Genomic DNA, 288,358 nt, shown 5'->3' with positions numbered 1-288,358 from the left:
CAGACGATGACGCAGGCTCAACACCTCCTGCATTCGGTCCTATTTTGCTCTTGCCACTACCATCAGATCCACCACCAACACCATCATTACCAGCTGCCAACCCCCGCCCAATTCCACGGCCTCTTCCACCAGCCTTCCTCATTTTTGGTAGAAATGTAGACAAAATCCAACAAACTATATAGTAATGTAAAACAAGCTACAAGGTGTCTATAGGACAGGGGAGATTTTGAATTTCTGCAGACACTTGTGGACACTGGACACTTTTGGATTGTGTGAGGCCCAATGAATATCTGAGCGCTATGTGACAGGCTCGATGGCACAGCTGTGACCAAAGTGACGAGAGGATAAGGGAGATTTTGAATCTCTGCACACAGTTTTGGACACTGGACACTTGTGGATTGTGTGAGGCCCAATGAATATCTGAGCGCTATGTGACAGGCTCGATGGCACAGCTGTGACCAAAGTGACGAGAGGATAAGGGAGATTTTGAATCTCTGCACACACTTTTGGACACTGGACACTTGTGGATTGTGTGAGGCCCAATGAATATCTGAGCGCTATGTGACAGGCTCGATGGCACAGCTGTGACCAAAGTGACGAGAGGATAAGGGAGATTTTGAATCTCTGCTCACACTTTTGGACACTGGACACTTGTGGATTGTGTGAGGCCCAATGAATATCTGAGCGCTATGTGACAGGCTCGATGGCACAGCTGTGACCAAAGTGACGAGAGGATAAGGGAGATTTTGAATCTCTGCGCACACTTTTGGACACTGGACACTTGTGGATTGTGTGAGGCCCAATGAATATCTGAGCGCTATGTGACAGGCTCGATGGCACAGCTGTGACCAAAGTGACGAGAGGATAAGGGAGATTTTGAATCTCTGCACACACTTTTGGACACTGGACACTTGTGGATTGTGTGAGGCCCAATGAATATCTGAGCGCTATGTGACAGGCTCGATGGCACAGCTGTGACCAAAGTGACGAGAGGATAAGGGAGATTTTGAATCTCTGCGCACACTTTTGGACACTGGACACTTGTGGATTGTGTGAGGCCCAATGAATATCGGAGCGCTATGTGACAGGCTCGATGGCACAGCTGTGACCAAAGTGACGAGAGGATAAGGGAGATTTTGAATCTCTGCACACACTTTTGGACACTGGACACTTGTGGATTGTGTGAGGCCCAATGAATATCTGAGCACTATGTGACAGGCTCGATGGCACAGCTGTGACCAAAGTGACGAGAGGATAAGGGAGATTTTGAATCTCTGCGCACACTTTTGGACACTGGACACTTGTGGATTGTGTGAGGCCCAATGAATATCTGAGCGCTATGTGACAGGCTTGATGGCACAGCTGTGACCAAAGTGACGAGAGGATAAGGGAGATTTTGAATCTCTGCGCACACTTTTGGACACTGGACACTTGTGGATTGTGTGAGGCCCAATGAATATCTGAGCGCTATGTGACAGGCTCGATGGCACAGCTGTGACCAAAGTGACGAGAGGATAAGGGAGATTTTGAATCTCTGCACACACTTTTGGACACTGGACACTTGTGGATTGTGTGAGGCCCAATGAATATCTGAGCGCTATGTGACAGGCTCGATGGCACAGCTGTGACCAAAGTGACGAGAGGATAAGGGAGATTTTGAATCTCTGCACACACTTTTGGACACTGGACACTTGTGGATTGTGTGAGGCCCAATGAATATCTGAGCGCTATGTGACAGGCTCGATGGCACAGCTGTGACCAAAGTGACGAGAGGATAAGGGAGATTTTGAATCTCTGCACACACTTTTGGACACTGGACACTTGTGGATTGTGTGAGGCCCAATGAATATCTGAGCGCTATGTGACAGGCTCGATGGCACAGCTGTGACCAAAGTGATGAGAGGATAAGGGAGATTTTTAATCTCTGCGCACACTTTTGGACACTGGACACTTGTGGATTGTGTGAGGCCCAATGAATATCTGAGCGCTATGTGACAGGCTCGATGGCACAGCTGTGACCAAAGTGACGAGAGGATAAGGGAGATTTTGAATCTCTGCGCACACTTTTGGACACTGGACACTTGTGGATTGTGTTAGGCCCAATGAATATCTGAGCGCTATGTGACAGGCTCGATGGCACAGCTGTGACCAAAGTGACTACAGGATAAGGGAGATTGGATTGCTTTTAAAAAAGCAGTTTGCGGAGCAGTGGGTAAACAGCAATGCCAGCCTGTCAGGAAGCCTTAAAAGGCAGCCCAACAACCAACACCACTGATACACCACAATATAGCCTCCCCTTGCACTGCACACACAGTGACTTGTGTGTTGTGCAGGCCAAATCGCTAGCAGCAGAAGCAGTTTTTTTGTCTTCTTCCCTGCCTAACGCTCTCCCTACAGAATCAGCAGCAACCTCTCCCTATACTGAGATCGGCAGAAGTAAGATGGCGGTCGGCGTGCACGCCCTTTTATACCCCCTGTGACGCCCACCAAAGCAAGCCAATCACTTGCATGCCCTTCTGAAAGATGGTGGTGACCCCTGCCTATGTCATCACGTTGCCCACAGTGTCCGTGGATCCTGATTGGCTGAAAAAGAGCGCAAAACAAACTTTTGAAACGCGACTTTGGCGCGTAAGTCGCCGACCTCGTGGCCGACCTCATCCTAGGGTCGGGTTTCGTTTCATGAAACCCGACTTTGATAAAAGTCGGCGACTTTTGAAATTTTTCGACCCGTTTCGCTCAACTCTATTGAAAGCGAATTCCGCTATAGGTATCACAGAGCACCAATCATCCTGTCTGTATGTGACAAGACACCGTAGAATCTGCTTCAAAGACTGATTGGTCCTTTCAGTCTAACCATTGGTCTCGGGATGATAGGCCGATGAAAAAGTTAGACTGATGCCCAGCCTTTTACAAAAAGCCCCCCAGAATTTTGCCACGAATTGCACCCCTCCATCAGACACCACACTAACAGGCACACCATGCAACCGGATCACATGCTCAATGAATAGTTTAGATAGAGTCTCAGCATTAGGAAGGCCCATTAATGGTACAAAATGTGTTTGTTTACTGAACCTATCCACAACTACCCAGATCATGATTTTGCCATTAGAGGGGGGAAGATTGGTGACAAAATCCATGGACAGATGAGTCCATGGTCTATCCGGAATTGGCAGTGGCACCAATTCCCCGGCCAGCCAGTTGTGGGAGGCAATAGCGTGGGCACAAATTTCACAGGAGGACACAAAGCCAGTGATGTCAGAAGTCAACGAGGGCCACCAGAACAGCCTAGTGATGGCTTTACGAGTGGCAAAGATTCCAGGATGCCGACTCAGAGCTGAGTCGTGGAACTCCCGAAGCACCCTTAAACGATACTGGACAGGCACAAAGAGCTTATTTTCTGGTATGGATGATGGAGCAAGAGATTGGGTCTCACAAATCTCCTGCTCCAATCTCGGGGACACCACAGCCACAACCACCCCGTGCTGAAGAATGGAGAAAGGAGGTTCAGGAGGCATTACTGGATCTAGGCTGCGAGACAAAGCATCCGCCTTCACATTCTTGGAACCTGGTCTGAAAGTGATGGAAAACTGAAATCGGGGAAAAAAAAAGTGACCACCTAGCCTGTCTCGGAGTCAGATGTTTGGCGGACTTGATATAAGACAGGTTCTTGTGATCTGTAATAACAGTGATACGATGGACAGCCTCCTCCAAAATATGCCTCCATTCTTCAAAAGCTAATTTAATGGCCAACATCTCTCCGTTACCCACATCATAATTCCTCTCAGCAGAGGAAATTTTTTTAGAAAAGAAGGCACAGGGTCTTAAGTTAGTTAATGTGGTGGGCCCCTGGGACAACACAGCCCCCACTCTCACCTCAGAGGCATCCACTTCTATGATGAATGCTTTAGACAAATCAGGTTGAACCAGTACCGGAGCAGTCATGAAACAAAGAAAACGCCGCCACAGCTGGAGCTGACCAGTTTTTCAGATCAACCCCCTTTCGGGTGAGATCAGTGAGGGGTTTGACCACTTGAGAGAACCCCTTGATGAATTTTCTATAGTAATTGGCAAAACTCAGAAATCGCTGAAGACCCTTGAGATCTCTGGGTTGCACCCAATCCACAATGGCCTGTACCTTCCTAGGCACCATATGAAACACCTCAACGGACAGAATGACCCGTAGAAAGGACAATTCTTGAGTAAAAAATGAACATTTCTCCAGTTTGGCAAAAGAGTTCTCCCTGAGCCTCTGGAGAACCGCACGAAGATGACCCTTGTGACTTTGTCTATCAGAAGAATATATGAGTATATCGTCAAGATAAACTACTGCAAAGCATCCAATAAAGTCAGAAAAAACATGGTTAATGAAATTCTGGAATACCGCTGGTGCGTTAGTCAAACCGAATGGGATAACCAAATTTTCAAACAGACCCTCAGAGGTGAGAAATGCAGTTTTCCACTCGTCCCCCTCCCGCATACAGATGAGATTGTATTCTCCCCTGAGATTCAACTTAGAAAACCACCTGGCCCCCGACAATTGATTGTACAAATTAGGTATCAGTGGGAGAGGATAAGTGTTTCTTATGGTGATCTTATTCAGTTCTCGAAAATCAAGCCATGGGCGTAAACCACCATTTTTTTTTTTTTTTTTTTTTACAAAAAAGAACACCACCGCCATGGGAGAGACAGATGGCCGTATATGCCCTTTACGGGGGCTTTCAGGGATATACTCCTTCATAGCAGCCCGCTCAGGGCTGAAGAGATTGTACAGACGGGCTTTGGGCAATTTGGCACCGGGAACAAGCTCAACAGCACAATCGAATAGGCGGTGTGGTGGTAAAACCTCAGCCTCCTTTTCGGAGAACACATCCTCAAAATCCTTCAGGTACTTCGGAATACCCTCCAGACTAACGGATGACAGACACCCCAGCAAGACAATTTTCAGAACAACCAGGTCCCCATTTAACAATATCCCAAGACCCTCAGTCAATAACCGGGTTATGCCGTTGCAACCAGGGAAACCCTAACACCAGGCCAGCAGGGAGGTTATCCAAAAACAAAGCATGACATGCGCTCCTGGTGTAGGACCCCCACCCTGAGGGTGAATTCTTTAGAACTGAAATTGAGACCATCCTTAGTGAGAGGTGTAGCGTCAATAGCCACAATTATTAAGGGAGACTCCAAACCTAACTGTCCCTAATCTACAGCGGGCCACCAGCTTAGAGTCAATCAGGTTTAGTGATGACCCACAGTCTACAAAAGCCGAAGTATGGAAAAAGCCGTTCTCAACACCAAGTTCCATCTTTAATAGTATCTTTGAAATTGAAGAAAAAGGTACCTGAGAGTCTGTGTGACCTCCACGATGATCACCCAGACTCAGCCGCTTGTTAGCCTGTGGACAGGAGGGGCAGTCCTTTTGCGAATGTCCGGGATCGCCGCAGTAAAAACACAACTTTCCATCATGTCACCGTTTCCTCTCTTTCTCCTGGGGATGGTGGCTCCCACCGCCATAGGTTCAGATGGAAGCAAAACATCAGGGTTAGCAGGGAAAAACGGAAACCCTCGCTGAGTAACACCTCACTCCCGCAGTCTCCGATCCATATGGATAGCCTGAGTCATAGCCTCCTCCAATGAGCTGGGAGGTGGATGGAGAGCCATAAAGTCCTGCAAGCAACCCAACAATCCCTTCCTGAACAGACATCTCAGTGCGGAGTCATCCCAGGACACCTCAGTGGACCATCGATGGAATTCGGAGCTGTACCATTCGAATGTGTGCTTCCTATGTCCCAGACCCATAATAGTGTCCTCTGCCAACCTAACATGGTCCAGTTCATCATAGATAAGTCCTTTGGCCTCAAAGAACTTATCTACCGACATCCGTTCAGGGGCAGTAGGGTCAACGAGAAAGTCCAGTATTGGGGACGCTCCGTAAGTAAGGAGATAATAATCCCTACCCGCTGAGTCTCATCCCCAGGCGATCAGGGTCTAAGAGAAAACCAGGGCATTTTCCTGCCCTGTGTCTGACCTCTGTTGTGCCCCTCCCCCTCACTCTCAACTTCTAACTGGACACTGCAGGGAGAGAGAGGGGGGATTGGAGGGAGTTTGGGAGACATGCTCAAGGACTGCACTTCATAAAGGGGCTGCAAATGCAGGGGGCCCCCTTTGTGGGTGGGGGCCCTAGGCAGCTGCCTTGTCTGCCTGCCGCAAACTCCTGCAAAGTCAGGATAAGCTTTGTGAGTTTCAGAGTCCCGCTTTCATAAATTAACCATATCACACAAACACATGCCCAGATAAGGTAGTAAAATGCTAAAATTACATTTACCGGTGACTACTGGTGAGTGCAGTTTTATTTCCCCTTCTACTATGTCATCTATTGTAGTAATAGGCTATGAGGAAATACAGTGAGTGATGGTGGAGGAGGCAGGCTTTTTTTCTCTTTTTAATGTTGCCTTATATACAAGTCATTATACATGAAAGTTTCCCATATTTTTTTCCTGTACAATCCATGTTATCTTCATTTTTTATGCTTTATTCTCAGTCCATAATAGTGTAGTAATACTCTAACAACATTGTTCCCAGCAGCAACCTGGAAGTCAGAAATGCATCCAGGCATCTTCCCTATGCTGTTCCCATTCCATTAGAGCACTGTCTCCATCCATTTCAGCAATTTTCCTGCCTCCCCAGCCCTTCTATTAGGGTCTTTCGGAAAAATACTCAAGTTTCCCATTGACTTCCAATATACTACTTACTTAAGTAGAGCCTATCCGATCGTTCGATCTGCTTGATTCGAGTACTGAGCACTAGAGTTGAGCGAAACGGGTCGGTCAAATTCATAAGTCGCCAACTTTCGCTAAAGCCGGGTTTCATGAAACGAAACCCGACCATAGCGTGAGGTCGGCTATGAGGTTGGCGACCAGAGCGCCAAAGTCGCGTTTTAAATGATGCTTCCAGCATGGAGTGTGGTCAGGTGTCCCCACCTTACCTGGATGGTGGGGTACCACACCTCAGGAGGAGGTGCAGTACCTCTGTGGCGACTGAACCCTCAGGGGCGCCACATACCCCCCGTTAAAGATAGCACATCCGCGGGCTGCAAGTGAAACAAAGTTAGACAAAACAAAGGAACATACAAAAAATTTTGGGATGCTGATAAACAATTCTTATCTAAACTTCCCAATGTGGGAGGCACTGATTCTTGAACGTTGCAAACAACTTAACTATGATTTATTGCATTACTTTATTTTAAAGTTACATTACCTAATTTAAAGTGCTATTCAATACCCTTTTATCACATTCCACATCTTCACTTCTTCTTGACCATAAGTGACAACCGCTGGTACCTGGTTCATCACCTGAATATTCTTTATTTAAATTTCCTTCTCTTTACTCCTAATCAGCTACCTAGTCATTACTATCTGTTTAAATTTTATATAAAAGCTATTCTATAACTATTAATACTCTCATAAGACACATTATATAACTCTCCACATTAAAACATCACAATTCTTGTAAGTGCTGGACACCGCTCCCAGCTGGGATTTCTTGCAGTATCCTTAGGTTGGAGCAATGCTCCAGGTTGAGGTAGTCCTTATTCCTAGAAGGCCTATGTAAAACCAAGAAAGGGCACCTAAAGAGGTGCAACTATTTACAAGAAAGTTTGTGATACACTCCAAGTTCATGATCACGGCAGTTCAAATTTTTCAAAATAAATGCTGCCAACGCAACTAGGCAACTTGAAGGAAACTGAAAGAAAAACATAATTAACAAAACAAAAAGGCACAACGGTGCTAATACCCTCCTGGGTAACAGTTATTTGTTTGGGAAATGTTCTTTAATGTTGGTCTCCTCCTGGGGTGATGGAAGCTGGTTTCTTTGGCTGCTTCCAGGGGAGAACTTGAGGTTTTCCTCTTCCTGTTTGTGGGTTAACATATGAGGAAATGGCAGCTGGCGCGACTGCTGCCTGGGGTATTGCAGGAGTAACAACCTGTACCATGGGATGTGGTACTGGAGTGGAGGTGGCTTGCTGTGCTTTGGCAGGTACGATTACCACTGTGGGAGGTATTCCTGCCGGGGGAACATAGGCTTTTTCTTTTTTATAAGCTGATATAAATTCCTTCGGAATACGGTGCACATTCATAGCATACCAGCCACGTAGCCCCTCATTCCGGGTGAAAGTGATGTATTCTCACAATTGTAGATCATGATCAGGGTGTCCCCTCCGGAGATGGGATTCCACGTCCCTCCTGCTGAAGAAGAGGTCAGAGATCCTCTGGGGGTCTGAGATAAAACCAAACCCCCGCTCATGGTTGACATTCAGGACCTGACCCCATCCTGCTGAGTCCCAGAGACCATAGTGACCGGCACGGACCCTTTCTTTCCGGGCCAGGTCAGGGCCCAGCATTGCAAGTCTCCGCTGCTCCCGTTCCCTCTGCTCGGCTGCCAGCTGGCGGAGGGTCTGCTGGCAGTAAGGCTCTTCTTCCTCCTCCACCTCTTGGGGCCGGCCTCTGCCCACCGTGGACAGGGGTACTACTGCTAGGGGTTCAGGTGTTTCCCCCCAGGGACTAGAATCCCGGTCCCAGACCAAGTCCAGCACGACCTGCCCGGACACTGCAGCAGCTGTGCACCCCAAGGCTTTCCCAGGCACAGAGGCGGCGGTCATACCTGGAGCCTCCTGGCGGTGTGTCGGCTCCGGTGCAGGCATCGGGCGGCAGCCGTTGCTAGCAGTGGTGATTGGAGCTGCCCGGTCATAGGCGGGAGACGGTGGTGGAGCGGATGGCGTCTCCGGGTCCGCAGGGGCCTCCGGTGGGACCTGCGCAGCCGCGCTAGGTCCAGGCAGGAGCGTAGATTCTTCTTCAGCTTCAGCTCCCAGGCCCTCCGATAACTCCTCCAGACAGGCAGCGCCCAGCGGCGGTTGCAGCATGGACGTGGTGACAGATGCGGCCTGTGGCGTCTCAACAGCCGCGGGCTCTACAGGTGCAGCCTAGGGAAGACCTGTAGCAGCAACGGCTGGTACCGGTGGTGGGGGTACCGGAGATATAGGCCCCTCCTGGGCGCGCCGCAGGTTCAGGGTCCAGAGAGCCTCTTGTCTCAGCCGCAGGCAGTGTGTCAGCTGGGCAATCTCATCCTCCAGCTGCTGGCGGTCCATTTTGGATGCAGGGTCGGAGCCTTCAGCTTCTGCGCTGGGGAAGTTCTACTCAACCTCCTCGCACTCTTCAGGCACTCTTCCTCCATCATGGCGTCCTGGCGTCATTTCTCCTTGCCGGGCTCCTTTCCCGCCACTGATCTTCGCTCCTTCTTCTGGGGGCGGCGTCTTCTTCCTACTCCTCCATACCAAGCCAGTATATGAACCCCTCTGGGGGTGGGCCAGGTTGCTGTAGCATAGAAGTTAAGGCAGGGGAGGCCCAGGACAGTCCGCGCTCTTTTCTTGGGACCACCCATATTGTCACGCCCTTCTTCACCGCGCCGGTGGCCATTTTGAGAGTCCATTTTACAGTCTATCAACTTGGTTATTTTGCACATTCTCAGCAACTAAGTCCAATAAATCTTCGGCACACAGAACCTGGTGGCACCGGGCTTCGTCATCCTGTTCGTGACGCCAAGTTGGGTCACCCTCCCAGGGCTGTGGGGCACTCGGTACTGAGCCCGTTGGTTTCAATGGGAGTTGTCACAGTGGCAGTGACCCGGTCCGTGGCCCTGGGCGCCCATGTTAAAGGGGTTAATTGATGGAATAAAGTTTATGAGTGAATGATTCGTGACGCCACCTGTGGTGTTCGGCAATGAAGATGTTAAGCCGACGCTGCAGACAGATCCTCTGGGACAGATGGTGTGGTGCAGCAATGATGTTGTGGCCCTCCACAGGTAGGGCAGTAGCCCCAGGGCAGTGTAGGAGGAAAGAAAGAAAGGAGACGTAGATGGTGCAGTGCCAGGCGCAGCGATGTAGCAGTGCTGAGTGTGTTGGCGCAGGAATAAGCGGAGGACACCAGGGTATGTAGTTCCAAAGCTTTACTCACAGTCTGATGTGCATACAGGTGCCTGCCTCGGTGCCGTGTCCTCCGGGTCAGGGGCTCAGCCATCTCCAGGCGAGATGAAGTACTCCGTTCCAACACTCCGCCAACATATGTGCCTTTTCTGAATGTCTCCTTTTTTGCACCTATAGTGAAGTACTCTCAGTACTGAGTTACACTGGAGTTCCTCCTGTCAGAGGTTCCTATGAACTCTACTTGTACGGCAGACAGCTGTAGCCTGCTTCGGGGACTCCTTGCTACTAAGTCCTGGCTCACTCACGTTGCTGTTGTGCCCCCAAGTCTTGTGTGGGAATAAAGTGGTGACAACTTCTATTCCTCCGGTGTCTGCTGCAGGACCATTAGTATCCATACAACCTCGGGGACCGGACCCCGGCCTTGCGCTGAGAACTTGAGAAGGGTTCTGCTCTAACCCTAATCCTCAGTCCTCCTCTTCTCCTTACGTTCTGTTCAAATCTATCTTTCTTATAAAGAGTCAGGCTTTCCATCAGTGTCTCTTTCCTGTGCCAGCAGACCCAGGTCACTGAAGTCTGCTGCAGCACTTCCCTCGTCCATCCCACTCCGGGGATCTTCTCTCTCCTGCTCACCCTGTCAGACTGACTAAATCCTAAACTTCCCAATCTTTTGGTGCAGACTAAGCTCCACCCACCTCCCAGCACTCTTCGTGTTCCAAGCAGGGAGCCACCAAAGGGTGCTTTGCTACACTATTATGTTGTGTGGGATGCAGGTGTTGGAGTGTGGTCAGGTGTCCCCACCTTACCTGGATGGTGGGGTACCACACCTCAGGAGGAGGTACAGTACCTCTGTGGCGACTGAACCCTCAGGGGCACCACACTATATTTTTGTGCATCAGCTCTGTTGGTTATTAGGCTGCCTTATAAGGCTCCCTGATAGCTGCATTGCTGTTTGCACACTGCTGAGCAAACTGCTTTTTTAAAAGCAAAAATACTTTTCTTCCTCTTTTCTGCACAGTTACCAAGCGCTCATTTTTCCACACTTTTGTGTGCAGCAGTCCTGCTTATTAGGCTGCCTGCTGTCATACTTGGACTGAGAGCATCATTGTCAGCCTCCTAAAATCTCTAGGGAGATTCAAATTCTCCCCAATACTATATACACCTTGTACTTTGTCATACACCAGCCAATTTCAGCCTGTTAAATTGAGGTGTAATCTATAGTAGGCCTGAGATAATAGTTCAGCCTCCTAAAATCACTAGGGAGATTCAAATTCTCCCCAATGCTTTATACACCTTGTACTTTGTCATACACCAGCCAATTTCAGCCTGTTAAATTGAGGTGTAATCTATAGTGGGCCTGAGATAATAGTTCAGCCTCCTAAAATCTCTAGGGAGATTCAAATTCCCCACAATACTATATACACCTTGTACTTTGTCATACACCAGCCAATTTCAGCCTGTTAAATTGAGGTGTAATCTATAGTGGGCCTGAGATAATAGTTCAGCCTCCTAAAATCTCTAGGGAGATTCAAATTCTCCCCAATACTATTTACACCTTGTACTTTGTCATACACCAGTCAATTTCAGCCTGTGAAATTGAGGTGTAATCTATAGTGGGCCTGACATAATAGTTCAGCCTCCTAAAATCTCTAGGAAGATTCAAATTCTCCACAATACTATATAAACCTTGTACTTTGTCATACACCAGCCAATTTCAGCCTGTTAAATTGAGGTGTAATCTATAGTGGGCCTGAGATAATAGTTCAGCCTCCTAAAATCTCTAGGGAGATTCAAATTATCCCCAATACTATATACACCTTGTACTTTTTCATGCACCAGCCAATTTCAGTCTGTTAAATTGAGGTGTAATCTATAGTGGGCCTGAGATAATAGTTCAGCCTCCTACAATCTCTAGGGAGATTCAAATTCTCCCCAATACTATATACACCTTGTACTTTTTCATACACCAGCCAATTTCAGCCTCTTAAATTGAGGTGTAATCTATAGTGGGCCTGAGATAATAGTTCAGCCTTCTAAAATCTCTAGGGAGATTCAAATTCTCCCCAATGCTATATACACCTTGTATTTTGTCATACACCAGCCAATTTCAGCCTGTTAAATTGAGGTGTAATCTATAGAGGGCCTGAGATAATAGTTCAGCCTCCTAAAATCTCTAGGGAGATTCAAATTCTCCCCAATACTATATACACCTTGTACTTTGTCGTACACCAGCCGATTTCAGCCTTTTAAATTGAGGTGTAATCTATAGTAGGCCTGAGATAATTGTTCAGCCTCCTAAAATCACTAGGGAGATTCAAATTCTCCCCAATACTATATACACCTTGGACTTTGTCATACACCAGCCAATTTCAGCCTCTTAAATTGAGATATAATCTATAGTGGGCCTGAGATAATAGTTCAGCCTCCTAAAATCTCTAGGGAGATTCAAATTCTCCCTAATACTATATACACCTTGTACTTTGTCATACACCAGCCACTTTCAGCCTGTTAAATTGAGGTGTAATCTATAGTGGGCCTGAGATAATAGTTCAGCCTCCTAAAATCTCTAGGGAGTTTCAAATTCTCCCCAATACTATATACACCTTGTACATTGTCATACACCAGCCAATTTCAGCCTGTTAAATTGAGATGTAATCTATAGTGGGCCTGAGATAATAGTTCAGCCTCCTAAAATCTCTAGGGAGATTCAAAATCTCCACAATACTATGTACACCTTGTACTTTGTCAAACACCAGCCAATTTCAGCCTCTTAAATTGAGGTGTAATCTATAGTGGGCCTGAGATAATTGTTCAGCCTCCTAAAATCTCTAGGGAGATTCAAATTCTCCCCAATACTATATACACCTTGTACCTTGTTTTACAGTACCATATAGCTGGTGGTATTTTGGGTACATTTTCCCAAAAATGAGGAAGTATGGTGGAAGAGGCCGTGAACGTGGGCGGGGGTTGCCAGCTGGTACTGATGGTGGTGGTGGTGCATCTGCTGGTAGTGGCAAAAGCACAATAGCTCCAAAGGCAGTTGGTGTTGAGCCTGCGTCATCGTCTGGCTCCACAAAGCCTCGAAGGCTCCCTTTTCTGGGAGTAGGTAAACCGCTTTTAAAGGTTGAGCTTCAGGAACAAGTTTTGGCTTACATTGCTGACACAGCCTCCAGCTCTATCTCCTCCTCTTCTGAAGTTCCAAAAAATAAAAGCACTGAGTCGTCAGTGGAGGCTCCTCGTCAGGAACAACACCTTTCCTTGTGTCCTTCACCCCTACACTACAGATTACTCCATGGAGCTCTTTTCACATACCATGCCTGGGTTATCAATTCAAATCGTGAATTCCCCAGTCCAAGATTAATCTGACATGGAGTGCACTGATGCACAGCCACTGCTAGATTTTTCTGCTGGTACATTCACTCAGAGCACTACATTGTCCTCGCAGTGTGCTGAGCCAGAATCTGACCCTGATGAAACACAGTGCCCCTTCCCGCATACTATACCACCTTACACGGTGACACAGAGGAAGGTGCACATGAAATTGAAGAGGAGGTGATGGATGACCCAGTTGTTGATACAGATTGGCATCCATTGGGGGAAGAGGGTGCCGCTGCCAATAGCTCAGAAGAGGAGGAGGAGCATCCACAGCAGGCAACAACATCGCAACAGCTGTTATCTGGCAGACCCGTAGCAGTCCAAAAATGGGTTACAAAAACCAAAAGAGTTGCAGGACAACTTGGCCAAACGGTCAAATTAGCATAGCGGCAAGGCCTCAAAATGTCTTCCATAGTAGGAAGAGTGCAGTGTGGCACTTTTTTGAACAAAATCCTAATGATCAGGCAAAGGTTATCTGTAAGAAGTGCGCAAAGACCTTTAGCCGAGGGAAAAATCTGAGAAATTTGAATACCAGTTGCATTTAAACACCATGCACTTGCAAGCGTGGACGGACTACCAAACCTCACGTACCACATGTGCACCTGCTCCGAATTAAGGTAGTCAGCAACGCTACATCGCTTCCCCCACTGTTAAGCCCACCGGTTAGCACACTACCAGCAGCAAATGTTGAGGTGTCGTCGCAAGGCCAAAGCAGTCAGGGAGTCACAATGTTATTGCTACAAAAGATGGAATCTAGGCCATCAGCAAGACCACCAACACCATCATCATCACCAACCCTCTCTCAGTCCACCATGTCCACCGCTAGTTCCACCATATGCAGCTCTCAAGTCCAGCTCACCCTACCAGAGACTCTGAGTAGGACAAGAAAGTACTTATCCTCTCATCCGCAAACACTGTGTTTGAACGCCCACATTGCCAAACTAATCTCGTTAGAGATGATGCCCTACCAGTTGGTTGAAAGCGAAGCTTTCCGCGAGCTCATGGCCTACGCAGTACCACGCTATGACCTACCCAGTTGGCACTTCTTTTCTCGAAAAGCCATCCCAGCCCTCCACCTGCATGTGAAAGACCGCATTGTCCATGCTCTCAAGCAATCAGTGAGTGGAAAGGTGCACCTCACAACAGATGCATGGTCCAGTAGGCATGGCCAGGGCCGTTACTTGTCCATCACTGCTCACTGGGTTAATTTGGTGGATGCAGGGTCCACAAGAGACAGCGGCGGTGGGACAGTGCTGCCTAGCCCACGGTATAGGAAACAGTTGGCTGTAGGCGTTCGACCCTCCTCCTCCTCCTCCAGAAGCAAAAGCTCGTCCACAGAGCGCAGTCGCACGAGCACTCCATCCGCAGCTGCCAGTGTTGCACATGAGGTGTCCCACTATCAAACAGCTAGTGGTAAGCGTCAGCAGGCTGTGTTGAAGATGATATGTTTGGGCGACAACAGACACACCGCGGAGGTACTGGTCGACTACTTGCAGTGACAAACTGAGTCATGGCTGGGCAGTCTACATCTTGAGGCAGGCAAGGTAGATAGTGATAATGGCCGGAATTTTGTGGCAACAGTAACCCTTTCAAAACTCAGACACATACCTTGCCTGGCTCACACCTTGAACCTGGTGGTGCAGTGCTTCCTCAATAATTATCCAGAGTTAACAGCCCTGCTCCATAAGGTGCGAAGACTGTTCTCGCACATCCGCCGGTCGCCCATACACTCCAGTCGTATGCAGAAGCTGCAGCGATTTCTCCACCTTCCCAAGCACCGCCTAATTATCGATGTTGCAACAAGGTGGAACTCCACCCTGCACATGGTTGAGAGACTGTGCTAACAGAGGCAGGCTGTAATGCATTTGTGGGAGGATACACGGGCAGGCAGTTTGAGGACAGACACGGAGTTGTCTGGTGTGCAGTGGTCGAAGCTGAAAGACCTCTGTAAAGTCCTTCAGTGTTTTGAGGAATGCACACGGCTGGTAAGCGCAGATGACGCCATCATAAGCATGAGCATCCCACTTATGCGTCTGCTCATGCAAACTTTAGATTTTTATGGAATAAATTTATGGACTTCAGTGCGCTGCTTGACAAATTCATGAATCCAGGTTATGAGAAAGATGTCATCCCCTGAGGAAGAAGTGGTATACACTTCGAAATGCATTGGGAAATAAACAGTTAATCTTTCTCATAACCTGGATTCGTGAATTTGTCAAGCAGCGCACTGAAGTCCATAAATTTATTCCATAAAAATCTGAAGTTCTGGCGGTCATAGAGTTGACCTTTGGACATGCAGCAAGCTGACTATGGATCTTACATGCCTGAACCTCTCCTGGAAAGGGTGAGTGAATTTTTATTTATTCTTCTAACAATAACCCGGATAAGACCCTATTGCGCTTTTTGTTCCTTTAGTTTATTTGCATGCAAACTTTGACGCACATTAAGGAGCAGGCATCTGCAGCCGAGGAGGATGAGGAAGAGGAGGAGGGAAGCCTTGATGACAGTCAGCCATTGTCTGCTCAGGGAACTCTCCTGGATGAGGTGGAGGAAGAGGAGGAGGAGGAGGATGATGGGGATGATTATTTAGGGGAGGAGGATGCTTCTCAGGGGGCAAGAGAAGATGTTGGCGTGGCAAGGTCAGGTACAGGGTTTGTGCGTGACTGGAGGGATGTGGATTTGCCAGAAAGTGCTCCTCCACCCTGCACTCGAAGTGCATCATTGACACCTGTAACATTGTAACATTGGCCCACATGTGTGATTATGCCTTCCACGCTATAAAGGCAAATTCCAAAACATCATGCCACAAGAGAACCTAGAGCTAATATTGGCTAACAAACAAGCAACTCTGGTAAACCGTTTACTTGAGGCATTCCCAGCACACAACAGCGGCAGAGGCGTAGCTAGGGTTTCGGTTCAGGGGGGGGCAAAACTTCTGAGTGGGCCCCTAACTAGGTAACTGTGATTACAACTCGGTGACGCACCCTAATAGTGGATGTAGGAGATGACTGCGCTGTTACTGAAAATAATCGTTAACATGGATATTACCGCAATATGATCAGTGGTAAATACCAGTCTTACAAAACATATGTGATTACTGCACAGGTATAGTTGGTGTCTTACCGCTGACGTTCTTTCTGATGGAATCAGTCACTTTTCACGTCTTTTCCATCTGGCCCAGACCGACATGACAACACCTCCAGCCATGGCTCTGCTACAGAGAATACAACAGCGATACGTTTCACTTCTCATATTCCAGCCCCATCACCATGTATCCCCAACCTGCACAAACCACTCATCCTGCTGATACCCCAATGCTGAACCGCTGCTGCTGTATGTGTCCCTATTACTGCACCTGATATCCCAATGCTGAACCGCTGCTGCCGTATGTGTCCCTATTACTGCACCTGATACCAAAATACTGAGCCGCTGCTGCCGTAAGTGTCCCTATTACTACACCTGATACCCCAATACTGAGCCTCTGCTGCTGCCGTACGTGTCCCTATTACTGCACCGAATACTGAGCCTCTGCTGCCATATGTGTCCCTATTACTGGACCTGATACCCCAATGTTGAGCCGCTGCTGCCGTATGTGTCCCTATTACTGCACCTGATACCCCAATACCGAGCCGCTGCTGCCGTATGTGTCCCTATTACTGCACTTGATACCCCAATGCTGAGCCGCTGCTGCCGTATGTGTCCCTATTACTGCACCTGATACCCCTATACACACACGGCTCTGCTCCACACCCCCTATACACACAGCTCTGCTCCGTACACCTTGTACACACGCGGCTCTGTTCCATATACCTTGTACACAGGCAGCTCTGTTCCGTACACCTTGTACACACGCACCTCTGCTACGTACACGCTGTACACACACACCTCTGCTACATACGCGCTGTACACACGCACCTCTGCTACGTACACGCTGTACAAATGCGGCTCCGCTCCGTACACCTTGTACACACCTGGCTCCGCTCCGTGCACTTGTACACATGCGGCTCTGCTCTGTACACCTTGTACACATGCAGCTCTGCTCCCTACACCCCGTACACACTCGGCTCTGCTCCGTACACGCTGTACACATGCGGCTCTGCTCCGCACACGCTGTACACATGCGGCTCCGCTCCGTACACCTTGTACACACACGGCTCTGCTCCGCACACCCCGTACACATGCGGCTCCGCACCATACACCTCGTACACATATGGCTCCAATCCGTACACATTGCACACACGGCTCCACTCTGTACACCCCGCACACACGGCTCTGCTCCGTACACCCGGTACACACACGGCTCTGCTCTGTACACCCCGACCCGTACACACTTGGCTCCGCTCCGTACACAAATGGCTCCGCTCACCCCATACAGACGCGGCTCCGCTCCTCTGTACACCTCATACATGCATATCTCTGCTCCGTACACCTTCTGCACACACGGCTCCGCTCTGTACACCTCATACACACACAACTCTGCTACATCCACCCTGTAAACCCCTCCTGAGCCCACACAGAAACTTACTTCATCTCATCCAGCACCATGACAACCAGCACAGCAGAGCCCTGCAGCCGCTGAAGCCCCTGATCATGTGACCCCTTGACTCCGCCCCTCCCATGACCTCATCACAGGTCCTGTGTGCATAGAATAGCCCAGGATGACATTGCTGGCTGTGAGTAGGGGGCGCACTGCTGGCACTGGGGCCCCCCACCGCCTTCTCAGGGGCCCATAGCGGCTGGGCTGCAGAGTAGGGAGATCGATTCTCCCTGCTCTGCCGCAGAATGTAACTGTATGGGCGCGCTGTGCACGCCAATACAGTTACAGTAGCGTAGCTCTGGTGGGCCCCCTCAGAGCTTGGGGCCCGGAGCAACCGCCCCCTCTGCCCCCCCGGTAGCTACGCTACTGAGCAGCGGTGATAGTTCTCACACGAGCCGTAGGGGCAACATGGAAGAGGTGTTCGTGGTGCACACATCCGAAGCGGTGTTGGAGACAGGGGTTTCATGACAATGTTGTGGTCTGATTTTTCAAGTACCGCTCACACGACTGGTAATACCGCATCGATTGAAAGTGACAGGAGACAGCAGTTGTCAACTATGGTTACAAACTACTTCTCCCATACCGATGTTCTCCCTCACAGGTCATTCCCCTTTGACTATTGGGCCTGTAAACTGGACACCAGGCCTGAATTGGCACAATATTACAATATTACAGGAGCTCGCTTGCCCTGCTGCTAGTGTGCTATCCGAAAGAGTCTGGATCAATCCTGACAGAAAAAAGGACCCGTCTGTCAACCCAAAATGTTGATGATCTAACCTTGATTAAAATGAACCATGCATGGGTTTCAAAGGATTTTGTCCCACCTTCCCCTGCTGACACATAGGTTGCCAGAAAAATGACTCGCTTTTGTCCTCCTCTTCCTCGGACTTCTCCAATTCCTCCATTTGCAGCTGCTGAATGTCCAACATCAACATATGCCATTTTTTCAACCTCCCTAACTGGGCTGCCTCCCCCCCAGGGCCGGGATCACCACCTGGCACAAGCACCCGTGCGAGTGCTGTTGCACTGGACAGGTGGGTGGGCCCACTCTTGGGCGAAGGCACTGGCATAGGGTCCCTCATAGTACAATCAAGTGTCTCTGACGGTGGGGGTGCACACCTGGGTCGCCCACCCAGGGCTGTGGAGTACTCGGTACCGGGCCTGATGAGCTTCAATGGGAGATGTCACGGCAGCTGGGACCCTGGGCGCCCATTGTAAAAAGGGGAAAATGTTCAGTGTGCTTACGATGATTAGAATGAATGAGTCGTGACGCCACCTGTGGTGTTCGGCAAAGGAGATGTTAAGCCGACGCTGCAGACAGATCCTCTGGGACAGATGGTGTGGTGCGGCAATGATGTTATAGCCCTCCACAGGCAGGGCTGTAGTCCCAGGGCAGAGTAGGTGAAGTGACAATTAGATGGTGTAGTGTCGGGCGCAGGGGATGTACCAGTGCCGGGCAGGTTGACGCAGGAATAAGTGGAGGACACCAGGGCATGTAGTTCTAAAGCTTTACTCACAGTCTGTTGTGGCACAAGAGCCCGCATCCGTGCCGTGTCCTCCGGGTCAGGAGCTCAGTCAACCTCCAGGCAAGATGAAGTATTCCGTTCCAACACTCCGCCAACATATATGCCTTTTCTGAACGTCTCCCTTCTAGTGCCTATTTGAAGTACTCACAGTACTGAGTTACACTGGAGTTCCTCCTTTCAGATGTTCTTAGAACTCTACTTGTACGGCAGACAGCTGTAGCCTGCTTCGGGGACTCCTTGCTATTAAGTCCCGGCTCGCTCTCGTTGCTGTTGTGCCCCCAAGTCTTGTGTGGGAATAAAGTGGTGACAACTTCTATTCCTCTGGTGTCTGCTGCAGGACCATTAGTATCCATACAACCTTGGGGACCGGACCCTGGCCATGCGCTGAGAACTTGAGGAAGGGCTCTGCTCTAATCCTAATCCTTAGTTCTCCTCTTCTCCTTATGTTCCATACAAAACTATCTTTCTTATGGATAATTAGGCTTTCTAGATATCTCTTTCCTGTGCCAGCAGACCCAGGTCACTGAGGTCTGCTGCAGCACTTCCTTCAATCCATCCCACTCAGGGGATCTCCTCTCACAGACTGACCTAGTCAGACTGACCTAGTCCTAATAATCTCCCGCTCTCTTGTGCAGACTAAGCTCCACCCAGATCTCAGCACTCTTCGTGTTCCAAGCAGGGAGCCACCAAAGGTGCTTTGCTGCACTACTATGTTGTGTGGGATGCAGGTGTTGGAGTGTGGTCAGGTGTCTCCACCTTACCTGAATGGTGGGGTACCACACCTCAGGAGGAGGTGCAGTACCTCTGTGGCGACTGAACCCTCAGGGGCGCCACATACCCCCCGTTAAACACAGCACATCCGCGGGCTGCAAAAGAAGCAAAGATGGACAAATACAGGAACATACCAAATTTTTGTAATGCTAAATAAACAGTTCTTATCTAAACTTCCCAATATGGGAGGCACTGACTCTTGAACGTTGCAAACAATTTTAACTAACTATCTATGCCCTAATACAGTACCTATTTCAAAAGTGCTATTGGCAGTAACTCACTACCACTTCTAGTATTATCATTGACACATTTCTTCATCATCTCTTCATTCACATTTTCTACTTTCTATTATTAACCTTAAGTGACAACCGCTGATGCCTGGTTCGTCACCTGTCAATTTTAAATCTTTATTCAAATATTAGCATTAGTCTGAACTCTGTAAAGCATTCACTATTTACTTTTTCTATCAAAAATGCTAACCATTATTAATAAGTGCAATATAGACATTGATCCAGCCAAGATGTCTTGAAATGTCCTTATTCTTAAAAGACTTATGTAAAACCAAGAAAGGGCACCTAAAGAGGTGCAACTATATACATTACAGTTCTGGATCATTCAGTGTCCATGATCTCCACAGTTGAGTAAGAAAAACGCTGCCAATAAAACTGGGCAACAAAACTAGAATCAACAGGGAAACATCATGATAACAAAAATAGAAAAAACAGGCACAATGGTGCAAATATCCTCCTGAGTAACAGAGTTAGTTTTTGGTATGCTCTTTAATATTGGTGGTCCCCTCCTGGGGTACTGGAAGCTGATGACTTGGGCTGCTTCCAGGGAAGAACTTATGAGCATCCTCTTCCTGCTTGTGGGTTCACATAGGACGAGGTGGTGGCAGCTGGGTGGATTGCTGCCTGAGGTACAGCGGGTGCAACTACCTGTACCATAGGGTGGCTGACAGGGGTGGACGCAGCCTGTCTGACCTTGGCAGGCGTGATCACCACGGTGGGAGGTATTCCTGCCGGTGAGACATAGGCCTTCTCTTTCTTGTAGGCCACAATGAAATCTTCGGGGATTCGGCGTATATTCATGGCGTACCAACCACGCAACCCCTCATGCCGGGTAACAGTAACGTATTCCCCCGGTTGTAAGTCTCTGGCAGGGTGTCCCTTCCGGAGGTGTGACTCCACATCCCTCCTACTAAAGAAGAGGTCGCTGATCCGCTTGGGGTCTGCAATGAAACCAAACCCCCGCTCATGATTCACATTGAGGACCTGTCCCCATCCGGCTGAGTCCCAGGAACCAAAGTGACCGGCACGGACCTTTTCCTTCCGGTCCAGATCAGGGCCCTGCACAGCCAGCCTCCGCTGTTCCTGCTCTCTTTGCTCAGCTGCCAACTGGCGGAGGGTCTGCTGACAAAAGGACTCCGTCTCCTCTTCCTCCTCCAGGGATCTGCTTTTACCCACCGTGGACAAGGGTACTACCGCTAGGGGTTCAGGTGTTTCCCCCCAGGGCTCAGAGTCCAGGTTCCAGACAAGGTCCAGCACGACCTGTCCGGACACTGCAGCAGCGGTACACCCCGAGGCCTTCCCAGATGCAGGGGCAGTGGACGTACCTGGTGCCATCTGGCGATGCTCCGGCTCCGGTGCAGGTTTGGAACGGCAATCAACGGCAGGAAAATCCACCGGAATAGTCCATTTAGCTGTCGGAGGTGGCGGTTTAGCAGATGGTGGCTCCGGTTCCGCAGGGGTCTCCGGTGGGACCAGTGCAGCCGCGTCAGGTCCAGGTTGGGGCTCCGCTTCCTCCACTCTGGCTCCCAGGTCTTCAGAGAGCTCCTCCCGACAGGCCGCGCTCTGCGGTGATGGCAGCATGCAGGTGGAGACAGGCGCTGCCAATAGCACAGCAGCGGCCGTAGGTTTCATAGGTGCTGCCTGCGAGAAGTCTTGTGCAGCGGCGGCAGGTACCGCGGTTGAAGGTACTGGTGTGACAGCAGCGATAGCGGGTACCAATGGTGAGGGTACCAGGCATGGAGGTACTGATGGTGTAGGCCCCTCCCGGGCGTGCTGCCAGTTCATTATCCAGAGCGCCTCATGCCTCAGCCGTAGACGGTGTGTTAGCTGGGCAATCTCGGCCTCCAGCTGCTGGTGGTCTATTGTGGAAGTCGGATCGGAGCCTTCAGCCAATGGGCCGGGGAGGTTCAGCTCAACCTCCTTGCGCTCTTTGGGCCTCCCTCCTTCTTCCATCATGGCGTCCTCTCCTTCTTCTTCTTCCTGTCTGGACTCTTTTCCTGCCACCGGGCCTCGCTCCTCCTTCTGAGGGCGGCGTCTTCTTCCTACTCCTCCAAACCAGGCCAGTATACTAACCCCTCGGGGGTGGGCCATGTTGCAGTTGCATAGAAGTTCAGGCAAAGGAGGCCCAGGACAGTTCGCGGTCTTTTCATAGGAGATGTCATGGCAGCTGGGACACGGCCCGTGGCCCTGGGTGCCCATTGTAAAAAGGGGGAAATGTTCAGTGTGCTTATGATGATTAGAATGAATGAGTCGTGACACCACCTGTGGTGTTCGGCAATGTAGATGTTAAGCCGACGCTGGCATAGGGTCCCTCATAGTACAATCAAGTGTCTTTCCTGTGCCAGCAGACCTAGGTCACTGAGGTCTGCTGCAGCACTTCCTTCAATCCATCCCACTCAGGCGATCTCCTCTCACAGACTGACCTAGTCCTAATAATCTCCCGCTCTCTTGTGCAGACTAAGCTCCACCCACCTCCCAGCACTCTTTATGTCCCAAGCAGGGAGCCACCAAAAGTGCTTTGCTACACTACTATGTTGTGTGGGATTCAGGTGTTGGAGTGTGGTCAGGTGTCTCCACCTTACCTGAATGATGGGGTACCACACCTCAGGAGGAGGTGCAGTACCTCTGTGGCGACTGAACCCTCAGGGGCGCCACACACCCACCGACAGACACACCGGCGTACTATGAGGGGCCCTGTGCCAGTACCGCCGCCCATGAGTGGGCCCCCCTGCTTGCTCAGGGCCCCAGCACTTCCAATACTTACCTCTTCCTGCTCCACCGCTGTGTAGTCTGGGCTGTTAAATCCTTCACCGGGACTGCCACTACAAATTTGGTGAACTGATAGATGATGGTTAAGACGTAGATATGCCCTGTCATGCTGGGCTCTATCTTCAGATGATCAATGGCTTCCATTTGTTATGGACGTCGACTCACAATGAGATGCAGTGGTGGTTTATCATCAGCTTTCACAGTTTTCCTACTCACAGACATGTGACATTCCTGCCCACATTTTTAAATGTGTCCTTTCATGCCAATCCAATAGAATCGCCTACGGCCTGTGGCTTCTGTCTTTTGCACTCCAAAGTTACCTGACAGATCATGATAGGCAGTGAGGACAATGTCTACATCTCTCTCTGTGATCACAATTTGATGGAGATGAGTAATGGTGATGGGATCCACAGTACTGCGATACAGCAACCCTTTCTTCACAAAGAACTGTTTTCGCTGTCTCCACAGACAAAGTAATTGAGGGTCAGCATCGGCTCTGAGAATTCTCCCGGGAGTTTTTCCAAAATTTCTGCAATCACTCGACTTTCCGTCTGTACTTGTATCCATCACGTCTCCTCTTGCAGAGAGTCTGGACTGTCTTACTGAGACTGAAATATATGTGAAGATTTAAAAATACCCCAACAGTGTATACTGGCGTACGCTTCGAATACATTACCCTTTTTCTACTTTTTAGATTCTTGTCTAATCCATACTGAGGCTGTAAGTGTCTTTGTCGGACTCCGGAAATATACACAGAGATTTTTAATGTTTAAACTATGCTATATAAACCTGTTATCCGGTGATACTGTACCCTTTCTCAACTTTCTACAATCTTGTCGAATCCATACTGGGCCTGAGACCATCTGAGTTTGCCTCCTGATATATACACATAGATTTTTAATGTGTAAACTATGCTATATATTCCTGGTATCCGGTGATACTGTACCCTTTCTCAACTTTCTACAATCTTGTCGAATCCATACTGGGCCTGAGACTGTCTGAGTCTGCCTCCTGATATATACACATAGATTTTTAATGTGTAAACTATGCTATATATACCTGGTATCCGGTGATACTGTACCCTTTCTCAATTTTGTACAATCTTGTCGAATCCATACTGGGCCTGAGACCATCTGAGTCTGCCTCCTGATTAGAGATGAGCAGTGTTCGAGTTGAACTGTTTGCCAAGTTCAAATTCGAGCTGTTTTGGGCAGTGTTCGAGCCGTTCATCGAACTCTAACACTTTGCTTAAAATTCGGCTGTTCGAGGTTCCGTTCGAGAACGGTTCGTTCACCGAAAGCGTAACTTTATTTTCACATTAATAAAGGTTTTCAATGTTAATAAACAGTTTCATGGCATAGTAGTGGTGTCTGTTAGCCAGCGGTGTATTACACCTGTCAAGGAGCTACACCGTAGGTGCTTCTAATAATTTTTTACCGCATCTTGTCCAGAAAATCCTTTTGGGCCTTGTAGCACTGTCTGCTACTCAGCAGAGAAGCCCACCTGTGAACCTAGCTATGCCACCTGTTTATGAAAGAACCATTTTTTAACTCCATTTAGCCCAGTCAATACTTTGTACCTAGTACCTGTGTCTACTGCTCAGCAGAGGAGCCTACCCGTGAACCTAGCTCGGCCGCCTGTTTATGTAAGCACTGTCTGCTACTCAGCAGAGTTGCCCACCCGTGAACCAAGCTATGCCGCCTGTTTATGTAAGAACTGTGTGCTAGTCAGCAGAGGAGCCCAGCTGTTAAGCAAGCTACAGCACCTGTGGTTTGGACACTTAATTTTTGCACATTCTTTCTGGAATGCCGGTTAGGGCTAATTCCGGAATTCCGGTTGACCTGCACTTACTGGGAAATCCTCGTTTGCGGGGAAGAATTGGAATCCCAGATCCCCATCACTAACGGGGTTCAGCGGGTTATCCGCACCTTTAAGCGACACACGCTGGTCCTTTCAGTGGAGCTCGCGTGCAGCCCCGGACATGTAAGGGCATAACAGACCTGTTATTGCTCGATCTCGTGTGCCAGAGCCTCGCGTGTCCCTCTAGTAAGCTGGACGTGGACCAAGGGGGCATGACGGAGTCTCGTTCATTAATGGAATTAAGCTGACAAATCGCTAGCACAACTAAAAACGGCCATGCACCACCACCCACAGAATCAAGAAAGCTTGCAATCTGTCCATCCTTTCCGTGGCTGGCATGGTTGAGGTTTCCCGTGTGGAGCCCAATTAAGCCGCAGGCTCCACTCCATGTGGTGGTGCCCTTCTTGACATTCCTTTAAGGTTCTGTCTGTGGGTTACTCTGGCAATTTATATGTAGATTTAAAAATTACCCCAACACTGTATACAGCTCTACGCTTGTGATACATTACCCATTTACTGCTTTTTATTTTCTGGTCTAATCCAAACTGACCAAGTGAGAGTCTGTTTCTGACTCTGGAAATAAATACTGAGATTGACAATGACCCCTACACTGTATACAGCTGTACGCTTCAGATCCATTACCGTTTTACGGCTTTTTATATTGTGTTGTAATCCATACTGAGCCTGAGAGCGTCTGTCTGCCTCCGGAAATATATACGGAGATTTACAATTATACTTTGACTGTATACAGTATGCTTCTGATACAGTACCATATATCTGATGTTATTTTGGGTACATTTTCTCCAAAATTTGGAAGTATGGTGGAAGAGGCCGCCGACGTGGGCGTTGGGGGGCCAGCTGGTACTGATGGTGGTGGTGCATCTGCTGGTAGTGGCAAATGCACAATAGCAGCTAAGGCAGGAGGTGTTGAGCCTGCGTCATGGTCTGGCTCAGGAAGGCCTGGAAGGCTACCTTTTCTGGGAGTAGGTTAACTGCTTTTAAAGCCGGAGCATCAGGAACTGGTTTTGGCTTACATTACCGAAACAGACTCCAGCTAATATGCCCTCCTCTTCTGAAGTTTTAAAAAATGCAAGCACTGAGTCGTCAAGTGCTGGCTCCTGGTCAGGAAGAACTCCTTTCCTTGTGTCCTTCACCCCCACCAAAAGTGAATGATGCAGCAGGCCACATTTCACATTAGTTCATGTAGCTCTTTCTCACATACCATGCCTGGGTTATCAAGTCAAATCGTGAATTCCCCAGTCCAAGATGAATCTGACATGGAGTGTGGGTCGCCAGCCAGGGCAGTGGGGTTAATCGCTACCGAGCCGGTGTCTCAGAGGGATGTGTCAGGGTGGTGGTGACCCAGTCCGTGGCCCTGGGCGTCCCTGCAAAGGGATGAATAACGTTTATAGGTGAATGATATGTGACACCACCTGTGGTTTCTGATCAGATTGACCAACGCTGCAGTGTCGCTTCTCTGGGACAGATGTTGTGGTGCAGCTAAGATGTAGAAGCCCTGCACAGGTAGGGCCGTAGTCGCAGGGCAGATGAAAGAGTTGGTAGATGGTGTGCAGTGCAGGATGTAGCAGAGCCGTGCGCCAGGCGCAGGAGAAAGATGACAGACACAGTCGTGCAGTTCCTTTACCTGTACTTAGTAAGTGCGGTCCAGGACCCAGAGTACAGATGGAGAAGGAGTTGGTCACCCTGGAAGCAAATTAGGAATTCTCTCTCTGCAGATAGGTAGTGTGGCCTCCGTTCTAGCGCTTATCTGAGGTACTCGCAGTACTGAGTTCACTGAAGTTCCCCCTGTTGACGCTCTTTTGGACCTTTCTCGTATGGCAGGCAGCCGTAGCCTTTTCCTTCTGGCTCACACACGTCGCTGCTGGGGCCTCTGAGCCTTAGTTGGAAACAGCATTTACAGCTGCTACTTCCTCCGGTTTCTGCTGCAGGACCGTCAGTGTCCCTACAAACTCAGAGACCAGAATCCAGACCATGTGCTCCAGTTATTAGTGAGCCTTAACTCTGCTCATCCTCCAGCTCCCCTTCTCACATCCACACACTTCCCCTTCCCTTCACAGACTGCCCTAACTTCCCTCCTCCTGACCACAGAGAGCAGCTCCTCAGCAGTCAGGTTCAGAGCTCTCCCTGCTGGCCTGGAGTGGGAACTCGTGTTTTGTGTTGGTTTAACTGCTAGAGAGATCCTTCATTGCTCCCAAGCATGACATCACACACCCTAGGAGGAAGGTAATGCCATTGTGGCGACCGTACTCCTGGGGGCACCACAAGTCACTGATGCCCAGCCACTGCTAGATGATTCTGCTGGTACATTGACCCAGACCACTACATTCCCCTCGCACTCTACACAGCCAGAATCAGACCCTGATGAAACTCAGGTTCCCCTTCCCGCATACTATGCCACCTTACACGGTGACAAAGAGGAAGATGCAGATGAAAATGCAGGTTCCTTGAGCAGGTGGGGGGGCATACTCATGGGCGACGGCACTGGCACAGGGCCGCTCATAGTACGCAAAAGTGTCTCTGCCGGTGGGAGGGCCCACCCGCCGTCAGGGCCCACCCGCCGTCAGACACACCGCCGTACTATGAGGGGCCCTGTGCCAGTGCCGTCGCCAACGAGTGGGCCCCCCCTGCTTGCTCAGGATCACAGCACTTGCAAAGTTGAAATACTTACCTCCCCCTGCTCCACCGCTGTGACGTCTTCCGTGTTTCCTGACAGTGACATTCTGGTCAGAGCGCGATGACATCACATCTGTACACCCTCTGCCTAAACAGTCCAAGTGCAGAGAGCTGGAAGATGGGGACAACGCGGAGTCCAGAGTACAGGGATTCCCTAGCGAGGAGACTTATTTAATTGTTTTAAAGGTTGGGAGCAATTTTTGGTGAGCACTATAGAATGATATATGGGGCCCACCATACACTGGAGCATTCCAAAGGTGGACATCAGACACTGGAGCAGCATTTAAAGGGCCCATAAGACACTGGAGTATTAGAAATGGGGCACATCATATACTGGAGCATTGTAAATGGGGCAGATTACATATGGAGCATTATTTGGACCAATCATACACTAGAGCATCATCCGTGAGGCCCATCATATGCTGGAGCTTTCCAAATGGGGGACATCAGACACTGGAGCAGCATCTACAGGGCCCATTATACACTGGAGCATTAGAAATGGGGCCCATTATATATGGAACATTATTTGGGCCCATAAGACAGTGGAGCTTCATCCATGGGGACCAACATATGCTGTAGCATTATGTGGAGCTCATCATACACTGTATCGAACATTATATGGGACCAATGATTCTGTATGGAGAATTATATGGGCCTCATTTCTCTGTATGATGCACTATGCGGTGGCCATAATTCTGTATGGAGTAATATACTGTCCGTTTTTGGAGCTATTGGAGAATTTAAAATGGATATCAGTCATGTGATGTAAGAAGTGAAGTATTTTTCATTGTACTATACAGCTATTTCTCTGCAGTATCAGAGGATCATGAATTGTGACATGTGTTAAAGGAGCCCAGTGACACTCTTTGGCCCTGGGCCCACAAATTTCTGGAGCCAGCCCTACCCCCCCCACAACTTTAGCCAAATAACCCCCAGTTTTCAATGCCTAACTATTATTATAAAGTAAATTAAGGTTGACAAGGTTGTGTTTCCTGTCCTCCACTCACTGCCGACTTTTCTTCCCCATTTACTTGCATTGGGTTTCGTGTTTCAGTCGGCCTTCGACTTTTCACGATAATCGGCCGATTGCGTTCGACCCGGCTTTTGCGAAGGTCGGGTTTCATGAAACCGACTCGACCCGAAAAAGGCAAAGTCGCTCATCTCTACTGAGCACTTGAGCATTTTAGTGCTCACTCAGCACTATTCTTTCATTTTTATTCTAATTTGTGCACAGTTTATGTAATTAATTACAGAAAGTAGCAGGCTATTATTTTCAATTTTCTTTGCTATTCCAGTTATTCCATTCATTTAATTCATGAAGATATCTCAGTGCTTGACAGATGCATTAGTCTCTATGTTTGAGTGAGCAAGCTAATTTCTCTGGAAGACAAAATCTTCATGTGAAAATTATTCCTAAGATATGTGTAAACAAAGACGAACTTTTGTACCAAGATTTTACTTATTTGCAGATGATTAATGACTTTTGTTCATGAACTCTTCTACAATTATAACCTTGTCACTAAAGAAGTTCAGCTTCTATTTAGCAGTCATGCTCAGGAAGAGAACATAAATGCCCATTAAAAGTACCAAGAGGTTTCATCAAGTATTTACTCTACAGAGCAAACACTGGTTTTGCTTACTCACAGCTAGAATACCACTGACTTCTAGGAATTGTCAACAGCATTTATTGTAATGACACCTCTGTTTTCCTAAGCAAAATACAATGACTTTGTCTCCTTCCATCTGGAAAGTTCGAAGTAGTCTTTTCACAAACAAATGAATAGAATGTCATCATTTTTATTTTATTAGTGTACGTCCTCCTATATGTATGGTCCACCTATAACTGCTTACTCAGTACTGAATAAGCTGTTCTCTAGCTATTCCTTTTATGTTACAGAATTTCACTCACTTGATTTAAGCTACAGGTGCTTGAAAATGTATTATGTTGTAGAGTGGGTACGGAAAGTATTCAGACCCCTTTAAATTTTTCACTCTTTGTTTCATTGAAGCCATTTGGTAAATTCAAAAAAGTTCATTTTTTTTCCCATTAATGTACACTCTGCACCCCATCTTGACTAAAAAAGCAGAAATAGAAATTTTTGCAAATGTATTAAAAAAGAAAAACAGAAATATCACATGGTTATAAGTATTCAGACCCTTTGCTCAGTATTGAGTTCTGTCAGATTGGATGGTGAAGGTTGGTGAACAGCCATTTTCAGGTCTCTCCAGAGATGCTCAATTGGGTTTAGGTCAGGGCTCCGGCTGGGCTAGTCAAGAATGGTCACAGGGTTGTTCCAAAGCCACTCCTTTGTTATTTTAGCTGTGTGCTTAGGGTCATTGTCTGGTTGAAAGATGAACCTTAGACCAAGTCTGAGGTCCAGGGCACTCAACTAGAAGAGGTTTTCATCCAGGATATCTCTGTATTTGGCTGCATTCATGTTTTCTTCAATGGCAACCCATCATCCTGTCCCTTCAGCTGAAAAAAAAACCATAGCATGATGTTGCCACCACCATGTTTTACTGTTGGGATTGTATTGGGCAGGTGATGAGCAGTGCCTATTTTTTTCCACCCATACCACTTAGAATTATCACCAAAAACGTCTATCTTCATCTCATCAGACCAGAGAATCTTATTTCTCATAGTCTGGGAGTCCTTCATGTGTTTTTTAGCAAACTCTATGCGGGCTTTCATGTGTCTTGCACTGAGGAGAAGCTTCTGTAGGGCAACTCTGCTATAAAGGCCTGACTAGTGGAGGGCTGCAATGATAGATGACTTTGTGGAACTCTCTCCCATCTCCCTACAGCATCTCTGGAGCTCAGCCACAGTGATCTTGGGGTTCTTTACCTCTCTCACCAAGGCTATTCTCCCACGATTGCTCAGTTTGGCAGGACAGCCAGGTCTAGGAAGACTTCTGATGGACCCAAAGTTTTTCCATTTAAGGATTATGAAGGCCACTGTGCTCTTATTAACCTTGAGTACTGCAGAAATTCTTTTGTAATTTTGACCAAATCTGTGCCTTGCCACAATTATGTCTCTGAGCTACTTGGCCAGTTCCTTTGACCTCATGATTCTCATTTCATCTGACAAACTGTGAGGTCTTATATAGACATGTGTGTGCCTTACCAAATCAATTCCTATCAGCTTAATTAAACACAGCTGGACTCCAATGAAGGAGTAGAACCATCTCAAGGAGGATCACAAGGAAATGGACAGCATGTGACTTAAATATGAGTGTCTGAACAAAGGGTCTGAATACTTATGACCATGTGATATTTTGGTTTTTCTTTTTTAATAAATTTGTAAAAATTTCTACATTTCTGTTTTTTTTACATCAAGATGGAGTGCAGAGTGTACATTAATGAGTAAAAAATGCTCTTTTTTGAACTTACCAAATGGCTGCAATGAAACAGAGTGAAAAATTTAAAGCGGTCTGAATACTTTCCATACCTACTGTATATGTTTTGAACAGCTCAGATAAACCATATCGCTATTATCAATTTTGTCATGAATTTACTTTGTCTACAAAGTGAACTTTTGTTTATAGATTATTTTGTAGTAATTTATTTCATCTTTGATCTATGTTTCTTATGTTGTATTCCACATAGATAACCTTGATAAAGCCAGTTAGGCCGAAATGTTGGCATTACATCTGTTTCACTGGTCACTTTAATAAAACAAAATTATTTTTGGAAACTGTGGATATACGGGTGTTAGTGGGTGCTGTCTGCACCCACAGAGAGGAGGAGGCTGGAAGCTTAGGAAGCTGACAGTTCATTGAGGTACGTGGTCAGGTGGCCTAATTGTCACAACCTGGCTCCTCCAAACATCTCCAAGGGGTCAGATGGCCTAATCATCATAACCTGTCTTCTCCAAACATCTCCATGGGGCCAGGTGACCTGATTGCTCCAAACTGGCTTCTCTAAATGTCTACATGGGTTCAATGATGGTCAGTGGAGCAAATCTGTATATCTCCAGCTGGAGATGTGGTCCCTTAAGTTGGCATACAGTAGAGTCTCAAATCTGTAGTCCTCTGGTTGGAGCCATGGTTCCCTGTCAGCTGTTCTATAGAGTCTCCCTGCAGAAGGATATTGGTCCCTTTTTATACCCACATCTGTCATTCAGGCCATCATCCACAGGTCAGGGGGAATGTGGGATGAGGTCAACTCCCATTGTTCGTGTATTCAATCAATCTGCATATTTTGTCCTTCAATGTTTGCAGGTCAACAAGCTGCATGGACTGATACAAGGGGTAATTAACATAATAGGAAACATCGATAGATAAATGACCCTACATCACTGTCCTCCTAGGATAGCAGCACAATAAGCTGCAACAAACATCAATTCAAGGGTCAACATTCAGACTCATATGCACAATGTCTCTTGACCTAATGGAAAATATGTCTGGCATAATTAAGAATAAATGTTTTGTCGTCACAGAAGCAAATTCTATTTGGCTCATAATCTGTGATGAAGGTTATATTTCCATACTGATATATGAGCTTCCTTCTGAGCACTTCACTATTTTGTTGAGCAGGTCCTTACTTACAGATGATGTCTGTAAAGTGCTGTGGAATTAATGTTACTATATACGTAAATAAATTCACAGGTTCAAAATGCATAGTAATTTCCATGTTTTGTAGATCTTTTGCCTAAGCTTTTCATGGAATATACACAGATGAAGATGTATTTAACAATTTTGCAATAAGCCTCAATTTTATCTGCTCACATGTGCTTATCAGGATCATCACCCAAATAAGTTTCTTATCAGGATATTGAGAATTCCCATATTCATCTATTAATCTTCTTGTAAAATTACATTCTGATTTAGCCTCATCTCTTGCTTTGTTGACATACGGTATGTTTTGTAATTTCTTTCATTTGGATCTTTTAGAAGATGGATTCCAACATTGGACTCTATTGGCACCTGTCAGCATTTCATCATGGATAAGCCTGCAAGAGTGGAGCTGCATGCTACACTATTCTTTAAATCAAATCGGAGAACAATGCCGACAAAGGCCTCCAATGCATTTGTGAACTCAGTCTTAAATTATAGAATACAATTAGTAATATGCCAGCTCACAGATAGTAGTTATTCCCTCTTTAGCGTGAAAGACAGCCAGGAATTTTTGTTCCCTTTCTGAGGGTGGAGGGCTGGTCAATACACATCACTAACACTTAAAGTGAATTTGATTGACACATTGAGATCTCCACATGAGATATGACACAAGCCGATGACAAATGGCATTGTTAAGAGGCACCCATAACATATTTGGGCTACTGCTTAGTAAATATTAGGGGTAGAAAGTGACTCAGTATCCTGGGAACTCTGGGGAATTTCTCTGGGATTTAAATTCATGTTATAAGGCACTGAACCATAAATTGCCCTAAAATTGCCTTTGTTTTAACACGGGATTCAGCCAATAAAATCTACATGGCACAGTCTGACAGTTGGTGCCATGTGAAACAAATTGCTTATTATTCATAAACATATTTCAATTTCTCAGTTAAAATAAACATGTTATCTTGGCTGATATGATGATCCTTATTTATGAGGAGTCTGAAAATGCTGCTTACTACAAATCTGCGCAAATCCAAAGAAATGAGCCTCAACTCATGCTTACACATTGCACTTATACCAACTTATGCTCCAACTCATTTCTTTGGTTTTGCTGTAGTTTCTTGTGCTTTTTACAAACTGGGTTGTGGCTCCCTTTTTGAGCTAAGAATTCCATTTATACAGCTTACCATGGGCAGGTGTCTGCCCCTATCTATATAGAGGTCGTCTGACACAAGGTAAGGTTTTCAATACTAGAGACAGGCTATGACCATCCCGATTGGTTGCACCTTGTCACGGTGGGATGGCTTTTATGCTTTTTTGATCAAAATAGTATTAACATAGTCGCCCTGTGTTATTTACATGTACTATTATATACGTACTTATTTACTTACTATGGTATACAGTATGTTCAATTTGGGTTTTTTTTCTTGGGTTTTACTACAAATTTGATTTGTGTCACCATTTTCTGAGATCTATAACTTTTTTACTTTTTCACTGATTAAGCTGTATAAGACTTTTTGGTATAATTTTTATTGTAACTATTTTAGGGTATGCATTATGTTTATACTGCACTTTTTTGGGGTGGTGCGGCAATTAGATTTTTTAGTTTACAGCATTTACTTTCCAGGGTAAAATTACATTTTGATAGATTGGACATGATGACAACAAATATGCTTTTTTATTTCCTTATTTTTTAATTGAGAAAGAAGGATAGTTCAATCTTTTAAATATATATTTTTTTATTTTTAAAAACATTTTTTAAATTTACAATGTTTTTCTTTCGTACTCCAGAGGAGTTAAACCTCCACTATTGCAGAATACTGTAGATATCACAATCTCCTATGAGCAGGCAGGTCTTAAAGAATCAGTAATGGGGCCCGACATCAGGTCCCTGGCTGCCATGGAAACCCACAGGCACTCAATGACAGTGTCACGGGGAGACCTTTGGGTGCCTGTGTGAACGCCACAGCATGATTCCGCCACTTACTGTAAATGCTGATGTCGGAGATTTACAGCAATACTTGGGTGGTTAGACTGCAGCAATTGGAGCTAACTCCTGTTGCTGCTAATGGACAGCTGGCACCTTAACTGTCTGGAGCAACATCCTGAAAGCACTCCATAGCCCTACACATTCATGGACAATGAAGGCATTAGAGAGGTTGTACACAATTTAAAAACATGTACACATTCCTCCAGAAATGGCACCAGATCTGTTTATGGGTTGTGTCTTGGACTGTAGCTCGGAGGCAGAGATGTAGTTGCTGCTGAAAGGAAGGAGCCAGATTTTTCTGATCCTGAACATCCTCTTTACCTGTCATATTTTGTAATCAATGGCTATACTGGAGGCATATATGAACCCTTTTTTTTTCAGATTTTCAGAACAAAACCTCCAACAGTGTCATGAAAGAACATTGCATTGGGGGCAAAACGTATGACAGCCCATTGTATTATCTATCAGTTGTTTTATTGCTGCCCAACCTATTTTGACTATAAAATAACACACTGTGTATAAGAATAACAAACATTGCTAATAACTTATTACACACGTGGTCAAAATTGTTGGTACCCCTCATTTAATGACACAATGGTGACAGAAATAACTTGAATCTGACAAAAGTAATAATAAATAAAAAATCTATGAAAATGAACAAATGAAAGTCAGACATTGCTTTTCAAAAAGCTTCCACAGAATTTTTAAGAAAAATGAAACTCATGACATAGGCCTGGACAGAAATGATGGTACCCTCAACTTAATATTTTGTTGCACAACCTTTTAAGGCAATCAGTGCAATCAAACGGTTCAAACTGTCAATGAGACTTAAGCACCTCTCGACAGGTATTCTAATCGACTCCTAAAAAGCAAACTGCTCCAGTTGTCTCGTGTTTGAAGGTTGCCTTTTCCAAACGGCATGTTTCAGCTCTTTCCAAAGATGCTCAATAGGATTTAGGTCAGGGCTCATAGAAGGCCACTTCAGAATAGTCCAATGTTTTCCTCTTAGCCATTCTTAGGTGTTTTTAGCTGTGTGTTTTGAGTCATTATCCTGTTGCAAGATCCATGACCTGCGATTGAGTACAAGCTTTCTGATACTGGGCAGCACATTTCTCTCAAGAATCCCTTGATAGTCTTGAAATTTCATTGTACCCTGCACAGATTCTAGACACCCTGTACCAGATGCAGCAAAGCAGGCCCAGAACATAACGGAGGTTCCTCCATGTTTCAGAGTAGGGACAATTTTCTTTTCTTCATATACTTCATTTTTCCATCTGTGAACATAGAGCTGACGTGTCTTGCTAAAAAGTTCAATTTTTGTCTCATCTGTCCATAGGGCATTCTCCCATAAGCTTTGTGGCTTGTCAACATGTAGCTTAGAAAATTCCAGTCTGGCTTTTTATTATTATTTTGTTTCAACAATGGTGTCCTCCTTGGTTGTCTCCCATGAAGTCCACTTTGGCTCATACAACGACAGATGGTGCAATCTGACACTGATGTTCCTTGAGCTTGAAGTTCACCGTTAATCTGTTTAGAAGTTTTTCTGGGCTCTTTTGTTACCATTCTTATTATCCGTCTCTTTGATTTGTCATCAATTTTCCTCCTGCGGCCACGTCCAGGGAGGTTGGATACAGTCCCGTTTAGCTTAAATTTCTGAATAATATGTGCAACTGTAGTCACAGGAACATCAAGCTGCTTGGAGATGGTCTTATAACTTTTACCTTTAACATATTTGTCTATAATTTTCTTTCTAATCTCCTGAGACAACTCTTTCCTTCGCTTCCTCTGGTCCATGTTGAGTGTGATACACACCATGTCAGCAAACAGCACAGTGAGTATCCGGAGCCCTCTATACAGGCCCACTCACAGATTCCAAGACTATAGACTCCTGTGATGCTAATTAGTGGACACACCTTGCTTTAACATGTCTCTTTTGTCACCTTATTTTCAGGGGTACCATCATTTCTCTCCAGGCCTATTTCATGAGTTTTATTTTTTTTTAAATTCTGTGGAAGCATGGTTGAAAAGCAATGTCTGACTTTCATTTTCATAGATTTTTTATTTATTATTACATTTGTCACATTCAAGTTATTTCTGTTACCATTGTGGGTTTTTCTGTCATTACACGAGGGTACCAACAATTTTGATCACGTGTGTAATATTTTATAGGGGAAGAAGGTTTATTAAAAGCACAAACCTCGAAGTACAATATAAAACAAGACTGGATGCAGTAGTAAATAAAGACAAATCAATAATCATAAAAATATATAAATCAAAAACCTTTAGCTAATAAGATAACAGTCTTTTGAAGGATAGTCTAGATGAATATATAACCAGACAATTGTTTTCTCTGGGTCCCCGGTGTGGTTGCGGCACATACACTATGTCTTCCTGCTTGCGTAGCAGAATGTACAACAGATTGTTGCTGTTCACTCACATGTAAAATCCGGGGGATTGACATTCCAAGTTTTAATTCCTAATTAACGTATGTTTTTTCAGGCATTATTTTACTTGTCATTTGCAAAAAATGACATAAATCAACCAAGATGTTACTTAAATTTGTTTTCACTTATGCTTGTGGAGGAACTATACAGTCATGGCCAAAAGTTTTGAGAATGACACAAATATTAATTTTTACAAAGTCTACTGCTTCATTTTTTCTAATGGCAATTTGCATATACTCCAGAATGTTATAAAGAGTGATCAGCTTAACAGCAATTACTTGCAAAGTCAATATTTGCCTAGAAAATGAACTTTATCCCCCAAAACACATTTCAACATCATTGCAGCCCTGCTGTAAAAGGACCAACTAACATCGTTTCAGTGATTGCTCCATTAACCCAGGTGTGGGTGTTGATGAGGACAGGGCTGGAGATCAATCTGTCACGATTAAGTAAGAATGACACCACTGGACACTTTAAAAGGAGGTTGGTGCTTGGCATCATTGTTTCTCTTCTGTTAACCATGGTTATCTCTAAAGAAACACGTGCAGTCATCATTGCACTGCACAAAAATGGCCTAACAGGGAAGAGTATCGCAGCTAGAAAGATTGCACCTCAGTCAACAATCTATCGCATCATCAAGAACTTCAAGGAGAGAGGTTCCCTTGTTGCCAAAAAGGCTCCAGGGCGCCCAAGAAAGACCAGCAAGTGCCAGGACCGTCTCTTAAAAGTGTTTCAGCTGCAGGATAGGGCTACCAGCAGTGCAGAGCTTGCTCAGGAATGGCAGCAGGCAGGTGTGAGTGCATCTGCACGCACTGTGAGGCGGAGACTCTTGGAGCAAGGCCTGGTCTCAAGGAGGGCAGCAAAGAAGCCACTTCTCTCCAGGAAAAACATCATGGACAGACTGATATTCTGCAAGAGGTACAGGGAGTGGACTGCTGAGGACTGGGGTAAAGTCATTTTCTCTGATGAATCCCCTTTTCGATTGTTTGGGACATCTGGAAAACGGCTTATTCGGAGAAGACCAGGTGAGCGCTACCACCAGTCTTGTCTCATGCCAACTGTCAAGCATCCTGAAACCATTCATGTGTGGGGTTGCTTGTCAGCCAAGGGAATGGGCTCTCTCTCAGTCTTGCCTAAAAACACAGCCATGAATAAAGAATGGTACCAGAATGTCCTCCAAGAGCAACTTCTCCCAACCATCCAAGAGCAGTTTGGCGATCAACAATGCCTTTTTCAACATGATGGAGCACCTTGCCATAAAGCAAAGGTGATAACTAAATGGCTCAGGGAACAAAACATAGAGATTTTGGGATCATGGCCTGGAAACTCCCCAGATCTTAATCCCATTGAGAACTTGTGGTCTATCATCAAGAGATGGGTGGACAAACAAAAACCTTCAAATTCAGACAAAATAAAAGCATTGATTTTTCAAGAATGGACTGCTATCAGTCAGGATTTGATCCAGAAGTTGATTGAGAGCATGCCAGGGAGAATTGCTGAGGTCCTGAAGAAGAAGGGTCAACACTGCAAATATTGACTTGCTGCATTAACTCATTCTAACTGTCAATATAACCTTTTGCTACTCATAATATGATTGCAATTATATTTCTGTATGTGATAAAAACATCTGACAAACACACATAAAAACCAGAGGCCAGCAGATCATGTGAAAATATAATATTTGTGTCATTCTCAAAACTTTTGGCCATGACTGTACAACATTTTCTATATGTACAGCTTTGCTACAATATTTCTGGTGAAATGATGATGGTTCATTGCTATTTTGTTACACAAAATCCTAAAGGAACTGCTTAATTGATAAATCAAGTGAATATGTACAGTATTTTTGCTTTAAGCTCTAATGTAGCAATACCCCCAGTGGGCTCAACTTTCCTGTTCTCACATAGTGAGGGGGATTCTTTAAGGGCCCCATCTCACATAGCGAGATCCCTAGCGAGATTCCTGATGCGTCACCGATTTCGTGATGCAACAGCGATCTCGCCAGCGATCTCGCTACATGTGACACATAGCGGTGACCGCCCCCCCCCCCCCGCTGGATATCGCTGATCGTGCTCGAATGTCCTGGGCCATTTATTCATCGTCGGTGTCCCACTGGCCACCATGCGTATCGTTGTCGGGATCGCTAGTGCGTCATTGAAGAGATCTGCCTGTTTGGCAGCTTACTAGCGACCATGTAGCGATGCACCAGCGATCCCTACCAGGTCGTATCGTTGTCGGGATCGCTGGTGCGTCACTATGTGAAACAGGACCCTTAAACATAGGTCAGGCTGGATATACAGCACGGCCTAGAGGCGATAAAGCAGCCGAGCACGACCTGCCAGATGGCATGTGAAACTCCATGGACCAGTTCAACAGCATATGCAGGACAATACGCACTGCACCGGTTCAAACGGACGCCACTGACCACCCTGGGCATGGAGGTAAGCACTTGACTTGAACACGGCACCGCTGCGAGGAACACTGCGGCTCTTGCGGTACAGTGGTGCCTTGTGCTGAATGGCACTATCTGGAGCTAACGCTTATGCCACTACTGGCGCTGACTCTATCTCCCTAAACCCTAACTCATACACAACCGAGGGTAGGGGTTTCATAATGAGTCAGTCACCAGTCTCATACATCCATCATCACACACAACTAGCCATCAGAGCCTATACTAGCGCATGGCCGAGCGGTCTTACGACTCTTTTATAGCGGAGTCCTTCCGGGACCTTCCCGGTGGACCAATCGGAGCAGGAACGGGACCTGCGCATGTGACCTCCGACCTCCAATGAGAGGTCGTCCCATGGGCATGCTCAGTAGGCAGAATACAAGACTTAGTCCCTGGAGCGTCTGCTTGCTGCTGACTCAAACATGGTGTTACAGCAAAGCCTAAAGGAGCAACCAGACGCCTAGCATTAGCCTGGGCAAGATGCCTGGACCGAAAGCAGGAATCTCTGCGGCCGCAGAGAAATGGGAGACCGCAGAGGACATGGCTTGAGATTCCCCTTGTGCAGTGGGGGAAACTCGACTCCTAACGAGATGTATAGGCAAACTAGTAACTTTTACTAGCGTGGTTGCACAATGGAACAACAGAGTTGAGAGTGCCACACAGCACCAGGACAGTAGGGACTAATTCATTATCATGTACTCTGATAGCAGATACAAAGGGGTGAATAATACCAAGATGAATTGATCTGATTAGAGATAGATGACTGCAGCAAGACTAAAAAGTAAAAGTGTAACTGTCACTATATAAAAGTGTTTATATCTCACAGGGACTGCACAGATCCTGGGACCCTCATCAACCAGTCAATTCTGTCTAAGGGTTCAGTAGTAAGTGTAAGGATCCTTAGACAGCTCAGAGAGTGAACCCCTAGACATACTATTGATCCCGTACGCTATGCGTGCAGTTCATGCACAAGCTGCAGACTTCATAGCGGTATTTTAACTGATTGGTGGGGTTTTAGGATCGATCTGTAGCACTGTGCAGTGTCTGTCATATTTGAAAACTTTTGTCTACTGACAGTTACAGTTTAAGTAGGATTCATCAAAAGGTTCCCAGATGCACATGATAAAACAAAGTTGACTGAAATTGACACTGGAGTAGAAGGACTTATCAGATCACACACTTGCTATGCACAGTGGACACCTATGCATTACAGTAGCACAACCAATCAGTAAAGTTTACCTTCTAGTTCTGAAAACTTTAGTCATGTCATAGAGAAATGTTAGAAGTTTATATCGGTGACCAATTTCTGAATCAAAATGGCAGAGGCGATTCTCCTTTAACTAGGAACAGCTCAACTCTGGTGGGAGTCTGATTTGGGTAGTACCATGACATGACTGCTGTCAAGCTGCTTTCTTCCCTCTCTGCAGGCAAACCAATGCAAAGCATCTTTCCACTAAATCATGCGTATCAGTCTGGCTTATAGAAATACACTTTCATAAATGTAATGTATTAATAAATATTTAGGTGAGCACTCATTTAAATATTACATCAACTATATATTCAAACCATTTTGTAAATTACAAGATTATCCTACTGTAAAAGAGGTCTGTCAGTGGTCGCTTGGCAGTTCTAAAAATGGTTATTATGAATAGGCTTAGCGCAAGACATTCCGATTATCAGAATATAGGGTTGGGGCCACATAGTCAGCTAATGGTCAGTGGGGCAGGTTGGTAGATAGAATAGTTTGGTAGCCGGAACCAATGCACAAAATAGTAAGGCAGACGAATAGTCAACAAACAGGCTGAGGTCAGAATGAGTAATATCCACCGGGAATGCAAGCAAAGCACACAGGAGTTTACTAAAGCAAGTAAAATTATGACTGGCTGTGAAGAGCAGGATTTTGGGATCTTAAATTGATCGCTGCCCCATCCAGGCTACACAGTAGGGCAGAAACACTGACAGAAGTTAACACTCAAGTTCCCAGACTGGATGGAACTAAGGGTCCCAAAGGACACAAAACTAGAGCTGTTCACCAAGTCGCCTGCAACAGAGCATGGTGCCGCCTGGCAACAGAATCAGAGACAGGAACGGCAACCCCAGATACAGATGTCTCAATCACATGAATATTGTTCCTTTTTCATTCAACATCATCCCTATTTTATGTGGAATTGCGTGTGACTTAAGTCAACTATTTCCTGTGTTTGAATAGTTTAGATCTGTCAAGATTCAATTTCAAGAAAGCTCCTCCTTATTGCTAAATAAACTAAGTGGGAGTGAAAAAATTCCTAAATGGTGTTTAGCATATTGTCCAAACAGAGATTAGAGGACATAAAGGAGGTGGCATTGCTGGAACAAAAGACAAATATTCATGGAATTAGGTAGCAGCATGGACTTACTAGGATAATCATGGTTTAATCAGTTTTGCCCTGTGTATAAGAATGTAAATACATTTGTACAAAACTCACACAGTTTTTCATATGTGAAAGTAAATATTACATGGCCATAAAAGTTGATGTTCCACTTTTCATAAATCTCCACAAGCATCCAATATGGAAGACACACTTATAAATATTAGTGAGCCATACAGCAGTATCAGGAATTCTGTGTCCTGCTTTAGGCTAGTTTCACACTAGCGTTTTTTGCGCTGTGTTTTTGCGCAATGCAAACGCATACAAAAAACGCATCATGCGTTTTGTATGCATTTGCTGCTTTTTTGCGCATGTGTTTTAACCATTTTTTAGCCATTTTTACGCTTAAAATGCATGCATTTTTAAACGCAGACGTGCACATGTCCATGCGCACATCTGCGTTCCCATAGACTGTGTTGTTTTTTTTTTTTGCGCATTACGTGCGCATTCCGAGCGCATGCGTTTTTTTGAGACAGGTCGGATGGACCAAAATTGCAACAGGTAGCGTCCGGCGCGCCTGGGCGCACACGACAAAAAAACGCATGTGCACGTAAAACGCATACGAACGCGTGCAAACGCTAGACCATGCGCACCCATTTTAAAAATAGGGGAAAAGGACGCATGCGCAAAAACACAGCGCAAAAAAACGCTAGTGTGAAACCAGCCTTAGACATGTCAAAAGTAGCAAGCAAAACGAACTAAAAAAAACTTGATAAAAATGTAACTTTTTTCCATTTGCATTTGTGACATTTCTAGAATAGGTGAGGTATTTAAACAAGTAAGCTGGGCTAGAATATCTGATCTATGAGATTAGTTTTCCTTGTATTTATTTTATGCTTTTTAATTTTTATATGATTTGTATTTGTTTTAGGCTATTTGAGTTTCTTTCTGTCATGGATTCCATTGGACTTATAGTAATCATACGAGTCAATCAATGTTCTCATGCCCTCTATTTGCTTATTGTCAACTGGTTATTTATTATATTTTCATTTGTCAGATGCTTCTCTATGTGGATACTCTGTAACACCATTATAATAATTCTTATTGTCTTTTACGTGTTTATGTATGTGTATAAATATGCATGCATGTGCATATATACTGTATAAGGGCAGTTTCACACGTCAGTGTCTCCGGTACGTGTAGTGACAGTTTTCTCACGTACCAGAGACACTGACACACGTAGACACTTTCGAATGAATGTGTCTATGCAGATGTCAGCGTGTTTTCACGGACCGTGTGTCCGTGTGCAAAACACGCTGACATGTCCGTTTTTGTGCAACAGCACGGATCACACGGACCCATACACGTCAATGGGTCCGTGTGCTGTCCGTGTGCGATCCATGTGCATTTTTAAAAGTCAAAGGGTTAACATTGAAACTAAATTTTCAAATATACGGACACACGGAGAGCACACGGACAGCACACGGATGGTACATACGGACATACGGATAGCACACGGATGTCACACGGATGGCTTACGTATGCACACGGACACACGGACACGGATAGCTCCGGTACCGGAATCATCTGGACGTGTGAAACTGCCCTAAATGCGTATATATTTTGGACATTCCCAACAGCCTATTTTGTTTCTTTACTTGCTTTGGCATTTTATTTATTTATTTTTTTGTCTATATGTTTCAGCACATTTGCATATAGTAAGGCATTCACACTACACATTATATTACACATAAATAACCAAAATTATATATTATTCTTTTGCACACTCGATCACTATTTATTTCCACATTCAAGATTTTTTTTTTTTGCTTTTGTATTTATTACTGTTTTTCCATTCCATACAGGTTATTCCTTTTTTCTTTTTCCTTTCCTTCCCTTATTACACTTTTCTCACTTTTTTCTTCCACCCTCCTCCTTACGGCCGGGGTCACACTGGCGAGGAATACGGGCAAGTGAGAGGCGTTAAAAGCACGCATTAGACACGGACCAATGATTCTCTATGGGGTCCCTTGCACCAGCCGTATATTTCTCATCCGTATTCTACGCTCCGTGCCAATCGCAGCATGCTGCCATTGTCAGCGTACTACGGCCGTAATACGCCAATGCAAGTCTATGGGTGCGCAAAAAATACGGATTACACACGGAACACACATGTGACCTGCGAGAAATATGCACCCGGTGTCTTTTAGCAAAGTCGGCAATTCAGTGCGTTATACAGTAAACTCACCCTGACAGGTTTAATAAAGAAACGAAAGAATAGATGTAGACACATAGAATACATATATATACAGTATATATATATGCATTCTATGTGTCTATATCTATTCTTTCATTTCTTTATTAAAACTGTCATAGGGCTCCATTATATGTCCATTTTGCAAGCCTGCGAGAAAATCTCGCCATACGGATGCCATACGGATTACATACGGATGCGGACATGCGCAAAATACGCGACCACACCTTGATTACGGATGACATACGGAGCACTATTTAGGGGTCTGTCATCCGTATTACGCATGTAAAATACTGACCGTATTTTGCGTCGGTTAGTGTGACCCCGACCTACCTCTTTATTTTGTCTCTACTCCCTTTTCCAATTTTTTACTTTCATTTATTTATTTTTTTATTTCTTATTTAAATTTTATCTTTATTTTTCGGTTTTATCTTGCAGGCGACGGGGTGGCACTCGTCAGCCGTGTCTCCTATCACAGCGCACCTCATATGCATTCATTGATTTCTGTTCATTTATTTTTCTGCTACAGTGCTGTTAATTATTGATCCCCGCTGTGGGGACACTACAACAAGCAACCCTTTACATATGTAAAACCAAAGGAAAAAACAATGTGTGTATATACCCTAATGAAAATAAATAAGTAAAAAAGCAAGTGCATTAAATAACATAGGGTACTTGGTAAACACTATTTTGATCAAAAAAGTATTAAGCTGTCCCACCACAGCAAGGTGTACCCATTTGAGACAGTTGCTACACTAACGGTTAAAACCTACCTAGTGTGAATAGTGGCAGAGTCTCTGGGTCCCAAATGGACACCCAGCTTCAGAGGGACTATAAGTGAACTACACAGCTCAGTAGAAAGGAGGCCAAATAGGGTGTGGCCTCCTTTCTACTGAACTTTATACTTTTTTGATCAAAATAGTGTTTACCAAGTACCCTATGTTATTTAATGCACTTGCTTTTTTACTTATTTATTTTCATTAAGGTATATACACACATATTTTTTTTCCTTTGGTTTTGCTTGCTTTTATGGCCAGTGTGAACATCCTTTACATCATGCATGTTATTCAACTCTACTCCAGTTCATTTTTTTTGTTTTTCCTTTACATATGTAAATGTATTATCTGTACCCAAGTCTTTCCTTGTTTAGTTTATTAGGTAAATGTAACCCTCTAAATACTGCAGTACTTTAGGACTTGTGTTGGAATCACTTGTTTGACATATACCGATTATTGCAGCTTGTATTTGCTATTGTTTTCCCTGCATCAATGTTCAGCAGCCTCTATGTAATCTAATCTACCTTTCCATCAGGTTTAATTATTTAAATAAAAATCTTTTTTTAAAGGGTAGTCACTCAGTGGGTACTTCATTACCCTCTTTCTGTCACTATATATATCCATTGGGCTGTATATTTATGTTGCACTTGCACTTTATTTAAAATAAACTTGATTATTCCCCTGGTCTACTACCATACTCATTCTTTTAGAGACCTTCATTATTGCAGCCATCTATTGTACTTCATACCCAACTTTTCTGTTTCCTTGTTTGGATCTTTTTATTCCATGTCGTTTATTGGATTTTCAATAAAGATCTATTATGTTTTACAGTATTTGTCCATCCTCTGTCTGGCATTTTTTCCTTTCCTCAATTTTTTTATATCAATGCCTTAGGACAGTATATTTTGCTGTTTGTTTCAGTTATTGGTTTTGGGTTAGTATATTGTTTGTGGTCTTCAATAGAGGCTGTATTTTATGAGAGCTCTATAAATGTGGAGAAAGGAAATTTTTTTCCACTCTATTTTTATAATTCTCTTCATACTGTCACATTCTAGGTGTTTTCAATATCTCTTTAGCTATGTGGCGCCCCTGAGGGTCCAGTCCCCACAGAGGTACTGCCTCTCAGCCAGAGATGTGGTACCCCACTCTCGGGAATGGAGGGGGCACTACCCAGGACCCACACACTAGCACCCAACACTAGACCTCTTTAGGCCAGGGAGGAACTAGGTAGAGGGTGTGGGTGGAGGAAGTAGATAAGGGTAGGACAGCTGGAGAGAAAGCCGACAGTTGGTAGTGGAGAGTTGTCATGGTAACATGAGTCATTTGGAGGAGTCAGGAAGAGAGGAAAGTTGGTGGAAGGGACTGAAGGAGTGAGGAGCTCGTCCCAGGACTGGAGAGTAAAGTGGAGTGAAGAAGGGGTCCTAGGGGCCAGTGAAGTGAAGAATCCACCCATGGTGCCCGAATCCACACCGACCATAGATGGGTGGAAGGACCAGGTCGCAGTTGGAGCACTGGCTCCAGACTAGTGGAGAGACTGTAGGACTCATCTAGCAAACAGGAGGCTGAAGTATCTGTATGTGCGACAGCCGAATCCACACACATTCACTGAAAAAGCAGCCATATAGGGTCAAGGGGACCAGGAGATCATAGGATCCAAGGCTGCTGGCTTGAGACACTGTGTGTGAGGCGCAGGGCAGGAGAAGCGGGAGCCAGCACAGAGAGATGACCAGAGAAGGAACATAAGAAGGGGGTTCTGGCAAAGTGTAACCCAAATTACCCAAGAGCTGGCTGGACCACTGTCCCGGAGGACACAGCACCCCGGCTGGAGATTGTAACTTGAAAGACCATGAGTAAAAGTGTGAGGACTGAACCCCGCTGTGTCCTCAGATTTCTTTACTGCATTATCTGCCCTGCACTACAATCATTACATCATCTTCTACCTTATATCTGCCCAGAGGCCTAGCTCTACCCGTGGAGAGCTGTCATATATTTGCTGCGTCACCAACCGCCCCAGTGGATCTGAATCGCAGCGTCAGCCATCTTCTTATTGCCAAACACCACGGGTGGCATCATGACTTAATCCCCTATAAACTTTCCCATCTTTATTCCCCAAAATCATCTTTATTTCATTGCACGCCCAGGGCCACGGACTGGGTCACTGCTGCCGTGACATCCCCTGAAGAACTGACCAGACCGAGTACCCCACAGCTCTAGCGGGTGTTGCATTTTGGCTTCATGAACAGGATGTACCAACCCATTAAACTGGGTCTCGTGCGCCCAGAAACAATACAAAAGAGACTTGTGTAGCTTCCCATCGTGGACTAGTTTGCTATAAGGCGCAAAAAACATGCCCGCCCATTGTGAATACTTCTATGCATTGAGAACATGTCCATCAGCCAGGGGGATCCGCCTCCTGGCTTGGGATGGCAGGAAAAGAAAAAGGAAAAAGTACCGCCCACCAAAGAGTGAGCAGAAGCAGTGTGTGGAGGTGTGGGCAACAAAGAATCAGGATCAGATCACGGCGAGCTGTGGCTGGAAATATCCAGAATATGGGGTGGAAGCGGAGCGCTCCCTCAGCCAACGGGGTGAACATACAGTCTTCCTGCGGTGGACCCGGAGTTCCTTGCAGCTGAGGTGGAGGAGCTGAGCCACCAACTTCTAAGGTCACAGATCACCACGATGTCACGGTGGAAAGATGCCCTGCTGGAGAAGGTGTCCGAGCAGTGGGCGGGCTCGCGACTAGCATACCCGACCCCGGAGGAGAAGGAAGAAGAGCTCGGCACTGAAGATGCAATGGAGGCAGATATTGTGACCGACCCTGCTCCAGCGGCTGATGGGACCCTAATAGACCCAATAAAACCCCCACCAGCCCTCAAACCCGGGCAGGTGCGTAGACATCTAACTTTGCACCAGACGTCGGACACTGGGGATTGACTGGCGGTTCCACTGCGGCCCGAACGCATGCCCCGGGAGGTGCGCGGGGAGAGGGTCATGTTCATCTGGGAACACCCGGCGACAGATTTGATGAGGTTCCCTGGGGAAGGCCAAGCAGAAGGAGCCGGTGTGGAGACCCTCAGCTAGGAGGACTACCGCCAGCAGCAGGCGCTCCGGTTGGAGATGGAGGAGCAGGAGCGCAGAGCTTAATAGGAAGCCATGGAGGACCAAAATATGAAGGCCGAGGCCCAGGCCTACCGAGCTAGACACGCAAACAGGGGTCCGCAGAGGCAGGGTACCACGGTCACCTTCAGGCTAAAGAAAGGCTGGGGGTTCATCAGGGAGCTAGGAATGGTCTCTGAAGTCTTTGTCACCCGGCGGGATGTAGGATCACACCTTCTGGAAGGACACCCATATCGTGATCTATACCCGGGAGATCAAGTTGCCTACACCCGGCATTTGGGTGAAAGGGGGTGGTATGCCCTTAACGTATGGAAATGCCCATGGAGGCGCATGTCACCAGGCCAGTGGCTGCCAGTCCAGAAAGACAACCAGGGGCCTCAACACCAGTTGCTGCACCGGTCCCTGCAGCTCCAGCAAGATCAAAAATGTGCACACAGGCTACTCAGACCCCGGTGTTAGGACATGATTCAATTGTGTTACCTGGAGTGGCCAGGAACAAGAACTATCCCGACAAAGAGGTTGTGGGCCTCAGGAACTGCCCTGGAAGAAAAAGTAAAGAAATGGCACAAAGTGATGTAAATAGTTAAGTTACCTGGTTAGGTTTTGTTAAAGGCAATGTAGTTAGGTCTTGTTAAGTTTTGATAATAAAGAGACAGTTTGGACATGGACAGTAAATGGCCAGAACTTTTATTGTAAATAGTTAGCACTTAATGTGCTGCTTATTAGTTTTACAGCAACCATTTGAGAGTGTGAGTGCAGGACTCTATATGTTACAGCAGACCACAGAACAAAAACTGTCTGGCATGGCCAAAAAGTGGTCCAGTGAGTTAACCGGTTATGCCCTGTAGCCACACCCTGGGCCTACATTGGGGATTTGAGACAGGTTCCCCCATATTGCACTTAGTAAAAGGAGAAACTTTCCCATCTTTATTCCCCAAAATCATCTTTATTTCATTGCACGCCCAGGGACACGGACCGGGTCACTGCTGCCGTGACATTCCCTCAAGAACTTGACCGATCCGGACCGAGTACCCCCCGGCTCTAGTGGATGTTGCATATGTATTCACATTCTCATTTGCGCTGTAGTATTGACTTACGCCCTTGTTTGCACCCCAACATTTCGTGCATTTTTTTATCTCACAGGTTGTATTTACAACTTGGTTTAATCCCCTGTTGTGCTCATGAATTAATTCACTATACACTTTGCCTCTCATAATTTGTTTTCCTTAAACCCATATTGCACAACTATAGGATATGCACATGCACTTTATGTTAGGTTCATTATTGTAAGTTCAGTCATACACCTACTACCTAGATGAACCAGTTTGTTATAGAGTTCATCTTTATTTCCTATTTAACAACCGTTACAATTATTGTATAACTTCCACACTCATATGCCAATAAGTGTTTGTTTATATTTTCACAACATCTGGTTTATATACACCAGGGTAACCTGCATTTTCACATATATATATATATATATATATATATATATAGATATATATATATATCTATATATCTATATATATATATATATAGATATATATATATATATCTATGTTCTAGCATTCTTAATTTTTAAAATAATGTTTCTTAATAAACATAATATATGGATAATGTGCTCTGATCTTATATATGCATCATAATACGTATTATCCTGGATTTAATGCTTATGGTTTACCACTATCCCCTCTTTTGATCTGATGTGCATTCCTGGTGGTTTGCTATCCCATATCAACCTGTACATTAAGCTAATTCTCAATGAAGTGGCTGCTAGTGCGCATGTGCATAGACTTTCCGTTGCTTACCGCTGCAGATGGCATCTTTTCCGAATGTAGGCTTGCTGCGTGACTGCGGGTCCGCTCTCGAGATCACTCGAGGGCATCGCTCTGTCATTTTGGCCATGCCCCCTCCGATGACGTCCTCGGTGACGCTGATCGCGAGCAGACATCAGCTCTGCATGCGCCAATGATCAGCAGTCTCTTTTGGACAAACAGCTACACATTTGATTGGCGTAGCGGCACTCATTAAAGGACATAATTATAAAAAGATACCATTCCCCTGGAACGAGGCAGGCCGACTGAAAGGTGCATTGGGGAAATGGCACTTCTGTTCAGCCTAAGTATATTACTCAGTTACTTGTTATGCATGCAGTAGGTTAATCACTTAATTGATTTGTGCTTTGCTGTTTGGTTCTAAGTTCTAATTTGACTGCTATTGCTGTCTCTTAATCACTGCCATAGATCACTTTATCTTAGCGTAATATGCATGTACTTGACTATATAGATTTATCAACTAATTTTCCTACTATCATGTAATGCCATAAGGATTTGCATTATTGTTACTATTGTGTATGCTATTTGATTCTTTTGTAGACCTGGTGTGAACTTTGGTCAACCCACTGGCTAGATACCATGCATCACCTGCCCAATCTGTTAACTTTTTCAGTGTTGTATATTTGTATCTATTAAAATTATGTCATTTTTAATTACAGTTCTGTGTGCGCAATTTTCTTTTATGCTCCAATGTGGAGAAAGAAGCATACTTGGGAACTTCGGGTTAAATACATTGTCCTCTTAATATAAGCATTTATCCACCCATCTTCTAATGTTCACTAAACTAGTTGTCACCACACAGTAGAAAAAAAAAACAACCACATGTAAACGAGGTTACATATCTGCTGAACATCACAGTGGTGGACACAGACAGGTGAGGGTCCCTGCACAAGTGCACTATATGGGCCCTTTGCCATCCATCATAATGTACAATTCCACCTGCTTTAGAGGTAGAAATGGGTCCCCTTACCTCTTTGGCTGCTGTGTGGCTGCACAAGTTGCATCAACGATATGTCCGGCCTTGGAACATCACGTGTATGTATAATGGACAAGAAGATGTTTTCCCTAGAATACCATTCCTTTCCAAAAATTCAAAAATATTTAAAAATCATGGTTGAAGAGTCCCCTTCACTCCAAATGAACCTCCATTCTATTTTCCATTGTTTCTTTCTCTAGGGTTTCATAATCTTCCCACTAATTATAAATCTAGACCTTTACAATATAACTATTGTGTCTGACAGAATACTGATCTGAAGGCTAAGTTGTACTGTCTATTGCATTTCTGTATCTGTATGATGTTATGTTTTTCTTTTCTTATTTATAAATAACAATAAAAAAATTGTATTTAAAAAAATACATAACATTTTCATTAAAATGAAGCAAAATGATATTATGCATCTGGTTAATGTCATTCCATTGAGGGAAAACAAAATGGCACAGTCTAGTGCAATATTCACAGCAAATGAGACCAGATGAGTGATAAAATTATTGTTTCTGCAAGGAAAGTCCACAAAGGATATTCATGGTGATACATCGGAGATATTGGGGGATCAATGCCCTTCATATTCTCCAGTTAAGAACTGAGTTTCCAAATTTAACCCCTTCACCCCCAAGGGTGGTTTGCACGTTCATGACCGGGCCAATTTTTACAATTCTGACCACTGTCCCTTTGTGAGGTTATAACTCTGGAACGCTTCAACGGATCTAGGCGATTCTGAGATTGTTTTCTCGTGACATATTGTACTTCACTTTAGTGGTAAAAAATTTTCGCTATAACTTGCGTTTATTTATGAAAAAAAACAGAAATATGGCAAAAATTTTGAAAATTTTGCAATTTTCAAACTTTGAATTTGTATGCCCTTAAAACAGAGAAATATGTGACACAAAATAGTTACTAAATAACATTTCCCACATGTCTACTTTACATCAGCACAATTTGGGAAACATTTTTTTTTGTTAGGAAGTTATAAGGGTTAAAATTTGACAAGTGATTTCTAATTTTTACAACAAAACTTACAAAACCATTTTTTTTAGGGACCACCTCACATTTGAAGTCACTTTGAGGGGTCTATATGGCAGAAAATACCCAAAAGTGACACCATTCTAAAAACTGCACCCCTGAAGCTACTCAAAACTACATTCAAGAAGATTATTAACCCTTCAGGTGCTTCACAGGAGCAGAAGCAACGTGGAAGGAAAAAATGAACATTTAACTTTTTAGTCACAAAAATAATATTTTAGCAACAATTTTTTTATTTTCCCAAGGGTAACAGGAGAAATTGGACCCCAAAAGTTGTTGTCAAATTTGTCCTGAGTAAGCTGATACCCAATATATGGGGGGTAACCACTGTTTGGGCACAAGGCAGGGCTCAGAAGGGAAGGAGCCCCGTTTGACTTTTTCAACCTAAAATTGGCTGGAATTAAGATTGGACGCCATGTCACGTTTGACGAGCGTCTGATGTGCCTAAACAGTGGAAACCCCCACCAGTGAACCCATTTTGGAAACTAGACCCCCTAAGGAACTTATCTAGATGTGTGGTGACCACTTTGAACCCCCAAGGACTTCACAGAAGTTTATAACACCTGGGCGTGAAAATAAAAAATCATATTTTTTCCACAAACATGATCATTTAGTCCCCAATATTTTGTTTTCCCAAGGGTAACAGGAGAAATTGGACCACAAAGGTTCTTGTCAAATTTGTCCTGAGTTCGCTGATACCCAACATGTGGGGGGGAACCACTGTTTGGGCACATGGCAGGGCTCAGAAGGGAAGGAGCCCGGTTTGACTTTTTCAACCTAAAATTGGCTGGAATTGAGATCGGACGCCATGTCGCGTTTGACGAGCATCTGATGTGCCTAAACAGTGGAAACCCCCCACAAGTGACCCCATTTTGGAAACTAGACCCCCTAAGGAACTTATCTAGATGTGTGGTGACCACTTTGAACCCCCAAGGGCTTCACAGAAGTTTATAACACCCGGGCGTGAAAATAAAAAATCATATTTTTTCCACAAACATGATCATTTAGTCCCCAATATTTTGTTTTCCCAAGGGTAACAGGAGAAATTGGACCCCAAAGGTTGTTGTCAAATTTGTCCTGAGTACGCTGATACCCAATATGTGGGGGGGAACCACTGTTTAGGCACATGGCAGGGCTCAGAAGGGAAGGAGCCCCGTTTGACTTTTTCAACCTAAAATTGGCTGGAATTGAGATCGGACGCCATGTCACGTTTGACGAGCGTCTGATGTGCGTAAACAGTGGAAACCCCCCAGAAGTGACCCCATTTTGGAAACTAGACCCCCTAAGGAACTTATCTAGATGTGTGGTGACCACTTTGAACCCCCAAGGGCTTCACAGAAGTTTATAACACCCGGGCGTGAAAATAAAAAATCATATTTTTTCCACAAACATGATCATTTAGTCCCCAATATTTTGTTTTCCCAAGGGTAACAGGAGAAATTGGCCCCCAAAGGTTGTTGTCAAATTTGTCCTGAGTACGCTGATTCCCAATATGTGGGGGGGAACCACTGTTTAGGCACATGGCAGGGCTCAGAAGGGAAGGAGCCACGTTTGACTTTTTCAACCTAAAATTGGCTGGAATTGAGATCGGACGCCATGTCACGTTTGACGAGCGTCTGATGTGCCTAAACAGTGGAAACCCCCCACAAGTGACCCCATTTTGGAAACTAGACCCCCTAAGGAACTTATCTAGATGTGTGGTGAGCACTTTGAACCCCCAAGGGCTTCACAGAAGTTTATAACACCCGGGCGTAAAAATATAAAATCCTGTTTTGTTCCCACATAAATGATCATTTAGTCCCCAATTTTTAATTTTCCCAAGAGTAACAGGAGAAATAGGACCCCAAAAGTTGTTGTTCAATTTGTCCTGAGTACCCTGATACCCCACATGTGGGAGAAAACTACTGTTTGGGCACACGTCAGGGCTCGAAAGGGAAGTAATGACGTTTTGGAAAGCAGACTTTGATGGAATGGTCTGCGGGCGTCATGTTCCATTTGCAGAGCCCTTGATGTTCCTAAACGGTAGAAACCCCCAATAAGTGACCCCATTTTGGAAACTAGACCCCCTAAGGAACTTATCTAGATGTGTGGTGAGCACTTTGAACCCCCAAGTGTTTCACTAAAGATTATAATGCCCAGGCGTGAAAATATAAAATCCTGTTTTGTTCCCACATAAATGATCATTTAGTCCCCAATTTTTAATTTTCCCAAGAGTAACATTAGAAATTGGACCCCAAAAGTTGTTGTTCAATTTGTCCTGAGTACCCTGATACCCCACATGTGGGAGAAAACTACTGTTTGGGCACACGTCAGGGCTCGAAAGGGAAGTAATGACGTTTTGGAAAGCAGACTTTGATGGAATGGTCTGCGGGCGTCATGTTCCATTTGCAGAGCCCTTGATGTTCCTAAACAGTAGAAACCCCCAATAAGTGACCCCATTTTGAAAACTAGACCCCCTAAGGAACTTATCTAGATGTGTGGTGAGCACTTTGAACCCCCAACTGTTTCACTAAAGATTATAATGCCCAGGCGTGAAAATATAAAATCCTGTTTTGTTCCCACATAAATGATCATTTAGTCCCCAATTTTTAATTTTCCCAAGAGTAACAGGAGAAATTGGACCCCAAAAGTTGTTGTCCAAATTGTCCTGAGTACCCTGATACCCCACATGTGGGAGAAAACTACTGCTTGGGCACACGTCAGGGCTCGAAAGGGAAGTAATGACGTTTTGGAAAGCAGACTTTGATGGAATGGTCTGCGGGCGTCATGTTCCATTTGCAGAGCCCTTGATGTTCCTAAACAGTAGAAACCCCCCATAAGTGACCCCATTTTGGAAACTAGACCCCCTAAGGAACTTATCTAGATGTGTGGTGAGCACTTTGAACCACCAAGTGTTTCACTAAAGATTATAATGCCCAGGCGTGAAAATATAAAATCCTGTTTTGTTCCCACATAAATGATAATTTAGTCCCCAATTTTTAATTTTCCCAAGAGTAACAGGAGAAATTGGACCCCAAAAGTTGTTGTCCAATTTGTCCTGAGTACCCTGATACCCCACATGTGGGAGAAAACTACTGTTTGGGCACACGTCAGGGCTCGAAAGGGAAGTAATGACGTTTTGGAAAGCAGACTTTGATGGAATGGTCTGCGGGCGTCATGTTCCATTTGCAGAGCCCTTGATGTTCCTAAACAGTAGAAACCCCCCATAAGTGACCCCATTTTGGAAACTAGACCCCCTAAGGAACTTATCTAGATGTGTGGTGAGCACTTTGAACCCCCAAATGTTTCACTAAAGATTATAATGCCCAGGCGTGAAAATATAAAATCCTGTTTTGTTCCCACATAAATGATCATTTAGTCCCCAATTTTTAATTTTCCCAAGAGTAACAGGAGAAATTGGACCCCAAAAGTTGTTGTCCAATTTGTCCTGAGTACCCTGATACCCCACATGTGGGAGAAAACTACTGTTTGGGCACACGTCAGGGCTCGAAAGGGAAGTAATGACGTTTTGGAAAGCAGACTTTGATGGAATGGTCTGCGGGCGTCATGTTCCATTTGCAGAGCCCTTGATGTTCCTAAACAGTAGAAACCCCCCATAAGTGACCCCATTTTGGAAACTAGACCCCCTAAGGAACTTATCTAGATGTGTGGTGAGCACTTTGAACCCCCAAATGTTTCACTAAAGATTATAATGCCCAGGCGTGAAAATATAAAATCCTGTTTTGTTCCCACATAAATGATCATTTAGTCCCCAATTTTTAATTTTCCCAAGAGTAACAGGAGAAATTGGACCCCAAAAGTTGTTGTCCAATTTGTCCTGAGTACCCTGATACCCCACATGTGGGAGAAAACTACTGTTTGGGCACACGTCAGGGCTCGAAAGGGAAGTAATGACGTTTTGGAAAGCAGACTTTGATGGAATGGTCTGCGGGCGTCATGTTCCATTTGCAGAGCCCTTGATGTTCCTAAACAGTAGAAACCCCCAATAAGTGACCCCATTTTGAAAACTAGACCCCCTAAGGAACTTATCTAGATGTGTGGTGAGCACTTTGAACCCCCAACTGTTTCACTAAAGATTATAATGCCCAGGCGTGAAAATATAAAATCCTGTTTTGTTCCCACATAAATGATCATTTAGTCCCCAATTTTTAATTTTCCCAAGAGTAACAGGAGAAATTGGACCCCAAAAGTTGTTGTCCAAATTGTCCTGAGTACCCTGATACCCCACATGTGGGAGAAAACTACTGTTTGGGCACACGTCAGGGCTCGAAAGGGAAGTAATGACTTTTTGGAAAGCAGACTTTGATGGAATGGTCTGCGGGCGTCATGTTCCATTTGCAGAGCCCTTGATGTTCCTAAACAGTAGAAACCCCCCATAAGTGACCCCATTTTGGAAACTAGACCCCCTAAGGAACTTATCTAGATGTGTGGTGAGCACTTTGAACCATCAAGTGTTTCACTAAAGATTATAATGCCCAGGCGTGAAAATATAAAATCCTGTTTTGTTCCCACATAAATGATAATTTAGTCCCCAATTTTTAATTTTCCCAAGAGTAACAGGAGAAATTGGACCCCAAAAGTTGTTGTCCAATTTGTCCTGAGTACCCTGATACCCCACATGTGGGAGAAAACTACTGTTTGGGCACACGTCAGGGCTCGAAAGGGAAGTAATGACGTTTTGGAAAGCAGACTTTGATGGAATGGTCTGCGGGCGTCATGTTCCATTTGCAGAGCCCTTGATGTTCCTAAACAGTAGAAACCCCCCATAAGTGACCCCATTTTGGAAACTAGACCCCCTAAGGAACTTATCTAGATGTGTGGTGAGCACTTTGAACCCCCAAATGTTTCACTAAAGATTATAATGCCCAGGCGTGAAAATATAAAATCCTGTTTTGTTCCCACATAAATGATCATTTAGTCCCCAATTTTTAATTTTCCCAAGAGTAACAGGAGAAATTGGACCCCAAAAGTTGTTGTCCAATTTGTCCTGAGTACCCTGATACCCCACATGTGGGAGAAAACTACTGTTTGGGCACACGTCAGGGCTCGAAAGGGAAGTAATGACGTTTTGGAAAGCAGACTTTGATGGAATGGTCTGCGGGCGTCATGTTCCATTTGCAGAGCCCTTGATGTTCCTAAACAGTAGAAACCCCCCATAAGTGACCCCATTTTGGAAACTAGACCCCCTAAGGAACTTATCTAGATGTGTGGTGAGCACTTTGAACCCCCAAGTGTTTCACTAAAGATTATAATGCCCAGGCGTGAAAATATAAAATCCTGTTTTGTTCCCACATAAATGATCATTTAGTCCCCAATTTTTAATTTTCCCAAGAGTAACAATAGAAATTGGACCCTAAAAGTTGTTGTCCAATTTGTCCTGGGTACTCTGGTACCCCACATGTGGGAAAAAACTGTTTAAGCACACGTTGGTGCTCGAAAGGGAAGTAGTGTTGTTTTGGAACGTGTGTCACTTATCCAACTTTTGCGGCTGCGGGATGTGTGTACGGAAGTGGCGCAAAGGGGGCTAAGGAAAAAAAAGCGAGCTCAAGTGTTGATCAGTGAACTGCGTCACCAATCAACGCTCGGCAGCTGCGCACGGAGGTGGCGCAAAAGTGGGGTGGAGGGGGTAAAAATAGGGGGAAGGGGGATGGGGGGATTGGGGTGGATGAAGATAGATTGGGCAGGGATCAACAGTTAGGGTTGTAGTTAGGTGGCACAAAGGGGGGTGAAAAAAATGAAAAACGGCAGGCACAAGCTTGGATAAGTGACGTGTGTCACTTATCCAACTTTTGCGGCTGCGGAATGTGTGAACGGAAGTGGCGCAAAGGGGGCTAAGGAAAAAAAAGCGAGCGCGAGTGTTGATCGGTGAACTGCGTCACCGATCAACGCTCGCCGGCTGCGCACGGAGGTGGCGCAAAAGTGGGGTGGAGGGGGGTAAAAGGGGGGTGAAGGGGGGTAAGAGGGGGGGTGGAGGGGGGATGGGGGGATGAAGATAGATTGGGGGGTGAAGATAGATTGGGCAGGGGATCAGGGATCAATTAACACTTACAATTGTAGTTTTCTTTCTTCTTCTTCTTCTTCTTTCTTCTGCAGGGATTGTGATGCTACAAGCTGTGGCACCACAATACCCAGCACAGGAGCTCTTGCTGCGTCCGACCTCTCTGCAGGAATCCTCAGCTAGAGTGAGGACCCCTGCAGACAGGTCAGACAGATCAGAGGCAGGTCAGGGGGCAGGTCACAGAGCGGTCACATCGCTGCTGTGACCTGTCATTGGTGGGATCGAATGATTACATCGATCCCACCAATCCCTGATCTGCCTGGTGACCATGGCAACTGCCTAGAATCGGAGCTCACAGCTCCGATTACTAGGCAGGTCATGCCCAGGTCACCAGCAGGGCACAGAGCGGTCACATGGTGACCGCAGCTGTGCCCTGTGGTTGGCGCGATCGCCGATCTAATCGATCGCGCCAGCCAACTCCTGCAGGCCCTTCTGGGCCTGCATCAGGCTCCAGCATGATCGGTGCTAATATAGCACCGATCCTGGCCGGTACTGGCAGGGCACAGCGGCGATATAGCGCCGCTGTGCACTGCGATTGGCGCGATCGATCAGATCGGCGATCGCGCCAATCCGGGTGCTTTTTGCCGGTGCCTGGCGTCGCCAGGCACCGGCTCTAGGATCGAGTACATCGGTACTCGATCCCCGCCTAGGACATCATTGTTTCAGCCAAGCTGATTGGCTGAAACAATGAGAAACGCTGCGATTGGCTGTTCAGAATTGAACAGCCAATCACAGCGCTCTGGATGCCGGGGGGGTGGGATCGCAGCCCGGGATGCCGACGCCATCTTTTCTAAGGTGAGATGGCGTCGGAATTTTAATGCGATCACCGCGACTTTAGTCGCGGTATCGCATTAAAGGGCCCGACGTACTATCCCGTCCACGGTCATACGGGCCAGGGTACCGTGGACGGGATAGTACGTCGGATGTCAGGAAGGGGTTAAAACAGGCCACTTCAGCACCAACAATGAGGAACATCCTAGATGACCGAGAGTGGTTGTTGTTCTGGAGATCGTCGATGCTGTACACAGCCTCATACTGGAGAATCGGCGAATTTCAGCTAAAGCAATAGCAGACATCATGTGGCTGTCCCGTGAACGTGTTTGTGTAATTATCCATGAACATTTGGACATGAAGAAGCTATCTGCAAAGTGGGTCCCCAAATGTTTGACAACAGATCAGAAAAGCATGTGAGTGAAAATTTCCAGGTCCATTTGTCAGCATTTCCAGACTGATAAGAACTTCCTGGATCGACTGGTCACTATGGATGAGACCTGGATTTATTTGTATGACCCTGAAACCAAGGAGCTGTCAAAAGAGTAGAGGCAGAGTGGTTCTTCTCGTCCAAAGGAGTTCAGGGTGCACAAATCTGCCACTAAGGTGATGGCGTCTGTGTTCTGAAATAAGGAGGGCGTGCTGCTAGTGGACTACCTTCAAAAGGGTTCCACCATCAATGCAAGGTATTATATTGAACATTTGGACCAAATGAAGGCAGCTCTGAAGGACAAAAGGCTCCGCTCACACTGCAGAAGCGACCAAGACAAAACTGGCGGAGCTGGGTTTCCAGCTGGTTGACCACCCACCTTATTCAACAGAACTAGCTCCCTCCAACTATCATCTGTTTCCAAACCTGAAGAAACACCTCAAGGGTATCAAATTTCACACCATTTCTGATGCCATGGCTGTTACAGATGCCTGGTTTGAGGCACAACTGAATTCCATCTTTTGCAAGGCTTAAGGGCCTGTCACACTAAGCGATATCGCTAGCAATATCACTATAACTTGTGACATTATAGCGATATTGCTAGTGATATCGCTATGTCTGATACTTACCTCAGACCGGCTCCCCCGCTGGTTATCGCTGATCGCGCGAGAACATCCTGGACCGTTTCTCGTCGTCAGCTTCCTGTGGCGCTTCCTGTGGAGAGACGAGCGAGGAGCCGGGCGGGAGGACGTCAGGATCGCCTAGTGTGACAGATAACTAGTGACCCCCATCCCCAGCGATGTCGCTGGTGAGATCTGCCTGTGTGGCAGCTCACTAGCGACCACTTAGCGATGCACCAGCGATCCTGACCGCGTCATATCGCTGGTCGGGATCGCTGGTGCATCGCTAAGCGTGACAGTACCTTTACAGAACTTGGAGTAGCAATGTAAGAAGTGTGTTGACATCAGTGGAGAGTATGTGGAATGAATGTAAAGTTTAATCTTCCTATCTCGTTTCTTTCTGGGTAAAGCCAAAGACTTATCAGCAGCCCCTCGTATACAACACGTCCATCAGTTATCATTACGTATAGGCGCTAATACCACAAAAGTTCAAGGCAAATGTGCATATTATTTCCAAATATAAATATTGTAAATCATGAGACAAAATTATCCGTTTCTTTGTGCACAAATGGACAAAATCAAGAGTTTAAAGGACAAATCGGAAAATAAACAGAAAAAACTATGAAAGAACCGATAAAAAGTGTCTAATATTTTCAATAAAATAAATATTTTATTCACAAGATTAAATCACATACAAAAAAATGATGGGGACACAAATACCAAAAGAAAAGGGGCAAAACTGGGAATCCTTATTGCACTTAAGTGTTGCACATAGATGGATTATGATTATATACACTCGTGAGTAAATATCAAAAAATATATATATAAGTGTGTATATAGTTAAGTGCTTCCAAAAACAGAATCTTTACATAGAGCAAAATATCATTAAATCAATAAAAGTGCCATAGTGCAAGATAAAACAAATTATAAAAGTTATATATATCAAATCACACCAACCAATATTAGATTAAATAATAAAGTGCAAATGCAGAGTATCCATAGTCTCTAAACAGAGGTCTATATGTTGGTGTGAATCACCATATATAGTGTCAAGCCTGAGATAGGTAGCAACTGAATGTAACGAAGTATAAAGTACCAATGCAAAAGTATTAATTCACTATAGTGCTACCGGCCCAATGGCCGCTTGATATTATTATTATTATTTATTTATATAGCACCATTGATTCCATGGTGCTGTACATGAGAAGGGGTTACATACAAATTACAGATATCACTTACAGTAAACAAACTAACAATGACAGACTGGTACAGAGGGGAGAGAGGACCCTGCACTTTCAGGCTTACATGCTACAGGATGGTGGGAAGGAGACCGTAGGTTGGTGGGTTGCAGCAGTACCGGTGTTGGTTGAGGTAATATCACCGGTAGTGGTGAGAGAGGAGGTAGCGGGGTCATTGCAGGCTGTAGGCTTTCTTGAAGAGGTGGGTTGATATAAGCCTTAATGCATGGTGCTATGGCTAAAAGATATTAGGGTGCAAATTAATGATGCCCATTAAATAACTTATATCCGTAGTGCCGAATTCCCAGGATGCGCCTGACCCCGACGCGCGTTTCGGCATCTGCCTTCGTCAGTAGGTGGCGTCATCCATGGGTGAGTAGGTATTTATATTATAAAGAACCAATGAGAGAGGGAGCATGATGATTTGACGAACCCCCAACATCAGACTGCCCCTCCGCCCCACGGCTGCGAATGGTTATCGCAGACACAGGGGACTGAGATGCGGCAGGCTGAGATCCCCAGGATGCTCATGTGAGCGCGCGTTCCACCCAGCCCTCTGTCATTGGTGGACATGGGTCAGGTGACTGGAAGGTCCTTGCAGATAAACAGTCACAGAAAGGAAGGTCCTATTAAATAATCGTAATGTACTACATTATATATACTTAAAAAAGGGGGTGCCTTCCTCAAATAAACATAGCAATCAGTATACTGAATATAAATAATCAAAGGAGAAAGGGGAGAAAAATAATAAATGAACATAGTATATTAAATTGCATGCGTGATGAAAAAAGTGCCTATCTAAAAAAATAATATAACAATCAGTGTGAAAAAAGAAAAACAAAAAAAGAGAGGAAAGAGACAATAAAGATAGAGGAATATAGTATTGACAAATAATAAAACAAATAAATAAAATAAGGATTGTATCAATAATTAATAATAAATAGTAGTGAATATAAATAATAATAATAATGGAGCAAAATCAATGGATGAAAATGAAAAAATAAAAAATACTAAAAGTTAATAATAAAGGGTAGAGTAGGTGAAGTGAAAAATAATAAAACAAAAATAATAATAATGCTAACAAATAATAATAATAAAAAATAATAAATAAAAAATAAATGAAAAATATATTATCAATAACCATGTACTGAAAATATAAAAAAATAAATAGTGAAAAATATGTAAAAATAGAATACATATATGATAAAGATATATAAATGGAAATAATAAATATATATGGTTTAAAAAATAACCAAATCACCTACATTTACAGTGATGAAATATATACGGTATGAATAATGAAGTGAAATGTGTATAAATATAAAAGGAAATATAATAAAATTCATTAATGTGTGTGTGGTGAAAAAATAATAATAAATTTAGATTTTTTTATATTTTTATTTTTTTTATATTTTTTCTTTGTCTTTATTCTTCTTCCTCTTTCTTTCTCCTTTCATATTAGGATGGAAAACTTCCTCGATCAAACCAAAGACCCAAGACAGAGGATCAGGTGGACACAGCTGTACGTATAATGGTACCCGAAAGATAACTGAATATGGACAAAAAAAAAAAATCAATCTCCAAATATTAAGTTTTTTATTACATATAAACACATACCCACAGGGATACAAAACTACACCACAAGATTCGTATTAAAAATAGGATATATATAAAAAACGATTTAAAATCAAACATAAAAGATAATAAATGTAACACAGGATGACGAAGGTGGTCATAGGAATGGAACAAAGCTAATGTTTTCATTTAAGCCAAGGGGGTGGATGGTGTTTAATGTCCACATCCATCTTGTTTCCATTTGTGCCAATCTCTGACTGATATTGCCTCCCCGTATAGATGGTGGAATTTTATCAATACCCCTATTCCTTAAGTACGATGGATCACAATTATGATACTGTTTAAAATGCTTGGGGATAGTTTTCAAAAAGGATAATTCTTCATTTCTTGCTGCAACAATCCCATTAACATGCTCACGCACCCTAATCTTCAACTGCTGAGTTGTCAACCCTACATATATTTTCGGGCACGGGCATACTGCATAATAAATAACCGCTTTTGTCTCGCAGTCCATGTAATGATTAATGGAAAAAGTCCTTTGACCTGAGGAGTCACTAAATTTGTCAGTTCTATCAATATTTGGGCAGGCCACGCAATGCCCACATTGAAATGATCCCTTCTTCTGTTTTAATTGTGACAAAAAGGTTTTAGGTTCATTTTGATAATGGCTCCTTACTTATTTATCATGAATATTTTGAGACTGGCGATACGTGATGCTAGGTTCCTTGGTGAGATATTTGGATAATGTTTTATCCACTGTGAGTATTGGCCACGCCTTGGCTAAGGCGTCCCTCATCCTTTGATTTTCAGTGTGATAGTTGGAATTGAAGCAAACTTTTGATGTTATGTCTGGTTTAGGGGATGAGTATAGTAGATCATTCCTTTGTGAATGTCTTGCCCTGTTATATGCCTTTTTGAAGCTTCGGCGACTGTATCCTCGATCGATGAATCTCCATTTCAATTCCTCGGCATGTGTTTCAAAATCCTTCTCGGTTGAGCACAGATGTCTTAGTCTTAGAAATTGGCTCACCGGAATAGATCTTATCAAAGATGAAGGATGGGCCGAGGAAGCGTGTAATAACGCATTTGTAGATTTGTTTTTTCTGAAAATATCAGTCTGAAGAATGTTGTTACTATCACGTTTGACCAAGACATCTAAAAATTCAATAGAATTTTTGTCATGATGACATGTCAGACGGATGTTTCGGTTATTCAAGTTAAGTTCAGTAATGAATTGGTCAAGGGACTTTCATGCCCAAGATTCCCGGCCCCGCAGTGTGAATAAACCATAAGCGACTGCGGGGCAGGATTTTTGGCCACTCGATATGAAGGCCGGGATGTGATCTGAGAGCACGGACAGCGATGAATGCGCATGCCCAAGAAGATATAGTACAGCGCAGGCGCCAGCATTTCAAAAGAAAACTGAGGAGGCGGCGCCAAATACGAAATGAGTGATGAATGTGAGGCGTCTGTCAGAGGGGGAAAGACCTGCCCTCCTGTCAAATTTCAGAAATTTTTGAACAATTTTATAAACGATTATTTCTGCGGTGGAACGGAAGCTAAGTAACAGAGCCACCTTGACAGAATGCAGCATTAGTGCTGCACAAGGTGGCTCTTTTACTTAAGAACGCCTGGGGGGGGGGTGACAGGTTCCCTTTAAGGAAAATATTCCAATAAAGCATTGCGGATGTGATTTATAAGCCATTTAACTATGGTTATGTGTCACAGAATACTGTGATTCTGTTTATAGATGCATGTTTTGATGTGACCGCCCATAGGATAACTTGATCCGGAATAATTTACAAGCCGTCAGGGTAAATGCTTGGACTACATTGAGTGCAGGTTATAAATAAACTACAGACATGAAGTCACTGAGAAGGAGACAGTGACAAGAGAAGACTATTCAAGACAAAGATTATAACATGTCATAATTCACATAAAAGGAGCAATTTGCTCCTAATTTAGTAAGCGATTCATATATTTAAATAAATATGTCATACCTTTGGATATCTGAGTACCACAAACTAAAAGTAACAGCAACTATGAGCTGATTAGTAATGGGAAACACGTAGTCCAACTTTTTGTTCAGGAAAAAATACACCATGAATACATATGGCAGCAGATACTTGACTAGATCGGTATCAGCAGCGCAGGATACTCGTGTGCCATTACTAATCTGCTATGACATTGGATCATCCAACCCAAGGTTTTGCAGCAGCTGGGATCCCCAACATCTATGCCAGATCAGTGTGTTGTCTCACACATCCATACCAGGTGAACAAAACTGCTTATATAACCAATATTGTTATCTGGATAATACACTGTTGCACTACCTTGTTCCCTAGCTATATATTTAGCGACTATGAGCTGGCATATATTTCTGTCCTAATTTCTCTCAATTTCTAGTGTAATCTGTTGTAAATCTGTCAAGGTGTTCTAGGCCATAGTGATCCTGCTAAGCCAGTCATCTTTTTAGAAAAGTGGCAAAATAAGAGTGTTACAAAAATTGTAACTTTGTTTTTTTCAAACCAAAAAGCCTAATAAAACTCCCAAAACAAACTACAAATCCTACCAAGGACAACATCTTCAAGGAGTTTGTATTTTCTCCCTGAGTTTGCCGCGGGCTGGAGTGAGGCGGCAACGACTGCGGGCTGAAGTGAAGAGGTGGTCCTCTGTCGGTCAGTTCGGCGCCATCTCCCTGCGGTCCGAGAGTCTCCCTCCTGTCGCTGTCCTCCTCTCTGGTTACTGCTGGAGGCTCTGGCTCCCTGACATCCCCTCGGTCTCCTGCTTCTTCTTTCCTGTTCTGCTGACTCATTCTGACTAGCGTTCTCCGCCCCTTTTATATAGGCTCCTCCCCCAACCTTCCTGGAAGTCTCAGCGGTCCGTCCCCTAACTCTGCTCCCCGGAAGCAGACCCCTTAGGAACCTAGATGACGGTCCCCTTGGTTGCGGCCCGGACACTAGGCGGGGGCCCTTCCTCCTACATTAGTGTCAGTATCTTTTTCTATATCAGCTGTGTCTGAATGAGTACCTATCACTAATCTGTTATTGCTGTGTAACATTAGTAATTAGTGTGTAGGCTTACTACTTCATTGTACGTACCCTGTCTGAATCTGGCACTGTCTGACCTTTGTGTACATGTCCTTGTATTTGACCTGTGTGAAGAAGGCTCTGTCTGACCTGAGTGTACCTGTCCTTGTATTTGTCCTGTGGATATCTTATCCTGTCTGTCCAGTGTGATGGCAAACTAGCAGTTCTAGCAATTGCAAGATGGGTTGCTACCTGCACTGGGCCACTCTGTCACTTGGCGTCTCCTGGTATCTTCCGCTGGGCAGGGATCAATGCCGCACCCCTTCTTCCATGGTGCCAGTGGCACATGCACAGTAGCATTTCTTGACAAGCAATGCTCTCAATCTAAGCATACGCCACACACTGTATTCTGAGGACCAGTGCAGGAGCGTGCGCAAGAAGAGGAAATCGCCGCTGCTGAACATAGCAATGCTCCAGCACTGGTCCCCAGAAAACAGTGTGCAGCCCATACACAGATTGAGAGCATTGCTTTCAGATAGATTCTACTACGCATGCGCCAACGCCTTTTTGTTGGAGCAACATTTTTTTTTGAAGACCACAATAGTAAATGCGCAGGTGCAGTATTTAAAATAGGAGGCAGGTTACTGAAGATTCAGTGTTCTGTCTTTTAAAAAAAAAAACCCTCCCCTGGAGCACAAGCATCTAAATTCAAAACTTCAAACACAGATTTAACAGAAACCACAAGACGCATTTCTTTAACCCAGGTATCATTTTAATCAGTGTTACAGTGCCAACCTAACAATGCATGTAGCTTACATAGAAAAATGTTGATGAAAGATTCACTTTAATACTTTATACTGCTCAAAAAAATATAGGGAACGCTAAAATACCACATCCTATGTTATAGTGTTCCTTTTATTTTTTTGAGCAGCGTATATTGCAATCATCATATTATATAGAATTGTGTACTTACAATTGCTCATTTTGCCTTTCTACCAAGTTAATATTTCTCTTTTCTCTGATCTATGTAGAAAAAGGAAGTCTCTTTTCCCTGCAGTTATCATTCCCCTCTTCAACTCCTGACCCAGCTTCTTATCCTCCCTCTGTCATAGACTTTTGTAGTGACTCAAGACTTGTGCAAAGAGAATTGACCTCATGTTTCTACATAGAGAAGGTTTCAGCTAGTCAGTTTTTAATCACATGATATCATAGATATAATGGAAAAGAGAATTTAAGAGAATAAAAACTTTGGGAGTGCATTTTTAATTCCAGTAGTATCTGGGTTTTTTGATTTGTCTACCTTAGTGATTTTGAGGCTGCGCTGCACTTCATGCTGGGTTTAGCAGGTGACATTTAATAAAAAATTTATGGTATTCCTGATCATGTCACCTTCTTCCACCATTTCTCCCTGATTAATTTGTGGGGTCCAACACAATCATTTTTTAATTTCTTTACTGTTTATGTAATTGAAGAATGATTTTGGATTATTTTTACTTTCCTAGGCAATTACGGTAGTCTCTCTGACTAAGTCTTTGCTGCCTTGATTTTCTTTCTACATAATTTCATTTATTCTTCAATTATTTATTGTCTCATCCCTATCCACTTGCTTTAATTCCCTAAATGTTTTCTTTTTGTCATTTATTGTGCCCCTTATTTAGCCTTAGTGGTTTCCTCCTATTTCTAGCTTGTTCTTTCCCATAGGGTATGTATTGTGCACAGTTCCTATTCAAGATGCTTATAAAAGTGTCCCATTTGCTTTTTGTATTTTTATTTTTAAGCACATTGCTCAGTATCCAGATCATCTATTAGCAGAAGGAAATTTGCTCTCCTGAAGTTTAGTGTCCTGTAGTCCCGCTACCATATTATTAATATGTCCTTCCTTTTTTTAAGTTTGCACCTCCAACATAAGTAGTTGATCAAAGCCCAAAATTAAATAAGATTCATGTCCTAACCACAAAGTATTATACAGCAACAACAATATGCTTAGTTATATTTCCTCTTGATTGGGTCGTTCAGTCATGTTTGCATCTAGGCATCATTTTATACAGCATCCTGAAGATCAGTCTGAGAAAGAAAGCGCCTAGGGTTAGGGGTGTGTTGCGGTTAGGGTTGGAGTAAGAATTGGGGGGTTTCCACTGTTCAGGCACCTCAGGGGCACTCCAAATGTGACATAGCATCTGATCTCAATTCCAGCCAATTCTGCGTTGAAAAAGTCAAACGGTGCTCCTTCCCTTCCAAGCTCTGCCATGCGCCCAAACAGTGGTTAAGACCCACATATGGGGTATCAGCCTACTCAGGACAAATTGCACAACAACTTTTGGGGTCCAATTTCTCCTGTTACTATTGGGATAATAAAAAATTGGAGGCAAAATTATCATTTTTGTGGGAAAAAAATATGATTTTTTTATTTTTATGACTCTACGTTATAAACTTCTGTGAAACACTTAGGGGTTCAAAGTGCTCACCAAACATCTAAATAAGTTCCTTGGGGGGGTCTAATTTCCAAAATGTGGTCACTTGTGGGAGTTTTCCACTGTTTAGGCACATCAGAGACTCTCGAAACGCGACATGACACCCGCAGACCATTCCATCAACGTCTGCATTCCAAAATGTCACTACTTCCCTTCCAAGTCCCGACGTGTGCCCATACAGTAGTTTTCTCCCACATCTGGGGTATCAGCGTACTTTGGACAAATTGGACAACAACTTTTTGGGGTCCAATTTCTCCTGTTACCCCTGGGAAAATAAAAAAAATTGGGAAATAAAAGATGTTTGTGGAAAAAATATGATTTTTTTATTTTCATGCCTGGGCATTATAAACTACTGTGAAGCCCTTGGGGGTTCAAAGTTCTCACCACACATCTAGATTAGTTCCTTGGTGGGTCTAGTTTCCAAAATGGGGTCAATTGTGGGGGGTTTCCACTGTTTAGGCACATCAGCGGCTCTACAAACGCGACATGGCATCAGATTTCAATTCCAGCCAATTTTGCGTTGAAAAAGTCAAACGGCGCTCCTTCCCTTCTGAGCTCTGTCATACGTCCAAACATTGGTTTACCCCCACATATGGGGTATCAGCCTACTCAGGACAAATTGCACAACAACTTTTGGGGTTCAATTTCTCCTGTTACTATTGGGATAAAAAATTGGGGGCAAAAAGATCATTTTTGTGGAAAAACATACGATTTTTTTATTTTTATGACTATGCTATAAACTTCTGTGAAACACTTGGGGGTTCAAAGTGCTCACCAAATATCTAGATATGTTCCTTGGGGGGTCTAGTTTCCAATATGGTGTCATTTGTGGGGGGTTTCCACTTTTTAGGAACATCAGGGGCTCTCCAAACACAACATGGCGTTCAGCCAATTCTTCGTTGAAAAAGTCAAGCGGCGCTCATTACCTTCCGAGCTCTGCAATGCGCCCAAATAGTGGTTTACCCCTACAAATGGGGTATCAGCCTACTCAGGACAAATTGCACAATAACTTTTGGGGTCCTGTTTCCCTTGGGAAAATAAAAATTGGGAGTGAAAAGATCATTTTTGTGGAAAAAATATGATTTTTTAATTTTATGGCTGTACGTTATAAACTTCTATGAAGCCCTTGAGGGTTCAAAGTTCTCACAACACATCTATATAAGTTCTTTGGGGGGATAGTTTCCAAAAATGGGTCACTTGTTGGGGGGTTTCCACTGTTTAGGCACATCAGGGGCTCTCCAAACGCGATATGGCGTCCAATCTCAATTCCAGTCAATTTTGCGTTGAAAAAGTCAAACGGCGCTCCTTCCCTTCCGAGGTCTGCCATGTGCCGAAACAGTGGTTTCCCCCACATATCAGGTATCAGCGTACTCAGGATAAATTGCACAATAACTTTTGTGGTCCAATTTCTCCTGTTACCCTTGGTAAAATAAAAAAAATTTGGACCTGAAATAATTTTTTTGTGAAAAAAAGTTAAATGTTCATTTTTTTAAACATTCAAAACATTCCTGTGAAACACCTGAAGGGTTAATAAATTTCTAGAATGTGGTTTTGAGCACCATGAGGGGTGCAGTTTTTAGAATGGTGTCTCTTTTGGGTATTTTCTATCATATAGACCCCTCAAAGTGACTCCAAATGTGATCTGGTCCCTAAAAACAATGGTGTTGTAAAAATGAGAAACTGGTCAGCTTTTAACTCTTATAACTTCCTAACAAAAAAAAAATGTCATTACAAAATTGTGCTGATGTAAAGTAGACATTTGGGAAATGTTATCTATTAAGTATTTTGTGTGCCATATCTCTGATTTAAGGGCATGAAAATTCAAAGCTGGAAAATTGTGAAATTTTCAAACTTTTCGCCAAATTTCCATTTTTTCACACATAAACGCAAGCTACATGAATTAAATTTTACCACTAACATGAAGTACAATATGTCACGAAAAAACAATGTCAGAAAAACCGAGATCCATGGAAGCATTCCAGGGTTATTACCTCATAATGGGACAGTGGTCATAATTGTAAAAATTGGCCCAGTCATTAACGTGTAAACCACCTTTGAGGGTTAAGGGGTTAATATGGGAGACGGGTGAGATTTTACAATTTAAGTGCCATGTTGTTGTCATGAGCACTTTTCTATATAATGTTTGTCATAAGTGTTACTTGTTTTTAGATTGTGTCTGTGGTTTTGAGTATTTTTAATCTATCTAGTGATAGGTAAGTTTTATTGTTTCTCGTTCAGTGCTTACTGTATATCCCCTACCTCATGGTGTCCTCAGATTACATAGCAAAAACCTTTAATGCTTACATCTCTGTCACTTACAGCAGCCCACACTTATGTGTCTCATGTGGCAGGGTGGGTCACAGAGAAGCAAATATTAAGGAGCTGATAATTACCTTCATTGAGGGGTTATGATCATTCATAAATTGCTTTCATAGGTTTGATCTCAAGGATCAGGAGGGATTTGGGGTGTAAACATAATAAACAATGAGTAAAACAGTCTGTGTCCCAAACTGGTAGGTCAGACTGCATAGTTCCATATTATACGAGATCACAACCAGGTTTCGCCAGAGGAAGGCAGCACTAATAAGTCCTCAGAAGCACATAACCCTGAAATATGAAGTGATTATACACTGTCCAGTATTAAAGTGTCTCATGTGCTACTTACTGCCATGTTTCAGCTAAGATACAAGACATACCTGTAGGGAGAGATGAAATAGGTAATGGAGGATGGCATAGAAATATACTGAGGAACTCTATATAACATAAAATATGAGCAAAACAGAAAGGAAAGAATGACTGGCACATGTATTCGTAGATGTATTGTATTGAGTCTAATGATTTCTAGAATGAGCCCAGCTAATCCAAACAATGAGATACGACTATAATGGCCCAAGGACAGAAAAAGCACGACTCCCTAAAGTAAGGCTATATTTATATTTCCAGTATCATCAGTTAGAATGAATCCATCGGCAATCTTAACAAAACGTTGTGCAGATACATCTGTTTTGTCCGGCTAAAAAAAAAAAAATAGTTTCAACTGGTTCTGTTTTTTTTTTAACAATAAAATCTATGGAAGACTGACTAGTTAAACAGTCCAGGCCCTGTGCACCAAAACCTCATTAGCAGAAAACCTTCACATGGTGATTAAAGAAGAACAGCAAAGCGGATTTCTTCACCAAAGATATCATTGTAATCAATATTACAGCGCCATTACAGCCAGGCCTGTCAGGTGACAGGTTCCCTATAAGGTGCATTTACCTTGGCTGACCACAGCTGTTAAAGGGATTTTTCACCCCAAAGAATTCTTTCAGCAAGCAGTACAGCTTACAAAATAACTGACAGTGTGCAGTATACACAATGTCAGGATTCGGCTTTGCTTGTCGGTTAGAGTGGTTGTCACGTCACTGCAGGAATGTGATTTGTGCTAAATTGTGGTCACATTCTGATCAGATTTTCATTGGCTTTACACAGCAGGACATTGAGAGATGATGAAAATACACTGCTCAAATAAATAAAGGGAACACTTAAACAACAGAATATAACTCCAAGTAAATCAAACTTCTGTGAAATCAAACTGTCCACTTAGGAAGCAACACTGATTGACAATCAATTTCACATGCTGTTGTGCAAATGGAATAGACAACAGATGGAAATTATTGGCAATTATCAAGACACACTCAATAAAGGAGTGGATCTGCAGGTGGGGACCACAGACATCTCAGTACCAATCCTTTCTGGCTGATGTTTTGGTCACTTTTGAATGTTGGTTGTGCTTTCACACTCGTGGTAGCTTGAGACGGACTCTACAACCCACACAAGTGGCTCAGGTATTGCAGCTCATCCAGGATGGCACATCAATGCAAGCTGTGGCAAGAAGGTTTGCTGTGTCTGTCAACGTAGTGTCCAGAGGCTGGAGGTGCTACCAGGTTACAGGCCAGTACACCAGGAGATGTGGAGGGGGCCATAGGAGGGCAACAACCCAGCAGCAGGACCGTTACCTCAGCCTTACTGTGGAGACCTGTGTGTCGTAAGCAGTGCCTTTACCCCCCTTCCCACCAATCCCGTAAAGAATACACAGCCAGACCTAGATGGGTTGAACAGGTCGGTCACAGTTTATTAGTTACCTAAGCAGAGAAGGCAATTACATTTTGTAACGGGAGGCTCATGGCTGAGATCCTGTCCACGATCGGCAGGCGATTTGGCCAACGAGCGGTCACGAACCTTTGCCCTCCTCTACTTCTTCGGCTGTGACTTAATATCGTTAACGAAGATTAGTTATAAATACATTAAAAAAAATTAATGCATAATACACGTATTTACATATCTCCGTCACAGTTCGTATGTCAATTTACACCCCATCAAGATACTGTATGAAAGGGAGGGAGGGTGGGACAAAAGCTTCCAAGTGAGTGACCGCCGGAGGGAAAAGGAAGTTGCTGACCTGGGCACCTAGATTTAACCCCTGTAGGTGTGGCTGTAGATACCTTCCCCTCTAAGGACCATTGGACAGCAGGGCATCCCAATTAATACATCACCAAGGGGAGTGGTGCGAGGGAGGGGGGTGAATTGGGCACAGACCGTATTTTATTAGCTTTTGTCTATGGGGCTCCATAGTCAGAGGCACATTCCTTATGCAGTACTGTGCCTGCCATTGAGCAACAAGGAACAGGAGGAGCACTGCCAGAGCCCTGCAAACTGACCTCTGCACAAACAGTTATAAACCGACTCCATGAGGATGGTCTGAGTGCCCGATGTCCACAGATGGGGGTTGTGCTCACAGCCCAACACCGTGCAGGACGATTGGCATTTGCCTGAGAACACAGTGTTTAGCAGATTTGACATTGAAGCCCTGTGCTCTTAACAGATGAGAGCAGGTTCACACTGAGCACTTGTGACAGACATGACAGAGTCTGGAGATACCACGGAGAATGTTCTACTGCCTGCAACATCCTCCAGCATGACTGGTTTGGCAGTGGGTCAGTAATGGTGTGAGGAGGCATTTCTTTGGAGGGCACCACAGCCCTCCATGTGCAAGCCAGGGGTACCCTGGCTGCATTAGGTACCAGGATGAGATCCTCAGACCCATTTTGAAACCACATGCAGGTGCACTGGGCTCTGGGTTCCTTCTGATGCAGGACAATGCTAAATCTCATGTGGCTGAAGAGTGTCAGCAGTTCCTGCATGAAGGCATTGATGCTATGGACTGGCCTGCCCTTTCCCCAGACCTAAATCCAATCGAGCACATCTGGGACATCATGACTCGTTCCATCCATCAACGCTACTGTGCACAACAGACTGTCCAGGAGTTGTCTGTTGCTTTAATCCAGGTCTTGGAGGATATCCCTCAGGAGAACATCTGCTGCCTTATCAGGACCATGCCCAGGCATTGAAAGGAGGTCGTACAGGCATGTGGAGGCCACACACACTACTGAGCATCATTTCCTTGTCTTGAGGCATTTCCACTGAAGTTGGATCAGCTTGTAATTTGATTTTCCACTTTGATTTTGAGTATTATTCCAAATTCAGACCTCCATGGAATATTAATTTTTATTTACATTGATCATTTTTATGCTTTATCATTCTCAATGCATTCCACTATGTAATGAATAAAGATTTATAACTGAAATATTTAATTCAGTGACATCTAGGATGTGGTATTTTAGTGCTCCCTTTATTTTTTTGAGCAGTGTATATTCAGCACGTAACTGCAACTGTGGAAATCACAAACTTGTTACATGACAAAGCAGTGGAAAGCTATTAAGGGCTGCAGTCTGCCAGTGTACATGCACCTTACTCCTGATGAAGATAATTGTTGCAGTCAGTATCTAGTAACACTAACAGTCCATACTCTGCAATGTGTACTGGTAATGAAATGGTGTGGGTATGTGCATAAGTAGTTGATGCAGACATTTCTGCAATAAAAACCTGTCTATTGGCAGCAAAAACGTTAGGCAGGAAAATCACCTTGATATTGCAGCATTTTTATGAGATTTTTTTCCCGTTCTTTTGAATGGGTGGAAAACACTGCAAAAATGCTGAAAGCAAGGAAAAAATAAGCTGCTTTCCATGAGATTTCTATTACTATCAAATATAGCATTTTTGTGATCATGGAGCTCTATATTACAAATATGTTCCTCCCTCCTGTTGAAAGAAATTAACATTTTCCTCGAGGGAAATCTATATTCTACGTTATGCCAATTCAGTTTTGTAAGTTAATGATAAAGTGCAGTTTATAGCTAGGGTGGGCCTATGTGCTCTCAAATGTCAGGACTGAATTGCAGTTACAGTCCGGCACAGCATTTGTGAACCTGGTCCGGTCTGTCTTGCCTGGCTGTTCATGCGGTTACCTGCCTGTCCATTTCTGTGGTTCCCTGCCTGGCTGCATCTGCAGTTCCCTGCCTGGCCTCTCTTGTGGTTCCCTACCTGGCCGCATGTGCAGTTCCCTACTACCTATAGAAAATGTCTAGTAATCAAAGAGGGACTGGCACTTCACAACAATTACATTAAAAAATCGGACTTATATACCACAGCTAGCCGAATGAAGAGATCCAGAAAGTTACATTAAAAATTGCAATGCTTTATTATAGATAATATTAAAAGCTATAACAAGATAAAACCCTAAAAAGGAAGGACAAATAATAACAAATTGACAGGAAAATTGACAGTTCAGACCAGCGGCAATAATATACAATAAGGCCAATATACATGATAGATGGAATTTAACCCCTTCACCCCCAAGGGTGGTTTGCACGTTCATGACCGGGCCAATTTTTACAATTCTGACCACTGTAACCTTTATGAGGTCATAACTCTGGAACGCTTCTATGGATCCCGGTGATTCTGACATTGTTTTCTCGTGACATATTGTACTTCATGTTAGTGGTAAAATTTAATTCAAGTAACTTGCGTTTATTTGTGAAAAAAAATGGAAATTTGGCAAAAATTTTGAAAATTTCGCAATTTTCCAACTTTGAATTTTTATGCCCTTAAATCACAGAGATACGGCACACAAAAAACTTGATAACTAACATTTCCCACATGTTTACTTTACATCAGCACAATTTTGGAACCAACATTTTTTTTTGTTAGGAAGTTATAAGGGTTAAAAGTTGACCAGCGATTTCTCATTTTTACAACACCATTTTATTTTTAGGACCACATCACATTTGAAGCCACTTTGAGGGGTCTATATGATAGAAAATACCCAAAAGTGACACCATTCTAAAAACTGCACCCCTTAAGGTGCTCAAAACCACATTCAAGAAGTTTATTAACCCTTTAGGTGCGTCACAGGAATTTTTTTGAATATTTAAAAAAAAATGAACATCTAACTTTTTTTCACAAAAAAAATACTTCAGGTTCAATTTTTTTATTTTACCAAGGGTAACAGGAGAAATTGGACTGCAAAAGTTATTGTGCAATTTGTCCTGAGTACGCTGATACCTGATTTGTGGGGGGGAACGACTGTTTCGGCGCATGGCAGAGCTCAGAATGGAAGGAGCGCCGTTTGACTTTTTCAATGCAAAATTGGCTGGAATTCAGATCGGACGCCATGTCACGTTTGGAGAGTCCCTGATGTACCTAAACAGTGGAAACCCCCTACAAGTGATCCCATTTTGGAAACTAGACCCCCCAAGGAACTTATCTAGATATGTGGTGAGAACTTTGAACCCACAAGGGCTTTACAGAAGTTTATAACGTACAGCGGTACAATTAAAAAATCATATTTTTTCCACAAAAATGATCTTTTCACCCCAATTTTTATTTTCCCAAGGGTAACAGGACCCTAAAAGTTATTGTGCAATTTGTCCTGAGTATGCTAATACCCCACATGTGGGGGTAAACCACTATTTGGGCGCATGGCAGAGCTCGGAAGGGAAGCAGCGCCATTTGACGTTTTTGGCTGGAATTGAGATCGGACATCATGTCGCGATTGGAAAACCCCTGATGTACCAAAACAGTGGAAACCCCCCACAAATGACACCATTTTGGAAACTAGACCCCCCAAGGAACTTATCTAGATGTGTGGTGAGCACTTTGAACCCCCCAGTGCTTCACAGAAGTTTATAACGCCCGGGCGTGAAAATAAAAAATTCGTATTTTTTCCACAAACATGATCTTTTAGTCACCATTTTTTTTATTTTCCCAAGGGTAACAGGAGAAATTGGACCCCAAAAGTTGTTGGCCAATTTGTCCTGAGTATGCTGATACCCCATATGTGGGAGAAAACTACTGTATGGGCACACGTCGGGGATCGGAAGGGAAGTAGTGACGTTTTGGAATGCAGACATTGATGGAATGGTCTGCGGGTGTCATGTTGCCTTTGGAGAGCCCCTAATGTACCTAAACAGTGGAAACTCCCCACAAATGACCCCATTTTGAAAACTAGACCCCCTAAGGAACTTATCTAGATGTGAGGTGAGCACTTTGAACCCCCAAGGGCTTCACAGAAGTTGATAATGCCCGGGCATGAAAATAAAAAAAATCGTATTTTTTCCACAAACATGATCAATTAGTCCCCAATTTTTTCATTTTCCCAAGGGTAACAGGAGAAATTGGACCGCAAAAGTTGTTGTCCAATTTGTCCTGAGTACGCTGACACCCCATATGTGGGAGAAAACTACTGTATGGGCACACGTCGGGTCTCGGAAGGGAAGTAGTGACGTTTTGGAATGCAGACTTTGATGGAATGGTCTGCGGGTGTCATGTGCGTTTGGAGAGCCCCTGATGTACCTAAACTATTGAAACTCCCAACAAGTGACCCCATTTTGGACACTAGACCCCCCCACGGAACTTATCTAGATGTGTGGTGAGCACTTTGAACCCCCAAGTGCTTCACAGAAGTTTATAACGCTCGGACGTGAAAATAAAAAAATCATTTTTTTCCACAAAAATGATATTTTTGCCCCCAATTTTTTATTTTCCTAAGGGTAACAGGAGAAATTGGACCCCAAAAATTGTTTTGCAATTTGTCCTGAGTAGGCTGATACCCTACATGTGGGGGTAAAACACTGTTTGGGCGCATGGCAGAGCTTGGAAGGGAAGGAGCACCATAGGACTTTTTCAACTCAGAATTGGCTGGAATTGAGATCAGACGCAATGTTGCATTTGGAGAGCCCCTGATGTGCCCAAACAGTGGAAACCCCCAATTCTAACTCCAACCCGAACCCCAACACACCCCTAACCCAAATCTCAGCCCTAACCCTAGCCCTAACCCTAACCCTAATGGAAAAATGGAAATAAATACATTTTTTTAATTTTATTATTTTTCCCTAACTAAGGGGGTGATAACGGGGGGTTTGATTTACTATTTATGGCGGTTTTTATTTTTGGCAGCTGTCGCACACTAAAAGACGCTTTTTATTGTAAAAATAGTTTTTGCATCACCACATATTGAGAGCTATAATTTTTCCGTATTTTGACCCGCCGAGTCATGTGAGGTCTTATTTTTTGCGGGACGAGTTGACGTTTTTATTGGTACCATTTTCGGGCACGTGACATTTTTTGATCGCTTTTTATTCCGATTTTTGGGACACAGAATGAACAAAAACCAGCGTTTCATGAATTTCTTTTGGGGGAGTGCGTTTACACCGTTCCGCGTGCGGTAAAATTGATAAAGCGGTTTTATTCTTCGGGTCAGTACGGTTACAGCGATACCTCATTTAGGTCGTTTTTTTATGTTTTGGCGCTTTTATGCAATGAAAACTATTTTATATAAAAAATTATTTTTGCATCACTTTATTCTGCGAGCTATAACTTTTTTATTTTTTCGCTGATGATGCTGTGTGGCAGCTCGTTTTTTGCGGGACAAGATGACGTTTTCAGCGGTACCATGGATATTTATATGCATCTTTTTGATCGCGCGTTATTACACTTTTTGTTTGGCGGTATGATAATAAATCATTATTTTTTGCTTCTTTTTTTATTTTTAATTTTTTAGGGGTTCGCTAAAGGGGTTAACTAATGGGACAGTTTTATAGGGCGGGTCGTTACGGACGCGGCGATACCTAATATGTGTACTTTTAATGTTTTTTTTTTTATTTTCAAAAAATGAATTTATTGGGGAATATTTTTTTTTTTTGTTTTACTAATTTATTTGGCGATTTTTTTAAAATTATTTTTACTTTTTTTTTAATTTTTTTTTTACTTTATTACATAGTCCCAGGTGGGACATCACTGTCCTGTGACAGATCAGCAATCTGTCACAGGCAGTGCACAAGGCTTCCTCATGCCTGCGCTTTGCAGGCACTGAGGAAGCCAGCTTCCTCCAGGCCCCCGAAGGCCCCCGTCGCCATCTTGGATCCGGGGGCCTGGAGGAAAGGAGTCCCCCGCAGCAGCGCTGCACATTGCGCTGCCGTGGGGGGCTCAGGGAAGCACGGAGGGAGCCCCCTCCCTGCCGAAAGCTTCCCTTTAACTCCCGGTACACCGCGATCATGTTTGATCGCGGTGTGCAAGGGGTTAACGTGTCGGGGGCGGTCCGTGACCGCTCCTGACACATAGTGCCGGGTGTCAGCTGTGATAATCAGCTGACACCCGGCCGCGATCAGCGGCGCTCACCACGTGGGCGCCGCTCATCGCGCAAGACATACTATCCCGTCCATGGGCATAGGGGCCCGGGTCCCATGGACGGGATAGTACGTCTGATGTCAGGAAGGGGTTAAAACCTATCCCAGAAAATCTAAGCTAAATAAAGAAGTCTTCGTAGGAGGTGCTCTTTAGGAGAGGTTTTACAAAGTACTTGTTCCATACTCACCAATCAGCCATAAAATTAAAACCTACAGCCTAACATTTTATAATTCCTTTCTTTTTCAACCAAATCGCTTTGACCAATCAATTTGTAAATTACACAAAATATTTATAAGTGTCCTGTGAAATCTAGCACCAACAAAATAACAGCTGATCATATAAAGGGACAGTCTAAACAACTTAGTCTATTGAATAGGTGATAGCTATAAGTTTGGCGTAGGTCCCACTACTGGGACCCCCATTGATTGCCAAAACACAAGTCTGTTGGCAGGAGGAATTGAATCAAGTCTATGACACAGTAGATATCCAAACATAGCCAAGGACTGTGGTGATCAGTAGTTCTATCAGTAGTTTGCACCCGTGCTTCCCCTGCCTTTATTATTGGGAGCCTGCTGCATCCCCCTAGTGCATTTGTTATCTGACAGGTTTTGGTAAGGCTGTTTCCTTATAGTATCTTTTTCTAGATTTTTCTATGTTAGCTATACATGAAAGAGGAAGTTACCAGTGTCAGACATGCAAAGTCTTACAGTCTGCTCTTCTGATGTACATGTCTCATACTGGTAACTCTCCCTTTTATTATTAAAATAATCTCTGGAGGCAGATTCTCATGCAGATCAGTGTCCGACCCATATATCATAACAGCTCATTTACATATTAAGAAAAACATGGATATCTCTGGAATTAAACATCAGATCGCAGATATCAAGGTATCATTTTGGCGTCACTAACAGGATGAACCGACCAGTTATCACCAGGTCTTGTGCGCCATAAATCTGACTGAACTGTAAAATCGCCGCCATTGCAGTGACTCGCGGTGAGCTACGAGGCGTGACATCATGGGCAGCATCAAGTCAGAAGCGTGAAAATCATGGCTGCCCACTCTAAGTGTTACTGTACTTGGAGGATGTGTCCATCAGCTAGTGAGATCCGCCTCTGTGGACGGCAGGAAAAGAAGGAAGAAGACCCACCCACGGAAGTGGAAGAGAGGACGCCACGTGGAAACTCAGGGAGACCCAGCAGCTAAAATGGCGAGCGGTGGAGACCAGGAGCGTGGGGCGGAAGTGACAGACTCCCCCAGCTCACCGGATGAACGCCCTGCCTCGCTGCCCGTGGAAGTCCCGGACCTCTTGGGAGCTGTACTAGAGGAGCTCAGCAATCAGCTCCTACAGGTACAGCTCTCCACAGTCACCAGATGGAAGGCAGCTATGAGAATGAAGCTGGTGGAAGCGCATCCCCGCAGGCAGCCTCCGGTCCCGGCAGAGGAGACAACCAGTGGCAGCACAACACCAGAAGCTGGTAACAACACCAACCCTGCCCCGGTAACTGAAGAGATTCTGATAGGCCTACTAGATGCCCCACCAGTACACGAACCCGGCCGGGCTTGCACCACTGTAGAATGGGACTAGGCCTCGGGCACAGAATGTTACCTAAGGCCCCCGCTCTAGCCCGTTCACCTACAAGGAGAGGTGTACGCGCAGAGGGTAGTATACCACTGGACCAACCCGGGAACTGATTTGATTGGGTTCCCTGGAGGCGAGCAGGAAGGGGGAGGAAAAGTGGAAACCCTCAACTGGTGAGAATCTCAGCAGCAGGTCGCCTTTACGTGGGAAGCGGAGGTCAGACAACACGATGACCAGCATTAAGCATTTGATAAGAGGGATCTGCAAGCCAAGGCCCAGACCCGCAAGGCTAGAAGTGCAGACCAGGGCCCACTGAGACAGGGCACTGTGGTCACTTTCAAATTAAAAGGAGGCTGGGGATTCATCAAAGAGCCCAATCTCTTGGCGGAGATATTTGTAAACCGGAGGGATGTGGAATCTCATCTCCTGGAGGGGCACCCAGATAGGGATCTGTATCAAGGGGACAGAGTTACTTATACCCGGCACTTCGGTGAGAAGGGTTGGTATGCCCTAAACATCAGAAAGTGCAAATCCTCTGCTCCTGATTCCAGGGCTGCAGATCCTCAGGAGCAAACAGTGCTGAAAACATCTGAGACCAAATTTGTACCAGCAGCCACTCCAACAACAGCATCAGCCCCAACAGCATACACCAAAGTGACAGCATGCACAGTAACCACCACAGAAACTGCAGTGATAACGACACCAGTTGCAGTTAATTCTCAGGCAACACAGACACCAGTGGCAGGTCACAACCTTACTGTACAAGACTGCAGAGGCCATGAACTTTTTGTATCACCAGGAATGACCTTTGTCTATGAACTTCCTCAGAAAGGAAGCCACCAGCACCAGGCATTGCCCTGGAAACCACAGGAGTAAACCAGAAAAAGGAATGTACCATTGTAAATAGTTAAACAGTTAAAGGATTGCCCACTACTTTAAATTAACCCCCCAATGTATCCCCCGGGGCCCCTAATGAATTTTGTAAATACCTCATGCTGCCTATACTGCCTCTGAGCAGGCAGCCAGCTCTTGTTTCCGCTGATGTCCCGACAAGTGCTGGCAGCAGCCGTGGGGTGCCTCTTCCTTCTTCCACACTGGCAGCCAGGCTGTGGGTGGGGTTATCCCCCCGCATTACACCTGGCATCCACCGCGCTCCCATTCATTGAGAAAGCACGCGGTGGATGCTTAGTGTGACGTGGGGGTAACCCCGCCCACAACCCAGCAGCCACTGTGGGGACCCAGCACTGAGTCACGTCTCACTTGTCATGACGTCATTGCTGGGTCACGTGCTGCCGCTCACAGGCCGTATAGTCAACATAAGGAATATATAAAATTTATTAGGGACCCCAGGGGGATACATTGATGGTTAATTTAAAGTAGTCGACAACCCCTTTAAAGTTAACTACCCCTTTAAAGTTAACCCGTTAGAGTTTTTGCAGAAGTTTTACCAGCTACACAGACTGCAAGATCATGAACAGTGAGTGATTAAAACTTTTAATTGTACATAGTTTGCACCTCTTAAGGTGCTCCCTCTTGGTTTTACATATAACCTTTAAAAGTGAAAGTTCACTTGCCTTAATAGACCACAGAACGAAAACCCATTTGGCATGTGTGGAGGAACACACACGCGGACCCGTTCCTCCCACGTCACCACCGTGAGGTAACTACACAGGCACAGCTCTCCGGCGCCCCCCTTTGTCTCTCAGGTCAGCAAGGGAACTGCACCTAGAGCAAATGGTCGCCGGGGAGGAGGTCCTGTTACCCGCTGGGGATTCTAAGATTCGTGATCAGAGTAAAAGCATCAGCCCAAGATTAAGTTTATAGTTTAATTGCCTTAAGGGCGCACTAGATAATTACAGAAATATACAGTAAATTTGCAGTCAGAGAAAAGATATAACAATAAGGGTACAAGACTTAGAGATATTAAGCTGGAGGTCAATTTACCAGATTGTATTGTAGGGTGCACGCGGTTGCCGGGGAGCTCTGCAGTCCACAGGTACAATAATCTTAGTTGCTGGACAGACCCCCAAAGCATGGGCCGCTGCTCCCCTCGGCAGGTCTGTCCCCAGGTCCTTCTTAGATCATCATCGTCTGGATCTTCTTTGTGAATGACTGAATGCCAGGGGCTGCCAGCCCTTAAACACGCTGGGTTCCTCCCCCTGTGTCAGAGGGTGGGCTAATAATCTCCACCCTTTAGCTCTTTGCAGAACTTATTTCCAATATCTACGAAAGGGGATAACTTTCTACAGCATGATCGAATCAGAACATGAGAGGTACCAGTGAATGCGGTTTGCTTTGCCGGTCATGTGGAGTGCAAACATGGCCCTATTGGGTCACTGTAGAGGGCCAATCTCTATATCTCAGGAATCAGTGCTCTCATCGACTCGGGAGTCACACTGCCAGATGCACGATTCCCTTAGGGTCACTCGGATATTTTCATGTGTCCATAACTCGAAAGAGTTCATAATTCGTGTTCATAGGATGGAGCCACAGTGTCTGGTACACACAAAGGATGCATATTCCTGTGTCTGCTAGCAGGCACATTCTAATTGAAGCCCTCAGGCTTTATCTGGCCCCCTGCTGGCACGGCTCCGTACCTGGGCTTTGAAGCTCTGTTTTGGGCCTATCCTCATTATCACACCAATGCCCTGGCTATTTAGCATTGGAACACTAAATCCTGCTTGTATTCACTAAGTACACAGCGCCTGGGGGTATAGAAGCCTTTAGCTGCCTGTAATTTCTGAACTTAGACCAAAATGGATGCCAAGCTCAGATATGTGACCCCACATCTAAGATGGTGGCCGCTCCTTCATCACACCTCCCTGCTTTAGAGGGCGCTAGTGGGTATCACATTCCTGTGATCCCTCATGCGCCCTTCCGCACCCTCTCCTTGCCGGGACAGCCCATCAGCGTTACCATGGTCCCTGCCTCTTTTGTGGCGAATGGTGAAGTGATACTGTTGGAGAGAGAGGCTCCAGCGTAGCAACCTCCCATTCGTCCCAGAGACCGTGTGTAACCAGCTGAGGGGGTTGTGGTCTGTTTCCACGGTGAATTGGCGTCCGTACAAGTATGGCTGCAGACGCTGCAGGGCCCACACAATTGCCAGACATTCCTTCTCCATCGTGGAATAGGCCACTTCCCTCGGCAGGAGCTTCCGGCTCAGGTACAGAACGGGGTGTTCATGGCCCCCTGGCTGAGCACAGCACCGAGGCCGAAGTCACTGGCGTCGGTCTGCACTACGAACGGCCGCATGAAGTCGGCTGCCTGTAGTACAGGAGAACTAGAAAGGGCGGTCTTGAGCGCCTGAGCTGTCTCGCAGGCAACTGTCCAGTCGACTGCGACGGGCAGCCTCTTCTTGGTGAGGTCCGTCAGGGGCTTGGCCAGGGCACTATAGTGTGGAACAAACCTCCTATAGTACCCGGCAGTCCCCAAGAAGGACATCACCTGCTTCTTGGTCCTGGGGGTGGGCCAGGATGCGATGGCATCCACCTTCCCGGGCTCTGGCTTCAGAGCTCCCCCACCTACCCGGTGCCCCAGGTAGTGGACCTCACTCATACCCAGCTGGCACTTTTCGGGCTTAATGGTCAAGCCTGCTCGCTGGATCCACCCGAGCACCTGCGCCAGGTGCTCTAGGTGATCTTCCCAGGTGGGACTGAAGATAGCGATGTCGTCTAGGTACGCGGTCGCATATCCTTCCAGTCCCTCGAGCAGTGTGTTGACCATCCTCTGAAAAGTGGCAGGGGCATTCTTCATGCCGAATGGCATCACCGTGGACTCGTACAGTCCGAATGGGGTGACAAAGGCAGAGCGTTCCCGTGCTCCTGGGGTCAGGGGAATCTGCCAATACCCCCTGCTCAGATCCATGATGGTCAGGTACTTGGCCCCGGCCAGCCAATCGAGCAAGTCATCGATGCGCGGCAATGGGTACGCATCGGTGACCGTCACAGCGTTGAGCCCCCGGTAGTCCATGCAGAACCGTGTAGTTCGGTCCTTTTTAGGGACGAGGACTACAGGCGAAGCCCACGCAGTTGGACACTTGGATCACCCCCAGCTTCAGCATCTCGTCTATCTCTTGGCGCATGTGCTGCTGCACCTAAAGAGAGACCCGATATGCTGAACGCCGGATCGGTGGGTGGTTGCCAGTGTCCATGTCATGGACGGCTGTCTCAGTCCTTCCGGGCAGGCTACTGAACAGCTCCCGAAAGGGGTGTAGGGTGACCCTCAGCTCGGAAAGTTGGTCCTCCGAGAGCTGGTGGCCAACCCCCACATCCTCGATGGATCCACCCGCCTTGGCTTGGGTGAGCAGATCCAGGAGGGTTTCTACCTCTCCTTCATCGGGAAGGTTGCACACTGGGTGGGCACAAGCCTACCGCTCATGATGGGCCTTCATCATGTTCACGTGGAAGGCCTTCCTCCTTCCACGGGCGTTGTCCAGGGTGACCAGATAGGTGACAGCGTTGAGCCGCTGGTGCACGAGGTATGGACCCTCCCAGGCCGCCTGAAGCTTGTTTTGGGGTACGGGGACCAGTACCCACACCTTTTGACCCACCTCGTAGGTCCGCTCACAAGCATTCTGGTCGTACCACCGCTTCTGGTCAGCCTGGGCTTGGGCCATATTGTCATGCACCAGCCGTGTCAAGGCCATCATTCTGTCCTGGAAGCGCACGACATACTCAATGACCGACACTCCAGGGGTAGCCAAATCCCCTTCCCATGCTTCCTTCACCAGAGCAAGGGGCCCCCGTACACGTCGCCCGTACAGGAGCTCAAAGGGGGAGAACCCTGTTGAGGCCTGTGGGACCTCTCGGTAGGCAAACAGCAGGTGTGGGAGATACCGCTCCCAGTCTCTCCCGTGGGAGTCGACCAACATCTTCAGCATCTGCTGTAAGGTGCCATTGAACCGCTCACACAGGCCATTGGTCTGTGGGTGGTACGGGCTGGCTACCAGATGTTGCACCTGTACCTGCTTACAGAGAGATTCCATCAGCTGCGACATGAATTGGGTCCTTCGGTCGGTGAGCATTTCCTGGGGAAACCCCACTCTGGAGAAAATCTCCAGTAAGGCAGTGGCCACTTTGTCGGCCCGAATGGACGACAAATCTACCGCCTCCGGGTACTGTGTGGCATAGTCCACTACCGTTAGTATGAAGCATTTCCCGGAGCGGCTGGGAGTGGACAGAGGTCCAATGAGATCCACAGCCACCCTCGAGAAAGGCTCTTCGATGATGGGCAGTTACCAAGGCCTACGTTGGGGGTTTGGAGCAGGTCCCCCATATTGCACTAAAGAGACAGAGGATGCTTAATGTAAAGTGTTATGTTTTATATGGAGTAGCTCTATATTTCACTGTTGTGATTGTTATGCAATGTTAAAGGAAAAGTACCTCCCATAAAGGGAAGTTGCGTTAAATTTTGATATTTGTTGGCATGCATGTTCAAAAATTTTGTATGTTTCTGTAACACCTGTGTTTTACTCTGTTCCAGCCCACGGACGTGCTGTCTCTAACGTGGGGGTATGTGGCGCCCCTGAGAGTTGCGCCACAGAGGTACTGCATCCCATCCAGAGGTGTGGTACCCCACTCTCAGGTAAGGAGGGAACTCGACCCAGGACTCAAACACCTGCACCCTACACCCACTATAGCAGCAGGGCACCCTGGATGTACCCTACGGGAGGATGGTCTCATCCCTGGCCGGGTAGTAAAGGGTGTTGGGAGGTTGGTGGAGTTGGTAGGGAGGAGGAACTTAGAGAGTGGGAAGAACAGTTCTGTCAGGAGGAAGGAGAGAGGAGAAACATAGTGAAGCATCTCCCTGTCAGGAGGAGCTGCAGAAGTAGGGAAAGAGACAGAAGGAAGCTCCAGGAGATCAGAAGGGGTCTTAGGGGCACGAGAAGTGCAGATGCCACCCGTGGGGCCCGTTCCAGTATTGGAGAGACGAGGTTGCATGAGGGTACCGGCCCCCGAGCCTAGTGGAGAGATCACCAGACTCAACTAGCAAGCCGGAGGCAGGGGCACCTGTAGGTACCTCAGCCACAAGCCACAGTAATCTTCACCGGAAAGGCAGCTATATAAGAGCAAGGGGACACAGAGAGGATGTCACCTGACAAGGTCCACGGCTGCTGGCCTGGGACACTGACTGTGAGGTGTTGGGAAGGAGAGGAGGAAAGCCAGCACAGTGAGATGACCAGGAGAGGCATATACAGAAAGGAGGCCTGGAAAGGTGTATCCCGATCTACTTGGGAGTTTGCTGGACCCCTCACCTGGAAGACACGACACCAAGTGGGCACCTGTGTACACAAGAACTGTGAGTAAAGCTTTAGAAACTGCACCCCGCTGTGTCCTCTGAATCATTCCTGCGTCACCTGCCCTGCACCACATCAACCAACAACACCTTTAACATCTACATCCAAACTTCCCTGTGATATAGCTCTACCTGTGGAGAGCTTAACCATCTCTGCTGCCCTGTCACTATCCCAGAGGATCTGCATAGCGTCAGTCCCCTGACCGAATACCACAGGTGGCGTCACGAACACTTTATTATAAACTTTATAAACTTTATTTCCCTGTAAATATCCCTTTAATTTGACACCCATGGCCACAGACCGGGTCACTACTGCCATGACTCATCCCTTTTAGAACCGGTCCGATACCGAGTACACCACGACCCTAGCGGGCGATCCAATTTTATTCAGCTTCCTATGACCCACATGTCCATATAGGCGGCTTAGGAGGGTTGATCCTTCTGACAGATTCCCTTTAAGTTAGAAATACATAAGTGTGAGACTTCTTGGAAAGATCAAGCTATGGTTTTAACCAATTAAAAGCAATCAAGTAGTAAGTTATTATCTAGGTACTAACATTTTAGGAACAGTTGACAGGATTGTAAGTTGAAATAAAATGGGGACACAAAGTAAATTAGTGAACTGTTCTTAAGCAAAACCATTACACCATTTTGAATTCTTCACATATGCAGTAAATTGGAATAATAAAAATGTCCTTTTGACTGATTTTTTTAATTTATCTTTGCTCTTTCCTAAAATGGGGCACTTCATATCCTCACCAGCACACAGGCCTTAGTGTCGTCAGTTGCCAGTGCTGCTGCTCCGAAGCTATGCACATTTCTACTGTCTTCACATGGTACAGCTGCTCAAATAATCTTTACTGACAGCTGATGTGGCCGTGCTTGCACTTAATATTAGGCTATATGTTTACTGGCGGCCACAGAGCTCATAAACCATGGCTCCTATTTGAAGTACAAATGGATTCCAGACACTGAAATATGTGAGTGCACTTCGTTATACAATGGCAGAAACAGTAAAGAAAAAAGGCAGACATTTAAATAGTTGCATGCTGCCTCATGAAATTGCCATTTTATTGCCCACCTAGCTCTGTGGAAAGTCAGATGAGATGATAACTGTACTGAGGAGAATGAAGCAGAATTACACTAAGGATGAGTTCTTCTTGCTCAGTTTGGAGGAATGTTTGGCAAGTAACAACATGGCACTCCTCATTCCCTCAGGTGGCCCGCTTTCCTCTCACTGCTCTGGCAATGTTGACAGAGCAAAGCTGTTATCATTCTTTTGTGGTGTGCAGCGTCAGGAAATGTTACGTTTCTTTGAACTTCTTTACTAGAAGAATTACAGATGGCTGCTGGAGCTGTTAGTAGGGAGGTTGTACCGGTTAGACTATACATAATTATATTGACATAAAGAGCTGTCATTTAAGTCTCCCAATAGCGATTCATTACGACAAAATAGAAATATTATCTATGTTCAAGCTTATGCCCTATTAGAATAAAAATTGTATGTTTTTGGTAGAAATCAGGAAAAAAAAGAACAGAAGACACTTATATTAGTACTAGAGATGAGATCGATCCTCGGAGTTTCACACAAACTTTCACATTTTCACATTCAAGTCACAAAAAACAACTTGCCCGGTACCATTTCCCACACTTAATAATGAAATTTGGCATGGCCAAGCAGATCTCCCCATTATGCCCTGCAGGTATGACATTGTACGGATTATCATACCTTGTACAATGGTGATCGGTACCGGGGCCATCACGGATCAGCAGTTTGCTGTGGAGCACAGATTGTATGGTAAAGTCATTTTCCTTTTCCAGAGTCACTGGGTAAGTCTTTGCCACGAGAAGTGTAAGCTGGTATGGTCAGCGGGTCCTGCACCCGATTTTACCCATATGTATTTTCTGAGCTATTGCTAGCTTTCTAGTACTGAAATTTGTGCAAATGTATTGTCATGAATCAAATTGGTGCAGGGACTGGAGCCACGGTGTCTAACAGAGAACCACTGATGAATCAAGGGGCGGTAATTTAGGATTTACTGATATATGGCCACATACATGCATACATTATGTATAGTCACACATTTTCTCTTTTTGCATGTCTCTAGTTCATCACATTCATATTGTTTATGTGACAAAAAAATTGATGAAACTGTTAAAGGATTAATCTTGGGCATGGTGACCCGGCAGTGACATCACATCTGATACCTCCTTGAAAGATAAAATGACCTTCAGGAATCACACACCTTTCCCATTCATTTGATACAAGTGAGCGATACCTTTACATAGCTGTCAATCATACAGGTGTAAGTAAATGTAACATCACCTTCCCCGCTTACCTCTCAATGCAGAAGTGGATCAGAACTAACCCATAATAAGGTTAATAATCTGCTAGATGTCATAGCTGATGTCATAGCTACAGAGCATTATGTGGAAGCTCACGCGGCCATGCAAAAATACCCTAGCCCGCTCTCTGATCCTTCATCAGTGAGCGAAATGGCGCCAACAAATTTTTTTCTATAGGAACTGCAAAACAACAAAGGTGTTTGAATTTATGTAAATCCATGAATTACAGGATATTCGACTTCAACTGGTACTTCCACAGATGAATACGCTCATTGCTAGTGATGGGAATCTGATCGGTGAGGTTCAACTTCTTACCATTGGGGCTAGCACCTAATACTAGAATGGAGTACCTGAATCCCCTGCATGAATAGTATGGTAGAGACCGCATAGTAACCCCCTACTCCATTCAGTGTCTTTGGAACTGGCCAAGATATTCTTTGCGAAGTTTCTCAAGTGAATCTCCTCCATTAAGTTATTGGGTCTATAGTGGAGGATACAAAGCATAACAAACAATTCATTCTTCTTGTTTATTGGTAAAGGAATTTAACCCTAATGAAAGTATAAGGCCCCAATTCATCAAAGTGATTATGTGAGGGGAAGCAGGGCCATAGTCGTGGCTGACGTAGATTGCTCAAACACGCCCTGGTCTCCCGTCACATACATACAATGTCCCCTTTGCAGCGTACCTTCTTTAACACCTTCTGTACCATCAGGGTCCCCTCTGGTCTGCTGTGGGTTCTCTCCTATTGATTTCACAAAGAGAGAGACAAAGTCCAGTTTCAACTTGTAACAGACAATTTTACTTGAATTATTTCGCAGTACGTCCAATTCAGTTACAGCAACTTCATGGGGAACATTACAGTACACATCCTTGTCTATTCTTGTGCTTTTCCCTACTTCTTCTAGAATGCTCCGGGGGTCATACCGTTTTGTCCGGTACTGCAGCGTTCCTTCTGTCCAACTTAGCTACCTTCAGGAGTTCCCCTGTCTGTTTCACCCCAGACATAAGGGCATCTGCCCATGTACTAAGCTGCCACATCTTGGTGCTGCCCTGCATTCCACTGCTGCTGTATCTTTCAGTTCTAAACCTTGGACGACTGGGCTACTAGCTTGAAACGTTGCGGGGTCACTGTGTTGTCCTGGCTCTAAGGCCCTACCAGACTGTCTGGGCTCCCTACTGACTACATTCAGGAAATACTCCTGTCTTACCCACAATGGCCTCTCCTGTGTTAACTATTTGTAATACTAAAGTCATATATATATATATATATATATATATATATATATATATATATATATATATATATATATACCAGCATCAGGTACATTATATATACAATATACGAACAATACAATATCAACATGAGAAAAGGGAGTGGAGCATCACATGATCCTGGTACATCCCTTACACTTACACCAACATTATTTAGAAAGATGTACAGTATATGGTTACATCAACAAGTGCAGTCACATAGTTTAAATACAAAATAGGGCAAGAATCCAACTTATAAGTATCTAAACGTCTCTTAAGAGAAAGAAATAGGTTAATAATTACAATCTGGGTTTTATGTTTTACCATAAATTTCTTTAAGATATACAGTATATTACTTGCTGTGCATCTAGAAATACCTCAGTTCCTTTGCTGGGAGCTATTCACCACCCAGACTGTGATGTGTCACATTTTAGTTTTCAGACATTAACCTACAGGTAAAGGTCGAATTGCTTCATAAATAACAAACTGCTAATAGTGAGCCCAGTGAATGTCAGTAATACTTAATATATTTGCTAGCTCTCAACTTGTCCAAGGAAACATTTAACTACTATGAAATTGAATGAAGTCACAGCAGAGACAGATCGACCATTTCTTACCTGGGGATCAGGGACCTCAGACAAGGGTATGTGCGCACGTTGAGTAATTGCTTGCAGAAATTTCTGCATCTCTTGGCAGCAAAAAACACTGCGGCAAAAATACGCATTTTGCAACGATTTTTGGTGCCGTTTTGCTGCAGGTTTGAATGCGGTTTTTGAATGTGTTTTGTACAGTAATGAAGACTTTTTTGAGCTAAATAAAGATATTAAAAAGAGTTTTGTGATGCAATTTCTTGGTTCAACACCACCTTTTTTTATTCTGATGCAGTAGCATTATAGTAATGGGGTTAGGGCTTGGTGTCAGCAGCTGTCATTGCCACCAAGCCCGAGTCTTCGGGGTCTGTCACACATAGCAAGATCGCTAGCGAGATCGCTGATTTTGTGACGCATCAGCGATCTCGCTAGCGATCTCGCTCTGTGTGGCACGTATCAGCGACTGCCCCCCCCCCGCTGGGTATCGCTGATCGTGCAGGAAGGCCATTTTTTGATCATTGGTCTCCCGCTGGCCAGCACGCATTGCGTGTGGCAGCAGGAGACCAACGATCAGCGAGCTCCCAGCGCTGTAAGCAGATGCTGGGAGCTGGTATCCAAGGTAAATATCGGGTAACTAAGCGCGCATAGCGCTTAGTTACCCGCTGTGTACCTTGGATACCAGCGTGCTGGCGCTGGTATCCAAGGTAAACAGTGAGTAACTAAGTGTCGCACGCGCTTAGTTACCCGATATTTACCTTGGATACCAGCTCTCAGCTCGAGCACGCTGGTATCCAAAGGTACACAGCGGGTAACTAAGCAACGCGCGCACTTAGTTACCCGATATTTACCTTGGATACCGGCGTCCTCACTGGTCCTGATCGCTGGTGTGTCTGCCTGTTTGGCAGCTCACCAGCGATCATGTAACGATGCACCAGCGATCCTGACAAGGTCATATCGTTGTCGGGATCGCTGGTGCATCATTTGGTGTGACGGGACCCTTAGTAATGAAAAGGTGTCAGCCAGACACCCTCATTAGTAAGCCAGTAAGTAAACACAACACACACACAAACATTGTCACCAGCCTATGTAGGAGCATTAACAGAATGAACCTACAAAGGCTGTAACCAAACAGCAATTCTTTATAAAAAAAAATGAAAAAAAATTGTGTTGGTTCCTGCGTAATTTTCATAACCAGCATAGGGAAGACAATGGCTGAAAGTTGATGTTAATTTTTTGGGAAGGAGCCAATAAAGGTTCCCAGGCTATTAATACCAGCTCACAGCTGTCGGCTTAGCCTCTACTGGCCAGTTTACAGGAAACAAAATTGACATAGGGTTCCCCTATATAATCTAACCAGCAAAAGATAGACAGACAGCTGCGAGCTGATATTAATAGCCTAGGAAGGGGCCATGGATATTGACCCCCTCCCAAACTAAAAAAATCAGTTCTCAGCCGCCCCAGAAAAGATGCAACAAATCTGGTGCTTAGCCTCACTCTTCCAACTTGCCCTGTAGCGATGGCAAGTGGGTAATGGTTGGGGGGAGTTGATGTCAACTTTGTATTGTCAGGTGACTCATCAAGCCCACAGGTTAGTAATGGAGAAGCGTCTATAAGACACGCCCATTACTAACACCATAGCGATATTATAAAAACACACACCCAGAATAAGGTCCTTTATTTGAAACATTGACAGACTCCTTTAATGATTCTAGATTAAACCATACTTAACGAATGCCTAATCCATTGAATTCAACGCCTCCGGTAACAAAAATAAAATAATAAACCACAATGTTCCTTACCTGTCCGCCTTGGAAGATAATAATCCAAAATGTCCCGCAATGATCTTGATGACTTTGAGAGCAGTCAGTCAGAGTCAGTCAAAGACAGACGGTGATACACTGACAGGAGGTAATCGCTGCCGCAGTGTATAGCACTGAAGGGCCGTGAGAGAGTTCACCAGAGTTCATCAGCTGATCAACTCCAGTGATCTCCTTTACGGCATCACTGCTGAATGAGAAAGCTGTCACGCAACGGTGGTACCATAATTGAGAGCACCGGAGTTGATCAACTAATGAACTCCGGTGATCTCTCTCATGGCAGCTCAGTCATACACTGCAGGAGAGATTACCTCCTGTCAGTGTTTCTCTGGCGGTTGGTTAGAGCAGTCACATCTCCAGATGTGACTGTTCTACAAGTGAGATCGCTGTGGGACACTCAGGAATACATGGATTACAGTGGACAGATGAGTACATAGTGGTTTATTATTTTTTATATTTTCTAGGATACATGGGCATCGCAGATTGGGTGTTAAGGTGAGTATGATTTGTTCTTTATTTTACATTTTTTCTGGGAGACGAGGGCATCGGGGATTTGGTGTAAGGAGAGAATAATGTGTTTTTTAACTTTATTTGAATATGTATGCAATTATTTAAAAAATTTTTTGAACTGTGCACAGGCACCGGCTTACAAGAAGCTATTGTCCCCATCAGTGGCTCCTGCCATCACTGTTATCAGTGACAGAAGATGTAGGCTGATAGTAGGAGTAGTCTCATCAACCCACGACAGCTCACAGCAGTAAGCTTTTTACTGCGGATCACAGTCACAGCTGCAGGGTCACGCTGACATCTGGCAGATGTGTATTTAATGGGGATAAATTATACAGATCACACTGCAGCTGCCCCAGGAAGAAGCCCATGTGAAACGCGTGTTGGGGAGGTGTATGCGGCACCATAGGCAGTGATGGGTAAGAGCAGTGTTGACACGTGACTTTTTTGGTATCTCTGTCAGCGCTATATATATATATATATATATATATATATATATATATAATGACCTCACTTGAGGATCTACTGTGTCTGTGCTGTGATTTCACTGGTCCTTTTGAATCTATTATTGCACTGACACTTTACTATTGATGTGGATTTGAAGAATACTGAGTTCTAGCCTAGTATGCTGTACTATTGGTGTTGTATTCTTGTTGCAACTGTTTCTCTTTGATTGAAACTCTGTCATTGATATACAGTAGATGTTATTATTGTAGAGGTTCCTTTTTATATTGATTAATAATGAAAATACTTGATTTTTTTATTCTTTGGTGAACTGATGACTCTATTTTTCCTTATGTTAGGAAGAGGCTTGCGGCCTAGTGGGAAAACCTAGAGACCCCCGCTAGGGCCAGAGCTTCAATAGAGAACTTACTTCTGGGCCGGACTGGGACAAAAAAAGCAGCCCTGCCACACAAACCCCACCAACCCACAAACTATAACACTCCTCACCCTGATCAGTGAATTTTTGCTGAACTTTGTCATCTCCTCATCACTCTCTTTAAGGAGTTATTTGAAGAGCCACATGTGAATGGCACCACAGTGCGTATGATCGACAACAGCTCCATTTACATGGTGCTCTTCAAAACTACGTTTCCTAGGATCATGGGGGTCCCAGCGGTCAGATCCACCACAAACAAAGTCATCCCCTACAGTATAATGGACACCATATATTACTTCATACAGTGTAATGGGCCCCATATAATTCTTCTCCCCAAACCCTGCTACTCTGGTCTCCTCAGTGTATTCTGATCCTCTGCACTGCTTGGCACAGGGACATCATTAACTTTACGTATATAATTGTCCACTTGGACTGATAGTAATAGTGATTTGTTTGTACCCTGTTGTCTGGGACTGGCCCTCTCTATGGAGGTGCTCAGGGCATATGATTAAAAACCAGTAAAAAGTATGAGAGGCTCAAAGTGACCAGTGCCTCCCGATGCAGGACAAATCATGATCCGCTCACATGGCCGGCATCCCCGAGTTCAAGGTGATCCTGCTGTCCGCGCTGTTGGAGGAGGACACGGTGACGGATCTGAAGCATTCCCTGAAGTGCCTCCATGGTTCCGTCACAAGCTCCTCCCGAAATTACCTCATTTCCGGTCAGCTTCTAGCACGTCACTTCCGGTGGAACGTCACATGCAAATTTTAAAATGCTCCTCGGGACTCCGCCGTGTACTCCTGTGTCCACGCGAAAAGTAAGCTCCCAGCCGGGGCAGTATCTCTCTCAAAATCGGGACTGTCCCGCTGAGAGGTATGAATGCTCCCCACGATACACCTTGTACACGTATGGCATCACATACATCATACACACACGGTTCTGCTTTTTATGCCTCGTATACTCGGCTCCGTTCTGTAAACCTTGCACACACACGGCCCCACTCAGTACACATGGCTCCGCTCCGTAAACCTCGTACACATGCAGCTCTGCTCCGTACACCTTGTACGCACATGGCCACGCTCTGTAAACCTTGTACACAAATGGCTCCACTCCGTAAACCTTGTACACATGCGGTTCCACTCCATACACCTCGCACACACGCAGCTCCGCACCATACACACACACATGCGACTCCGCTCCGTACACCTCATACACGTGCGGCTCCGCTCCGTACACCTCACACACTCGTGGCTCTGCTCCGTACACCTCGTACACACACACGGCTCCGCTCCATACACCTCGCACACACACGGCTCTGCTCCGTACACCTCGTACGCGTGCGGCTCTGCTCCGTACACCTTGTACACATGTGGCTCTGCTCCGTACACGTGCGGCTCCGCTCCGTACACCTCGCGCACACACACGGCTCCGCTCCGTACACCTCGCACACACACGGCTCTGCTACATCCACCCTGTAAACCCTCCCTGACCCCACACAAACTTCACCTCTTCCAGGATGATGAGAACCAGCACAGACAGCAGAGTCCTGCATAAACCAAGGGCTGATACTGGGTACTGGGGGAACATTATACTGTGTATGGGGGGATGGCGGTACTGGGGGAACATTATACTGTGTGGGGGATGTCAGTACTGTGGGAATATTATACTGTGTGTGGGGGGTGACGGTAGTGGGGAACATTATACTACGTGTGGGGGATGGCGGTACTGTGGGAACATTATACTGTGTTGGGGATGGCAGTACTGTGGGAACATTATACTGTGTGGGGGATGGCCGTACTGTGGGAACATTATACTGTGTGTGGGGGTGACGGTAGTGGGGAACATTATACTGTATGTGGGAGGATGGCGGTACTGTGGGAACATTATACTGTGTGTGGGGACAGGAAAGGGACATTGTAATATGTGTTTCGTTACTTCCTGTTTTCCATACTTGGGTCACATGTATCTACCAGAGGAAAAGGAACAAAATGCTATGATTCTTAGAAAGTGACAACAAAAAAGCACCAAGATAGTCTCAGCTCTGAAAAGGTTACTGCCCCCTGTGCCCAGTAATGGGGAATCTCCAGCACCTACCTCCACCCACAGAGCCACACTCCACATAGAGAATAATGGAGCCTCCAGCACTGACCTCCACCCGCAGAGCCACACTCCACATAGAGAATAATGGAGCCTCCGGCACCGACCTCTACCCGCAGAGCCGCACTCCACATAGAGAATGGGGCCTCCAGCACCTACCTCCACCTGCAGAGCCGCACTCCACATAGAGAATAATGGAGCCTCCGGCACCTACCTTCACCCGTAGAGCAGCACTCCACATAGAGAATAATGGGGCCTCCGGCACTGACCTCCACCCGCAGAGCCGCACTCCACATAGAGAATAATGGGGCCTCCAGCACCGACCTCCACCCGCACTCCACATAGAGAATAATGGGGCCTCCAGCACCTACCTCCACCCGCAGAGCCCCACTCCACATAGAGAATAATGGAGCCTCCAGCACCGACCTCCACCCGCAGAGCCGCACTCCACATAGAGAATAATGGGGCCTCCAGCACCTACCTCCACCCGCACTCCACATAAAGAATAATGGGGCCTCCGGCACCGACCTCCACCCGCAGAGCCCCACTCCACATAGAAAATAATGGGGCCTCCAGCACCGACCTCCACCCGCACTCCACATAGAGAATAATGGGGCCTCCAGCACCGACCTCCACCCGCAGAGCCCCACTCCACATAGAGAATAATGGGGCCTCCAGCACCGACCTCCACCCGCACTCCACATAGAGAATAATGGGGCCTCTGGCACCGACCTCCACCCGCAGAGCCCCACTCCACATAGAGAATAATGGGGCCTCCAGCACCTACCTCCACCCACAGAGCCACAATCCACATAGAGAATAATGGAGCCTCCAGCATCTACCTCCACCCGCAGAGCCGCACTCCACATAGAGAATAATGGGGCCTCCGGCACCGACCTCCACCCGCACTCCACATAGAGAATAATGGGGCCTCCGGCACCGACCTCCACCCGCAGAGCCGCACTCCACATAGAGAATAATGGGGCCTCCACCCGCACTCCACATAGAGAATAATGGGGCCTCCAGCACCGACCTCCACCCGCAGAGCCGCACTCCACATAGAGAATAATGGGGCCTCCAGCACCGACCTCCACCCGCACTCCACATAGAGAATAATGGAGCCTCCAGCACCGACCTCCACCCGCAGAGCCGCACTCCACATAGAGAATAATGGGGCGTCCAGCACCTACCTCCACCTGCAGAGCCCCACTCCACATAGAGAATAATGGGGCCTCCAGCACCGACCTCCACCCGCAGAGCCCCACTCCACATAGAGAATAATGGGGCCTCCAGCACCGACCTCCACCCGCAGAGCCACACTCCACATAGAGAATAATGGAGCCTCCGGCACCGACCTCCACCCGCAGAGCCGCACTTCACATAGAGAATGGAGCCTCCAGCACCGACCTCCACCCGCAGAGCCCCACTCCACATAGAGAATAATGGGGCCTCCAGCACCTACCTCCACCCGCAGAGCCGCACTCCACATAGAGAATAATGGGGCCTCCGGCACCGACCTCCACCCGCAGAGACCCACTCCACATAGAGAATAATGGAGCCTCCAGCACCGACCTCCACCCGCAGAGCCGCACTCCACATAGAGAATAATGGGGCCTCCAGCAATGACCTCCACCCGCAGAGCCCCACTCCACATAGAGAATAATGGCGCCTCCAGCACCGACCTCCACCCGCAGAGCCGCACTCCACATAGAGAATAATGGGGCCTCCAGCACCGACCTCCACCCGCACTCCACATAGAGAATAATGGAGCCTCCAGCACCGACCTCCACCCGCAGAGCCGCACTCCACATAGAGAATAATGGGGCCTCCAGCACTGACCTCCACCCGCAGAGCCCCACTCCACATAGAGAATAATGGCGCCTCCAGCACCGACCTCCACCCGCAGAGCCGCACTCCACATAGAGAATAATGGGGCCTCCAGCACCTACCTCCACCCGCAGAGCCCCACTCCACAGAGAATAATGGAGCCTCCAGCACCGACCTCCACCCGCAGAGCCGCACTCCACATAGAGAATAATGGGGCCTCCAGCACCTACCTCCACCTGCAGAGCCCCACTCCACATAGAGAATAATGGGGCCTCCAGCACCGACCTCCACCCGCAGAGCCGCACTTCACATAGAGAATAATGGGGCCTCCGGCACCGACCTCCACCCGCAGAGCCCCACTCCACATAGAGAATAATGGGGCCTCCGGCACCGACCTCCACCTGCAGAGCCGCACTCCACATAGAGAATAATGGAGCCTCCAGCACCGACCTCCACCCGCAGAGCCGCACTCCACAGAGAATAATGGGGCCTCCGGCACCGACCTCCACCTGCAGAGCCGCACTCCACATAGAGAATAATGGAGCCTCCAGCACCGACCTCCACCCGCAGAGCCGCACTCCACATAGAGAATAATGGAGCCTCCAGCACCGACCTCCACCCGCAGAGCCGCACTCCACAGAGAATAATGGGGCCTCCAGCACCGACCTCCACCCGCAGAGCCGCACTCCACATAGAGAATGGAGCCTCCAGCACCGACCTCCACCCGCACTCCACAGAGAATAATGGGGCCTCCAGCACTGACCTCCACCCGCAGAGCCCCACTCCACATAGAGAATAATGGAGCCTCCGGCACCGACCTCCACCCGCACTCCACATAGAGAATAATGGGGCCTCCAGCACCGACCTCCACCCGCAGAGCCGCACTCCACATAGAGAATAATGGCGCCTCCCGCACCGACCTCCACCCGCAGAGGAACACTCCACATAGAGAATAATGGAGCCTCCAGCACCGACCTCCACCCGCAGAGCCCCACTCCACATAGAGAATAATGGAGCCTCCAGCACCGACCTCCGCCCGCAGAGCCCCACTCCACATAGAGAATAATGGAGCCTCCGGCACCGACCTCCACCCGCAGAGCCCCACTCCACATAGAGAATAATGGGGCCTCCAGCACCGACCTCCACCCGCAGAGCCCCACTCCACATAGAGAATAATGGGGCCTCCAGCACCGACCTCCACCCGCAGAGCCCCACTCCACATAGAGAATAATGGGGCCTCCGGCACCGACCTCCACCCGCAGAGCCCCACTCCACATAGAGAATAATGGAGCCTCCGGCACCGACCTCCACCCGCACTCCACATAGAGAATAATGGGGCCTCCGGCACCGACCTCCACCCGCACTCCACATAGAGAATAATGGCGCCTCCAGCACCGACCTCCACCCACAGAGCCCCACTCCACATAGAGAATAATGGGGCCTCCGGCACCGACCTCAACCTGCAGAGCCCCACTCCACATAGAGAATAATGGAGCCTCCAGCACCGACCTCCACCCGCAGAGCCCCACTCCACATAGAGAATAATGGAGCCTCCGGCACCGACCTCCACCCGCACTCCACATAGAGAATAATGGGGCCTCCAGCACCGACCTCCACCCGCAGAGCCGCACTCCACATAGAGAATAATGGGGCCTCCGGCACCGACCTCCACCCGCAGAGCCCCACTCCACATAGAGAATAATGGGGCCTCCGGCACCGACCTCCACCCGCAGAGCCCCACTCCACATAGAGAATAATGGAGCCTCCGGCACCGACCTCCACCCGCACTCCACATAGAGAATAATGGGGCCTCCAGCACCGACCTCCACCCGCAGAGCCGCACTCCACATAGAGAATAATGGCGCCTCCAGCACCGACCTCCACCCGCAGAGGAACACTCCACATAGAGAATAATGGAGCCTCCAGCACCGACCTCCACCCGCAGAGCCCCACTCCACATAGAGAATAATGGAGCCTCCAGCACCGACCTCCACCCGCAGAGCCCCACTCCACATAGAGAATAATGGGGCCTCCAGCACCGACCTCCACCCGCAGAGCCCCACTCCACATAGAGAATAATGGAGCCTCCGGCACCGACCTCCACCCGCACTCCACATAGAGAATAATGGGGCCTCCAGCACCGACCTCCACCGGCAGAGCCGCACTCCACATAGAGAATAATGGAGCCTCCGGCACCGACCTCCACCCGCAGAGCCGCACTTCACATAGAGAATAATGGGGCCTCCGGCACCGACCTCCACCCGCACTCCACATAGAGAATAATGGCGCCTCCAGCACCGACCTCCACCCACAGAGCCCCACTCCACATAGAGAATAATGGGGCCTCCGGCACCGACCTCCACCCGCACTCCACATAGAGAATAATGGCGCCTCCAGCACCGACCTCCACCCGCAGAGGAACACTCCACATAGAGAATAATGGAGCCTCCAGCACCGACCTCCACCCACAGAGCCCCACTCCACATATAGAAAAATGGAGCCTCCAGCACCGACCTCCACCCGCAGAGGAACACTCCACATAGAGAATAATGGAGCCTCCGGCACCGACCTCAACCTGCAGAGCCCCACTCCACATAGAGAATAATGGAGCCTCCGGCACCGACCTCCACCTGCAGAGCCCCACTCCACATAGAGAATAATGGAGCCTCCGGCACCGACCTCCACCCGCAGAGCTGCACTCCACATAGAGAATAATGGAGCCTCCGGCACCGACCTCCACCCGCAGAGCCCCACTCCACATAGAGAATAATGGAGCCTCCGGCACCGACCTCCACCCGCACTCCACATATAGAATAATGGGGCCTCCAGCACCGACCTCCACCCGCAGAGCCGCACTCCACATAGAGAATAATGGCGCCTCCCGCACCGACCTCCACCCGCAGAGGAACACTCCACATAGAGAATAATGGAGCCTCCAGCACCGACCTCCACCCGCAGAGCCCCACTCCACATAGAGAATAATGGAGCCTCCAGCACCGACCTCCACCCGCAGAGCCCCACTCCACATAGAGAATAATGGAGCCTCCGGCACCGACCTCCACCCGCAGAGCCCCACTCCACATAGAGAATAATGGGGCCTCCAGCACCGACCTCCACCCGCAGAGCCCCACTCCACATAGAGAATAATGGGGCCTCCAGCACCGACCTCCACCCGCAGAGCCCCACTCCACATAGAGAATAATGGAGCCTCCGGCACCGACCTCCACCCGCAGAGCCCCACTCCACATAGAGAATAATGGAGCCTCCGGCACCGACCTCCACCCGCACTCCACATAGAGAATAATGGGGCCTCCAGCACCGACCTCCACCCGCAGAGCCGCACTCCACATAGAGAATAATGGAGCCTCCGGCACCGACCTCCACCCGCAGAGCCGCACTTCACATAGAGAATAATGGGGCCTCCAGCACCTACCTCCACCCGCACTCCACATAGAGAATAATGGCGCCTCCAGCACCGACCTCCACCCGCAGAGCCGCACTCCACAGAGAATAATGGGGCCTCCGGCACCGACCTCCACCTGCAGAGCCGCACTCCACATAGAGAATAATGGAGCCTCCAGCACCGACCTCCACCCGCAGAGCCGCACTCCACATAGAGAATAATGGAGCCTCCAGCACCGACCTCCACCCGCAGAGCCGCACTCCACAGAGAATAATGGGGCCTCCAGCACCGACCTCCACCCGCAGAGCCGCACTCCACATAGAGAATAATGGAGCCTCCAGCACCGACCTCCACCTGCACTCCACATAGAGAATAATGGAGCCTCCAGCACCGACCTCCACCCGCAGAGCCGCACTCCACATAGAGAATAATGGGGCCTCCAGCACCGACCTCCACCCGCAGAGCCCCACTCCACATAGAGAATAATGGGGCCTCCAGCACCGACCTCCACCCGCAGAGCCACACTCCACATAGAGAATAATGAAGCCTCCGGCAACGACCTCCACCCGCAGAGCCGCACTTCACATAGAGAATGGAGCCTCCAGCACCGACCTCCACCCGCAGAGCCCCACTCCACATAGAGAATAATGGGGCCTCCAGCACCTACCTCCACCCGCAGAGCCGCACTCCACATAGAGAATAATGGGGCCTCCGGCACCGACCTCCACCCGCAGAGACCCACTCCACATAGAGAATAATGGAGCCTCCAGCACCGACCTCCACCCGCACTCCACATAGAGAATAATGGAGCCTCCAGCACCGACCTCCACCCGCAGAGCCGCACTCCACATAGAGAATAATGGGGCCTCCAGCACTGACCTCCACCCGCAGAGCCCCACTCCACATAGAGAATAATGGCGCCTCCAGCACCGACCTCCACCCGCAGAGCCGCACTCCACATAGAGAATAATGGGGCCTCCAGTACCGACCTCCACCCGCACTCAACATAGAGAATAATGGAGCCTCCAGCACCGACCTCCACCCGCAGAGCCGCACTCCACATAGAGAATAATGGGGCCTCCAGCACTGACCTCCACCCGCAGAGCCCCACTCCACATAGAGAATAATGGCGCCTCCAGCACCGACCTCCACCCGCAGAGCCGCACTCCACATAGAGAATAATGGGGCCTCCAGCACCTACCTCCACCTGCAGAGCCCCACTCCACATAGAGAATGGGGCCTCCAGCACCGACCTCCACCCGCAGAGCCGCACTTCACATAGAGAATAATGGGGCCTCCGGCACCGACCTCCACCCGCAGAGCCGCACTCCACATAGAGAATAATGGAGCCTCCGGCACCGACCTCCACCCGCAGAGCCGCACTCCACAGAGAATAATGGGGCCTCCGGCACCGACCTCCACCTGCAGAGCCGCACTCCACATAGAGAATAATGGAGCCTCCAGCACCGACCTCCACCCCCAGAGCCTCACTCCACATAGAGAATAATGGAGCCTCCAGCACCGACCTCCACCCGCAGAGCCGCATTCCACAGAGAATAATGGGGCCTCCAGCACCGACCTCCACCCGCAGAGCCGCACTCCACATAGAGAATAATGGAGCCTCCAGCACCGACCTCCACCCGCACTCCACAGAGAATAATGGGGCCTCCAGCACTGACCTCCACCCGCAGAGCCCCACTCCACATAGAGAATAATGGGGCCTCCAGCACCGACCTCCACCCGCAGAGCCCCACTCCACATAGAGAATAATGGAGCCTCCGGCACCGACCTCCACCCGCACTCCACATAGAGAATAATGGGGCCTCCAGCACCGACCTCCACCCGCAGAGCCGCACTCCACATAGAGAATAATGGGGCCTCCGGCACCGACCTCCACCCGCAGAGCCCCACTCCACATAGAGAATAATGGGGCCTCCGGCACCGACCTCCACCCGCAGAGCCCCACTCCACATAGAGAATAATGGAGCCTCCGGCACCGACCTCCACCCGCACTCCACATAGAGAATAATGGGGCCTCCAGCACCGACCTCCACCCGCAGAGCCGCACTCCACATAGAGAATAATGGGGCCTCCAGCACCGACCTCCACCCGCAGAGGAACACTCCACATAGAGAATAATGGAGCCTCCAGCACCGACCTCCACCCGCAGAGCCCCACTCCACATAGAGAATAATGGAGCCTCCAGCACCGACCTCCACCCGCAGAGCCCCACTCCACATAGAGAATAATGGGGCCTCCAGCACCGACCTCCACCCGCAGAGCCCCACTCCACATAGAGAATAATGGAGCCTCCGGCACCGACCTCCACCCGCACTCCACATAGAGAATAATGGCGCCTCCAGCACCGACCTCCACCCACAGAGCCCCACTCCACATAGAGAATAATGGGGCCTCCGGCACCGACCTCCACCCGCACTCCACATAGAGAATAATGGCGCCTCCAGCACCGACCTCCACCCGCAGAGGAACACTCCACATAGAGAATAATGGAGCCTCCAGCACCGACCTCCACCCACAGAGCCCCACTCCACATATAGAAAAATGGAGCCTCCAGCACCGACCTCCACCCGCAGAGCTGCACTCCACATAGAGAATAATGGAGCCTCCGGCACCGACCTCCACCCGCAGAGCCGCACTCCACATAGAGAATAATGGAGCCTCCGGCACCGACCTCCACCCGCAGAGCCGCACTCCACATAGAGAATAATGGAGCCTCCGGCACCGACCTCCACCCGCAGAGCCCCACTCCACATAGAGAATAATGGAGCCTCCAGCACTGACCTCCACCCGCAGAGCCGCACTCCACATAGAGAATAATGGGGCCTCCGGTACCGACCTCCACCCGCAGAGCCGCACTCCACATAGAGAATAATGGAGCCTCCAGCACCGACCTCCACCCGCAGAGCCACACTCCACATAGAGAATAATGGAGCCTCCAGCACCGACCTCCACCCGCAGAGCCGCACTCCACATAGAGAATAATGGGGCCTCCAGCACCGACCTCCACCCGCAGAGCCGCACTCCACATAGAGAATAATGGAGCCTCCAGCACCGACCTCCACCCGCAGAGCCGCACTCCACATAGAGAATAATGGAGCCTCCAGCACCGACCTCCACCCCCAGAGCCGCACTCCACATAGAGAATAATGGAGCCTCCAGCACCTACCTCCACCCGCAGAGCCACACTCCACATAGAGAATAATGGAGCCTCCAGCACCGACCTCCACCCGCAGAGCCGCACTCCACATAGAGAATAATGGAGCCTCCAGCACCGACCTCCACCCGCAGAGCCACACTCCACATAGAGAATAATGGGGCCTCCAGCACCGACCTCCACCCGCAGAGCCCCACTCCACATAGAGAATAATGGGGCCTCCGGCACCGACCTCCACCCGCAGAGCCCCACTCCACATAGAGAATAATGGGGCCTCCGGCACCGACCTCCACCCGCAGAGCCCCACTCCACATAGAGAATAATGGAGCCTCCGGCACCGACCTCCACCCGCACTCCACATAGAGAATAATGGGGCCTCCAGCACCGACCTCCACCCGCAGAGCCGCACTCCACATAGAGAATAATGGCGCCTCCAGCACCGACCTCCACCCGCAGAGGAACACTCCACATAGAGAATAATGGAGCCTCCAGCACCGACCTCCACCCGCAGAGCCCCACTCCACATAGAGAATAATGGAGCCTCCAGCACCGACCTCCACCCGCAGAGCCCCACTCCACATAGAGAATAATGGGGCCTCCAGCACCGACCTCCACCCGCAGAGCCCCACTCCACATAGAGAATAATGGAGCCTCCGGCACCGACCTCCACCCGCACTCCACATAGAGAATAATGGGGCCTCCAGCACCGACCTCCACCCGCAGAGCCGCACTCCACATAGAGAATAATGGAGCCTCCGGCACCGACCTCCACCCGCAGAGCCGCACTTCACATAGAGAATAATGGGGCCTCCGGCACCGACCTCCACCCGCACTCCACATAGAGAATAATGGCGCCTCCAGCACCGACCTCCACCCACAGAGCCCCACTCCACATAGAGAATAATGGGGCCTCCGGCACCGACCTCCACCCGCACTCCACATAGAGAATAATGGCGCCTCCAGCACCGACCTCCACCCGCAGAGGAACACTCCACATAGAGAATAATGGAGCCTCCAGCACCGACCTCCACCCACAGAGCCCCACTCCACATATAGAAAAATGGAGCCTCCAGCACCGACCTCCACCCGCAGAGCTGCACTCCACATAGAGAATAATGGAGCCTCCGGCACCGACCTCCACCCGCAGAGCCGCACTCCACATAGAGAATAATGGAGCCTCCGGCACCGACCTCCACCCGCAGAGCCGCACTCCACATAGAGAATAATGGGGCCTCCGGTACCGACCTCCACCCGCAGAGCCCCACTCCACATAGAGAATAATGGAGCCTCCGGCACCGACCTCCACCCGCAGAGCCCCACTCCACATAGAGAATAATGGAGCCTCCAGCACTGACCTCCACCCGCAGAGCCGCACTCCACATAGAGAATAATGGGGCCTCCGGTACCGACCTCCACCCGCAGAGCCGCACTCCACATAGAGAATAATGGAGCCTCCAGCACCGACCTCCACCCGCAGAGCCACACTCCACATAGAGAATAATGGAGCCTCCAGCACCGACCTCCACCCGCAGAGCCGCACTCCACATAGAGAATAATGGGGCCTCCAGCACCGACCTCCACCCGCAGAGCCGCACTCCACATAGAGAATAATGGAGCCTCCAGCACCGACCTCCACCCGCAGAGCCGCACTCCACATAGAGAATAATGGAGCCTCCAGCACCGACCTCCACCCGCAGAGCCGCACTCCACATAGAGAATAATGGAGCCTCCAGCACCTACCTCCACCCGCAGAGCCACACTCCACATAGAGAATAATGGAGCCTCCAGCACCGACCTCCACCCGCAGAGCCGCACTCCACATAGAGAATAATGGAGCCTCCAGCACCGACCTCCACCCGCAGAGCCACACTCCACATAGAGAATAATGGAGCCTCCAGCACCGACCTCCACCCGCAAAGAGCTGTACTCCACATAGAGAATAATGGAGCCTCCAGCACCGACCTCCACCCGCAGAGCCGCACTCCACATACATGGCTGCTCTCAGTGCTCTGTGCTGTGCGCACAGGACCTGTGATGAGGTCATAGGAGGGGAGGAGACAGGGGTCACATTATCAGGGGCCCTGACTCCTTCCCTCCTGTGATCTCATCACTTACAAGTCTTTGCAGCTACCAGCAGCACCAGCGTTCAGGCTAAATTGTAGGTGCTGCTGGTAGCGTGCAAAGACTTGCAAGTGATGAGAAGCAGCACGAATACTTCCGCAGGGCTTTCGAGGACAAGCTGCTGGTGTGAGGTGAGCCGAGCGCACGATCCTTTCTCCATATCGCAGCTTTGTGTGGCAACTGCTGTTTCCCACCCGACCAGCAGTCTCCGCCCTCAAAGAATGTCCGGCGACGTGCACGTCGGGGCACGTTCTTAACCCCCTAGGGTGCCGCTGCCTGCCGCCGTGCCAGCAAATTTAAAGGGCCAGCAGCAGGAAAAAATAGGCCGACCTGCCGCCGCCGTCGCATTATCTGGCAAGCGGCCAGAGGAGCGGGCGCCCAGACAGCGGCCCATAAGTGCATGAAAATGGCGGCCCAGCGGGAAAATGCCCGGTTGGGTAAGTGGCCAATCCGGCCCTGCCTTACTTGGTGATTCCCATGGCTGGGAGCACCACCTTTGTGAAAAGGACATTAACGTTAAAATATTGAAAGACTTTCTTGGTTATTCTAAACTTAGTGCTATTCGTTCTACGGTTGATTTGCATAGTTACTAACACTAATGGTTAAAAGTTACTGTTTTATATAAATAGCTTTATATCAACCCCTGACTGTCCCCGCCTCGTGATCTCAACGTTGCATCCAGACACCTGCATTACACAGCCATAGGGGAAGAGTGTGGACCTTAACTCTGGACTCAAGACAAGTAGGTGATGGTCCTAATCTCAATCCATTTAAAAACCTTTGGAGAGAACTGAAACCCACTACGAGGTTTGCCGTGACGTGACAGTGGGCTTCATACAGTCTGATCAGAATGTTAAAATAAGAACCTCATGTTCAGTTACATAAACTTTTGCCTGGCGGTATTAGATCAGCGTATGATTTTTGGAGGTGCCGTTCATGTTCTTTTTTTTGGCATATGGCATGTTCTTTCCCCATTCTTGAACCAGCACTCCTCCCGTTTGGCACATGTGATTTTAATTAGCAGGAGACTGCAAAGTAAGGGGTCTAGGCCATTTTTGCTCTCACTGAAGAGCTGGAGGAAGGTGAGTTTCGGTGCTCCTTTCATTTGGTGTGGGTGCTGTGTGGTGGTCATTGTTGCTGTGGTTTTGTGCTGGTGGGGCGGCGCCGTCTGGTGATGCCAGACCATCTGCCCTGCTGGTGAATGCCCACTGTGACAGTGGTCGGCGCACGGCTCCGCTACGAAAGGGCTGTAGGACTCACTACAAGGTTTGCCGTGACGTGGCAGTGGGCTTCATACAGTCAGATCAGAATGTTAAACTAAGAACCTCATGTTCAGTTATATATATTTTTTGCCTAACAGCATTAGATCAATGTATGATTTTTGGAGGTGCGGTTCATGCTCTTTTTTTTTGGCGTGATCCATTTTAAAACCTTTGGAGAGAACTGAAATCCGCTATTGGGAAAAGGAACCCTGCAGATATTCAAGAGTTTCTGAGAATTGAAGTGTAAGAATGAAAAAACTACCAGCAAATCAGACCGTCCGGAGGCTGTCATTGTTGTCAAAACTTCTGCAAGCAAGTATTAGTGACCATTGCCTTTAGTCCTGTCCATATCATATACTACAACTTTGAATTATCAAAGCTTTTAGGCTAGAATTCTGGTGTAAAAAGACTTTAAAAGTTTCAATTATTTTGTGCAGTGTAGAGTAGCAGAAACATTTCACAACTTTTGGTGTTTTCACACCAGTTTTGTTCCACTCCAGAAATTCACAGCTTATTCTTCATAAGGAATACAAGCATTAATAATAATTTCACGGTAAAAATTAGTAATTTGGAAATGTCATAAAAATTAACTTTTATTATAAACAAAGATAAATACATTAATCAAGAACACATATGACTAACACCACCTATTGATAAACAAGGGTAAGTATATTGGGAATAAGATAATTCTCACTATTTAATACCTACACTTGCACTATTGCACTACCTTGCTGAGGAGGTTGGCACCCTAATTGAATGCAATTTGGCGTCCCACCTCATTTACAGCTGGCCCTGATAGACCTTAATAGGCCCTAGTTACCAAAACCAAACTATAAATATACAGTACTACAAATGAATAAGGCTAGCATCACACTAGCGTTCGGCAGGGCTGCGGATGGCAGCCTACTTCCTTCTTTCTGCCTCTGTTAAACCCCGCCCACTGCCACACCTCTTCCTTCAGCTCCGCCTACATCTGCATGCATCTTGCGCACCCTATCTTTAACATTGGGTACGCAGGCCATGCGGATGTATGCTGACACATCCGCATGCGTCGTTTTGACGCGTCCACCAACCGCAACAAAATGCAACTTGTTGGGTTCAGCGCAGTATCAAAACGACGCAGATGCATCAGCATACATCCGCATGGCCTGCATACCCAATATTAAATATAGGGTACGCAGGACGCATGCAGACATAGGTGGACCTGAAGGAAGAGGTGCGGCAGTGGGCGGGGCTTAATGAAAAAAGAAAGAAGGAAGTAGGCTGCCATCCACAGCGCTATACAACGCTAGTGTGAAGCCAGCCTACTACCATTCAATTTATCAAAATTTCCAGAAGTTTATTAACCCTTCAGGTGTTTCACAGCAGCCGAAGCAACATGGAGGTAAAAATGAACATTTAACTATTTAGTCATAAAAATGATTTTTTAGCAACAATTTTTTTATTTTCCCAAGGGTAAAAGGAGAAAGTGGACCCCAAAAGTTGTTGTCCAATTTGTTCTGAGAACGCTGAAACCCCATATGTTGGGGCACCACTGTTTGGGCGCACAGCAGGACTCGGAAGGGAAGGAGCACCATTTGACTTTTTGAATGGAAAATTAGCTCCAATCGTTAGTGGACACCATGTCGTGTTTGGAGAGCCCCTGTGTGCCTACACTTGGGAGCTCCCCCACAAATGACCCCATTTTGGAAACTAGACCCCCTAAGGAACTTATCTAGATGCATATTGAGCGCTTTGAAGCCCCAGGTGCTTCACAAATTTATCCGAAAAAATGAAAAAGTACTTTCTTTCACAAAAAATTTCTTTTAGCTTCAATTTTTTCATTTTCACATGGGCAACAGGATAAAATGGATCCTAAAATTAGTTGAGCAATGTCTCCTGAGTACACTGATACCTTATATGTAGTCATAAACCACTGTTTGGATGCAAGACAGAGCTCGGAAGGGAAGGAGCACCATTTGAGTTTTTGAATGGAAAATTAGCTCCAATAGTTAGCGGACACCATGTCGCATATAGAGAGCCCCTGTGTGCCTAAACATTGGAGCTCCCCCACAAGTGTCCCCATTTTGGAAACTAGACCCCCCCAAGGAACTTATCTAGATGTATGGTGAGCACTCTTAACCCCCAAGTGCTTCACAGAAGTTTATAACGCAGAGGCGTGAAAATAAAAAAATCATTTTTTTCCACAAAAAATTATTTTTTAGCCTGCAATTTTTTATTTTCACAAGGGTAACATGAGAAATTGGACACAAAAAGTTGTTGTCCAGTTTGTACTGAATATGTACTAAGTAGTGACGTTTTGAAACGCCGACTTGATGGACTGGTCTGCGGGCGTCATTTTATGTTTGCAGAGCCCCTGATGTGCTCCACAGTAGAAACTCCCCATAAGTGACACCATTTTGGAAACTAGACCTCCCAATGAACTCATCTAGATGTGTGGTGAGCACTTTGAAACCCCAAGTGCTTCACAGAAGTTTATAACGCAGAGCCGTGAGAATAAAAAATCATTTTTTTCCACAAAAATAATTTTTTTAGCCCCCAATTTTTTATTTTCCCAAGGGTAACAGGAGAAATTAGGCCCCCAAAGTTGTTGTACAATTTTTCCTGAGTACGCTGATGCCCCATATGTAAACTACCGTTTGGGCACAAGTCGGGACTCGGAATGGAGGGAGCACTGTTAGACTTTTTGAACGCGAAATTGGCTGGAATCAATGGTGGTGCCATGTCACATTTGGAGACCCCTTGATGTGCCTAAATAGTGGAAACCCCTCAATTCTAACTCAACTCTAACCCCGACACACCCCTAACCCTAATCCCAACTCTAACCCTAGCCACAAGCCTAACCCTAATCCCAATCCTAACCCTAATCTTAACCCTAATTACAACCCTAACCCTAATTCCAACGCTAACCCTAAATCTAACCCTAATTTCAACCCTAACCCTAATTCCAACCCTAACCTTAATTCCAACCCTAATTCTAACCCTAACCCTAATGGAAAAATAAAAATAAATATATTTTCTTTATTTTATTATTTTTCCCTACCTATGGGGGGTTTATTTACTTTTTTTATCTTGATCACTGTGATAGGGTTTATCACAGTGATCAAAATGTACCTGAAATTAATGAATGAATCTGGTGCTGGCAGATTTGGCAGGCGCACTGTGCATGCGCCCGCCATTTTGGAAGATGGCGGCTCCAATGAAGAATCCGGGATGGACACTGGGAGGGACACAGAGACATAGGAGGAACCGGGGGGGTGAGGGGGGATTGGAAGGCAGGGGAAGTGGAGGGCAGGGGAGGGGGAGCAAATACTGATGGCGGTGGCAGATCGTCGCCGTAAGTCAGTGGCGGGGGCCGATCACCCTCGTTAGTCGTGGGGGTGGTCAGATCGAGGTCTCCAACCATGGTCGATGATATTGCAGCATCGGCCAAGACTAGATTGTAATATTTCACCAAATTTCATTGGTGAAATATTACAATCGCTCTGATTGGCTGTTAAAAGCAAAACAGCCAATCAGAGCTATCGTAGCCACAGGGGGGCTAAGCCACACCCCCTGGGGTGAAATGCAAAGAGTCCTGTACCTGCAGTTCGGGTGACCTTTCAGTGACCCCGGCATCATAGGTTGGATTGGCATCGACTTTCATGATGCCTACGTGGTGTCATAGGTTGGGAAGGGGTTAAAATAAAGGCACATTGTCCTCATATCATCATTTCTTTTGCTCTACTCCACCAAAATGGCTGAAACTGGAGCAAGACGGGATAGTGTCGGGGTATGGTGACTAGTCAAAATCTCGATGAGCGGTCGCATTCGCTACCCCAGAAACCTCACTCAAGCCTCAATTTGGAGTAAATTTTGTTGTGAGGAGCACACGGACACGCACTCCACTTCGCACCTTGCCTGATTCATTAAGTGGCGTGTGATGCGTCTTAATGAATCAGGAGCTTCGCATTTCACCACACCCCCTCATAAAAACCAACGCGAAAAACAATGGTCTTGATTAATTGGGGCCTATGTTTTTTCTTTATTTTTGTATTAAATGACAGATGGTGACAGGTCAGTTTTTTGTAAATTTATTTGAACATGCTACAAGTATAGGTTACTTGATGAATTTATTTAGTTACTTGATGATTTGGTCTATTGTGTCATATGGATTTTATGGATTTTTCTATCACCAGTTTCAGTTGGTAATTTTTTGGAGTATGCATTAATACACCCATGTAAAGATTGCTTGATCTGAGTTAAAAAATGCATCATGAATACATTATTTTTATATGCCCCTATAAATGTACTGGTATGGTCGCCTCCAAAGTCATTGCCATCAATGTGTAATTGTGTGAATAGCATTGCCTTGTGATTGTTACCATTGACACCCATTGATCATAAACACATAACCTCTTCTGTCCTCACATTTACCGTGGCATGACCTTCAAAACTAAATTGTAAGTTCATACTACTATCACCCAGGTCAGTTACCATGACGGAAATATGTGTACAATTGACAGATTGATGTAGTCATATCAATACATCAGCAGTTTTCTTACTTTGATTTCCAGAGTCCTTGACCCATGTACCTGCATGTGGGCATGCCTATAGCTCATGTATAACAGCAGAGCTGTCATTATTATAGATGTGTGCATACTGTATAATGGTTCTTTATCAAGTATACAGTATGCTAGGGTACACCAGATATGTATCTCATACAATTCAGAGGAAAGCAAGAGGTGCAATTTCAATAAAATGCACTTTATTTCGGTCATAGAGTTGCAGACAGACATCAGGGAAATGAACAACAGCTGTTTCGCTTGAGTACATGCTTCTTGAGGGTCACACATCATCATTAGTACTTCCCCGTCTTTTTGTCAGGATATCCCACCCACATTATTTCATTTTATTATTATCAATTACTAATCAAAACATTAGAAGAAATACAGTGGGGAAAAAAAGTATTTAGTCAGTCAGCAATAGTGCAAGTTCCACCACTTAAAAAGATGAGAGGCGTCTGTAATTTACATCATAGGTAGACCTCAACTATGGGAGACAAACTGAGAAAAAAAAATCCAGAAAATCACATTGTCTGTTTTTTTTTTCATTTTATTTGCATATTATGGTGGAAAATAAGTATTTGGTCAGAAACAAAATTTCATCTCAATACTTTGTGATATATCCTTTGTTGGCAATGACAGAGGTCAAACGTTTTCTGTAAGTCTTCACAAGGTTGCCACACACTGTTGTTGGTATGTTGGCCCATTCCTCCATGCAGATTTCCTCTAGAGCAGTGATGTTTTTGGCTTTTCGCTTTGCAACACGGACTTTCAACTCCCTCCAAAGGTTTTCTATAGGGTTGAGATCTGGAGACTGGCTAGGCCACTCCAGGACCTTGAAATGCTTCTTACGAAGCCACTCCTTCGTTGCCCTGGCGGTGTGCTTTGGATCATTGTCATGTTGAAAGACCCAGCCACGTTTCATCTTCAATGCCCTTGCTGATGGAAGGAGGTTTGCACTCAAAATCTCACGATACATGGCCCCATTCATTCTTTCATGTACCCGGATCAGTCGTCCTGGCCCCTTTGCAGAGAAACAGCCCCAAAGCATGATGTTTCCACCACCATGCTTTACAGTAGGTATGGTGTTTGATGGATGCAACTCAGTATTCTTTTTCCTCCAAACACGACAAGTTGTGTTTCTACCAAACAGTTCCAGTTTGGTTTCATCAGACCATAGGACATTCTCCCAAAACTCCTCTGGATCATCCAAATGCTCTCTAGCATACTTCAGACGGGCCCGGACATGTACAGGCTTAAGCAGTGGGACACGTCTGGCACTGCAGGATCTGAGTCCATGGTGGCGTAGTGTGTTACTTATGGTAGGCCTTGTTACATTGGTCCCAGCTCTCTGCAGTTCATTCACTAGGTCCCCCCACGTGGTTCTGGGATTTTTGCTCACCGTTCTTGTGATCATTCTGACCCCACGGGGTGGGATTTTGCGTGGAGCACCAGATCGAGGGAGATTATGAGTGGTCTTGTATGTCTTCCATTTTCTAATTATTGCTCCCACAGTTGATTTCTTCACTCCAAGCTGGTTGGCTATTGCAGATTCAGTCTTCCCAGCCTGGTGCAGGGCTACAATTTTGTTTCTGGTGTCCTTTGACAGCTCTTTGGTCTTCACCATAGTGGAGTTTGGAGGCAGACTGTTTGAGGGTGTGCACAGGTGTCTTTTTATACTGATAACAAGTTTAAACAGGTGCCATTACTACAGGTAATGAGTGGAGGAAAGAGGAGACTCTTAAAGAAGAAGTTACAGGTCTGTGAGAGCCAGAAATCTTGATTGCTTGTTTCTGACCAAATACTTATTTTCCACCATAATATGCAAATAAAATGAAAAAAAAACAGACAATGTGATTTTCTGGATTTTTTTTTCTCAGTTTGTCTCCCATAGTTGAGGTCTACCTATGATGTAAATTACAGACGCCTCTCATCTTTTTAAGTGGTGGAACTTGCACTATTGCTGACTGACTAAATACTTTTTTTCCCCACTGTATATACAAAACATGTAACATCCATTGTCAGCGCCCCCACAAGGTTTCCCTGCTCTCTTCATGCGGGGATGCCGACATACTCACCGAACCTGCTGCGGCAGCGTCCACGCGCTCCCCACCCTTCTTCTCCTGCACTGACTTCCGGCGGCGCACCTAGTGCACGCGCACTCCCCTGCACTTAAAGGGGCAACCCCCACACTTGCAAAGATGCCCCCAGTCAATAGCTGGAAGGCATCTTGCATAAAGAGCACTCTCCTCAATAGGGAGGTGTCTGAGCAACCCCTATAGTTTGTTAGCGGTAGTGTGTGTGCAACTGTATGTTGTCAGGTCCCCCATCCTTAGTCTAATATAGTTATTCCCCTATCCTTTGTAGTTTATACATGACGCTGAAGCCTCTCTGGCAGTACCTGAATCCTGCAGCCACATCAGTAGTACCTGAACCGTTTCCTGAGATCTGTGTGTGTGAACAAGAACCTACTCCCGAAGTCCATGTTGCCCGTACTGTTCATCAGTCTTCAAATCCATCCTGTCTGTGACTCCGCACCCTTGTCCCTGTAATGCGAACCTGTTGCCTGGGATTGGCAGTTGTGGTACCGAGGACAGCATAGGAGTGGCACCTGGTGTTTACCTGCAGTACAAGCCTGACACCACCTCCTGGAGCTCCAGTGAACACCAAATAACCTCTTAACTATGCCCCTCCTATGCAAGCCCAGCCCCCTGGACCAGTGGGTACACACTACTGGTGAGAGTGACAAAACATACACACTAAATATTGATCTAATTTAGATTTCCCATTTGTTCATTAATTTAATTACTATTTTTAAGCAAAATAAGCTGTTAACATTTCTATTTTTTAATGTATTGTGCAGTGTGGCTAATGGTCGCATAGTTGATGGGAGGTATATGTCGCAGAGATGCTTTGTCTCTCTCGTGTAACCCCGGAGTATTTTCTCCAGTGCATGAAAGTACTAAGAGGTTCGTTTGTAACACATGGATCCGGGTTACGGGTAACTGTGAAAGATGGGTTGGTCTAGCTACCCGCATCCTCAATAATCAGAACCTCCCACTCCCGTCTCCAAGACTTCTCACGTTCTGCGCCAATTTTTTTGAATGCACTACCCAGGATAATTCAATTAATCCCCAATACAGTTTTAAGCGTGCCCTAAAAACACATTTCTTCAGACTGGCCTAGCACCTCAACACATTAATCTAACTATCCCTGTGTTGGCCATTCAAAATTTTTACAATAACCAGGCTCCTCATATCATGTTCTCACACGCTTTATGCATTTAATAGCCCTCTGTGTCTGTACATATTCAGGCTGATAACTGTTTCATGCAGCATTACATGAACACTCGATTTCTTACATTATGGCTGGTTCGAACAATGAAAGTAAATGTAACCATCCACCTTTTGTGTCTCCCCTGTTTCCTCATAGATTGTAAGCTTGTGAGCAGGGCCCTCATTCCTTTTTGTTATCTGTTGATTTATGTGATTATTGTTATTCTGTAATGTCTTTTGTCTGTACAAGTCCCCTCTAAAATATGAAGTGCTGCGGAATATGTTGGCGCTATAGAAATAAAATTATTATTATCATTATTACTTTGCAGTTCTTTTAATTGCTATTTCAGCAAGTATTGGCCATTTTTTGCATTACTACATCATATTTTTATTTTTCCCTTAGGCTGCGTTCACATGTCGCGTTTTTTTCATGTTTTCGCGCGATTTTGCCGTGAAAACGCGAAAAAAAAGCATCCCTTGCAATCCTGTGGGATTCCGCAATGCTGTGCTAATGCTGCGTTTTTTTCCGTGGCGGAATCGCTTTGCGGTAAAAAACGCAGCATGCTCATTAATTTAGCGGAATTGCGGCGATTCCGCCCACAAAGGAATGCATTGTTCTGCTTACTTTCTGCATGTGGCTGTGCCCACCACGCGAAAAGTAAGCAGAACATTTGCAGATGGTACCCACGGTCCGGAGGAGAGGAGACTGTTCTCCAGGCTTTGGGTACCATATCCCTGTAAAAAATAGAATTTAAAATAAAAAATATTGTTATTCTCACCTTCCGATGTCCCGCGCAGCCTTCCCGCCTCTCTCCACGCTCCCAGCATCTTCCGGTCCCAGTAATCCTTTGCGAGAATGACCGCGATGACGTCTCGCGGTCATTCACGCAAAGGATTATTCGGACCAGAAGATGCCGGGAGCGTGGAGAGAGGCGGGAAGGCTGCGCGGGATGCCGGAAGGTGAGAATAACAATATTTTTTATTATTTTTTACATCCTATCTTTTACTACTGATGCTGCATAGGCAGCCTCAATAGTAAAAAGTTGGTCACACTTGTCAAACACTGTGTTTGATGAGTGTGACCAATGTGTCAATCAGTTCTCTAAGCGATGCTCCAGATCGCTTGGAAAACGCTAGCATTCTGCAAGCTAATTATGCTTGTAAATCGCTAGTTTTTCCGCGGGAAAATCGCGGGAATTTAAAATGCGATTTTCCCGCGGAATGGAATTCCGGAATTCTCGCGGTAACTTCCACGGGAATTCCGCTACGTGTGAACTTAGCCTTACAGTTCATCACAAACTTATGCTTATTGCTTAATAGGGCATATATATATTTATACAGTGTATATATATATATATATATATATATAGTATTATATGTATATACTGTGAGGAAAAAAGTATTTAGTCAGCAACCAATTGTGCAAGTTCTCCCACTTAAAAAGATGAGAGAGGCCTGTAATTTACACCATAGGTAGACCACAACTATGAGAGTAAGAATTAGAAAACAAATCCAGAAAATCACCTTGTCTGATTTGGCAAGATTAATTTTTCAAACTATGGTGGAAAATAAGTATTTGATCACCTAAAAACATGCAAGATTTCTGGCTCTCACAGACCTATGACTTCTTATTTAAGAGGCTCCTCTGTCCACCACTCATTACATGTAGTAATGGAACCTGTTTGAGCTTGTTATCAGTGTAAAAGACACCTGTCCGCCACCTCAAACAGTCACATTCTAAACTCCACTATGGCGAAGGCCAAAGACCTGTTGAAGGACACCAGAAGCAAAATTCTGCAATAGGCAAGCAGCTTGAAATCAACTGTGGGAGCAATAATAAGAAAATGGAAGACATACAAGACCACTGATAATCTCTCTCAATCTGGGGTTCCACGCAAGATGTCACCCCGTGGGGTCAAAATGATCACAAGAAGGGTGAGCAAAAATCCCAGAACCACATGGGGGACCTAGTGAATGACCTGCATAGAGCTGGAACCACCATAGCAAAGGCTACATCAGTAACACTCTACGCCGCCAGGGACTCAGATCCTGCAGTGCCAGATGTGTTCCCCTGCTTAAGACAGTACATGTCCGGGCCAGTCTGAAGATTGCTAGAGAGCATTTGGATTATGCAGAAGAGTATTGGGAGAATGTCATATGGTCTGATGAAACCAAAGTGGAACTGTTTGGTAGAAACAAAACTTGTCATGTTTGGAAGAGACAGAATGCCGAGTTGCATCCAAAGAACACCATACCTACTATGAAGCATGGGGGTGGCAACATCATGATTTGTTTCTCTGCAAAGGGACCAGGACAACTGATCCGTGTACATGAAATAATGAATGGGGCCATGTATCGTGTGATTTTGAGTCCAAACCTCCTTCCATCAGCAAGGGCATTGAAGATGAAACATGGATGGGTCTTTCATCATGATAATGATCCCAAGCACACAGCCAGGGCAATGAAGGAGTGGCTTCATAAGAAGAAATGAAGGTCCTAGAGTGGCCTAGCCAGTCTTCAGATCTCAACCCCTAGAAAACCTTTGGAGGGTTGCCCAGCAACAGGCCCAAAACCACTGTTCTAGAGGAGATCTGCATGGAGGAATGGTCCAACATACTACCAAAATTGTGTGCCAACCTTGTGAAGACTTGTCATTGCCAACAAAGGATCTATAACAAAATATTGGGATGAACTTTAGTTAATGACCCAATATTTATTTTCCACCAAAATTTAAAAAATAAATCTAGCCAAATCAGACAAGGTAATTTTCTCGATTTTTTTTTTTTTTCTCATTTTGACTCTCATCGCTGACTCTCTGTTGGGATCATGCACCCAATTTGCAGGCGAGTGTAATTGGCTGGGTGGTGGAACCACTGTGCTGTGGCCTAAGGAAAGCCTGGCAAAGCAAAACTATGAGTGTTGTGAGTTCATTTTCCCCTCCGTCACTGAGGCCTGCTGAACTCCCTATTCTAGTGAAGGAAGGTAGTGAGCCTGATTATCAGGCACCTGGGACTAATGAGGACGATTGGCTGAGTGGAGTCTCTGACTGGATTTAAGGCAGCCTACGCCCTTTCTGCCCTGCGGGTGATTTCTCTGTGGACTCTTGGACACCAGTCTGATTCCTGCTCTCCTAAAGCTAAGTTTTCTGTTTTGCCTTTTTGCATTTAAGATTTGTTTTTGTTTTTCTTGCTTTTTGAATTCTGCCACTCCCTGCTGGAGTGTGCAGTGTTCCGTGAGCTCTGTCTTCTGAAAGTACCTGAGTGCTGATTTAGTTTTTGAAGCTTAGTTGCTTCAGGGCCATTTTTATATCAGCTTGTTGGCTTTTGTCTCTGATAGGGTTTTGGCAGATTGCAGACAGCAGCCTTCCTATCCATTCCTATCTAGGTAGTTTTTGGGCCCCGTCTTTGCTCAGCCTGTCTTTCTGTCTGTGTGAGTGTTTTCATCTTGCTTCACTGTCATTATATGTGGGGGGCTGCCTATTGCTTTGGGGTCTGCTCTGGGGCAGTTAGATTTCCCCTTTCCTTCTTTAGGCCTATGTATCTCTCCGGCTGTGATCGAGGGGTCTAGGTCATCGTAGGAACCCCCCACGGCTACTGCTAGTTGTGTTGATAGGTTCAGGGGTCTGCAATCTGATAGTTGCCAACTTCTCTGGTTTTCTGGACTTGGCTAGCATTTCTGTTTTTGCCTCCTACGGTGACTCAATCATAACATATGAGCCTCACCCAGTCCGACCTCCGATACACAGCAGCATACGATAACGTGATCCAAGAAGAGAAAAAGAAGGTGACCAGGTGCTACACCAGGACTGGCCTTGGGCAGATGGCAGCTGATTCCCTAGAGACGGGTAGCTGGGATGACCCAAAGGAAGGTACAGTAGATGCAGACAGGCACTGTATGAACACAGGACCCACGGATGCAGACCGGACCAGCTGATGTACAGGTGAGCACTGGCAGGTGGGGCTAGACCGGCTGATGTAGAGATGAGCTCTGGCAGGTGCAGCAGTACCGGCTGATGTAGAGATGAGTACTGGCAGGTGCAGGCTGAGCCAGCTGACAGGTAGGCGGGCATTAATGATAGACAGGCTTGTGGGCACGGCTGATAGACAGCGAGGCAACACAATTGATAGACAAACTGGCAGGCATGACTGACAAACAGGTAAGCGAACATGGTTGATAGACAGGCTGGTGAGCACGGCTGATAGACAGGCAGGCAGGCATGGTTGATAGACAGACTAGCGAGCATGGCTGATAGACAAACGGGCAGGCATTGCTGATGGACAGGCAGGTAGATAGGAATACGAGTACTGGGACCTGAAAACTAACAAGAGTGTTTAAGAACAATCTTACAATGTTGTGGAACGCCCCGCAGGGCCAGGGGTTACTCGGTACCGGGCCTTTCAGGCTCTTTTAAAGGGGGAAAGTATGTCACGGTGGTGATGGTGACCCGGTCCGTGTCCCTGGGTGTCCAATAAAGCAGATGGAAGTTCAGATGAGGGGGAAGATGGTAATATAAATAGTAGGGAAAGGGGAATCGTGACGCCACCCGTGGTACTCGGCTAGGATAGCTGACGCTGCGATGCAGACCCTCTGGGATGATGATTTAGCAGCTAAGATGGTGAAGCTCTCCACTGGTAGAGCTGTGTCCCAGGGCAGTTGAGCCGGTGATGGTGTTTGCAGTGCGAGGCAGGCAGTTGTAAAATAACTCAAAGGACACAGTTGGGTGCAGTTTCTGGGTTTTTACTCACAAGTCTTGTGCACAAGATGACCCGCTTGGTATTGTGTCCTCCGAAGGAGGAGTCCGGCAAACTCCCAGGTAGATCAGGAACACCTTTCAGGACTCCTCCTTGTGTCTTCTCTCAAGGCCGGGTCTCTGCGCTGAATTCTCCTTACTTTTCCTGCCCTGTGCCTTCACTAGTAGTGCCCCCAGCTGGCAGCCACGGATCTCCTCAGGCGACGTGGGTCAGGCCCCGAGGTCCGTTACTCATACCACTGCCTTTTGGAGGGTGCTTGTGACTGTGGCTGAGGCACTTAAAGTTACCTCAGCCTCTGGATTCCCAGCTGAGTCCTGTAGTCCTCCATTAGCTTCAGGGGCCGGCTCCCTCGCTCTGGCCTGGTCCTTCCCTTCTAGGATGCGGGCCCCACGGGTGGCCAGTCGCACTCCCCGTGCCCCTAGGACCCTTTCTTCCCAATCCAGGAGCGTGGACAAGATGTTTCTCTCTCTTCACCCACAGTGCTCTACAGCAATCCTGCTCTGCTGCTGTCCTGTCACCGACTGACTAGTTTCTGGAAGGGTCTACTTACCTCAGAGCTAGCCCCTCCCACCAACTGTCACCTTACTAACGCTGATTGGATGCCCAACTATCACTCCACTACTTATGCTCCTCCCACTCTACCTACCTTCTACACTAATCCCCCACATCCTTTCCTAGCCTCCCGAAGGGTAAGCCCATACTTTCAATGTGTCTTGCACACATGCACATATGTGCTACTAGGATGCTGACCTTAGAGTGGACATGTACCACCAAATAACTTAACCCATGCTAGACCAATGTCACTTAAACTTACTGTCGTATTAAGCATCCTCAGCAAGTCTGCCCATCTAAGGGACTTCATGTCCTGCTGTACATGGCGTCGCCATATGCATGAATCTTTATTCTTTCCACACATTAAATCTAAAATGAAGCATCTGACCCTCTGTGTATCCTTGACAGAAAGAATAAAGCCATAAGTCCATCTTTTAAGTAGAATTATGTAGTGAGCGCTCATGTAAGAATTTTACAATCTAAAGTCTGACTGTCATCTCATTCATCCTTTCATCCCTTTTTCTAGTAATTGCTCTATATTTCATCACTTCCCCACTTCCTGGTAATTTCTTTCTTTTTCCCACTGTCTCTGCTATTTTTCAGAAGTTCTCCTCTCATTTTTCTTTCACCAAACACATCACATTTGTTAATATGAGCCTCATATGCATGGAGACATCTAGGGAAAATCTAAAAAAGAAACTGATGAGTTTGAATGACAGCTAAATGATAATTTGTGATAAACATTAGTCTAAAAATGATAACAAACCAAATAAAAAGATCCTGGTTACATTATGAAAAGGCTTTATATATAGTTATCTAAAGGTTTGCACTTTTTGTACCATGTCTTCTCCTCACAACATGATAGCAAAGTCGAAAAAATTTGATAGCAGTGCAAAATAAGGACAATATTTTAAGTGTGTCATTATCCTTACAAAACTCCCTAATCCCTGAAATTTGGCACAAAGAATCTGAAAATATTTTGGCTTTACTTAATAAAAGAAAAGTTTTATATGAGTTCACTTGCTTTCCCTCTTCCTTTTCTCCCCTTTTCTCCCCTTTTTAAGAATTGATCATTAGTGGTGAACACTTCATGTGAACTCTGAATATTTACATTGACCATTTCTGGGAAATATAAGTTAATATATTTCTTGCCATTATGTAAAAGGTATATCAGAAAAGCAGCCCCATGCTCTGATATTGCAAAAAACGTTTAGAGCAAATTTATGGGGAAAATAAGCCAATAATAGGTGTTTCCATGTTAGACAAAAGATTATAAAGTTGCTTTAAATTTATGAAACACCATGAACCACTTTACTAAATTTGCCATATGTTAGGGTGTCTAGTCTAATTTTACACTGTCTACATATATTTAGTAAACCGCCCGCCATTTTTTTTTTATCTCTGATGTGTGATCAGGTTAAAGAGATTTAGAGTTTTTTTTGCCTTAGGGTAACATTTATGACTGTCTGGTACAACCTTACTGGGTTGTAAAACAATTTCAGGACAACCTTTTTTTTTCTAAACCAAAATTCCAAAATTTGCTTTCTGTCTAGCAGAACCTCTTGCAGAAGAAAAACAAAATTGCACTGTACAAGGTTTTTTTTTACAGGGGATGGCTCTCAAAGAAGTTAAGTATTTGGGAAGGTCTGTTGTAAGAAGTAATGCATGATCTGTTATGGAAAAATTACTGATGAAGGAAGAGTCTTCTGAAAAAGAAACCCCCACTGGTGTCCACAGGATTCATAGTATAGTCAGATGCGAGTTAGAAAAATGCCATATTTATTTGATTGTATTGTCACCTATTATGGAAACAGCAAAAGAGCAAAATGGTTTACCCGTCCAGGCCTCCAGACAAATGCACTATCAGGATGCAGTGGACCCATATAATTAAGATAGCAACACAGGTGCAAGAATACCGATGAAACAACCGCTCACAGCCTACCAATATATGGAGGGGGCGGTTGCCTGGTATGTTAATGCACAATAAAAAACTTGTATGCAGCGCTGTTCACACTATGGCCATGCACAGCATCCAGGCAAGCCTAGTAGTGACACCCTTCTATTAGCTCAGGCGGGCTGCCCAGCACTATCAAAATGCATGCCATGTGAACAGACACCGCAGTTTACAAGACCAAATGGGCCCAACTGCACCCTGAATAAAAAGTGCAAAAAACACATTAAAAAATGTGGAGTATTAGCTGATATTTTGGCCAAAATACGTGAACCCGTAACCTGCGCCAAAGGTCTCACGTTTACGGGTACCTAACACTAAATCCTAACACTGAAATAGCACAGAAAGAGGACTTAAAAAATCCATATTGTCACCTATTACCAACTGTACAAAAGTATTTAAGTTTTTCATCTAACTGAATGATCTTCAGAAATGATACTACTGCATCAGAGCTCCTGCTCCTGATTCAGACAGCTCTCTGCTCTCCTTGTCTTCTCACGTAGCGGAAGAATTCCAGAATTCCATTCCGTGGGAAAATCGCATTTTAAATTCCCGCGATTTTCCTGCGGAAAAACTATCATTTTGCAAGCGTAATTAGCTTGCAGAATTGCTAGCGTTTCCAAGCGATCTGGAGCATCGCTTGGAGAACTGATTGACAGGTTGGTCACACTCGTCAAACATAGTGTTTGACGAGTGTGACCAACTTTTTACTATTGAGGCCGCCTATGTGGCATCAATAGTAAAAGATAGAATGTAAAAAATAATTAAAAAAAAAATGTTATTCTCACCTTCCGACGTCCCGCGCAGCCTTCCCGCCTCTCTCCACGCTCCCAGTCCCAGTAATCCTTTGCAACAATTACCGTGATGACGTCTGTTCTTGCGGGATCGCGACGTCTCGCGGTCATTCGCGATGACCGCGAGACGTCGCGATCCCGCGAGAACGGACGTCATTGCTCGCAAAGGATTACTGGGACCGGGAGCATGGAGAGAGGCGGGAAGGCTGCGCGGGACATTGGAAGGTGAGAATAACTATTTTTTATTTTAAATTCTATTTTTTACAGGGATATGGTACCCAAAGCCCGGAGGACAGTCTCTTCTCCTCCGGACCGTGGGTACCATCCGTAAATGTTCTGCTTACTTTTCGCATGGTGTGCACAGCCACATGCGGAAAGTAAGCAGAACAATTCATTCCTATGGGTGTGGGATCGCCGCGATTCCACGAAATTAATGAGCATGCTGCGTTTTTTACCGCGAAGCGATTCCGCCGCAGTAAAAACCGCAGCATTAGCACAGCATTGCGGAATCCCATAGGAATGCATGGGATGCTTATTTTTCACGGGAAAAATCGCGCGGTTAAACCTGCCACGGAAACGCAAAAAAAGCCACGTGTGAACTCAGCCTTAATGTTAGAGATGGCAGCATGGCGGGAGTTGTCCACAGAGCTGGACAATGTGAACAGGGGAGAAACATGAATGGCAGAGAATGCAAATGGAGGAAAAGATTATGATGAGGAACTAAGTCCAGGGTAGAAGCTGTTTTGATATATAAAGATAGGAAGACAGTACCCTGAATACACACAGACCTCACATCTTGCCTATATTTCTAGGAAGAATCCCTCACAAAAGAAAAATCTGAAACTTTGATTAAGCTGCAAACTGTATACCAGGGGAATGAAGGAATGAAGATGGAAATTTGAAAATTAGTGTAAAAATGTAACTGAAATTTAACCACTAACATATGTAAAAACATTTTTTCTTGCCAAGGATGTCCATAGCCTTTAAAGGGAACCTGTCACCAGTTTTTGAGCCTATGAACAAATGCCACCACCTTTAACTGCTCCTGTGCTGCATTCCACAAACATACTGTATGTGTCAGCTCCTGACTCCCCCTGTATGCCCTCAAAAATACCAGTTTATATGCTCCCGCGCTGTATGTAAATAAAAGTGGTGTGGTCCAATGGGCGTCTTTGCTGTGGTGTACGTCCCTCCTCTCTGCTCCTAATCGCGTCCTCCTGCTTTGATTGATATGATGCGTCATCCACATAACGAACTGAGAGCTTGCGCAGTAGCCTCACAGGACCGTGCAGGCGCTCTCTGCTCTGCCCTACTGTGAGCAGAGCATTAAACAGCACTGTGCAAGCGCATTGCGATGTCATTTGAATGCGGCTACTGCACAGGCGCAAGATCTCGGTTCGCCATTCACATCAATCACAACTATGCGCTTGCACATTGTTATTTTATGCTCTATTCACAGTAGGACAGAGCAGTCCTGTAAGGCTACTGCGCAGGTGTGAGCTCTAGGTTTGCTATGTGGATGACGCATCATATTAATCAAAGCAGGAGAACGTGATTAGGAGCAGAGAGGAGGGACGTACGCCGCAGAAATGACGGCCATCGGGTGGGACCACTCTTATTTGCATACAGCGTGGGAGCATATCAAACGGTATTTTGGGTGGAGTCAGTAGCTGACAGACACGTTTGTGGAAAGCAGCATAGGAGAAGTTAAAGGTGGTGACTAGAGTTGTGCGACTTTGGTCGGATCGGGTTTCGTGAAACCCGAATGAAACAAAATAAGTTTCAGATGAAACTCGTCCGACTAGAGCAAAACAAAGTCGGAGTTTCGTCCGACTTTTATTTCCCATTGACTTGCATTGGGGTCGGGTTTCGGACGAAACTCCGACTTTGTCTTGCTCTAGTCGGACGAGTTTCATCTGAAACTTATTTTGTTTCATTCGGGTTTCACGAAACCCGATCCGACCAAAGTCGCTCAACTCTAGTGGTGACATTTGTTCATAGGCTCAAAAACTGGTGACAGGTTGCCTTTAAGGGACAAAACCCACTGCCAGAGGCAACTAACAGAAGGAGCTTACTTCCCTCTCCCTGCTAAGAATACATTTATACTAAGTCTGGTCAATCACCTATGTATATGGGTGGTCGGGAGGAATAGTTGATGGCCAAAGGAATGTACAGTCAACAGCTTCTTGGCCATACAGTCACCAGTCCTGTTACAAAGCATTATTAGCTTTGGAGAAGCTTTTCAAATACAGATTAGGACAGCTTCTGAAGTTGGTGATATTTTCTTCAAAAACTTGGCTAAGTCTACAAATAGTATAAATGAACAAACACCAGATATTGAGTGAACTAAAGATTTACCTAAAGTCCATCAATCTAAGACATAAAGATTTATTCCTGAAGTCTAACAACTGTTACTAGGGTAATGACAGCCCTTAACTTTCATGTACATCAAAGTGCCCCCAGTGGGTCCCAGTACCTAAACCTCTTGTTAAATGGTGATTAGTAAGTTGTAACCCTTTGACAGCTATCTGCCGTTTATTGTGAAAAATGCCGCAACCTGGCTGGACTAAAGTCCCCGTTACACATGTCCCAGGGATCCCACCAACGATCCGACATGATGGGATCGCTGGGACATCGTTAGGCTGATTGCTGGTGAGCTGTCACATAGATGGGTCGCCCTCCCAGGGCTGTGGGGTACTCGATGTATCACAGCAGCGGTGACCCGGTCCGTGGCCCTGGGCTCCCAATTAATGGGGGAAATCAAATGGTAGAATGTAGTGAATGGAGTATTTCGTGACGCCACCTGTGGTGTTCGGCAAGTGAGATGTTAGGCCGACGCTGCATGCAGATCCTCTGGGGCTGGTGGTGTGTTGCAGCCAAGATGGTGAAGCTCCCCACAGGTGGAGCTGTAGCCCCAGGGCAGTGTAGATGTAAGGGAAGAGGAGAGGCACAAGCGGTGTAGAAGCTGGTACCCAGATGTAGCGGTGTTGGGTGCATTGGCGCAAGAATGAATGGAGGACACCAGGGCTTGTAGTTCCAAAGCTTTACTCACAGTCTGTAGTACACACAGGTGCCTGCCTCCGTGCCGTGTCCTCTGGGTCAGGGACTCAGTCAACCTCCAGGCAAGCTGGAATGCTCCCTTCCAACGCTCCGCCAACATGTACCTTTCTGAACGTCTCCTCTTATAGCGCCTTTAAGTGTGAAGATCTCCTAGTACTGAGTTACACTGGAGTTCCTCCTGACAGATGTTCCCAAGAACTCTACTTGTACGGCAGACAGCTGTAACTTGCTTCGGGGACTCCTCACTCCTGAGTCCCGGCTCACTATCCAAGTTGCTGTTGTGCCCCAAGTCTTAGATGGGAGTAGTGCATTTACAGCCCACTACTCCACCGGTGTCTGCTGCAGCACCATTAGTGTCCATACAACCTCGGGGACCGGGCCCTGGCCTTGCGCTTAGAACTTCTAGGCAGGGTTCCTCCCCTAACCCACGTCCTCTGTGTTCCCTTTTACTCCTACGTTCCGTACTTGTCTTTCTTTCTTATGGAAGCTCAGGCTTCAGCTCAATGTCTTTCTCCTTCTTTCCTTTCCAGTGCCAGCAGACCCAGGTCACTGAGGTCTGCTGCAGCACCTCCTTCCTCCATCCCTCTCCCAGGGATCTTCCTTCCTCACTCCTCTCTGAGTGGTTTCCTCTCCCAGACTGACCTACTGACTGACTGACCTGTAATCCTAAACCTTCCCACTCTTTTATGTATTCTCAACTTCACCCGCCTCCCAGCATGTTTCGTGTTCCAAGCAGGGAGCCACCAAAGGTGCTCTGCTACACTCCAAGCAGGGAGCCGCAATGTGGCTTTGCTGAACTACTGTGTTGTGTGTGGTGCGAGTGTTGGAGCGTGGTCAGGAGCCTCCAACTTACCTGGATGGTGGGACACCACACCTCAGGAGGAGGTGCAGTACCTCTATGGCGACTGTGCCTCAGGGGCGCCACATACCCCCCGTTAAACACAGCACATCCGCGGGCTGCAAGGCAAACAAAGTTGACAACACAGGAACATTTTTGTAATGCTAAATAAACATTTCTTATACTAAACTTCCCAATGTGGGAGGCACTCATTCTTGAACGTTGCAAACAATTCTTAATTAACTATCTAAAATCTTAAGTCAAAAGTGCAATTTTCAATGCAATACGTAATTCAAAGTGCTATTGTCTGTTACTCACTATCACTTCAGTACTCTTCATCAACACATTTCTTTCCATCTTTAGTGCACATTTTCTACTTTCTTTTAACTCTGAGTGACAACCGTGGTGCCTGGTTCATCACCTACATTTCCAATTCTTTATTCTTTATTCAAATCTCTCATCTCTCTGTCAAAACATTCCTAATTCTATATAAAAGCCATTTCCTAGTTACCAATACTCTCATAAGACACATCATTATCAAATACTTCACATTAAAACTTTCAACAATTCTTGTAAACGCTGGACACCGCTCCCAGCCGGGATCTCTTGCAGTGTCCTTTGAGTGGAGTCATACTGCAGATGAGGTAGACCTTATCTTCGAAAAGTGTCTACGTAAAACCAAGAGAGGGCACCTAAAGAGGTGCAACTATTTACAATTGCAGTTCTGGACCATTCAGCGTTCATGATCTCTATAGTTCAAATGGAAAGGCTGCCAACAAAACAGGGCAACACTGGAAAAACCAAAACTAAAACATAATAGAAAAACAAAGCACAACTGTGCAAATTCCCTCCTGGGTAACGAGATTTACTAATGGTTGTTGTTTCCTCCTGGGGTTTCTGGACTGGAACTGCTACCAGATGTGAGAAATGCATTAGCAGTCCTCAGGTATTCTTCCTCCAGTGGGGTGAAACGTGCGACGTTCTGTACCTTTGGCTGTGGGACTGGTACGGCTCGAGCTTGACACATGGGGCAGTGGGCGGTCTCTGCCTGTAGGTCTCGATGAATTCCTCCAGGACTCGCCTAATGTTCATAGCGCACCAGCCTCTCAGACCTTCGTGTCTGGTGAAGGTACCACTAGCCGGCGCTGCTCCCTCTCCCGGTGTTCAGCTGCCAGTTGCCGGATGGTAGCTTGACAGCTAGCCCAGTTCGCCTCATCCTCCCGTTCCTCCCGGGACCGATCCAGGCTGGTTTTGTACCGTGGCGCCACCGTCAGGGGTTCTGGTGTTTCCCCCCGGGGACAGGTATCCCGGTCCCAGACCAGATCTAGCACGACCTGGCCAGCCGCTGCGACCGTGGTATACCCCAGGGTCTTCCCAGGTGTAGGGGCATCAGATGTACCTGGCGCCTCCTGGCGGTGTGGTCTCTGCTCCGGTGCAGGCGTAGTGGCGGTGGGCACTGCCCGGTGGGACACCGGGAACGGCGGTGGAATTAACGGCGGCTCCGGGTCCACAGGGGTCTCTGACGGGACCTGCGCAGCCGCTTCAGGTCTGGGCTGGAGCTCCTCTTCCTCCGCTTCGGCTACCGGGGCCTCATACAATTCCTCCTGTGGCAGCAGCGAAGGGGCTCCGGATGCTGCGGGTGGTGTGATGGGGGTGGTGGGCTCCACGGAATCTGCCTGGGGAAGCTTCGGTGCAGCAGCGGCAGGTACTGGGGTCACGGGTACCGCAGGTGTAGGCCCCTCCTGGGCGCGCTGCAGATTCAATGTCCATAGCGCTTCCTGCCTCAGTTGCAGGTGGCGCGTCAGCTGGGCAATTTCGTCCTCCAGCTGCTGGCGGTTCATCTCAGATACTGGGTTGGAGCCTTCAGTCACGGCGCCAGAGAGATTCAGCATAACCTCCTTGCACTCCGCAGGCCTCTTCCCGTCTCTCTCCAAGATGGCGTTCTGGCGTTCTTCCTGTCTCGGCTCTTTTCCTGCCACTGGCTTTCGCTCCTCCTTCTTGGGGCGGCGTCTTCTTCCAGCTCCTCCATACCTAGCCAGTATACGAAACCCTCGGGGGGTGGGCCATGTTGCTGTCACATAGGAATTCAGGCAGTGGAGGCCCAAGATGGTTCGCGGTCTTTTCCTAGGACCTCCCATATCGTCACGCCCTTCTTCACCACGCCAGCGCCCATTTTTAATGTTCATTTCACAGTCTATTAAATTGGGTCTTCTGCACATTCTCAAAAGTTTTAAGTCCAAGGCACACAGAACCCGATGGCATCGGGTCTCGTCATCCTGTTCGTGACGCCAAGTTGGGTCTCCCTCCCAGGGCTGTGGGGTACTCGGTACTGGGCCGGTGTCGGTGGGATGTGTCAAAGCAGCAGCGGTAACCCGGTCCGTGGCCCTGGGCCCCCAACTAATGGGGAGAAATCGAATGGTAGAATGTAGTGAATGGAATAGTTCGTGACGCCACCTGTGGTGTTCGGCAAGTGAGATGTTAGGCCAACGCTGCATGCAGATCCTCTGGGGCTGGTGGGATGTTGCAGCCAAGATGGTGAAGCTCCCCACAGGTGGAGCTGTAGCCCCAGGGCAGTGTAGATGTAGGGGAAGAGGAGAGGCACAAGCGGTGTAGAAGCTGGTGCCCAGATGTAGCAGTGCTGGGTGCGTTGGGGCAAGAATGAATGGAGGACACCAGGGCTTGTAGTTCCAAAGCTTTACTCACAGTCTGTAGTACACACAGGTGCCTGCCTCCATGCCGTGTCCTCTGGGTCAGGGACTCAGTCAAACTCTAGGCAAGATGGAATGCTCCCTTCCAACGCTCCGCCAACATGTACCTTTCTGAACGTCTCCTCTTATAGCGACTTTAAGTGTGAAGATCTCCTAGTACTGAGATACACTGGAGTTCCTCCTGACAGATGTTCCCAAGAACTCTACTTGTACGGCAGACAGCTGTAGCCTGCTTCGGGGACTCCTCACTCCTGAGTCCCGGCTCACTATCCAAGTTGCTGTTGTGCCCCAAGTCTTAGATGGGAGTAGTGCATTTACAGCCCACTACTCCACCGGTGTCTGCTGCAGAACCATTAGTGTCCATAAAACCTCGGGGATCGGGCCCTGGCCTTGCGCTTTGAACTTCTAGGCAGGGTTCCTCCCCTAACCCACGTCCTCTGTGTTCCCTTTTACTCCTACATTCCATACTTGTCTTTCTTTCTTATGGAAGCTCAGGCTTCAGTTCAATGTCTTTCTCCTTTCCTTTCCCGTGCCAGCAGACCCAGGTCACTGAGGTCTGCTGCAGCACCTCCTTCCTCCATCCCTCTCTCTCAGGGATCTTCCTTCCTCACTCCTCTGAGTGGCTTCCTCTCCTAGACTGACCTACTGACTGACTGACATGTAATCCTAAACCTTCCCGCTCTTTTATGTATTCTCAACTCCACCCGCCTCCCAGCACGTTTCGTGTTCCAAGCAGGGAGCCACCAAAGGTGCTCTGCTACACTCCAAGCAGGGAGCAATGTGGCTTTGCTGAACTACTGTGTTGTGTGGGGTGTGAGTGTTGGAGCGTGGTCAGGAGCCTCAAACTTACCTGGATGGTGGGGCACCACACCTCAGGAGGAGGTGCAGTACCTCTGTGGCGACTGAGCCTCAGGGGCGCCACATAGACAGCCCCAGCGATCAGGATCAGCGACGCTGGTTTCTAAAGTAAACATTGGGTATCCAGGAGCCACGGCTCCTGGATACCCGCTGTTTACCTTGGAAACCGGCGTACATGCTGGTTTCCAAGGTAAACATCTGGTATCTAAGAGCCGCGCGACTCCTGGATACCCGCTGTTTACCTTGGAAACCAGCGTGTACGCCAGTTTCCAAGGTACACAGCGGGTATCCAGGAGCCGAGGCTCCTGGATACCCGATGTTTACATTAGAAACCAGTGTCGCTGATCGCTGGTCTCTCACTGCCACATGCAGCAATGCGTGCTGGCCAGCGGGAGACCAGCGATCAAAAAACGGCCCAGTCTGATGCTGCACAATCAGCGATAACCGGCAGTCGGGCCGGTCACTGATCCCCGTCACACACAGCGATCTCGCTGACGAGATCGCTGTGGCGTCACAAAATCAGCGATCTCGCTAGCGAGATCGCTGTGTGTGACGGGGCTTAAAGATATAAATGCCATTCAAAATCTAAGGAGGACAAAGAAAGGAATAAAGTGACACAAATCAAAGCTCAAAAACAATAGACGAGAAAAGGCCATACGTTATATAGAGGAAAGTGACTATGAAAGGTAAAGAAGCAATATCTTGGAATGACAAGTATCAGTGCCAATAGTGGGCAAAGCAAAAGATGGAGCCTGTCATTACCATCATGAAATTTAGGATTTTGCTTCTATCATTTCCTTGCCTCTTTTATGAATGAACATCCAAATGCATAAAAATGTAATTGTAAAATAGGAGACTTAAAGGGAATCTGTCACCCCATTTTTCCCCTATCAGCTTCCGGCACCACCATCAGGGGCGTAGCCACAGCATTCTGTAATGCTGTAGATAAGCCCCTGATGTAACCTGAAAGATAAGAAAAAAGAGTTAGATTATACTCATCCCGGCGTTCGGTCCGGTCCAATTGGAGTTGCCGTTCCGTCCGGCGCCTTTCATCTTCATGCAATGATGTCCTCCTCCTTGCTTCTTCCTCGGCTACTGCGTACGCGTACTTTATCTGCCCTGTTGAGTACTGCAGTGCGCAGGTGCTGGACCTCTCTGACCTTTCCCGTCGCCTGCGCACTGCAGTACTTTACTCTGCCCTCAACAGGGCAGATAAAGTACGCCTGTGCAGGAGCCGAGGAAGAAACAAGGAGGAGGATATCATCGTATGAAGATGGGAGGTGCCAGACCAGACCGCGACACCCACCACACCCAACTCCGCCCCCATGTGAGTATAATCTAACTTGTTTTTCTTTTCTTTCAGGTTTCATCGAGGGCTTATCTACAGCATTACAGAATGCTGTAGATAAGCCCCTGATGGCTGTAGCCACATCTTATAGGCCGAAAATGGGGTGACAGATTCCCTTTTAATGACTCTGCAGTCGACCACATGCCTTTTTTCAATGCATTGTGGATGCCATAGTAGAGAAGTATTCTCCCTTTAGAAGAATTAATTTCTAATAAGGAATCATTCGCTAGCTATCAAGTGTGCCTAACATCACAGAGGAATTCTTTCAGGTTCTATTTCCCCTTTGTGCACAAAGTGCTCTGCAGTGCAGATCACAACACGTCACCTATCCACTGTAAGGGACCCCTATCAATCATGGAATGGTGAGTACCCACTGCCTTATTCATTGTTTATGGGACTGAAGGACATAGCTGAGCATTAATCTAGGCTATCTTTATCAGTTAACAATGATTGGATGTTTGCATGTGTGACTGTTGTTCTATTCAAATAAAGATGGGGTCTCAGAAGTCACTTAAGGGCATGTCACACTAAGAGATATCGCTAGCAATATCGCTATAACTTATGACGTTATAGCGATATTGCTAGCGATATCTCTGTGTGTGATACTTACCAGCGACCGGCTCCCCCGCTGGTTATCGCTGATCGCGCGAGAACGTTCAGGACTGTTTCTCGTCGTCAGCTTCCTGTGGCGCTTCCTGCTGTGAGGACGAGCGACACGTGGAGCCGGGCGGGAGGACGCAGGATCGCCTAGTGTGACAGGTAAGTAGCGACCCCCGTCCCCAGCGATGTCGCTGGTGAGATCTGCCTGTGTGGCAGCTCACTAGCGACCACTTAGCGATGTACCAGCGACCCTGACCGCGTCATATCGCTGGTCGGGATCGCTGGTACATCGCTAAGTGTGACAGTACCTTTACAAGTGTGGAACAACTCCTTTAAGGTTCAAATAGATTGTGAACTCAAAATATTTGAGGTATTTTTATACGAGAAATATTGCACAGCATACTGTAAATGATCATTAGATGTGATTGAGGAGTTCTGAGACCAAATTCAATACGTTTTCTACAGTTTGTGGCATGCCAATGTGACTTTTGCAGGTATCTACATTATACCCTGTAATGCACATATCAGATTCTGCCAAGCCTCTTTTTGAAGAGGAAATGTAAGCTTCATGTTAATTACTGATTAACAGCTAAGGTATGTAAGCCAGACACATATACAGTGGAGAAAAAAGTATTTAGTCAGCCACCAATTGTGCAAGTTCTCCCACTTAAAAAAGATGAGAGAGGCCTGTAATTGACATCATAGGTAGACCACGTCTATGAGAGTCAAAATGAGAAAACCAATCCAGAAAATCACCTTGTCCGATTTGATAAATTTTTACAGAAAAATCCAGCTCCTTCCAAAAAATGGTATTACCACGTCAGGTAGGAATATATACTCTATCTTGACCCTATGGGGCCCTGTACTTAATCCCTACCTAACAGCGGGGGTTGGCACCCTCTTGGACGCAAAATGGCGCCCCCGCTCCACGGTGGCTATCCCTACTCGCCCTGTTAATTTCTCTATATACGATATATCAATTTACAGAGCAAAAGAGCAAAAAAGGCTGAGTGCAACAATTCATATTCAATAAGACTCATGCCAAAAACCACCAAAAAACTAAATACAGAGGAATACCAGTAACTGGAGCAATCACTATTTATGGGAACATAGTGCATGGGCGAAAACTATACTACACTACAGGTCCCTATTTATGGATATCCCTGCCTGATAGCAGAGCTGTTTCACCCTAAGTTACTCTGGTGCCCCCGCTCCACGTAGGCTATCCCTTAGTGACCCTCATGATGATGATGTCAACAATCTCTCTCTATAAGGGTATACATAGGACCAAAAACAGCAATTATAACCTATCAAAAAATTGCTGTCACAAAAATATCCCTCATACAAGTCTCAGACCAATGAGAGTGGGTTACCAACATACAGTGGGGCAAAAAAGTATTTAGTCAGTCAGCAATAGTGCAAGTTCCACCACTTAAAAAGATGAGAGGCGTCTGTAATTTACATCATAGGTAGACCTCAACTATGGGAGACAAACTGAGAAAAAAAAATCCAGAAAATCACATTGTCTGTTTTTTTTTCATTTTATTTGCATATTATGGTGGAAAATAAGTATTTGGTCAGAAACAAGCAATCAAGATTTCTGGCTCTCACAGACCTGTAACTTCTTCTTTAAGAGTCTCCTCTTTCCTCCACTCATTACCTGTAGTAATGGCACCTGTTTAAACTTGTTATCAGTATAAAAAGACACCTGTGCACACCCTCAAACAGTCTGACTCCAAACTCCACTATGGTGAAGACCAAAGAGCTGTCAAAGGACACCAGAAACAAAATTGTAGCCCTGCACCAGGCTGGGAAGACTGAATCTGCAATAGCCAACCAGCTTGGAGTGAAGAAATCAACTGTGGGAGCAATAATTAGAAAATGGAAGACATACAAGACCACTGATAATCTCCCTCGATCTGGTGCTCCACGCAAAATCCCACCCCGTGGGGTCAGAATGATCACAAGAACGGTGAGCAAAAATCCCAGAACCACGCGGGGGGACCTAGTGAATGAACTGCAGAGAGCTGGGACCAATGTAACAAGGCCTACCATAAGTAACACACTACGCCACCATGGACTCAGATCCTGCAGTGCCAGACGTGTCCCACTGCTTAAGCCTGTACATGTCCGGGCCCGTCTGAAGTTTGCTAGAGAGCATTTGGATGATCCAGAGGAGTTTTGGGAGAATGTCCTATGGTCTGATGAAACCAAACTGGAACTGTTTGGTAGAAACACAACTTGTCGTGTTTGGAGGAAAAAGAATACTGAGTTGCATCCATCAAACACCATACCTACTGTAAAGCATGGTGGTGGAAACATCATGCTTTGGGGCTGTTTCTCTGCAAAGGGGCCAGGACGACTGATCCGGGTACATGAAAGAATGAATGGGGCCATGTATCGTGAGATTTTGAGTGCAAACCTTCTTCCATCAGCAAGGGCATTGAATATGAAACGTGGCTGGGTCTTTCAACATGACAATGATCCAAAGCACACCGCCAGGGCAACGAAGGAGTGGCTTCGTAAGAAGCATTTCAAGGTCCTGGAGTGGCCTAGCCAGTCTCCAGATCTCAACCCTATAGAAAACCTTTGGAGGGAGTTGAAAGTCCGTGTTGCCAAGCGAAAAGCCAAAAACATCACTGCTCTAGAGGAGATCTGCATGGAGGAATGGGCCAACATACCAACAACAGTGTGTGGCAACCTTGTGAAGACTTACAGAAAACGTTTGACCTCTGTCATTGCCAACAAAGGATATATCACAAAGTATTGAGATGAAATTTTGTTTCTGACCAAATACTTATTTTCCACCATAATATGCAAATAAAATGAAAAAAAAACAGACAATGTGATTTTCTGGATGTTTTTTTCTCAGTTTGTCTCCCATAGTTGAGGTCTACCTATGATGTAAATTACAGACGCCTCTCATCTTTTTAAGTGGTGGAACTTGCACTATTGCTGACTGACTAAATACTTTTTTGCCCCACTGTATGTATATCAAATGGCCACTGATAACTTCTATGGGAGATCAAATTAAATCTCTTTCTAAATACAAATCTCAACCAATTCAGAGGTCATATGCATTACTAATAACATTTTCCCCCATGAAATAAAGGCCATTAGCAATGTAAACCATATCCCTCACGCTCAAACGTATTGCACTATGCCCACAATGAAAAATCAGCGAAAAATCATATAAGTATAACTTAGTTCATAGCCATTATGGTGTTGCCTCAACGCGTTTCCCTCCCACACAAGGAGTTCATCAGGAGGCTCATGATGTCCCTAGATGCTCCCTCAGAGCATCAGTTGTTGCGCCTGGTTGCAGGTGTCAATCAGAGTATAGTAGTGTAGTGACCTGTTTGAACTTGTTATCAGTATAAAAGACACCTATCCACAACCTCAAACAGTCACACTCCAAACTCCACTATGGTGAAGACCAAAGAGCTGTCGAAACAAAATTGTAGCCCTGCACCAGGCTAGGAAGATTCAATCTGCAATAAGCAAGCAGCTTGGTGTGATGAAATAAACTGTGGGAGCAATAATAAGGAAATGGAAGACATACAAGACCACTGATAATCTCCCTTGATCTGGGCTCCATGCAAGAACTCACTCCATGGGGTCAAAATGATCACAAGAACGGTGAGCAAATCCCAGAACCACATGGGGGGACCTAGAGAATGACCTGTATAGAGCTGGGACCACCGTAACAAAAGCTACCATCAGCAACACACTATGCTGCCAGGGACTCAGATCCTGCCATGCCAGATTTATCCCCCTGCTTAAGCCAGTACATTTCCAGGCCCATCTGAAGTTTGCTAGAGAGCATTTGGATTATCCAGAAGAGTTTTGGGAGAATGTCATATCGTCTGATGAAACCAAAGTAGAACTTTTTGGTAGAAACAAAACTCGTGTTTGGAGGAGACAGAATGCTGAGATGCATCCAAAGAACACCATACCTACTGTGAAGCATGGGGGTGGCAACATCATGATTTGGGGCTGTTTCTCTGCAAAGGAACCAGGACAACTGATCCGTGTACATGAAATAATGAATGGGGCCATGTATTGTGAGATTTTGAGTCCAAACCTCCTTCCATCAGCAAGGGCATTGAAGATGAAACGTGGATGGGTCTATCAGCATGATAATGATCCCAAGCACACTGCCAGGGCAACAAAGGAGTGGTTTCGTAAGAAGCATATGAAGGTCCTGGAGTGGCCTAGCCAGTCTTCAGATCTCAATGCCATAGAAAACCTTTGGAGGGATTTGAAAGTCCGTGTTGACCAGCAACAGGCCCGAAACAACAGCGCTCTAGAGGAGATCTGCATGGAGGGATGGGCCAACTTACCACCAACAGTGTGTGCCAACATTATGAAGACTTACAGAAAACGTTTGACCTCTGTCATTGCCAAAAAGGATATACAGCAAAATATTGAGATGAACTTTTGTTAATGACCAAATACTTATTTTCCACCATAATTTGAAAAATAAATCTTGCCAAATCAGACAAGGTGAGTTTCTGGATTTGTTTTCTCATTTTGACGTTCATAGTTGTGGTCTACCTATGATGTCAATTACAGACCTCTCTCCTCTTTCTAAGTGGGAGAACTTGCAGAATTGATGGCTGACTAAATACTTTTTTTCCCACTGTAAAGTATCAACTTCAGCTTACATCTTCATGAACATTACACCCTGTTCACAATGCCCATTCTAGAAAGGAAAAAAAGGGGGTTGCTCAAGCTTCTTTAACCCCTTAGCGACAGAGCCAGTTTGCAGCTTAATGACCAGGCCAATTTTTACAATTCTGACCACTGTCCCTTTATGAGGTTATAACTCTGGAACGCTTTAATGGATCCTGCTGATTCTGAGATTGTTTTTTCGTGACATATTGTACTTCATGTAAGTGGTAAAATTTCTTCGATAAGTCTTGTGTTTATTTATGAAAAAAACAGAAATATGGCAAAAAAATTTAAAATTTTGCAATTTTAAAACTTTAAATTTTTATGCCCTTAAATCAGAGAGATGTGTCACATAAATTTCTTAATAAATAACATTTCCCACATGTCTACTTTACATCAGCACAATTTTGGATGCAAAATTTTTTTTTGTTAGGAAGTTATAAGGGTTAAAAGTTGACCAGCGATTTCTCATTTTTACAACAAAATTTACAAAGCCATTTTTTTAGGGACCACATCATATTTAAAGTCATTTTGAGGGGTGTACATGACAGAAAATACCCAAAAGTGGCACCATTCTAAAAACTAGACCCCTCAAGGTGCTCAAAACCACATTCAAGAAGTTTATTAACCCTTTAAGTGCTTCACAGGAACGAAAGCAATGTGGATGGAAAAAATTAACATTTAACTTTTTTTGGGAAAAAAATTACTTCAGAACCAATTTTTTTTATTTTCACAAGTGTTAAAAGAGAAAATCAACCACAAAATTTGTTGTTCAATTTCTCCTGAATACGCCGATACCCCATATGTGGGGGTAAACCCCTTTTTCAGCACACGGCAGAGCTCGCAAGGGATGGAGCACCGTTTGACTTTTTCAACGCAGAATTGGCTGGAATTAAGATCGGATGCCATGTTGCGTTCGGAGAGCCCTTAATGTGCCTAAACAGTGGAAAACTCCAACAAGTGACCCCATTTTGGAAACTAGACCCATTAAGGAACTTATCTAGATGTGTGGTGAGCACTTTGAACCTTCAAGTGCTTCACAGAAGTTTATAACGTAGAGCCGTGAAAATAAGAAATCCATTTTTTTTTCCACAAAAATGATCTTTTCACCCCCAAATTTTTATTTTTACAAGGGTAACAGGAGAAATCATACCCCCACAGTTTTATGCGATTTGTCCTGAGTACGCTGATACCCCATATGTGGGGAGGAACCACTGTTTGGGCGCATGGGAGAGCTCGGAAGGGAAGGAGTGCCATTTTGGAATGCAGACTTTGATGGAATGGTCTGCGGGCATCATGTTGCGTTTGCAGAGCCCCTGATGGGCCTAAACAGTGGAAACTCCCAACAAGTGACTCCATTTTGGAAACTAGACCCATGAAGGAACTTATCTAGATGTGTGGTGAGCACTTTGAACCTTCAAGTGCTTCACAGAAGTTTATAACGTAGAGCCGTGAAAATAAGAAATCCATTTTTTTTCCACAAAAATGATCTTTTCGCGCCCAAATTTTTATTTTTACAAGGGTAACAGGAGAAATCATACACCCACAGTTATTATGCAATTTGTCCTGAGTACACTGATACCCCATATGTGGGGGGGAACCACTGTTTGGGCGCATGGGAGAGCTCGGAAGGGAAGGAGTGCCATTTTGGAATGCAGACTTTGATGGAATGGTCTGCGGGCATCATGTTGCGTTTGCAGAGCCCCTGATGGGCCTAAACAGTGGAAACCCAACACACAAGTGACCCCATTTTGGAAATTAGACCCCCTAAGGAACTTATCTAGATGTGTGGTGAGCACTTTGAACCCCCAGGCGCGTCACAGAAGTTTATAAACGCAGAGCCGTGAAAATAAAAAGTCTTTTTTATTTCCACAAAAGTGATTTTTTAGACCCCTAAAGTTGGTAAATAGTGGAAACCCCTCAATTCTTGCTCCAACCCTAACCCCAACACACCCCTAACCCTAATCCCAACCCTAATCCCTAATCCTAACCCTAATCCTAGTTCGCCCTAACCCTAGCCCAACCCTAGCCCAACCCTAACCCTTAACCCTAGCCCAAACCCTAGCCTAACCCTAGCCTAACCCTAGCCTAACCCTAGCCTAACCCTAGCCTAACCCTAGCCTAACCCTAACCCTAGCCTAACCCTAGCCTAACCCTAACCCTAGCCTAACCCTAACCCTAGCCTAACCCTAACCCTAGCCTAACCCTAGCCTAACCCTAGCCTAACCCTAGCCTAACCCTAGCCTAACCCTAACCCTAGCCTAACCCTAGCCTAATCCTAACCCTAGCCTAACCCTAACCCTACCCTAACCCTAGCCTAACCCTACCCTAACCCTAACCCTAGCCTAACCCTAACCCTAGCCTAACCCTAACCCTAACCCTTATGGAAAACTGAAAAAAAAAATATTTTTTTTATTTCATTATGTGTGCCAGAATAAGGGGGTGATAAAAGGGGGGGTTATGTACTATTTTTATTATTTTGATCACTATGATCGTTTATCATAGTGATCAAAATAATGAATGGAATCTGCCAGCCGGAGCCAGCAGATTCCCGGCGGGCGCACTGCGCATGCGCCCGCCATTTTCAAGATGGCGGCGCCCATCGGATGACGCCGGCGGGCGCGGGACCACCGGGAGGGGACGGAGGACAAGGGAGAGGTACCGGGAGGGGACCGGGGGGATCGGGGACCCTATTTCTCTATCCTCTGATGTGCGATCACATCAGAGGAAAGAGAAATTAAATGTAAAATCGCGGCTTTTTTTTTTTTTTGCGGTCGCCGTTATAGGGTTAATAACGGCGATCGCAAAAGCGGGAGTCGGTAAAAACCGACCGATTCATGTTCTCTGGGGTCTCGGCTACCCCTGGCAGCCAAGACCCCGTAGAAAATCCAACACTGGGGGGCGCTATTCACTTAAATCACAGCGCCGTGAATTAACGGCGCTGTGGTTTAAGTACCCTTAATTACCGCCGTTAAAAGGCGTATCGGCGGTCGTTAAGGGGTTAATGCTTCTTAAAAAACATGACAATAAACAAGTTCACATGGTAGAGTATAGTAACAAGTTTCAAACGCTCAAGGCATCCTTTATCAAACTAAACATAGTTTGCATTTTCGTTTTTCGCTCCCCTTCTTCCCAGAACCATAACTTTTTTATTTTTCCATCAATTTGGCCATGTGAGGGCTTGTTTTTTGTGGGACGAGTTGTACTTTTGAATGACACCATTGGTTTTACCATGTCATACACTAAAAAACAGGAAAAAAAATGCAAGTGCGGTGAAATTGCATAAAAGTGCAATCTCACACTTGCTTTTTCGTTTGGTTAAAAAAATGTGCCATTTTCCGATACCCGTAGCGTCTCTATTTTTCGTGATCTCGGGTTGTGTGAGAGTTATTTTTTAATGATACCATTTTGATGCAGATATGATCTTTTGATCACCCATTATTGCATTTTAATGCAATGTTGCGGCGACCAAAAAAATGTAATTCTGGCATTTAGACTTTTTTTTCTCACTACGCCATTTAGCGATCATGTTAATCCTTTTTTTTATTGATAGACTGAGCGATTCTGAATGCGGCGATACCAAATATGTGTATGTTTGATTTTATTTTTATTGTTTTATTTTGAATGGGGTGAAAGGGGGGTGATTTGAACTTTTATACTTTTTTTATTTTTTTATATTTTTAAAAACATTTTTCTTTAACTATTGGAATGCTTCAATAGTCTACGTGACCTGCGATCACGTGACGGGGGTCATCGGCGTGCATATTTCCGGTGCGACTGCCAGAAGCACTAGTTAAATGCTGCTGTCAGAGTTTGACAGCGGCATGTAACTGGTTAATAGCCATGGGTGGATCGCGATTCCACCCGCAGCTATTGCGGTCACATGTAAGCTGTTCAAAACAGCTGACGTGTCCCAGGAAAGATGCGGGCTCACCGCCGGAGCCCATATCAATGGGAGGGAGTCTGACATCGGCGTACTATTACACTTGATGTTGGAAAGGGGTTATTAACGGATGCCTCGAGTGTTTGAAATGTGTTACTATACTCTACCATGTCAAAAGATAGGGTAGGGGATAAGGAAAGTCAGCTCACCACAGCATACTTTTCTGTAGTAGTGGAAGTCCTCTGCACGGAGCCGCCCCAGTCCAGGGCATCAGCAATCAGCAGAAAAGAAGGCTTAATTGCTGAAACGCGTTGGTCATATCTCTGCTTCTTGTGTTACCCACATTGTTTTTTCATGTTTTTAAGAAGCAAATAAAAAACATTTTTTAATACATTAGTGGATTGTTTCATCGCTGGAGCACATTCTTCTTCTTTTCTGCTGATATACTCTACCATGTGAACATGTTTATTGTAATGGTTTTTTAAAAAGCATTTTCTAATAACATTTTTAGATTCAAAGAAGCTGAAGCAACCCCCATTTTTTCCTTACCAGTACTACACGTGTGACCACACGACTTCCATGCATCAGCAAGCCGTATGCCGTTGTGGGTGAGCTGGTTCATTCTTTTCTTTTGCTTCATTCTAGAAAGTACTTCATTGGCAGCTATAGTGTGTTCCAAATGCCAAATGGCAAGGGTTGGCTTATAAAAAAAAATCCCAATCTCTGATGATCCCTCAGGAGCACCATCAAATCCATTATCATCAAACGGAAAAAACATGGTACCATACAAACTTGCCAAGAGAGGGCTGCCCACCAAAACTCTCAGCCCGGGCAAGGAGGAGATTAATCAGAGAGGCAACACCAAGACCAAAGGTAACCATGAAGGAGCTGCAGAGTTCCCAAGCAGAGACTGAAGTATATGTCCATATGACCACAATAAGCCATACACTCCATAAAGGTGGCCTTTTGTGGAAGAGTGGGCAGAAAAAACTTTTACTTACACACAAATTGTAAGGCTCGCTATACTGTCCTCATACACGTTAGCAGGGTGTGCAATGAGACATGTAGCTAAACCCCCTGTCTTCTTTAAGAAAAGAGGCTGTAAAATTGTAACCTTCTTTATTGATTGCAGATGTGACAGGAAAGGGTGAAACTATAGGATGCAATAACAGGAGCATTTCAGAATATATAACTGCACAGAGCATAAAATACAGATAGTCTGCAATACACAGTAACATGAGGTAATACATAGGTACCGTGAGGTAATACATCGGTACCATGAGGGTAATACATAGGTTCCATGAGATAATACATAGGTACCATGAGGTAATACATACAGTCACGGCCAAAAGTATTGACACCCCTGCAATTCTGTCAGATAATATTCAGTTTCTTCCTGAAAATGATTGCAAACACAAATTCTTTGGTATTATTATCTTCATTTAATTTGTCTTAAATGAAAAAACACAAAAGAGAATGAAGCAAAAAGCAAAACATTGATCATTTCACACAAAATTCCAAAAATGGGCCGGACAAAAGTATTGGCACCCTCAGCCTAATACTTGGTTGCGCAACCTTTAGCCAAAATAACTGCGACCAACCGCTTCCGGTAACCATCAATGAGTTTCTTACAATGCTTTGCTGGAATTTTAGACCATTCTTCTTTGGCAAACTACTCCAGGTCCCTGATATTTGAAGGGTGCCTTCTCCAAACTGCCATTTTTAGATCTCTCCACAGGTGTTCTATGGGATTCAGGTCTGGACTCATTGCTGGCCACCTTAGAAGTCTCCAGTGCTTTCTCTCAAACCATTTTCTAGTGCTTTTTGAAGTGTGTTTTGGGTTATTATCCTGCTGGAAGACCTATGACCTCTGAGGTAGACCCAGCTTTCTCACACTGGGCCCTAAATTATGCTGCAAAATTTGTTGGTAGTCTTCTGACTTCATAATGCCATGCACACGGTCAAGCAGTCCAGTGCCAGAGGCAGCAAAGCAACCCCAAAACATCAGGGAACTTCCGCCATGTTTGACTGTAGGGACCGTGTACTTTTCTTTGAATGCCTCTTTTTTCTCCTGTAAACTCTATGTTGATGCTTTTGCCCTAAAAGCTCTACTTTTGTCTCATCTGACCAGAGAACATTCTTCCAAAATGTTTTAGGCTTTTTCAGGTAAGTTTTGGCAAACTCCAGCCTGGCTTTTTTATGTCTTGGGGTAAGAAGTGGAGTCTTCCTGGGTCTCCTACCATACAGTCCCTTTTCATTCAGATGCCGACGGATAGTACGGGTTGACACCGTTGTACCCTCGGACTGCAGGGCAGCTTGAACTTGTTTGGATGTTAGTGGAGGTTCTTTATCCAACATCCGCACAATCTTGCGTTGAAATCTCTTGTCAATTTTTCTTTTCCGGCCACATCTAGGGAGGTTAGCCATAGTGCCATGGGCTTTAAACTTCTTGATGACACTACGCACGGTAGACACAGGAACATTCAGGTCTTTGGAGATGGACTTGTAGCCTTGAGATTGCTCATGCTTCCTCACAATTTGGTTTCTCAAGTCCTCAGACAGTTCTTTGGTCTTCTTTCTTTTCTCCGTGCTCAATGTGGTACACACAAGGACACAGGACAGAGGTTGAGTCAACTTTAATCCATGTCAACTGGCTGCAAGTGTGATTTAGTTATTGCCAACACCTGTTAGGTGCCACAGGTAAGTTATAGGTGCTGTTAATTACAGAAATTAGAGAAGCATCACATGATTTTTCGAACAGTGCCAATACTTTTGTCCACCCTCTTTGTTATGTTTGGTGTGGAATTATATCCAATTAGGCTTTAGGACAATTCTTTTTGTGTTTTTTCATTTAAGACAAATTAAATGAAGATAATAATACCAAAGAATTTGTGTTTGCAATCATTTTCAGGAAGAAACTGAGTATTATCTGACAGAATTGCAGGGGTGTCAATACTTTTGGCCATGACTGTAGGTACCAAGAGGTAATACATAGCTGATTATTACCTATTTAATACAGCAAACGTTATAAACACAGGATTATATCACCTAGATAGTGCTTACCAACTATGTTTAGAGCAGGCTGTTTAAGAAGCATGAAGAACACGAATGGTGTAGTTTCTCCTAAGACACATGGAGGGATAATGGCTGCTGTTCCCCTCACAGTGTCATAAACAAAACTATGATGTAACAGGAACAATCCCACAATACATTGCAAATTAAACTAGAATCTATGCATTAAACGGCCAGCAGGTGGTGCTGTTACCTTACAGTATGAAATATATAAAGGATTAATTACATACAAAAATACAATGTCTGTAATAATCGAAGACATAAAAAAATAACTAGACCTTCTAAACAGCAATTATATGGCTGGACAGAACACTCATTTTGAGTTTGCCAAACTACATGTGGGAGACTCCCTAAATGTATGGAGGAAGGTGCTATGGAGGAACTTTTTTGCCACCAAGGTAAATGCTATGTCTGGGTCCAAACCAACACTGCTCATCACCCCAAGAACACAATTTCTACAGTAAAACCTAGTGGTGGCAACATCATTCTGTGGGGATGTTTTTCGGCAGCAGGGACAGGGAAAATGGTCCGAGTTGAGGGAAAGATGGATGGAGCGAAATATAGGGATAACATAAAAACATGTAAGGGTATGTTTCCATGATCAGTAAATGCTGCGGACTGGATGCTGCATACAGCCGCAGCGTCCAACCTGCAGCGGAAGATGTTACAGCATAGTGGAGGGGATTTCATGAAATCCCATCTCCACTATGCCTGCAGGGATGCCCCTGGTTTCCTTGTGTAGCCAGACATGTAGCGCATCTTTCCAGACCACAGCATGTCTATTTATCTCGTGGAGACGCTCCATCTGTGCAAGATAAAGTCACCCATACAATGTATAGGACGCAGTGATTCCCCACAGTTCAATGAACACATGTGGAATCACAAGTGTTCAAATGCTGGCAGCTCTTTGGACGGAGCGGACATGTGCTGTGTCCAAAGCGCTGCCGGATACAGACCGTGGAGACATACCCTAAATGTTTTGTAGGGGCCAAGTCAATGCCCAGACCTTAATCCAATTGAGAATCTGTGGTCACAATTATAAATTGCTGTTCACCAGAGGAAACCAACTTGCAGGAGCTGGAGCAGTTTTGCCTTAAGGAATGGGCAAAAATTTCAGTGGCAAAGGAATGGGAAAAAATCCCAGTAGCAAAATGTGGAAAGCTCAGAGACTTATCCAAAGTGACTTGTAGCTGTAATTCCTGCAAAAGGAGGCTCTACAAAGAAATGACTTTAGGGGGGTGAAAAGGCATGTTCCTTACACGAACTGATGCAAACCCTCAAAAAAAAACAATGAAATTCCAGGTTGTGAGGTAGCAAAACCCGAAAAATGTCAAGAGGGTGAATACTTTCACAAGCCACTGTAGGTCAGCAATGCTAATTGTTTATTTTCATCTGATAATTCATATAACCTAAATAAAAAGTAATATGTAGCAATATATACATCTCTTATGCATATGTTTTCTGAACCCAATCATTTCCTGATAAATCCCAGACAAAATAAAGCAAAATAATGTCCATAATAAAAACATAAAAGGCAAAACTGTAATAGCTTCTTGTGTAAATTCTGTTATTTATAGCGCCTTTATAATACAGGTCCATGACATTTCTCCCATATGTAGCAATTTAAAAAGTAATATTAAAAATTGTAATCAGGTAACAACTGCCAAGACTGGATTGGAGCTCAACAGGGACCTCTAGGGTTCCAAACTATAACTGCAGTTCAAGTATTTATGAACGACCGATGTTTTTTTGTTATTATTGCTATTTTAAGGCAAATAATAATATTTTTATCATTATTATTATTTTTAATCTAAAATAAATCCCATCAACGTAAACAATAATAGTGCATCCATTTAAAATACTTTATTCGTAAATATAGTTTACTGTATTATGAAATTTTAAGGAGTAAATCATTGGCTCCTCCTTGTGTTCTATTAAAAATTCTGTAAATTTGAGGAAAGACCAGGTCCAATTTATTGTATGTTGGGTGTAATTTTTAATTCAATACATTGGTGTAATATGAATAAATGATAATAATAATATTCCAAATCCGAGCTTTATCTGCTTTGTTCATTATAGGTCAGAAGGAGAAACTAATGAAAAAAGGAAAAATATCACCCTATTTCGCCTTTTCGAGGTGCAAGATCGCTACGACAGCCGAGAGTCTAATAAAGATCCACAGGGTCTCCATATTTTTACATCTATTAAGCCTTGCGATAGGCAGAACTTGGCTTGACAATGCCATGATTTATGCCAAGCAAATGCACTGTTACACAAAAGTATTGGAGCGTTATATACTGTACAAGCAAATGAACGAGCTCATGCTCAAGTACAGAAAGAACAAAATTTAGCAAACATATAAAGAACACAAACATTAAATATTTATAGTAAAAAAATATTTTATTAGGCTGTGGGCACACTTGCGTTTTTTAGCGCTGCGCTTCATGCGCAATAGAATTGCATACAAAAACGCATCATGCATTTTGTATGTGTTTGCTTTTTCTATGCGCATGCGTTTTAACCAGTTTCTAGCCATGTTAACTCTTAAAACGCATGCGATTTTAAACACAGGCATGCGCATGTCCATGTCCATGTGCACGCCTGCATTCCCATAGACTGTAAGGTGATTTTTTTTTTTGCGCATTCCGTGCGCAAGCATGCGCATGCGTTTTTTGAGACAGGTCGGACGGACCAAAAATGCAACAGGTTGCCTCCGTCGCGCCTAGGTGCACACTACAAAAAACCGCATGCACACGAACGCGTGCATACGCTAGACCATGCGCCCCCATGTTAAAGATAGGGGCGCAGGATGTATGCGCATGGACGCGCACAAAGCGCAGCGCTAAAAAACGCTAGCGTGAAACCAGTCTTACTTGTTAAGTAAAAACATCACAAGCAATCCAAACTCTTAAAATATCAAACCCCTGTAAAAAAAAAAAAAAAAAAAGGAATAAAACAGTCAAAAAGTTGTATGTGTCTTAAAATGGCACAAAAATAAACTACTGCTAGTCTCACAAAAATAAAAAAAAATTGTGGCTCTCACAAACCCGATAAAAAAAAAAATATTTGCCACTGCAAAAACTGCCGTAAGAAAAGCACATAAAATGCATAAAATGCGCAGCAAAAGACACAAGAGAAACCAAGGAAAACATGCTTTTTTTCTGCAGCATCTTTCCTGCCAAGAGATCAGGCTTTGCTGCAGAAAAAAATATGCTGAAAAAACGCCTAGTGTGAACTTACCCTTAGTCTTGATGACCCACAAAATAAAGTTGACATGACTCTTTGTACCACACAATAAGCTCCATAAAAACTTAAGTAAAGAAAAAAAACTCCAAAATAGTGTAGTTTTTTTTACAGTAAATCGTGCAGTTAACAAAACCGCTTAAGCTACTTTCAGACTTGCGTTATGAGGCGCAGCGCCGCTGCTAAGCTCCGCCCCCTGCCGCGCCCCCTCCGGTCAGCTCCTCCTATGGGCGCTTGATGCTGCATGCGACCTGCATTCCCTATATTTAGCGTTGGGTACGCAGGCCGTGCACTGGTATGCTTTTGCGGGCGCATGTGCCCTTTTGGCGCTGTGCTGATCTGCGTCAAATGCACTGTGTGGCATTTTGATGCGCCCCCAAAAGCATACCAGCACACGGCCTGCGTACCCAAAGCTATATATTGGGGACGCAAGTCGCCCCCTCCGGTCAGAAGCTGACCAGAGGGGGCGCGGCAGGGGGCGGAGCTTAGCAGTGGCCCTGTGCTGCGCCTCATAACGCAAGTCTGAAAGTAGCCTTATAGTGTGAAAAGCAAGCTCTCACAATAAAATGTTTTAAAGCAATGGAACGAAGGTGTGAATGAAAAAAATACAAAATGTCACTGCCAAAAAAGGCTGCAGCCCAAATGGGTAAAGAAACACAACAAAATTGACAACAGGAATGGGGTCAAGTGCTGCCCACCCTAGGAGTTGGCACTTAGTTTGGCATTCAGTGCTTTAAGAAAGCAGGGTGACAAACTTTACATAGGATGTAACGACATTGCGAGAATAAGATGTAAGAACTGCTCAACACAAGAGAGGACGTCTCAATGACTTTTACTGACAAGTATTATTGTGGGGTGAAATGTACCATTCATAGAAGGGGAATGGTTTCCCGTGCACCAGCGGCACTTCAGCAGCACATCCTCCTCTGGCTGCTCTGAGCACACACAGACCAGGCTGAATACAATAAAAGCTTTCAGGAAGAAGCTTTAAAAGTCCAAAGTATATATAATGGGTATGTCGCTGTGTGAAGATGCTGTTTGATCTGGAGAGCTATTATGCTTTCATAAGCAGGCTCCTGTTCTAATCTATCAGACAATCAAAGGAGCTTTTTCATATGTCGGCTTCTTCGGACATTAAGGTAGCTATTTCTTATTAATTAAATGTATATCATTTGCTGTGCCTGCTACTTGTAATAATGTCCAGCAGAACAGTTTATGTCTGATCATTCCTATTATATTCAGAGACGCAAAATAATATTATCCTGTTTCACCTGATGGAATTCACCTATTCACCTATCCAAGCTCATGCACGTTCTGCAATGATTTTCCGTTTGTAATAACATATGTGCACGTTATGGATTTGATGCGTTTTTGATGCGGATTTTCATGCGGATTTGTATGCGGATATGAAAGCTAAATAAAGATATATTATTTAACAAAAAAAATTATGATGTCATTTCCTTGTCCAACCTCTTCTGTTACATTCTCCATTGAATACCATAATATCATTACATGCTATGTTCAAATATTCTGTTTACACACACAAAACAAATATAAGTGAGTATAATATATTATGAGACAACTCCACAGTTTTATAAAAATCAGCTTCTCTACATGTCTGACAGCCATCCATTCCAGTGTCACCCTGCTGTGGTGTTCACAATCCTCTTGCAATAGGACAAGCTGGATGGCATAACAAGTGCTAGTAATATCCCAAAAGTATAGGAATGAAAAAATAACTTTTAACCCTGCCAAAGGAGTTGAAAATAAAAGTCTCGAGTGAGGAAAAGAAGGGCTTAATTCTGGCTTTACTAGCAGAGGGATACAGTGAGTGTCATGTTGCCTCCATCCTTAAAACTTCTAAGATGGCAGTCCATTACAATAAGGTCAAGCAGCAGACATTGGGGACAACAAAGCTACAGACCGGCAGAGGGCGAAAACGACTCTCCAATGACCGGGATGACCATCATCTTATTCGAATGTCACTCAGCAACCGCAGGATGACATCAAGTGACCTACAAAAGGAATGGCAAATGGCAGCTGGGGTGAAGCGCATGGCAAGAACAGCTCATAACAGGCTCCTAGATGCAAGGCTCAAGTCATGTAAAGCTAGAAAAAAAACCCTTTCATCAATGAGAAGCAAAGGAGAGCCAGGTTGAAGTTTGCCAAAGACCATAAGGATTGGACCATAGAGGACTGGAGTAAGGTAATCTTTGATGAGTCTAATTTTCAGCTTTGCCCAACACCTGGTCTTCTAATGGTTAGACGGAGACCTTAAGAGGCGTACAAGCCACAGTATCTTGCACCCACACTGAAATTTGGTGGAGCATTGGTGATGATCTGGGGGATGCTTCAACAAGGCTGGAATTGGGCAAGTTATTCTTTGCAGAGGATGTATGAATCAAGCCGCATACAAGGTTATCCTAGAAAAACAGTTGATTCCTTCTGCTCAGGCAATGTTCCCCAACTCTGAGGACTGATTTTTCCAGCAGGACAATGTACCATGCCACACAGCTAGGTCAATCAAGGTGTGGATGAAGGATCACCACATCAAATCCCTGTCATGGCCAGCCCAATCTCCAGACCTGAACCCCATTGAAAACCTCTGGAATGTAATCAAGAGGAAGATGGATAGTCACAAGCCATCAAACAAAGAAGAACTGCTTAAATGTTTGTGCCAGGAGTGGCATAAGATCACCCAAAAGCAGTGTGAAAAACTGGTGGAAAGCATGCCAAGACGCATGAAAGCTGTGATTAAAAATCATGGTTATTCCACAAAATATTGATTTCTGAACTCTTCCTGAGTTAAAACATTAGTATTGTTGTTTCTAAAAGATTATGAACTTGTTTTCTTAGCATTATTTGAGGTCTGCAAGCACTGAATTTTTTTTTTGTTATTTTGACCATTTCTCATTTTCTGAAAATAAATACAAAATTTAGTGCTTGGAAATTCAAAGACATATTGTCAGTAGTTTATAGAATAAAAGAGCAATTTACATTTTACTCAAATATATACCTATCTCCCAATGCGACTTTTCTACATGTGAGATTGGGATGGGACACACGCTATTTAGGACTACAGTGGACCAGGGAATATTTATGGTGGTTTATTATTTTATTTTTGTTGCAGGAGATCGAGGGCATCTGGGACTAGCTGTTTGGCCAGTATGAATGTTTTTTTTCTACTATTCAACACAGTCGCCGGATGATGTGGCTACTATCCCATCATCGGCACATGCTGTCACTGTATATGTGACAGCAGACATAGCCGGATGGGAGTAGAAGTCCCGTCAGGCGTTGCCTGCCTACAAACAGACACACATACACACAGACAACAGCAGACACACACATAGTCTCCACCCACACACTCTTCCTCCTGCCTTTCTGCAGCGTTTTTCACGTGGACATCCGCAGCAAATCTGCAAACCTTTGTACACCTGTGGTTTTGCTGCGGATTTGACTGACTCAATAGAAGTCAATGGGTGCAGATGCGCAAAAAGAATTGACATGCTGCAGAAAATAAAACGCTGCAAATCTGCGTGGATTTTTCCGTAGCATGTGCACACCAATTCTGGATTCCCATTCATTAACATTGGTTGGGCACTACATTACGGATTTGGTGCAAATCCGTGCATCAAAAATTCTCCGGATCCGCAACAAAATCCGCAACATATGCACACAGACATACAGTTGTGGCCAAAAGTATTGACACCCCAGCAATTCTGTCAGATAATACTCAGTTTCTTCCTGAAAATGATTGCAAACACAAATTCTTTATTATCTTCATTTAATTTGTCTTAAATGAAAAAACACAAAAAGAATTGTCCTAAAGCCAAATTGGATATAATTCTATACCAAACATAAAAAAGAGGGTGGACAAAAGTATTGGCACTGTTCGAAAAATCATGTGATGCTTCTCTAACTTGTGTAATTAACAGCACCTGTAACTTACCTGTGGCACCTAACAGGTGTTGGCAATATTTAAATCACACTTGCAGCCAGTTGACATGGATTAAAGTTGACTCAACCTCTGTCCTGTGCCCTTGTGTGTACCACATAGAGCATGGAGAAAAGAAAGAAGACCAAAGAACTGTCTGAGGACTTGAGAAACCAAATTGTGAGGAAGCATGAGCAATCTCAAGGCTACAAGTCCATCTTCAAAGACCTGAATGTTCCTGTGTCTACTGTGCACAGTGTCATCAAGAAGTTTAAAGCCCATGGCACTGTGGCTAACCTCCCTAGATGTGGATGGAAAAGAAAAATTGACAAGAGATTTCAATGCAAGATTGTGCGGATGTTTGATAAAGAACCTCAACTAACATCCAAACAAGTTCAAGCTGCCCTGCAGTCCGAGGGTACAACAGTGTCAACCCGGCATCTGAATGAAAAGGGAATGTATGGTAGGAGGCCCAGGAAGACCCCACTTCTTACCCTGAGACATAAAAAAGCCAGGCTGGAGTTTGCCAAAACTTACCTGAAAAAGCCTAAAATGTTTTGGAAGAATGTTCTCTTGTCAGATGAGACAAAAGTAGAGCTTTTTGGGCAAAGGCATCAGCATAGAGTTTACAGGAGAAAAAAAGAGGCATTCAAAGAAAAGAACACGGTCCCTACAGTCAAACATGGCAGAGGTTCCCTGATGTTTTGGGGTTGCTTTGCTGCCTCTGGCACTGGACTGCTTGACCGTGTGCATGGCATTATGAAGTCTGAAGACTACCAACAAATTTTGCAGCATAATGTAGGGCCCAGTGTGAGAAAGCTGGGTCTCCCTCAGAGGTCATGGGTCTTCCAGCAGGACAATGACCCAAAACACACTTCAAAAAGCACTAGAAAATGGTTTGAGAGAAAGCACTGGAGACTTCTAAGGTGGCCAGCAATGAGTCCAGACCTGAATCCCATAGAACACCTGTGGAGAGATCTAAAAATGGCAGTTTGGAGAAGGCACCCTTCAAATATCAGGGACCTGGAGCAGTTTGCCAAAGAAGAATGGTCTAAAATTCCAGCAGAGCATTGTAAGAAACTCATTGATGGTTACCGGAAGCGGTTGGTCGCAGTTATTTTGGCTAAAGGTTGTGCAACCAAGTATTAGGCTGAGGGTGCCAATACTTTTGTCTGGCCCATTTTTGGAGTCTTGTGTGAAATGATCAATGTTTTGCTTTTTGCTTCATTCTCTTTTGTGTTTTTTCATTTAAGACAAATTAAATGAAGATAATAATACCAAAGAATTTGTGTTTGCAATCATTTTCAGGAAGAAACTGAGTATTATCTGACAGAATTGTATGGGTGTCAATACTTTTGGCCACAACTGTATAGTGTAAACATGAATACAGATATCACTGATCTTAACTGATAGGGGGTCAATCTGCAGGATTTCACACCCCAAACTACTTATATGTAGTTCATTCAAGGGCAAGTTCAGCAAGATATTTACATGGCCATTCTGGTCCACAATTACTGAGAAATCAGCGTATTAATAGATATCCAAATGACGTTGTAGATCTGAAGTCTCTGTCACTCCAGCTCTGTTCTTCAACTAGCGCTGCCGCCATCTGCTTGACAGATAGTTCCTTTGCCTGAATTGCACAGCATCCAGACTGTGAGTTACGCAGTAGGGGGCAGCGCTGGGCAGGGAATAGAGCTGGAGTGACAAAGGCTTCAGATCTACAAATAGCTCCTCAGCCTTATTTGAATGTCAATTAAAATTCTAACTTCTCAGTAACAGAGGAACGGACTGACCATGTAAAGGTATTGCTGGGCTTCTCTTTAAAGGGAATCTGTCACCTATTTTTTAATATATAAGCTGTAGCCACTGCCATCAGGGGCTTAACTACAGCATTTTAGAATGCTGTAGATAAGCCCCCGATGTAACCTGAAAGATAAGAAAAACGAGTTAGATTATACTCACCTGGGGTCCCGTCCGGTCCGATGGGTGTCGCAGGCCAGGTCCGGCGCCTCCCATCTTCATGCGATGACGTCCTCTTCCTTGCTGCCTGTCTGTCGGCTCCTTTGCAGGCATACTTTATGTGCCCTGTTGAGGGCAGAGTAAAGTACTGCAGTGCGTAGGGGCCCGGAAAGGTCAGAGAGGTCCCGCGCCTGCGCACTGCAGTACTTTGCTCTTCCCTCAATAGGGCAGATCAGTACGCCTGTGCAGGAGCCGCAACAGGAAGCAGGAAGAGGATGTCATCGCATGAAGATGGGAGGTGCCGGACCGGACCTCCCCCCGGGTGACTATAATCTAACTTGTTTTTCTTGTCTTTCAGGTTACCAAATGCTGTAGATAACCCCCTGATGGCAGTGGCTGCATCTTATATGTGAAAAGTTAGGTGACAGATTCCCTTTATAAAAGCTACATGCGCATATAAATCGTTTGGGATGCAAAATCCTGCTGACAGATTTATTTTAAAGGATATGTCATCCACTGAAATCACCTTTGTCTAAAAAGAAAAAACGCAACTTTGCAAATATTCACTAAAAATATCCCACCGTTTGTATTTCCAGCTCTGATGCAGATCGATGGGTCTTCATGGTAACGGACTGGAAATAACCCTGTGTAATCGGACCTTGAGCTTATTTTCTCTTCCATCTGTCTCTACACAAATCAAATGTATGTTACCAAGAAATAAGGGGCAGACTTAATGCTGTATGAGGAGCAGACTACTCAGGGATTGTTTGCAGATTGTAACCATGGAGATACACAAATCTGTATTGGAGCTGCAAACCCAAAATGCTGGGACATTTTTAATCAAACTGCATAGTTATTTCAATTATGTCTAATGTCTAAGGCCGGGGTCACACTGGCGAGGAATACGGCCGAGTGAGAGGCAATAAAAGCACGCATTAGACACGGACCAATGATTCTCTATGGGGTCCCTCGCACCAGCCGTATATGTCTCATCCGTATTCTACGCTCCGTGCCAATCGCAGCATGCTGCGATTGTCAGCGTACTGCGGCCGTAATACGCCAATGCAAGTCTATGGGTGCGCAAAAAATACAGATTACACACGGACCACACGTGTGACTTGCGAGAAATACGCACCCGGTGTCCTTTAGAAAAGCCGGCAATTCAGTGCGCAATACAGTAAACTCACCCTGACAGGTTTAATAAAGAAACGAAAGAATAGATATATACACATAGAATACATGTGTGTGTATGTGTGTATATATATATATATATATGTGAACAACGACAAAGCAATCCAGGATGCTGTTAAAAAATTTTTTCTTTTTATTCATAAATCCATTAAAATGCAATGGTCCAAGCAGTTCAAAACAGCAATAACGCAGGAAAGTCGTGCAGATAGGACACATTTGTATGGATGGACTCCTACATCCAGATCCGGGCACAACGGAGTTAACCAGGTCAGCTGAGGTTCCAGGTGGTTCACAGGAGTGAGCTGGTCTACATTGTTGGATATATATATATATACAGTGCCTACAAGTAGTATTCAACCCCCTGCAGATTTAGCAGGTTTACACATTCGGAATTAACTTGGCATTGTGACATTTGGACTGTAGATCAGCCTGGAAGTGTGAAATGCACTGCAGCAAAAAAGAATGTTATTTCTTTGTTTAATTTTTTTTTAAATTGTGAAAAGTTTATTCAGAGGGTCATTTATTATTCAACCCCTCAAACCACCAGAATTCTGTTTGGTTCCCCTAAAGTATTAAGAAGTATTTCAGGCACAAAGAGCAATGAGCTTCACATGTTTGGATTAATTATCTCTTTTTCCAGCCTTTTCTGACTATTTAAGACCCTCCCCAAACTTGTGAACAGCACTCATACATGGTCAACATGGGAAAGACAAAGGAGCATTCCAAGGCCATCAGAGACAAGATCGTGGAGGGTCACAAGGCTGGCAAGGGGTACAAAACCCTTTCCAAGGAGTTGGGCCTACCTGTCTCCACTGTTGGGAGCATCATCCGGAAGTGGAAGGCTTATGGAACTACTGTTAGCCTTCCACAGCCTGGACAGCCTTTGAAAGTTTCCTCCCGTGCCGAGGCCAGGCTTGTCCGAAGAGTCAAGGCTAACCCAAGGACAACAAGGAAGGAGCTCCGGGAAGATCTCATGGCAGTGGGGACATTGGTTTCAGTCAATACCATAAGTAACGTATTCCACCGCAATGGTCTCCGTTCCAGACGAGCCCGTAAGGTACCTTTACTTTCAAAGCGTCATGTCAAGGCTCGTCTACAGTTTGCTCATGATCACTTGGAGGACTCTGAGACAGACTGGTTCAAGGTTCTCTGGTCTGATGAGACCAAGATCGAGATCTTTGATGCCAACCACACACGTGACGTTAGGAGACTGGATGGCACTGCATACGACCCCAAGAACACCATCCCTACAGTCAAGCATGGTGGTGGCAGCATCATGCTGTGGGGCTGTTTCTCAGCCAAGGGGCCTGGCCATCTAGTCCGCATCCATGGGAAGATGGATAGCACGGCCTACCTGGAGATTTTGGCCAAGAACCTCCGCTCCTCCATCAAGGATCTTAAGATGGGTCGTCATTTCATCTTCCAACAAGACAACGACCCAAAGCACACAGCCAACAAAACCAAGGCCTGGTTCAAGAGGGAAAAAATCAAGGTGTTGGAGTGGCCTAGTCAGTCTCCTGACCTTAACCCAATTGAAAACTTGTGGAAGGAGCTCAAAATTAAAGTCCACATGAGACACCCAAAGAACCTAGATAACTTGGAGAATATCTGCATGGAGGAGTGGGCCAAGATAACTCCAGAGACCTGTGCCGGCCTGATCAGGTCTTATAAAAGACGATTATTAGCTGTAATTGCAAACAAGGGTTATTCCACAAAATAGTAAACCTAGGGGTTGAATAATAATTGACCCACACTTTTATGTTTAAAATTTATTAAAATTTAACTGAGCAACATAACTTTTTGGTTTGTAAGATTTATGCATCTGTTAATAAATCCTGCTCTTGTGTGAAGTTTGAAGGCTCTAACTTATTTGCATCTTATCAAACCTGCTAAATCTGCAGGGGGTTGAATACTACTTGTAGGCACTGTATATGCATTCTATGTGTCTATATCTATGGTTTCTCTTAGAAACCTGTCATAGGGCTCCATTATATGTCCATTTTGCAAGCCTGCGACAAAATCTCACCATACGGATGCCATACGGATTACATATGGATGCTGACATGCGCAAAATATGCAACCACACCTTGCTTACGGATGACATACGGATCACTGTTTAGGGGTCATTCATCCGTATTACGCATGTAAAATACTGACCGTATTTTGCGTCGGTTAGTGTGACCCCGGCCTAAGTATCTGTTTATGTGTCCGTATTCCACTGTAAGAACAGACAAGCAGAAGAAGTGATCTGTTGCATTCGTTATGCAAACAGGGCCGGCGTGCCTCATTGATTATTATGGGGGATTATTATGTTTGGTGTTCTTTTTTTAGAGCATAAAGAAAGTACCGCATGCAAAGCTTTTTATTTTGTTCCAAATAACGAAACCTAGGCGAACCCTATAAAAATCAATGGGCTCCTCTGCGTCGCTCTGCATAACTTATGCATCATGTCACTTATCCAGTTTCTCTGTTCCTAAAATGGAGCAGACAAGTGGAATATCAGCACAGACATGTGAACGCTGCCCAATTCATATCAGATGAACCAAAAACCAAAGGTGCTGTCACAATTACGGCATACGTATTATCATACACAATTATGGCTAGGTATAAACATTAATGTATGAGACATATGATGGTCATGTTTACGGGTCACAGATATTAGTTCTATTTCTATGTAAGGGCTCATTCAGACGTCAGTGATTTTTCATCAATGTTTAATTTTCTATCATTGCCAAAACCAGGAGTGAAACATAGAGAGAAAAATTATGAAAGAGTGACAAAAATTCTGTGTTTTGGTGTAAAAAAAATGATGTTTGAATGAGCCCTTATATAGATATGTGAAAACCGTATGTATGACAACATCATGTACTCCGGGATACAAACATCTGATAAATGTATCTGATACAGATATTACTTACCTTTGGGCTCCATAAACCATAAAGCTATTGAATACTTCTGGGTGAAGAAGATGTTGGGTATAGACATGTGCTTCTTCCATATGTGATGTTGATGTATAAGAATATATAATGAGTATCTCTGTAGCTGGACATTGTTTTAGAGGCATTGCTGGTGTCCCTGAGCCCAGCTGTATATAGACACTGTACACAGCTGTATATAGACACAGGGCTATGGCTCTCACATTACAGCAGTCCAGGGAGCAGCAGAGGAGAAGGTCACAGAGAGAGGGCTGCACTCTGCTCTGCCTTGTCTGTGGGTGAGGAGGGGCAGAGGGGTCCATGGCAGCCAGCCCCTCCCAGCAGAACACTACCTGCTCATCACTGGCCATCTCCCAGCAGAGCCGTGCGTCCTAACCCCACCTGCAGCTCTCTCCTCTGCACTCCTGCCTGCCCGGGAATATCGTATTCTGCACAGGGCAGGAACATGGCTGGGTGGCTGCAGACCCATGCCCCTCAGAGAAGACCCCCACATCTCATCTACCTCTTCATGGTGACCTTCCTCTCCTGTGGACGAGCTCTGCCTGATTCCCGATCACTGCATCCAGAACACATCATTGGAAGCAACCGAGGACTCCGGGTCCCGTTCGGAAGATCAGCATTTGTGGATCCGGTAGAAGACCTGGTCCTACAAGTGCAGCCTGGAGACAAGTGTGTGGTGAACGTGCTGGACAATGACCCCCTGTCTCAAAGACCTGGATCACTGACCCCTAAGAAGTTCCCTTGTGACTTTGGCCAAGGAGAAGTGCGATACACTCACCTGGGCTCCCGCAGCCCTCTGAGGGACAGGGTAAGGCTGCAGATTAGATACGATTCCCCTACAGAGACCCTGATTGTGCCACTTGTCCTGGAGGTGGAGGTGATATTCCAGCAACTCCAAATCGTTACCCGGAATTTACCCCTGGTGGTGGAGAAGATACATGGACTCAGTGTTCCCATCGATAAGAAAGTTCTGGGTTTCACCTATGACCCTGCTAAAGAGTCTTGCAGAATCACTCCACTTTTTGGCACTGGTGGGCTACCAAGGTATGGTCATGTAGTCAACATAAGCACTAGCCATCAGCAGGGCATTGACTGTCATACTTTTACTATTTCTGGGTACCATTACTTGCATACAGCACCTCACAACTCCCCAAACAGAGACTACTTACCCATGCGAGTGGATCTGACCAGTGCAAATGGGGCAACAAGGCAAGAACACTTTCATTTGACTGTCAGAAATAAGGAAGGTGTTGAGAACACCCCTCCTCATCCCAGCTTTGTATCCATGCTCATGATGGAAGTCAGCCAGTTTGTGTTGACTGCACTGACTCCAGAGATGCTGGCAGCAGAGGATTTAGAGTCTGATCCTGGGGATCTCATCTTTAACTTGACAAGCCACCTAGATGCAGAAACGTCTGGCTACCTAGTAAGCACTGATGACCAGAACTTACCCATAACTTCCTTTTATCAAAGGGATTTAACTGAGCTTAGGATAGCTTATCAGCCCCCATCTAGTGAGTCCTGGCTAGAGAGGATCCTGCAGCTGGAGATGCTGGTGATAGACACAGAGGGAGCCTCCTCTGAAACTTTTGCCTTCATGATTGTGGTGAAGCCTATGAATACATTGGCACCCCTTGCTACTCGCAATGCTGGATTGTGGCTTTTAGAAGGACAGTCAAGACCTCTATCTGGTGCAGGGTCTGGAATGAACAATCTGGTACTCAGTGATGAGGATAATCTAGAGGAGGTGAAAGTGAGTGTTGTAGGTGGACTCAAACATGGATATCTAGTCTTGGCACATGGGACCAATTCAGCCAACAATGGTGGGAATGGCTTCAACTTTTCACCACAAGAGTTACATTCTGGACTTGTTATTTACCAGCATGATGGTAGTGATACTTACAGCGATAATTTAATTCTTAGGCTGGATGATGGAAAACACCAGGTGGAGCTACTTTACCCCATCACAGTGTCTCCTGCAGATGATGAACCCCCAGTTCTCAATGCCAACACTGGACTTAGCCTGGCAGAGAGAAGTCTGGCTCTTATCTCACCCTTTATGCTCAGTGCTACTGATATTGATTCAGAAGACTCCACTATTCTCTTTGTATTGCAAGAACCCCTTAGTCATTTGGGCGAATTAGTGCTCAGACAAAGTGAACCCCCTGCCGAAGGTGAAGAATGGAAACACCTTCTTGAGGAAGAACTATATGAAAAGGTGGTAAGTGAGTGGTACCAAAGAGACATTGTAGATGGAAAACTGTACTATAGGCATGTGGGGCCACATAATGCTGAGGCTGTGTTAGATCGGGTACTGTTCATGGTGCTGGATGATAATGATCCTCCTAACCAGTCTGGACTCCAGGCTTTCACTGTACGGATCGAACCTGTAGATGACATTCCTCCAAAATTATTTCAAGGGACAACTTTACATATGACTGTTAAGGAATATGAGGTGACATCTTTTAAACGAAAGCACCTCCGTTATACAGACATGGACACAGATGATAGAAATCTTAAGTATACCATACATAGCTATCCAAGAGACACTGACCCCAACCACCCTGTTCTGACTGGGCATTTAGTATTTACAGACTTACCAGATGTTCAAGTGACTTCTTTTACTCAAGCCCAGATTAACCATCACAAGATTTCCTACAGGCCTCCAGAGAAAGAACTAGGAATTGTTGCAAAAGTTTTGCAGTTTAACTTTACTGTAGAAGATGCTTCAAGTAATTCTGTACAAGGCACATTTACTATATTTTTGCAACCTGTAGACAACAAACCACCTGAAATTATCAATACAGGTTTTTCTGTCCAAGAAAGGGGTTCTTTCATGTTTACAAAAACTGAACTTGATGCAACAGATCAGGACACTGACACAAAGAATATAAAGTTCAGCCTCTCTCAATCCCCCATATATGGTCAGTTGCACTATCAAGGTGAGCCAATGTCATTGGGAGATTCATTCGGACTCCTTAACATAGAACTAGGTCATGTGTCTTATGTCCATAATGGGGATGAATCTAACAGTGATTCTGTTTCCTTGGTAGTTAGTGATGGTATTCATGAAGTCCCTGTTACAGTAAGGGTACTTGTTAAGCCAGTCGATGATGAGACCCCAACATTAATGCTTCCTGGTGGCCTTTTAGGATCTTCTTTAGAAGTTCTGGAAAGAGGGGAGACTGAGATCACTACTAATGTTATTCAAGGCACTGATCCTGACACTGATGATCTAATGCTTACTTTTATTGTGGAGGACCCTCCTAATAGAGGGGAGATCTTGGTAAATGGTGTGCCTGCTGAAAGATTCACTCAGCAAGATCTTCTTAATGGCGATGTCATGTATGCACATAATTCTGAAGAAATAGGGCTTCAAAAGCAGCAGGATTTCTTTAACTTAACAATATCAGATCTTTCTGATGAATGGGTGATAGGTGGAAACAAAGTGCAGGGTGTGAAAGTACATGTCACCATCCTGCCTGTGGATAGTGAAACCCCTATAGTGAAGCTGGGAGATCAATTTTCAGTATTGGAAGGTGGTAAAAATGTGATAATGCCTGAAAATCTTAATGCAGAAGATGCTGATACACCAAAAGATGAAATACTGTGCACAATTATTGTACAGCCTAACTCTGGATATCTAGAAAATATTTCCCCTGCTCCAGGCTCTGAACGCTCTAGATCTGGGATTCCCATTAGTGCATTCACTATAAGAGATATTCGTCTTGGTCATATATATTATGTTCAAAGTATTCACCAGGAAGTGGAGCCTATAGAAGATAGATTCACTTTCCGATGCTCAGATGGTATCCATTCTTCTCAGCCCCTTTTTTTTCCTATTGTTATAATCCCAACCAACGATGAGAAACCAGAAATTTTCTCACGGGAGTTCATTGTTATGGAGGGAATGAGTCTTGTGATTGACACTCCAATCCTCAATGCTGCAGATGCAGATCAACCTGCAGATGAGTTGCTCTTCATTATAACCATACCCCCTCAACATGGTAGAGTAATTTTGCAGCAAAGCACCTCTCTTGTCTCAAACTTTACCTTGGAAGACATAAAAGAGAGCTCTAGCATTGTCTATGAGCATGACGACTCAGAAACAAAGGATGACAGTTTTACTATTCTTCTAACTGATGGAGAGCACAGTGTAGAGAAAAAAATACTTGTGATGGTTATTCCTGTAGATGATGAGACCCCAAGAATGGTAATCAATGATGGACTAGAAATTGAAATAGGAGAAACGATGCTTATTACAAACAAGGTGCTTAAAGCCACAGATCTAGATTCAGATGATAAGTCTCTAACCTATGTAGTTCAATTTGGCCCAAATCAAGGGCTGCTGCAGCGCCTTGACCTTGATGGAGCACTCCTGGAGAACATCACAGTAGGAAAGAACTTTACACAGGATGAAATCGACAAACAACTTATTCAGTACACTCACGCAGGCCAAGAAGGTATACGTGACCTTATAAAATTTGATATCACTGACGGAATTAACCCATTCATTGACAGGTACTTTTACATTAACATTGGTAGCATTGATATCGCTTTCCCAGATGTAATTAACAAAGGAGTCACACTCAAAGAAGGGGGAAAAGTAACACTCACTACAGACCTTCTAAGCACAAGTGACATCAACAGTCCAGATGAGAATTTAAGGTTTAGCATCACTAGAGCACCAAGTCGAGGACATTTAGAGAGTACAGATCAGCCTGGTATTCCTATCACAACCTTCACCCAACTCCAACTGGCTGGGAACAAAGTCTATTATATTCATACCTCCGAAGATGAGATGAAGATGGACAGTTTTGAGTTTGAAGTTACAGATGGCTACAATCCTGTGTTTCGTACATTCAGGATTTCAATAACTGATGTGGACAATAAGAAACCAGTTCTTTCAATCCATGACCTGGTGGCAAATGAAGGAGAAAACAAACTCATTACTCCCTTTGAACTAACTGCAGATGACATGGACACTCCTGACCACTTGTTGCGATTTACAATCACTCAGGTACCAGTGCATGGTAGCATTCTGTTTAATAACAGCCGTCCAGTCGTTTCCTTCACCAAGCAAGACCTCAATGAAAATCTGATCAGTTATAGGCATGATGGGAGTGAATCTACAGAAGATAGTTTTTCTTTCACTGTAACTGACGGAACACACACTGAATTTTATATATTCCCTGATACTAGTTTTGAGACACGAAAACCTCAAATGTTAAGAGTTAGAATAAATTCACTGGATAATGGAATTCCTCAAATTGTCGTCAATAAAGGAGCTGCTACATTAAAGATCCTACCTTCTGGACACCTTGGATTTCTTATTACTAGTAAATCATTGAGAGCAGAAGATCGAGACAGTCCTAATAAGCTGCTGAAATACAGAATCACAGATGGTCCAAAGCATGGAGTAATTATTAACATGGCGCATGGCAATGGCATGGCAAGAACATTTACCCAGGGTGAGTACTAAAAATTATTGTTACAACAATTGCATTCAATTGGTTTCTTGCTTTTGCAAGTATTGGAAGGTCTCCACCCCTCCCTTGTGGACCATGCATATATAAAGCCGTCTTACACAGCGTGTCCACATTGGACATTACCTTTCTGAATCCTGCTCATATAGGTACTATTCACATGGTCAGGTTTTGAATACATCGGTAAGAGGTGGATCACACATCCATTTTTAGACGTCCGTCAAAATCCGCCGCTTTGCAAAAAAAACCGGATCCACCATTTTTTGGCGGATCCGTTTTTTTACCCAGAGACTTGCATTAGTGGCTAAAGCAGATCCGTCCAAAAATCGGATCCGGTAGCATCCGTTTGTGGCGAAACAGAAACGGATCTGTTTTTTCACACTTTGGCGGACGCCAAAAAACGTATGTGTGAAACAGGCTTTAGGGACTTCTCTGATATGGCTATACCTTGATGTTTGGTAGAGCTGCTTAGTATACAGTTTTTGCAAAAAAAGTATCAACTAAATACACTGTTTTGTTGTCATCTTTTTACTAGCACTTGCTGTTTACGGTTATATATATATTTTTTTACAACAGAGTATTTTTACGCGTTTGTTATACTGTGTTTCTCTGTGTTTCAAAGAAAAGTAAGGGCCCAATTCATGAAAGCTTTCATGCCATATTCAGGTTTTAAATCTCTGAAAATTCATAAAATTTAATTCAAGAGATGGGGTGGGATGGAGGCGCTGAGGGAGAGGGATGTCACAGCTAATTCATGACAACATGTGGAGTTCTCTACACCCGAAATCTCACTTCAGTATATGAATCAGGAGCGTTTGATCCAGCACATCCCCTCATCACGAGCAGCGTGAACAACGCTGGTCTTGATGATTCCGGGCATTATGTATTAACAAACTTTGCTTCAATTAATTGTTCTAAAGAAATCCTAAAAATAAAAAAAATATTGGACACAGCATCACTGTTCCCTGATTCAAAAAGACTGGCATTTTGCATGCCACGCTTGATGAGCGTTGTGCTAAATTCTCTAAGTCAGTAACTGGAGTAGATTTCTGTTATAATTAATTCCGCTTTCATAGCGCAAGTAATGAGGAATTTGTCGGTCATGTTTGACCATGCCTCCTTTGGTGAGGCTCCACCCACATTTCAAAAAGTGAGTGGAACAAGTCGAAACTGTTTTAAAATTTCAAAAGTCCCTAAAATTTCAAACAGTTTTACACCATACTTCTGGAAAAACTGTTTGATGGATCAGGGCCATTATGTATCGTCAGACCACTTTGACTACTAAATTTAGAAGGTGGATAAGTTCAAGTAATCCACTGCAATGTAATTTAAAGGCTGCCATGTTTGTTTTTGCATTTTTCATATATTCCTCCCTTTCTGATCTTATCAGCTGATATTGATGACGTAAAAGTCTGCTATGTCTTGAAAGACGGTGAGAACGCTACAAGTGACGTCTTTCGCTTCTCAGTAGAAGATAATGGTAAGTTTTGTGATTTTGTTTGTATGCACATTTGATACTAGAAACCCATGAACTTGATGTCTCCACCCAACTAATGGTTCTCAGCCGTTTCCAAAATACAACTCCCAGCATATACATATAATTTATTGATGGGATTTGTTCAGAGCCAATCGGAGTTTATGAAGCTAGGTATGATGTCTATATCTCCCTTTACAATTGGGTTACACTATTTGCATGAGGAAATACACAATTTGGCATCATATTCATAAACTTTATAAAAAGCAATAATAGTGTGAGCTGTTAAGCTAATTCAAACCAATTTTGGGACAAAACAAGACCATGATAACATACTGCTATTGGGAAAGCACTGCAGCCGTACAGCTACATACAGGGGACAACATCTTTTTAGGACATGATGGGATGTGCTAACCTTGCTCTTTAGAGGGGTCAGATTACCCATCGGCAGAGTTGAACTCCTCATCATAATAAATAACTTACAAATAGAAGCTGCTTTTCCATTTTATGATATTAAATATATATAAAAAAATAACATTGGACTAGTCTTAGAAACATCATCACTTGCAAAAAGGTGCATAAGTATTAGGTGAAAAGCTGATTAGAATGTATTTTCTAATTATCTAAGTTTACACCCTTACCACTTTTAATTTGCTTTATCACACAATACCCCACCCTTCTCCCTATCTAGCTAATCCCTAAGGCTATGTGCCCACATTAGCGTTTTTAAACGCTCAGGAAACAGGTCTCCTTCCCAGAAAACGCGCTTTTTGCGCGTTTTTTGCGCCAAAAACTTGCGTTTTTGATGTGTTTTCTTCCGCGCGTCTTTTGGACTATTGGAAATAGCCAAAAACGCGGACCTAAGCGGAAATTAATGAACATGCTGCGCTTTTTACCGCTAGCGGTAAAAAACGCATCCATTGGCACAAAAAGGCCAAAATGCATTTAAATGAATGGGATGCTTCTTTTAAGCATTTTTGATGCAGTTTGACCCCGAAAAACGCATCAAAAACGCTTAAAAAAATCGCCACGTGGGCACACAGCCTAAATGTGACATTTCGTTTGAGAAGAGTCTTAAATGTGATGTCAAAGGAGGCTGGTGCTGCACTTCCTCCCCGCTTCTTCCATCGCCCTCCTGGAACAGCACATCACAGGTGGCAGCGCTGCAGTTACTCATCGGTTTCTTGCATCGCTGTCCCTTCTTGTATAATAGGTGATGCACGTTGTGGGAGATGTGAGTGCAGTGCCAGCACCTTGTTTCTGTCTGTGAAAGACATCAGCAGGGGCAGAGCTACATACAGTGAGTGACATTAGCGCCGCCGCACAGATTCTAGGACCACCCTGTAATTAATTGTCAGCAGAGGGCAATGATAGAAGCAGTGAATGACACCACCTGATGACAATTTGTTTGAGGGCGATGCTGGTTTTATTCACTTATTTTTTTCTGCCTTCTGATGACATCTTCTTTCAGTTAGAAGCTACGGTGACAGCAGAGATAGCAGCAGAGTGCCAGCACTGCACTCACATCTCCCGAAATGTCCACCACCCTGGATGCAGGACATCTTCATAGGGGGCCATGATGCAAGAAATTAGTGAGTACCTGCAGCGCTGCCCCCGATGACGTCATGTTCCAGGAGAAGCGATGCACACTGCGGGAAGTGATTGCAGTAAAGGAAATACAGCAAAAAAAAAATCACATTTATGGATTAGATAGATAGGGAAAAGTGTGCCACATTGTGTAATGAAGCAAATTACAAGAGTGGTTAGGGTATAAGGACGGATGGTTAGAAAATACATTTAACCTTTAACCTTTTGGACCACTGTCTTGACAGCGCAAGAATATTAGTGAGCTGCATGCCATTGCCAATAGGGAATGTGCTAATCTTCCTAAGGAGCAATGCCAAAGTCTGACGCCTGGCCGTGCATCATGTTCGCAGCAGGTCGTAACAGCCAAATGTGCCCTAATATGTACTAAAGACACTTGTTTTTAAGAGGTTGAAAAATTCTGAGACTGCAGTAGTCAATAAAGGTGACGTGTTGTGTTGAATTTGGAGAGCGCACTCATGATATTAGTTGACCTATATAAATTATTCTTGTCTCATTGGTTTATTGCAAACAGCAGGAAGTTGTACATTTTCTTAATAAAACTAAGTAGTAATGGGGGTGGAATAATTTTCGAAAAATCAGAGGTATGTGAAAAAAATCGAACCCGTCATATGTAATAGAGTCCCACGCTGTTTGCGTTGTAGCTGGAGTGTAGAGTCACTGTCATTGATGGACCCACATGCTCAGTAGCATCCCTGCTCTGCTCATGTTGTAGGATCTGAGCGTGAAGAGGCTGAAACTCTGCGGTAATAAGAGGAGAACTGCAGTCTGTGCAATAACAAGCATGAATGAGAAAGATATATAGATTTAGGCGGACATATAGGCATATATGAAGTAGATGATAGATAGGACTGTAGGGAAGGTGACCTGATGGATGGACTAGTCAGCAAGTAGGAAGGAGGGTTTGCCCATTTTAGGCAGATAGCAGTTATGACAGTGGGGAAACAGCTAGGAAAGTGTAGGTGATGTGCAGTACCTTGGGTTGACCACTAGATGGCAGGGAGGAGTGTAAGTTCATGACTTAACAGCAGGTTAGGGCTTTAGAAACCGATGGTCATGGGGGGCGGAGTTACAGGGAACCGGGAAAGTTATAAATTTGACAGGAGGGTTCCAGAAAGTTCCAGTCCCCGGAAGGTGCTCATGAGACAAGGAGTCTGTGACAGTTTGTGCACTGTGAGGAGAGCCAAACCAGGGGACTGAGGAGAGAGAAAGTCAGGGGGGTGGTCCTGACTTGAATTACCGCAGTACAGACGAGGCCCCGGGGAAAAGCATACCGTATTAAAGATGAAAACTGACCAGTAAAAGTGCTGATGGTGTACGGGCCTAAGGAGGCCACAGTGACTGTGCTGACAGGATCGTCGCTCAGTGAAAAAAGGGACGGTACGTGTGTTTACTTCCCTGGTGAAAAAGTACGGTGTGTGTAGCGTGGCCTGGAAACGGAAGGCCGTGAAGGTATTACGGTGTACTGCTGAGGCCGTCAGTCGGACGGTGAGGAAAATAAACTTGGACCTGTTGCACCTGAAATCTGCCTCCATCTTTTTTCTGTACGTCACTGCACGGTATACAAAGGGACCCCCCCCAAGCCCGGCCCACGACCCTACAGGACAGTAACTGTTTATCACTAGGGGAATAAGACCACGAGTTATCGATTAGCCACCTGCACTCCTGGGAAATTCTGCCTTATCGCAAGGGACAAGCTGCTGGCCGAACTGAGAAAGATAATGGACCAAAATGACCCAGGAGTGAATGAAGATGCAGGAAGAGGTGAAAATTTCACTGCAGTGTAGTGCTTTTTGTTTGCTTTTTTGCATTGACATATTTAATTTAATGATATTCATTGCTCCAGAGATATATTTATTTATTTCCACATGTGGGATAACTCCTTTAAATCCTGATCAACGCCTTTAAGCATGAAAATCTGAATACATGTAATCTATTTTTCCCCATCTAAAGGCATAAGAAAGTAACTTAGTACCTGTGATCTGCTTAATGTTCCCTGCCTCCAACACTTAATGGGAGTTAGAATTTTCAGAAAAAAGCACTTCAACAAGCCCTGAGGTGCTCCGTCCTGTGGACAGGTTTGCACAAGTGTGCGCTCACAGATTCACACCACTCTCCACTGATTTCTGTGCGGGGATGTCAAGTTATCCGCTGACAGATACAGTTGAAAGTTTAGAAATCTGTAACTATTCATTTGGTTGTAGATGCTCGGTATTTAATCCTCTTGTGATTACTGTAATCTATAGTATTAGCTACTGTAGTCTCAGATAATAAACTAGAGGGACAGATGATCTGCAAGATGCATCTCAATGTGCCAGGCAGGATCTGGCAAAAGTGTGCAGAGACTTCACCATCTCAATCAACTTAAATGGGTAATTTTGATATTTGACTCTGATCAAAACAGGACACGTGCCTGTGACCATTCAAGAGGAACTAAGAAATTCTGGATCACACAATCCAATTGAGTAAATGTCGGCTTTTACTAAATAATCTATAGCCAACAGGAAAGACACCAGTACAAAAAATCCAATGCGATTGAGATCACTTGTGATCTTTCATCATAGCAATGACCCTGGTGTTGCTATGAAAAAGGATCACAACAAGTGATCCGAAACATTTAGCATATTTCGTACTGGTGTCTTTCATGTTGGCCATGGATTATGTAGTAAAAGCCATTTACTCCATTGGATCGTGGAAACTGAAATGTCTTTGTTTCTCTTGATTGCCTCACACAGACTGTGTGTGGGTAAATTAGTAAGGATTTACACCAGACTAGAGATGGGCGAACCCGAACAGTAAAGTTCAGTGTCCGTGTAAGGAGGTGGCGGAGACCCTCGGTTGCTCCCTCCTTCCTTATATGTCGGACATGTGTCCCCCCTGCAGTGCCCTGAGGGTTTGCCTATGTATTGCTGTCTGTGTTTATATGTCTGATACTGTATTATTGTGCATTGTATATTTCAATTGTATTAAGGTAGTGTAGGGATAGAAGAGGTTAACAAAAGGGGCCAGTCCAGCATGCTAAAGAGGCAGGAAGTTCCTGCTTCTAGGACAGAGGGGCAGGATTGCCTGATGCAGGATGTGTGTCCCCATCTGAGACAGAAAGGACCCCTGGCTGGGGAATAGAGGCTGACACAGACTGCTGCTATTGTCTGCTAGGCAGAGTGGACGGGCCCTGGGGCCGAAGGACCATCTTTAGAAAGACTGTTGTGGCACTCCAGTTTGAAGGAAAGCCACTGATGCTGACTGGCCTCAAGCAGTTACAGAGACAGAGCAGGAAGCATATTTTCATGCACGGTAAAGTTTTCCCTGTTGGATCAGAACTGTGCCTGTGTTATTTTCCTGGATGTTCATCCTCATTGGCTGCAGTGAGCGTGGAAGAGACGGTAACTGACTATGCTGTGGGACTGAGACCGCATCTGTCTTTTCATGTGCAAGGGGCCGGGGTGTTTATGGACTGTTGCTTTAAATGGATTCGGCCATTACTACCACCCCATGCCACCTTGTTACCGAACACCTACTGTTCGAGCACAGACACCGAACACAGACTTCACCAGGAAGTCCGTGTTACTGTTCTGGTTCTGCCCCCCGAACATTGGGTGTTTGACGCGCTGTCATGTGCATGGTAGCACGGCAAACACCGATTCTGATCGGTGGTAAAATCATTACCGCCAGTCAAATAGCCGTGGTTCCCACGCGGTCAAATGACAGTGTGAGCCCACAGCTGTGATCAGAGGTAAAAAGTTTACCTCTGGTCACTGGCGTCTGCTGATGGAACTACTGATTCCATCAGCCTGCACCTGCTGCTGCTAAACACAGCGAGAGCAAATTACTTATTTTCAAAAAAACAGCATGGGGACCCCTCTATTCTTAATAACTAACATTGCTAACATTGACAGGTGAGGGTTTCTGTTATTAGCGGCAGCAGGCGTAGGCTGATGGGGGAAAAAGTCCCATCAGCCGACTCCAGTGACCGGAGGTAAATTTTATACCTCTGATAACTGCTGCGGGCTCACTCTGTCATTTGACAGCATGAGAACCGCAGCCTTCTGACTGACGGTAATGATTTTACCACCTATCAGAAGCAGTGTTTGTATGCACATGCCAGTGTTGCAAACACTGGATGTTTGGGCCCCTCATTCAAGTGAATGGGGTCATGGGTCAGGTTCGGATACTGTTCTGGTACCAGAACCCAAACTTTATTAACTATTTGGCCGAACCTGCTTGATACGAACATCCAGGGCTCCACCCATCTCTACCTGTGACCGTTCAGTCTGCAAAAAACACGAACATGTGAACAGCATCCAGCGCTGCCACTAGGAATTTCGGGGCCCCATACTGGCAAAATTTTCGTGGCCCCCTTTAGACTGCGCCCAGGCTCCGCCCCAGCTCTGCCTCCACCCCTAAAACTGTCCACAGTCCCACCATCCTCTCTTGGAAAAACTCCACTTCTCACCAATCACACATTCACACATTAACAGTTCCCATCACCAAATCACACATATAGCCGGCAGCTTTTGTTTTGGCCAAAAGATTTTTTAAGCCCCCATCACAACACTGTAGACACTTTTGGCCGAGCTCTACTCTACACTAACCTACAATTTAGGTATATTTTTATTTATTTTTCAATTTTTAAAATGACCAATACAAGGAACAAATACCGCTATACCATGTCAAGACCACATATTACCACCACAGTGACCGAATAATATCACATACAAGGGACAAATACCACTGCACCATGTCCAGACCACATATTACCACCACATAGTGACTTATAATACCACATACAAGGAACAAATACTGCCACACCATGACCAGACCCCATATTACTACCATAGTGACCGAATAATATCACATACAAGGAACAAATACCACCGCACCATGACCAGACCACATATTACCACCACAAAGGGACCAAATAATAGCACATAAAAGGGACAAATACCGCAACACCATGTCCAGACCACATATTACCACCACATAGTGACTGAATACTACAATACTGATCAGTAATAAAAAAAAACAATACTATCACCATAAGTGCCATTATGCACAGGGGATCTGTACTTAGTATGCAGTGTCTGTGTACAGGTAATACAGTGATCAATGACATTATACACAGGACCTTTGTATATAGTTTTCAGCAGTGGTCCCCAACCTTTTTTGCACCAGGGACCGGCTTTAAGCAAGACCATTCTTCCATGGCCCGGCAGGGCGGGGATGGAGGTGTGACAGGGGCGGGGCTTTGGTCATAAGGGGGCGAGGCTATGGATGCGGTTGTAGTTTAGCAGTGCATACTTAACATTTAATTATAACATTTATAATGTGACTCAACTCACCATAGGTTTTGAATGAGTGGGAGCACCTGGCTTGTTTCTCTGTTTCAGTGGGAGCACTGGGCTACTTCTACTGGTGACCGTCACTGCTAATGATGATTGGAACTTACAAGGAAATGGAGCATTGAGCACTTAAGAAAAATTGTACTGGAGTACTGTACATGCTGATTACTTTCTAATGATCAGAAAATGTATGTGTGGTTCCCCCGTCCTGTCCAGCTCTGTGTGGCTTCCCTTGTTGTACGCATGGCTCCCCTGTCCCATCCTTGTATACATGGCTCTGCTCCCATCCTCCCATCCTTGTATACATGGCTCCACTCCCACCCTCCCATCCTGTATACATGGCTCTGCTCCCACTCTCCCATACTGTATACATGGCTCTGCTTCCACTCTCCCATCCTGTATACATGGCTCTGCTCCCATCCTCCCATCCTTGTATACATGGCTCCGCTCCCACCCTGCCATCCTGTATACATGGCTCCCCTGTCCCATCCTGTATGCATGGCTCCCCTGTCCCATCCTGTATGCATGGCTCCGCTCCCACCCTCCCTCCCTTGTATATATGGCTCCGCTCCCACCCTCCCTCCCTTGTATATATGGCTCTGCTTCCACTCTCCCTCCCTTGTATATATCGCTCCGCTCCCGCTCTCCCTCTCTTGTATATATGGCTCTGCTTCCACTCTCCCTCCCTTGTATATATGGCTCCACTCCCACTCTCCCTCCCTTGTATATATGGCTCCGCTCCCACCCTCCCTTGTATATATGGCTCTGCTTCCACTCTCCCTCCCTTGTATATATGGCTCCGCTCCCACCCTCCCTCCCTTGTATATATGGCTCTGCTTCCACTCTCTCTCCCTTGTACATATGGCTCCACTCCCACTCTCCCTCCCTTGTATATATGGCTCCGCTCCCACTCTCCCTCCCTTGTATATATGGCTCCGCTCGGCTCCCCCATCCTCCATCATACTTACCCTCATGTCGCTGAACTTACCTCCTGTCGCTGAACTTCCCTCCCTGCATCTTGCGGCGCTTCAGCTTCTTCCTGTGCGGAGCGGTCACGTGCTACCGCTCATTAAGGTGCATGAATATGGACGCCACGCCTATGGGAGAGGAGTGGCATCCATATTCATGACCTTAAATGAGCGGTACATTTGACAGCTCAGTGCTGGATGAAACCGCCGCACCGACAGGGACCGCTATGCAGGGTGAGTATCAGCTGCTACACAGCCGCCGGCTCCCCTTGTGTCCGCGGACCGGCATGTGCACTGCAACGGCCTGGTGCTGGACCGCGGACCGGTGGTTGGGGACCCCTGGTTTACAGTGTATAATGTCAGTGTATAGGTAACACACTAAATCACCAGTGATGTCTCTAGGTGAAGTCCTTCATCCTTGCTTTTCATCTTTCATCCAGCACAGATCGCCATCACTTCTTCCAGCCAGGACTCGTCTCTGCAGGAAATAACACAGTTATCTAGAGCTTCACTTGCAGAACACATTACTTATTTTTTTCCCAACTTCTACATTACATCACATGAAGAAAAAAAGGCAACATATGATCACTCTACACAGTAACAGGACCGCCCCCCCCATTTAAAACAGTATACTCAAAAAATAAAATAAATACATCACTGCAGTAATAATATCCCTTAATTAGCCCCTATGGTAATAATATTCCCCATCCTGGCCCCCGTGTGTCTCATTCCTGTCTTCAGCCATATGTTCTCTCATCCCACCCTTATGAGTATCCATTGTGCCCCATATGATCTCCCCATCTGTCTCCATCGTATCCATCCTGCCCCATGATCCTGCATCATGTGTCTCCCATCCTGCCCCTCCTGTGCCTCACATTCTGCCCCCTCCTGGGTCTCACTGTCACATTCTGCCCCCTCCTGTGTCTCACTGTCACATTCTGCCCCCATGTCTCGCATTCTGCCCCGCGTCTCGCATTCTGCCCCATGTCTAATCTGCCCTGTGTCTCACATTCTGCCCCCATGTCTGCATTCTGCCTGCATGTCTGCATTCTGCCCCCATGTCTTGCATACTCCCCCATGTCTTGCATTCTGCCCCCATCATGTCTTGCATTCTGCCCCATCATGTCTTGCATTCTGCACCCATCATGTCTTGTATTCTGCCCCCATGCCTTGCATTTTGCCCCATCATGTCTTGCATTCCTCCCCCATCATGTCTTGCTTTCTGCCCATATCAAATCTAGCATTCTGCACCCATCATGTCTTGCATTCTGCCCCCATGTCTGCATTCTGCCCCGTGTCTCGCATTCTGCTCCCATCATGTCTTGCATTCTGCTCCTGTGTCTTGCATTCTGCCCCCATCATGTCTTGCATTCTGCCCCCATGTCTTGCATTCTGCCCCCATCATGTCTTGTATTCTGCCCCCATGTCTTGCATTCTGCCCCATCATGTCTTGCATTCTGCCCCATCCTGTCTTGCATTCTGCCCCATCATGACTTGCTTTCTGCCCCCATCATGTCTAGCATTCTGCACCCATCATGTCTTGCATTCTGCCCCCATGTCTGCATTCTGCCCCCATGTCTGGCATTCTGCCCCCATCATGTCTTGCATTCTGCCCCCATCATGTCTTGCATTCTGCCCCTATGTCTTGCATTCTGCCCCCATCATGTCTTGCATTCTGCCCCCATCATGTCTTGCATTCTGCCCCATCATGTCTTGCATTCTGCCCCATCATGTCTTGCATTCTGCACCCATCATGTCTTGTATTCTGCCCCCATGTCTTGCATTTTGCCCCATCATGTCTTGCATTCCTCCCCCATCATGTCTTGCTTTCTGCCCCATCATGTCTAGCATTCTGCACCCATCATGTCTTGCATTCTGCCCCCATGTCTGCATTCTTCCCCCATGTCTGGCATTCTGCTCCCATCATGTCTTGCATTCTGCCCCTATGTCTTGCATTCTGCCCCATCATGTCTTGCATTCTGCCCCCATGTCTTGCATTCTGCCCCCATCATGTCTTGTATTCTGCCCCCATGTCTTGCATTCTGCCCCATCATGTCTTGCATTCTGCCCCATCATGACTTGCTTTCTGCCCCCATCATGACTTGCTTTCTGCCCCCATCATGACTTGCTTTCTGCCCCCATCATGTCTAGCATTCTGCACCCATCATGTCTTGCATTCTGCCCCCATGTCTGCATTCTGCCCCCATGTTGGGCATTCTGCCCCCATCATGTCTTGCATTCTGCCCCCATCATGTCTTGCATTCTACCCCCATCATGTCTTGCATTCTGCCCCCATGTCTTGCATTCTGCCCCATCATGTCTTGCATTCTGCCCCCATGTCTTGCATTCTGCCCCCAATTCTTGCATTCTGCCCCATCATGTCTTGCATTCTGCCCCCATCATGTCTTGCTTTCTGCCCCATCATGTCTAGCATTCTGCACCCATCATGTCTTGCATTCTGCCCCCATGTTTGCATTCTGCCCCCATGTCTGCATTCTGCCCCCATCATGTCTTGCAATCTGCCCCATGTCTGCATTCTGCCCCCATCATGTCTTGCAATCTGGCCCATGTCTGCATTCTGCCCCATCATGTCTTGCAATCTGCCCCATGTCTGCATTCTGCCCCATGTCTGCATTCTCCCCCCGTGTCTTGCATTCTGCCCCTGTGTCTCAGTCCGCCTCGGGCCCCCCGGATTGCCGATTTCAATAAAAATAATAAAAAAGAGAAGTTCTTCTTACCTGGCCGCGCTCCAGCGGCAAAGCTCTCTCCACGCAGCTGAAGCGCACCCGCATGTCAATAGCGTTCAACTGCCGCACCGCAGTGCCGCTAATGGCCTGGTTTAGCCTGCCAGTAGAGGCCCGGTGAGCAGATGAGACAGGGCCCGATGCGGGCCCCCTCTGCCCACCGGGCCCCATACGCCAGTCAGGGCAGTAATGCCCTGATGGCGGCCATGACAGCAGCATAGACTATAATGGGTACTTGAAAAATAGACATATGAATGAGGCCTAAGAGGCAAGGATTTAGGCACTGTGAAGAATATGGGGTCATAATTTAAGCCAATTGACTGTATCATAACCAGTCTGAGATTACAGACCTTCTTCAAAGTTTGAAGCTGAGACATGAGAACTAGCTCAGCTGGTGGTCCAGCTTCAAAAGCTCCAAGTGGAAAAGCTCACACCCCCAGTAGCATAGCTGGTACCAAGGCCTTTCTGGCAGCCCAAGTTGCTTAACTGTCTCAAAGATCTCCCTCAGACAAATTGGAGCAGTAATTTCACAAATAGTTTTGGTGTTATCATACGTCCCAGCCTTATACCGGTTACATTTTCCAGATCTCGGGAAAGGGCCAAACGCCGGGGTCTCGACCCATTCTATTGTCCAGGGGTGGGGAGTTAAGTAGAACGGCTAATAGAAGCCAGGTGTAACGGGGGCCTGGCTGGATCCGATGGTGCTAAAGCTGCCTCCCCATGACCTTTTTTTGAGAAGTTATGATCCCTCATTTGTTTTGGAGTTTCAGCTACCAGACTTGAGGGAAGGGAAAGTAGGACCACCCCGTGTGCGGGAAAGGGAGTGACCGACCAAGGGGTTAATGTATCGGGCAAGGCAGTGGCCCTTATTCTTTTATTAGGGAGTTCATGTCGTAAATTGTGTTGGAAAAAACGGAAACAGCTGGCACCCCAACACCTCATATGTTGCTGCCATCACCAAGGTCTAACAACCAACTGATAGCTGACTTATACTTATTGTACTACCACCAGTATTTGCATACCTGACCACTGTATATGTAAGTTCATTGTGTATATAGTGTTTTGTTTAGTCTGCTCTTAAGGCGATTAAATATCTACTTTAACCTTGGGCTGCAATTTTATCTTGATCCACGAATCCACCCGTGCGTATTCTAGGTTTATTGTCACATGCTACTGGGGCTGGTTTCTGGCCCAATATAATCCTGTTAACAGATGAGGCTTGTATCTAACGAGGAGTAAGTGGCAGTCCTGCTGGACTGACAAAGCTCTGTTTCAGTGGTGCTAGTGAAAGGGGTCTTTCAGCCTCTCAGGATTGTGAACGAGTGTTGTGCCTCGCAGACAGTCGTGTGGGCCACCCTCTCTTACTCCCGCTGCCTCCCTGTGTTCGCGTGGACAGGGGGTGTCTGTGTAAAACTGGTAATACTGTGTTAAGGTGACAATATGTATCCCCCAGGGTGGTGCAGAATGTCACATTGGTGAAAGTGGTGAGACTGTAACGTGTGACTCCTGACGTATTAGTGGCATCAGACAGAGCTGCGAGGTGCGGTTCTACACAGGCATAGTTCTTGTAGTCCCTGGATCAGTACTTAAGAGGGTAATTTAATATATGCAGATACACTTGCTAGTTAAGATTTTTAGGTGATAATAAATCTACTCTAATATATAGAAAACCTATATATATCCCGATTTGTGCAGTTTTTTGTTAGGCCAGGCAATACAGGGTATTGTTTCCAGTATCTGCAGACCTTTCTGGGGCGTTACACTATTACTTTTAGCACATATAAAATATATGTATATATAGAAAATTCAGAACTTTAATTTTAATTTATGCCTATATTTTTGGATTACAAAAATGTTTAATCATGGGTTGTAATGTAACAAAATGGGTAAGAAGCCAAGGGGGGGGGGGGGGGGGGGGGGTTGAATACTTTTTGCAAGCCACTATATATTAAAGGTGAAATCTACCCAAATGATCTCACATGTATCCGTAACCAGCATTGTTTTTTATACCCCATCATTCAGAATAATTCACCTTTGCAGGTTCCTAAAACTGCTTCATTGGAAAACTACTTTGTGATACTTTAGGTAAAAGCTGTAATTTTAGTATCTTGGGATGGATTTCTATGCTGGCATTTTTTTCCCTTAATTAATCTTTTTAACAGATAAACAACTATATGAAAAGAATTATAAAACTGTATAAAAAGAAAGGATGACTATGCCTGCTGATCTAGACAGGTTTTATAAGAAGTTTATGTAGGAAAATAATGGTAATAGGAAACTACCCGTAATTTAAAATAAATTCTTAATGAACATATATTCATAAACAAGGGATAAAAATGACAAGCATTTCAAAATCACAATATTTTATAGCTCCTTTATATTCCACAAATTGAATTGTCTGAGCTTTAACAACTGTTTGCCCCTACAGGCGTTTATCTTTATTTCCTAAGCAGAAAGGAATTTCATTCATCAGAGAGAAGGTAAAAGGAAGGAGGGATCTGATGTGACATGTGAGCGGAGGAATGTACTACACATACCTGGATGAGGGCACCCAGGTTACGGGACAGCTAGAAAAAGATTACTTTGTAGAAGCCAGTTATCAATCTATGGCAGGATGTTGTTAGAAAGCTTTTTAGGAAAATGTTATGGTTACAATTAGAAAGTAGAGAACTGAAATGAGATTGACGGCGGCATTTAACATTTTAGCAGCTGTGGGTGGATCGCGATTCCACTTGCAGCTGTTGAAAACATTCGGGCTCAGCACCGGAGCCCACATTCAAAGAGGTGGAGGCGACTTATAACGTATATATACGTCAGAGATCATAAAGAGGTTAATTATAAATTGCATCATGTAATATATTACTTATAGGACTGCCCATAGATCTTGTTAGTGCCGTAACCCAGCAGACATCTCGGGTTTCCAAGTGCTTTCCTTTTCTCTCGTATATGATATCAGTAAACAATGTGTGAATTCCTGGAGGCCTTACCTACAATGTGGAGTTTAGAGAACCTTTGCCCCTTGACATTTGCAGGAGCCCTGCCCTGGAGAGCTCTTCTCTCTTCAATTAGAATACTTACAAGGGAGATTTATTAATCATTTAGGAAGTGCCTTAGGTATCAAAGTCCTAATATTATTCTTACTATCCACTACTAAGGAATCAGTGCATGGATTAATCTTGAACCGAGTTGCTAGAAATTATATCAAAGATCCATATTTCAATTTTATAGAAATTGTACAGTGTAAGGGAAATCTGACACCAGGTTCTTGCTGCCACATCTAAAGTCAGTATGATGTAGGCGCAGAGTCCCTGGTTCCAGTGATGTATCACTAACTGGGCTGCTTGATGCCGTTTTGATTAAAAGTTTTGTCTGCTTTGGATCTACCAGTTCTCGGAATGCTGTGCTTAGTATAACTTCGTTCACACCATTGATTAACATCTTTTTGGGTACACTGTGCATAGCCAGAAAGCTGCCAATCAATGTTGGGGGTGGGGTTATACAGAGCTCTTGAATATGAAGGACTTTACTAGTTCACTAGTGATAATCTCATGCTGATAAAACAGGGATCAGGGTTTCTATCTCTACATTGCACTGCTATCAGTTTAGTGAGCAAAAACCTGGTGAAAGATTCCCTTTAATTGCAGTGTTATCAATGTAAATGCAGGCCAAGAAAATGAGTAAGAACTGTATAAAACGTGATATACCACAGGAGTAAGGGCCCCGTCACACATAGCGACTCACCAGCGATTCCCGACAGCGATATGAACTTGTCAGTATCTCTGGTGTGTCGCTACGTGATCGATGGTGAGCTGTCAAATAGGCAGCTTCACCAGCGATTAGCACCAGTGACGACGAGCGCACGCGTCGCTGTGTACCTTAGATACCAGCTCGCTGGTGCAGGGAGCTGGTAACCAAGGTAAACAGCTGGTTTCTAAGCGCTGCGCAGCGCTTAGAAAAACGCTGTTTATGGGTCGCCCTCCCAGGGCGGCGGGGTACTCGGTACCGGGCCGGTCTCTCAGAAGGGATTGTCACAGCAGTGGTGACCCGATCCGTGGCCCTGGGCACCCATGTAAAAGGTGTTGAGTTGGGAATAAAGTTTATAAGTGATTCGTGACGCCACCTGTGGTGTTCGGCAAGGGAGGTGTTAAGCCGACGCTGCAGACAGATCCTCTGGGACAGATGGTGTAGTGCAGCAATGATGTTGTAGCCCTCCACAGGTAGGGCTGTAGTCCCAGGGCAGTGTAGATAAAGGGTTAGGAAGAAGGTGCAGTGTTTGGCACAGAGATGTAGTAGTGCTGAGGATGTTGCAGGAAGGAGGCAAGGACACAACAGGGTGCAGTTTCTTTACCTTTACTTGGCAAACGCAGTCCAGGGTCCTGATTACAGATGGCACAGGAGCAGGCTAGCCTGGAAGCAACTCAGGAATCTATCAGATGGGTTGTGTAGTCTCCTTCCTAGCGCTGGCTTGAGGTACATGCAGTACAGTGTTACACTGAAGTTCCTCCTTCATATCGTCTCTTAGAACTACCTTGTATGGCAGACAGCTGTAGCCCTCCATCTCTCTTGGCTCACCCGTCGCTGTTGTGCCTCCGAGTCTTAGGTGGGAATAGAGCATTTACAGCTTCCTATTCCTCTGGTTTCTATTGCAGGACATTCTGTATCCATACAACTGTGGAGACCAGGCTCCAGATCATGCGCTCTCACTGGGAGGGAGCTCTCTATCCTCAGCTCAACCTCCAGCTTCTCTCCACACGTCTACACTCGTTGCCCTCCTCGCACTAACTAACTAATTTCCCCTCCTGGCCCTCAGAGAGCACTCCTCCCCCAATTCTGGTTCAGAGCTCCCTCTGCTGGCCCGGAGTGGGAACTGTGTTGCATGACATGGTTAACTGTTAGAGAGACCCTTCATTGCCTCCAAGCCTGACATCACCCTTCCTGGAGGAAGGCAATGCCAGTGTGGTGACCATACTCCTGGGGGCGCCACATTTACCTTGGTTACCAGCTCCCTGCACCAGCGCGTTGGTATCCCAGACAACACAGAGGGTTTCTAAGTGCTGGGAGCTCGCTGATCGCTGCTGTCTCGCCTGCCATACGCAGCGATGCATGCTGGCCAGCGGGAGACCAACGATCAAAAAAAAGTCCAGGGCATTTGAGCACGATCAGCGATACCCAGCAGGGGGGCCGGTCGCTGATAGGTGTCACACACAGCGATCTCGCTGGTGAGATCGCTGTTGCATTACAAAACTTGTGACTCAGCAGCGATCTCGCTAGCGAGATCGCTGTGTGTGACTGGGGCTTAAGGGTGCATTTACGACTGCCAATTGGTAACATGTTTACAGAGGACGATGTGCTGCTGAGAATGATGAACTCCTGGGCAAAACAAAAGATCATTTCACCCGTCACACCCATCACACAAGTGTTTTGCTTGTTCTTCAGGTTATTAGCAGCCTGCTTAGACTGCATGATTAACATGGACACAGTGTCTATAGTAAGATTTAATAAGAATAATTGCACATTGTATGGGAGCGTATACATTGCATGATGCATGGTGTTAAATGACAACTGGCCAGCAACATCTTTTTCAGATGGCACTTGTTTGATAGCCTGTTTAGTTAAGATGACCACACTTGAGAAGCACACTGAGCGATCAGTAATACATTAGTAATAGACGGTTCAGTGCGCATTGGCTGACAGCGGAGGTCCTGAGCCACCAACAATAAGATTCTCTTGGGCAAAGCAAAAGATAATTTCACCTCGACAAATGAGCATTTTGTTCATTCTTTGGGTGATTGGCCCCCTGTTCAGACTGCACAGTTATCGTGAACAAGCATTCCTAGGAACTCTCATTCATAACATTCTAAATGCACCTTAAGTGATTTACTTTAGATTAAGTAGTCTATTCTTTCACTTACTGGCCCTTATTATGATATCAGAGTCTGACCTACAATGGTAGATAGATAGATAGTGTCTCACAGGTAACAGACAGAGGGGGGTCGCACAGATCCCACTGCTGTTACCAGTTTGTCAGGGGTCGCAACTCTGCTGTCTGCGATAGTCAGGGCAATTATGCAATTGACTGAAGAGTGATGGACGAGGCCACAGCTTCTTCCACTACTAGTCCGGTTATTGGGGAATTCACAATGAGCGTATATTATATACACCACTGACTCCAACATATGGACTATATATATATATATATATATATATTGTGTATATATATATATATATAGATCTAGATTGTGAACCCCATCGGGGACAGTGATGATAATGTGTGCAAACTGTAAAGCGCTGCGGAATATGTTAGCGCTATATAAAAATAAATATTATTATTATTATTATATATATCCAGCAATGTAGACCAGCTCACTCCTGTGAACCACCTGGAACCTCAGCTGACCTGGTTAACTCCGTTGTGCCCGGATCTGGATGTAGGAGTCCATCCATACAAATGTGAACAACGACAAAGCAAAGTCCAGCTGGACTTTGCTTTGTCATTGTTCATATATATATATATATATATATATATATATATATATATATATATACCAAACTCCACAATACCAAAAATAACTAGCAGCTGCCACCACCAGTCATCTATACAGGCCGATTGGACATCTGTTACAGGTATCCGTTCTGGGGTATGGTATACAGAGCAAGAGGAACAGAGCAATTATATTTTATATACAGTGGGGCAAAAAAGTATTTAGTCAGTCACCAATAGTGCAAGTTCCACCACTTAAAAAGATGAGAGGCGTCTGTAATTTACATCATAGGTAGACCTCAACTATGGGAGACAAACTGAGAAAAAAAAATCCAGAAAATCACATTGTCTGTTTTTTTTTCATTTTATTTGCATATTATGGTGGAAAATAAGTATTTGGTCAGAAACAAGCAATCAAGATTTCTGGCTCTCACAGACCTGTAACTTCTTCTTTAAGAGTCTCCTCTTTCCTCCACTCATTACCTGTAGTAATGGCACCTGTTTAAACTTGTTATCAGTATAAAAAGACACCTGTGCACACCCTCAAACAGTCTGACTCCAAACTCCACTATGGTGAAGACCAAAGAGCTGTCAAAGGACACCAGAAACAAAATTGCAGCCCTGCACCAGGCTGGGAAGACTGAATCTGCAATAGCCAACCAGCTTGGAGTGAAGAAATCAACTGTGGGAGCAATAATTAGAAAATGGAAGACATACAAGACCACTGATAATCTCCCTCGATCTGGTGCTCCATGCAAAATCCTACCCCGTGGGGTCAGAATGATCACAAGAATGGTGAGCAAAAATCCCAGAACCACGCGGGGGGACCTAGTGAATGAACTGCAGAGAGCTGGGATCAATGTAACAAGGCCTACCATAAGTAACACACTACGCCACCATGGACTCAGATCCTGCAGTGCCAGACGTGTCCCACTGCTTAAGCCTGTACATGTCCGGGCCCGTCTGAAGTTTGCTAGAGAGCATTTGAATGATCCAGAGGAGTTTTGGGAGAATGTCCTATGGTCTGATGAAACCAAACTGGAACTGTTTGGTAGAAACACAACTTGTTGTGTTTGGAGGAAAAAGAATACTGAGTTGCATCCATCAAACACCATACCTACTGTAAAGCATGGTGGTGGAAACATCATGCTTTGGGGCTGTTTCTCTGCAAAGGGGCCAGGACGACTGATCCGGGTACATGAAAGAATGAATGGGGCCATGTATCGTGAGATTTTGAGTGCAAACCTCCTTCCATCAGCAAGGGCATTGAATATGAAACGTGGCTGGGTCTTTCAACATGACAATGATCCAAAGCACACCGCCAGGGCAACGAAGGAGTGGCTTCGTAAGAAGCATTTCAAGGTCCTGGAGTGGCCTAGCCAGTCTCCAGATCTCAACCCTATAGAAAACCTTTGGAGGGAGTTGAAAGTCCGTGCTGCCAAGCGAAAAGCCAAAAACATCACTGCTCTAGAGGAGATCTGCATGGAGGAATGGGCCAACATACCAACAACAGTGTGTGGCAACCTTGTGAAGACTTACAGAAAACGTTTGACCTCTGTCATTGCCAACAAAGGATATATCACAAAGTATTGAGATGAAATTTTGTTTCTGACCAAATACTTATTTTCCACCATAATATGCAAATAAATTGAAAAAAAAACAGACAATGTGATTTTCTTGATTTTTTTTTCTCAGTTTGTCTCCCATAGTTGAGGTCTACCTATGATGTAAATTACAGACGCCTCTCATCTTTTTAAGTGGTGGAACTTGCACTATTGCTGACTGACTAAATACTTTTTTGCCCCACTGTATTTAATCCGGAAAGGTAGGCAGTGTTTATATAAAAATCACAGAAATATGATACAAAATTGGAACAAAGCAATACAGTATATACAATTACATGGCATAAAAAGGAATAACAAAAGAAAATTACTAAACCTAATGTTGCAGGAATGGCTCTTATTTTTATGGAGGGAAACACTCCGATTAGAAAATGGACCAGTGTCAAAAAAACGATGTCTTCCGGAATGAACAAAGACAGACACCCAAATTCAGCTTTTTATTATATCAAGGTAACACCCTTATACCTCCCCTTGGTGAACTCATATTGAAGCTGGTTGTGGGATGTGCTAGGTCCTAAACTTCTCATAGCAACCAGTTAGTGAAAAGCAGACAGCACAATGATGCAACACAGATTGGAACCATGTACTATCATTTGTGTTTGTGTGTACCCAAAAAACTTGTGAGAATTGCCATGAGCTACTGTATATTGTCCCCTGTGTTATCATGCATCTAATGTGAAAATAGGACATGTGAGTGTGGCCTAACTCTAACACCACATGGTTAAGAGTTTCTGAATTACAAATTTAAAAAATTGGGGAAATGCAAAAATGCTATTGTGGTCACTATTATCTAAATAATTGTTTTTGGGAAACATTTTCCAACTATAAGAACATTAATTTTTACATATTTATCAAGCTCAATTACGGTAAGTCAGCTCCAGATTATGGTTAAAGCTATATATATGGCCAGCTTTAGACCAAGCTTAAACTGTTTGGGTTTTTTTCTTGTTGTAGAGACATTTACCTGTAGAAGATTTCACAAAAAAATGTATAAGCACTTTCCAAGCCTTTAGGGATGGTTCACACCGTGTTGTTGTGACAATTTTTTTCTGTGGTTTCATTGCAGTTTGTACTGAGTTGTAATATCGCCATACACTGTGCATGAAGACACAACCACTGAATCCAAGTGTGAGGTGATTAGATGTATAGGTGTGTCCTTGTGTGTGCCTATACATTGTATTTTCTAGCATAGTCTTCATGCATCTAATATGGGCTAACTTTCATTGGACACTTTGACTAATTAGATCACCTGTTTTTACTCATGAATTGATTGACAACAAGATATACCCCGGGCCTGTTAAGCACACTTTTGCTTTGCTCATAGGTGGCAAAGACAGGAGTGGCGCTAGAAGCATGCACTAGTATTACAGACTCCTACTGCACCATGTGTATTGATTCCCTGATGACTGACATGGAAGTAATGCATCGGGACACATGGGAAGCATAAAGGGAGAGTGCAGAGCCTCTTATTACAGGGTTTAACTGTGGACTTCCCTTGTCAGGGCAGGAGCAAAAGTGGTACTAGATTGGTGCAGCTAATATAGGGGTCGATAGGGGCTGAACCTAATAGATTCATAAAATCATAGAATGGTAGAGTTGAAAGGGACCTCCTGGGTCAACTGGTCCAACTCCCTGCTCAAAGCAGGATTCACTAAATCATCCCAGAGAGATGCCTGTCTAGCCTCTGTTTGAAGACTTCCATGGAAGGAGAACTCACCACCTCTCATGGCAGCCTGTTCCACTCATTGATCACCCTATCTGTGAAAAAGTTTTTTTCTGAAATCTAATCTGTGTCTTCTCCCTTTCAGTTTAATTCCATTGCTTCTAGTCTTTCCTTGTGCAAATGAGAATAAAGATGATCCTTCTACAATGTGACAGCCCTTGAGATATTTGTAGAAAGCTATTAAGTCTCCTCTCAGTCTTCTTTTTTGCAAGCTAAACATTCCCAAATCCTGTAATCGTTCTTCATAGCACATGGTTTGCAGAACAGTCACCATTCTGGTCTCTCTTCTCTGAACTTGCTCCAGTTTGTTGATGTCTTTTCTAAAATGTGGTGTCCCAAGCTGGACACAGTATTCCAGATGAAGTCTGACCAAAGTGGAGTAGGGGGCAATAATGACTTCACATGTTTTAGACTGTATGCTTCTGTTAATACATCCCAGACTTGCATTTGCCTTTTTTGCTGTTGCATCACATTGTTGACTCATGTTCAGTTTATGATCCATTAGTATACCCAAGTTTTTTTCACATGTGCTGTTGCTTAGCCATATTCCTCCCATTCTGTATATGCTTTTTTTCTTTCATTTTTATTGCCAGATACTTTGCATTTTTCCCTGTTAAATACCATTCTGTTAGTTGCTGCCCACTGCTCCAGTTTATTTATATGTTTTTGAATCCTCTCTCTTCTCTAGAATTAGCTATCCCTCCTAGCTTTGTGTCATCAGCAAATTTAATCAGTGTACCCTCAATTTCATCTAAATCATTGATAAAGATGTTGAACCATACAGGGCCCAGGACGGAACCCTGTGGTACCCCACTTTAGACATTCTTCCAACTGGATGTGCAGCCATTTACGACCACTCTTTGGGTCAGATCACTAAGCCAATTATGAATCCTTGTCCATTTCATACTTAGTAATTTTATCAATAAGGATTGTGTGAGATACTTTGTCAAATGCTTTGCTGAAGTCAAGATATAATATATCTACAGCATTTCCTTGATCCAACTAGTCAGTGATTCTGTCATAGAAAGAAATTAAGTTAGTCTGACATGACTTATTAGTTTCAAACCCATTCTGACTCTGGTTAATCAATTCATTCTTATGCAGGTACTTACATACATGATGTTTATGCAAATAAAGTCCGTGGAGCCTCATTTAAGAGTCTCAAACGCGGGACTAGCCAGATCTTCCTCCAGGGAAGGACCCAGCCAAGGGGTGGCTCCTTTCGGAAACCACCATTACCACCATATTAAGTGGCCCTTTAAGTCAATATCCAGCTCTTCACAAGTTTACAGATATGACAAGGGAAATACCAAGGCCTGGTATCCATCCACAGACAGCTGTTTCGGGGTGTTGCCCCTCATCAGTGTGGAGTAGGATTCTGGCTAGGTGTGAGCAATGCTTAGTAGACCAACATCACAAAACAATCACTGACCTCAGGGAGACCAGTCAAAGAAAACATTGCGGCAGCCGGCAAAGGCGCTAAATCACAGTGAAATCCTAGGTGCATTGCTCCCTGGGAAATACGAATATGCAAATAAAGTCCGAGGAGCCTCATTTGAGAGTCTCAAACGCGGGACTAGCCAGATCTTCCTCCAGGGAAGGACCCAGCCAAGGGGTAGCTCCTTTCGGAAACCACCATTACCACCATATTAAGTGGCCTTTTAAGTCAATATCCAGCTCTTTACGAGTTTACAGATATGACAAGGGAAATACCAAGGCCAGGTATCCATCCACAGACAGCTGTTTCGGGGTGTTGCCCCTCATCAGTGTGGAGTAGGATTCTGGATAGGTGGGAGCAATGCTTAGTAGACCAACATCACAAAACAATCACTGACCTCAGGGAGACCAGTCAAAGAAAACATTGCGGCAGCCGGCAAAGGCGCTCAATCACAGTGAAATCCTAGGTGCATTGCTCCCTGGGAAATATGAATATGCAAATAAAGTCCGTGGAGCCTCATTTAAGAGTCTCAAATGCGGAACTAGCCAGGGAAGGACCCAGCCATGGTGGTTTCCGAAAGGAGCCACCCCTTGGCTGGGTCCTTCCCTGGAGGAAGATCTGGCTAGTCCCGCATTTCAGACTCTTAAATGAGGCTTCACAGACTTTATTTGCATATTCGTATTTCCCAGGGAGCATTGCACCTAGGATTTCACTGTGATTGAGCGCCTTTGCCGGCTGCCGTAGTGTTTTCTTTGACTGGTCTCCCTGAGGTCAGTGATTGTTTCGTGATACATGATGTTTAATAATTTGTTCAAAGATCTTTCCTGGTATAGAAGTCAGACTCACAGGCCTATAGTTCCCTGGGTCCACCTTCTCCCCTTTTTGAAGATAGGAACAACATTTGCTCTTCTCCAGTCTTCTTGGACTTCTCCTGTTCTCCAAGTATTGCCTCTCCCTGGATGTATGCATTGTACCACCTGCAATGTCCTCAACATGAGTATACTATTGATCTACTTTGAATGGGTAAAAACATTCCATTCTTGATATATTAACCCCTGGCTGTGCTGACGGCTGAGGTTTGGGACATACCCCCGGAATTTGTTGGAAATGTGCGGATCTTAATCAGGTTCAGGGGTTGATGCAGATTCACCATGTTTTGTGCAGTTACCAAGTTTGTTTATCTGGTCAGTTAGACAACTGGGTGCAGTTGACCGATTGATCAAAAGCACACTACAGAAATTGTGGCTTGATCTCACTAAGGCCGGCTTCATGTTTGCGTTTGGCAGAGCTGCGGAGGGCTGCGTAGTTCCTCTGTGAAGCTCCACCCACTGCCGCACATCCTACGGTCAGCTCCGCCGATGTCTGCATGCGGCCTGCGTACCTGTCTTTAACATTGGGTACGCAGGCTGTGCAGATGGAGGCGGATGTGTCCGCATGCGTTGTTTTGACGATGCGGCGACCCACGTCGAAAGCAACGTGTTGTAATTTGTTGCAGTCGCCACATCGTCAAAACGATGCATGTGGACGTATCCGCATACATAAGCATGGCCTGCACCAATGTTAAAGATAGGTACACAGGACGCCTGCAGACGTAGGTAGAGCTGACTGGTGGAGGTGCGGCAGTGGGCGCCACTTCATGGAGGAAGTCCGCAGCCCTCCGCAGCTCTGCCAAACGCTAGTGTGAAACTAGCCTTAGCCAGTCACTAGACCCTTACTGAGATATTCCGACTCATGTTGGTTATCATCACACAATTTCTAGAGACACTTATATACCGGTATATATTTTCTCATGTTTGTGGTAATGGACTATTGAGTGTACACTACTGATACACATATTAAAAGATATGTTTTATTATCTTCTATACCTATTGCTGCAATCCTCCCATCCTTTATGAATAGGTATCGGAATAGTTAACTTTTCTAGTTTACTTTTTGCTTTTGTGTCAGCAAGACTTAGCATGTGGAAGAAAAAAAAAAGGGCTAATCGGTGCTGTGTGTGTACTTCTGTGTCTCACATGTAATCTCATTGTCAATCAGGATTTGTTATCTTGTCGAGTGCAACAAAAAATGTGATTTTAGAGCTATCTGTGCCCATAATCTCATAATCTGCGAGGATGAAATGACAGGTAAATTGTAATGGGGGCGAGTAACTATATATTTTTTATTATGTGAGCAAGAAAATATATCTTGTTTGTAAGAAGCCAGTAATTCTTTATTATTGCCTATGAATCGGCTGATATGAATTATTTTGTATGCTCTGAAGTACAATGATGTAGACAATAATGTTATCATTGGCCAAAGGTGTGAAGAAAGAGACCTTTTCCAATACGTTTGGCTCATGCAGTATGTGTTTGAATAACTTGTATTGAAAAGCGTGGTTGACTGCTGCACTTTTTATGTTTATTTCCATCGTGACTGAAATAAGAGCCATCAATGGCAGACATTGCATGCATCTGAGGCAAACATTTCAAAAAGTCCCAGAAAACATAATGGTTTGACGTGATATTGACTTAACTTAACATGCTACAGCAAGGAAGGGTATGCAAGATAACTTTGGCTGCAATCCACTATTTCCAAAGGTGTTGGTCAAAGCTCCCCTGCTCCCCTCCTCCCCCTCCCTGCACAGGGACTTCTGCACATATCACAGGGCATGCTAAAAACAACTTCTCCTAAACAAGTCAATGAACATCTCCAATCTATCGTTATCTATAGTTTGTCCCTCCTTCAGAGCATCTCAAAGTGTTCTTAAAGGGACTCTGTCAGCACGGAATGACGGTTCAAACCAAATACAGTCGCTTGGTTCTTCATGGCAGGACCAATCATTTATATACACCTTCCCACCTGTTTGTTTTCCTCTATTTCCACCATTCTCTGCCTTTATCAAGTCAGAGCTGTCAATCAAAGAAGAGGAGATGGAAACAAAAAGGGAACACAAGTAGGTGGGAAGATGTAGTTAAATATGTGGCCTCACCATAATGCACTGAGCTTCACAGGAATTTTCAGAATATGGAAGGAAAAAATGAACATTTAATTTTTTTTCACAAAAAAATTAATTTAGACCCAAATTTTTTATTTTAACAAGGGTAACAGGAAAAAATTAATGCCAAAAATTGTTGTACAATTTCTCTTGAGCATGCTGATACCCCATATGTGGGGGAAAAACACTGTTTGGGCGCATGGCAGGGCCCGGAAGGGAAGGAGAACCGTTTGACTTTTTGAATGCAAAATTTGCTGGAATAATTAGCGGACGCCCTGTCGCATTTGGAGAGCCCCTGATGTGCCTAAACAGTCGAAATCCCCCCCGCAAGTAACCTCATTTTGGAAACTAGACCCCTCAGGAAACTTATCTAGATGAGTGGTGAACACCTTGAATACCCAGGTGCTACTCATAAGTTTATAACATAGAGCTGTGAAAATAAAAAAAATCACTTTTTTTTACAAAAATTTTCTTTTAGTTCCAATTTTTTATTTCCTCAAGGTAACAGGAGAAAAGGGACCCACAAATTTGTTGTGCAATTTCTCCAGGGCATGCAGATACCCCATATGTGTTTAAAAACTACTGTTTGGGTGCATGGAAGGGTTCAGAAAGGAAGGAGTGACATTTTGGAAATCAGCTTTTGATTGATTAGTCGCAGGTGTCATGTTGTGTTTGGAGAGCCCCTGATGTGCCTAAACAGTAGAAACCTCCCACAAGTGACCCCATTTTGTAAGCTAGACCCCTCAAGTAATGTATCTAGATGTGTGGTGAGCACCTTTAACCCCCAGGTGCTTCACAGAAGTTTACAACATAGAGCCGTGAAAACAAAAAAATCTTTTTCCCACAAAAATGCTATTTAAGCCCCAATTTTTTTTTCACAAGGGTAACAGGAGAAAATGGAACCCCAAATTTGTTGTTCTCTTGAATACACCAATTCCCCATATGTGGTTGAAAATTATTTGTGAGGCAGAGAGCAAAGCTCAGAAGGGAAAGAGCGCCATATTGGAGTTCACATTTTGCTAGACTACCATATATACTCGTGTATAGGCCGAGTTTTTCAGCACATTTTTTAATGCTGAAAATGCCTCCCTCGACTTATACATGAGTCAATTGTCCCAGAAAGATGACGGGGAAGGGAGAGGGCCTAGCAGCGTGTCACAGAGGCAGGAGCCAGCGGCTGTGGCTAAAGCCTGTGCCGCTGCTAAAGAGAAATGAATATTCTTCTCTCTGTAATAGTGCGCAGTGAAATCCGCAGCCGCTGGCTTCCAGCAAACATCCTACCTACCTTCCCGCGTGCCCTCGCAACATTTTGTTCATTCTGACGCCAGCAGCTCTTCTGGCCCAGCGATCACATGGCCCCGCTCATTAAGGTAATGAGTATGCATGCCTCTCAACTCTCATAGGCGTGGAGTGAATATTCATTACCAGTAGCATAACTACAAAGTTATGGGCCCCGATGTGAACTTTCAAATGGGACCCCCATGCCAAAATACACACATCTCCGCTTCATACACACACGCGGCTCCGCTCCGTACACCTCGTACACACGCGGCTCCGCTCCATACACCTCGCACACACGTGGCTCCGCTCCGTACACCTCGTACACACGCGGCTCCGCTCCGTACACCTCATACACACGCGGCTCCGCTCCGTACACCTCGTACACACGCGGCTCCGCTCCGCACACCTCGTACACACGCGGCTCCACTCCGCACACCTCGTACACACGCGGCTCCGCTCCATACAGATGCGTCTCTGCTCCGTACACCTCTTATACACGCGGCTCCACACACATCTTCGCTCCGTACACCTCAAACACACGGCTCCGCTCCATACACTTCATACACACACGGCTCCGCTCCATACACTTCATACACACACGGCTCCGCTCCGTACACCTCATACACACACGGCTCTGCTACATCCACCCTGTAAACCCCTACTGACCCCATACAGAAATTTTACCTCATCCAGCATCATGACAACCAGCACAGCAGAGTCCTGCAGGCGAGGCTCCTGATCATGTGACCCCTGACTCCGCCCATCTTGTGACCTCATCACAGGTCCTGTGCACACAGAAAAGGACTTCATTGCAGGCTGCCATGGGTCTATCTGCAAGGGCGAGGATGGGGTGCATGGGGGGCGTGGCGGCTCAGTGTGGGACTATCCTGCAAGAATCGGCACAGTTGGGAGATATCATGGTCTGACCTGCCTGTCCCCTGACTCCCCCTGGGCCTAGTCGCAGTGGCAACTGCTGCGACCCTGGTAGTTACGCCCCTGTGCATTACCTTAATTAGCGGGGCCTCATGATCGCTCGGCCGGAAAAGCTGCTGCGCCTGAACGAGATGCAGCGAGGGCGCACAGGCAAGGTAAGTAGGATTTTTTTTATAAGAAACATGCATACAAGGATAGGGGATAAGGAGCCGTGCATACAAGGATAGAGGAAAAGGAACCATTCACACAAGGACAGGGACGGGGGAGCCATGCATACCAGGATAGGGATGAGGGGACAATGCTTACCCAACTTATATTAGAGTCAATAAGTTTACCCAGTTTTTCGTGGCAAAATTAGGTGCCTCTGCTTATACTCGGGTCGACTTATACTCAAGTATATATGGTAGTTTGAGGATGCCATGTCACATTGGCAGAGCCCCTGAGGTGGCAGAACAGCAGAGCCCCCAATAAGACACACCATTTTACAAACTACACCTCTCAATTAATTAATCAAGGGAAGCAGTAATCATATTCACATCACAGGTGGATTACAGAATTTTATATCACTGGGCAGTGAAGAAAAAATAATTACATTTTAAAAACCAAAATTTTGTTTTAGCCCCAGATTTTACATTTTCACATTGGGAAATGGATAAAAATGGCAGCAAAATTTGTCCCACAATTTCTACTGAATATAGAAATACCCCATATGTGGATGCACTGTACTGCTTAGCCACACAGTGATATTCGGGAGAAATGGAGTGCTATTTGCCTCCTGGAGCAGAATCTCATTTCAGTTGACCCTGTTTTGGAAATTATACCCCTGGGAATTAATCTGCAGATGTAATGATGATTTTGACTCCATGGGTGTTTTCCAGAAACAAGCAGCAGTGGATGTTGCTGAGTGAAAATTGCAAGCTGTTGTTGTAGTGGCCAGTGTGCTGTAGTGACCAGTATGTTGTAGTGACCAGTACATTATGCCCAGCTCATGCTTCTGGAGACACACCCCATAAATTAGGTGGGCTCTCATCGCTACAGAAATGCCAAACATGTGGATGCTAAATGTGGTTTAGGCACACTGTGGGGCTGAGAAGGGAGGAGTAATTTGGATTTGGGAGTGCAGAATTTGCTGAATTTCTTTTGGGGGGATGATGAGCTAATTTGCTTTTCCAGAGCCTTTATGCTACCAGTAACATGGAAGCCCCCTATATTTTGGATTACGGACCTGAGTGTGTACTTTTTTTATGGATTGAGTTGCAGCTTTTATTGGGAACATTTTACATAACATTTGGGATCACATTTATCTGGTGCTCTACGCGAGAACTTACTTTGGGATTTTATTTCCATCTAAATATCCGAATGACGTGATTCGGATGAAACCCCCAAAGGATCCATTCACTATAATGAGGCAGTTGTGTTACCTCTGTTCAGCAATATCATTTTTTTCCGAAGTGCACAAAACTGTGATGGACCGTGCCTTTATGCATGCCTAAAAAGCTGGACACCACTAGATCATAGGCGAGACAGTATCCACAGTGTCTCCATCTACCTCATTATAGAGATTTTCATGGAATCCCCGGTGCAAGCGCTCAGCCCAGATTGCAGGATAAATGTGAGCCAAGCCTTATTGCGACCTTTGGAAGGCAGAATGAACAAATCAACAGCAGGTGAAGAATTGGTTTTATTTATTTTTTACACCATTCCACGTGTGGTATAAATGATCAGGCAACTTTATTCTTCAGGTCAGTGCATTTACAGTTATACGAGATTTATATTGGGTTTTTATGTTTGGCTGTTGTCACACATTAAAAGACGTTTATTTTTGCATTAACATATTTTGAGAGCTATCATTTTTCCATATTTCGGCCGACACAGTCATATGGGGGCTTGTTTTTTGCAGGATTAGATGATGTTTTTATTGGTACCATTTTCAACTACATGACATTTTTTATTCGCTTTCTATTCTGATTTTTGAGAGGCAGAATGAGCAAAAATCAGCAATTCAGAAATTGTTTGTTGGGTTTTTTATGTCGTTCCACATTTGTAAAATTGATAAGGCAGCTTTATTCTTGTGGTCAGTACGATTACAGCAATAGCACATGTATTCTTTATAATGTTTTGGTGCTTTTACACAATAAAAACTATTTTATAGGGGTTAACAAGTGGGACATTTTTATAGGTCAGGTCATTCCCAATGCAGCAACACTAAATATGTGTAATTTCTGAGTATTTTATTCGTCATAAGAATATTTAGATTCACTCTGAAGGCATCAAAACTATGAATTAACACATGTGGAATTGTATAATTAACAAAAAAGTGTGGAACAGCTGAAAATATATCTTATATTCTAGGTTATTCAAAGTAGCCACCTTTTGCTTTGATTACTTCTTTGCACACTCTTGGCATTCTCTCGATGAGCTTCAAGAGGTAGTCACCGGAAATGGTCTTCCAACAGTCTTGAAGGAGTTCCCAGAGATGCTTAGCACTTGATGGCCCTTTTGCCTTCACTCTGCGGTCCAGCTCACCCCAAACCATCTCGATTGGGTTCAGGTCTGGTGACTGTGGAGGCCCGGTCATCTGGCGTAGCACCCCATTACTCTCCTTCTTGGTCAAATAGCCCTTACACAGCCTGGAGGTGTGTTTGGGGTCTTTGTCCTGTTGAAAAATAAATGATGGTCCAACTAAACGCAAACCAGATGGAATAGCATGCACTGCAAGATGCTGTGGTAGCCATGCTGGTTCAGTATGCCTTCAATTTTTAATAAATTCCCGACAGCGTCATCAGCAAAGCACCCCCACACCATCACACCTCCTCCTCCATGCTTCACGGTGGGAACCAGGCATGTAGAGTCCATCCGTTCACCTTTTCTGCGTCGCACAAAGACGTGGTGGTTGGAACCAAATATCTCAAGTTTGGACTCATCAGACCAAAACACGGATTTCCACTCGTGTAATGTCCATTCCTTGTGTTCTTTAGCCCAAACAAGTCTCTTCTGCTTGTTGCCTGTCCTTAGCAGTGGTTTCCTAGCAGCTATTTTACCATGAAGGCCTGCTGCACAAAGTCTCCTCTTAACAGTTGTTGTAGAGATGTATCTGCTGCTAGAACTCTGTGTGGCATTGACCTGGTCTCTAATCTGAGCTGCTGTTAACCTGCGATTTCTGAGGCTGGTGACTCGAATGAACTTATCCTCCGCAGGAGAGGTGACTCTTGGTCTTCCTTTCCTGGGGCGGTCCTCATGTGAGCCAGTTTCTTTGTAGCGCTTGATGGTTTTTGCCACTGCACTTGGGGACACTTTCAAAGTTTTCCCAATTTTTCGGACTGACTGATCTTCATTTCTTAAAGTAATGATGGCCACTCGTTTTTCTTTACTTAGGCTGGTTTCACATTAGCGCATTTTATGCGCGCGCACGGCCGGGGGTAGCTCCGCCCCCGAGCCGGCTCTCTGCCCGGCGTGCCCGCCCCTTCCTTGTAGCGCCGCCTCCTAGCGGACAGCGGCGCCTGCGATCGGCGCACCCTATCTTTAGCATAGGGTGCGCCGATCGTGCGCAGGCCGTGCGCTAGTTGCGCTTTGACCTGCGCTGCGCACTTTTGACGGTGCGCCGTGCGCGCCAAAATCCGAAAAGTTTGATTTTGGCGCGCACGGCGCACCGTCAAAAGTGCGCAGCGCAGGTCAAAGCGCAACTAGCGCACGACCTGCGCACGATCGGCGCACCCTATGCTAAAGATAGGGTGCGCCGATCGCAGGCGCCGCCGTCCGCTAGGAGGCGGCGCTACAGGCAAGGGGCGGGCACGCCAGGCAGAGAGCCGGATCGGGGGCGGAGCTACCCCCGGCCGTGCGTGCGCATAAAATGCGCTAATGTGAAACCGGCCTTAGCTGCTTTTTTCTTGCCATAATACAAATTCTAACAGTCTATTCACTAGGACTATCAGCTGTGTATCCACCAGACTTCTGCACAACACAACTGATGGTCCCAACCCCATTTATAAGGCAAGAAATCCCACTTATTAAACCTGACAGGGCACACCTGTGAAGTGAAAACCATTTCCGGTGACTACCTCTTGAAGCTCATCAAGAGAATGCCAAGAGTGTGCAAAGCAGTAATCAAAGCAAAAGGTGGCTACTTTGAAGAACCTAGAATATAAGACATTTTCAGTTGTTTCACACTTTTTTGTTAATTACAGTTGTGGCCAAAAGTATTGACACCTGCAATTCTGTCAGTTTCTTCCTGAAAATGATTGCAAACACAAATTCTTTGGTATTATTATCTTCATTTAATTTGTCTTAAATGAAAAAACACAAAAAGAATTGTCCTAAAGCCAAATTGGATATAATTCCACACCAAACATAAAAAAGAGGGTGGACAAAAGTATTGGCACTGTTCGAAAAATCATGTGATGCTTCTCTAATTTGTGTAATTAACAGCACCTGTAACTTACCTGTGGCACCTAACAGGTGTTGGCAATAACTAAATCACACTTGCAGCCAGTTGACATGGATTAAAGTTGACTCAACCCCTGTCCTGTGTCCTTGTGTGTACCACATAGAGCATGGAGAAAAGAAAGAAGACCAAAGAACTGTCTGAGGACTTGAGAAACCAAATTGTGAGGAAGCATGAGCAATCTCAAGGCTACAAGTCCATCTCCAAAGACCTGAATGTTCCTGTGTCTACCGTGTGCAGTGTCATCAAGAAGTTTAAAGCCCATGGCACTGTGGCTAACCTCCCTAGATGTGGACGGAAAAGAAAAATTGACAAGAGATTTCAACGCAAGATTGTGCGGATGTTGGATAAAGAACCTCGACTAACATCCAAACAAGTTCAAGCTGCCCTGCTGTCCGAGGGTACAACAGTGTCAACCCGTACTATCTGTCGGCATCTGAATGAAAAGGGACTGTATGGTAGGAGACCCAGGAAGACCCCACTTCTTACCCCGAGACATAAAAAAGCCAGGCTGGAATTTGCCAAAACTTACCTAAAAAAGCCTAAAATGTTTTGGAAGAATGTTCTCTGGTCAGATGAGACAAAAGTAGAGCATTTTGGGCAAAGGCATCAACATAGAGTTTACAGGAGAAAAAAAGAGTCATTCAAAGAAAAGAACACGGTCCCTACAGTCAAACATGGTGGAGGTTCCCTGATGTTTTGGGGTTGCTTTGCTGCCTCTGGCACTGGACTGCTTGACCGTGTGCATGGCATTATGAAGTCTGAAGACTACCAACAAATTTTGCAGCATAATGTAGGGCCCAATGTGAGAAAGCTGGGTCTCCCTCAGAGGTCATGGGTCTTCCAGCAGGACAATGACCCAAAACACACAACAAAAAGCACTAGAAAATGGTTTGAGAGAAAGCACTGGAGACTTCTAAGGTGGCCAGCAATGAGTCCAGACCTGAATCCCATAGAACACCTGTGGAGAGATCTAAAAATGGCAGTTTGGAGAAGGCACCCTTCAAATATCAGGGACCTGGAGCAGTTTGCCAATGAAGAATGGTCTAAAATTCCAGCAGAGCATTGTAAGAAACTCATTGATGGTTACCGGAAGCGGTTGGTCGCAGTTATTTTGGCTAAAGGTTGTGCAGCCAAGTATTAGGCTGAGGGTGCCAATACTTTTGTCTGGCCCATTTTTGGAGTTTTGTGTGAAATGATCAATGTTTTGCTTTTTGCTTCATTCTCTTTTGTGTTTTTTCATTTAAGACAAATTAAAAGAAGATAATAATACCAAAGAATTTGTGTTTGCAATGATTTTCAGGAAGAAACTGAGTATTATCTGACAGAATTGCACGGATGTCAATACTTTTGGCCACAACTGTATATAATTCCACATGTGTTAATTCATAGTTTTGATGCCTTCAGAGTGAATCTACAATTTTCATAGTCATGAAAATAAAGAAAACTCTTTGAATGAGAAGGTGTGTCCAAACTTTTGGTCTGTACTGTATATATATATGTGTGTTAAAAAAAGGTTTTCACTTTTTTCCTTTGTCTCACTATGGGACTCTTTCAGTTTTTGCAGTCGGATCGCTTGTAAAGCATAGGAAAGCAGGGATTTTGCTATGCTTTGCAAACTGTCAGCGCTGCACTGACAGACAAACTTGCTACACCATTACTCTGCGCATGATATAGCAAGTTTGCTAGCTCTGGTGACCTGGATGTTGTCATGACGACAACGGGTCCCTATAGCAACCGATCACCAGGGGTGCGATCGGAGAGCAGAGAGAGTTCCCTATAAATGTCAATCACAATTTTTAGGGGGTTTAAGTGCCTTACAGCTCACAATGTAGCATAAAATAAATCCTATTATTTCTGAGCTTGTATATAGAGTATATGATATTTGTATATCCTGTCAATGGTTAACTAGAACCTCAAATAGTGGTTGTATAAAAACATCCAGCATGGTTTTCTTGATTGTGTTAAACTGACCTGATACCCTTGAAAGCTTGAGTCTTAAGGAACTTTTGTTTTCTGTGGGTTTGATGACATTCCTATATGCGAGATCCAGAGATCACGGCTTTGTGTCAGTAGGCAGACTGGCTGTCTGGGGATAAATATTTCTTGGTTTTAAATTTTCGCGATCATCACTTTTCTTTTGAAAATAAATCCTCTGTGAGGATATCTAAATCTCTTCAATGTTATACCCAGAGTAAATCAGTCAGTGAATATATCAGATATCAAAAACCTAAGAGTAGTAATGGTTGACATTTTATAATAAAGGATGACATGTTAATGAGGCATTACACTTAAAATATTCAGTATTATATTGAACAAAAAATACTTCAATAGCTACAATAATCTAACAACATTGAGAAGAATGTCTAATATTTTAACGACACGACTTCTCGTAGAAAATGTTTGCATGTATTTCATTTTGCTTAAATTCAGGAGTGGATCAAAGCACAAAAGCAAAAAGATTGAATCCAGGAGTAGATACACGAAGATGACACTTTTTTTGCTTAATAAAAACATTTATCAAAGCTTTATTGCATGAACGTGACCGTATTCTATTTTGTTCTACATTGTGTGCACAAAATTTGTATTTTTAGTGATTCATTTTATTTTTGAACAAATCTAGTGCTGTCGGTCAATCCTAAAAGCTAAAAAACTAAAACCTCAATTGTTTATTTTCATTTCCTAAAGTGAGAATAACCAAACAACTCAAAATGTACAAAAATACATTTTTGACGCTTTAAAACACATATCAGTGACCAATATATCAGCCCTTTTTTCAATAACAATAAGGGTATGTTTCCACATACCGCATTGCTGGTGCTTTGAACGCTGCGGAAACCCCGCTCCACCCAAAGTGCCGCCCCCTTTCTACGCACAGTGATACCACATGTGTTTATTGAACACATGCGGTATCACACATCATATCCATAGATTGTGTAATTTATCTTGCGTAGACGGAGCGTCTACGCAAGATAAATAGACATGCTGCAGTCTAAAAAGACGCGCCGCATGTCCATAATTTCGGGTGTGTCTCCTGCGTTCTTGCACGCATAATGGAGACGGGTTTTCATAAAATCCCCTCCACTATGCTGTAACATCTGAACGCTGCGGATTAAGCACTGTGGCTGTACATAGCGTTCAATCCGCAGCAAATCCGGATTAATTATGCCACGTGGAAACATACCATAAGCCTTCCATCCATGGAATCTGTCAACTTCATAATCTGTTGTCGATCAACTTTTTAGGAAGCACCAACCACAGCCTTCCAGGCACTGTTTAGATAGGTGTATACTTTTCCTTCACCATAAATCACATATTTAAGACAGGCCTCAAGTTATTAACACGATTGAGGTCAGGTGAGGAAGGGGCCATGTCATTATTCTTTCATCTTTAAGGCCTTTATTGGTTAATCAAGCAGTGGAGACTTCTATGCATGCGTTGGAGCATTGTCCTGCATAAAAATCGTGGTTTTCTTGAAGGATGCAGACTCTTGGCCTGTATCACTGCTTGAAGAAAGTGTCTTTTAAAAATTGTCAGTAGGCTTAATGGTTAATTTTGAGCCCATTTTCATCCTGAGAAATCCAACTAACTCATCTTTAATAATACCAGCCCACCTCCACCTTGCTGGAGTCTGAGTCAAAGTAGAGGTTGGTTCCTGTTACCGATACAGCCACAGGCTCATCCAACTGGTCAATCAAGAATCACTTTTATCTCATCAGTCAATAAAACTTTTGAAAAATATCTTCAGATATTTCTTGGCCCAAAGTTGACATTTTAACTTACATGTCTTCGTCAGTGGTGGTCTGGTTTCAGCCTCTTTACCTTGACCATGTCTCTGATCGCTGAGCACCTTGTATTTCTGGACACTCCAGGAAGCTTGTAGTTCTTGAATTTGATGAAACCGGGGTATAATGGCTTCCTGGTCTCTTCATATTTGATTCTTCTCAAATTTTTTTGCAGTTAATTTTCATCTTTCTTTCTCAACACATTTTTTGCGACCCTATTGACTATTCACCGGATTTGCTTCATCCATTAAGCATTCAAGTTTATACGACTTGGAGTTGAAAATTTTGCATAAATATCATGATTGGTCAAAATACCTAATAATTCTGCTCACAGCATACAGAAGTAACAATAGAGCTTTGGGTGAAATCAAAATTTTTCTTCCTCCAGTTGCTAAATAAAGCTAATAAAACACCTAATATGTGAAATGAGAAGTGGGTACGGAAAGTATTCAGACCCCGTTACATTTTTCTCTTTATTTCATTGCAGCCATTTGATAAATTCAAAAAAGATCATTTTTTTCTCTTTAATGTATACTCTGCACCGCATCTTGACTGAAAAACACCAGAAATGTAGACTTTTTGCAAATTTATTAAAAAAGAAAAGCTGAAATATCACATGGTCATAAGTATTCAGATCCTTTGCTCAGTATTGAGTAGAAGCACCCTTTTGGGCTAGTACAGCCATGAGTCTTCTTGGGAGTGATGCAACAAGTTTTTCACACCTGGATTTGGGGATTCTCTGCCATTTTTCCTTGCAGATCCTCTCCAGTTTCGTCAGGTTGGATGGTGAACGTTGGTGGACAGCCATTTTCAGGTCTCTCCAGAGATGCTCAATTGGATTTAGGTCAGGGCTCTGGCTGGGCCAGTCAAGAATGGTCACAGAATTGTTCTGAAACCACTCCATTGTTATTTTAACTGTGTGCTTAGGGTCCTTGTCTTGTTGGAAGGTGAACCTTCTGCCAAGTCTGAGGTCCAGAGCACTCTGGAAGAGGTTTTCATCCAGGATATCTCTGTACTTGGCCATATTCATGTTTCCTTCAATTTCAACCAGTCATTCTGTCCCTGTAGCTGAAAAACACCCCCATAGCATGATGCTTTCACCACCATGTTTCATTGTTGGAATTGTATTGGGCAGGTGATGAGCAGTGCCTGGATTTCGCCACACATACCGCTTAGAATTATCTATCTTCGCCTCATCAGACCAAAGAATCTTATTTCTCATAGTCTGGAAGTCCTTCATGTGCTTTTTAGCAAACTCTGTGTGGGCTTTCATATGTCTGGCACTGAGGAGAGGCTTCCGTCCAGCCACTCTGCCATAAAAGCCTGATTGGTGGAGGGCTGCAGTGATAGTTGACTTTGTGGAGCTTTCTCCCATCTCTCTATTGCATCTGGGGAGCTTAGCCACAGTGATCTAGGGGTTCTTCTTTACCTCTCTGACCAAGGCTTTTCTCACACGAGTGCTCAGTTTGGCTGGACAGCCAGGTCTAAGAAAGACTTCTGGTGGTCCCAAACCTCTTCCATTTAAGGATTATGGAGGCTACTGTGCTCTTAGGAACCTTGAGTACTGCAGAAATTCGTTTTTAACCTTGCCTAAATCTGTATCTTGCCACAATTCTGTCAATGAGCTCCTTGGCCAGTTCCTTTGACCTCATGATTCTCATTTGATCTGACATGCAGTGTGAGCTGTGAGGTCTTATATAGACAGGTGTGTGCCTTTACAAATCAAGTCCTATCAGTTTAATTAAACAAAGCTTGCACTGGTATCTAGGGTAAGCAGCGGGTATCCAAGAGCTGCGCGGCTCTTAGTTGCCCAATGTTACGTTGGAAACCAGCGTCACTGATCGCTGGTTTCTCACTGCCACACACAGCAATGCATGCTGGCCAGCGGGAGACCAACGATCAAAAAATGGCCCAGGACGATCCTGCACGATCACCGATACCCGACAGGGGGGGCTGGTCGCTGATCCCTGTCACACACAGCGATATCGCTGGAGAGGTCTCTGATGCATCACAAAATCAGCGATCTCGCTAGCGATCTCGCTGTATGTGACGGGGCCCTTAAATATGAGTGTCTGAGCAAAGGGTCTGAATACTTATGACCATGTGATATTTCGGTTTTTCTTTTTTAATTAATTTGCAAAAATTTCTACATTTCTGTTTTTTTTCCATCAAGATGTTTTGCAGAGCGTACATTAATGAGAAAAAAAAGAACTTTTTTGAATTTACCAAATGGCTGCAATGAAGCAAAGGGTGAAAAATGTATAGGGGTCTGAATACTTTCTGTGCCCACTGTACATGGTATCAAGTACAAATCCAATGAATCAGTTACTTCTTTCTTTAAGAACATGACAGAATCTCTTGGGTCAAAATGACTGAATATGAAACTTTATGTTGGTAATTTTTTATTTTATAGAAAGTAGAACTTAATCAATTGAAGCATTCTGTAACTAATATTTTAGCTCTTCACGCTTATATGAACATAATTACATCATTGCACAGTTACATCATATTATAATCATATCATTGCATAATCACTGTATTAAACTATTATGATGCAATAGCTTTTTATTGAAATGATAAAAGAAAGTGTATAAGATCACAGTAACCTCAAATGTATAATGTGAATAGCTCATGAGGCATTAGACAACAATGCCATCACACAAGCATATTAATACATTCGTGTTACCATGTCATTACACAATCACATAATCGCAGTCACATTATTTTTTAGCACCCATCCATTGTATTGCACAAATATGTCATTAATTATGCCGCCACGCCATCATGTCATCCTTCACTTTCGTTGTCACAGAATCACAGTAACGTTGTTTGATCACTCAATCACGTCATGTCATCACACAATTGCTTCATCATCCAAACATGACATCACTTAATGATGACATCATACAATCATGCCATCAATCAGTCCTGCTAAAATTATTAACAAAACCCCTCAAAGGATCAGTCCACATGTCCAAAGTTGTCCAGTAATACAAAATGCTGGATCCATCACAAATAGAACAGTAATGGATGCTGTTCCATTTGTAAGGATCTGTTTTTACTCACTGTCTTCGAACAGCTGTAGTGTTCTGGGCATGTGCAGTGCTAAAAAATTCAGGGATAACATAACAGCTAACCATTGGTTTTGATCAATATCTCATAGACATCAATGCTAAAATGTTACAGAATCATTCTATTTCTGTTTTTGTTATCATAAAATTGATCAAAAAATGGAAATATCGATTGGACTTGTAAATATAGGATACGAGCATTCTGATGTAGTCCCTTGTTCTGAACTTCCAAGTACTTAGCCTAAATGGAAAGCATCCATATATAAATGACTAAGTGACATAAATAAGCTTCATGCAGTACCTAAAGCAGTATTCTCATCATAGCAATTCACATTTATAGTATGTCCACAGGACTCTCATCGACTTTTATAGGAGTCCTGGGGATGTGCCCTAAATGATATGCTTTTTTCAGAAATCCTACAAAAGTGACCAGAGTGACTCGCGCTTGAGCAGCCACCACTGTACTGACAGTGATCATGAGATGGGAGATGGATCACCTCCGTTGTCAATATTGGTGTGTATCACATTCATCAGACATACATGAAATATCCTATTAATATACCAAAAATGTTTGAGATGCAAATAGCCCTTTACTTGGCCAAATCACATTGCAGGATATTTGATCACGTACTGCCAGGATTTCTACAACCTATTGTTGAGGGTACGAATAGCAGAGCACCCTACATACAGCTTTTTCAGAACACCTTTCTACCTTAAAATATTTATTGAAAGTGGACAACTTGGTAATGCAATAAGTAGATCAAACTGTACTACCAACTAGAGTGAGAACAGAGAATTATTATTATTATTATTATTATTATTTATTGTTATAGTGCCATTTATTCCATGGCGCTTTACATGTAGGGAGGGGTATACATAAAAACAAGTACAATAATGTTGAACAATACAAGTCATAACTAGTACAGGAGGAGAGAGGACCCTGCCCGCGAAGGCTCACAATCTACAAGGGATGGGTGAAAATACAGTAGGCGAGGGTAGAGCTGGTCATGCAGCGGTTTGGTCGATCGGTGGTTACTGCAGGTTATAGGCTTGTCGGAAGAGGTGGGTCTTCAGGCTCTTTTTGAAGGTTTCGGTGGTAGGTGAGAGTCTGATATGTTGTGGTAGAGAGTTCCAGAGTAGGGGTGATGCGCGAGAGAAATCTTGTATGCGATTGTGGGAAGAGGAGATAAGAGGGGAGTAGAGAAGGAGATTTTGTGAGGATCGGAAGTTGCGTGCAGGAAAGTACCGGGAGACAAGGTCACAGATGTATGGAGGAGACAGGTTGTGGATGGCTTTGTATGTCATGGTTAGGGTTTTGTACTGGAGTCTCTGGGCAATGGGGAGCCAGTGAAGGGATTGACAGAGGGGAGAAGCTGGGGAATAGCGGGGGGACAGGTGTATTAGTCGGGCAGCGGAGTTTAGAATAGATTGGAGGGGTGCGAGAGTGTTCGAGGGGAGGCCACTGAGCAGGAGGTTGCAGTAGTCAAGGCGAGAGATAATGAGGGCATGGACTAGGGTTTTTGCAGATTCTTGGTTGAGGAATGAACGGATTCGTGAAATATTTTTGAGTTGAAGTCGGCAGGAAGTGGAAAGGGCTTGGATATGTGGTTTGAAGGAGAGATCAGCATCAAGGATTACCCCGAGGCAGCGAGCTTGTGGGACTGGGGAGAGTGGGCAGCCATTTACTGTAATGGATAGGTTCGTTGGGGAGGTCACGTGAGATGGGGGAAAGATGATGAATTCTGTTTTGTCCATGTTAAGTTTCAGAAATCTGGTAGAGAAGAAGGATGAAATAGTGGACAGACATTGAGGGATTCTGGTTAGCAGGGAGGTGATATCTGGTCCAGAGATGTAGATCTGTGTGTCATCAGCATAGAGATGATACTGAAAGCCATGAGATTCTATAAGCTGTCCCAGGCCAAAGGTGTAAATGGAGAAGAACAGGGGTCCTAGGACTGAACCTTGTGGGACTCCGACAGATAGGGGGCGAGGTGAGGAGGTGGTGTGTGAGTGGAAGACGCTGAATGTCCGGTCTGTTAGGTATGATGAGATCAAGGACAAGGCCAAGTCTGTGATGCCAAGGGATGAGAGGGTCTGTAATAGTAGGGAATGGTCCACTGTGTCAAAGGCAGCCGACAGGTCCAGGAGGAGGAGGACAGAGTAGTGTCGCTTGCTCTTTGCGGTTAAGAGGTCATTGGTGACCTTAGTAAGGGCAGTTTCGGTGGAGTGGTGTGACCGGAAGTCAGATTGTAAGCGGTCGAAGAGGGAGCAAGAAGAGAGATGGGAGGACAGTTCAAGGTAGACGTGTTGTTCCAGTAGCTTGGAGGCATAGGGGAGAAGTGATATAGGGCGATAGCTAGATACAGAGGATGGGTCAAGAGAGGGCTTTTTGAGGATAGGTGTGATTGAGGCATGTTTAAAGCTTGAGGGGAAAACACCAGTTGTTAGTGATAAGTTGAAGAGATGGGTTAGGGTTGGGATGAAGACTGTGGTGAGACTGAGACTGTGGTTATTGATTTTGAATGAATAGTAGGGCTCTAAGTTAAGAGACAAATCTCTGATCATACTATTAGATCATTAGGTCGGTAATCAGAGTATTTCTACATACTCAGGGGCGAATAAACCATTGGTGCTATCTATGCAAGAGGCAAGGGGGCCCACTTGTACTACAAAACAGAAAAAAGCTTCTGTCATAGACAGAGAAGGGCCCATACACTGCCCCGTACAGGGGCCCTTTTATTTCTATGTTCGCCCCTACTAATTATTCCCGCTGTATAACTCACCATTGGAATTACGTTCTCGTCAATTCAATTAATCAATTACACTTGGCTACAAACTCATTAGTATTTCAAACAACCCCCACATCAAACCGAGGTCAAGTTTAAGAAGATTATTTCACTGCTGGCCACCCAGCTAATACTCCACAGCCGTAATTAGGTATGCACACAATTATTGTGAGTCTGGTGTTTCAAGGTGAAGTTTTAAGCTTCTGCCAGCCATTGTGAAAAATAAAGAAAATTATAATTCTATAATTCCCATGTGAATTCTCCAACATTTTTTCTCACAGCCTCTTTTATACGGTAGTACAATGATGTGTCATGCCAGTGGTAGACATTGATGCCCTACTCCAGTATCATTGCATAATTAGTTTTACCATTCAGGATTTCAGGACTGGCAACCAAAATGGATGTCAAGCAGCTTGCTCAAAAAAGAACAATATATTATATCCTACTTATAATTTATTTATTTTATGTATTTATGTACCACATTTTTCTGAAATAATGCACAGAAATTGTCACTCACATCTGTTGCAGTCCCTATTGCAAACATGGGGAAAATATACAAACTCAGTGCATAGTTTTCCCTCGGGTGGACCCCTGCACAGGAGGGCAGCAGTGCTAAACATTGACCCACAATGCTGCCCAGAGCTGATATATATGAATTGTAGGCTTGCAGTTGGGCAGGTAGTGGATGGAGTGCATGTGTCACCAAGGTTCCTAGCCTCGGTGATGTGAAGCCCTGAGAGAAGGCTCCCAAATGATAGGTGCAGAGAGGGTTGTTAATGGACCCAGAATTTTGTTTCTTGGTTTTAGGAATGACTTGTAGAGCTGCCGATACTCGTCATTGCCATTTTCCAATCCAATCCAGTAGGTGCAGCTGGGATGAAAGGGCAGCTGAGCTGCTCCACAAGTGTCTGTGAGTAAAGGTGGAAACACCTCTGGGACTTGGATCTGTGTGCAAGGTGGAAAGACCTATCGTGTTCTCCCCAGACTCTGCTAGAATATGATTATCAGACTTTAACCTCGAGCAGCTGATCACATCTGCATTTCATATTGATTTATGGACTCTTTGTTTTCATTTATTTTCACTTTTATGCCGGAGAAAGACAGTTTATTTCATTTTTCATGGAATTTTGATGAACTGCAATAAAATTTCCTGTTTTCCCACAAAAGAGATTTTGTACCTGTGTTAACGCTACCAACTGCCAGAAAGCGAGTGAATGCCTACAGGATATATACACAATATACTCGTATGTATTTTTTTTACCAATAACTCAATAGTGGGTAACTCATTGACTATAGTTTTTTTCAGGATGCTCCTTCATCCCACTCGCACTCCTAACATGGTGATGCATCTTCAAGTAGTTGATAAAATAACCATGTGTTTATTGAGGTAGAATTATATTAATTCAGATATAGGTTATCTGTGTGTTCATCTGTGGAACAAGTTATCAGTGATCAGTGAGGGTTTCTATAATCTCCATCCTTCATATACTTTTCACACTGCCACTGCTCTGAAATTGAATGGACACACCTGAAAATCCCCGGGCATTGGGTTGAGTTGGGTAACCAACTACTACGACCGATTTACCGATACATTATTGCTTCCATGGTTCTACCCCATTAAAAAAATAATTGCACATTTAGCATATAGAGATTACAACTTAGTGCTGTCTGTAATCACAAAGTGAAGTCTAAAGCTGGAGTCACACATAGCGACTTACCAGCGATCCCGACAACGATATCAAGGTGTCAGGATCGCTAGTAAGTCGCTATGTGATCGCTGGTGAGCTGTCAAACAGACAGCTTCACCAGCGATCAGCACAGCGATGCCGAGCGCCCGGCATCGCTGTGTTCGTTAGCGCTGATGCCATATCCCTGTAAAAAAATAGAATTAAAATAAAAAATATTGTTATTCTCACCTTCCGACGTCCCGCGGAGCCATCCTGCCTCTCTCCACGCTCCGGTCCCAGTAATCCTTTGTGAGAATGACCGCGAGAATGTCACGGTCTCGCGGCAGCGCGACGTCTCGCGGTCATTCGTGCATAGGATTACTGGGACTGGAGCGTGGAGAGAGGCGGGATGGTTGCGCGGGACGTCGGAAGGTGAGAATAACAATATTTTTTATTTTTTTTATTATTTTTTACAGCTGATCACTGGTCTCCCGCTGTCACATGCAGCGATGCGTGCTGGCCAGCGGGAGACCAGCGATGAAAAATATGTCCAGAGGTTTCTTCCAGCGATCAGCGATACCAGCAGGAAGGGCGGTCACAGATCGCTGTCACACACAGCGAGCTCGCTGGTGAGATCGCTGTTGTGTCACAAAGTTGTGACTCAGCAGCGATCTCGCTAGCGAGATTGCTATGTGTGACTCCTGCTTAACAATTAATCCATAAAGTGTCAGGTACCCAACGTGTAATTTGATAACTCTTAATCTTTGGTTACAAGATTACAATGGCACCAGCATGTGAGAGAAACATATTTATTAAATATTAAATATTTCATAAATGTGTGGAGGTTTGTACATCGTGTTCGCTGGAAATAACAGCGGTAATAGAATCATACATATGCTGCAACACTGATACCGCCGTCTTACATTGCCCTCTATAACTTTGGGGCAGCTAGGCTTTGCTGATCAAGGTAGAGTGGCTGATTGATACCCCTTTGGCACTAAGCACCACAGGCACGAACCCTTCCAGTCTTTCCCTCAGCTATGCCTCTGTGGTAGGCATAGCACCATTTTAGCTCCAGTTTCCAAAATCAGATGTATTTTGCTTGAATCCTACAATGAGAAACCTGGTAATCTCTGTTTTATAGATTACGGTATGTTTAGCTACTACTTGGTGAATTTAATTATAGTATTTGCAAAAGTCAAAAAGACAAAAACACTCTACTCATATATACCAGGTGAATCTAATATGACATAATTTATTAAAAATGTATATATAAAGGGAAATATAAGACAAAAAACTAAAGTGTTATAAATCTCACTTTTTTGTTAAAGAAGCACTCCCATCAAAGTTTGTATCCTCGTAATATATTGAAATAATTGCATTATACAGCACTGTGTACTTACAATTGCTCATTTTGTCTTTCTACCATGTTAATTTGTCTGTTTTCCATTAGGTCTATGACATCATGTGATTAAAAACTGACTAGAGTTATCCTTTTAGCTATGTAGAAACAGGGAGTCAGTTTTCCTACATGAGTCATCACTGCAAAAGTCTCTGGCAGGGGAGGATGGAGCAGTTGGGTCAGGAGTTGATGAACTGAATGATTTTTACAGGAAAAAGAGACTTCCTACATAGAGCAGAAGCAGAGAAAAGGGAATAATTAGCTGGGTAGAAAGGTAAAATGAGCTATTGTAAGTACAGAGTGCATTATAATTTGATGATTTCAATATATTAATGGGATAAAAACTTTGATAGGAGTGCTTCTTTAAAGGTGACCTGTCATATGATTTAATTATAATTTGATGATTTCAATATATTAATGGGATAAAAACTTTGATAGGAGTGCTTCTTCAAAGGTGACCTGTCATATGATTTATGCTCTGTGATCCCCGGGCAGCATGAATCAGAGCATTGCTGCCCTATTACAGCCAGGTAAACCCGCTCTCTGAAACACCAGAGCTTTTAAAAAGATGTATACTGTAGAGATTCGGACAGGGACCATCGCCAGAGAAAGTCTAGTCCAACTCTTTTCTTCACTGGTTTCTCCCAGAACAGATCCAGGTGATTAACAGATCTCTCCCATAGTGAAAAGCCGGACTCAGGTGACGCCGGGCTAGTCTCGTCTCTGGATATGGTTCTTGGTAAAAACTCCTGCATTCCAGAGAAGACGCTACCTTTCTGCAATAGTGCAGCACTGCTCCGATTCTTGCTGCCTGTGGTTTGGGTCACATGAATCGTATGACAGATGTCATTTAATACCTATGACCTGTCCTACCCTACTTATCTGACATCTTAAAAGGTTCACTATTTTTAATACAATATAACATCATTTTTATAATCTTTTTACTCACCTTGCATCCTAGAGATCACGTGTATTTAATCACTCAGAAAGACCATTCAGCACCTCTATTAACTGTAACATCTCGGTGGAGTATCCCTCATCAATCTTGTGTTGTATACCTGTCAACTACCTTAAGACATCCTTCAAACCAGCAAGACCATGCTTGCTGATTGTTTTATTTAGCATTGTGCTGAAATCTGGTATAACCACAAGAAATGAAAAGCATATCGGGCTGTGACACGGCCTCTAAGAACACTTCCAAAGATCCTGTCTTCATTGCCATTAGGACAACATAATGCATCACTCAAGAGGAAACCTTCATCAGTCAGTTCTCATGGGTGGCCTTTAGTGACGTCATGTGGAGGTACACTATAGACTCAGGGAGAGTGATGTAAGGAAAGAAGTCATCTTTATGGGTTGGATGATTTATAAATAGTTCTGCTTTATTCGAGGAGGAATCACAAATATGTATGTTGGCACTTGTATTATATGGTATGTATGGTATTTCTAACTAACATCTTTCAGCTGGTAGACATTGCTGTATCGGATTACTTGGCATCAGGCCACTTTAACTTCCAAGGGTTGTCCTATAAAAAGTTGGACATCAGACACATCATGAAACTCAAGAATGAGCTGGCCTTAATTGTCAAAGTAGATGTGTTTTTTAATTTACTCTTTGCTTAAATATTTGGGATTTATGATTCCAATGCAGAACTGTAACCTCACAAAAGTAGGATTTGTGAAATTAATACATACCTGCAATATATCTGTTGATGTTCTATTCACCATCACTGTCTCTTGTTATAATTCTTCATATTTTAGGTGGCAATAAACTAAGTAGTCAGCCGTTCCGTCTTAACTGGGCCTGGATTTCACTGGAGAGAAATCAATATACTATTGATGAAGATGCCAAGTTCTTAGAAGTGACCCTAAGGCGCAGAGGGTATCTTGGAGAAACTTCATTTGTCAGTAAGTATTTACATAAATTTGACTTTTGTACATTTTTAGCCTCAGAGTAACTGTGTTACCAGTAGCCGTTTGGTTGGTTGCCGCAATACATGAAGACCACCTGGTTTTACTGAGATCTAGTCTTTCTTTTTCACCAGGTTCCCCAGGCGAACTTTTGTGGTGTTTTTTTTCTTCTATAATGGAAAGAGAGTTTAACTTATAAATTTATATTTACTTTTATCTCATTAATCATGATTTTAAATATTTGTTAAATTGAAGTATTTTTCTATTTTGGGTTTATTTCTGTTATTTTTCCAATTGGGCCTAAATATCGGGGATTTAGTATACTTTTGCCTTAACAGGTTAGAGATATATATAAAGTTTTATGTAAGTAAAACATATTGTAAAATGAGCATTTTGAGCTATCAAACCCTGTGTTTGCTGTCAGGAAAGTGAACCATTGGTGCTTAGTCCCAATGCATGTATAGCCAGCCTTCCGTTGTATTTTCTGTCCAGTATTTCACTAAATTGCCTAATGGAAACTTATGGAAAAATTATTTTCAATGTCTGTCCAATGGTCACCTGTCCAGTGCATCGGTTCTCAATAGCTAATATGCTGGAGAGGTTCAGTTTTTAGTTCTGGGGCCAGATTATAATATTTGATGCAACATTTTTTCCATTTTTGGATGTGTGCATGTAGCCTTAGTTATAAAGACACAGCAGATTGTCTGAATAACAGAAAAATAATTAGAAAAGTTTAGTTTTTTGTCCATTGCGGTTTTCAGCCATGGAATGAAATTATTCTACTCAAAAATATCAAGCCAAGGTAATGAAATTAACCCCTTCCCGACCTGTGACACAGCGTATGCGTCATGAAAGTCGGTGCCAATCCAACCAATGACGCATATGCTGTGTCATGACTTCAAAGCCCCCCTGCGGGTCGGGTGACCGGGGTCACTGAAAGGTTACTCCACCCGCAGATACAGGGGGCTTTGTACTTCACCCCGGGGGGTGTCTTAGCCCACACGTGGCTACGATCGCTCTGATTGGCTGTTGAAAGTGAAACAGCCAATCAGAGCGATAATAATATTTCATCAATGAAATATTACAATACAGCCATGGCCGATGTTGCAGTAGCATCGGACATGGCTGGAGACACTAATCTGCCCCCTCCCACGCCAGCTGGCGGGGGCGCTCGGCCCCCCCACGGACTGATGACAGGGATTGGCTGCTGCCGTCACAATCTGTTCCCCCTCCCCTTCCCTCCGCTCCCCCCCCGCAGTCCGATCACCCCCACACCCTCCATGGTGCCTCCGAGTCCCACTCTGGCTCCAAGTGTCACACCGTCCCGGCTCATGGGCGCCACCATCTTGCAAAATGGCGGGCGCATGCGCAGTGCAATTGTAATATTTCACCAATGAAATTTGGTGAAATATTACAATCAAGCCATGGCCGATGCTGCAATAGCATCGGCCATGGCTGCAGACACCAGTGAGACCCCCACTGACTGACGGCATGATTGGCCACCACCACCGACTGTCGGCAGCGATCGGTCGCCGTAGTCATCATCAGCTCCCCTCCTCCTTCCCTCCGCTCCCCCAGCCTTCCGATCCCCTCCCCGGTACCTCCTGTCCCTCTGGCCGTCCCCGTGTCCCGCATCATGGGCACCGCCATCTTGGAAAATGGCGGCGCATGCGCAGTGCGCCCGCCGGATTCTGACGGCTGCATATTCATTCATTTATTTTGATCACTGTGATAAACTCTCACAGTGATCAAAATAAAAAAAGTAAATAAACCCCCCGTTTATCACCCCCATAGATAGGGACAAATAATAAAATAAAGAAAATATTTTTATTTTTCCATTAGGGTTAGGGCTAGGTTTAGGATTAGGGCTAGGGTTAGGGTTGGAATTAGGGTTAGGGTTAGAATTAGGGTTAGAATTAAGGTTAGGGTTAGAATTAAGGTTAGGGTTGGAATTAGGGTTGGAATTAGGGTTAGGATTGGAATTAGGGTTGGGATTAGGGTTAGGGTTGGAATTAGGGTTAGGGTTGGAATTAGAGTTAAGATTAGGGTTAGGGGTGGGTTGGGGTTGGGATTAGGGTTATGCTTGTGGTTAGGGTTAGAGTTGGGATTAGGGTTAGGGGTGTGTTGGGGTTATGGTTGTCATTAGGGTTATGATTAGGGTTGGGATTAGGGTTAGGGGTGTGATGGGGTTAGGGTTGAAGTTAGAATTGATGGGATTCCACTGTTTAGGCACATCAGGGGGTCTCCAAACGCGACATGGCGCAACCATTTATTCCAGCCAATTTTGCGTTCAAAAAGTCAAGCAGTGCTTCCTCCACTCTGAGCCCTGACGTGTGCCCAAACAGTGGTTTACCCCCACATATGTGGTATCTGCGTACTCAGGAAAAATTGCACAACAACTTTCGGGGTCTAATTTCTCCTGTTACCCTTGGGAAAATAAAAATTGGGGGCTAAAATAATTATTTTTGTGGAATAAAAATGATTTTTTATTTTCATGGCTCTGCGTTATAAACTTCTCTGAAGCACTTGGGGGTTCAAAGTGTTCACCACACATCTAGATAAGTTCCTTGGGCGGTCTAGTTTCCAAAATGGGGTCACTTGTGGGGGGTTTCCACTGTTTAGGCACATCAGGGGCTCGGAAAACGTAACATGACACCCTCAGACCATTCCATCAAGTCAGCATTTCAAAACGTCACTACTTCCCTTCCGAGCCCCGACGTGTGCCCAAACAGTGGTTTACCCCCACATATGGGGTACCAGCGTACTCAGGACAAACTGGACAACAACTTTTGGGGTCCAATTTCTCCTGTTACCCTTGTGAAAATAAAAAATTGTGTGCTAAAAAATCATTTTTTAAGGAAAAAAAATATTTTTTATTTTCACTGCTCTGCGTTATAAACTTCTGTGAAGAACTTGGGGGTTCAAAGTGCTCACCACACACCTATATTAGTTCCTTGGATGGTCTAGTTTCCAAAATGGGGGCACTTGTGGGGGGGGTTCCACTGTTTAGGTGCATCAGGGGCTCTGCAAATGCAACATGATGCCTGCAGACAATTCCATCAAGTCAGCATTTCAAATCGTCACTACTTCCCTTCCGAGCCCTGACGTGTGCCCAAACAGTGGTTTACCCCCACATATGGGGTACCAGCATACTCAGGACAAACTGGACAACCACTTTTGGGGTCCAAATTCTCCTGTTACCCTCGTGAAAATAAAAAATAGCGGGCTAAAAAAACATTTTCCGTGCCCTGCCGTGCTCCCAAACAGTGGTTTATGACCACATATGAGGTATCGGTGTACTCAGGAGAAATTGTCCAACAAATTTTAGGATCCATTTTACCCTGTTGCCCTTGTGAAAATGAAAAAACTGAGGCTAAAAGAAAATTTTTGTACTTTTTTTTTCACGGATCAATTTGTGAAGTACCTGGGGGTTCAAAGTACTCACTATGCATCTAGATAAGTTTCTTGGAGGGTCTAGTTTCCAAAATGGGGTCACTTGTGGGCGAGCTCCAATGTTTAGACACACAGGGACTTTCCAAATGCGACATGGCAACCGCTAAATATTCCAGCATATTTTCCATTCAAAAAGTCAAATGGCGCTCCTTCCCTTCTGAGCCCTGACCACATATGAGGTATTGGTGTACTAAGGAGAAATTGCGCAACAAATTGTAGGATCCATTTTTTCCTTTTACCCATGTAAAAATGAAAAAATTGATGCTAAAAGAAAATTTTTGTTGGAAAAATTAAAATGTCCATTTTTTCCTTCCATGTTGCTTTAGTCCCTGTGAAACACCTGAAGGGTTAATAATCTTCTTGAATGTAGTTTTGAGTAGCTTGAGGGGTGCAGTTTTTAGAATGGTGTCACTTTTGTTTTTTTTCTGTCATATAGACCCCTCAAAGTGACTTCAAATGTGAGATGGTCCTTAACAAAATGGTTTTGTAAATTTTGTTGTAAAAATAAGAAATCCCTGGTCAACTTTTAACCCTTATAACTTCCTAACAAAAAAAAATTTTGTTTCCAAAATTGAGCTGATGTAAAGTAGACATGTGGGAAATGTTATTTTTTAACTATTTTGTGTCACATAACTCTCTGGTTTAACAGAATAAAAATTCAAAATTTAAAAATTGCGAAATATTCAAAACTTTCCCCAAATTTCTGTTTTTTTTTCACAAATAAACGCAAAAATTATCGATCTAAATTTACCACTAACATGAAGCCCAATATGTCACGAAAAAACAATCTCAGAATCGCTAGGATGCGATGAAGCGTTCCTGAGTTATTACCTCATAAAGGGACACTGGTCAGAATTGCAAAAAATGGCCAGGTCATTAAGGTCAAAATAGGCTGGGTCATGATTGGGTTAAACGGCCCATTCATCAAGGACTTTACACTAAAATTCTCTTGTAAAACACCTTGAAATGTCACAATTTATGTCCGAAATTCAAAGTTGCCCAGAAGTTCTCAGATGCTGCCGGAAAACAACAGCTCCATTATTTCTATAGTGGCTGTGACCAGGTACTGCAGATCCACCCCCTATTCACTTAAACATGGGGTGGATCTGATTGACCCGTCTACGGACATTATAGTTTTGGCAGAGCTGCTGTGTTCCTGCAGCATCTGAGAACTACTGGCCCCACCGGTAACAGCTAATTGGCGGGGGTGTCGGGCGTCGTACCCCTACTGGTTAGATATTTATTGTCTATCCTAAGGAAGAGCCATCAATAAAAATGTAGTGGCCAACCTTGTTAATACAGTAGGCCCAAAGTATATTACAGAGAAAAAATGCTGTACTTCCATTCTGCAGTGTATGTGATTTTTTGTTTAGAGTGAAAAAATCCCTTAAAGGAATATGTCACTTGATTTATGCTGCCCAAACTGTGGACAGCATGAATCAGAGCCCGGATGAATGATTGTGACTAGACATATTGTTCTCTATAATGCTTTGGCATTTTAGGGAACATATATTATAAAGAGCTGGCCAGCTTTTCTCCTTGCCGCTAGACGTGACTGACCGGTCTCTTTTTATGCAGCACCAGAGCATTTGCCGCATTTTGGGCAACATGAATCAGATGATCAGTTCACCTTTAAATGTATTATCCAACATGTCTAAACAATAAAAGAAAGCTAAAATATCTGATCATTCATTGTAGGATAATGTTTTTTTTCTCTTGAAAACGAATTACTTTGTCTTTGCTGTAGTGTAGTATAGCCTACCATACTACCTCTTCCTGCACTTGAATTGTGATTTCTACGTTTGGATGGACACCACTCCTTAAACACTAGTGTTAACCAAAGTGTTACATTCTATCTCACACTGCCAAAATTAAACTTTTACAAGCTTTTTAGAACTTGTAAAGAGCAAGTAAAGTGTTCCATAATCTCCAGTGTCAAGCCCCTGGCACTTTACCTTTAATTCTTTTAGACAATATTCAGTAACTCAATACTGCTGGAAACTTGCGACACAATTTACAAGATATTCTTATAATCACTCTACCGACTGATGGCAAAGTTGTGGTTGTGGGATGAGACATATACCTAACACAAGTTTATTTCAGGAGACAGAATATACTGTATATGTCCATTTATGTTTCTACAATATGTTTATACTTTTAATCTAACAACATTTTTCCATTAGCAAAAACCCTACAAATATACTGTGCCATTTGACCAATCGGGCATATCACACATTAACCAGACATATAGGTTCAGAGCCATAATTGGCATTCATGCTGCGCTAGGCATTTTAAGTGATCACAGCCCTATGGGTAAGTCAGACTAAAAATGGCCATAATCTTTAGATAGTAATTAAAGCTCCCACATACATTAGACTAACAACGGCGCATCTATGTAGAGCCAGATATCAATCAAAGTGCAGGGGTGGATTTACAGCTTCTTCTCACAATGAGTGGTGCTATGGACAGCGACTTTATTTACTCCCTGCTACGCCCCTAATGACTGAAAGCCTTTGGTTTTTAGAGAAAATAATTTAATTTTTTCTCAGTAGCCACACATTCATTGAGGCGGCTGGGCAGCATTGGGATGCTATTTACCTGCAGATTAACTCAGCAAGAAAATTGTTCTCCAAGGTTACAGGTTCCCTTTAAGAGTTACTACATCTAAATCACTTGAACACCATGACCACCATCAGTACATGAATACATCATAAAAACCGCCATCAGTACAGGAACACAGTAATAGAACTACCATCATCAGTACATCACCAGAATCACCATCAGTAGAGGAAAAAAGTATCAGACCACCATGAGTACATGAATACAGCATCAGACCCACCATAATTATATGACTATGACACCAGAACTGTCATCAGTATATGATTACAGCCCCAAGCTAAGTACATTGATAATTTGCAAAGTCATGTCAGCCTCTGCCATATACATTTATATTGCATGAACCTGCAACTCCCAGTATGACCTTAACAAAGGGCAGCAAGGTGGTTCAGTAGATAGCAATTAATGGCGCTATATCAGTGAGTAAAATAGATAAATAAACAATAGTAAGTAGATGAGAGAAGTTGTTCTTAACAGCTATCATCATACAGGAACTACAGTACACACAGGCGGACAGTATCACTAAACATTTAAATAGTAGCTCAAATTTTAGGAGATATTCTATTTCCTTTAGGACCATTCATTTTGAGCAGATCAAGGTGTCTGTGTCCCGTGATCTCCATAGATTGCTCAAAAGACCCCTTAGAAGTGTGCTGCTTATGGGATAGGCGCCTATGACTTTCTACTGCATCTGCACTCTGCTGTGTGTGTGCTCTCCTGTCTCAAAAGCTTTGCACTTCTGAAAGGTCTTTTGAAGGATTGGTCTGGTTCTCAAGACACAGTCCCTCAATGATCTCCTCAAAATGAAAGGACCTAAAACTTTTAGAAAAAAACTCCTAAAAGTTTAGTTACTCTTTAAGGTGCATTTACATTGGCCAATAGCCATAAATAGGCACCAGCTTTGCTGTTTAATCCCTGCATAGCATGGAATCACAGGAATTGGACCCCCAGTGCCTAGTGGCAAACACGGGTCTGCTCGGGTTCACATCGGGTTTCTCCTCACATTGCTGATTCCATACAAATCTCCAAAATGTGGGAGTCTAAGCAAATTGAGTCAGAAACATGAAACTTTGGACCAGTGTCAGACTGAGGTGCCTTGGTCCACCAGAGCAATTGATTAGAAGGTCTTCCATCTATTGCAGACTTTTTTTCTTGCAAGATTATTGTCTTAAATCAAGCTGGCCTCAGTGTTCTCAAGTGCCATTTTCCTGCAATGCTTTAAATTTATGTAGCTCGGTAAATGTATTCGCACTTGCAATTAGAGATTCCAGTTGTCCCATTTTTAAAAACTTATTTCATGTCAAAAATGGATCTGTTGCATAGTTGATACAAATGAAATCTGAGAGATCCCATTAATTATTATTGATTACAACTGGGTTCCTTAATGTTTTAGGTTTTAGAAAGGAAAAAAAAATTCTGCAAGCTGTGATTTTTTCATACTAAAAATGGACACACAGTAAAACAGATAGAAACGATAATAATCAATTGGATCCTTGTCCTTCCATTTGCATCAGTTGTGCATCAGATCCACTTTGGACATTTATTCAGTTTATCTGTTCCATACACTGCACATATGACATATGGGATATTCAAATATAGGTGTGAACACAACCTGAACCTCACAGATTGGCTGAAGGAGATCAGCAGGCATTAGCCTTAATTTATTCACTTGTTGACTTCTTCTCCCATTTCGTGATTGTTTACTGAAGATAGAAGGCAGCTTCTAGAGAGTGTAGACTACTTGGAATACTCTTGCTGGAAGAGTTGTTAGTAATGTTTATTTTTGTACAATGGCTATACAGTGAGTTTTTGATGTTGCTGAAACTGCAAGACTCGTTAAAGGGTTGATAGTGACTTGTAGGATGGCTGCTTCCAATAGGTGGGGCTATAGAATCATAGAATCGTAGAGTTTGAAGGGACCTCCTGGGCCATCTGGTCCAACCCCCTGCTCAAAGCAGAATTCACTAAATCATCCCAGACAGATGTCTGTCCAGCCTCTGTTTGAAGACTTCTATTGAATGAGAACTCACCACCTCTCGTGGCAGCCTGTTCCACTCATTGATCACTCTGTCAAAAAGTTTTTTCTAATATCTAATCTGTGTCTCCTCCCATTCAGTTTCATCCCATTGCTTCTAGTCTTTTCTTGTGCAAATGAGAATAAAGATGATCCTTCTACAATGTAACAGCCCTTGAGTTATTTGTAAACAGCTATTAAGTCTCCTCTCAGTCTTCTCTTCTGCAAGCTAAACATTCCCAAATCCTGCAACCTTTCCTCATAAGACAGGGTTTGCAGACCGGTCACCATTCTGGTTGCTCTTTTCTGAACTTGCTCCAGTTTGTTGATGTCTTTTTTAAAATGTAGTGCCCAAAACTGGACATAGTATTCCAGATGAGGTCTGACCAAAGAGGAGTAGAGGGCAATAATGACTTCACGTGATCTAGACTGTATGCTTCTGTTAATACATCCTAGAATTGCATTTGCCTTTTTTGCTGCTGCATCACACTGTTGACTCATATTCAGTCTGTGATCAATTAGTATACCCAAGTGGTTTTCACATGTGCTGTTGCTTAGCCCTATTCCTCCCATTTTGTTTATGCTTTTTTCATTTTTATTGGCAAGATGTAGTACTTTGCATTTTTCCTGTTAAAAACCATTCTGTTAGTTGCTGTCCACTGCTCCAGTTTATTTATATCTTTTTGAATCCTCTCTTCTCTAGTATTAGCTATCCCTCCTAGCTTTGTGTCATCAGCAAATTTAATCAGTGCACCCTCAATTACTTCATCTAAATCATTGATAAAGATGTTGAACAATACAGGGCCAATGACAGAGCCCTGTGGTATCCCACTTGAGACATTCTTCCAACTGGATGTGCAGCCATTTACGACCACTCTTTGGGTCCGATCACTAAGCCAGTTATGAATCCACCTACCAGTTGCCTTGTCCATTCCATACTAAGCCATTTTTTCAATAAGGATTGTGTGAGATACTTTGTCAAATGCTTTGCTGAAGTCAAGATATACTATATCTACAGCATTTCCCTGATCCACCCAATCAGTGATTATGTCATAGAAGGAAATTAAGTTAGTCTGACATGACTTATTAGTTGCAAACCCATGCTGACTCTGTTTAAACACTTCATTCTTGTCCAGGTACTTACATACATGTTGTTTAATAATTTGTTCAAAGATCTTTCCTGGTATAGAAGTCAAACTCACCGGCCTATAGTTCCCTGGGTCCACCTTCCCCTTTTTGAAGATAGGAACAACATTTGCTCTTCTCCAGTCTTCTGGGACTTCTCCTGTTCTCCAAGAATTTTCAAAGATTATGGAGAGGGGTTCAAAAATTTCTTCTGCTATCTCCTTCAGAACTCTGGGGTGTAATTCATCTGGACCTGGAGACTTGAATTCATTTAGGTTAGCTAAGTGTTTCCTCACTAACTTTCTGTTTATAGATATCCTGGATTCTTCTATTCCCTTAATAGGGCAGTGAAGAACCGTTGATGTTACATTTCCTTTCTGAGAGAAAAAAGATGCAAAATAGGAATTTAAAAGTTTGGCCTTCTCAACATCCTGTCTTACCATTTCATCATTTACATCCTGTAAAAATTCTATAGCATCTTTGACTTTTCTTTTACTTTTGACATATCCCCAAAATCCTTTATTATTGCTTTTGACATCTCTTGCAAGCCTCAATTCATCAGTTGAAGTCCTCTTCCTCTTTGAAGATGCAATTTGCATGTTGGATATCTTGCAGGCATCTTTTTAGCCTTCCCTTTGACAAGTAATTATTAGGCATCTTCCAGGCTGAAAATATTAAAGAATATGCAGTACATGTTACTTCTTTTAAATGCTTGGCATTTTTTGAAAGCCTGAAACATGGAATCATGGAAAGTTACCCTATATACTTGAGTATAAGCTGACCCGAGTATAAGCCGAGGTACCTAATTTTACCTAAAAAAAACGGGAAAATGTATTGACTCGAGTATAAGCCAAGGGGGGAGATGCAGCAGCTACTGGGTCCGTGAGTCAACCCTCTCCCCTCGAGTTTTCCCTCTCCCCGTCGGTCCGCGATTCTCCCACAAGGGTGTTTCTTACACACTTCTTCACAGCAGTGCCATCCTGGAGCAGCTATAGCAGTCATGTAGGCAAGTGGTCTGTTTCCCCTCTCCCCCAGTCCATCTCTCTTCCCCTGGGTGTTTCTTATCCCCACCTTCAGAGCAGCAGCGGCGGAGCAGCGCAATTCTGGCATGTATTGAGTCTCGGAGGTAGCGGCGTGCCAGTAACTTATGGAGCAAGTGGCACAGCAGGTTGAGGTTGCGGGCAACCTGAGTCCTGGAGGTGGCGGTGTGCCCGTAACTTATGGAGCAAGCAGTAGGTATACGGCAGGTGGAGGTTGCGGGTGGTCTGAGTCCCAGAGGTAGCAGCATGCTGGTAACTTATGGAGCAAGCGGTAGCTGTACGGCAGGTCGAGGTTGCAGGCGGCCTGTATTTTCAGTGCCGCATGCTTCACTTCCGGTGTCATCACGAATATTCATAAGCCATAATGAGCGGGACCGGAAGTGAAGTGTGCGCAGTGAAAATACAGGCCGCCCACAACCTCCACCTGCCGTACAGCTACCGCTTACTCCATAAGTTACCAGCACGCCACTACCTCCAGGACTCTGGCCGCCCACAACCTCCACCTGCTATACGGCTACCGCTTGCTCCATACAGTACCGGCACGCCGCTACCTCAATACATGCCAGGATTGTGCTGCTCCATCGCCACCGCTGCTGTTGTGAAGGAGGGGGTAAGAAACACCCCCCGGGGAAGAGAGATGGACCGGGAGAGAGGGAAGACCGGTGGGATGACTCGAGTATAAGCTGAGAGGGGCACTTAAAGCCTAAAAAAATGGTAGCGATTGTATCTCTCAGTGCCTAGGGCCCCCTATAAGATCTTCTGGACCTCCAGTTGACCAGTTCAGTACTGCTTTGGACTATGTTTAACCTTTTCTCTGATGGTGTCCTTCTTTTTAACCAGATATAAATAGGAACCTTCTCAATTAGATATGAATAAACCAAAATAAAGTCCAAATTGATAAAGACTTAAAAAGCTTTTATTTAATTACACGATAAAAGGAAAACCAAACAAGTTGGACATAATACAATACCATAAAATGTCATAGTATAATGAGATAGTTACATAGTAAACACATGGGCCATGAATAAATATAGTGATCATAAAAAATCCATCAGCAATCTAAAGTGCATATGGTAAGCAGACACAGGGTCTGAAAGCTCAAATAAAGTGCATAGGAAATGTAATAAGATCATAAATACCCGTGATCAGTGGCTCAATGTGTCTCCAGCTCCCTCCAACGTACGTGTCGGCTACCGTGGCTTTCTCAAGAAACGTACGTTGGAGTGAGCTGGAGAAACATTGAGCCACTGATCACGGGTATCTATGATCTTATTACATTTCCTATGGACTTGAGATTTCAGACCCTGTGTCTGCTTACCATATGCACTTTAGATTGCTGATGGATTTTTTATTGTATTATGTATTTTTAAGACTTTATCAATTTGGGCTTTATTTTGGTTTATTCATATCTAATTGAGAAGGTTTCTATTGTCTTTTATGAATATTCATATATGCTATCTGTGTATATAGTGAGTGATTCTCACTGATTGTTGGCTCAGATATAAATAGGGTTTCATCCTTCTAAATCTTGTGCTTTTGGCTTTCAGATAGAAGACCCGGATAGAGTCAGAAAGGTCATGTGCACACATTGAGCATTTGGTGAGTTTTTTACCTCAGTATTTGTAAGCCAAAACTAGGAGTGGGTGAAAAATACAGAAGTGGTGACGTGTTTCTATTAGGCTGTGTGCCCACGTTGCGTTTTTTAAGCATTTTTGCCGCTTTTTTCCGCAGCGGAAACGCTTAAAAAATGCTAACAAAATGCATTCCCATGCAATCCTATGGGATTCCGCAGTTGCTGTGTCAATGCTGCGGATTTTACCGCTGCAAAATCACATAGAGGTAAAATCCGCAGCATGTTCATTATTTCTGCGGAATCGCGGCAATTCCGAAGCCATAGGATTGCATTGAAATGCTCCCTTTATGCATGTGGCTATGCCCACCATGCGTAAAGTGAGCGCTTCATGTGCGGATGGTACCCAGGGTCTGGAGGAGAGGAGACTGTCCTCCATGCCCTGGGTACCATATCCCTGTAAAAAATAGAATTAAAATAAATAAATAAAAATTTGGGATATACTCACCTTCTGGCAGCCCCCGGAGTCATTCCCACCTCTCAGACACGCTGCCGGCATCTTCCGTTCCCAGGCGTGCTTTGCGAGAATCACCCCAGATGACATAGTGGTCACGCGACCGCTACGTCATCAAAGGTCCTTCGCGCAAAGCACGCCTGGGAACGGAACTTGCCGGCAGTGTCGCTGAGGACTCCGGGGGCCGTCGGAAGGTGAGAATAATCATATTTTTAATTTTTTTTAATTATTTTTAATATTCTATCTTTTACTATTGGTGCTGCATAGGCAGCATCAATAGTAAAAAGTTGGTCACACTTGTCAAGCACTATGTTTGACAAGTGTGACCAACCTGTCAATCACCTTTCCAAGCGATGCTTCAAATCGCTGGGAAAGTGCAAGCATTCCGCTAGCTAAAAACGCTTGCAAAATGCTTGTGTTTTGCAGGAAAATGCATGTGAATTCCGCATGCGTTTTACCCGCTGCAGGGAGTTGAGGAAATGCTGCAGACATTTCCGCAGCATTTCTGCAACATGGGCACATAGCCTTATACTTTTCCTCTGATTATTCCACTCCCGGTTTTGGCTTATAAACACTGAAGTAAAATACTGACCAAATTACTGTTGTGTGAATGTATCAAGGGCATGAGGGGGGTGTTGTGGTGGCCTGGTTATTTAAAGATACAGTGCATAAGCAGAGTCCACTGAGCAAACTATCAGTGAGCAGCGCCGGTCCCTTGCACATAGACAGACAGGTCCAACACAGTTCTTTCACCACAGATTACCTTCTCTTTGGGTCACAGTAGTCAAGGCAAATAAAGGGTCCAGAAGGCAGCTGTATTCCAGCGGGGAAAAAAACTTTTTATTGAACGGTGATGAAGAAGAAAGGCACGAGTACAACACTGGTTTTCCTACTCTCTCCCTGTCAACTGCACCCACATCAGTTGCAGCAGCCAAAGAATCATGGAATTCCACATGCCGGGGATAACCCTTACAGGAACAGGGGCCCTTCCAGAGTCCTGGGGCTTGTATTGCAGTCCTTAGCCTTCTTTGTCTTTGGGACCCTTCCTGAGTCCCTGGAGTCCTTTGAGTCCTTTGTGTCCGGGGCAACAGACCTCTCCTGTCTGGGGGGGTCTGGCTGTGCCCCGTCTTAAAACACATCTGCCCTGGCCAGAGTCCCAGGTAGTTCTCAGGAAGCAGCAGCTTCCTCTCTCCTCTGGCTGCAAGCCCAGCCTCCCGACTGCTGCTGGACCAGCCCACCAGGTTAACTATTTCTGGCCCTGACTCTATAATAGTGACACACATAGGAACATTATACACACTTAAAGGGAAACATCCCAATACATTACAATACAAATGCAGCATAAACATTACATTAGGACCAGACAAATACAGCTCAACATAATACATTACATCACAGCACACAAAGTGCATGGGGGGGTCATACGGAAGGAGGAGGAGGCACAACTGAGGGTATCAGCCACCTCTTTACATGAACATGGCCTTACAGGGAGAGAAACACAATATGGACTTGGCCTGAAGAAGCACTTTTCTCCCCAGTATTTGGTTGTCAGTTGTTATTATGGTAATAATAATATGGTAAGTGATGGAATATCACTAGAATATGCCATTACTTACTAACAATGGATAACTATCTGCCAGGACCTTCACCTCTCCTTAGAATAAAGGGGTTACAGCACTATTAAGCTTTCTCAGTTTATCCTTACTTCACTTTAATGGGGCTGTAAGCAAAATCCCTACACAATGGTGGCCAAGAATGTCATTATGTAGGATCCTTTTGACTCTTTGTTCTTTTGATTGGTTTCAAATAAAAGATTTAAGATACTCCCTGATCACAATGTTATGGGATGTCCTAAAGATATATCATAACTTTTCATGTGAATACCCCTTGACATTTTATCGTATTATAAAATGATATGATAATGTATGTATTATATTCCTACATACAGTCCTGTTGAGTTTGGTCAAGTGTGTCAGAGCAGGCTGAAACTAAAGAGGATTACGGAAAAATCAGTGAAGCTTTTTACACTAACACAAGCCAACATGATCTTCAGCTCTGTAGAATTTTCAATGCATTAGTAACAACGGCCCACAAATGTTTTACCAATGTTAAGATGCCAGGATAATGACCCTATCCTAACTTATGATAGCGACAACTTGTTTGAATCCCCCATTAAGCCTGTATTACATGCCTAAAAGACTTCTGGTCAGGCCACACAGAAGGGTCTGCTTGTTTCTTTGAGGGACATCTCTTAACCTCTTGTGTTCATTTGCCTCATTAAGGTATTAGTACAAAGGATGGAGCAGCAATTACAGACAAAGACTTTAAAGGAAAAACACAGAAGCAAGTCCAGTTCAATCCAGGTCAAACAACAGCGACATGGAAAGTCAGGATAATAGCAGATGACGAATATGAAGAATCAGAGACTTTCCAGATAATACTATCTGAACCTGTCATGGCTGCACTAGAATTTCCCAATGAGGCGATTGTTGAAATTGTGGATCCTGGTGATGGTATGTTCATATCTAACATATAAAGCTCAATGTGTGTGTATGTATGTATGTGTGTATGTCCGGGATTGGCATCTGCACCGTCGCAGCTACAGCCACAAAATTTTGGACAGTCACACGTCTGGACCCCGAGAGCGTCATAGGCTATGTTGTGAGGCAAAATTTTAACCCCGCGCATTCCAATTCACCAAACAATTTTGCACCTATCTACATAATGGGGAAAAAGTGTATGTATTGGCATCTGCACCGTCGCAGCTACAGCCATAACATTTTGCACAGTCACACGTCTGGACCCCGAGAGTGTCATAGGCTATGTTGTGAGGCAAAATTTTAACCCCGCGTGTTCCAATTCACCAAACAATTTTGCCTATTATTCTTATTATTTCTATGGTGCTATCGTCCTTCTGTAAAGCTGGAAATAACACCATTTATTACCGTGCCAACACAGACCACCCTCTGACACAGACTGCAGGGGGAGCCCAGTATCACACGGGATAGGATTAGATACACGGCTCAGCAGTCAGTATCACACAGGATAGGATTAGATACACAGCTCAGTAGTCAGTATCACACAGGAAAGGATTAGACACATGGCTCAGCAGTCAGTATCACACAGGAGAGTATTAGATACACAGCTCAGCAGTCAGTATCACACAGGATAGGATTAGATACAAGGCTCAGCAGACAGTATCACACAGGATAGGATTAGATGCACAGCTCAGCACACAGTACCACACAGAATAGTATTAAATACACGGCTCAGCAGACAGTATAACACAGAATAGGATTAGATACATGGCTCAGCAGTGAGTATCACAGAGAATAGGATTAGATACACGGATCAGCAGTCAGTATCTCACAGGATAGGATTAGGTACACGGCTCAGCAGTCAATATCATACAGGATAGGGTTAGATACACGGCTCAGCAGACGGTATCACGCAGGATAGGATTAGATACACTGCTCAGCAGTCAGTATCACACAGGATAGGATTAGATACACGGCTCAGCAGTCAGTATCACACAGGAAAGGATTAGACACACGGCTCAGCTGTCAGTATCACACAGGATAGGATTAGATACACAGCTCAGCAGTCAGTATCATACAGGATAAGATTAGATACACAGCTCAGCAGTCAGTATCACACAGAATAGGATTAGATACACAGCTCAGCATTCAGTATCACACAGGATAGGAATAGATACACCGCTCAGCAGACAGTATCACACAAGATAGGATTAGATACACAGCTCAGCACACAGTATCACACAGAATAGTATTAGATACACGGCTCAGCAGACAGTATCACACAGAATAGGATTAGATACACGACTCTGCACTCAGTATCACACAGGATAGGATTAGATACACAGCTCAGCAGTTAGTATCACACAGGATAGGATTAGATACACGGTTGAACAGTCAGTAACACACATGATAGGATTAGGTACACGGCTCAGAGTCAGTATCACACAGGATAGGGTTAGATATACGGCCCAGCAGACGGTATCACACAGAATAGGATTAGATACACAGCTCAGCAGTCAGTATCACACAGGATAGGATTAGATACACGGCTGAGCAGTCAGTAACACACGATAGGATTAGGTACATGGCTCAGCAGTCAGTATCACACAGGATAGGGTTAGATACACGGCCCAGCAGACGGTATCACACAGAATAGGATTAGATACACAGCTCAGCAGTCAGTATCACACAGGATAGGATTAGATACACGGCTGAGCAGTCAGTATCACACAGGATAGGATTAGATACACAGCTCAGCAGAAAGTATCACACAGGATAGGATTAGATACACAGCTCAGCAGACATTATCACACAGGATAAGGTAAGATACACAGATACACATGTTGTTTATCAAAAGGTTCTTGAATGAGTTGAAAATAAAATACTATCAATACTTGGGTAATCGTTTAGTTAATTTGTGTTGCAAATCTGTAGTGCTGAATATATGATGTGAAATGTTTTTATGTGCAATATAATCATTATAATTTGTTATAACTAACCACAGTTGGTTACTATGCCCAGGCAACTCCGGGCTCTTCAGCTAGTCAGTAGAAAATGTGAAAATCTAAAATGTATTCATTGGCACTATACTAGAGAATACAAAAGTAAGAACTGAACAGGTAACCGCTGATGCTTATAAAGTTCTATTGAGAACTGTAACGGCTGTTTTTGGAGAACTTGCAGCACCATGTCTGTGTCTTCTTTCTTGATCCTCCTCCATTTCCCCTCTCCATAGAATTTTAAAAGCACAAATTGTCATCTCCTATCTCCCTAATGTGCAAATCTGTCTTTACTGAGTACAGATTTTATTAATGAACTGAGAGTGAAAGATCAATCCAGGAGGAGACATATAGCGTATATTACACCGTTTGTTAGTTTCGTGTGTAGTACTCTATTCACTTGAAATGAAATAAAAATTAAAATAACCGTTATTCTTTAAGAAGTTTTTGAGTGAATGAGCAGTGTGCAAGACAAAAAAAAGACTGATAAATTGAAAAAGAATCATATTTATCTGACAAGGCACCATATTGCAATTATCTTCACTTATATTGATTTATGAAAAAAAGTGAAGTTACCATATAAATCCATAAAGTGACCACATAGTCGTAGCACTATATTTCTAAGTACTAGACTATTAGATATTATGCATAATAGGTTCTGTGTATTAAGTGTTCCTTGTTTCTTCTTAGAATCTATGGTATACATTCGACAGTCAGAGTATAAAATTGAAGAAGACATTGGGGAACTACTAATTCCCATTAGACGGTCGGGGGATATCAGCCAAGAACTTATGGTAGTCTGTTCAACAAACCAAGGTAAGTTAATTAAGAGTTTTAAATATTAGAACATTACATATATTCACTGTAGAAGGAAATCTGTAAATTTCTGTCATCTTTGCCATAGAAAAATAAGTGATCCCTAGAGTAAGACGGTGGCTCAATGGTAATTGCAGTACTGGGGTCCTGGGTTCAAATCCCACAAACGACAACATCTGCAAGGAGTTTGTATGTGCTCCCCTTGTTTGTGAGGGTTTCCTCCGGGTTCTCTGGTTTCCTCCCACATTCCAAAGACATACTGAGAGGGAATTTAGACTGTGAGCCCCATTGGGGACAGTGATGATGATGTTTATAAAATTCTATGGAATATGATTGCACTATATAAGTCAGCATAATGAATGAATAATAAGTAGGATGTACAGTGTATTTACAGAGTAGCTGTGTATGCTTTATAGACATATATACAGCTGTAAATACCAGTAGTAGTCAACTTAGTTAATTTGTTTTCAGAAATCTAGAGTACTCTGCTGGTAATTGAAGTTTTGCCTAAACTATATGAGACATATTTCATTATTTTCAAGGTGCTCATGTTTAGGTTGGTCCCATCCCTCTTCCCAATGAGTGGCTTGAACGTGGAATCCAATTCCTCTTTAAATGCACTCCAGTTTAAGTATGCAAGGGTTGTGCCACCAATGGGGGTGATGAAGGCAGGGTAAACGAGTAAAAGAACCTCCTTTCTTTATGTAAGCTTTTAAGTATAAACTGTAATTTTGGACTTTCAGAAGATGCTGAACTACTCTCTTGTTTAATTCCCATAGGCACAGCTACAGGAACTGTCCCGTCATCAGTTTTGTCTTATTCTGATTACATCACTCGTCCAGATGACCACACCAGCATTATCAGGTTTGACAAATATGAAACAGAGAAAAACTGTCGCATCATCATAATAGATGACTCTCTATATGAAGAAGACGAGTTCTTCAATGTCACTCTTAGCATGCCAATGGATGGACGAGTGGGGAATGAATTCTCCACAGCTAAAGTGGTTATCCTGGCAGATACAGATGATGGTAAGAGAAAACTGTAAGCCTGACATAAAGCAAATTAAAAGTATAGAGTAATATGCACTTTAAAGAAAAATCAAAGTGGTGCAATGGGATGTCTGTAGTGTTGGATTATGATGACATTATTCACTGCAGTTTTAAAAAAATGCATCTGAGTGTTATTTTTTTTACATGTAATAGAGACGTAGGAGATTGCACTTCAGTCCTGGTAAAAGAAAATACTATCCAGGTACAGTTAGGTCCATATATATTTGGACAGAGACAACATTTTTCTAATTTTGGTTCTAGATATTACCACAATGAATTTTAAACAAAACAATTCAGATGCAGTTGAAGTTCAGACTTTCAGCTTTCATTTGAGGGTATCCACATTAAAATTGGATGAAGGGTTTAGGAGTTTCAGCTCCACACTAATGTAACGGGAAATCTATGTGTTGCTTGTTTTAGCTTAAAATGGGGCACGTCCTCCTATAAATGCTTGCTTGCTTTATAATTTCTCATTTTATTTTTCAATTATCTATAAGGTTAAAGGGGTTGTCCGGTCAATATCGATAAGTCTGTGTGACTGCAGATGTATGAATCCACCCCAAGTCACCCATTGTGCGCTGGGGGAATTTGCCAGTTTCAGACAAGGACTGAGTTATACATACCCCGGGCCAGTGGGCGCAGTCTCGCTCCATACACTTGTATGGAGCAGAGGCCACGCCCCGACCAATGATGTAACTGGACAATGGGCATGTCCGACTAGAGGGCGCCGCCTCACTATATAAAAGTGTATGGAGAGCGAGGCCCGCTCCACTGGCCGGGAGTATGTATAAGTCACACCTTCCCTCCGGTAGCAGGTCTGAAACCAGCAAATCCCTGCAGCGCACAGAGTGACTGCAGACTTATCCGTTTTGGCGAAACGACCCCTTTAAGTTCTCTTATTTCATTCCGATTCATCCTCAATTTAAACATGATTTCAAGGGGATTAGGTCAAAGTAAAATAAAATCCACCAAATCCCACCCATATTGCATTTAGTTCATATAGATGCCATGGGTGAATAGTTCTTTTCAAACTGCCAATTACATGGTGAAGGAAGTAGACTAGTGCCATTGTTCATCTATTTTACATTTTGGCTATCCAGGACCCAGTGTTTTTCGTATCCTTTAAGACAGCTCAAGAAGCACCTGGGCATGGGAACATGATCTCATGAATTGTTGCACTAATCATAAATTTCCTGCTCATGCTGTATCCTATGCACACAATCAATGTACAAAGACTTGAAGGGCAGGGGAAAAAAAGAAAAGGTTTACTTCCCTTGTAGACACACAACAAAGGTAAGCTTTCTTAGTCTGCTTTCAGGGGCTCCTTTGAGGATTAGTGTAAATGGCCCTTTTTCAGAAACAACAAGGTAAAATGAGAACATGGGTAGATGACTGATATCACTGAGGCAGACGGATTAATGGGAGGAAGAGGGGTATCAGCCTAACGACCAGATATAGTATTGGGAATCATAGAATGTGTTTAACAAAAAATCATCAAGAATGACTGATATGTAATCTATGTATCATATTGGAGAAAAGCTACAAAAGTAAGATTCCAGCAATCATTTTTCTGTTGTCCCTTTGATAAAGAAAAAATTTGGAATATCCTTGGCTAACTATTGTTCTTTTTTCACACAAGTTTTGATAAAACTTTCCCAATTTTAAGAAAAAATGTTACATTTCTGTTGCTAGGCTGACTAGCTGGGGTGCGGAGGTTACCAGCGAGCCAGGCTAAAGAAAAGTAAATCAGTACCAAATCGCTCTGAGTATTCCAAATAATTGAAGTATACCATTAAGCCCTGGTTGGGAAATGTTATTTTCCTTTCACTTAAATGAGCGCTCCTGAAATATAAAGAATAATTAATTAAAATGTCATCATATATAAATTCCTAAATAATTTTAATTAGCAAATCACAATCACTTGGTCTAGGAAGGTAATGAGTCTAGTATTAAAATGGCCACTGCATTGCTACATTGATAGGAACCTGTCCTAGAAAGTTAGTAGGACAGGAGCCTGTGCCTAGATAGCTAGCATCATCTCATGTCCTGTTGTAATTCCTATTTAAATGTTGCCATCTTTTCTCAGTAATTCACTTGTAATCAAGCCTGATGAAGGGGCCTTTTGAGCCCTGAAAGCTTGCTTGCAAATATAATTTCTCTGGTTAGCCAATAAAGGTATCACACCTTGAATACTTTTCTCAATTTTTGGGGGGGACATAAGTATTTACATCTATTTTTCTGGCTAACACGGTACCACAATTTTATTTTGTATTGTACATCTATGAGGATAAAACCGTAAGGGTCCATCTCTGAAGATAGTGAGCTATGTCAGCCCTCATAGGTGGTAACTTACGGTACCTAGAAAGTACAAAGTGAAAATTGTCTAAGAAGCATCAGCCTAATTATCTGTACAAACTAAACCTTGCACGTGGAGCAAAATCCTCTTATCCTATGAAGGTATTTAGATAAGTACAAGATATAGTGCTGAAAGAAAGACCAGCACTACGAAAGCATTATGCTATTAGTTAAATGTGTTGGCAGCATGAATATAGGGGAAAAAAGGTAGAATTCAATTTCCTTTTCTCTTTGCATGAGCTGAATTAATAGTTTAGCTGTTCGATTGTTGGAGTGTGCTGGAATATTTGACTAACTATCCTGGTGAATCCTTTAGGAGTAAATAGATTAGTGGTGGCAGATTGACACCACTTTTCTATGCATACATAGGAATTCAGGAACCTTGTTCTAGAGATCAGTACCAATGCCAGTGATCAGACCCATTCATCCACTCAATGCCGACTTTTTTTCCCCATTGATTTGCATTGGGGTCGGGTTTCGGACGAAACTCCGACTTTTTTAGCCCTAGTCGGACCAGTTTCATCTGAAACAAATTTTGTTTCATGAAATACGATCCGACTAAAGTCGCTCAACTCTAGTGAGGAGCAGAGTAGAAAACAGGCAGAGGGAGAAACAGAAAGATCATGCTGAGCTTTCTAACAAGTCTTTTGCCTCACCCCAGAGCTTGATTCCACCATGCTGGTGTATTTGTCTATGTGATAACTAAGGCATAAAGAGCAGGAATCCTTCTCTGTGTGCTGTGCTGTGAATGGAAGATATTATGGCAGCCAGTCTATTCCCACCAGCTCAGAGTCAATTGTAAATTAAGGGATAAAGCCTGTAGAGGGAGGAAATTGTGCAAATGAAGGACACAAGTCATATCATGGCCGGTTATAATGTTATTCCTCATATACACAGAGAATAACTTATTCTGAAATATTATTTGAAAGTATAGATGCTTTTTAATACTGAGCAGATGAAGCTATAGGCCTTAAAGGGAATCTAGCAGCTTATACATCGTAGCCAATTCAAGGGCAGCATGTATCAGATGCTGGCAGCATGATTTCAGCCAAATATATTTAACAATAAAACGCCGAAGGGTTTTAAAGAAAAACATAGTTTAATAGTAGGTGGAGTCTACACACATACGCACACAGGGAGATACCTGTCACTCCGGAGGCAGCAAGTGGGTAGAAGCTACCGGAGACTTGTCTGTCCAGCCAGTCACCCGTGTGGCTTCATCCAGTGTTGCTGCAGGGTTTCAGAGTTATACATACATGGATAAAATAATGCAGCCAGGGACTGATACATTATGCCTTTATTTTTTTTTTTTATTTTTTTTTTTTTATACAGCGCTAACATATTCCGCAGCGCTTAACAGTTTGCACACATTTTCATCACTGTCCCCGATGAGGCTCACAATCTAAATTCCCTATCAGTATGTCTTTGTGTGGGAGGAAACCGGAGTACCCGGAGGAAACCCACACAAACACGGGGAGAACATACAAACTCCTTGCAGATGTTGTCCTTGGTGGGATTCGAACACTGAGCCACCGTGCTGCCTTTAGATCGGGAAGCATGTACCAGCTGTCGGGTTCCCCTTAATTCTGGGAGTACACTTCTACAATTGATGGCAACCTGTTCCCTTATTTCTGTCTGGTGAAGTCTTCTCATGGAAACCTTATATCAATTTAATTTCCTATTTTCTAATTCATCCCTTATACTATTTAGACCTTATTACGATATGTCTCAGACATGAACTTATCTTTTTTAGCTACTACACTATTGCATTGAGATTAGCATATTATAATGCTATCAGTGAATTATGTATTAGCACTTTTAATTGCAATATATATACTTATAAGGGATGATATCAAAGTAACAATACATTCTGTAGAATGTAAGCCCTCATGGGCAGGCCGTCTCTCCTCTGTACCAGTCTGTCATTGTTAGATTGTTCACCATAATTTATATTTGGATCTTGTATGTAACCACTTCTCATAAACAGCACCATGGAATCAACAGTTCTCTTAAAATAAATAATAATCATTCTATATTTTGTCTTTAGAGCCAGCTTTCTACTTTGCTGACACTGATTATCTTGTTGATGAAAGTGCTGGGTATGTGGATATTCGGGTGTGGAGAACAGGAACTGATCTCTCCAAAGCTGCAACAATTACTGTTCGCTCCAGGAAAACAGAGCCACTGTCTGCAGATGGTAAGAATGAAAATATAGGCCCACATTTATCAAAATCATAAATTGAGCAAAATCTTTAGTATTCTAACTTCTACTCTGCCACTATATTTTAAAATGTTGTATTTTAATGATACATTTACGACATCACTTCTTAAACTTACCGTAGTATTCCCCAAATGTTATGTAAGAGACTGATTAATGAGGGCTGATGTTATTAGTCTCAGAGGGGGCCAATATCCATAGCCCCTTCCTAGGCTATTATCAGCCCACGGCTGTCTGCCTAGCCTTTGCTTGTTAATATTAATAGGGGGACCTCACATCATTTTTTGGGTCACCCTTTGTTAATAACCAGTAAAGTCTAAGTATACAGCATTGAGATGATAGTCTGGGTAGCTCCATGTTTATTACCGCCTTCCCAAACTATTAACGTCAGCCCCCAGCTGTACACTTTCCCTCAACTGGTTAATAAAAATATAGGGGACCCTACGTCATTTTTTTTCTTTTATTCATTATTTTATTTATTCGATAAATACACGTACAGTATGCTACACATGTATTGTACTGATTATATATCTCAATGACATCTATTTATCTATCTATCTATCTATCTATCTATTTCTGTATATAAAATTATTTAATTACGTAAGAAATGACATGGAGGATTACTATATGCAAAAGCTGATGTTAAGAAGCGCACTGCATACGGATTGCATATGCATGTCATATGGATGTTAGGTGAGGGAAAAAACGTACACTCACATAGCACTTGCATGTCATATGGATGCTAGGTGAGACTAGTTGAAAAAAACCGCATGACACTACAACTTTTCTCGCTGAGAATCTCACCTACTTTTTATACGCAGTTGTGAGTGCACCCTAATCCAGATAGACATAAAGTGGGTACAGAAAGTATTCAGACCCCTTTATATTTTTCACTGTTTGTTTCATTGCAGGTATTTGGTAAATTCAAATAGTTCATTTTTTTTCTCATTAATGTACACTCTGCACCCCATCTTGATGGAAAAAACAGAAATGTAGAAATTTGTCCAAATTAATAAAAAAAAAGGAAAACCGAAATATCACATGGTCATAAGTATTCAGACTAGTGATGAGCGAGTATACTCGTTGCTCGGATTTCCTCGAGCATGCTCTTGTGATCTCCGAGTATTTTGGCGTGCTCAGAGATTTAGTGTTTGTCAACACAGCTGCATGATTTGTGACTGCTGGACAGACTGAATACATGTGAGGAATGCCTGTTTGTTAGGGAATCCCCACATGTATTCAGCCTAGCAGCCGCAAATCATGCAGCTGCGACGACAGGAACTAAATCTCTGAACATGCCAAAATACTCGCAGGACACCAGGGCATGCTTGGGAAAACCCGAGCAACAATGCTACTTGCTCATCACTAATTCAGACCCTTTGCTCAGACACTCATATTTAAGTCACATGCTGTCCATCTCCTTCTGATCCTCCTTGAGATGGTTCTACTCCTTCATTGGAGTCCAGCTGTGTTTAATTAAACTGATAGGACTTGATTTGTAAAGGCACACACCTGTCTATATAAGTCATCAAAGCTCACAGTGCATGTCAGACCAAATGAGAATAATGAGGTCAAAGGAAAAAGCCAAAGAGCTCAGAGACAGAATTGTGGCAAGGCACAGATCTGGCCAAGGTTACAAAATAATTTCTGCAGTACTCAAGGTTCCTAAGAGCACAGTGGCCTCCATAATCCTTAAATGGAAAAAGTTTGGGACCACCAGAAGTCTTCCTAGACCTGGCTGTCTAGCCAAACTGAGCAATCGTGGGAGATGAGCCTTGGTGAGAGAGGTAAGGAAGAACCCCAAGATCACTGTGGCTGAGCTCCAGAGATGCAGTAGGGAGATGGGAGAAAGTTTCACAAAGTCAACTATCACTGCAGCCCTCCACCAGTCGGGCCTTTATGGCAGAGTGGCCCGACGGAAGCCTCTCCTCAGTGCCAGACATATGAAAGCCCGCATAGAGTTTGCTAAAAAACATGAAGGACTCCCAGACTATGAGAAATAAGATCCTCTGGTCTAATGAGATGAAGATAAACCTTTTGGTGATAATTCTAAGTTGTATGTGTGGCGAAAACCAGGCACTGCTCATCATCTGCCCAATACAATCCCAACAGTGAAACATGGTGGTGGCAGCATCATACTATGGAGGTGTTTTTCAGCTGCTGAGACAGGACGACTGGTTGCCATTGAATAAAACATGAATGCAGCCAAGTACAGAGATATCCTGGATGAAAACCTCTTCCAGAGTGCTCTGGACCTCAGACTTGGCCAAAGGTTTACCTTTCAGCAAGACAATGACCATAAGTACACAGCTAAAATAACAAAGGAGTGGCTTCAGTACAACTCTGTGACCATACTTTACTGGCCCAGCCAGAGTCCTGACCTAAACCCAATTGAGCATCTCTGGAGAGACCTGAAAATGGTTGTCCACCAACAGGAATGAAAAAGTTTAGTTTTACCACCTAAATGTTGCTAACTTCTGAACAGGTTACTACAGCCTCCAGACTCTATGGCCATTCTTTGGCCATGAATAGCCATGGCCAACATCAGGACCACAAAATCATGATCTCAGGGTGCAGATGGAGTTAAAGAGGAAGCCCCCACACTCTGTTAACCATCTAGATTCTGTAGTCATTATTGACAACAGTAAGGGGTTGAACTGCCATGGTCAATGCCCACACTGTATGTGACTGATACAGCAAGGTGTCAGCTATAGTGGACAGCTGACAGCTATTGCATTTTCACCAATCGGGAGATGCTATCCTCTTATATCTCTGGTCCCAAAAAAGACGTATTGGTTCACTTCTCAGTGTTAGAAAATTGTAGGAAACCAATGTGTCAAATGTAACACGTTAATGTAAAATTTTGTGAAAATTAGCTTTTTATTTATGGTAAAAATGGTTGCAACATAAATTGTATTTTTTCACCAATTTTAACAAGACAACTATGGCCCATGCAACTTTTTCTGGGACTTTTGTTTAGATGTGCAATCATAAATGTCATAGTTTACACCAAAAGATTAACCACAATCCTTTTTCTCATCGTTTTTACATTTTGGAGCCGATAATAAAAAATGTGTAATAAATTATATAAAACTGATACATTTGCTTTAGACAATTATGACAATGAAATTAAATAAATCTTCTCACTGATTTATCAAAAAAATTGAAAAAAAGGATAGGTCTGAGAACATTTTTGTATACAAGGAAATTGCATATCCAGCAACTTGTTCATCTATAATTTATTATTATTATTATTATTTTAGGTTTCCCAGTTTTCTGTAGGGTGATGATCTGCAAAGTAACGCCTGAAAATTTGTTTTCTATCCATATTTCCAGAATCAGTTCTACATATGACACTATTTAAAATGTTGTGAATATAATAAGACGGAGTGATGAGATGTATTAGATTTTTTAATAAGTCTTGATTCTTTTACCATACAGCTGGAACAGATTATGTTGGCATTAGTAGAAATCTTGACTTTGCCCCTGGTGTAACTGTGCAAAGTTTTCGAGTGACCATCCTTGATGACTTGGGCCAACCTGTTTTAGAAGGTCTTGAAAAGTTTGAACTAGTTCTTCGTATGCCTGTAAATGCTGCACTTGGAGAGCCAAGCAAAACCACTGTCACAATTAACGACACCATCTCAGACTGTAAGTTGATTAACATGAAATAGCCTGCTCTGTATAATGCAGAAAAAAATGAGGATCCCATATGATACATATTAAAACACTGCTCCATCATTTTCTTTTTTTATTTCACCACTGGAGTTGTATCGATAAGTTCTCTGCCCCTAGTAAAATACTTACCAGCTGCCGTCTTCTGCTCTTCCCAGTGCCCCTTTGTCACCGATACATCATCTTATAACTGACCAGAAGTCAGAGGTAATAGTCATAAGCTCTCAATGTGAGTCTATGAGGGCCTCGTTCTTGCTTTCAAAGACTTACATTGAAAAGAGACCTCTATCTCGCCAAGCATTCACAAGAGTGAGGTCACAAACTGCAGAAGATGACCAGACCAGCACTGAGAACAGTAGAAGACGGCAGCTGATAAATATATTACTAGAGACAGGGAACTTTTATTGGTGACACCCCTCCAGCAGTAAAATAGAGAAAAAAACGCTGGAGTGGTGCTCTAATGGTGCAAAATTGGTATAATTACTGCATTGTATATCATATCTGAATTTCCAAAATTGATATCTTACTTTTAAATGCTTTTTCCTGTATGTACTCTTTAGCACTTTCCCTGCCATGATATCAAATTCCTAACAATGTAATACTTGCAGTGCCTAAGGTGCAGTTCAAGGAGCCAGTCTATTTTGTGAACGAGAAGGATAAACAAGTATCAGCTATCATATACCGAAGTGGTGACGTCAGCAAAAAATCTTCAGTTCGTTGCTACACCCGACAGGGCTCTGCACAGGTTACACTGGACTATGAGGAAAGGCCAAATACTGAGGACTCTTTGGTAGTATTTTTACCAGGTACTTTGCACAGCGTTTCTATCAGAGTACTTTTTATATATAAGATGTCAATTCATTTGTGCATTTAGCACTTTACACTATATGGCTAGAACTACGCGGGGATATGAGTCGCATAACAGCCATGTCTAAGACATTTCGCGCAACCAAAAAGCAAGTCGCAAGCTAGCTCAATGTGACAACATAGGAAATCATCAGATGCAATGCGACACAGCAATTTCATAGTCCCATGACAAATATAGCCGTGTAGTTCTAGCCGTATGTTAAAGTCATTTTATTCTTTAACGGGAAACTATCAGAAAATGACCAATTGTTTAAATGAGGTTTTATAGTAAACGTGTTTTTTATCACAATCTGCATTAAAAATAGAAAATAGAACTCTGACAATTTTCACACTGTCCACTCCAGCTTCCTATTGTTTCAGGAAATAACACATGCACCTAGCCACAATGGTGGGATTCAGCCTTTATCATTTTTAATAGTGTGTAATGTGCCTTTGCATAGGTCACTGTGAAGGGAGGGAGGAGCAGGATTATCTGTTATATCACCTATTGCGATTTCTGGATCCTGTGCTTTCAACTGTGTAAAGAGGTGTTACCTGTAAATAAAATCCTGCTTATGATAACATGAGACTTGCTATAAACGTTTCCTGAAAGGACAGGAAGTAAGAGTCCAAAAAAAGTCTCAGTGACCAGTGGGAAAATTTCAAGACTACTATTTTTTTAACAAACATCATAATATGATAAATAAAACCATTGGCATTTTTTTTATATACATACAACACAAAAAGCTGATTTAAGCAATAAGTCTTTTTGTAATGATAGCTTCCCCTTTAGTAACATGGAGTTTTATTGGCATACTTCCTCAGGTGAGATTGAGAAGCCATGTATTGTAACTCTAATGGATGATACAATCTATGAAGAGGAAGAAGAATTCAGACTAGTTCTTGGGACGCCAAAAAGTGACTCAAAATTTGGAGCTGCAGTTGGAGGTCAAAAAGAAACACTGATGAAGATAAAGGATGTAGAAGACAGTGAGTTACTCTTTTCTTATGCGCTGATGGATAATGTTTGCTTGTGGTTGTCTTATCACAGCTTACAATGATCAATTATATATGTACATATAGAAATCATGTCATTCCCTTAGGGTCCCGTTACATTTAGCGATGCACCAGCGATCCCGACAACGATACGACCTGGTCAGGATCGCTGGTGCATCGCTAAATGGTCGCTAGTGAGCTGCCAAACAGGAAGCTTCACCAGCAACGTAGCAACGATAAGCGATCCGTCGGTGGTCGCTCTTACCTGTCACACCGCAGCGATGATGACGACTTCCGCTTGCGTCCATGTGTCGCTAGTCGGCGCCAGCGGGACGCCAGCGAGGAAAGAATGGCCCAGGACATACGAGCGCGATCAGCGATATTCAGCGGGGGGGGCGGTCGCAGGTACGTGTCACACAAAGCGAGATCGCTAGCGATATCGCTGTTGCTTCACAAAATCGGTGACGCTTTAGCGATATCGCTAGCGATCTCACTATGTGTAAAAGACCCTTTACTAAATCATGTCAGAGGAAAGAAGGATCAGTCATGTTAAATTTCAATGCCCAGTACTTTAGTTCTTCCTGGAAATAGACTTCTGCCACAAATACATTGTAAACGCATGTACACCCAGCTGACAAGAGTATGCATGTATATGGGGGGTATGATGGCCCAGCTGTAGGAAAAATTAGCTTTTGTCCAACAGTTTTCTGATGTGTATGACCATCTTAACGGTATGATGCCAGCGTATACACATAATTTTTGAATGAGATGACGCTTCAGAAATACCCGGGCAGTGTTTTTCCTCAAGCGTCTTCTAAGTCATCTGCTCTGTCATTTATGTGGAGTAATTTTTTTCATATATAAAATAGTGGTGGTTTCCAAGTAAAAACTGCCTGAATAATGGTCAGGTCTCCTCTTTGGACCGCTTCACAGCTTTTGAAACCTGAAGTGGTTGAACAAACGTACAAAAGACAGAACATGTGGACAGCAAATCAATTTTTTCATTATTTTTAATGTTTATTAAAGAGGTATTCTCAATTAAATTGCTTTAATTAGTTGGGCAGCATGAAAATTAGCAAGTTTGCAAATGACTTGCTTTTTTACCTGTTATTTACAATGACAACTTTTATAGTGTACATCCGCTTACATGGAGCTCAGCCTCCAGTCACTGGTGCCAGAGTGCCCAGTAGTTACATTTCAGGATAGATCTGTGCTATTTACTGCGCCTCCAGGGGGGGCACCATTCAAAGCACCCATTGGCATAGCCTTGACATTATCACCAATGGATTGCCATGACAGACTGGTCTGCTAAAAACCTTTTGTGCCGGTCCTTACAATCCTCCTGCCTCCCGTGAAAACCAGCCTGCGACTGGCTTTCATACGAGTCCATGATTTCCGCTATACTCAGCAGTACTCTGGCATTGATGTGTATAGCACAAGCAAGCAGATGATCGATGATCGCAGGTTCAAAGGAGATTAACAAATTCAGTCAAAAGTGAAAAAAGTTTTAAAAAATATGAAAAAAATAACAAAATATAAAAGTTCAAATCAACCCCTTTTCTCCCATTCTGGCCGCTGTAACAACACAAAAAAATGTAATAAGAGGTGATCAAAACATCATACCTACCCCTAGGTAAAAGAAGTCCTTCAGTCCGATACTGAAAATTGAAACTGTTATGACTTTCAGAAAATGGTGACACAATCAAAATGGTTTTTTTACAAATTTCTAAAATTTTTCTCACCACTTATATAAAACAAAAACTTGGCATGTTGGGAATCTCCGTAATCACACTGACCTGGAGAATATTTCCATGTCATTTTTACCGTAAAATGAATGCTGTAAATAAAAAGACTAAAAAGCAATTGTGGAATTATGCTTTTTCGCTGTTTTGATTCTTAGAATTTTTTTCCCACTTTCCAGTAGAGTACATGACAAAATTAATGATGTCATTCATAAGTACAACCATTCCCACAAAAAACAGGGCCTCATACTGCTATATATACCTTTATAGAAAACCGGAGTATAACGCCCAAGGTAATAAATTTCAAAAATAAAGATTGTAATAAAAAAAGTATAATCTTTATTGATACAAATAGATAAAAAGTTTTGTCCATATATAAAGATACAACAGTATAGTCAGGTATCAGAAATGACACAAAAGGGGAGAGACAACAGCATACATAATATTAAATGCAATGGTCTGTAATCAAAGTTGAGCCAAACCCTACACTGATATAGCAGACGCAAAAAGTTGCGCCATAATATTTAGCCAACTGTCACTAGGGTTGATAGGATAAAATCCCTCACATAACCCATAAAGAGCCATACATAGCCATACATAGACCAAAAGTAAAGTGCTATTGTGCTAAAGAATTATATAGGGAAAAGGTACCCAGATGAACCATGCTTACCCATGTGGGGCGTACATCTGCTGTATGTCAGGTCCCAAGCCCCAACGCACGTTTCGCGCTGGGCTTCATCGGGGGGCTTGTCATACTGCTATGTTGATGGAAAAATTTAAAAAGTTGCGGCTCTTGGAATAAGGGGAGGAGAAATAAAAGTGCAAAAACGGAAAATCGCCCTGTCGGGAAGGCGTTGAAATGTGTTTATATATAGTCATAGCAGTTTAGACTCCAGAACTAACCATTAATAGCAAATGTGTTATAGCAGAACTTGTGCTGAGCTTTATAGTTCTACTATTCACCAGAGCTGTCACTCAAGGAGAAGAGCCCCCCGGCAAGAAACCAAGACGTAAGGAAACTAGGGAGGCTGTATTGTTCTGAGCTACTAAAGAGACAACTTCAGAATACCCTTTAAGCTCTTTTCCAGGTAGAGTCCTCGCGAAAATAAGTTGTATGCACATACAGTGCCCTAAGGATTCTTTCACAGATGCTGCTTTTGTTGCGTTTTTATTGCTCTTATATTTTAGCAAAGCAGCTGTATATTACAAGATAGCAAAGGGGATATTTAGGCCATGTTCATACTTTCAGAATTTACAGAGTAAATTCCACGCTGAAAATCCACAGTAATTCACAGTATAACACCAGTGAATAAGGTTTTCAAAACTCCATAAAACCTGCATGAAAAATAGTATACTGGGGATTTTAAAATTTGCAGTGTGCTCATTCTTGTGCAATTCTCACTGTGTTGCTCACCCTGCTTAATGCTTTGTAATGGAGTCGAGTGAAATCTGCCCCAAAATCTGCAAGTAAGTTACATTGCGGATGTTGGTGTTTCTCCCATTAGGCGGAAAAGTGTTAATTGTTAAAATCGAAAATTAGAAGTGCGGTGAGCTAATTTTTTACCATAAGTTGCAATATAAACATTTGCAATAACGTCTTTAGGATAAAAAAGTCTTAGTCATGTAGTCTATAAAGTAACCTATAGTGTTCTTTTGTTACTGAATCTGCTTTATTTCAATGAAGAAAATATACACGAAAAAATTTTTTCACCATTTCATGGAATTGGATACAAATGTTGATGTCTAACATAAAATATTTTTTCCAAGTATGAGCCTTTTAATTGCTTCTCATCTGTTACATTGCTTGATGTATAATAATTCCTTCTTTGATATCTGTGTCATTTTATAGAACCGATTATTAGATTTTCAGAAGTGAAATATAGTGTTAAAGAGCCTCAGGATGTAGGAGAAATGGCTGTTGTGAAGATCCCAATCTTGCGTGTTGGTGACAGTTCCAAAGTCTCTATTGTAAGAGTTCACACAAAGGATGGGTCCGCCACTTCTGGTGAAGACTACAACCCATTATCGGAAGGTATGGAATACATTTATATATATTCAATGCTATTACCTCCCAATCATTAAATGTAACATGAAACTTTATTATTATTATTATTATTATTATGCCTTGTGTCAAGGAGATAAAATGCTGGGAAGAAAATAGCGCAATTTAGGGTCTTATCCCAAAAAACATTAAGGTATTTACATCAGTTTATGCTAGCCTGATCCATAGGAGTGTGCATTTTTAGGTTGTGATGTTCATCTGGTGCGGATCCACGGGTTATACAGTTGTGGCCAAAAGTATTGACACCCCTGCAATTTTGTCAGATAATACTCAGCTTCTTCCTGAAAATGATTGCAAACACAAATTCTTTGGTATTATTATCTTCATTTAATTTGTCTTAAATGAAAAAGCACAAAAAGAATTGTCCTAAAGCCAAATTGGATATAATTCCACACCATACATAAAAAAGAGGGTGGACAAAAGTATTGGCACTGTTTGAAAAATCATGTGATGCTTCTCTAATTTGTGTAATTAACAGCACCTGTAACTTACCTGTGGCACCTAACAGGTGTTGGCAATAACTAAATCACACTTGCAGCCAGTTGACATGGATTAAAGTTGACTCAACCTCTGTCCTGTGTCCTTGTGTGTACCACATTGAGCATGGAGAAAAGAAAGAAGACCAAAGAACTGTCTAAGGACTTGAGAAACCAAATTGTGAGGAAGCATGAGCAATCTCAAGGCTACAAGACCATCTCCAAAGACCAGAATGTTCCTGTGTCTACCGTGCGCAGTGTCATCAAGAAGTTTAAAGCCCATGGCACTGTGGCTAACCTCCCTAAATGTCGACGGAAAAGAAAAATTGACAAGAGATTTCAACGCAAGATTGTGCGGATGTTGGATAAAGAACCTCGACTAACATCCAAACAAGTTCAAGCTGCCCTGCAGTCCAAGGGTACAACAGTGTCAACCTGTACTATCTGTCGGCGTCTGAATGAAAAGGGACTGTATGGTAGGAGACCCAGGAAGACCCCACTTCTTACCCCGAGACATTAAAAAAGCCAGGTTGGAGTTTGCCAAAACTTACCTGAAAAAGCCTAAAATGTTTTGGAAGAATGTTCTCTGGTCAGATGAGACAAAAGTAGAGATTTTTGGGCAAAGGCATCAACATAGAGTTTACAGGAGAAAAAAAGAGGCATTCAAAGAAAAAACACAGTCCCTACAGTCAAACATGGCGGAGGTTCCCTGATGTTTTGGGGTTGCTTTGCTGCCTCTGGCACTGGACTGCTTGACCATGTGCATGGCATTATGAAGTCTGAAGACTACCAACAAATTTTGCAGCATAATGTAGGGCCCAGTGTGAGAAAGCTGGGTCTCCCTCAGAGGTCATGGGTCTTCCAGCAGGACAATGACCCAAAACACACTTCAAAAAGCACTAGAAAATGGTTTGAGAGAAAGCACTGGAGACTTCTAAGGTGGCCAGCAATGAGTCCAGACCTGAATCCCATTGAACACCTGTGGAGAGATCTAAAAATGGCAGTTTGGAAAAGGCACCCTTCATATATCAGGGACCTGGAGCAGTTTGCCAAAGAAGAAAGGTCTAAAGTTCCAGCAGAGCATTGTAAGAAACTCATTGATGGTTACCGGAAGCGGTTGGTCGCAGTTATTTTGGCTAAAAGTTGTGCAACCAAGTATTAGGCTGAGGGTGCCAATACTTTTGTCTGGCCCATTTTTGGAGTTTTTTGTGAAATGATCAATGTTTTGCTTTTTGTTTCATTCTCTTTTGCGTTTTTTCATTTAAGACAAATTAAATTAAGATAATAATACCAAAGAATTTGTGTTTGCAATCATTTTCAGGACGAAACTGAGTATTATCTGACAAAATTGCAGGGGTGTCAATACTTTTGGCCACAACTGTATGATAACCAGCGAATATCTGTGTCAAAAGAGTTGATTTCCTGAAGAAGAAGCGCTTGTCACTTTGAAACGCGTTGAATAAAAAAACGCTACTTTATTAAGAACACCCTTGGATTGACATCTTCAATAAATCAGCAGCGCGGGAGTGATCCATAAAACTCCATTGACACAGATTGTGTCCAGGAGACTGACCAGATTAGCTACAAGTATTTCCAGGCTAAATAATGATCCTAATATTCGTAATTTTATTCAAGTAGAAAGATGAATCATGAAAGAATGATGTGGCCTAGAGATCAGGGACCGAAGCAGCTTGTTTATGTTTAGTTATAGAGGAAGGGGTCTTCTAGGTACGCATAAGATGAGTTATTTTATACGATGCTCCAAAACACATTTTCATTGTTTTCAGTATCTCAAGTGGGACAACATTGCAAAACAGCTCATCGTCGGGGGTGCCAAGAGACCCCCACTGTGTTGGTATTAAATCTTCCAATATACATTTTCTTTCCACAGACATTGAGTTTAAAGAAGGGGACACTGAACATTTTGTTGACTTAGAAATATTATATGATGGGCAAAGAGAAATGCGTGAAGCTTTCACAGTTCATTTAAAACCGGATGATAACATGGTGGCTGAAACCCAGGTAGGAATCTTGCAGAGTTGTTTCTTGGAAAAGAGAGGAATTTAACTTAAAAAAGACCTAGAGGAAGGAAATCGGTATATATACATTGCAAATATGTAATATAAATCCATGTTTCAGGCAAAGTCATTATCAATCATATTACATATATTTGCAGATGAACAAAGCTATTGTGTACATTGAAGAAATGGATAGTGTTGCTGATGTGACTTTCCCGGCTGTTCCCCAAGTTGTTTCTCTTTTGATGTATGATGATACCACAAAATCAAAAGAAAATCCAAGTCCTCCAACTGGTTACCCTGTAGTGTGTGTAACGGTAAGTTTATTGAAACTGGTAAGATATTACTTTACATAAAAAAGGATTTTCAATCCTATAAAAATTACAGAACAGAAATACAGTAGTTCAGTTTCTGAATATATATTTCGTATATACTCGAGTATAAGCCAAGATTTTCAGCCCATTTTTTTAGGCTGAAAGTGCCCCTCTCATCTTTTACTCCAGTCATTGTCCCGGGGGTCGGCGGGGGAGGGGGAGCGCGGCTGTCAGGTCATACTCATCCCCTCCTGGTGCGGTCTCTGCAGCCCCTACTTCTCAGATGGTCTCCGGCACCGCAGCTCTTCCTGTGTTCAGCGGTCACGTGGTACCGCTCATTAAAGTAATGAATATGCACATATTCATTACTTTAATGAGTGGTACCACGTGACCGCTGAACACTGGAAGGAGCTGTTGGAGACCATCGGAGAAGCAGCGGCTGCAGAAACTGTGCCAGGAGGGGGTGAGTATGACAGGGAGGACAGGGGCCATGCTCCACTCTGTCTTCCGCATCCTCTGGCTGTGACATTCAGGTCAGAGGGCGCAATGACATGGTTAGTGCGTGCCTTCTGCCTGAACAGTCACTGCAGAGACCCGGAAGACAGAGCGGCACACGGCAGTGGAACGGGGACAGGTGAATATCGCCGATGCCGAGGCCTGAGCCAGCGGCGACACCGGCACCTGGCCCCCATAGCGTGCCAGTGTCCCTGCCTGCTCAGGACACCGGCACCTGGCCCCTAGCGACGATAGGTGAGTATGTCATATTTTTTTTTTTTTTTAATCACAGCAGCATATGGGGCATATTCTATGGAGCATCTTATGGGGCCATTAACCTTTGTGCAGCATTATATGGGGCGTATTTTGTATGGTTCATCTTATGGGGCCCATCATGAACTTTATGGAGTATTAAAAGGGGAATATTTTTTGTATGGAGCATCTTATGGGGCCCATTGGAAACTTTATAGAGCATTATATGGGGAGCATCTTTTGGGGCCATCATGAACTGGATGGAGCATTATATGGGGCTCCTGATTCAATATGGATATTCAAAAACATTTAACCTACTGATGTCTCAATTATTTTTACTTTTATTGGTGTCTATTTTTATTTTTGAAATTTACCAGTAGCTGCTTCATTTTCCACCCTAGGCTTATACTCGAGTCAATAAGTTTTCCCAGTTTTTTGTGGCAAAATTAGGGGGGTCGGCTTATACATGAGTATATGTGGTAGTTATTTCTCATTTTCGCCTTACATAGCATTCATAACTCCTTTGTTTTCATGCCTCAAGGGCTTTACTATAGGTGGTATAAGCAATGTTATGAATTGTTGCTCCTATGATTCTTCTTCCCAGTCACAGAAAATGCCTCTATGTACAGTTGCTTACAGTGGCATGTAAAAGGTTGGGCACCCCTGGCCAAAATAGCTGTTATTGTAAACAAGCAAGTTGAAGATGAAATGATCTCTAAAAGTGCTAAGTAAAGATGACGCATTTCCTATGTATTTTAGGCAAAGAAAAATTGTCTTTTTTTACATTTTAAAAATTACAAAAAGGTAAATGGGCCAATGTAAAAAGTTGGGTACCCTTGGAGATTTGTGTGCTCAGATAACTTCGACCAAGGTTTGAGACCTTAGTTAGTCTGTTAGGGTTATGGCTTGTTTACTATCATGGTTAGGAAAGGCCAGGTGATGCAAATTTCCCAACTTTAACCAAAAAAAAAAACCCAGCCTCCTCTATCTAACCTTGTGCAAAGAAACAGCAGCCATGGGTTCTTCTAAGCAGCTGTCTAGAACTCTGAAAATGAAAATAGTGGAGGTCCAGAAAGCATGAAAAGGCTATAAGAAGATAACAAAGCATTTTCAAGTTGCCCTTTCCTCAGTTCGAAATATAATTAAGAAATATCAGTTAACAGGAACAGTGGAGGTCCAGATAAAGTCTGGTCTTACTGACTGGTAAGTATATTACCGGGGCAGGGAACTTAGATTAGTGACACCACTTTATCGGTTAAATAAAATCAACGCTGGAGTGGTGCTGTAGGTAGTCACTGCACACGTCTTTATAGCCATTCTTCATTAGGTCCAGAGGGGATTATGGCCCCCAAAATATTATGACCCAATTACAGCTTTGCTGCCTAGAACTATACACATACTTTATACAAATGCATTTCTGTATATTTATTTTCAAAAATAGATAAACTATGGTTTTAGTTTTAAATATGAATAAAATGTAAATATAATAGAACATTTCTGGAAAATTGTACTTACATGTTACTTTAAAGTGTATATTTAATTACAGTGATTGCCCAGGTCTACGATAGTGACCTACTCTTAAGACAGGTCATGATTACCAGATCACTGATGTCCTTCTAATAGGTCCCATAGCACTGGAAGTACGCAAAGTTCAGAGTTTGAACCCCACAGCTCCATTCACTATTCCCATGTACTGTGCTCAGCTCTTATTCACTTCATTTTTGTGAGACCTCAAGTGTTCACAGGTCATCAGTATGGCAGTTGTGCATAAACCCTTTAATCTGCATACCAAGTTGAGTAATTGCAGTTACTGCTTTCTTTAATGATACAAGCCGACATTTTGATAGATTTATTAATATACTAGTAACATCTCTTGTTTCCTAGGCATGCAATCCAAAATTTTCAGAATATGACAAAACAGGCTCCATCTGCGTTTCCGAGAATATAAATGACACGCTTACTCAGTATCGTTGGCTGGTCAGTGCTCCTAGTGGCAGTGATGGGGTAACCAGTCCTATGCGAGAAGTGGATTCTAATACCTTTTTTACTGACACCAAATCAATCACTTTAGACTCCATCTACTTTCATGCTGGTTCCAGGGTTCAATGTGCCTCAAGGGCCGTTAATGCTAAAGGAGATCCTGGACTAGAACTGATGAGCCCTATAGTCACTGTCAGCAGAGACGAAGGTTAGTGAAATTCAAAAATAGAATTCTAGAAATGATATAGCTACAGATCTGGGATTCGAGACAAGTGGGACATCAAGGAGTAAGACATTTTTAACCTCTTCTGCCTTCTCTGTTCTCACTTATTGTCGGTTGATTCACTGGGTATGGGCTCATACTCACTTGCGAGAGACTCTCGCAATTCTCGTGCGAGACTCTCGCATGAAAACCTGGCACTGCCGCCGGCACTCGGACCGGAGCGTGCGGCTGCACAGAAATACATGTAGCCGCACGCTCTGGTCCGAGTGCCGGCGGCAGTGCCAGGTTTTCATGCGAGAGACTCGCATGAGAATCGTGCGAGTTTCTCGCAAGTGAGTATGAGCCCTGAAGCATAGAGTAGCCCACTTGACTGATCCTTTCAATGTTAGTCAAACTAGACCCAACAATGCTGTGATAGTGAAAAATGATATATATTGGAGCGGTTTTCTGCTATGACAAATTATAATAGAAAACTACAATGTACAAATAGTACACATGTATAGAATTATACCGTGTGTCTAAAAGGCGGTTTATGGGAATAGAAATACTAATACTATTATCCAGAAAAAAAAAGAAAAGGTGCAGCAAGGCAACATGGTACTTATTCTTTGCTCATGTCATACATCAAATTTGGCAACACTTAGAAGCCATGCTTACATGAGCAGTGACCCTAAACAGGAAAGTTCTGCTCTATTTCCCATGAATCGTCTCTATTTTTGAAGACGAGGTGAGAGAGAGTATACGCTAAGGCAAACATCTGGGTGAAATTTTTCATGAGAGTAGCGCGGTAAAATGTTTAATAAATTTGCTGCATCTTTGAATATAACACTTCGGTCAAGAGATTTTCTGCCAGTTTTTATGCCAACCCTATGGCAGTGAGACTTTTTTTTTTAAACTTTGCAATTCACAAATCTGGCCTCATACTCACCAGGGTAAGCACAAACACTTTCCCACCTTCCCACATATTGTTGAAGAGTGGTAAAAAGTTCTAAAAAGTCACACGTCTTTCTGTACAAAACACTTGCGCCAAAATTTGAGACTTTTTTAAGCCATGACACCAGCACAATTCCTGCATACGGTCTAGCAATAACATACCTACCATATCTACAGATTAAAATGAAACCTCATATTTTGTAAATTTTTTCGAATTTCACTTGGATTAATTAATTATGTTTGTTCTTTAAGGCCTTTGTCAACCACGTGTTCCAGGAACAGTAGGTGCTGAACCTTTTTCTGCGAAAATTCGGTACACTGGCCCTGAAGATACGGATCATCCTAATCTGATAAAGCTGACTGTAACAATGCCACATATGGATGGTATGATTTCCATGTTTATACTTTGAGTATTGATATCCCATCAGTTTATATAGGAGTAAAAATAAGCATAAATATTACTGTATAGCTAATAGTTTAAAAGAAGATTGGGCAAACTCTAATTCATCCTTAATGTTAAATCGTAGGTATGCTTCCAGTTGTGTCAACTAGACACATGTCCAACTTTGAACTGACTCTCAGTCCTGATGGCACTCGTGTTGGCAACCACAAGTGTTCTAACCTCCTGGACTACAATGAAGTTCCTACCAAATACGGATTCATCACGGAGAATACAAAAAATGATGAACTGATAGGTGAAACATCCCCATACCAGTACAGCGCTGCTCTGAGATCCCCTAAATCCTTGCGTTTCTACCGAAACCTCAACCTGGAAGCCTGTCTCTGGGAATTCAACAGCTACTATGACATGTCTGAGCTCCTGACAGACTGCAGCGGCACTATAGGAACAGATGGCCAGGTGAGTATGTATATATATCACAACAGTTCACCTGCATCCAGCATGGTGGCTCAGTCGTTAGCACTGCTACCATACATCTGACCCAGGGCCACAGCTGTATTTTCTCCATGTATTTATGGGGGTTATTCCACGTAGCGCTATTTCAACACTACAAAAACGTGTTGGTTTTTTAAATGGTTTGTTATGAAATTGTCACTTGTTTGACTAGGTTAAGAAAATTAGATAGTAAACCCCACTGGGGACAGGACCTGCTGTAAATGGTGGCTGAATATGATCGTAAGTATCAGCGTTTAGTCACATCCTGGAAATTGTGTAGGAGTCTTTGTATGGTGCTGTAGAACAGTATCCTTTTACCTTTTTAAGTCAAGTACCCACTAGGGACTAATGAGTACACCCAGAGAAGAGATCAATTCTAAATGTTAACAAAATGTGACTATCCTTCTGGACAGCTTTTTGTTTTTTAGGACACGCTACTCATAAGATTATGGCAGTGTCCATTTTAATCTTCCATCTATACGGTATACACCAAGCAGGACATTGTACGTGTTGTATATAACAATCCTTATCATGGGAACCTTTATGGTTATGTTGATATTTTTACAGGTATTGAACTTGGTCCAGTCATATGTTACCCTGCGGGTGCCTCTCTACGTCTCTTATGTGTTCCATTCACCTGCAGCAGTGGGTGGCTGGCAACACTTCGATCTGCAGTCTGAGTTGAGGTTGACATTTGTATACGATACGGCCATTTTATGGAATGATGGAATAGGCAGCCCTCCAGAATCAGAACTACAAGGTGAGAGTCAATAGTTAATCGTCTTTTTTTTATTGACTTTCAGCACCACAGGTAAGCAATTTACAGTCTGATCCACATTTCAGATTTTTCATTTGAAGAAGTGTCTCTCTCAGTAATATAGGCTGGAAAGATGCCAAGGTACTATGGTCTTCATTAGCTAATATGTCAGCACAGCTTCTATCCTGCACTTATTTCCACTTTGTGTGCTTTCCTCCATTTCTATAGCCTGTTTTCTCTGCCCACCTTCAGATACTTTCTCCCCTCTCCATGCTGTGAAAATCTATGTATAAACATCTCCCCCTGATGCTATCTCTAAGACTATGAGAATAGAGGGGGAGAGCAATAAGCCATTAAAATCAGGAGCAGGCGCTCTGATGGATTTGTATTTTTTTTTGCCGAGTACTCAGCTAGATAAAGGATTTACAGAAACTCTGCAGCAGCAAAATGGTAGAAAATGTTTAATGAAGACTATTGAGAAAGTTGCTTAACTTTGCATTTAATAAGCAAATGAATAATAAAGAAAAAATCTGTGCGAAGGTGACCATGCTGTAGATTTTAACGTCTACAACTATCACTATACAAAGCATTTGTGGATACGTTAATGTACATACAGTGATGCACATATGAAAAGTAATAATTACATGATTGTTTCAGGTTCCCTCTACCCAACCAGCATGCGCATTAATGAAGAAGGTCGTCTCGTGGTGAACTTTAAGACTGAAATTCGCTTCCGAGGACAGTTAGTCATGTCTCATCCAGGTAAGGTCTTAAGCTTCTTGTATAGGATGCCTGATGAGAAGAAGCACTTGTTAATAACCATTTATGTCCTTGTTCATACTGTATAAATTGAATTTGTCACTGTTCCTTGCCCCGCTTCAGGTACTTCTCTGACATCTATGGTCATGTCTGCTGACCATCCTGAGCTCACCTTTACCTTGAACCTTCTTCGCAGTGAGCCCAGCTTCCGGCAGCCTGTGCAGCAGTGGAATTTTATGTCAGACTTTGCCGTAAGTACCTGGAAAACAAAAAATAGTGATCAAAAAAAGGAACCCGTTATGCTGAAAATAGTATCTGATCCGCAGGCAGGATGTAATAGACAGGAGAAACTGATCAGTTTGATAGACACTTTTTGTGGGAAAAGATTCAATCAACTTCGCATTGTATTCATTGAAATCAATGGTGTTTGTATGCTTAGGAGTCCAGTGGGCGGTGCTACTCAGTGACTGACAGTCTTCCTTGTATGAGTGTACATACAGTGATAGCTGTCAATCACTGCATAGGACCGCCTACAGGAATCCTAAGCATACAAACACCATGGGTTTCAATTAATAAAATACAAGTTTTACCAAATCTTTTCCAACAAATGTCTATATCATTCTGCTCATCTTCTCCTGCTTTATACCATACTGTCCACAGATCATACTGCCTGTACAGTGTGTCAGTTTCCCTTTAATATATTTTATGCTCCATAAAGCAATTTCTAATATTGGAAACAATATAAGTCCAGGAGGTAAGGATCATTTTTTCCTGACATATTTAACACACTGGGAGCATTCAAAAGAGTGTGTCCAGGAGCGGAAACCCTTTTATCAGTCATTGTTTTGTCCCGTACATCCAGGTAATATAGGAAGGATAATCATGTGATCATAGTAGCACCTATAGACTATAACATATCTAATGAAGGGAAGAGTGTATATTAAGAAATGGTGTACTATTCCAGTTCTACAATATTATTAGTACATTACTAAATATGAATCATGATATTAAAAAAAAAAAATCTACAATCATTAAAACAATAATAATAAGATAAGTGTTTACAGTGCAAGAGACTTTATGACAGTATTCGGGGCAGGGCAGGGGTAGAGCCGAATTTAGCGGATTGAGTTTAGCGTATGACACTTGTGGTAGAAGTTCTGGATGAGCGCTGTAAAGCTTCAGCACTCCATCTAGTGGAACTTTTAATGAACTGGAGATAACCAAAAAAAAATGTAAATGTAAGTGGACACATATATCACCGAAGATTATAACATATATTGTTATATACTGTAGGGTTTTACTCATTCAGCTGCGGTTAGAGGTAGGCACAGGAAGCGGTTTCATAAAAAAAATGACCAGTCAGGTTTATTAACTTCATAAACCTGTTTAAGCACAAGCAAACAAAAGATGGCCTTCTCAGAGACAAAGGGAAAACAAACTGAAAATAAACAGTCCATATAGTACTGCGGGTCCGCCTACTCAGGTCAGTGTCTTTAGCAAACACACTGGAGGCCTTCATACCACCAGTCACAGAAACTGAATGAGATACTCGGCCTCCATTTTTTTCTGCCAAACCACGTCGCTGGGGTTGGAATTTGTGAGTTGTCTTTCCCACCCATCTCTTATGACCGCTCGTAAAACCCGGCCCTGGAATGGCCAAATAACTCTGTCAGCACTATATGAATCATAGAATCATAGAATTGGAAGGGACCTCCTGGGCCATCTGGTCCAACCCCCTGCTCAAAGCAGGATTCGCTAAATCATCCCAGTCAGATGTCTGTCCAGCCTCTGTTTGAAGACTTCCATTGAAGGAGAACTCACCACTTCTCACCACTTCTCGTGGCAGCCTGTTCCACTCATTGATCACTCTAACTGTCAAAAAGTTTTTTCTAATATCTAATCTGTGTCTCCTCCCATTCAGTTTCATCCCATTGCTTCTAGTCTTTCCTTGTGCAAATGAGAATAAAGTTGATCCTTCTACAATGTGACAGCCCTTTAGATATTTGTAAACAGCTATTAAGTCTCCTCTCAGTCTTCTGGAGCATGCTTTCTAAGCTCACATCACCACAGCCGTCCGGCCACCATCTTACACTACTTGTAAGGTGCACAGAGCGGTAGTTATGGGCGAGGGACTGTGGTGTTCCCACACCCTGGTACCCCACAAGTAAATAGTGTCCTGTCTCCCTTGTGCTGTGGGTGTACGTTATAAGGATATGTGCACATGTTGCGTAAAATTTATGCACCAATTTTGCATCTCTTGGCAGGAAAAAAGCAGCCGCAAAGACACTCGCTTTTGCCTTGGTTTTGGTGCATTTTTGCCTGCATTTTTTTATTGATTTGAGTTTATTCAATGGTGAAAAACACGCAGAGAATTGACATGTTGCAGATTATTTTCTGCACCAAATCTGCATGTCAAAAATACTCACCGTGCGCATGACACATCAAGTTTCTTATTCACTTTGTGGTTATCAGGTTTGCTTCAGGTTTTGTCACAAATTTGTGCAGAAAATACGCACCCAATCTGCAACGTGTGCATGCAGCCTTACACTCACGTTTTGGCCGAAAGCCATCGCTGACTGCTCGATTCCAGATCCAGAAATAGTCGCACATTGAAAAGGAAACACTTGATCCTTTTCAAACAAATGTTCTTTACTAAACAGTCCCATTTCCATCTTTGTCACAGCACAATATGATGTTACAGTCACGTCTTCTTTACCCAGAGTTATCCCTTCCTGGTCTGGCCCCCCTGGCCCCTGAGATACTCTGTCCGGCTCTGCAGCTTTCATGAGTTCCGACCTGCCTTTCTGTTATGGTTCCCCGTCCGGCTTTCCCTTCTGGAAAGTGGTAAAGGTGCTGTATTCAGGCCATAACCCCCGGTCATCCATGGAAAGTCTGCTAAAGTTAGTGGCGGCCGTCCACATGCTGCCCAAAAGTTCATATTCGCTTGTGCTTTTCAGCCCTCTGGCCTTGGACTAGACTCCTCACACTTTCTATCTACTCACATCTACATCTCTATCGGATTAAAACAAAGAAGTGTTTCCCCATATACCTAACTGTTCCTATGCTATGCTTATCTATTTCCGGATTCTATTGTGCTCTCCACTGCACTTTCCCAATCCTTATCTATATCTATTGCTTTATCCTATTCCTAATTTCCTATCCTTATAGTTAATACATTAACACATTTCACATTTATCAAAGTGCAACTGAGGCATCCACAGCAGCAGTATTTAACAATTTCTATAAAATTATTCATATTACAACATTCACATTAGCGCTTGTGATATTCTATGCACTTGATATGCATTTGCAATACACCAAAGGGCACCCGTTTTATAAAGAGGAGAAAAAGCTTGTTTGTCCCTGACACAGTGTTCAATACTTCTATAACCACCTTCAGTCCACAACTAATACAGCCGCACGCTAAGCTGCAGGCAACCTGTCTGTAGGAGACGGCACAACATCGGTAGCTGGAGATGACTTTATACTGTCACGGGGTCCTTCTCTGGTATCACACAATCAACAGACCAAGCGAAGAGTGAACAATTCCAAGACCTTTATTCAGGCAAAAATACGAAAAGGTCCATATTCAGTCCACCACACAAAGGTTAAGATAGTCCAGAATAAGAATGCAGTCCAGTAACAGGATAAAATGTCCAGGGAAAAGAGATTCTTAAACTCTAGTACCAGAGGATAAAATGGGTCCTTCTCTCTGAAATGCAGTCTTTACATGATCCTGTCCACACCGGAACTGACTTGCCCAGCTCCTGTTCTCTCTCCACCCCCATCCTTGTCCAGGGAAAGTCAAACAAGTTGGGGCGGTTTCCAGGCCCCCCAGAGGAGAACAAAGGGCCTTAGGGATTAATGCACTACAGGGGGGTCATCAAGAGACAGATACAGTGAGGCTGTAGACTTACAATGTATTAAGAAAAACACTGTGAAAATTACTGAAATAGAAAAATAGGAATATGCAAAAAATAATATCCACATAACATATCACACCATCACAACCTCTCCCCCCCATAATAAGTGAGCACGCCATGAGGTCTACACAGACCTCTGGCCTGCTCAATTTAGTCCACATTGCTCAGTTATTTATAGTTCCTTGTACAGTGGCAGGGGTAGGTCGGCCTGAGGAGCCTATGGTTCTTCTTGTCGAGACAGTCCATCGGCGTTCTGGTGTTGGCTTCCCCGCTTGTATTGGATGGAGAAGCTGTAGGGTTGTAAGGACAAGCTCCACCACAGCAATCTTCCATTGTCCCCTGATATGCGATTCAGCCATGTGAGGGGGTTGTGGTCTGTAACGATTGTAAAGTCTCTGCCATACAAGTATGGCTGCAATTTTTTTAGCGCCCATACGATGGCAAGGCACTCCTTTTCAATAGTGGCATAGGCAACTTCCCGATCCAGTAGTTTCCGACTGGCAAAAGCAACAGGATGTTCTTCTCCGGCGGCGTTCACTTGGCTAAGTATTACCCCAATCCCAAAGGTGGATGCATCTGTCTGCACGAGGAACCTGCGTTTGTAATCCGGGGCAGCCAAGACAGGAGCAGTGACGAGGGCAGTCTTTAACGCTGAAAAGGCATCCCCGCATGCCGTCGTCCATGTCACATTCCTAGGCATGTTCTTGCGGGTCAGGTCGGTTAGGGGCTTGGCCAAGGTGCTGAAGTTAGAAACAAATTTGCGATAGTAACCAGCAGTTCCTAAAAATGCAAGTACCTGCTTTGTAGTCTGGGGTCTACACCAGTTGCTAATGGCTTCCACCTTGGCAGGCTCAGGCCTTAGTGTCCCACCCCCTACTCTATGCCCGAGGTACTGCACCTCAGCCATCCCTATTTGGCACTTATCAGGGCGAATGGTCAGTCCTGCAGTAAGGATACAGTCCAGCACTATGCCCAAGTATTTAAGATGTTCCTCCCAGGTTGTGCTAAAAATGGCGATGTCATCTAAGCACAGGCAAAGTTCTGACATTGTTGTAACAGTCGATCCACCAGTCTCTGGAAAGTAGCGGGGGCAGTTTTCATCCCAAAGGGCATTCCCAGGAACTCATAAAGCCCAAATGGAGTAATGAAGGCTGAGCGCTCCCGAGCGTCCTCCGTTAGGGGTATCTGCCAGTACCCCTTGCTCAAGTCTAACGTGGTCACAAATTGGGCACTGGCCAGACGATCCAATAGATCATCAATCCTGGGCATGGGATAAGCATCACTTCTTGGTGGCATCATTTAGTCGTCTGTAATCAATGCAGAATCGTGTTGTACCATCCTTCTTGGGGACCAGGACGACAGGAGAGGCCCAAGAACTGTGAGATGGCTGAATAACTCCCAGCTGTTTCATCTCCTCCAGTTCGTTCTTTATCATGCCTTGAACAGCCTCTAGAACCCGGTAGGCAGCCTGCTGGATGGGGCGTTGTCCGGGGGTTTCCACATAGTGACTGGTGAGAGTAGTCTTCCCCGGCTTTGAGGAGAAAGCAGCAGCCCTCGGCCTTAGTACGGCGACAATATCGTCCTTTTGTATATGCGATAAATGGGAGCCCAGGGGCACTTGTTCCAGTGATCCTCCCGCTTGGGCAACCTGGAGGAGATCTGGGAGATACTCGTCGTCGGCGATATCACTAGGGGGGTGGCAGACAGCTTGAACAGGCAGAGATCGGTCGTGGTAGTCTTTCAGCATGTTAGTGTGGACGGTTTTCTGTCATCGACCACTAGAGTCCAGGGCAATAACATAGTGTCATTAATTTTCTTGACAACCTGATAAGGGCCTTCCCACACTGCTTGAAGCTTGTTGGCAGGGGAAGCAGTAATGAGCACTTGCTGTCCTTCCATAAATTCCCGGTTCCTGGCATTACGGTCATACCAGGTTTTTTGTCTGGACTGGGCCATTCGCTGATGTTCTTTAGTGAAGGTAGCTAGCTGGGCAAGACGGTCTCTGAGCTCTAGAACATAGGGAACGATGGGCATTCCGGTATCTGAGATGTCTCCCTCCAAATGTTCTTTCAGAAGAGTGAGAGGCCCACGGACCTTCTGGCTAAACAGTAGTTCGAAGGAAGAGAAGCCTGTGGACTCTTGGGGAACCTCCCGATAGGCGAAGAGGAGATGTGGCAGGTATTTTTCCCAGTCTTTCTCAACGTCAACAAAAGCCCTCAGCATATTTTTTAGGGTTTCATTAAAGCGTTGACATAGTCCGTTGGTCTGCGGGTGGTATGGGGTGGTGCGAATGGCTCGAACACCACAGGTATGCCATAGGGACTGGACCAGATCGGACATGAACTGAGTGCCTTGATCCGACAATATTTCACTAGGAAACCCTACCCGGGTAAAGATGGTAACAAGGGCCTCAGCTACCTTTACTGCTGTAATACTGGACAGGGCCACAGCTTCAGGATACCTAGTGGCATAGTCCACCACGGTCAGGATATATTTTTTTCCCTGACCTGCTGGGGTGGGCCAGAGGACCTATGATGTCAATGGCTACATGTTGAAATGGTTCCTCAATTATGGGCAGGGATTGCAGGGGTACCTTATGTCGAGCTCCTGGATGCCGCATTCGCTGGCACACATCGCAGGTGCGGCAATAATGGGCTACCGACTGCGAGACGCCCAGCCAGTAAAAACTTTGGGTAAGTCTCTTTTCAGTCACTTCTTTCCCTTGATGCCCAGCCAAGGGGATGTCATGGGCCAGTTGAAGTAGCTGTGCCCTGTACTTCTGAGGGACAATGAGTTGCCTGGTCGTTGCGTCAGGGTTGCCCTGGTCACTACCCTTTGTTACACGATAATACAGTCCGTTTTCACGAGTGAAGCCATCCCCATTATCTCCCAAGTGCCCAGTTTCTGCCTTTCGCCTAAGGGCTGCTAAGGTAGTGTCACCCTCTATTTCTCTCCTAAACTCCTCTCTGTCCCAAGACTCTCCCAATGTAGTAGCAGCGAAAGTATTGCTTACCGACTCTGATGCGGTTCGTGGTGGTTGCTCCCCGGTGGGGTCCGGATGACGTAGTGCTTGAAGAGCCTGTAGTCGGGTGACTGCTCCCACAAATTGGCACTGTAACTCCACAATGTCGTTCCCAAGGAGGATATCTGCAGGAAGTCCTCCCATAACTCCAATCCAACACAGTTTTTCTCCACAACCATAATCCAAACGCACAGAAGCTCGCTGTATATATTTGCAGGCATCCCCCGCCAGGACAATGGGAATTCCCGGACCCTGGTAAATTGCCTCAGGTCGAACCACACGGGGGTCAGCGATAGTCAAGAATGCCCCCGTGTCTCTAAATCCTGACACTTTGTATCTATCAATAAAGACATCCTGCAGGTGGCGTTGCCGTTGCTCTGAGTAGCTAAAGGACAGAGGCCGGAGTCCGTACACTCCAGGAGGGGTATCTATGGTGCCGTGGTCGGTGTTCCACTCTGGTGGGGGTGGTGGTAGCTCTTCCTCAGGTGTGGTGGAGTATACAAGATGCACTGGACGAGGTGGGACTGTATGGGGCTCCCTCCGAATCCTGGAAGGACAGCCAGACTGCAAATGTCCAGGTTGCCCACACCCATAACACCTCCTTTCTGTGATACCCCAGGTCGTGGTCGGAACTGTTGGGGCCTAGGATTGTGGGGCGTGATTGTCATCGGCTTGCGACTAGGTGGAAGGGCAGATATAATTGGAGGGGGACGGTGCACGGGAGCAGGCCGTGGTTCATTGTCCAGAAGCCTCCTCCATTGCGGCCGGATGGTAAGGGCTTCATCGGCCAGGGCTGCAGCTCTATCCACGGTACACGGCGTGCGCTCCTGGACCCATTCCCGTACCTCTGCAGGGCACTTGGCAACAAATTGTTCTATAAGGAACGCCTGTAAAACATCTTACACAGTAAAGGCGTTTTCTGCTTCCAGCCATCTCCGACATGCCTCGGACATCTTATGTGCATACATCCTAAACGATCCCCCCATGGTGCATGGGAGGTCTCGGAACTTGGCCCTATATGAGTCTGGGGTGATAGCATGGTAATCCTGGATAGTCCGCTTTACAATGTTATAATCCCAATTCCGCAGTGCATCAATGGTTCAGTAAGCCTCCGCCATGCTTCCGTTCAGTAGCCCCACTAACAAACGCATCCAGCTAGAGTGGGGCACCTCCATCACAGCACACTGCTGCTCAAAGTCCTTGAAGAACCCCTCCACATCTCCGGAAGCCTCATCAAATGGCTTAAACTCTGTCCGAGTGATCCGTACAGGCTCCCAGATTGTTGGGGTTACACTCCACATTGCGTTACTCCCTATTTCAAGCTCCATTGCTTCCTGTCTCCGCTGTGCCCGGCGGGCAGCCTCCTCCTTGTACTCCTGAGAGACGCCGGGGCCCAGAACCGCCATCTCTTCTTCGTACCACACCACACCAACCACTGGCTTTTCTGGAAGGGGATCCCTGTCTCCAGTGCTCGTCCTTCAGACATCTGGGAGGAGGTGGCCGGGCTTGCGCCCACCAGTAGATCGATTAAGGCCTCTTTAGTCAGTCCCTGGTAGTTCAAGCCCAGGTCTCTGGCTCTCTCCTGTAAACTGCATACAGTCCAATTTCTGTATTCACTCTGTGGGTGGTTCTCCATTGGGTTACGCTCTGTTGATCCCACTGCTGCCACCAGTTGTCACGGGGTCCTTCTCTCTGAAATGCAGTCTTTACACGATCCTGTCCACACCGGAACTGACTTGCCCAGCTCCTGTTCTCTCTCCACCCCCTTCCTTGTCCAGGGAAAGTCAAACAAGTTGGGGTGGTTTCCAGTCCCCCCAGAGGAGAACAAAGGGCCTTAGGGATTAATGCACTACAGGAGGGTCATCAAGAGACAGATGCAGTGAGCCTGTAGACTTACAATGTAATAAGAAAAACTCTGTGAAAATAACTGAAATAGAAAAATAGGAATATACAAAAAATAATATCCACATAACATATCACACCATCACAAGGACTCTGTGGGTTCCATTTACTGCATTTACCCTATAGGCGTAGTATGGCAGTGTATATCATTGTTAGCGCTTACCACATCACCATATAAACCTGACAGGTGCTATCAGATTTTTATTGGAGAGCACTTGGATCAATGTTCTTCAATGGGTGCGAAATTGGATGGGTGCAAGAAAAAAAAAAATCACATGCCACAGTGTAGCATCCAATTTACAGATATGTTACAATTCTGTAGCATAAGAAACCGTTAAATTGTTCTGTCAATAATTAATAGCTGCTGAGTAAAAAAAATAGATTGCACATGGAAACAAAATTGTAACACTTTTCTAGATGAAAATTGTACCGATTTTTGATATGCTTGTGTGACCCTGGCCTCCGTTGGGTAATTGGGTATTTAACTAATGCATTGCACTATATTTGGGCACCATACTGTATGATGCTTATAATTATGTTATTCATATACTTTATCATTCGTGTTCTATATTTTTAAATTGTGGTCACTGTTTTTTAGGTACGTGATTACTCGGGAACATACACTGTAAAGCTTATTCCTTGTAGCGCATCTCCCAACCAAGAATATACCGTACCTCCTATATGCAACCCTCGTGAGCCTATCACATTTGACATCGATATTAGGTTTCAGCAGGTAAGAGGCAGCTCTCAGCCTAAATAGTGTATACAGGTAGCTTAAATGTGTGGTATTGATTAGTAATGCAAACACACATCTACGTCACATACTGGTGTATTGCAGGTCAGTGATCCCGTATCAACAGAGTTCAGTCTGAATACATTAATGTTTTTACTGCCCAAGAAAGAACTGTGGTTATCAGATGGCTCAATGGGATTTGGTGAAGGAACAGATGTTGCATTTTCTGAAGGTGAGAAGTCAGTACTAGCCTTTACAACACTTAAAAAGGACCTGTCACCGGGTCATAAGTGACCAGTTTTTGCTCTTATTTTATTCCTGCTGCTCCTCTGAGTATGCCATTTTTGTTTTTTTGTATTTTTCTCTTTTTAAATTCGCCATCCTGTCCCAAAGATATGGACCTTTTTATTTTGGTGATAATTTTTAAGCTCACAGGAGGCGTGGCTCACTGGATAATTTTGTGGAGAAACCTGAAGACACGCCCCCAGAGAAACCTGTGAGCCACGCCTACTTGTTACAGACCATAAAAATTAACACCAAATAAAGAGGACCAAATCAATGAGAGGATTAAAAAAAATAGAAACTGAATAGTCAGAGGAGCAGGGTGAGTAAAATAATCGTTTTAAACGGGTTGTCTAGCGAGTTAAAAAGTATCAAAAAATACATGGTTTTACAATATTTGGTATTGCCAGCTTCTCCTAAAAAAGCAGTTGTGGGAAATGTTCCTAAAACTTCTTTTATGCCCACAATTTGGGAGGAATGAATCAAATAACAAGTTCTCCTTAGGCATACCATGTAACCATGTTGTTATGATACAACTACTGAGCTACTAGAAGTCTCCTTCTATTGGACTACGTGCACACAGCATCTTTTAGACACTGGGGTATAACTAGGCAAATCTGCTCTGGGAAAAAGATGGCAGTCTTTTTCTTGAAGCCGCTTTGCTGTCAAATTTGCAGTATTTTTTTTTCATTTTTCCATACTTTAAACTATAACTTGGGAGAGGCTTCTACCTAAAGAATGAACATATTACTTCCTTTTAACTAACCACTAGCCACTTTTTGAACCTTTAAATGGTTAAAAGAAGTAACAAAAGACTGAACAGCAATGTCAGTTTTACATTGGTGTGCATTATGTTCACTTTTTGCGTCAGTTTCGCAGCGCTTGTTCAGGTGGGTTTCAAGTGGAATCCACTTGAAAAAGACATTATGTGCACATAAATTTGGTATCATAGAAAACTGCTGCTTTACGGTGTGGAATAATGTTTGTTTTTTAAAAAAATATGTTGCAATGTATATGATTCGTAAGTAATGATGACCCCTTTTTCCAAAACTTTCGCAAATTTCAAAAATAATGCTTTTTGGTGTTTATCCTGCAAGCTATTCTTAGTGATTATAGCTCAGAGGAGAAAATACATATATGAGAAAACCTAACATATCTCACATTCAGAGGTGCCTTTAAGAGAAAAAACAAAACGTCTGATGCCCCCCATTATTCTTTAGAGAACAGCATACATATTAAGGCAGAGTCTGTAATTTTGGCCTTATCAATATATTCCCTGAGAGCTTTTTAAAGGATTGTTGCCATCTGGGACATTTATGGCAGATCATTTGTCACAAGTGTCCCATACACGTTTCTTCCCACCTGCATCTATCGTAAGAATGATAGCAACACCAGGTAGCATGATTTACTCAGAGGCACAAAAGTGAAAAATTAGCACCCAAATATTCCAAAAACTAGAAAAAGCTCAAGCTCCATAGACTATATAATAATAGGAGAAAAAAAGGAGCATATATACAGTATAAAATAGCAAATTTTATTAGTCTCATATCAAAAACTCATAACAGTAATAATAGTATACATATAGACAGTACAAGATACAAAAAGGAAAGAACAAAAATGGGGGACCAGGCCAATGGTCTAGTGCCATCGAAAAGTACAAAAGATCAGACACACGGTTACCCCTGAAATGGATAATAAGGTGCTTAACGTCTAAACTCACCTGGTCATTTTATCTAGACGTTAAGCAACTTATTATCCATTTCAGGGGTAACCATGTGTCTGATCTTTTGTACTTTTTGCTGGCACTAGACCATGGGCCTGGTCCCCCATTTTTGTTCTTTCCTTTTTGTATCTTGTACTGTCTATATGTATACTATTATTAGGCTATATGCACACGCTGCGGATTCACCAGCGGATTTTTCCATGCGGATCCGCAGGTAAATTGACCTGCGAATTGGCCAGCGGTTTTCCCCTGCGGTTTGACACCTGGCCAATGGAATAGGTGGCAAGCTGCAGTGGAATCCGCAGAAAGAATTGACAAGACAATTCTTTCTGCGGATTTAAAACCGCAGCTTTTCCGCAGTGAAAAAAAACGCAGCATGTGCACTGCGGATTGTAAATCCCATAGACTTACATGGTACTGTACACTGTCTGCAGAACTGCTGCGGATCCGCACAGGCCAAATCCGCTGCGGCAGCAGGTGCACATACCCTTACTGCTATGACTTTTTGATTTGAGACTAATAAAATTTGCTATCTATAATAATAAATGCCCTAAGCAGCTTCCGGTTGTAACAACTTCCGTCCAGTTGTAACCGGTGATGTCACCACACACACACGCACATGTTAACCCTCAACACACCACACCGCCTCAACACACACTCCTCTCACCTTTCACCTCCACTCATGTCCACTCACTCTTTCACTCCACATACGTTCCTTTCTCTCACTCCGTTTCTCATACTAACACCGTCATCATCGCTGCCCCGACATCTTCCTCCGCCGCCGCGATCCAGGATCAAGACGTTCTCCAGGCCGCCGACATGTTCTTGCGGCGACGCCATCTTGGATGTCGTGAAATCCCGCGAGATTCAAGATGGCGTCGCCGCAACAATATGTCGCTGGCGTGGACGACATCGGGATCCAAAAAGATGGCGTCGGCGAAATCTCGCGAGATTACGCCGACGCCATTTTGGATCCCGATGTCGCCCATGCCAGCGACATGTTGCGGCGACGCCATCTTGAATATCGCGGGACTTCACGACATCCAAGATGGCGTCCCGCAAGAATATGTCGCTGGCGTGGGCGACATCGGGATCCAAAATGGCGTCGGCGTAATCTCGCGAGATTTCGCCGACGCCATCTTTTTGGATCCCGATGTCGTCCACGCCAGCGACATGTTGTTGCGGCGACGCTATCTTGAATATCGCGGGATTTCACGAAATCCAAGATGGCGTCCCGCAAGAACATGTCGGCGGCCTGGAGAACGTCTGGATCCTGGATCGCGGCGGCGGAGGAAGATGTCGGGGCAGCGACGATGACGGTGTGAGTATGAGAAACGGAGTGAGAGAAAGGAACGTATGTGGAGTGAAAGAGTGAGTGGACATGAGTGGAGGTGAAAGGTGAGAGGAGTGTGTGTTGAGGCGGTGTGGTGTGTTGAGGGTTAACATGGCAAGAGGTGTTAACGACGTCGGCGAAATCTCGCAAGATTTCGCCGACGCCATCTTGCATTTGTGAAATTGCGTCATTTACCTCACGCCGACTTGCTGTGCGGACGCTTGGCATTGCCTGTACCACCATAACTACTGCTGCCTTGGTCCTATGCCTGTTTACTGCCAGTGTCTAATTACTGGACCAATTTGCCTGTACTGCCATAACTACTGCTGCCTTGCTCCTCTGCCGGTGTCTAATTACAGGACCAATTTGCCTATACCGCCATAACTACTGCTGCCTTTGTCCTCTGCCGGTGTCTAATTACAGGGCCAATTTGCCTATACCGCCATAACTACTGCTGCCTTGCTCCTCTGCCGGTGTCTAATTACAGGGCCAATTTGCCTCTACCGCCATAACTACTGCTGCCTTGCTCATCTGCCGGTGTCTAATTACAGGGCTAATTTGCCTCTACCGCCATAACTACTGCTGCCTTGCTCCTCTGCCGGTGTCTAATTACAGGGCTAATTTGCCTCTACCGCCATAACTACTGCTGCCTTGCTCCTCTGCCGGTGTCTAATTACAGGGCCAATTTGCCTCTACCGCCATAACTACTGCTGCATTGCTCCTCTGCTGGTGTCTAATTACAGGGCCAATTTGCCTCTACCGCCATAACTACTGCTGCCTTGCTCCTCTGCCGGTGTCTAATTTACAGGGCCAATTTGCCTCTACCGCCATAACTACTGCTGCCTTGCTCCTCTGCCGGTGTCTAATTACAGGGCTAATTTGCCTATACCGCCATAACTACTGCCTTTGTCCTCTGCCGGTGTCTAATTACAGGGCCAATTTGCCTATACTGCCATAACTACTGCTGCCTTGCTCCTCTGCCGGTGTCTAATTACAGGGCTAATTTGCCTCTACCGCCATAACTACTGCTGCCTTGCTCCTCTGCCGGTGTCTAATTACAGGGCTAATTTGCCTCTACCGCCATAACTACTGCTGCCTTGCTCCTCTGCCGGTGTCTAATTACAGGGCTAATTTGCCTCTACCGCCATAACTACTGCTGCCTTGCTCCTCTGCCGGTGTCTAATTACAGGGCCAATTTGCCTATACCGCCATAACTACTGCTGCCTTGCTCCTCTGCCAGTGTCTAATTACAGGGCTAATTTGCCTCTACCGCCATAACTACTGCTGCATTGCTCCTCTGCTGGTGTCTAATTACAGGGCCAATTTGCCTCTACCGCCATAACTACTGCTGCATTGCTCCTCTGCCGGTGTCTAATTACAGGGCTAATTTGCCTCTACTGCCATAACTACTGCTGCATTGCTCCTCTGCTGGTGTCTAATTACAGGGCCAATTTGCCTATACCGCCATAACTACTGCTGCCTTGCTCCTCTGCCGGTGTCTAATTACAGGGCCAATTTGCCTCTACCGCCATAACTACTGCTGCCTTGCTCCTCTGCCGGTGTCTAATTTACAGGGCCAATTTGCCTCTACCGCCATAACTACTGCTGCCTTGCTCCTCTGCCGGTGTCTAATTACAGGATCAATTTGCCTCTACCGCCATAACTACTGCTGCATTGCTCCTCTGCTGGTGTCTAATTACAGGGCCAATTTGCCAATACCGCCATAACTACTGCTGCCTTGCTCCTCTGCCGGTGTCTAATTACAGGGCCAATTTGCCTCTACCGCCATAAGTACTGCTGCCTTGCTCCTCTGACTGTTCACTGCCTGTGTCTAATTACAGGGCCAATTTGCCTCTACCGCCATAACTACTGCTGCCTTGCTCCTCTGCCGGTGTCTAATTACAGGGCCAATTTGCCTCTACCGCCATAACTACTGCTGCCTTGCTCCTCTGCCGGTGTCTAATTACAGGGCCAATTTGCCTCTACCGCCATAACTACTGCTGCCTTGCTCCTCTGCCGGTGTCTAACTACAGGGCCAATTTGCCACTACCACTTCATAACTACTGCTGGGCAATTACAGGGGCAATTAGTATCTGTTTACTCTACAATACTCCAGGACGCCTTCTTCACTGCCAGATAACTGCCAAATAGACTCCTTTACCTGTGCCAACATGAGTCATAACAAAAAGTATGCCAATGCCAGTGAAAGGAAAGCAGCTTTAGCACTACGACAAAAACAATGCCGTGCTAATGAGACTCCTGAGGAAAAACACCATCGCCTTGAGAAGATTAAGGCTTATAAACGCCGTCACCTCACACACGAATCCCCTAACTCTAAATCCATAAGATTGGCTGAAGAAGCCTCTGCACGCCGTCACCGCCGACAACAGACGGCCTCTTCCTCATCATTATTATTAGACTCACAACAGGATGCTTCCACATCAGCATGTGGAACAATTTACTGCTACACTTCATCCCATATGCCGTTCACTGACATAACTAATCAGCAATCTGTTTCTGCCCTATCAATACCACCATTCAATACCGATGCACAGTATGCCAATGCCAGTGAAAGGAAAGCAGCTTTAGCACTATGACAAAAACAACGCCGTGCTAATGACTCCTGAGGAAAAACAGCATCGACTTGACAAGATTAAGGCTTATAAACGCCGTCGTCTCACACACGAATCCCCTAACTCTAAATCTATTACATTGAAGAAGCCTCTACACGCCATCACCGCCAACAACAGACGGCTTCTTCCTCATCATCTATAATAATAAATGCCCTAACCAGCTTCCGGTTGTAACAACTTCCGTCCAGTTGTAACCGGTGACGTCACCACACACACACGCACGTTAACCCTCAACACACCACACCGCCTCAACACACACTCCTCTCACCTTTCACCTCCACTCACGTCCACTCACTCTTTCACTCCACATACGTTCCTTTCTCTCACTCCGTTTCTCATACTCACACCGTCATCGTCGCTGCCCCGACATCTTCCTCCGCCGCCGCGATCCAGGATCCAGACGTTCTCCAGGCCGCCGACATGTTCTTGCGGGACGCCATCTTGGATTTCGTGAAATCCCGCGAGATTCAAGATGGCGTCGCCGCAAGAACATGTCGCTGGCGTGGACGACTCGGGATCCAAAAAGATGGCGTCGGCGAAATCTCGCGAGATTACGCCGACGCCATTTTGGATCCCGATGTCGTCCACGCCGGCGACATGTTCTTGCGGCGACGCCATTTTGGATCGGCGAAATCCCGCGATAGTCAAGATGGCGTCGCCGCAAAAACATGTCGCCGGCGAGGACGACGTCGGGATCCAAAATGGCGTCGGCGAAAACTCGCGAGATTTCGCCGACGCCATTTTGGATCCCGACGTCGTCCACGCCGGCGACATGTTCTTCCGGCGACGCTATCTTGACTATCGCGGGATTTCACGATACTCAAGATGGCGTCACCGCAAGAACATGTCGCCGGCGTGGACAACTTCTGGATCCAGGATGGCGCCAGCGGAAGATGTCAGGGATCGTGGAGCAGCGGCGATGACGGCGTGAGTATGAGAGACGGAGTGAGAGAAGGGGTCGTATGTGGAGTGAAAGAGTGAGTGGAGATGGTGAAAGGTGAGAGGAGTGTGTGTTGAGGAGTGTGTGTGTTGAGGGTTAACATGGCAAGAGGTGTGATGCTATCGCATCCTCCCGATGCGATAGCATCGGGCCATAATCTAGTTTTATATATATATGCTCCTTTTTTTCTCCCATTATTATCTATCGTAAGAAGAGGTTCTTTAGCACACGCTCTGCAATTTTCAAGGTTCCACATTGAAGAGCATTGCAAATTCATGGTCATCACCTCTCTATTACTAAGAGCATGCACTGTGACTTATTCTTGAGATGGATAAGTGCCCCAGCGGTGGGACCTCATCTATTGGATATTAATGGTTTATCCTACAGATATTACAAAAATGTTTCACATCCGACAACATTCTTATGACTAATAATGCGCCATATTTAGAGATACATTTATTCAAAGTTTACTTGTAAGTTACAAAGAAATAATCAAATCAACTAGTCATTTAAGGGGAGTCTTCCAATATTACAAGCAAGTTTAGTCCTAGAATACCCATTTAATCATTTGTCTCTTATTACAAGTAAAGCTAAAAAATATGACAAAATCCCCCATGTCTGTCTCACGACCTCAGCCATGTCCACCAACTGAAGGTGTAACTCAGTGTTTCAAGGTCCAGCTGCACATGCTGCAGGCTACCTGTGAGGACAACTATGTTTCTTGCTAAACATTAATTTCAGAGTTCCATAATTATATCCTGTATTGTAGATCAGAGTAGATCAGCCCTAAGTGAGTGCTCCAGTACCACATACAGTCTCTGGAAACAAAGCAGACCCATTGAATTATATTCTTTTTTTGGGGGGTTGATTATTTAATACAATGTTGTATTTCATGAGTTTATAAGAATTTTTGATTTTTCTTCTTGCAATGAAGGGTCTACAATCTATGGACGTGTCATGGTGGATCCAGTACAAAATCTTGGAGATTCATTCTTCTGTAGCATTGAGAAAGTGTTTTTGTGTACCGGAGCTGATGGCTACGTACCCAAATACAATCCAGATGACAAGGAATATGGATGTCTTGCTGATTCTTCTACCTTACTTTACAGATTTAAAATACTGGTATGTTGGAACATATCTGAGTTCCCTCACCTATTGAAGCTATTACAGTGCACCAACCTGCAACCAATTTAATTACATGTTACTATGTCAATAGGATCATTTTTTTATGGCAGAAGGGCTCGTTCAGACGTTCTATCAGTGTTTTTATGTATAGCACTTGTACTTAGCATAGTCTATGGGACTGCTCACATGGCTGGATATATTTGCGGGCCGAACGGTCCTCTCAAAATCACGGAGACATGTCTGATATTGATCTGTGTTGGAGCAAAATGGACAAGTCTATGGGTCCATGAAAAAAATCGGAGAGCACCCAGATGCCATTCGAATGCTGTTCATTTTTCACAGACTGCTAGATAGGAAGAGGTGGAGATACTTCTTTTTGCTTGTTTCTCATCCGAGAAAAACTGATGACACTCGAACCAAAACTCTGAACAAAACCAGTGATGAAACTAGAACCATTTTGTGATTTTGTGCAAAAAAAAGTCTGAATAAGTCCTTACAGTTGTATAAAATAAAAGGTGTCAGTCTTAGTGAATGGAAGACCACGGACGTTAGAATTATGGTAACCTCCAAGTGCTTTCATCTTGTCCAAAACCTCTCTGCTTTCTGCAAAAGAAAGAATTTACAAGGATGATAATTCAATGGTTCAAAGGCTACTGTAAGACTTGTTTTTCATTTGCTTCCATAACAGGACAAAGCTCAGCCAGAAACCCAAGAGAAAATATTTGGAAATGTTCCATTTGATGCTAAATTAGCAGCTGACAGTCCAGAAGCTCTGCCCCTTGTGAAACAGCCAGGATCGGATGGATTTAGTCTCTCGTCAGATGCCCTTTTCCAGGTGAATAATGGTTATAATTGTGTTGTATATTTTACTACCCCAGAATATTATATACATGGATACAACCTGGCTTCCTCTTCCATGAGAAGCATCAGGTGACTGCTGCAGCCAATCAATGACCACTGAGGAGCCGAAAAAAGAACCAGGAGATAGTTTCTTCTGACTGATTAGCTACAGCGGTCACCTGATGCCCCCGCCATTGACCATAGCGGGAGACAACAGCAGCAGTATAGATGATTGACGAGTCTGGTAGGTGAGTATTATTTCTTAATTTCACACCAACATAGGCTTGGTAGTGGATTGCACCTTTAAAGTCAATCATAGCTCAATTTCAGTACATTTCATGTCTGTCCTTGTACTCACAGCTTTTCTCACATATCTCCATCTTTTATTCTTCAACTCTATTTGTTTAAGCAGGATGATTAGTGCCTATGTAAAACTTAAAAAATTGAAAAAATTGTTTTCTGATATTCAAGAAGTAAAATTTGTCTTCTCCTATTCATTATACTTAGGTGGCTGCCGGCCGTGAATGGTTCATTCATACCATCTATACAGTCCGATCTAGAGAAAATGCCAACAGAGGCATTGGAAAGCGTAGTGTGGATTACCACCACACGCTGAGTAGCACAGCCATTGGAAATGATCAGTTGCTTCTGAAGAGAAGCCGAAGAGAAAATAAAGATGATATAGCACTTACTCAAGATATTGGTGTGGATAAGAACAGAGGAACCAATATCCAGCACATTACTCTAAGACACTCAAAAAGAGTGTCCGGCAAAGACACATTACCAAGTGGTGGACTGTATGACAAACCAGCATTAGAAATTACTGGACAGGATACAAAGGGCAATTTCATGCCAGTCATCGGAGGGGTAGCTGCTTTGTTGCTCCTGATTTGCACTACAGTTATCGTCGTTGTGCTACTAAAACGAAGAGGACATTCACATTCAAAGAAAGAGACTGCCTCCAATAGTCACTGCAATAGCCGTGAGACTGTAACCACTAGACATAGCAGCAGTAACAGCTCTGAGGTATAGAAGATCGGACATGAAGTTTACATACCTCTAATTTCTTTGTGCCTTTACATTTTGGTACTTTTAAGTACTTTTAAAATATCTGCCTCTCCCAGCAAATTTCTCCCCAAAAATTTGAACCACGGACTACTCTTTGGTAGCATAACAACTTTAAGTATGCCACATAGCATTAGCGAATCTTTTCAGCTGCTATTACCCATTGATTTAATTGGAAGCAATTTGCATCTTGAGTTTGACAAACCGATTTAACAATCTCTTGTGCTATCTGTCACTTGTTGCAGATCTTTGGACATCCCTTTCCACTCTTTAGCCAGATGAAGGAATCGCTCAAGTAGCTCTATCTTTGGAAGATTAATCACATTGGTGCATTACTGAGTGGTTCAAAAATGTCTTGTTTTCAAGTGGAAATCATTTCAAGAAACGGTCCTTCTTTCAGGAGTTTTAGAGGAGTTTTTCATTGCTCGAATAGTTTCTTGAAGTGGTTTTGATGAGTTTTTTTCGCAGCCTTTTGATTGGACAGTGCCTAGGTTGGACCTTAACTCACCCTTAGCCGTGTTGAAAAAGTGACGTGCATTTTACTTTTTCCTCCTGGCGATTTTCAAAACCCGAAGAGGGAAAAATGCTCAAAACACTATATATATATATATATATATATGACCAGCAAAGTTCTTTTAGAATAGAATAGGAAAGAGTCTTTCAAGTAATTTTTCAGGTGTTTTTTTTTTAAGTTGATTCACTCCAAAAAAATACTCATCAGGAAACTTCATGTACACCTACTATTAAAGTGAATGTTGCTGTTTGAATCAACTATAACAGCCACACACATTTCAGTTCAAATTGCTTTTAATAGTCTCTCAACCTGGCCCTACATATAAAACCCAAGAAAAAAATCAAAATGAGCTAAGTAAATAAGAAACTAGTAATAGTAAATGTAAATAACATAGAGTACTTAGTTAACACTATTTTTATAAAAAAACAAGTGGGAAAGCCATCCACCATGACAATTAGGAGGGTCCTATCTCCAAGTCCAACTATTCATACACCTACCCATGGGAAGCTATATAGATAAAATGCCTAGCTCAGAGAGGGAGCCATGACCCCGTTTGTAAAAAGTACAAGAAACGACATCAAAACCGAGAAAATGAGCCGGAATATAAACAGACAAACGTCTGTTGAAAGAATATTTAAGAATGAACTTTCTTTGAACTAAACATCTTTTGTCCGACTTTCTGGCCAAAAAAATCCAACTTGGCTGACTTCATTTCAAATGATGACATTCTGTGATCATTCTGTGATCAGTCGGTCAAATCGATCACTCAGTCTTAGCCAACAAATTCATTTTGGTTCAATTTAATGTATTTGGGGGCTTTCAGGGGTCCCAGTAGTAGAACAGTTTTGTAAATCAACTGTTTCCATATAGTCTATTCTCACAAAGAGATCGTCTAAAGCAGGGGTTCCCAATCTGTAGCTTAGGAGCCACATGTGACAAGCGATCCCATGAATTGAAAAATAGGAAAAGGGAAAGGGATTTGTGTTCACCAAAAATAGTCCTGTAAGCCGGTCGTGCCTATGGATCAAATATGTGTAGCAAACATATTTTCCTTCTCTTCTTATGATCCCATGAATTATGGCTCATGGCTGTCTGCCAGCTTGGTGCATTAGGTCCAGGTCTATCAAACAGGTATGAAAAGCACATCTCAGAATGGTGAACTATGTGAGTAGCCCTGCACAGAAGAGCAGATCTGGATGCAAATATACTGGTCTTAGGGGTTTTGAGGTAATATAAGTAAGGTACACTTGACACTTGAAACAGGATGATACTACCTGCCGGAGGAGGTACTTCAAGCTGAAAGAGGCAGTGTGTTGGGAGTGCTTGATGGGAGAATACTGAGTGATGCTATTAAGGAAACCCTTGGATCTTGGTATACTGCTTCAGGGTGATTTCTGAGGAAAGTTTTCGTTATCATTACGCCCATAATGGGGGCTTTGGTTGCCACTAATGAGAGGGCGGCCAGGAGCTGGATGTGGTTTGTAACCAGCTCTCAAAGCTGAATGTGGCTCTCAAGGTCAGAATGGTCTAAAGCAGGGGTGGGGAACCTCAGGCCCCAGGGCCATTTACGGACCTCAATGACCTTTTATCAGACCCCCGAGCAGATTCTCAGGGACCGCATTCTTGGGCAGGGAGCTGTATTTTGATTGCCACAATCTCATTAATTTCTTCTTGCTCTGTTAGCACACACACGCAGTGTTCACTACTGAACATTGAAGGGCATGCAATGAAAGACTAAAGGCCCTGTCTCACTAAGCAATCTCGGTAGCGAGATCGCTGCTGAGTTACAACTTTTGTGACGTAACAGCGATCTCACCAGCGAGATCGCTGTGTGTGACAGCGATCAGCGAGCGGCCCCCCTGCCGGTATCGCTGATCGCTGCAAGAAATCTCTGGACATTTCTTTGGTCGCTGGTCTCCCGCTGGCCAGCACGCATCGCTGTGTGTGACAGCGGGAGACCAGCAATCAGGTGTAAAAAATAATAAAAAAAATAAAAAATATAGTTATTCTCACCTTCCGATGTCCCGTTCAGCCATCCCGCCTCTCTCCACGCTCCGGTCCCAGTGATCCTTTGCACGAATGACCGCGAGACTTTGTTATCCCGCGAGACCGTGACATCTCGCGGTCATTCATGCAAAGGATCACTGGGACCGGAGCGTGGAGAGAGGCAGGATGGCTGAACGGGACGTCGGAAGGTGAGAATAACTATATTTTTTATTTTGATTCTATTTTTTACAGGATGGCCAGCGATGCCGGGCGCTTGGCATTGCTGTGCTGATCGCTGGTGAAGCTGTCTGTGTGACAGCTCACCAGCGATCACATAGTGACTTACTAGCGATCCTGACACCTTGATATCGGTGTCGGGATCGCTGGTAAGTCGCTTAGTGAGACGGGGCCTTAAGTCATGAAACCAGTGCCAGAGTCAGGATGTATTTTGTGGGCGGAGTTTGTATGGCCCCCGAAGGATGGTATAAATATCCAAATGGCCCTTGGCAGAAAAAAAGATTCCCCACCCCTGGTCTAAAGTATCTAACCAGCCCCTTGTTCTTTGCCTGTTGATGACTATAAAAAGTATAAAACATAACATTTTCTTTTGACTGTCATTTTAACTTAAATATACAACTTTTCATGTAGATGATATTTCATAACCTCATTGCGTTACTTACCCTACACTTGTCTTGTGATCAAGCTTGTAATACAGCCCAGGGCTGATGTACTGGAACCAGTCACCAATCTATCACTGTCGATCAAAATTTTTCTACAAGGAATGCAGAAATCGGAAGGTAATTCCCCTAGAATGCATGCCAAATTTCAAAACTTATTTTTTTTACTAATATGTATAACATGTATTGTTATCAATTCTGTATGTAGACTTGACTGTTTAAATTTCAACTCTGAAATGGTTTTTAAAGGTGAATCTTCATTAAAAATGGCTGCAAGTTGACATAGATATTGTAGTATATACTGGGACTGAATACACAATCTGCTCTTTTGCCAGTGGTGCTAAAACAAAATGCACTTGTTAAATGTGTTTAAATGTCTTATTAGTCTATAGCATTATTTATGACTACAATCTGTCTTACATTTCAAGGGATAACTGTACAATGTGTTTTATGCAGTTTTGTTTCTATTATTGCATTTGCTTGTACTGTATTTACTGCTCCTATGGGATCACTGATTCAGGAATATTTATGGCAATTATAAGATATGAAGATGACAATTTATTATTAATGTTTGTGTGTTTAATGTGTATTCATTTACAAGTATCACATGAATGTACTTTGTCTTCTTTCTCATCTTACTTCTTTTGGGCTCCAACTCAATTATCACTGTCTCTTCATAATGGTGCCTGCAGAAGAGAGTATGAAAAATTGTCTTTTTTTTTTTTAATTTTAATCATCTATGTGCCTTTCCTGTGTTTGTATTTTATGTTCAAGTGATATTCGTGTGCAATCTATTTTCATAAAACTACATTAAAACATGTACATCATCACCTACAGTTTCCTAGGTTTAGAATAGTAGTCTATCTGTAAAAATTGGAAGCCACTTGGATGGTACATGTGGAATTCAATTATTTTCTAGCAGCCATAGACTTGAATGTATAAGTCTCATCCAAAACTCGGATGAAAGTAGTGCCACAGACAGTCGGACTGAGAAATAAATCATTCATATGATCAACCCTATTGAGTAACATTGGCAGGGCTGCCTTCAGGGCATTTGGCCTAGTGAGCAGAAGCAGCGAGAGGGAGCCTGGACCCAGTAAATCCACCTCCTCTTTTGCTTCTGCTCACCAGGCCCCAGGGTAGAACAAAGCTCCATGCACCACGATCGGCAGCACACATCTCAGCGCAATAAGCTCTCAAAACTGAATGGCTGCACAGCTCTGCCTCTTCTATGATTTGCTGATGATGGAGCATACGTGATAAAATAATTGAGTACGTGCTAGCATGTACGCGCACCACTCGCCAGGACACCAGAATTGGAGCTGCTCTTGCACGGGATCACATGAGAGGTGCCATATATACTCGAGTATAAGCCGAGATTTTCAGCCCATTGTTTTAGGCTGAAAATGCCCCTCTCGGCTCAGTCGAGTCATTGTCCTGGGGGTTGGCGGGGGAGGGGGAGCGCGGCTGTCAGATCATACTCACCCCCTCCTGGCGCGGTCTCTGCAGTCCCTGCTTCTCAGATGGTCTCCGGCACCGCAGCTCTTCCATTGTTAAGCGGTCACATGGTACCGCTCATTAAAGTAATGAATATGCGCATATTCATTACTCTATCTTCAGCGTCTTCTGGCTGTGACATTCAGGTCAGAGGGTGCGATGACGTTAGTGCACGCCCTCTGCCTGAACAGTCACTGCCGAGACCTGGAAAACAGAGCGGCGTGTGGCGGTGAAATGGGGACAGGTGAATATTGCAGGTTCTGGGGCCCTGAGCCAGCGGCGACACCAGCACCTGGCCCCCATAGCGCACCGGTGTCCCCGCCTGCTCAGGACACTGGCTCCTGACCCCCAGTGACGAGAGGTGAGTATGTCATTTTTTTTTTAATCGCAGCAGCAGCATATTATTCTATGGAGCATCTTATGGGGCCATAACCTTTATGGCGAAGCATATGGGGCATATTCTATGGAGCATCTGAGAAAAGCAGTAGATGAAGCAGAAACAATTTGCTATTAATAAACCCATGCCCAATGAGGCAACATGAACAGAGGGAGGATGCTGTGTCCTCAATGAAGGCGACAAGAACAAGATTTTACATTATGTATAAAAATCTCTTTTCATCATTAGGAACATTGGGATGTCCAAAATCAATCCCTAGGGTAGGAAAAATATATGAATGTATAAATGTGTAAGGCAAATCCCTCATGAGGCGACCCAAGCGGCTGCTGCTTGTAAAATCTTTCTGCCCAGACTGGCAATTATTGAGGAGAAAGTATAAACCCTGTAAAATTTTAAGAAAGTGTGAACAGAGGACCAAGTACCAACCTTACAAAACTGCAAGGTCGATGCCTTTTGGTGAAACAGCCTGTGTGGATTGAGCTTTCACTCCCTGTGGGGTCACTTAATACTTGACTTTATAAGCTTCCAGAATGAATCCAACAGACAATGGTTGCCTTAGAGACAGAGAAAGGAAAAACAAGAGACATCAGAGATCCATCTAGAATGATGAACAGGGAATCTCAACGGCTGAAGGAAGAAATCCTGAAAAAGCAATTCATCGCTCTGATCAGATCCAAACAGCGTAGGGATTTCTCCACAGGAGGGCAAAGGGAAAGAAGAATGACCTATTTGTTAAGGCGGAAGGAAGAAACCATTTTGCAAAGTTAGAATACAATCTTGCCCAGGTGAAGGACAAGAAAGGGAGGAGCAGCAGGACAGAGCCATCAGTTCTTATAATTGCCTAATGGAAGTGATAGAAATCAGGAACCCTACCGTTCTGAAAAGCCATAGAGGAGAAATGCTGTGGATTGGTTCAAGAGGGAGACCCTGTTGTGTGCAGAGCCAAGGTTAAAGGAGGCTGGAAAGGAGAAATAGAATGGGCCACACCCTTGGAAAAAAGCCCTGAGGTTTTTAAGCTAGGTCCTTTTGAAAAAGATCTGACCCTTTGGAAAGCTGACTGCTAAGCCAGACTCAAGACCCAACTGCAGGAATGTTAAGAAGTGAAGGTAGAGTAAAAAACAAATGAGACTTCATAAGTGCTATGCAACTGCTCCGGCTCTGCAGGGCTTTACTATCTTCTCCTATGGGCACTGCTCTCTGCTGTGTTCCATGCTGGGTTTTGCAAGTGGTCCGCTGTGCTCCCATGTGATTATCAGCCTAGAGTAATTTAAATTAAGATTCTGCTTGACTGTGTACCACTACCTACTCCATCCCGGTTTCCCTGGGTCCTGTCTGCCTGTGGCCTCCAGTGCTTCAATTTCTCCTTCCATACGCGCATATCTGCTGTGGCTACATCACCCGAACCTGGACTTATAGGGTTCACCTTGTGAGCTGGATCCTCTAACAAGAAGATTCACACCAGAGGAAGGTACAATGGTAGATACGAGACGAAGATGGCTTCTGATCCTTTATCATGGATTTCACAAGCCGATCGGAAAAGCCTTAAGATCTTAGAATTGCGGATTCAATAGCCACACCATTGAACTAAGCAATCAAGAATTTAGGCGGAAGAGGGAAATCTTGGGAGAGTCTGGTCTGGTTTATCCAGAAGTCTACACGATACATCTACAGGAAGGTTGATCACTTCCGTGTACGATGATCTTCTGTGCCAGTCCAGGGCCATGAGAATGATGGGAATGCCTTCTGAATTGATCTTCTTAAGCAGCTTAGGTAGCAGAGATAGGAGACAGATGAGGAAAAAAAAAACAGACCAAGGAATCGACAGAGCATCAGATGTGACCGAGAAAGATTTGAGAGTTCTGGACACAAACCGGGTCACCTTATGATTGTGGTTTCCAAAGAAAGAAGGTCGCACTCTGCGAGATAATAGTGAAGATTTATTGACACATAATTACATGTCATGTCGGGGATGTGATAACAAGAGTGTCAAATGGCTGACAACAGCCGTTTCGCGCTACTCGAGCGCTTCCACGGGACTTGGGAAGTCTTTAGCGCAGTTGTCCACACCAAGTTTGTGGATCGCTGAAATGGCTACAATTCTTCATTACACCCAGTCGAGAATCTTTGAGACCTCTCCCAATACTGGATGATTGGGAGTTCTGCTTTATGTATGCCACAATACAGGTGTTGTTGGACTGGATCCAGATTGGGGAATCAAACAGCTGGGTTCTGCTAATACAATAGTTCAAGACTAATTGACCCGAGTTCCAAGATGTTGATGGGATGGAGGACAATGACGGAAAAGAATGAGTCAAGTGTCTTGCCATCATATCAAACTGACTGGGAGGTGGAAGAAATCAGGCAGTCTAAGGCAACTATAGACTTGTCCCAAAAGGAACACAGCTACAGTGGCCTGTAGTGGAATGTAGGAAAAGGGATTGCTTTCATATTATTATTATTATAGCAACATTTATTCCATGGCACTTTACGTGAGGGATATACATAATAAATGCAAGTACAGTAATCTTAAATAATACAAGTCACGACTGGTACAGGATGAGAGAGGACCCTGCCCGCGAGGGCTCACAATCTACAAGGGATGGGTGAGGATTCAGTAGGCGAGGGTAGAGCTGGTCGTGCAGCGGTTTGGTGGTTCGGTGGTTACTGCAGGTTGTAGGCTTGTCAGAACAGGTAGGTCTTCAGGTTCTTTTTGAAGGTTTCCATGGTAGGCGGGAGTCTGATATGTTGTGGTAGAAAGTTCCAGAGTAGGGGGATGCGCGGGAGAAATTTTGTATGCGATTGTGGGAAGAGGAGATAAGAGGGGAACAGAGAAGGAGATCTTGTGAGGATTGGAGGTTGCGTGCAGGTAAGTACCGGGAGACAAGGTCACAGATGTATGGAGGGCACAGGTTGTGGATGGCTTGGTATGTCATGGTTAGGGTTTTGAACTGGAGTCTTTGGGTAATGGGGAGCCAGTGCAGAGATTGACAGAGGGGAGAGGCCAGGGAATAGCGGGGGGACAGGTGGATTAGTCGGGCAGCAGAGTTTAGAATAGATTGGAGGGGTGCGAGAGTGTTAGAGAGGAGGCCACAGAGCAGGAGGTTGCAGTAGTCAAGGCGGGAGATGATGAGGGCATGGACTAGGGTTTTTGCAGATACTTGGTTGAGGAATGTACGGATCCGTGAAATATTTTTGAGTTGAAGTAGGCAGGAAGTGGAAAGGGCTTGGATATGTGGTTTGAAAGAGAGATCAGTGTCAAGGATAACCCTGAGGCAGCAAGCTTGTGGGACTGGAGAGAGTAGGCAGCCGTTTACTTTAATGGATAGGTCAGTTGGGGGGGGTCACGGGAGATGGGGAAAGATGACGAATTCTGTTTCCACGATCTTGCCTAAGATGCTCATGCAAAACTGGAGAGGAAGAGAGGAGCAGCTCATGGATGGATGCAGGTTTACATGGTCGACAACTTGTCTTCTGGAAGGAAAATGTTTACTTGATCTGTGTTGAACAGCTTTCCCAGGAAGATTATGGATTGATGATCTATCCGAAGAAGCAAGACAGCGTGTCCAACATGATCTGCGGACCCATAGGTTCTAGAAGTAAAAGGGAGCTTTGACAAGAAAGGCATAAATGTAGGGAATAACCCTTATCCCCCAGACATGAAGAATAACCAATATAGCAACCATGACCCTTGTGAATACCCAGGGATTCATGGTCAACCCAAAGGGGAGAACCACAAATTGAAAGAGGGACTGATTGACAGCAAAAACAGAGAAAGTTCTGGTGCACTGTGCACTAGGCATCCTGAATATCCACTGAGGGAAAAAAAAGTTTCTTGGATCCCATGGAGGCAACAACCAAATAAAGAGGCTCCATCCTGAATTGATATAGCCAGACACATTCATTAAGCAGGTTTAAGTCCAGAATGGAATGGACTGAACTATCCTCCTTGTGGAAGAAGTCGACTTGAAAGCCGACCTCTTCTCCTCGGAAGGAAAAGTAGATATCTCCTGGTGGATAGGCAAAACCCGACAGAAGACATGAAAATGATGAGGCTTTGGATTGGATGAAGATTGAGGAGGTATCTTCTCTAGAAGCAATGCTCTTCTCAATTATGGCATCTGAAATGTTCTTGTTCAGCTTTTCCCGCAAAAGATGATATCCATAAAAGGGAAAGTTTGTGAGCAACCACTTGCAAGCATAGATTGCTGAACAGATTAATTTAATCAGTTGGGCGATCTGGTCTGCCAGCTCCGATGGAGGAAAGCCAGAGAAGAGGCTTTGGTATGAGTGCTCTACCTAGGCCATGACTGTCTTAGTGACCAAGGTCGCCGTGAAGTCTGGACACAGATGAACCTGCAGCCTCAAGGGCAGACTTGGCAATGGATTCCACTTGTCATTCTATGGGGTCCTTTACAGATACTGCATCCGATAATGGTAGGATCATGGTCCTTGACAATCTGGACATCAACGGATTCAATGAACGATAGTTGGTCCAGGAGGTAATGAGATAAGCAGGAAAAGGCAACAAAATTTCCATAAATTTGTGTGAAAACATTTTTTGATTTGAGCACACTCCTTGCCCAGTATGCCACTGAATTTGGAGTGGTTAGAAAAACATTTGGCAGTAGAAACCATCATGAAGGACACAGTCTGCATTGGGTGAAGGGTCTGCTTCTTTCACATTGAGGAATTGCTTCACGACAATGTTTTTCAGATTAGAACCTGCTCAGAATCCATGTCTGAATCTGAGAGTGATGATCTGATACACGAGGTGAAAAACCCTTCGGTGAGGAAGAATGTGATATTGAGTGTAACCTCAGTCGCAGAGAAAGACAAAGGCCGGCATGAAGAACTCACTCTAGAAAGCCTGGACTGCTGACATACTCTGCCATTCTGGTGCAGAGTGGCTGATGGGTCTGACTGACTCTAGGCAGTGGCCGTGGTACCCATGCAGTGGTAATGATAGCTGCTCTATGATAGGTACCAGGGTCTGGCATACCTTAGTTAAATCGGCAACAGATAGGTTAATGGCCCAGGCTGGGTTCCATTCCCGCAGGGGGCTCCTGGACCAAAGGTGGTGGGGCAACGTGGTGCAGGATGCCACGTGTTGTCCCAATTGGAATTTTTGCTTACAAGACATGCAAAAAAAAGTGAACAACCAAAAAGTGCTGGGTGGACTGGCATCTTTCCATGGGGCCAGAGATAGTATAGAAAAAAACAGGAAGGAATGGGTTAATGGGTGGCAGGAAGGGGTGAGCCTTGCTTGGGGCCATTGATAGGATGATAAGGAAGGCAGCCTACCATTGCTGGTGACCTATTCTATGGAATTGAGGAGTGCTGATGGAGAGGTCATGGTGACAGGAGCCCAGAAAACCCACATGAGCTGCTGCCCGCTACAAGTTACAGAAAATGGTGATGTCCAGGGAAGGAGGACGAGGCAGGGATGCTACAGAGCAACAGAATCACCAACGAGTGTCTGATTTCTCACTCCCACCTCAGCCAAAGCACATCCGCTCAACAAGGCCACAACTAAAGCCGAGGAGTAAATTTGAGCCTCAACTCAAGTTGAGGCTGTGGGAGAGACGTTCATAATGGAGAAGGAAAGCTGAAGAAAAAAAAAAAGGGGGGTTGGTGGAAAAGGAAAGCGGGATGAACAGGAGCTGGTGCAAATTTGTGAGGGGGGGGGGAATCACACTTGCCTGTCATGCAGATTGGATGCTGGATTCCTCGCCATCCATGACCATAAAGGAAGTCGTCTTTGCTCCTTGCACGTGCCTGGCTCTGGGGAGTGAGGCATGCAAGGACAATCCACACCGCTGACTGGACAGCAGGGCATTTTCTTCTGAAACAGACAAGAGATGATATAGATCGACCCCTGGTAGACAAAAAACAGATGCCTCATCCTACAACTGTTACCCTATCTGCAGAGAAAAGGGAAAAATTACAGAAAGTATTAAGTTACGTACCGGTAACAGTATTTTTCGGAAGCCCATGACAGCACCACGAGAGAGGGGATCCGCCCTTTAGGAACAGGAAACCTACAGATACAAAAGGGCGGCACCTCTCCCACGCATCAGTTGGTTTACAGAGCTTGAGAGGCTACCATGGTTAGTACACAACATATAATATATACAACCTATCTACCCTATATAGCAGAAATATATATTTTTTTTTTTTACACCATCTCCCACATACCGTAAATTGTGGACAATCTTCTAAAGGAGTGCACCCCTATATGTGAACAAGGGAGGGAACAAAGGGTGCTGTCATGGGCTTCCGAAAAATACCGTTACCGGTACGTAACTTAATACTTTATTCGGACTCCCATGACAGCACCACGAGAGAATTACAGAGATGTAAACTAATTTAGGGCGGGACTACAGCCTGCAGCACCCTTGGCCCGAAGGTGAGATCTGAAGAGGCACCCATATCTAATCAATAGTGGTTAAAAAAGGTGGAAGGAGATGACCAGGTGGCCGCCTTACATATCTGATCAATTGACACTCCAGATCTTTCTGCCCAAGATGATGCCATGGCACGAGTGGAATGCGCCCTCAGGTTCTGCGGAGCCGGACCTCCACCTGCTGTGTAGGCAAGAGAGATAGCCTCCCTAATCCACCTCGCTAATGTGCGTTTTGATACCCTACAACCTTTCCTGGGACCTTGGAAGGATAGGAATAATGCATTCTCCTTCTTCCAAGGATCCGTGGCTGCTAAATATTTAAGTAAGCATCTCCTAATATCTAATGCCTGAAGTTTTTGCTCCTTAGGGTTGGTCGGATTAGGGAGGAAGGAAGGCAGAACTATCTCTTGTGTCCTGTGAAATTGTGATGCTACCTTGGGAAGGTATGCTGGATCTGGCCTTAGGATTACTCTATCCTGTAAGAACTCTGTGTAAGGGGGCAATCTGGAAAGTGCCTGTATGTCGCTCACTCTACGTGCGGATGTTATCGCCACCAGAAAAGCTGCCTTAAGAGATATAATCTTTAATGAAGCCGAATCCAGAGGTTCAAATGGTCTTTCTGTCAAGGCCGTAAGGACTAAATTTAAGTCCCAAGGTACACATCTGTCTTTGTGTATGGGTCTCGATCTAGCCGCTGCTTTGATGAACCTTGCTACCCAATAGTTATTGGCAATATCACATGCAAACAAGGCCCCTAAGGCTGAAACTTGTACTTTTAATGTACTTGTGGAGAGACCCAATTCGAGACCCTTCTGGAGAAATTCCAGAATATGTTTCGTGGGAATTCCGTCTCTGGCGTCAAACTGAAAGGTGGACAGGAATCGCTTCCAGGTCCTAGCATAAATGTTGTGGTAGTCAATTTCCTGCTTTTTAGGAGGGTATCAATTAACTTCTTGGAGAACCCTCTATCCTCTAACAGTGACCTTTCAAAGACCACGCCGTCAAATGGAGTCTCGCTACTTGTGGGTGGCTGACTGGCCCCTGGTAGAGGAGATCCGGAAGGTTCGGCAGCACCCAGGGATCGCATACAGACATGGTCCTCAACCATGCAAACCAGGTCCTCCTGGGCCAAAAGGGGGCAATTAATATGACTCTTGCCCGATCTTCCCTGATCTTCCTTACTACCAGAGGTAGAAGATTTAATGGCGGGAAGGCGTATGCCAGAGAAAAGTTCCATCTTATCAGGAGGGCGTCCACTGCTAGTGGATTTTCCCTGGGATTCAGAGAGAAGAACGATTTTTCTTTTCTGTTTTCTCTGGTGGCAAAGAGGTCTACCTCTGGCCGACCCCATCTGCGGACAATCTGGTGGTAAATATCCCTGTTCAAAGCCCATTCTCCTTGCTTTAGAGCCTTGCGGCTTAGAAAGTCTGCCTTTACGTTGTCCTTTCCTCTGATGTGGAGCGCCGTCAAAGATAGAAAACTTCCCTCTGCTATTTGAAGGAGACGTTCTGTTGTCCGCATCAGGGCGTCTGAGCGGGTTCCACCTTGGTGGTTGATATATGCTACCGCTACCTGGTTGTCCGAGAGTATCCTCACGTGATGGCCCTGTAGGTACATAATGAGTTCTTTGACTGCCTGCTCTATCGCCAATAGCTCTCTTTGGTTGGATGAGATCTCCGTATCCGAATCCCACTGTCCCTGTACCACTATGTCCCCCATATGGGCCCCCCAACCGAAGGGACTAGCATCTGTGGTTATAACACGGGTTATCTGCGTTATCCAGGGCACCCCTGAGGCTAGGTTCTCATCATCGAGCCACCATCTAAGCGATGTGACAGTCGAGGGGCTTAGCAACAGTTGACCTTGTAAGGAGTGTCTTAAGGCCCTGCTATTAAATAGGACATCCTTCTGAAGGGCTCTAGTATGGAATTGTGCCCACCAAACTGCTGGGATGCATGAGGTTAGAGATCCCAACAGGGACATGGCCTGTCTGAGGGTCATAGAAGGATTATCAACCGCCCGAAGAACCTGCTGCTGTATCTTTTGCATTTTATCCAATGGCAACAGACACTGCTGAGTTTCTGAATTTAATAGTAAGCCTAGAAACTTTTGTATTTTTGAGGGCTGGAGTCGGGATTTCTCGTAGTTTAATATCCATCCGAGGTTTTCTAACCTGGACTTAGCTCTTTCTATCTGGGATGTACAATGGCCCACCGATTTTCCCACAATTAAAAAATCATCCAAATATGGAACAATCAGGATGTCCACTTCCCGTAAATGCGGCCACTATCTTTGTAAATACCCGGGGCGCTGCTGAGAGACCAAAGGGAAGGGCTCTATATTGATAATGACGGACTGTGCCGTCTATTGAAACCGCCACCCTCAGGAACTGCTGGAAGTCTGCATGGATAGGTACATGATAGTACGCATCTTTCAAATCTATGACTGCCATAAACACCCTTTAAACAATATTTTTATTGTCGTATTGATGGACTCCATCTTAAAAGTACGGTTCACCAAAAACTTATTAAGGAAACGTAAGTTAATGATCGTTCTAAATGTCTTATCAGGTTTTTGGATCAGGAATAAGGGAGAGTAGAACCCTCTTCCTCTCTCAGCTTCTGGAACCTCTATCAGGACGTTTTTCTGGCATAGGCTCAAGACCTCTGCTTCTAAAGCTGCTTGTTCGAGGGGTGAAGATCTTAAAGGAGTGGATTTAAAGGTATCCCGCGGGACCTGGGTAAACTCCAATCTAAGCCCGGTGGATATTACATTGCGCACCCAGTCACTATTTGTAATCTGTGACCATGCCGGAAGGAAGGATGATAGTCTACCTCCCACGGGAATTGCTAGTCATTGATTTTGTCTCTTTTGATCTCTAGACGAGCGTCCAAACATGTAGCCCGTACCTCTTCTCCTTCTATCTTCCCATCTGGGACGGTCTCTAGTAGGCAAAGAATTGCGCCTTCTCCCCTGACCGAATCTCCTTCTACCAAATGGGCGTCGGTAGGATGTAGGCCAGAGATTTGGGAATTTTTTCTTGTCGTCCCCAGCCTTCTCAAGCAGTTCGTCCAGGACTGCGCCGAACAAATATTCCCCCTCACACGGAATAGTACAAAGCTTCGCCCTGGTCTGAATGTCTCCCTGCCAGCACTTTAGCCACAGGGCTCTACGAGCCGCATTAGAGAGACCTGCTGCCCTGGCTGCCATTCTTACTGCATCCGTCGAGGCATCTGCTAGGAAGGCTGCTCCCTCTTGGATTGTTGGTAGGGCCCCAAGAATTGTTTGTCTTGACGTACCCTGTTTTAATTGTGACTCCAACTGGTCCAACCAGACCATCATGGACCTGGCTGTGCATGTTGACGCCACTGCTGGTCTTAAGGAACCGGCTGCCATCTCCCAAGTATTCTTAAGGAAGGTGTCTGCCTTCCTGTCTAGGGGATCTTTAAGGGATCCCATGTCCTCAAAGGGCAGCGAGGACCTTTTCCATGCCTTTGCAATGGCCGCATCTAATTTGGGGGCCTTGTCCCAAGTATTTACTCCCGGATCGTCGAAGGAATATCTGCGTTTGAGGGCTGGTGGTAGCGACCCTCTTTTATCCGTTTTTTTCCACTCTCTGTGGATTAGATCCTGGATCTTCTGATTTAACGGGAAGACTCTACGCTTCCTCTGCTCCAGCCCCCTGAACATGACATCCTGCATGGATAATTGGGGCTTAGGCTCCTCTACTTCCATTGTCCCTCTGACTGCTTTGACCAGCTTGTCTACCCGGTCAAGAGGCAGACAAAACCGCCCAGAGTCCTCTTCTCCTGAGGAGGATGAGGGAGATGAAGCCTGGGAGTCTCTACTTCTCCTCCATTCTGCCGAGGAATCGGACCCCGCCCTTTATAGTTTCCGGCTGGACAGTGACTTTAGGGTTTCCTTCATTTCTGCCCTAACAATGTCTCTCAAACTCGCTGCTACCGCGGGCGACTCTTCCGCCACTGTCTGCTGAATACAGGGGGGGCACAATTTTTTAGGGCATGAGTCCGGTAATGGGCATGCACAGAGTGCGCATTCCCTGTGTTTAGTTTTACTTGAAGCCTTCTTCCCCTAGAATAAAGCACAGAAGGGGGGGCCCCGTCACTGAGTGAACTTTCACCAAGATCACTTACCAGTGCCACAATCAAGTACCGGAGGATGAGGGGGATTCTTCTCAGACGATGCTCCTGTCTGCTTAGAGGAGCTTTTATGGCTGGACTGGTCACTTCGTCCCGCACGTTCGCTGTCACGTGACTCTTTCTTTTTCTGCTTGACCTGCCGAAGGTCATCCAGGGGCGGCAGAGATGTTTGTCGCTGCTGCCGTCGTTGCTGCTGCTGCCTCTCCTGCTCACAATAATGTGGCCAAGGCAAGGCACCCTGCCAGGGTCCTGCCTATATACCCCTCCTCCGGACAGCAGTATGCGTGCCACTCCCCTCCCCCCCAATAGGGCTCCCTTCCCCAGCTGGCGCCGCACCCGGCCGGAGAGCCGACGCTCATCGGCGTTTGCGATGGGCGCCGCCATCTTGTTTTCCTCGTGCCTGCGCAGTGGCGCCGCCGACCCGGAAGCACCTCCTCCGGCTGCCCCCTGACGTCACCGCGACCCCGCCTGACCGGAAGTCACGCGGGACGCCCGGGAGCTGGATACTGCGCTCCCCGGTCGCAGCCCCCCCCGCAGCGCGCCGGCCACCGCACTAGCGCCGCCGGATCCGGGGGCCCCCGGGGGGAAAATACTCACCGGCGGCGGCCTTTATCCTGGAGTCGGACATCCTCCGGACGCCGCTCCCTGCTGACTACGCCACCG

General features: G+C 44.5%; 1 protein-coding gene across 1 annotated transcript; it reads left to right on the top strand.

Moving 5' to 3' along the window:
- Nucleotides 1–158,118: 158,118 nt before the first annotated feature.
- Nucleotides 158,119–274,580, top strand: FREM3 (FRAS1 related extracellular matrix 3). Its single transcript, XM_073549760.1, has 24 exons — nucleotides 158,119–163,144; nucleotides 164,550–164,639; nucleotides 210,658–210,804; nucleotides 225,422–225,652; nucleotides 228,367–228,492; nucleotides 229,272–229,523; nucleotides 233,947–234,096; nucleotides 237,559–237,768; nucleotides 238,401–238,598; nucleotides 239,464–239,628; nucleotides 243,226–243,408; nucleotides 245,806–245,936; nucleotides 246,091–246,249; nucleotides 248,878–249,181; nucleotides 250,382–250,513; nucleotides 250,657–250,988; nucleotides 251,592–251,784; nucleotides 252,439–252,543; nucleotides 252,664–252,791; nucleotides 261,986–262,120; nucleotides 262,226–262,352; nucleotides 269,966–270,153; nucleotides 270,845–270,991; nucleotides 271,504–274,580. The coding sequence occupies exons 1-24, from the start codon at nucleotides 158,119–158,121 to the stop codon at nucleotides 272,026–272,028; spliced, it is 9,384 nt and encodes a 3,127-aa protein (XP_073405861.1). The 3' UTR covers nucleotides 272,029–274,580.
- Nucleotides 274,581–288,358: the final 13,778 nt, after the last annotated feature.

The sequence above is a fragment of the Dendrobates tinctorius genome, unplaced genomic scaffold, assembly GCF_039654945.1.
Source record: "Dendrobates tinctorius isolate UK_male_01 unplaced genomic scaffold, ASM3965494v1 ptg000161l, whole genome shotgun sequence".
NCBI classification, from domain to species: domain Eukaryota; kingdom Metazoa; phylum Chordata; class Amphibia; order Anura; family Dendrobatidae; genus Dendrobates; species Dendrobates tinctorius.
Note: the sequence above shows the minus strand (reverse complement) of the source record. Positions and strands in the feature narration are given on the sequence as shown.

What these genes read in the sequence shown, in the direction of transcription:
- FREM3 (XM_073549760.1), top strand. Translation starts at nt 158,119, where the DNA reads ATGGCTGGGTGGCTGCAGACCCATGCCCCTCAGAGAAGACCCCCACAT. An exon ending in TTTACAGATTTAAAATACTG is followed by an intron (nt 270,154 to 270,844) that starts GTATGTTGGAAC and finishes CTTCCATAACAG; the next exon opens with GACAAAGCTCAGCCAGAAAC. An exon ending in CGTCAGATGCCCTTTTCCAG is followed by an intron (nt 270,992 to 271,503) that starts GTGAATAATGGT and finishes CATTATACTTAG; the next exon opens with GTGGCTGCCGGCCGTGAATG.